Source organism: Mustela nivalis (assembly GCF_964662115.1).
Source record: "Mustela nivalis genome assembly, chromosome: 10".
Classification (NCBI taxonomy): Eukaryota; Metazoa; Chordata; class Mammalia; order Carnivora; family Mustelidae; genus Mustela; species Mustela nivalis.
The window spans coordinates 50,768,610-51,012,402 of record NC_139029.1 but is presented as its reverse complement, the minus strand read 5'-3'; the positions used below and the strand labels follow the sequence as shown (position 1 = coordinate 51,012,402).

The following is a 243,793-nucleotide window of genomic DNA, read 5'->3' as shown; positions in this document are numbered from 1 at the left end:
TGGGCCACAAATAAGAATTTCCCTTTTCTAGCTTATCAAATGACCCAGAGCACCCTTAGCTGTTGAAACTTGTCAACGCTGATATGAACATTGGTTACAGGCATTAAGAGGGCCTTAGTGAACGAGAAGGCATTGCTAGGACCTTCCTCCAGGATTCCAGAGATGACTTGTATTTAACAAGCAATGTTACCTGAGGGGCAAGAGCCACCAATATAGGTCACCAGGATAGATATTTCCAAAAACGGAACTGTCCTTTAAAACAAGAACACGAACAACAAATGTTGAAGCAACACTTGAGGGAAGAAGACAAAAGGGAACTTTGAAGGATAAAACCTTGCAAATCTGTGTGCCCTGTTCTCCAGGGGCTGAAAAACAACAGTTGTGTTTTCTTTTCAGTTGAAGCATTCGATTACTTTCCCCTGAAGTTCAGGACAGGGGAGATGTTTATCACAGAAGACACAAGACTCATTTCTGTTCTTACATTTGAGTAGGCTCTAACATATTTTATTAAGCTCTAGGTTTTGTGACTCTTTTCTTGAAAATCCCAATTTTCCCCCCATCAAGAAGTTAGTGTCATCACACAAAGGTTCTCAACCTCAGGAAACAAACCGGTATCCCACGGAGAGGTTTAATTTTTCTGGAAAGACAGGAAAGTCACCCATTCTCTCCAGCAATTTGAGAACAACCATTTATTATTGACATGAATGCAGATGTCCAGCAAGGGGAGGGGGCGCTATGTCCCACACATTGTAACATTTGCTTTTCATTTTATCCCATTATTTTCTTAAAAATTATTATTTCTTTTATTTTCAAGATGTCAAGAAATCCCTGAAGTTGATGGCAGCATCAAGGGGAGGCCCCCTTTCAGTTTGGTGACTGACCTGCTAGGTTACAAAGTTAACATAATTTACCTTGAGGCACAAGAAGGAGGACATTAAGAAATCACTATAAACACTAAAACCGTCCATTCATACAGTTTATTTCACTAGACTGAAAATTTATACACAGTATGAAGGGGTTTCCTGATAGCACGCATATAGTTTACTTTCTGTACTGCTGAAGAACCAATTGTTTTTTTACATTATATCGTTAATACCCTATCATTAAAACATTATTCAGTGACTTTTTTTTCCCAACTACATATAAACGGAGATTTACCACACACACGGTGCAAGAATGTCTTTATAACATAGTTGAATCACAAAATGTGAATCTAAAATACATCACTGTAATTAGAACACTACTTTAAAATTACAATGCCCCATGTCATATTAGCCAGATTTTATGAATCTCTGTATACATGACAAAGCAGTTTGGTGGGTAACTTCTTGGATAACTGGCAGCAGCTTTGAACAAGGATATAAGAAATCTTTAATTAAGAACCAATCGTGAATCTTAAAAACATCTTCCCTTACGTACTCATTCTTCTCACCATCAAAATGGGACATTTAAAAATTGATAGTCTCTAACCCAAGGAGAAGAAACCCATCCCTCCCTTAGCTGAAAGGCTGGGGTTGTAACATTACGTTTTGTAGAAATCTATGAAAAGCGCTGTACGGGGAGTGGAAAGGAGTTAAAGAGAAACATTAGAATTTCTTTAAAGACATTTTGGATTCCTCTGTCCTCTCCGCCTCTGTCAAACACAGAGAAAGAATACTGCATCGCAAATAAAGATGTGTTTCCGTAAAACGACGTTCCAAAGAAAATGTACGTAAACAGGTCGGAGAGAAAGATTTCTTCATTTTCCCATTTCGTGGCCTGGGGCAGTGGGATGGTATCCGTTGCCTAACCGAGCTCCTTAGTCAAAGAAGCATTTGATCACACACAAAACAGCTAGGGATGACTGCTGAACATTTCTCCTATGTCTCCTTTTCTTTCCCCCGAAGTTCGAGAATGTTTGAAAGTTCAATAAATAGTAGAAAAATAATCCTTTACTTAGAAATTTTGAGATGCATCATTAGAGCTCACCAGGAGTTTCCGAGAGCGACTGTGGTATCCTGGTACCACTAGGTACCACCGCGAAACCAAGCGATATCTTCAAAGCACACGTTCCTCCCTGGGTAGGCCACGCTCTCGGTCTCCGGCCGGGCATGCTTCTTTCTCTTCCAGTTAAAGAGAGCCGAATGTTTCTGGCTCCCTGGAACATTCCTCTGGCTCAGCTTAACGAAGGTTCCCCATGTTTCATTTATGGGTTTCGTCTCTGTTTGGAGGTCTGCCTTCTGTTCCATTCCCTTAGTACGATGGCAGGCTCATTAATCAGGCTTCTTTCCCCTCCGTTTCGGAGCCAGACTTGCATTTTCATGAGTGTGAGTCTGCTGTAGTCTCTCCTCTTGAAACATGTGAACGGGCAGGAAAGGAGTTCAATCACTCTGGACGAAGTGTGCACACGCACGCACGTGCACGTGTGCCCACAGACACACACACACACAGGGGGTCTCTCGCGATGGAGTCTCTGATGCTGGCTCTTTTCCCCCTCCAGAACATTCTGCCCCTCCCAGATCCTGTCCTCCCGTGGCAGTGAGGGGAGCGTTAGCATTCCGCGTCGACAGTGTGTACTGTCACGGCCGCCTGTAAGTGGTGGCTGTGGTGTAGCGTGGGGTGGTGGGGGCGGGGGTGGGGAAACTTGTGACTTAGGAGGGCAGCGGTCTGAGGTGGGGTGTCCAGATCCAAGTCCTCATCGTGGTTTCCCACGTCGACCCCGGCTGACAGGGGGTCATTGTTGCACGGGGGATTCTCGCTGTCTTCCTGTGGGCTCATGGTACTGTAACCTGGAAAGGGAACAGAACAGGCAGTTGAGAACTTCCAGACGCAGGCGACGGGACTTTGGATGCCTACGATGCTGGGAGATGCTCCTGTCTTTGTGCTACCCGGCGGCCAACGTCTGTAGGCTGCCAGCGGACAGTCAAGTGACTTACTTCTAAAGACATCTTTTGTTAGCTATTCTTTTTCCACAATTACACAATAAGACCATAACCATTTTAGACACCTGAGCAAGCACAGATTAAGACAAAAAAGAAAAAAAATCTACAGGCAGCCTTTTCCCAAATCCCCCAAACAACAACAAAACACAAACTAACATCACCGCACATCCCCTCTGATCCACAGATAACTACCATTGACACTTGGGAGCTATCCTCCTACACCTTTCCCAGAGAGAAAGATTAGGACTGTTAATTTTATTTTAAGGAAAAAAAGAAAGGCAATTAAACAAGAAAAAATGTCCTAACAGGACTCGGATTGAGGTGGGGGCCGGGGGTGGGTGGGGAGCGGGGCTTGGACAGGCCTGAATGTGACGTCACAACACAGTGAGAACAAAGACGATGGCCACCATCACCTGCACACCTGCTCCGTAGCAAGCACCAGTGTCCTGGGGCTCCCACACCCTAATCAGGCATGCGGTTTAACACCCCTTTGACAGGGGACGGAGATGACGATCAGAGTGGTTAACGAACTTGCCCAAAGTTCCACCCCATGGAATACTAACTCCACGCACACCCCTAGTAACCAGCAAAGGAATCAACTATTCTCTGTGTAAGCTGGCTCACTGTATTTAAAGATTAATTTCTTTCGGTATTCTAAGTAATACATGTTTCAGAAGAAAATGCCCTTGCTGATCAAAGGATTCCATTCCAAGAACCCTGGCATGTTTTTAAATATTGCAGAAATCCCCTTTAAAAATGTTGAGAAGTGACAGCTCATTAATATTTCCACCGCATCTACGGTTAACATCCATCAGCACTCGCCCACGGGTAGCGCTAGTCACGTCTGTGGCTGTGAATGTATGCTCGGTGCAAAATGAGAAAGGCAATTCTCTGGCCTCAATAAAACCTTTCTCAAATGGCAGGCTTATTTAAGCCGGTCCAACTCAATGAGCATTGTTAATTGTGCACCTACTAGGTACAAGATACTCTATGTTAGGCATTGTAGGAGACAGCAAGGTGAAAACCTGGTCCATGTGCAGGGAGCTTAAAAGCTAGTGCTTGGGAAATAAAGCCAACACAGGGCTGGGTCTGCTCAATTATTCATTGATAGAAGACCATTATGGGCCAGAGGGGGACGATGAACCATAAATAAGAGATGTCTCTTTTCCTTGAGGATTTCACAACTGAACAGGAGACACATATTCATGAAGCTAGGTTTATTCTACTACAGATAATGGTTTAAGTGCTATGGTTGAGGTAGAACCGAAATCTAGGACATGGAATAACTGCAGCTGGAAGAATGAGAAAGCTTTGCAGAGAAACTCCTATCTTAGCTGGGCTTTAAAGGATGTGTAGGAGTTTGGTAAGTGGATAGGAGCAAGAGGACAGAAAAGCACAACTGCAGGGGTGTGGAACCCCAAGGCCATCCCTGTACCACGTGGCTGGGGTGAGTGCTGGTAGGTAGCTGGAGAATGTGGCAGGAGGGAGGTGAAAAAAGGGAGTTATAGTTGGATTATAAAGGCCATGTCAAAGGAGAAAAATGGAAAAACCAAAGAATGTTCTGAGCAGACTGAAAAAAAACCCAGCACGACAGTTTCTGTGTTTCAAAGAGAGTTCTGATGGCAGCTTTTTCTTATGAATAAAAAGGAGGGGTGGGGGGAATGCTTCGGTTATTTCAACAGCCCAGATGAGAGACTAAGCATTAAAACCATGGGTACGGGATTGGACAGATTGAAAAGTACCTCAAGAGCAGAAACAAGAGAAGTTGGTAAGCTATTAAAAGTGAGAGGGTTGTTGGGGGGTGCTGAAGGGGGATTAACAGGGATTGTGACTTGGAGTCAGGATGGTAAGACTTGGAGATACCCAGTCGCAGGAATGAAAATGAATTTTGTTTCAGATATCTATTTTTCTTTTTAAAGATTTATTTATTTGACAGAGAGAGAGAGATCACAAATAGGCAGAGAGAGAGAGAGCAGAAGCAGGCTCCCTGCTAAGCAGAGAGTCCAATTCAGGGCTCGATCCCAGGACCCTGGGATCATGACCTGAGCCGAAGGCAGAGGCTTAACCCACTGAGCCACCCAGGCATCCCGGTTTCAGATTATCTTGATTTGAGAGTCTGTGGAGATGTCTAGCCAGAAACGCAGGAGTGTTGACCATGAGAAGTCATGGCAGATGATGGGGAGTTCAATGATGTATGGGTCCTGGAGAATCTTATTGGTGCCAGGTTGGGGGGCTGCTCACCAGAAAAAAGGGTAAAGGTGAGGCCCCAAGCAGTCCACAGTCAAGAAGGGGAAACACAGGTATTAAAACAGAGGCATACCGAAAGGATCACCAAAGCTGGTTAACTTGGCTTAGGATACCTGAGGAGAACACTTAAGGTAGCTCTTACGGGAGAGAAGGTGTTCATTAGGTCAAGAGAGGGGTGGAAAGGTACCATAGGCCAGGAGATAAGCAAATACAAAGACACAGTTGCCTCAAAGTCTCTGGTGGGCTTGGGGGATGATAAAAAGCTCGGTATGGGAAAGAAAGACATAGGAGAGAGACACTGCTAGACACACGGGCTCAGACCAGATCAGGAAGGCTGGTTGGGCAAGGGATTGGGATTTAGGGTAACAGGCAAGAGGGTGAAGGGGGGTGGCAATGACTCAAGGTGGTTGTCCAGGGGAGGCTGGGCAGAAGGAAGGGGGCATCAGCGGCTCAGAGGACAGAAGGCTAGAGTGTTGGCCCAGGAGAGGATGAGGATGTGGAGAAGGGACAGTAGCGGTGTTAGAGCAAGTAGCTGGCTTCAAGGGACCACTGGAGAGCTGAGTGGGCTGAATCCGGTGGCCAAATGGACTTGCCTGGTGAAGCTGCCAGGAGAGAAGACATCCTTGGACAAGTCTGAGGTACCTAGGTTTAGGGGCTAGGGAAGCAATGATGCCTTGCCTCAAGAGTAAGGGATTGGGAGCCCCAGTGAGCTTCTCAGCTTGGGCAGTGCTTGCCCAGGAACGGGATGGCGGGCTCTGAAACCCCAGCTACAAAGCGCTCGGCGTGCTTATGCTTCACAGGGGACGTGAGAAGAATGTACACTTCCAGCAGAATCTCGGGTTCTTGACTGATTATCGTTGGCCAGCCATTAGTGCCAGGCTGTTTTTATCCTGCCTCCTAGTATATCCTGATGGCTTCCCATCTCTACTCATTTACAAGCACCCATGGTAACTGTTAGCTCATTTGCACATTCGTGACAGTCCTTCTGTTGGGTCCCCCCCTCCCACCACCACCATCGTCTGGCTATTGTGCTTCATGCTTCGGTTTTTAAAGGTCTTCTCTGGGAAGCAACCCAAACCCCAGCTTTCAGCCCACATGCGGTCAGATGCCCCTTCTGTGAGTTTAAATGGCATTTTGCACATATCTCTCCCTGAGATTTTTACTACATAATGAACTTCGGGGCTGCCTTGTCCATGAGCAAAGCCTTATTTCGGTACTCCTAATACTTAACACAATGCCTCACACAAAGCAGGCACTTCATTATTCAAAATCACATGACTATGCTCCCAAAACAATGGCATTAATTTTCTGAGTTATCTGTGGTTTCCCCTAGTATGACATTCAGCAGGCTCACCTACCAACGAAGATATTCCAGGATTCCCTGGGTCCTTCCTAGGGCTTCCAACCTAAGAGTCTAGGGATGTCCTAAACCCAGATGGTCATCAGCTCAGGGTGGTTTTGACAGTTGAGTGGTTCCCAAAGCAACTCAGGGGTACCCCTATTTCTCCTGCTCTAGCTTTCTGAGGGGAACCCCCCAGCAGAGGTGCTTCCAAAGTGAACCACTTGTTCTGGGGACATTGCTCAATCCCCCTGCAACTTACTCAGGCTTCCTCTTATCTCAATAATTAATGACAATCTGGAGGGAGGGATGGCAAGCTGTGGAGCAGGAGGAAAAAGCCAAACACATACTCTCACTTAACAAATGGAGTGTTTACTTAGCACCAAGCAATTCTGTTGAGTGCTGGGAACAGTGATGAATAAGACAGACTCAGTCTGACTCATGGAGGGGGAAGCTCTATTGAAAACACAAAGGATATCAGCAAACACTTTCAAAGGAAAGATTTCTTTACTATCTAAACATATACACAGTGAAGTCTTTGCAAAAATGACCTCAAGCAAAAAGTAGGCTTTGAAAAGGAGGTCGGGTGTTCATTAAGAACAGAAGAGTCAAGGGGCGCCTGGGTGGCTCAGTCGGTTAAGGAGCTGCCTTTGGCTCAGGTCATGATCCCAGAGTCCTGGGATCGAGCCCTGCATCAGGCTTCCTGCTTAGAAGAGAGCCTGCTTTTTCCTCTCCCTCTGCCTGCTGCTCTGCCTACTTGTGTTCTCTCTCTAATAAGTAAATAAAATCTTAAAAAAAAAAAAAGAACAGAAGACTCAAGATTAGGTTGTGGCTCTTTGGTATTCTGATGGTTAGTGATGTTAGGTCCCTGGTTGGGGGAGGCCGGGAGGGTGCCTATGACTCACTCTCCACCTTGTGGTCACAGAGAATAACTGCAGGAGACTGTGCATCTCTAGAAAATGGTCTCCTGCTGCACCATGTAGGTTTTGACCAGGTTTTCAAGGCTCAGCATTTGCCTCTGAAGCTTTGAGGAATTTGCTTCACTAAAAGGAAACTTCCCTGTTACAAAGAAAAAATGTGGCTTAATACACATTTGCATAAAGTTTCTAATGAAATAGTAACCAACCCATGAATTCGCAAGGAACAAAAATACATTGGTGGTTTTTAACTTAAGTAAGCCAGCTGATAATCAGAGCAAGATATTTTCAGGAGAGAGAATAGTAGGGCATATATAGAATTGAAAGCATCTGTAGGGAGTAAACTTTTTAATCACTACCTGTGAGCGTAACAAGAAATAGTCAACTGCTGAAAAATCATCATTCTAAGTAGTCTAAGAAATTGACAAAAAATTTTCGTCAACTTCAAAAACTATTCCTACTTTGAGTAGATTTTTAAGACAGAAAAATTAAAGTAAGATTCCTTTGAAGCATAAAATTCTCTTGGACACATGAAATACCACAGACCCTTGAACAACAGGGGTTTGAACTACATGGGACCCCATAGAGGTCAGTTTTCTTTATAAATACAGGGCAGTAATGTGAACGCTTTTTTTTCTATGATTTTCTTAACATTTTCTTTTCTCTAACTTATTTTGTTGTAAAAATACAGTATGTAACACATGTAACATACAAAATGTGTATTAATCCACTATGTTATTAGTAAGGCTTCCGGTCAACAGTAGACTATTAGTCATTAAGCATTTGGGAAGTCATGGTCAGACATGGATTTTCAACTGTGCCAGTGGCGGCGGGCGAAGGGGGCGGGGTCGGTGCCCCTTATGCCCACCGCGTTCAAGGGTCAACTGTATTTCTAAATAAAAATACAGCTTGGAGTTCCCAAGTTTGACTTGGTCATGTTCAGTTTTAATTCTAGGAAGATCACAATTCTAAACCATACCACACAAATCTAGACTGTTCAGTATTTACATATTTATGTCTTTTATTCTTTTGAGTTTCCCTTTTGTGTCTCAGAGCCAAGGACTCATGTGGAAGCTCTCTCACTGGGTTGCAAAGAACCATAGGGCTAGGATTTTACCAGTTCAAGGGCCAGCACCAATGCCACCTTCCCAACAGGGGACGTCCATGGTTTACGTGCTGATAAAAGTGAACTATCTCCCTAACTTCTGCTTTGTTCTGGGCTTTTAAGAAAGCGGTCATAGTCAGCATTTTATCTGTCTTGTGAATACATGCATTCATTTACAGTTATTTGCTAGACTGTAAATCCTTGAGGGCAGAGTGGGTATGGAGGTAGAGAGGTCAACCCTGAGCTCAACATGCCTGCTGCATGTTACTGCGTTCAATGCTTACAACTTCACTAGGGAGAAATTTCTCCTCCCATTTTTTAACAAAAGATTTATTTATTTATCTGTTTGACAGACAGAGATCACAAGTTGGCAGAGAGGCAGGCAGAGAGAGGGGGAAATAGGCTCCCCGTGGAGCAGCGAGCCCAATGCGGGGCTTGATCCCAGGACCCTGAGATCATGACCTGAGCCAAAGGCAGAGGCTTAACCCACTGAGCCAGCCAGGGGCCCCTCCTCCCGTTTTTTCCATTAGAATACTAAAGTCCAAAGTAGTCTCAGAAGATCTCATAACCTGCAAAGACGGGGAGAAGAGGGCTCCCAGGGAGCTGTCCTTGACCCTATCTTACAAGTTCCTCCATACCCTCTGGTTCACAGAAACGAGGCTGCCCCTTCACCAAGTCCCTCCACTGGGCCAAGCAAAGAGCAGGCGCCCAATCTATGTGCCAAACGGAAGAACACAGAGCCAAGAAAGGAGTGTGCTGACCAAACAATTCAATTAGATTTCCTTGTTGTGGGACGCCTGGGTGGCTCAGTTGGTTGAGCGGCTGCCTTCGGCTCAGGTCATGATCCCAGCGTCCTGGGATCAAGTCCCGCATCGGGATCCTTGCTTGGCAGGGAGCCTGCTTCTCCCTCTGCCTCTGCCTGCCACTCTGTCTGCCTGTGCTTGCTCTCACTTCTCTATGACAAATAAATAAATAAAATCTTTATTAAAAAAAAAAAAAAAAGATTTTCTTGTTGTGACGTGGACCTATGGTTGGCTTATTCTTGGCATCACAGGGACATGAGCACTTGATGCCACCATGCTTAGTGACGGGCCACACAGGCTCAGGGATAGGATACCATGCACTTAAATGCTACTGATTTTGTGGTGCCTTTGGAATTACATGGCGTGTCAATGCCTTCCATTTCTTTTGGTGTTGCGTTCTGTCTGCAGGAGAAACTATTTTTCATTCCTTGGGGATAACAGGGACCCAATTATTGTGAAAAATGAAAGCAAGCAAGCCCTTAGCTAGATCCCTTCGCTTTCAGATACTGACACTGCACTCTTCCTTTTATCTAAGTGTTGCTTCATATGCCATTTCCTAAGACAATGGGAGAGCTAATGGGACATCGTCAACGTCATTCAGAATCCAACTTTGTATTGAAGCAATTTCTATCCGGGGAGAGAGAGAGAGAGACAGAGAGAAAGGATTCAGTATTTCTGCTGAATAAGAAATTATTTCTGTTGAACTTTAGTAGCCTCAAACCTGTTTTATTATTCAAAGGAGAAGAGGCACAGAACTGCCTGGCAGAATGAATTTATGCAGGTTCAAAGGTTTTTTTTGGGGGGGGGGAAGCAGAAAAGTCAAAGAAACTGAAAAATTTAAGTTGTGCTTTGACTCTCCATAGAAACCTGAAGTTTCTACTTAGTTGGTGGGAACAATGTCATTCAGAGCCCAAATTAGGAGGCTCCAATTTACAAATCAGAGTTTTGGCTTCTCCTGTTTTCCAAAGGGAGTCTGAATCCCTGGCTCTCATGTAAAAGGCAGCACTGGGCGCCTTGATGAATACCCACCCCTGCATTTTTTAGCACAGGGGTGGGAGCACACAGTTTGAAGACATCCTTTTTTCTTTTTCCTCCCCCAGGGTAGATGTGGAGAAAGAAGAGTCAAAAAAAGGTACGAATGCATTATCTATGCATTTAAAAAAGACCTGATTCTGGGAAGAAAGTAAAGATTTCTGGAAAATTAAACAGCCCTATGAAAAATAAAAAGATCTTCCAATTTCAGGAGAGGCTCCCCCCCGCCCCCCATCTTGCCACTCCTACAACATGTCTGCTGTTCTCTCTGACGCCAAGCCACACGGACTCTGGCAAGGTAAGAAGCTAGGTGGTGGCCAAGTCTTTGGTACAGCATGTGGACCTGAATAATTCTCAGCCCACTCAGCCTTCGTGTCTCCTCATAATCCAGCCCCTTCCCTTTCTGAGCATCTCAGAGCCGCCTTATACAACCACCATGACTAACTCTAGACACAAGTCCCTCTGCCTCTAATATCCTTTGCCCCCAGCTCTTCTTTCATCACCCTTTAAGCCCAGTGCAAATTGTGGTCTCCTTGGTGAAGCCTTCCCCGAACCTTCCAGGCAACGCTGGAGGTCAGGACAAGGAATGCCAGAAGGAAGCATGGATTCCTGTCCTGTCCCAAGTGTACGTGGCTGAGCGTGCCCGTGAGGATGCTGTTGTTCGCCAACTAGCAACACCGTGTGGTAGGACCTACGAGGACTGCCAATGACCAAGGATCAAGTAGAGTGGTAAGCAGGTTCCATTTAAACAACATGAATCCTCAAGCACGGAGGATACCTAGAAAGCAATCTGTGTGCCCAGAGGTCCTCTCACTTATGCCTGGGAGTGCAGAGACAGAATCAAAACTACCCTTGGGCTCCTATAAATGTGCCATTTTGGAATGTGTCCTTTGGAAAACTATGTCAGAGTAATTCACTGGAGCACAGAACAGGAGGGAGAAGCGTGGGGTGAGCCCACTGGGTTCCTCAGAAGGAGCCAGACCTTACCATGATCACTTTCTGTTCCTGATCGACCCCAGTAGCGACGCCTCCGTTCTGGGCTGTGTGCGTGTCGTTCGATGACGGCAGCTATGAACCGAGTGTTGCTGACTGCGGGAACCAAGGACAGTTAGTCACATATATGCCGGGATCTTCAACACATCAAGCACATTTGCTCTGAGGTTCATTCACACATTGGGGGACCTACTCTTTGGAAAAAGAAAATAGTAATTTTTTTTAAATTGTGAGGATTAGCAGCAGTGAGACGTCCCATCTCCGACATGCATTAAGAAGATATGTTCTATAGAGTCCAAGGCCAAGGTATATATCTCTAATGGAACTCCGTTTTGATCAAGAAATACTCTCCCCTCCCTGAGATAGACACAGTTAATTCCCTGAGGTATTAAAACAAAGTATGCCTGATGACTGCCTCTCTGAACTACTGCTAGGCTGGGAAAGGAACGAGGAGGAGCAAGAAAAAGTAAGGTGAGGGGTTTGAGGCCAAAGCACTTCATGCAAAAAGGAACACCACGAGATCTTTTAAGATTTTTCTAAAACAAAGCGAGCACGGACACTTGTTCCTAATGAAAATGGGAGAGGAAAAATCTTGGTCATGTCAGAGATTCTTAAATTCTAATATAAGCCAAAAGGATAGAAGAAAGAACGTTTATTCTGGGTTAGTCTCCTGCTGGCACATTCTGCCACAAGGCAGCTTGAACACTTACTGATGCCTCTGTCCTCGTGGCTGTCATCGTCCCTTTCATCTCTGTCATTCTCCAGGTTGGACATACGCACTGACATTTCTACCCATCATTAAAAAGAGAGAAACATGACTATTTAATCAAACACAATCACCCACTTTAATACCCTGCGGAGTGCTCGTCTGATGGCTGGGTGACAGGGTCCCATCAAGAAGTCGTCCAGACTTGGAAGACAATGCACTGATGTCCCAGACTTTTTTTTTTTTTTAAAGGAAAAGGGAGCAGGAATCAGAAGAGGGAGGGCCAGAAGCGGATAATCAAGAGAGACACCCGAGGTCAACTTCTGAAGAAAGGAGGGAGCAAGCTGATAGAGGCTAATGGATCTTTAAGTCTCTATTAATGTACCTGAAACCGAAGGGAGGGGTCTGAAGCCACGGCTGAGTGTGCTGATAACGTGGGGCTATAAAACCCCATTGGAGGTCAGGTGTATCGTGATACTGGATGACAGTCACATCCTGACCAAGGGGAAATCCTGGCACCCGAATCTTACCAAAGGGAAGGAGCTGTGTGATCAGCCCTGTTCCTCCATCAGGTAACATTATCCCAAGATCATCCCTCCTTCCCCTCATCAGCACCACGGCCACAGTGAAATATTCCAACAGTAACCCGCCCTGACCGCTGCAAGGCTGAGCCAAGTGGCTCCTGACCAAGTCCAGGAGGAATGGTGAGTGAGCCTTATCTCCAAAGAAGTCAGCTTAACCCGTCTCTGGCCGCTGTTAGGGAGGCTGGGGATGGCCATTCAATGGTTTTGTCCTCGCAAATGAGCACAGACACCACATTTAACTACTGGTATGGAAACCATGACCGCAGATTGTTCATTTTGTATCTGACTTCCATAACTTGTGCCATCTGAGAGATGCGATGATGGCCTTGAATATGCTCATTCCCAGTATGTAATAATAGCGGCAAAAGAACAGATTCACGGCCCTGCCAGTTGTGGCCTGGGGTCATTTTGCCCCACCTATCTGAACAGCAGAGACCACGTACTGGAGCTGAAGGAAGAACCAAACTTCCCACGCGGCATCCCAGCTCCCGCGACTGGCTAATTCCAGAGGCCGGCTGCGGTAGGCTAACGCTGTGGAATAGGAGAGAGCAGCTAGGGATTTTCTGGGGAATCCAAATGAAGCTCAAAGGGTCTAGACACTGAAGAGTGAGCCACGGGCTAAAGGAGGAAAGGAGGTTTTGGGGATGGGCCACTCTTTTCCATGGGAGCGGAAAACGCAGTGCCGCTCTCCTAAGCGCTCATTGGCTTCCTCGATCGGCTGCCGTCCTTCCAGCCTTGGAAGGACACGCGCGAGGCTGCTGCCTCCCGGAGGAGCTTTGGATTCACTTGGAGCTCACCTTGGGCAGCCAGGGGAGACATGTGCTGGTGACTCCGGCGATGAATCTGATGGCGGTAGGCGTACACAGCCAGGACCAGGACCATGATGCAGCCCATGATGCCTCCGGCCACGGGACCCACGGGGGCACTTTTGATCATGTTCAGTGTCACCACCTCGTCACCTTTGTTCAAACAAACAAATGTCCCTCGTAACGACTTCCCAAGTGTGGCAGGCAGTAAGGACGGGGATAAGATGGGAAAAAACAGAGGGGGGCGGGGTTTGGTGGAGACAAGGGCAGCGGCTCTACGTTTGGGATGCATCAAAGAGAACCCACCAGAACTTGGGAGCAGGGGCTTCTTTAATCTCTGGTTCTCAACTTAAATGTTGGTTGCTTGGCCCAGCAAGTACGCCCCTGGCAAGGACTACTGAAACCGGGGAGGCGATGAGAATCACTTAAACGTGGGCCAAGAGCCTAGCTCCTCACGGTGTGGGCAACTCTTGGATGACATGTCATGCCATACAGAGCTGAGGCCAGTGTGAGCCTGTTAGCACAGATTTATGGTACCGGGTGGGTGTCCTCGATGGCAATGAATCTGACACACGACCCCTAAAAAGGATCATATTTCAAAGCTCATGGTTTCCCTTTAAAACACTATTTGCACCCCCAAGCACCAGTCTGCAGGTGGGTACAGAAAGGGATGTCTTAGAACAAGGTCACTTCGACTGTGTCCTCATCTGGTACAGGGATAATGTGTGAGCTCAGGACCCTTCCTCACCTAGGAAGAACTCTTCTCCTACAGACAGGTTAATGTGGGGAGGTGTTAAAAACACAAAGGTTTAAGTAGCTCACCTGCCAGGTAAGCTTTAGCTCCAGAAGATACCTGTGTTAGCTCCAGAAAAACACTGAGAAAATCTTAGGCAGGTGGTATTTTTGAGGTCTTGGGGTCTGGTCCCAGACATGTTCCTTGCCACAGGGCCCCCGTCCACCCAGACCACATTAGATAGCTCCGGTTTCTGTTGGCTCCAACACCTGAAGGGCTGACCTGGAGCCACAGACTTCTGCTCTGCAAACGCCGTGAGGGAAGGCTGCAGCAGGAGACTGATGTGCAGTGGCCGTTCCACCCGCCGCTGGCCCTGTTCTTCTGACAGCTGGGACTCACATTTGAACTCCACAGCTCAGCCACACAGAAATCGGGCCTGACATTTCTCAGAACAAGCTTTATGGGAATGAATTCCAGGCTTGTAAAATTTGGCAGGAAACATGGCTGCTTACTCTGCAGAGAATATTTAGCCAACTTTGAAGGTAATTATCTGCCTTGGTTTTGTAACTAAAAACTACTGGCAAAGAAGACAGGAAAATAGGGTAGAGGATCATTTTAAGAGTTTTGTTCTAGTGTAGAGGCAAAAAAAAAAAAAAAAAAAGAATATATATATATATATATGGAATCAAAATATTCCAGGTTCCCAACATACCTATCGCTCCCATGTCATCCACATAAGGACTCTTGGCTCCCACAATTCCCCCAAAGCATTCTTTCTGGGGCGCACAGTAGGATTTGTCCAGGTGGGTCTTTCCATCGCTGTCCACCATGCACCACTCACAGTCCAGCACACCAAAGCAGTCCCTGCCAGAGAGATGACACAGTGTCCCAGGAAGCAGAGCCGGGCAGAGGACAGCATATGAACCTGGCCATTAGACAGCTCTCAAGAGCACCATTACTTACTATGCTGTAAGTCCTCGAGCTTTAGTTTCCTGTCCTTATAAACGAAGACTATCAACAGTCTGCCAGGGGATAGCTGTTTTATGTCTCTCAACAGCTAGGAAATGAGAGACGTAAAACTGTTCTCCCTGTGGATCATTCCACAAAATCCACACATCACAGATCAGTGCAGGATTATCCCAAATCATCTTAAAAGACCAAATGGCCCCAAGGTGTGTTAGACTTTAGCCTGACCCCAAGTGTAGGGTCATTCAAAAGAAAAAAAAAAAAAAAGGAAGGAAGGAAAAATGGTCATATAAACTGGGCAAATACTGGTTAAGTTAAACACCTTTCTTACTGCCAATTTCTTAGAACTATTCATATGTGAAGTGAATTACGATTTTCTAAGAGAATGTATGCAGTGTTTCTCCAATTTAACTGATTTTGAGTTACTGCCTGACATCCCAAATTCTGATGCCCGACAATTCCTCTGCTAAAACATGCACTGAAAGTAGAACTGGCTGCCCCTTCTACCCACAGACTGTTTCATCAAATGGCAATCATCAGTGGCAAGAAACCAACCAGCCGGCGCCCACCCCTGGGAGCTATCCCCAGGATGGCTAGTCCCAAACATCCTAGAGGGGAGGGACAGGGAGGAGGGGACACATCGTTTCTCATTCTCAAAGCTACCATGAAGCCTATCTGCTTGGTAAGACAGCAGACTCAATGAGCTATAATGTGTCACATACCTGCCCCTTGGCCCTTGCTCCTTCAGGCCATGTCCCCTCTCATTCCTTTCATTTCAAGAATAACTTTCCCATCCACGGATGGCGTGACTGATATATAGCACAAATGCCACAGAGCTACAACAAGTGGACGCTGGACAACATTAAGTCTGCTGGATACAAGGCTTACAGGAATCACTTTTGGGTCTGAAAAACTAGTACACCTTTAAGAAAAGCTCGGTGAGGCTGCCGGTCACCCCTCCCTCCTCGGTTCTACTCCCGCAGCGACTGTGCTGATGTAGAAGCAAGCCCCAGGCAAGGCTTACCCACTCTCCATCCTCTGGCTGCACCTGCTGTTGACACACTGGTGAAGGGCATCCTGCAGGCCAGGGTCAAGAGCTGTGTACGTCACTGGCTCCTGGTGGACCTCGCAGCTTGGATTTCTAGGCAGGGGCAAGTCTGCAGGTTAGGACCAACAGTGCTCACATTCCAAACTCATCATGCCTCTGGCCCTGGATAGCGTCAGACAGATCCGGGCTTGAATCCTGGCCACTTAACTGGATGGAACCGTGGGCCAATCACTTAACCACTCTGAGCATCCATTTGTTCATCTTTATGTACAACAGAAATAATTTTTATATACATATGTAATATATAATTTTTATATACACACACATATATACACAAATATACACATACATACAAATAAATATACACACATATATACACAAGTACATATATATACATATATATATATACATACACACACACATATAAAGTCATAAAAATCCCACAAAATAGGAATGTGTATGATCAGAAGTAAAACTTATCTCCCTGACTTACCACTCTACATCTTTCTTTTCTGAGGTCATCGCTATTAGCAGTTTAATGAGGGTCCCTTTAGACATTTTCTCTACACTTAAACATACAACTGTGTATCAGTACACACAGGATTCCTTCATTTAAGCTCTAGAGAAGGGATTTATCCCAATTTATTTAACTGTGGCCATAAGATCTGTCACTAAGATAAAGAATGCTAAATTAAATATAAGCACGTGTGTGTGTATGAAAGGTACTTACAGATCTATCACAAGGTTAATTTGAAAACGAAGTGACTCAATGTATATAACGTATCTGATGCACGTGAATGCTGGTAACAGTCTGACAGTTTTTTTGTATGGACTGCATATAATTTTAAACGTTTTCACAGTGTTTAAATGTAAACCTGAACGAGGATTCGTTTTAAGACTTGAACTCTGACTCAGTGAACAGTTAAGTCATTAGAATGAATCATCTTCTTATACCACAACCCAGAACACATCTATAAAGGAGGCTCCCATGTGCATGTATTATACATGTGTGTGTAGGATATATATATAGATAGATATAAAACACGTATTTATGCAATATGTGCATTTTACCGGTTCTCTGCATTGGTGAGGTTGCCGGTGCACTCATTGACCTCTAGAGGGCACTCACAGGGACATTCACATTCATTTTGTTCCATTCTGAAAGGCAAAAGGAAAATCACTATGCAAAGGGTCAGTGACAAACTTTATACTGTACAGAAGAATAAAAACAGAAGACACTGTGAGCTAGTCAAAAGGGATAGTTAAAGGGAAGTCAGGACCAAAGGTTTAAACATATAACTGGCCTCAATCCACGACTCTTCGGCAAATCGCACAGTGGGAAACACCTCCATAACCAGGACCTGCACTGTTTATTTGGCAGATGCCACTACGAAACGCCTGACATCGGTTCAGATAGTCAACAGCCGCATAAAGAGAGCCCCACTGCATTTTTACCGGTGACAGTTGAGACAGAGCCGATCCACCATGCTACAAGCACAGAAGGCGAGCGAGTCGCACGTTTCATTGACGATGCCAACAAACGCATTGGTTCCTGGGATCCTCGCCAGTCTGTACTTCGAACAGTGGCTGCCATGCACGAGGTTTGTCAAATCTCCCTGGAGACAATGGAGGTGTCAGAAGTGACAGACAACAACAAGCAACGATTCAGCCCTGCCGTGGTGAAAACAACCCTTCAAACACCTACTGAAAATAGCTTACAATAAAACTTCATTTCTGACTACAAAAGTAATAGAGAGTTACCGCTGAAAGTTGGAAAAATATAATTTTTCCTTATGACCAGAGATCATTCCCAATTCCCATTTAACAGTTGTGTATATATTCTTTTATCTACGCTTTTACAGATACAATTTTTATAGCTGTGTTGTAATCTTTTTTTAAACACATCACAATGTATCATAACATGAAAGTAAGTGCAAGAAACAATGAAAGACAATTTTGGGGTAAGGAATAGTTTAAAATGCATTCAAGGGCAAACCTAATCCACCAGAAAATGTGCATTCCCTGTTCCACCTTGGATAACAAACCTCTGTTCTTCTAGAACAGTAAAATTTAAAAACCAGACTTATTAACAGTCCAGTTTCCTGCCTCCAGGATATTAAATAATATTTAAACAGAATAGTTAAATAACTAGAACAAGCATCCATTTCTTCATTCTATGACAAGAAAAATATGATAGCTCCCTGACATGCCAATCCGTCTACCATACAGAAAACCAAAGATTCTAGAGTAGCACTGTGAGGCTGAGTATGGCCCTCCTTTTCTGCATGTGTATCTAATGTAGCAGGCCAACTATGTGATCCCATGCTCGGGATCCCTTCGACGTGCACGGTGAGGCTGCGCCGAACTTGGAGAATTGTGGCACCGAACAGATTCTTAGAGGTCTAGATGAATTTTCCCCTGCCTGGAAGACGCCCGCCCCTACTATATCAGCAATCATACAGGCCTATCATCCTGTTTGCTCCACTAGCCAGAAAGGCTCCAGTTCCATTTTGGAATAACTTGAGCTGTTAAGAAATTACTCTCATTCATCTTCCACTAAAATTTTGCGTTTCTGAACAGAGTAGCCTGACTTCGTCTGCTGAAGGCTCAGGAAGTCACTGCACCAATGGTAGAAGATACACAGAGGAAATCAGACTTTGTTAGAACCACTACTTACCTGGCAGCTCCCTTCTCATCGCTCTCAAGTGTGTCAACATCTCCTTTAAGGAGCATGTTCCTTAGAATGGGATGAAGTCTAAACACAGTCATCATGAGTTCCTTTACTATGAAAGCACTATCCCATTGACCTATTCATTTTTTTTTCAAGATTTTATTTATTCATTTGTCACAGACAGAGACCACAAGTAGGCAGAGAGGCAGGCAGAGAGAGAGGAGGAAGCAGGCCCACAGCTGAGTAGAGAGATGGATGTGGGGCTTGATCCCAGGACCCCGAGATCATGACCTAAGCTGAAGGCAGAGGCTTTAACCCACTGAGCCACCCAGGCACCCTGACCTGTTCATTTTTTAAACTCTCCTGTTCCCCAATTGTTTTTGAAACTGCTTTTCTGAGAGAAGGATTTTCAAACAACCCAATGCATCTTTAAAATTTTTAATTACATATTTAATGATATAAATATTCTAAATAAGGAGCGTCCTTCTTGTGAATGTTGGTTCTGTCGTTACCCATTTTAGTTCTTTCCCAGTTAAGATCATCTGCGAAGTAGTAAGAACATTCTTAAGATCTTTAACCATACCTAGGTAAGTCCGCAGTGATCTCAAATCAAATACTTAGAGTGCTCTAAACTACAAAAATGAAGTTATTTTTAGATGATCTACATGAGAGTTCCCATCTAACTGGGTGGATGACCAAGAAATGACCTAATTTGGCCTTAGGAATTTAGGGAGGCTGCAGGATCTCGAGAAGACAGGAAGAGGGAACACATGGAGCCACACATATTTACATAAGAGTGTGGGAACAGAGTGCAGCAGACATTTCAAAGCATTTCGGCTGGGTGAGTCTTTAAACAAACAGAACCAAAACAAAACACCAAGTGCGAGACCTTAAAACATTCACTTCTCCACTCTGGGCTTTATTCCCCGTACTGGTCAACCTGGAGAGCTGGACTGAGGTCCAGTCCTATCGTTCGGTAATTCTCAGGCAATGCAACAGCCCGAAGTCCTATTCAGATAGTAACCAGGATTCCGTTTCCTATTCCGCGGTGGGATGGGAAGTGAGAACGCAAGGGATCAACTTACCACAAGGCTCGTGTTGAATTTATAAAACCTCTGGACTGTTCTATCACTGAAGCTGTTGCACAGGTTTTTCTTGACAAAGTTGGGATGGTTCAGGATGTCGTTTGCTACCAAGGGCTCCTAGCAAGGTCGAGCAGACAGAAGACACAAGCCATGTAATTAATGAGCCACAGACTGTGGGAGCACGGAGCTCTAGGCTTTAAACAAACAGGCTTTGCAACAAGTACCTTGTGGGTAATATGCTGTTGTTCCACAGGGGCGTGTCCTTTGGGATCAATGAGGGTTGGATGTGCCACCAGATAACCCCGGTCCTCCATTATGAAGCACCTGTGCCAAGAACAAGGGACATCCCTCAGGAACACACACTTTCGACCCTCTCAGCATTTACCTTGCTAGTCCCGAAACAAATTGCATTTATCTCAGTAAAAAGTCACTGAAATGAATTGACTGAAGATCGGCTGCAGGCAGGCAGACAGAGATACATTATTATTACTTTTTTAAATGGGCTCTGCGCAGAGTGTGGAGCCCAGAGTGGGTCTAGAACTCATGACCCTGAGATCAAGACCTGAGCTGAGATCAAGAGTCAGACACTTCAGGGACTGAACCACCAAGGCACCCCAACGGACACATTATTGTTGAGCTGACAGATTACCCAGTATACAGTTGATGGTAACAAAGTTACACTTGACTCTGAGGCTACCCACTTAGCTCTTACAGAATGTGTCCACTTAGTCTGAGGCAGATGGGTTAAAAAATCTTTTGAAAGGATAATCTTTTGCTAGTTTATTCTTCCTTCAGAGGAGGGAGACTCTGAAGGACGTGCCCTTGGGCATTTATAGGCAAAAAATTTAAGTAAGCCATACAATTTCTTCTTTTCATGATAAATATATGTAAAACACAACCTTCAGGGACATACAAAGATATATTTGATGGAAACATGAAATAAGCAAAGCCAGAAACCGCTCTATCCAAGACTATGTGCTGCTCTATTTTACCCAGCAAGGGCCATAACACTGTGCGATGGACCCTGCATTTCCCTATGAAGGGCCAATGAAATTTAGCAGTGATATGAAGCAGCAGCTGTGAGAGCGAAGAAAGCTGTTTTAAAAAGTGGCCTGCATTAAATCCAGGAAATACCCTGGCTTTGATCAGACACGTTCTTTTGAAATCAGGAGGTAAAAACTTTTTTAGTTCCATGAGCCTCTTTCCGGGGAAATGTAAAAGTCCCAGTGCCTGAAATTCCCATCAAGACTTTGGCTTAATAACTAAGTTAACATCAAAAGTACCCTCTGGGCTTTCTAGCACCCAAGATCGGGGAAACCTCTAATTATTGACTCAGAGAGAAACAAGAGCTTTCTGAGAATTCTGTGCCACAGTCATTCTCCTTATTATGAGACAAGTGTGTTTGTCTCAACCATAAACGCCAGATATCTTAGGAAAATGAAAGAACAAAAAACCTTCATAATTGAATACCCAGGCCATAGACTGAATTTCTGGTCTTGACCAAGACAATGTGGCTGCCATTCAACTAGAGATATTGAACATCATTTTCTTTGTATTTTCCTGTCAAGGAAAATAGTGTCCCTGAAGGGCTTACCGTATTTTGTTGCCACCATCTTGGTTACAAACTGGTAGTAAGTCCATAAGAACCTTGTAGAAGTATCTAAGTGTGAAGTCGATGCCCATCACAGCCACAGTATGCCCGGAAGATAGCTGAGTACTTCACATGAAAAAGATCAGTGAGAACAAGAGGCACATCTTAGTTAGAGGTAAAAGTTATGTTCGATCGTAAGGACACTGTATGGTATTAGAAATACATGCCTACTGTTCCTCCACATTTTTCACCCCTATAGAAATGATCAACTAAATGACTGACTTGGGCGCCTGGGTGGCTCAGTGGGTTAAGCCGCTGCCTTTGGCTCAGGTCATGATCTCAGGGTCCTGGGATCGAGTCCCGCATCGGGCTCTCTGCTCAGCAGGGAGCCTGCTTCCTCCTCTCTCTCTCTCTCTGCCTGCCTCTCTGCCTACTTGTGATCTCTCTCTCTCTCTGTCAAATAAATAAATAAATAATCTTAAAAAAATAAAATAAATGACTGACTTAGCACAATATGGAGGTTTGCTGAGAGAAAAACTTAAGGTTAAAGGAAGAATTTTCTAGTAAGACCAGCCCAAAACACAGGCAGCTGTGGACTAACCCTGACTCTACATGTTCAGTGGCTGGACTATTCTTCAACAAGACTATGGGAGTGGCAGGAAGAGGCATCAGCAGGAGACTGGACACAGGATACTTTGGTTCCTCCCAACAAGGGACCTCCAGACCACAAGGAGCCTGAGTGATCCCTTTAATGATTGCCCTCATTTTATTGATAAGGACACTGGGATCTCATAGAGGTTAACTGACTAGTGTAACCTCATACAAAACTCAGTGAAGGACTAGGCCTCATCTTCTTTCTAGGACACTAAGGTTGGCGCTACTCAAAACACAGCTCTGATTCTAGAACGAAACTCACCTGGTTCACAGGCCAGTTTCTTCTCCAATCTAAAATGCTACCTTCAGAAAGACAAGCACCAAAGAAGATAAAGTTGGGTAGTACCACATGGGGCTTGCTAACCTTTTAGCTGTGGAACCAAGCAGATCTGGGGTCAAATCCTGGCTCCTCTTGGTTTCCATGTATGTAACTCCTGGGAGGCTATGTAACCTTCCCAAGACCCAGTTTTTTGATGTGAAAGTGGGGAGGGAGAGTAGTATCTACCTCACAAGGCTGTCCTCGATCTTAATGAACCAGTGAGTTTACCGGGCTTTAGCAAGCTACCTAACCTATCCAAAATACCCAGTAAAAAGAAGATACTCTAAAGAAAACCAACCAGGGCTTAAAGCTGAGACCCAGACAGAGAGTCAACCTACTGTTCTTCCAGAGAAAAGCTAGCTGCATCAGAAGCATGCGCTTCTCACCTGGAACCTTGGTTCCTTCTAATCTACAATCACAGGCACTTGTAAAGGTTTGGGTTATCTGGACAGTGAGCTCCTGGACCTTTGTGGCTAGGAATGTGTAGGATTTACCCAACATGGGACATTATAGGGGTCCATTATTACTATCATCCACCTGCCTGATTTCTTATGAAGTACTGACAGAAAAATGGGGCTCTTATAGACAATAATCTTAAAAACAGTAATTGGGATGCTCAGAAGAAACTTCCCAAAGGAAAATAATCTTTTGGAAAATCAAAACTTGGGACTGAAATTAGCTTCGTTATGTAGACAACTGTCCCCTTCTAGTTACTGTCAACATTGATACTAACTTACATCATTCCCAACCTTCACTCCCCACCCTCTAACCCCCAATAAAAAAACCCTGAAAACCACTAGAAGGGACCTTGACCCACAGTGAAATTTCTGCCAGAGCTTTGCTGTCAAAATTGTTTGGCAGGAGATGAATGAGGACCATATTGTGGGATTATCTCTGAAAGGTTATTTCCTCACAAAGAGCTTTCTATTGTTCTGCTTTAGTTCACTTAGCATCATTCCCTCTGGTTCCATCCATGTCCTCGCAAGTGATACGTATTCATCCCTTCTGATGGCTGAGTAATATTCCAAGCAGGGAAAGACAATTATCGTATGGTTTCACTCATGTGGAACAGAAGGAACAGTGTGGAGGGAGGGAAAACTCAATGGGAAGAAATCAGAGAGGGTGACAACCAGGAGAGACTTTGGACTTGGGGAAACAAACTGAGGGTTGCTGGAGGGAAGGGCATAGGGGGAATGGGATAACTGGGTGATGGGCATTAAGGAGGGCACGGAATGTGATGAGCACTGGGTGTTATATGCAATTAATGAATTGATGAACACTACATCACTATTATATGCTGGCTAACTGAACATTTAAAAAAAAGAAAAAAAGCTTTCTGTTGTTACTGAAGCCACTTAAATTCTACCACAGAAGAAATCCAAGACTTGCTTACCCTACATGGGATTTGTGTTTTATAACAAATACTATTTTACTGAACCTCTCTTACTTGTCCAGGAAAAAGTGAGGCATCTAAACAGTGGGCGTCATTATGATAATATTTACCGAGTGTTCACAATTTATAGGTGCTCTGGTGGGCATTTGAATACATCATTTCAATTGCTTCTCACAAAAACTTTATGAGGCATTATCATTTCCAGAACACTGAAGCTTGGAAACGTTAAATATTTGGCCAAAGTCACAGAGTGACTAACTAGTGGAACCAAGAATGTAAGCTCAAGGTCTTCAACTTCAGAGCTTACGCTCCTAACCAGTATGGTCCATTGCTTCCTTAAAGATGAAGGACATTTAAGAGTTTCCAAGCCATTTTACATGACCTACTCAATTTCCTGTGACAATGCCAGGAAGGAGTTATAGTTCCCATTTTATAAGGGGAAAATCAGGCTTAGAATGGCTGAAAGACTTAAACAAGATTGATCACCTTTTACTTACGATGGAGATACTGGTTCTGGCTCTTCCTACAATACGAGAATGGACTCGGTGAAAAATGCAACTCAGGTTTTTCTGGGACAAGTTAATTTTGTTTCTAAACTTCCCCTGTGTAACTGCCATCTGCTCCAATGTGCTCAACACGCTGAAGGAAAAGCTTGCGTATTCCCCATGTAAGCCTAGCGTTCATATTTTTACCTGCATTTTGAAAATGTACAGTTACCATAGCAACGCATAAAGAATACCACAGAAAAATCAAACCAAGCCTACATTTCAAGGTACAAAGGACCTCGCTGTTTGCAGCACTTCTGTGAGATTTTTGCTGCCTAAGACTCATCTGACCAGTCCCTTAATCACTGATGGTACTTCATCATCTCTGTTAGCATTAACATTCTCCAGACAATGCACACCTAGATTCTCAGGCTATTAATAATGCTCATGGAGAATCCCAAGGCAGTTACTAGGATAAGTGAATGCTGCATTAGAAAAGCCCCTCCCCAAGGTATCAGCGATCACTTCTGAAAACCAAAGCTGAATGAGAGGGCTTCGTGACCTGCTGAAGTTTAGTCCTCTTTTCTGATCTATTAAAATGCCAGAGGTTTAAAGCAGAAATAACATGATATTCAAAGTCACTGTCACTTATTTGGGACTCGACACTGTCAAGCACAGTGCTAAACACTGCAGAGGCATCATCTGTAATTCTCATTATATCAGTTCAACACAGGCATCGTCGCCTTGTTTCATGAATGAGGCTTTGAGAACTCATGGAACATAGTCATAATACAGGTATTTAACATTTATCAAACCCTTACTGTGTGCCAGGCATCCCTCTAAGAGCTTCAGGTGTATTATGTAACATAATCCCTAATCATTTGAGACAGGCCCTAATATCCTTCCTTCAAGGGTGAGGAAACCAAGGCAAAAACGGAACTCGTTCATAGTCACAAAAGCAGCAAATGGCAAATATACTTTTTCAGAGTAGGAACACATCTTAGGAGGAGGTCAGGTTCTCAGGTTGGTGCATGAGACCAAAATCACCGGGAAGTGCTTGAGAAAAGCACCTCTGCACAGGCCGTCTAGCAACGCATCCATTAAAGCCACAGCTGCTCTGGTTGACAACCAGAAGGGGAGGCTGCCTTGCATTCTAAACTCTGCTGAGCAAAAAAACACAGCTCTCAATAATAAAATCACGCTCAGCTCTGAGGCAAATATTCAAATGATCGAGTCCATGGGACTGCATACTGATCAAGGTAAGAGCAGATCCTTATTCCCGGAACACAGTCTCAGCAACTGGTGGACAGAATCCGGGAGTGCAGCGGCTGATTTTCACTCTTGATCAAGTCAAACAGCTGTACAGGTGAAGCACACTGAAGAAAGCAGCCACACATAAGGGAAGGGAAGGGAAGGGAATGGAAGGGAGGGTTTTCCTAACTTAAAATCCCGTATCGCCATCATGCTTCTTTTGGGCTGACACCGGAAATATTTATAAAGCAGCTAAATGAAGCTTCTCCTACCTATTCAAATTTTAACAACAACATGTACACAAATGTAAAGTGCGTTAAAATCTGCACACCTCCCTGTGGCCACGCCCTCCCCATGTGCCCCCCCCCTACCGCCCATCGCCCCCACTCCTCGCCCCACGAGAAGTACCATATGGAAGGAAAAGATCATAGCACTTGCTAACGACTACCGGGTGGCACAGCGGGACAGAGCCAATACCAAGTAAGACACACAGGCAGCCATTCTCTTCCTGCCTCCTGCACCCCCAAGATTGGAAGCCCAGGGCTGGCCCACTGTCATTGTCATCGAAGACCAAGGTGGCTGCCTTCTCCTCAAAGAAACCACCTTTGTTTACTTCTTCCCAACCGATGACACGACATGGGAGAGATGTCAAGTCTCACTACGCAGACAACAGGAGATGCAGACCTGACAGATGGTCCGTTAATGAGAACACTGCGAAGTTCTGTTCTAAATGAGTATTTACTTGTTTATATGTGACAGAGCCATACAGACCCCAGGCCCTGCAAAGCAATCACTATTTGGCTGGCGGCAGGCCCCTGCTTTCCAGGGAGACACAGGTCATGATATTGAAATTCCGACACAGTGCTGCTTCCCAGTTCTTGCCCCCAATGAACTTGCATTAGAAGAATTCTCCTGAATGTCAATCATTTGATATATAATGAGCACCAGTGAACAGCATCAAGTTAAGCAAGAAAAAATCTGTCTCCTCTAAGTTTTAAGGCATCATTACGGGTCCCAGCCAAAATATGGGCTTTCTTGGTTGCCAGAGAGAAACACCTCTTTGTATAACGAAGGCATTAAAACAACCTATGGGACTTGTCTTTCTACCCAACATTTCACTGCCATTTGTTGCTTAAATACTGAAACCTCCAAGGCCTGAAATATAAAGCACCCAAAATATATTTACAGTGATACTGACATCTAATAGCATTCTTGGAAAATCAATTTGCAAAATTAGTTTTCAAGAAGACAGTATAAGGACAGTGACAATAACTACAAACTCTGATATTCTAAAAAGTTAGACCAAAATAAAAGAGGTAATAATACTGGGAAATTGATACTTTTTTTTTCCTTCACTGAACAGACTCCTCTGCTTAGGAAAATGCTCCCTGGTAATAACTGTCAGGATCTTGTTGGGGTTTCCTCAACTGGTGAAGAGTGGTATTTCTACAACTGCCCTACTGAATCTAACATCTCTTTTCTTCTTCATGAGAAGGCGGCCAAGAGCTTTTCATTTACTCAACCACATGATAACTTTGTGAGGTAGATATTACCCCCCATTTCACAGAGGACGGGAGGAAGCTCAGGGAATCCAAAATGACACAGCTAGAGAAGATATTCAGACTCCAGACTGCCTCCCATCAAAGGTCATGTCATTAATCCTTGGGTATCTACTGGACTTTCAAATTCTCAAAATATCCTTGATATGCTTAAAAAATGTCTAAGAAATTATTACCTGGATGAATGGATTGTGTGACTGATGGTTACCACATAGCCAGCTCCTCCAACATCTAAGTAAGGGCCAGTCAGAGAAATCAAACCTGGATTAGCTACTGCATGGAGATACCTGACAGAGACAAGAGAAACTCACGTTGTTTTAGGGTATGAAAAACTCCTCTGTAAATGTCAAAGAGAAGTGAACCTTTAACTCTAAAAAGCATTTATCATGAATTGTGCCTACGTTACATTAGAGCTCAAAAGGATTCCAATCTCTTCTCTCTGACTGTAGCAGGACAGGAGGTCAAGAAAATCTGAAATTCTTCTGTAAGAGACGCTCAACTCACTATACATTTGAGTTTCGTAAGATCTATAGTATAGATGTTTTAGAGCCTGATATAAAAAGAAATCAATAAATGAAGTAGAAACAAATAGAATTTGGCCCATGAAACTGCCCTCTGGATTGGTACGGACAGTACAAATGCTAGCCAACTCACAAGTGACGCAGTTACTAAGCAGCATGAGACCAGAAATCCTGTTTTTATGCCCAAGTTGCCCCTGTTCTAGACCCCCTGACTAGCTTTTGTTTTTGAAAATCTGAGTAAAAATAATGCACAGAGGTAAAAAGAAAAAAAAAAAGGATTTATACTTGTTTACTCTTCATAGGTCATAGAAGGGCAGTAATTTGATGCCATCGTCATGTGCAGGGACATTAAACATCCCCTCTACGGGCAAACTGCATGCAAGGCAGGACTCACAAAAATGCTAGGAATTGAAATGGCCAAGTAACAAAACATTTCAGTCTCAAAATTTCAATGAAGAGATAAAAACGTTGTCGACAGAGGAAACCCACAACACTGTTGTTAATACTGCATTAAAAAAAAAAACTGAAAATATGTTTTCACTGCCATAAAAGCATCTGCTTTACTGTGTCTGCCTGAAGTTGCTTTATTGTATGTACTTATCATGTCTCTTCAGGATTTGGGGGAACCTTTGATAATGGAAGCCCCTAAAACTCACCATTGTCTCCTTGTGGGATCAAATGCTTTGTCCATGAGGGAACCAGGATAAATTCTAAGGACGCCATTGGGCGTTGCTATGTAACGGCGGACAATGTATGTGTTCAGGCTACTCATTTCCATCTGTGTCATCCATTCATCTGTGACGTGGCTGGTGGCCATTACTTCATTCCTGACAGAGAACTGGGAAACAAAGGAAGACATAGCAGGGATCCTTTAAGACGCACATGAAAAGAGAGTGGGCTGCTGGCAGGGCTTCCCAAAGCTCTCTTGCAGAGAAGCCAAGCCCAATTACTTCTCAAAAATCTTTCCACAGCAGATGGATACAGCCAAACTTGGTGAAAACAAAAGCTTACTGAAACACAGTCAGGGATGTGTGATTTACTCAGTTGTTCATCCTAGCGAGGCTCTCTGCGTTTAAGAGGAAGGATCCTATAGTGAAGCATTACACATACATATGTACACCCACGGGCACGCGCACACGCACACACACACGCACCCTGCTGCATCTCTGCTCCTTAAACTTCATCATGTTTACCTCAACAGACCATGGGGGCACTTTCCTTCTTTCCCCTGGGAAAAACGGGGTTGGGAAAGTTCCACTGATCTCTGAATCACACCCCCCTACCTAGAAAACCCCTAGTGCCTCCGAGGCCTGAAAGAGATTCTTCATCTGGCCCACAGGGCTTCTTAATCCGCCAGAAGGGTCAGCGCCAACCAGCCTCCTGGGGGCCACACGCTGCCTTTCGAGGCTCTCCAGCTGAGAGGCACAGACCCAGGGCTGGGCTTCCTACTTCAAAGGTTCCCCGCCAGCGCCCCCTCCCAGGCCTGCGGAGGGGCACTCCAGAAGCGGGGCCCCGGGACAGCACTCACTTTGAGCCCTGGGTTAGCAATGAGACGGGTGTTGTCGCTGAGATAGGCTGTGTAGTGCTCCACCATGCGCTTTGTCTCCGGCTGGCTGAGGTGTTCGTACGGAGAGGAAAAGCTGCCGGCGGACAGCATGACGGTCGGACTTTCTGAAAGAGAAGCAAACAAAGCAGGTCTGAGAACGCCGAGACTTCATCTCAGGCATCACGAAGCCTCTGCCATTCTGTTAGCCTTGGTGGCTTCAAGTCTTCCGTAAGGAAAGCTGAAGACTCGACACAAGCAGGCGTGAAGAAGGAAACAACCCTCATTCTCTCCCTTCAGGGAGTTTCTAGTCGTGAGTGAACCAAAGAGACAAATGTACAAATAAACTCACGTGCTTAAAATACCTTAGATCTACATATACTATCTCACACTTCTTGGGGTCAAGGAGGCAGCACGGGGCCATGGAGCCACACTAGTTGAATCTGGGCTCCACCGTTTCCTGCCCACGTGATGCTGGATAAAGTTGTAAATACATGTGATGGTTTTGTCATCTGCAGAGTCAGAAATTATGGAATCAAACTCACAGTTACGGGGAGAAGTACATCAGTTACTTTATGCAAAGCCAATGAGTCAAGAAATGGAAAGCACGTGGGGCGGTGCTTGGCAGATGATGAATGTCTTGTGAGTGGTAACTACTATTACTCATATTGGTACTAATATTTCAAAAGAAGGAAAAACGGAATGGTGGAGTCAAGGCAAAAATAAAAAAAAAATTATTCTTTCAGACAGGAATAGCCAAACTTGGCATAAACAAAAATTTATAGGACTAGAATAGTTACTGTATATATAATTCGATTGCTGGCCCTATCTAAGAGGAAAGCCCAGTTCTCTATCTAAGACATAAATTCTCACAATGAATTACATTATGAAACAAAACACTCCATCTCTGCCTGTGAAATTTCCCCCTGTCCAATTTTGTAGTTTCAGAAGCTTTTGGAAAGCACTGTCTACGATCCTGTGTCTAATGTCATTTAAATGTACAGGTTAGTTAGTTAGTTGGTTAGTTCTCACTCATAGTCCCTTAGTTCCTGGTGGCCAGGCTATCTCTGACCGTATAGGACACTGTACTTAAAAACGAATTTGTACAGAAGAGGAGGGTCCTAATAGGATGGGGGAAGTCCTTCCCCTAGAAAGGACTGTTACTTGATTCTGCCGGGCACCAGACCCCAGGATGAGGCAGGGTGGTAAGGTGGAGGCTGCTCTCAGTGAGACAATGGAACGCTGGCCTCCATGCTGCAGTGTGGGACTTTGGCCTCCATGCTGCAGTGTGGGACTTTGATATTCAACGAGGACATGACTAGTTCCTGTGTGAGGTCCCTTAGACCACTCGGGTGAACAGGCATCCCAAATGAAGGACTTTTTCAGGTGCAATCACACACTTACCCCAAAGATGGCAGTTCTTTAGGATCTCTGCTAAAAGACCACAGTATGGGCGGTGGATGAGAGTGAGGGTTTTCATGTGTTAGCCTCCACATCACGGGGGCCTTGGATTTGAATGCTGCCTCTGCTCCTAGCCCTAAGAAGCTACTAGCTTATTTCCCAGCTGTTTAACTTAACAGTTTAATTTCCCAGTTGTTTCTTCTGGATTGGTAAATAGGTACATTGCAAACGTGGCTTTACATACAGTCTTTCTTCTCTCGTTTCTTATATTCTCCTGGACTTTGGTCTAGTTCCTAGCTATCATGTTAGTTTTGCTACTTTTCAAGAAAGATTTATTTTTTTCCACGTTTCCATCCATTTTCAGTTGTCCTCAGTAGGCTAGGTCAGAATTACATAGTCTGCCATTATCAGAAGAAAGTGCTTCCAGTGATGCTATGTCTGATTTAATTCTCATGATACCATGTGGGACAGCCGGGGAGATTAGTATTATAGTCCTATCAAGGAGAAGAAAACCAGAAGCTTAAAAGGTTTGGTTGCCTAGCAGCGGGCTATGGATTCATGTGCATATGCTCATTGGGCCTTCTGGGCCAAGATGCACCAGACAGAGAGGACTGTCCCCCTCAAAGAGCTTAGGAACCAGTTGGGAGAACAGAAATTTTTAAAAAGAGGAAAATAACCAAAAAGAGAGCAATACAATAATGTAATAATGTCAAAAGGCAATCCCTAATACTTTCAGGGACAAAGGAGTAGGGCCAGAGATTCAGGGGAGACACACTTTGGGAGTGGGCCTTTCTTGTACTGACAGAGACTGGGCATTTGAGCCAAGGCCGCTGCCGTGACTTGGATTGAGGGAGAGAAGAACCAAGACTGGGCATTTGAGCCAAGGCCGCTGCAGTGACCTGGATCGAGGGAGAGAAGAACCAAGACACAGAACCCAAAGCTTTGTGTCTAGGAGGTAGACACATAAAGCAACACTCATAAATGTATACTTAACCGCACTGGACAACGTACAGTTAAAAAATTCATCTTTGTGCACCCAGACAGACAACACCCCTCCTTCAGCCCTGCTGGCCCTCCGACGAAGATTCAACACCTCACCTCCAAATCCCCATCATCGATGAACCTAGACGGACACCACTTCTTTGCCATCGTCTCCCTTCTTTTTCGTTCCCTTTCCATTCTAGTTTAAATATCTTGCTTCATTTTTCATTACCAATTGATACTAAACTGTCCTTGATGACCCCTTCAGGGGTCCTGAGGAGGTTCTACAGCCAAGGTGAAGTTGGGTGCTATAGCGGAAGGATTGTCCGGTGAAGTCAAAGCCTGGCCTACGGTCTGTCAGTGTGATCTAGAATTAATCCGTTCATCCCGCGTTAAGTCTCTGAGTTGATAAACTCTATGTTGTTCGAGCCCCTCTCTGACGCAGCCCCGCCCAACTAGAATATGAAGCGATCCTCAAGTGTAATATGACATTTTCCAGGAGCCACATTCAATAAAAACAGGTTAAAGTAATTTTCCTAGTGTATTTTATGAAATCCAATATAACCAAAACATCGCTTCACATAAAAATTAAGTATTCTAAGGAGAAGGGGGGTGGGGTTATGGACATTGGGGAGGGTATGTGCTTTGGTGAGTGCTGTGAAGTGTGTAAAGCTGGTGATTCACAGACCTGTACCCCTGGGGATAAAAATATATGTTTTATAAAAAATAAAAAATTTAAAAAATTATTAAAAAAAAAACACCTGAAAAAAAAAAATTAAGTATTCTATATTTGAAGTAAATCTCAACTTGGACTAGCCGTGTTTCGAGGGCTTCACAGCCGTAGTAACAGCTACCATTAGCGAACAGTGAAGCAGGAAGGGATTATGCAAAGGAGATTTAAAAAAAAAAAAATCTAAGCTTTTTCTCATCTAGGAGTATTCCTGCACTTTTCGATCTCAAATTTCAAAAACAGTGACCTCATTTTTGTCCGTGGTTGTGCTGACCTTGTTCCCACAGCATTTGAGAAAATCATGCCAATCTTGTTGGCTATTCAGGGAATATCTCTTCAAAATATGAATTAAAGGGTACACACGCTCTTTTGTGTAAAAGCCAAAGACAAAACCCTCAAAACCTAAATGAAAACCAAAGAAAATGTTAAAGCCAGCCTTTTCTGACCGACCTCTCTGGCCTTCCTCAAGTTGTCTACGTTGTTCGAACGTGCCACAGGAGAGACGACTCCGTCTGGCCTGCTCTCCTCATCTCAAAACCAGACAGAAACTCTATAGGATGGAATTTAAAAGATGGAACCCGAACACAAGGGCTCTGTGTGGAATCGAGGGACTGGGGACTGCCTTCCTTGATCCTCTTCCTGCCTCTGCCCCTTTTACTCAGCTTGCCTGTGGTCTAATGAGTCTTAGTTTTTTGAACCCGAAGGATTCTCAACGGTGAAAAAGAGAATGCCCGTTTTGTAGTACTAGGAGAACCACACAAATGCCCAGGATGTGCCTGGCACGTGGTGGCATGCAATATTAGAGGTGGCCCCTTGGCACGGGAGGAACCTTGCTACGACTACTTGACCTATTACTACCTCTGTAATAGGTCAACTCAAATGATGAAAGCAAAGTACATGGTACCTACACGTGTCGACTCCCTTTCCCTTCCTTTGAATTATTCGTCTATTTGCTAAGCCCTTTTTGAAGCCAGGGACCTGTGGTAGACACAGATATGTTATACTGGAATGCTACCCTTGGACCCTCTTTACTATTTCTCCACCTTTTACCCCCTAGTCCTGTATCTCTTTATCTCCGTCTCTCTGTGCTTGCCTCTAATGGGTCATACTGGGTCATACTCCGAAAACCTCTCTGCCTAGCGTTAGCAGAGAGCTGAAAGACACAAAGCGATATGAAAGTCCGGCTCCCTCCCTCGAGTCTGGGCAACCTCTGCAGTGTCACTGACACTCCAAAGCCCCCCCTACAGCAACAGGCTGAGGCTGGAACTTCACCTAAGATCAGGCTCTTGCTTGTTTACTCCTTGGCTATCCTATTTCCCTCCCTTCTTCCCCTGTTTCTCCTTAGAGCCCATCCTGAAGAAATCAACACCCAAACCCCTTGTCTTTTTATCTGCTGGAGAACCAGATCTACGGCAAGGCGTCCCATGGTTTCCACATCTGTAGCCCCAGCCTGGCACTGCTGGTGTTCAGTACCTGGGTTTTTGTGTGGTTCAGGTTGGTTTTTTAATTCAAATGGATATTTACAGTGAGGTGCTATGAGTCAGCCCACGCAGGACGCTGTAAAGAGCAGGGGCTTTACCTAGAGTGGCCAACTGCTTGAAGTGAAGGCAAGCACTAGGCTGGCCCAGAAGGTCCAGCCGGTGGTACAGCAGCTTGCTGCTGGGGACAGTGTTGAGGTTCTTCAGTTGTTTGACAGGTATTTCCGGTTGGATCACCACAATACAGAGAATAAAGGAAGTGTCCTGTACCTGGAAAAGTCAATAAAAATTTTCAAACACAGAAAATAAAGGTTCCTAGGGATAGTGACTTTGCCTACATTATTTTTTGCTCTCTGGATCTCTGGCCCACATAGAAATATATTCCACGAGGAAGTGAAAGCCACGAAGTTGGGGTGACAAACTATCTCTGGCAAAAGGTTACATTGTCTATTTTCTGTTTTCCTTTCTGATTAAGGGAAGTGAATGTATGTAACAGAAAATCATGGAGCTAATGAAGGGATTAGAATGGAGTCCCTCTGAAACAGCAACCCCACACCTCTTTTGCTTTCTTAGGTGAACAGATCCAAGCCGGAACATGGCAGAACACAGCACTTACTTCTGCTTGGGTTTGAAACGCATTTTAAAATACAGAGTTGGTTTTTGCAATGAGTATTCCGAGAACTGACTGTTTTGAAAGCCAATTATGAATATACACATGCAGCTCATACAGAATCTGGTTTATTCATGTATTCCTGACTAACGCTTTCTCCCTTCCTGGTTGGAGATGAACAGGATCTCAGACTCATGAAAAATATGAATCCCATGGCTCCTTCACAAAGCCTGCCTGCCTTGTCATTTCAGACCACAGTAGGCAAACATGCTATAGCTTAGCCTAATTTATTAAACTCATATGTACAAACAGGAGTACTTCCAAGTTCACTTTGCTCTTTGAAACAGATGCTTAAACGAACTTATGGGGAAGAGTGTCCACCAAAGAATTAAAACAAAACAAAACAAAACAACAAAAAACAAGGCAACCTACATAATTCTAGATCCTTAAATTAAAAATACAAGATAGCAGGGACACCTGAGTGGCTCAGTCAGTTAAACATCCACCTTCAGCTCAGTCCTGACCCTCGAGTCCTGGGATCGAGTCTAGCACTGGGCTGCTGGGAGCCTGCTTCTCCCTCTGCCTGCCGCTCTCCCTGCTTGTGTTCTCTTTCTCTGACAAATAAATAAATAAAATCTTAAAAAAAAAAAAAAGAAAAGAAATACAACACAGCCAAACTTCTGTAAGTCCATTATATAAGGAGATAGGCAGATTCTGCTTAAGAGATGGTGGATCAATGAAGGGAAAGTGTGGTAACTAGCTAACTTAAAACTAAAGGACAGTGAGAACTAAAGCAGCCCAAAGGATTTACTTCATGATCAAGGGGAAATTTTTAAGTAGGCAGGTTAGAGTTAAGTGTAATTTAGGATTTATGAAGATAGTTGCAGAATCTTTTTCAACACAGGAGAAATTTGCATCTCTGTGGGATTGCTTTCAAGGACTGCTGCCAAGGATATTCAGTTAGATTAGCAAATTTAGTTCTTTTTCCCCACCTGCCTTCCCCTCCATTAGAAAATGCCAGCATCCTGTAGTGGCACTTACGATTTCCCCTCTCCCCATCTCACAAAGCCAGTGCCTTTGTTCCTAGGAACCAAGAGAAAAAAACTTTGCCAGAGTGACCAGAATATAATTGTAGAATAGGGTCTATTCTGTAGAAGAAAAATTAAAAGGTCCCCTAAGCATCTGAAAGCAATACTTCAGAAACAGTTCCTCACTGGAAAGGAAAATGGATTTCAATACAGGTCTTTTTATCATGTTATTAGTTGGGAAAAAAAAAAAGTCTTTGCATTAAGGAACCAGAATATTTCTAGAAGGGCTCTCCATGATTGGGGAGTGTTTTTTTTTTTTTTTTCCCCACTGATGGCTCATGGGATTCATGTTTTGAAGTGAGCCCTGCCTGTGTCACACAGGAACACGGTAATACCTTCTGAAGTCAATGCTTTCTTCTTTGTCAGCGTGCAGCCTCCTCAAACGCTCAAAGATGGACTTGGGCTGCACAGTGACAGAGTAGTAATCTCTTAATGCTGCCAACATAATCTCTCACATTCTATTTAGATTAATTCAGTGAAATAATCCATCAGTATCTGCTGTATCTATGGACGCTAAGCAGTTTAAATAATCATTCTCAACATAAGCTAAATCTACTTGAATTACATTTAGTAGAAGAATCCATTTTATTCCTGAAGACAAGAGGAGTATCTGCTTCCCCACTTCTAAAAGTAACAAAAAAGAACTTAAAATTGTGTGTTCATATTTGCTGGGTAACCAGGCAAGCCTCTCTGTAACTTCTACCTCATTGTTTATTACCTCTTTAATTTTTCACTTAGTAGTGATATTCTTGACAACTTTGGAGCTCTGAGAAGGCTAACTACATGATCATATCCATTTAGCTACACAGAATGGCCAGAATTTATCAAGACCACTGATGAAAATCTTAAGATAATACTTCTTTCCAAAATGTTAATACTGGGTTTATTCACTGTGCAAAAAAGGTCTTAAAAGTGTTCCTATCTCCTTCTTTCTTTTTCTTGAGGATTTTATTTTTAAGCACTCTCCACACACGGGGCTCAAACTCACAACCCCGAGATCAAGAGTTGCATGCTCCATCCACCAACTGAGCCGGCCAGGTGCCCTATCCTTAAGGGAGATATTTTCTTGGGATGCAACTGAGTTGCTTTCAATCAGAACATACTAGAGGTAAACAACCTCCAATTTCAAATATAAAAGTATTTTTCAATGAAATATTTTGGGGGTGTGGCTTAACCCTTCTGATACGAAAATTAATTCATCTTTATGTTAAAATGTATAAAAGAAGGGTAGATGAGGCAATCGTCTTTAAAAAAAAAAATCCTGAAAATGAACGGAACGAGTTTCAAAATAGAGTGACCACTTTCAGATCTGTGATACCAACCAATTAAAAAGATCAGTAGAATCAGGCTTGTAGATTATGAATTTCTCAAGAGATTTCATTTATTTTTTGTTTGCTTATTTCCCTTGTAGAAATCAATGTTGCTATAATGCTTTAAGAAAGGAACAAGAAGAAGAAGAAAAAAAAGAATGGAATAAGGTCGGAGGAGAATCCTATCTACAGGCATGCTGGTTTCTTCGAATTCCTGTCATTTTTGGCCAGACACACTGGATTGAGTGATCTGTCCGTATCCACCACTGGACTGGACGCTCTCTGGGGACAGAGAAAGTATCATTCCTCCTTATCCTTCGTAGCTCACTGGGAATGGTCAGTAAGTCACTCTTCAAGGGATGACTATATAGATCCACTTGGAATCCATGGGTTAAACACCAGATATGGCCAAGGAAGAGAACCTCTAATATGACTGCGTTTTAAATTTAGCGGTTAAAACTGATGATCAAACAATCAGTCTGCTCTGCTTTTGGCCAATTACAGTATGATGGGCCCTGTAACAGCATTTCTTTTTAGCGGGGAAGAGGGTGTGAAGGGCGGTAACATGAATAATGTTGGCAGTGTGGGCTTGAACCTCGACTCCTCGACACCTGCTATCTGAAAGAGACTCATTAAAGGACACCAAAGAAGTGGGGCCACAGACGGTCACTTAACTGTCCATCTGCTGGTGGTGAATATGAATAATCCAGATTCTAATCGGAAAGTTTCTTTGCCTTGGAGAATGTCAAAAGAGGGCATTTATGCTTTCATATTTCCCTTTCAACCGCTAACTGCCACAATCTGAGTGTAAAATGATAAAAAAACAAAATAAGAAACAAAAAACAAAAACCACCACTACCACCACAACAAAAGATCACGTCATTGGATATAATCTAAAGGTATATTGATAGGAGGACTATTCAGAGAAGTTTGGTCCATCAGTGCAGTGCCACACAACCCAGCCAGTAAACGTGCATGCACAAGCCCAACTAGAGCTGCCTGTGTAGGAACACAGAATGTTCTGGAAAGTGATAGAAATGGCAGCTTCTGGGGAATGGTCAAGGGTAAGAGACAGGGAAAGGTGAAGTTTACTTTTTCCTTGGTATCCTTTTACACAGTTTAATTATGACACATGAACGATGATTGGTTTTACCCACAAAATAGGAAAAATAACATTCCAGGGCATCGTCTTTTTCCCTATCACTTGAACACTGATTAGCAACGTGATCAGACCCAAGTGGCCCGGAATTCTCGCAGATAGCAATGCACTCCCTGGCTCCTCAGGCGAGGTGTCCCGCAACTCACCATCTTCCAGGCATAGCTCACATTGTAGGCCTCCTTTCCAGTGGCTCGCAGCTTGTTGATATGCCAAGACAGGGATGAGTTCACAGGGACTGCGATGATCTGACTACCCAGAGGGAGGCTGCATTGGCAACAGAATGAAATACTTCAGGCAAAAGATAAAATTAAGCACTTAATTAAAGGCAAGGAAGAAGCTGTGAGTCAATGACCACCTCCTGATTTTGAAAAGCAATGAAGCTCATCACTTTTGAAAGAGATAATGTGAAATTTTAAATTTTGTAAAAGCATGATGTCAGCTCAGCACTGAAGTATTCCTGCTCTCTTCCCCTGCCCCCCCACCCCCCCACCAAATTCTAATTCTTTCCAGAGACAAACTTCTCTGGAATCGCTGTCATTAATTTATAACCAATGAGCACAAAGACCCGTTTCTCTATAGGTTACCATCTGCCAAAATAATGTATCACGGTTGGAAAAAATCCAATCTGTTTTTTGTTTCAAAAGAAAACGCTGTATATGATTGTGCTGTCAACGTGGAATGGACACTATTTTGCCAAGCTATTTTTTGGCACACTGAAAAGCTGGTCCTCAACTTAACCTTTTATTTTGCCAACATTTTTCAATTTAGTATAACTGGAGTTTTTCTTAAATGAGGTAATATATATCTGATTTTACAATTAATGGCAATGTGAACATAGAATCTGATTTACAAGACATTTTCCCTAAGTAATAGTTTTAAGAGACCATTCCTGTTGTTATACAAAGTAAATAAAATTTTAGCTACTGTTTCTATGAAAAATTTACTGAGTATACTTTTAATAACATTAATTAACATACTTTTTTTTTTAAGATTTTATCCATTCATTTGACAGAGAGATCACAAGTAGGCAGAGAGGCAGGCAGAGATAGGGAGGAGGAAGCAGGCTCCCCGCTGAGCAGAGAGCTGGATGTGGGGCTCGATCCCAGGACCCCGGGATCATGACCTGAGCTGAAGGCAGAGGCTTTAGCTCACTGAGCCAACCATGCACCCCTATATACTTTTTAAAAAAGATTTTATTTATTTATTTGACAGAGAGAGAGAGAGAGAGGTGAGAGAGGGAACACGAGCAGGGGGAGTGGGAGAGGGAGAAGCAGGCTTCCTCGTGAGCACTGAACCTGATGTGGGACTGGATCCCAGGACCCTGGGATCGTGACCCGAGCTGAAGGCAGATGCTTAACAACTGAACCACCCAGGAGCCCCTAATTCATATACTTCTTTTATAAAAACTCATATTTTACCTCAAAAGTTCTTATTTTTTTTCAGGAAAAAACCCAAAATACTACAACTTTCACGTTTTCCTTACCTTAGGATATTTTGCCGAACCAACTCAAATTTTGGGATATTTTCATAATGAATGATGTCAGTATGAAGTGGGGGTTCTGATAGTAAATATGGCCTGGTAAGAGATGGGTGCATAAGTGTATACCCTGAAATAAGAGAACAAAAACACATGCTATGGGAAACATGCTGTAGGAAGTACAGATACTAATATAAGTGCCCATCATACATTTGAAATGCGGGATACTCTGTATGCAACATCTCAGGAAGTAACTCACCCATCCAATAAAAATGGGACTTGTTTTATGTGTTCTTGTGTAAAACTCTTGAAGTGTAGAAAGATGCCTTAAATCATGGAACAACTGTCTAATCAAGAATATCCTAGAGGTACTGGTCATTGGGTTTTGTTTTATAAAAATGTTCTAATCGATTACATAAACCTAATGCCAGTGAATATAAAGATAATAGTATAGAAAAATAAACTCCAAAGGATCATATTATGTGTCATTCAATCCTCAAGACTAATTTCTTGATGTTGAAATAACTGTTACCTACTCCTTAGCACAAAATAGAAACAAAGACGTTTTGTTTGGTTTGTTTTTTAGAGAGACAGAATCTTAAACATGCTCCCTGCCTATGTGGAGCTCCATCTCAGAACCCTGAGATCACCACCTGAGCCAAAGTCAAGAATCGAATGTTGAACGGACTGAGCCACCCACGTGCCCCTAGAAACAAATGCCTCATGTTTAGATTCATTCTGCCATCTTTATGGTTTCCACTACATAGGAGCAGTTCTAGTCACAGTAATTTTCTATAAATATTCTAATCTTCCTAACTTTGTTAGTATCAGAATATCTACAGATTATTTTCTTCAGGTTACAAAAAAGGTCATTCTTTCCCATGATTGTTAGCAGATTACCTTTGTCATCTATGAGAAAAGTATAGGAAGCCAAAGAATCTTGGTAATACGTAACGTCTTCAAGGATGTAAGCCAAGTTCACGTCCACGCCTACGATTCCCAGAAGTAGGTTTCCAAAATAACAGGGTTTACTTACAGTCATTATCAAACCTATGGGTTAAAAAACAAAACAATCGGAAGAATAGCAGAGAAGGCGCTGGACAAAGGCTGGAGCTGTTGCCCTAGTGAGTCATGAAGGCTACGATCGGCCATCTCAGTTCTGCTTGGAAGAGGTGACCTGTGTGATCCAGGAGCCAACCCCTGCCTCTGCAGACAGCATTATGTGAACAAGTCTGCGGGGCAAGGGGAGTCTTTTGTGGGGTTCGGATACCCCAGTTAATCTTGGAAACAACTTAGACATTTTCCACTATTTCTTCACCTAAGAGGACATGACATTCCAGATCAGTGCAAAACACCAGCAGTACTTACTTCATGATTCTGTTCCCTCAGCTGGGGAAGACTCAACAGAAGGTGAAAAGGCCATGGGACAAGGACACTGAAAACTTGGGTTCTAGCCTCACTGTGCCCCTTTATGTACTGTAAATAAAACATGGGCATAACTCTGTGGAGCCCAGGTTTCCACATCTGCTTAGGGGACACAGTGGAAACTGCTTTACTGATTTTTAGGGGGCAGACAGACAAAAAGAGATTATTCCACTAATATAATCCACCAGAAGACAAGATGAAGTGAAAAAACCTGGGAAGGAAGAGAATCTAGTAAGATCTGACTGATTACAAGTCCAAGCAGCTCGAGGAGACACTAAGTTTCCAAAACACTGTATTTTGAGTCACGTGGGTTGTAAGGTCCTCCACTTTTACCTAAAGGGCTAGACAGTAGATACTTTAGGCTTCCAGGCCAGTTTCAGTTGCACATACTTTAAAAAAAAAAAAAAAAAAAAGAAAGAAAAAAAAGGCTTTGGAAATATAAATGGCATTCTCAGCTCACAGACCATACAAAAACAGTAAGATAATCAGGGCAGGGAAAAGCAAAGGCAAAGAAAATGTACAAGAGGAGAGAGCGTGAGCAGTGGGGTCAGTGCGTGGCCCTGTGCATCCGGACCACTGGGTTCTCCTCCTGAGGTAAGGGGAGCCGCCTCTCTGAATACTCCCTTCATGGGTCAAAGACAAAAAGAACTCTAGCACCCCCAGCAGTGCCACAATCCTATGGTACTACATAAAACCAGAAATAAAAAGAAGGCTGGTTCCTCTCCATTTTACACTTGTATTTTCCTGCTCTCAACGGCAGGTTCACACCCTAGTGGCGTATCAGAAAGCCGTTCTATCAACTCCCAGGAAAGGGACAGGGATACTTGAAGATCCCTGCAAAGCACAGACGTCCACAGAGAAACTCATGTGAGGTCCACTCAAAGTATTACTGAACGTGCTGGGGTTGCAAAGGCCAGTGAAACGTACCACTGGGCAGGAAGAAGTGCGTACAACACTGAAAAACTGTGAGAAGCTATACCCAGTTTTAAGTTTTGGGGATGTAAGATACAGCATGGTGACTATAGTTCACAACACTGTATCATTTATTTGAAAGTGGCTAAGAGTTCTTAAAAAGTTCTCATGACAAAAAAAAAATTTTTTTTTAACTATGTGAGGTGATGAATGTTAACCAAGCTTACTGTGGTGATCACGTCACAATATATAGTATCATGATGTTGTACACCTAAAATGAATGCCATGTTTTCTGTCAGTTATAAAATCAGTGAAACAGGAAATAAGAAAAGCTGTATGCTCTCTATTATAATTTCAAATGTATTCTTCAGGCAGTCAACACAAGGTTTCAAACATGTACCTTAAGGAGGTTTTTGCTCAGGTATCCCTGGACAAATGGGTTATAAATGATGGGAGGCATGCTCGAGGGCTGGCACATAGACAGAGGTCATGACCTACATGCCATGCTCCCCTGGACTTGTGTCTAAGATTAAAGCTGTTTTCATAAGGCAGTGAAATACAACAGAAAGACTCTGAGACCATACGCTCACTTCAGATTTCTTTGGCTATGTTGAGAACAAGCCTGAAAAAAAAAACCCCACAATCTTATTTCTCAATTATCAATTTGGACGGAAGACTCTTCATTCCACTGTGGCAAATAAAGTATGCTAAGCTCTTGCTACACTTAATGAAATCCCTAAATGCCCTCTCTACTTTCACCCAAAGCACACAAATTTACTTGTTGAAAGAAGTACATCCAGTTACCAATACTTTCATCTGTGGGGGTTCTGAACGAGAGCCATGCAAACATGGGGTCCCCCAGGCTCAGGATGCCCATGCTGGGGAGTTAGAGGAGATGCTGTCCACCTATTCCGGGAACTGAGAAGACCAACATGAAAGGCACATTCTAGTAGGGGTTTGGGACAGACCAGGAAAGCAGTCACTGAAATACACCACAGAGGATTCAGAAAACAGGCCCTGAGGATGGGCCTATTTTTTGGGAAGCACCAGCCAACGAGGAACCAAAGATTTGCCCACAATTTAACTGAAAGCTTTTATTGTGACTCTCGGGGTGGCCGAGGTGAATTTTAGAAAAGGTCCTTCTCTACCTGATATCACAAATAGTAACAGGATTTGACTGCATAAGCCCCCGAAGCTTGTACAGGATTTGGTTTCCACATCTGCCTTTGTTCCTCTGACACAATATTAACATGATTCATTGATCCGTCTTTCTCTTATCAGACTTCCACGCTTGCTGAGGGTGGGATGTGTGCCTTACCCATCACTGCCTGACACAAGGCTTGGCTGGCACTCAATACCGTGGGCTAGATGCATAAAAGGTCACTTGCATTTCAAGCTCGACCTTTCCCTATGAAAGGAAATAACTTTATCTGCACGTGGGAGTTTCTATCCTATCCCTGTCTGTGGGCTTTGCCAGAATTTGGAAGGATAAAAAAACAGACATGTATCAGAGGTTACCATATTTCTTCCTTATGGGGGGAAAAAAAATGCTTACCTAATTTCTAGAAAACCTACTCTTTAGGCCTGTTACTTTTTACACGTAAGTTTGCTCAGGATATCTGTCTTTGTGAGAGTTCCTAGTTACTGGGACATAAAAACAGGATCCCATGTGGTAATGGTGTCTATCTGGCTAGTCAGCACCTTCCTTTTCATCCTGTCAGAGAAGAAAGGGAAGCATGTTGGGAAGGGATAAACAAGATGATGAGGAGGGCATGAAGGCGGCTGTACTTTTCCTGAGCATACAGGCCGGCCGCTACTCTAGGTGCTTCACGTACATTCAGGCATGTTCTCTTCATGACTGCCTTGACGGGAATGGCCTTCCCATTTCATAGATCAGGAAAGATAATCATGTGAAGGTTAAAACACTTTCCCCAGCATCGTACTATGAGTCACTTGTCCTAATAACCTGAAAGATATATTATACGAAAAACATGACTACATTTTGAACAGGTGACCAAACGGGAATGAATGAATGAGATTCAATGAATGATCAAGGACAACAATTTAAGGGGTCGAGTGGGGCTTGAAAACCTCTTACGCCAAATCTGTACTATCCGACCACACCATGCTGCTTTAGCCTTCAGGCTGAATCTTAATCGCTTCTGAGATCTACTGTCTGCTCTGCAAAGTCACTCTTTTGTTCCAGTTCAACAGCTTTTGGATTCTGGGGACTCCTCAGTAAGCCCTCACAGCAAGCAAACCCATTATGTTGACCGAGGCTAAGGCAATGTGGAAAAAATTGGGCTGGGGGTTTCTGTTCTAAAATACAGTCCTAACGGATGGATGGCAGAGGGCTGTGCCACCATCTGACCAGAGACCGGGGGTGGGGGGTTGCGGGCGGTAGGGAGGGACACTGTTCCCCTTGCTTGTTCAGACCTTCTAACACTCACAGGCCAAGTGCTGAACACCATTTAGAAGTTCTTGCCTTGATGGACTCATGTCCATTTCTTTCCCCCTTACTTGAATAGGAAGTTTTCCCCAGACTCACCATCTCCCATCTCATCAGAGAAGGGAAGGCTAAAGACGGCTTCATCGATCATCCGGTTGGGAAGGTTGGTATAGAACCTGCCAACTGTGGTCTCCAGGTTACTCAGTTGGTTCAGCACCATCATGCTTCCCTTAATCACAGGCAAGGCTGTCCGATCCAGCACACCGTACTTCCCTGAGTTCTGTTCAGCTAGATCTCTCAGAAAAGCCAGCTCTTTCAAGCCAGTCACCCCATCTGAAATGGAAAGCCAAAGGTAGACAGTGTAAACCAAAATGGTACATGTCTACACAATAACCAGGCCAGTTAGGTTTAATAAGGGCACGGAAATCTTGCAATGCCAAAGGGGTCTTGCAGAGTCAACCTGGACCCAGGAAACAGCTACCAGATTTTGCTGAGGAACAAAGCATGAGGCAGAGTCTTTCCTCAAACAATCAAGAGGGCAAAGGGATTCTTCAAAAGGCAATGATGAAAACCACACGCGTTAAAAATAAAGAAGCCCCATTTGGCCACGATCTGCTTTCCCCTTAAAAGTTTAATTTTTCTGCCTTTAATATTTGAAAGCAAAGGTAGTGATTAAGAAATCTGCATTTAAAGTAGATGAAGTGGTAAGAGTTTTAAAGGATAGAGGTTTATCATTTCATTTCTTACCTCTTCGCCTATTAAACACTTGCCAAAGTCGCATGGAACTAAATGGAAGAATTATGTATTGCATTTAGTGATGCCTCCAAACCCTGTGTCTTTAAGCTCATTTTAATTACAAATGCTTTCATGCTTGATACTGTTAGGACAGTACTGGATTTGATTTATTTAATGTGTATTTTCTACGTTTAGGGGGTTTAAAAAACGTTGTAAAAGATTTAAGCATACTGGGATGTATTGTTCTACAACATCTGTAATCTATAGCATAAAAATAAATTTAATAAACCTTTTCAAAAATTTCGGTTTGCTATTGTTGGAACACAGTCAAAAGGATTAGTAACTGATCCCATATGGGTGCCATGGTAAACAAATTCAAATGATTTCAGTCACTACTGAGATTTTACCAATGAGTTTTAAATAGGTTCTGCCTCATGTTCTTCAACTATATAGTCTTAAGAAAAACAAAACAAAACAAAACTGAAGAGTTCCTGGTTCACCCACCCTATTTGATTCTATCATTTCTAACTAAGGAGTGTGTATACTTCTAGCCTTGGAAGTCCATTTCTAAAGTCATACGTGGACCTAATGGATTTAATTTCCTTCTTAACATACTGTATCATAACTTGGATTTTGTAGGAACAATGATGCTAAGAGGAATGGGAGATTCCAGAGTTAAAAGGAGAGGAGAGGAGTGGTACATTCCAGAGTTAAAAAACAAAAACAAACACACACACACACACAGACACACCAAAAACAAAAGGCATGATGATGGATCCTGGGCCTTACGCCCTTTTGAAACGCACAGAAGTGGATGATAAAAGGAGACAACTCAAAGTGCTGAACACTTTCCCTTTCTTTGTCATGTACTTTTTGACTCTCTCAAATGTAAAAGACAAGTAACAAATGGGAACAACTAACGAGGCAAAGAAGCACGGCACAGGATGGAGGGTTATCAAAGCTTGCATATTTTATGTACGACTTCATGACAGGAATGGCCAAGGTGACAGTGGGACGGCCAACGGTAAGTATGGTAGATGGTTCTATCACCAGCACCGTCCTTCCGGAGACTCCATCTCCCAGAACCTTTCCCCTCTCCGTTTCTAGTTTAAAGGTGGTCAGAATGGAACTACTACAGATTTGAGAGGTGAAACAGACACGAAGGGACCAGAATGTTCCAGTTTGTCTTACCCTTCCCCAATGGGCATTCAGTTCCTTTTCTCAGCTGCTGGCTGCCTTGCTCCACAAGGGCAACCCTAGGCTCATCGCAGATGTTCCAGTGAGAGTCCACAGGGGTATGGCAGCCACGAAGAGCCAACGAACTTCTTATGCAGACCTCCTATGGGGTCTTCAATGTTCCTACTTTCAGACATCCCCATAAACTCCAACTCATTCACCCACACCACAGCTGGTTACTAAATGCTGGGTTGTTGACTCCTCTTTCTGGATCTTTACTCTTCCCGTTTTCTCCTCAGTTGTGGACACTCTAATTCTGGTAATAGATTCATGACATGAAAATTCTCACAGCGGCTCTGCCTCCCTATCTGAAGCCTGACTGACAGAGTAAGAATGTGTCAACCTTAATGAACAATGCTCAAAGAAAGCATCTGGAGAGGGAAACCAGCAGTGAGGATGTTGTGTCTAGCTAGATTAAAGGGAAAAGAGAGATAAGGGTGGTCAGAGGGAAGGAACCAGAAGTTTTAAAAGACTGGAATTATCAGGGGCTTAGCAGGTGCACAAGATTCTCTAGGATGAAGATTCAGGGCCACTGGAGAGATGGCTGACAGTGGGGAAGCTTCTTTACTCAGTATCAGTGGGGGCAGACCTTCAAATCTAAATTTGGAAAATAAGGGATCACTTCCTTTCATGTTTTCTTTACCTGGACTATTGCTCTCAATTCATCTGCCTTGTCTATCTTTTTCAAGGAGTCACCAGCTTCTGGAGGACAGGACCTCAGTGCACTCTTATGTTACACACTGTAGACTTGACCAACTTTATTTTTCTTCCCTTCCTGTCTCCTCCTTCCCGAGCCAAAGAAGCTAAACCACAGGGAAAAAGTGTAAATGGCACCCAGGGGGTAATGCTGCAAGGTATGAGCCCCTGGTAAAGAGACCATCCTTGCTCAGCCCTGGGGTTCCATGTTCAGAACACAAAGAGAACGAAGACACGGTTCATGTCTCGGAAGTTCAGGCGTGTAAAGCGGAGGGAGAAGGAGAAAAGCATTTGAGCCCGTCACTCAGTGTCAGGGATGACATGCTTAACAGAAGCAGGAACGCTCTGGGGGACAGGGAATCCTGACATACTGAAGAGAGAGCTGGTCCTGGACCAGAGCAAGAGAGTAGCAGCTCTGCCTTTGAGGTATACCGAGACAGGAAATCACGCACACTTTAATTCACTCCTTTGATCGGCTGGGAGGACCTGTTCTTTTTTTTTTTTTTTTTTTTTTTTAATTAATTAATTTATTTATTTGACAGAGAGAAATCACAAGTAGATGGAGAGGCAGGCAGAGAGAGAGAGGGAAGCAGGCTCTCTGCTGAGCAGAGAGCCCGATGCGGGACTCGATCCCAGGACTCTGAGATCATGACCTGAGCCGAAGGCAGCGGCTTAACCCACTGAGCCACCCAGGCGCCCAAGGGAGGACCTGTTCTTGAGCAGGTCTGGGATCAGGAACCTTTAACACGTTCCATCTCGTTTATTTAGTATCATGGCAACTCTAGGTACGTTTTATGATTTTCTTTTTTACAAACAGAACTGAAGCCTCAAGAGACTCCGTAACTCACCATAAGTCACACAGCTCATTGATAGAGACTGGAACTCAGAAGCTCTAGAACTTCACCTGAGGTTTCCCACCGAGAGCCTACAAAACACCTGGGAAGAGAATCATGCTGAACCAGAGATTCCTGGACTTCGCCTAAGCAGGTCTGAATAAAAATCCAATGGTACTGCCTGGGAGTCTGCATTTAAAAAATAATCTCCAGGGATACCTGGGTGGTTCAGTGGGTAAAGCCTCTGCCTTCGACTTGGGTAATGGTCTCAGGGTCCTGTGATTGAGCCCCATGTCCCGCTCCCTCAGCAGGGAGCCTTCTTTCCCCTATCTCTCTACCCGTTGCTCTGCCTGCTTGTGATCTCTCTCTGTCAAATAAATAGATAAAATCTTAAAAAAATAAAAAAAAAGTAATCCAAGTCATCCAAGTAATCCTTAGTTCATTAAAATGAGTAATCCAAAATAAGTAATAAATTGGGCGCCTGGGTGGCTCAGTGGGTTAAGCCGCTGCCTTCGGCTCAGGTCATGATCTCAGGGTGCTGGGATCGAGTCCCGCATCGGGCTCTCTGCTCAGCAGGGAGCCTGCTTCCTTTCCTCTCTCTCTGCCTGCCTCTCTGCCTACTTGTGATCTCTCTCTGTCAAATAAATAAATAAAATCTTAAAAAAAAAAGGTAATAAATAAATAAATAAATAAATAAAATAAAAAGTAATAAAATAAGTAATCCAAGTAATCCTTAGCTCATTAAAATGAGAACCACTGTCTCTCTAGCCACTTGGGTCTGCATGAGACAAATAAAAGACCATAGATGGGAAGAGCTCCTGGGTCAAGACATGACTGCTTAAAAACAAGAGAATACGGTCATCCTGAGCATTGAGGCTCAGGGGTCTGAAGGAGACACTCTAGAGGAAGAGTGATATGCATTAGAGGTGAAGAGACAGGACAGAGCAGAAAAGCTAGAACACTGGACCCACAGTCAGACTGGACAACATGTGGAGAGCAGAAGGGAAAAAACCAAGTACTTCCTCAGCTTTGCCAATTTACTAAACCCTTTCACAAACTGATTTAAAAGCAACAAAATCAGCCTTCAGGAGTACCTAGAGAGTGATGCCCACTACCCTGGGTGTTTCCTGCACATTGGGGCCAATCTTTGTGAAAGCCCTGTCACGTAGGTAATTCTTATCTCCATTATACAGTTAAGGAAGCTGAGGGGGAGAAAGCAGCAGAAGAGGCTTCAGGTGGTGATTCTGCAGAGAAATGTGATATTCACTGGCTTGGGTATACAGAAGAATCTAGGTCAGTACTTTGGCTTCCTGAAGCTTAAATCAATGAGTTCAGTTAATAACCTCCACGTAGTATCAAAATCCAAGAATATGAAGAACTGATGGGGAAAAAAAAAATGGAGCAGTACAGAATCCTCTGCAAGCCCACTTCACCGGAGAAGGTTTAGAAATGAGCAGCTGGCTGGACAGAGAGATGAAGAGAGACAACCTACACATGCCCTGAATACGAACGTCAGGGAGAGAAAGGCTTGGGCAGGAAACAGCTTGGTGGCCTCTCTTCGTACACCCTTCTTCAAAGCACGCGCTGTTAGGGTTCCTTTTCATTTTTTTCTGAAAGCAGCATGCACTTAGAGAGAACTTTCATCTGAAAGAAAAATCTCCAAACACTACCTACCATTCATGAGGGCATAGGTGAGAATCATTACAGAGTTGTTTAGAAAGCTATTTTCTTCATTGATGACACGGAGCGTCGCCTTTTTATCTTCCTCCGAGGAGTCCTTTGATGTAATGCCAGCTGACAGGTAAATTATGACCATGTCTGTATCTAAACAAAAACATACAAATTGAATGTTACGTTGGATTCCGGCTAAAGGCAGCAGTTCCGTTTCCTTTTCATTTCCTTTGGACTTTCCCGCCTTGAGGACCTGCCTGGCCCGGCATTCGGACTCCTTCCCATTTGAGGCTGGGGCTTTCATCTCCCTGCCTCTGCGTCCCTTCCATCCTGGCCTTTGTGGGCAATGAGGCCTCATTTACCCAGTGTCAGCTGAAGAGATGTTCCTAATAAATTTACCAGATAAAAGAAGATTTCCTTTAGGCACTCACGGTGTGGTAAATTTAGCCATCAAAGATGGAGTGCTCTCTTGCCTTTCGAAACAGAGGATTCAGGACCTGATTTATCCTTTCCTCACTGACTGAGAGGTTCCATCAGGAGCCAACATTTTGGGGGATGACTAGGCTTTAAAATGGTGGTTCTTCCACAGGCTCTTAAAACATGAAGGGTCCCTGTGCTAAGTAGCTCCGGAGACATTTTTGTTTTTAAAACTCATCAGCGTAGGGACATCCACGTGGCTCAGTCAGTTAAGCATCTGCCATTAGCTCAGGTCTCCTAGGATGGAGTCCTGCATCGGGCCTCCTGCTCGATGGGGAGCCTGCTTCTCCCTCTGCCTGCTGCTCCCCCTGCTTGGGGGCGCCCCCCCCCTCTCTCTTTGACAAATAAATAAAATCTTAAAACAAAAACAAAAACAAAAGTCATCAGTGCAGAAGAACAGTAAAAACACAGACATGGGAGCCAGGTTGCCTGTGTTGAAATCCCAGCTCTGCTACTTTCAAGCTGTGTCTGGGTAATTTTGGGCAGATCTCTTAACCTCTCTAGGCCTATACTTTGTTGTCTACAAAATGGGGATAATGACAGTCCTTACCTTTGTTGGGTTGCTGTGAGGACTAACTGATTAACTGGAGCATCCAAGGGTGATGGAGTAAAAGAGAAAGAAGCCTCAACACACTCAGCCTCCCCTCCCCCGCCCCATATTGCTCTGAAGTAGCACCTATGACTCAAGATGAAGCTATTCACTTCCCCAACCCAGGCTCATGAGCAGAGAGACTGAGAAGGTCACTTTAGCTCCGTGTGAAGAACTTCCTTCCAGAGGATTTACTACAAAATCCAAGTAGTAAATTTCCTTCCACCAGAGATATGAAAGCAGAGGCTGAATGACTACTGAAATGGAGGGAGGGAAGGAAGCGAGTTGGAATTCCAGATTGTCTTTCCAATCAGAGATTCTTTGGGTAGCTATATACTATTATATATCATATATATTATATTACATTATACATATTACTATATATTTTATTTTTATATATCCTACATGGACATTTACCTTTCTATTGAGAAATAAATATTCATATGTTATATGCTTCTTTCTTTAGGTCCTTATTGCTGTCATTTTGTGGAGGTTGCTTTACAGTTACTGTGGTAGGCAACCTCCCTGCTGGTCCCCTAGGGATCCTATGCCTTGATAGCCACTGCCCTGTGTCGCTATCTCCCTCTGAGTGTGGATTGGAGTTCACGACTTGCTTCTTGAGAACAGAATGCACGAGAGCAGAAGGGGTGTCAAGAAATAGGTTAGGTGCTACAAAGCAAGCGCTTGCGGTGTGCCTGCTCTCACACTCCGAAGGAAGCCAGACAGTATGCCTCGAGCCACCCTAGCTAGAAGCCAGGCACCGAGTCCCTTAGAATTGAGTTCCCCCAGCAACCACCTGAGTGACCTTGGAAGCTGGTCCTTCCCAAGTTGAACTCTGAGCATATCAACTCTGCTAACAGTTTAACTGCAATTTCCTGAGACACCTTTAGCCAGAAGCACGCAACTATGCTGCACCTAGATTCCAGACCTATAAACGCTGAGACAGTAAATGGTTAATGTTTTAAGCCAGTGAGTGTTGGGAAATTTGTTCTCCAGTAACAGATAATGAATAGAGTTAGTTACCCTTTTAATAAATATCCTAACTATGATGAGGATTCAATAACAGAGTTTCCTTCAGTTTGTAAATTTCCATGTTCGACTTTGAAGCATTCTTTATAAAACTAAACAGTTAGCTTATGTTGTATCAACGTTGTAGACAACTGAACTGAGATTAATAAAACTGAATCAAAGAAATAAATACAACCTAAGTTGCTATCTCTAATTTAATACACGAACAAATTTTAAAGCCATCTGATGCTTGAATAATTCTCTAATCTGAACTGTAAATTTAACTGCACTATTTATTTATCAGAAATTAAGAAGTGAATGTTGATGCAAAAAAAAAAAATCCATAAGCTTAGAAATATCCATCTTAAGCTGGATGTCAATTTTTTCCCAATAATGTAAATATTGTCCCATACATTATGCTGTTAGTATGCCAAACATCTTGCTTAAGCTTCCAACTAGAAACAAAACAAAACTACTAGTTTTGAAGTCAGGGGAATATAAATATACCACGAGGCTGATATAAATAGGAGATAAACCGTCACCCCATGGCAAAGGCACCCCATGTGATAGTGCCTGGACACCTGTAAGACTGACCTGAAAGAGAACCTTTGAGGTTCTAAATGGTTTGTGTCGAGGCACAGGCCCGTATCTGGAAAACCGGAGGGCTGACAGTCAGTAGCCTCCCACAGCAGCCAGCGACCTTTTCTTCCTGTCCCAACAAGAAGGCACGCACCCTACAGGGGCATCCTCATGGTCTCTGGCCAGCCTGACTCTATCCTTGCCTATCCTTTTTAGATAGCAGAACTGCCAAATCTGGTGGGATTTATTGTTATTATTTTTTTACTTATTAGGATGTTCTCTCTCTAGTCACTCGGAGGAACTACACCTTGTGATTAGTGATATTACGGATGAGTAATAGTTAGAGGGACTTGGGGCAGAGTTAAGACATAGCAAGTAACAGGAAGGAAATGCAATAGGTTCCATTTGATAAGTCCCGGGCTAAGCCACTAGTATGTCTCAGGGTTAATATCGAAGGGGAAAGAGTAACTGAAATTTGGGCTTTCCATGCCATTAGATCCCTACTCCTACCTAGCCATCTTATTCCTTCTATTCTAAAATGATCTACTAACCAACCCCCCCCCCCCCAGGACAGGCAACCCAAATATGTCAATGGTATCAGTTATAGATCTACCATGGGATTAAATATGAGTCAGTGCTAGGTAAAATTTTAAGCTATTTTCCTTAGTGCAAAGCAAATTCGTACAAAGCCACCATAATTTATAATGTGTAGCTTCTGTTCATAAGGTTACTAACCTAGGGCAGATACTTCCCCTTCATGCACAGGCTAATCCTTACAGCAATCCTACAGGGTAGGTCTTACCTATTAAAATAACTCCACCACATGACTTTAAAATAGCACTGGGGTGGGGGTGGGGAGAAGGGGTGCCTGTATGTCTCAGTTGGTTGGGTGTCTGCCTTCAGCTCAGGTCATGATCCCAGGGTCCTGGGATCAAGCCCTGCATCAGACTCCCTGCTCTGCGGGAAGTCTGTTTCCCCCTCCTTCACTCCCCCTGCTTGTGTTCCCTTTCTCGCTGTGTCTCTACAAATAAATAAATAAAATCTTAAAAAACAAAACAAATAAAATAGCACCAGGTACACCAGGCAGATGCTAAGTAATTACCTAGGGAGTGAAGAGAAGTAAGGACATAGAGTGCAAGTTCCCAAGACGAGTACACAGACCCCTCACTATACTGTGGCCAAGGCTGGTGTGGTCCTCAGCCATCTCGGCTTGAGGTCAATTCAGATGTTTGAGCTATCCTTTCTAGTTTAGCCAGAGCTACAAGTCTTACAGGAGACTGAATATCATAACAACCACAGCTAGTATTTATTTAATATTTACGATGGAATCCTGGATCTTATTATCACCCCCAGTTTGCAGAAGAGGAAATCAGGCCTGGAGAGATCAAATAATTAACACAGGTTCACAAGTTTAGAAAAATTTCAGAGTAGGGAATTTGAACCCACGTTGGGAAAAGTCCCAAACCCACATACTTAACCACTATGCTAAATTGCTTGAGAGCACCTCAAACCTCTCCTTAATAAGATGGACAATGCTAATTTCTGCTGTGTTTATCTAATTTGAGTTTTTCTTCGAACTGTCAGAAGAAGCAATAAAGTGAAGGCCCCTGAGCTACAATTTAGGAATATTTTACACTTGGCTTAAAAAGGACTCCTCTGAGCACTTAAAAAACAGTGCCATCAGAAAGTGTCCAAGTCTATGATGGTCACTCTTCTTGCCATATTTTTGTTTGCCAACATTAAGAAAACCCAAAACAAAACAAAACAAAACAAAAACCCTGCGGAGAAACGGCTCCCATCAAAGCAGGCTTCTGTAACGTATAGGGCAGGAAAGTTTGTAAGAGGTTTAATGCAGTCTCAGTTTTTTTTTAAGATTTTATTTATTTATCAGAGAGAGAGAGGGGAGAGAGCGAGCATAGGCAGACAGAATGGCAGGCAGAGGCAGAGGGAGAAGCAGGCTCCCCGCCGAGCAAGGAGCTCGATGTGGGACTCGATCCCAGGACGCTGGGATCATGACCTGAGCCGAAGGCAGCTGCCCAACCAACTGAGCCACCCAGGCGTCCCTGCAGTCTCAGTTTTAAAGCTGAAACAAATGTCAACATTTGAAAACTGAGGGGATTCGCATAAAAATCCAGATTTCTGGCTTCTCTTAAAATAGAAGATCTGGCAATGCTGGGCAGGCCCTCCTACATGGCCATCCCATGCTGCACAGAGCTGTTGCCTTCTCCATGAAGTATGCACCTCTAGTTGACCATGCTCCCCCAAACGATCCTCATTAACTTCCTTTGGGTTCCCTTGACTCACAATCACTGGCAAGGTTACAGCCAGTCTAACACCTCTCTCCATGATTTGAAGAGTATAATAATCAAAATTGGACTTGAACTCGAAAAGGTAGTTGGATGACTGAGAAATCAAGTAGAAAAATCGCTCCTGGTGAAGAATGCAAACAGGTAAATGGCACCGACCAACTGGCCAATCTGTCTTGAAGACTTAAGAGGTCAACCTTGTCCCTTGGCCTTCTTAAATCGTGGACAAGTTGATACTCAGCCATCCTGTAATACTGGTCTGTGGAGAGCTGATGCTGGCCAAGGCTGGTAGGCAAAATTCTAAGATGAACCCAATGACCCATACCCTTGGAGAAGCTTTTCCTCTTCAGAAGACCTGTAACTTGCTTCTAACCAACAGATATGGCAAAGGTGATGGTTATCACTCCTGTGATTGTGTTACATGGACAGCAAAGATGGAGGGATTTTGTAGATATAATTGAGGTTTCTAGTAAGGTAATCCCATGGGAGAGACCTCTGATTAATTCAAAAGGAGATGGGTCTGATGAGAACAAATGAGCCCTTCAAAAGAGGGTCCAAGCCTTCCCTGAAGTCAGGAGCTCAAAGAAGGGACGCTCTCCCTGCTGGCTTTGAAGGGGCAAATGCATGTGAGTCTTACAGTGGCAAGGAAATGAATTCTGCCAATAACTGAACTTGGAAGAGGACTCCAAACCTCAGAGCAGACCAAAGACCTGGGTGATGTGCAGACTGCAGTCTCATGCAACCCTAAATCCTTACCTAAAACTCAGGCAAGCTATGCCTGTACTCCTGACTCATGAAAGGGTCTGTGTGGTAATAAGTGTACATTATTTTAAGCTGCTATTAAATCTGTGGAAATTTGTTATGTTCAAATACCTTCAAAAACGCCATCTGCCACCATTACTTGTAATAATTCCAGGAGCTCCCATCTTTCAAGGGCTCTCACCATGTGCCCGTCACTATGCTTTGCATTCATCAGTGTTGCCTTACTTTTAATGCAGACACACTGAAGAACTTGCAAATATATTCTTTAAGTTTCCCTTGATAGGATACATTCATTTAAAAAAAAAATCCTACAAATAGATATTCGAATGTAAAAGGGAAAATGACAGAGATTCCTTTCAGTACTTTCAAAGCAAGTGTCTTATTTCAAATATCCTTTCCTTCAGTTTAGCATGCATCCTAATTCCAGATTTTCTTTAATACATGAAAATTAAATTAGAGGGCCTTTGTACATTTGAAGGGCCATGCTCATCTAAATGACAGCTGGTTACAAGAAGGAAGGATCAAGGCAAGAATCCTGCAGCCTGGTTCTGTACACATGCGCACCAGCAGACCATCCACTCTCAAGTCAATGAGGAGGCAAGGCTGACAATTTGCATTAAAAAGGATGCGGCAGTTCCCTTGGGAAATAAATGGGGCTATGTTCCTAATAAAGGGGCAGGCAGAAGAGGCTCTGGGAGGGGAGAAATCATGTGGGCTGAGTACCTTTGACTGGAAAAGCTCCTAGTACGGGATGACCATGATGACAACACATGAAAATTTTATCCCAGGTCAATTTAAAAAAATTCCTCTAGGCAGAGTTGTGTGATCAGTTTACAATGTATGCCTATTACCATCCTTTATCTACTGGTCTAGAAGTCCTCTGAGAGAGCGCAACTTACTCGCTTGGAACTTTGTGTTATTGTTTGTGCTTCGAATCAGCTGAAATGCCTTTTGAAATCCCACCGCATGCTGGGTAGGGCTGTCCAGAGACTTGACACCGCTAACGAAGGTGGACATCTTCCTTTTTGTCTCACTGGTGGCCGGAGACAGGAATGTCTTATAGCACTGGTCAAGCGAGCACGTCCTGACTGTGTCCGCCACCGTCAGCACGGAGATCTGGAGGAGAGAAAAAGAAACCTTGTTACCCTAACACGTGAAGCCTTTCTTATATTCTTGAAGAGCCCAAGGACTGAGATGGCCTACCGAACAGTTTCTGAGAGTTTAAAAATAAATGCCCAGAGGCATAAATCTATCAGATTTGGAAAGGATTAGTTAAGGACTGGTAAGGGGGAGGGGCCCTAGAGCTTGTCATTCTGTTCCCAGATGAAGTTAGCAGTATGGTGTGTATCCATAACATTAAGAATAACTATCTCAGGGGCGCCTGGGTGGCTCAGTGGGTTAAAGCCTCTGCCTTCAGCTCAAGTCATGATCCCAGGGTCCTGGGATCGAGCCCCACTTTAGGCTCTCTGCTCAGCAGGGAGCCTGCTTCCTCCTCTCTCTCTCTTCCTGCCTCTCTGCCTACTTGTGATCTGTCTGTCAAATAAATAAATAAAATCTTTAAAAAAAAAAAAGAATACTATCTCATAATCTCATACAGAGAAGAAACTTAGCAACTACTAACCATCTTGGTTTTCCATCTGGAGGTGAGGGTAAAGGCACAGGGTGTGTGATTTAAGCAACTAATCAGTCAGTAAAACCTTAGGAGTTGGGAAAGTCAAAATGACGAAGCAGAAAATCTCCACAGGCAATAGATTATCATTAGCTGTAAACACACCTGTCTCTGAAGTGTCCTAGAGATTAGCAAACCTCGAACAGCCTTCCCTTACCCCTTACCTCTCATAAATCTTGAGATAAAGTCCAGCCATCCACCAGGCCCCATGCCCTTGCCCCTCTCCTCAGCATAATTTCCACTGTGAAAGTCACAGCTAATTGGAAGCCTTCACAGGAGCCAGGAAGGAAGTACAAGACTCGGCTTGGTGGGGTGGTTTTTGTTTCTTGTTTTTTGTTTTTTTTAAGAGATTTGGAGCCAGAGTGGGCAGCTGCTTCCTCAAATGCTAGAATAAAAATGAAACCACTCTCTTTTCCCCAAAGTCATTTTACATATGGATTTAAAACTATTGTGCCATCAAACACAAGGTAGTTCACAAAAGACATTCAAGAAAGAGCCCATGCCACGGGGCTCCCTGGGGGTACTGGTCACCTTGTCGTGCTCGTCGATGGCACTGAGGATGACCCGGGCAGCGTCCTTGGCGATCTGAAGCTGGGTGTCCGTGACAGAGGCCCCGTGGTCCAGGATCACTACTATGTGCTTGGACTGCGGCCGGACCGTGGAGACGTAGATAGGTCTAGAAAGAGGGATGGAGGAGGGGGAGAAGCTCTCTGGGGTCAGTCCTGCTATTAGGTCAAAGGACCTCAACCCAATGCAGCTGTGAACACTACAAATGTTCAGGCATCTGGTGGCCAGCTCTTTTTCCAGGGATGGCCCAAGGATGGAGAGAGCAGCCGGCAAGGAAAAAGAACACTGGCACGGTGAAAACACGACCTCGAGACAACAGCTTGTATCTATAGCACAGGGATTGGTACTTCAGTCTTCCAAAGAGTAAAGTAACCCAGAGGAGGTTAGAAGAAGCCAATCCTTTAGCATGGGACTCCTGATCTTGGGGCTTGTGGGTTTGAGCCCCACACTGGGTATAGAGATTACTTAAAAAATAAAATCTTAAAAAAAAAAAAAAAAAAAAAAGGCAGCAAATCCTTGGGGAGGCTGGCCTTTTCGGCACACTTGAAAGTCAAAGCTGGAAGCTGTGCATGGTAATACCACTCAAGGTTGCCTGATATTTCGCTATAGAACATAGAACTTGGTGGCCTCTCAGACTGCAGAGAGTGCACAGGAAGGAGAGGAGGGTCTGCTCGCCAGCGCTGGGTCTGCAGGCGTACAGAGTGGGGCTTTGCTAAAACGGAGGCGGCCTGTAATCTGCAAGCGTGCTGAGCAGCTCTGAATAGGTTTACTTTCTCTCTCTCCAGACAAAGGCGACTGCTTAAGAGGGCCCTTTCCTTTCTATACGGAAGCAATTCATGCAGGTCAGCCACCAAAAGGCCCCATATCGGAGCATTTAAAACCATGCCATCAAATTTGTCCAAGCCTGTGATAGCCACTCTTCTTGCCAGGTTTTTGTTTGCCAACATTCAGAAAAGGGGGTGGAGGGAGGGTGGGGAAGGTCCAACGGAGAAATGCCTCCCATGAAAAGCGGCCTTCTGCTCATGTGCCGAACAGGAAGGTTTGTGAGAAGGGGTTTAATGAGGTCTCTCTTCACAGTTTTAAAGCTGGAACAAATTAGGGGGAGCTTAAAAAAGCAAATCAGCCTCAAGAGAATTCTCTCCTTTACTGACACCCCTAAAACACGAGATCTTTCTATGAAATGTTAGATGCCAGTGGACTCAAAAAAAGCCTAGGCATGAATTAAGGAATAAAACAAAGTACAAAAACAAAACAAAACAACAACCAAACCCAGAAACAAAACAAAACAAAACAAAACACAAAAAACCCGAACTCTCGACATCTGGCCAACTTTACACTTTTCTTCTCAAGCCAAAAGTGCTACATTAACACTGAAGTACCACTGTATTTTCCCCCAATCAATACCATTAAGCCAGTAGGGAAATGTTAATAGAAAGAATCCAGGAGAGACGGCTACGGAAGTGGAAGAGAGAACGGGAACGAATGAAATCTGACGATCCCACCACTGACCGCCGTGTCAGACACTGAACCTTCTAGGTCCTCAAGGCAAGGTGAATTTAAGGAAAAAAAAAAAAAAAAAGGCCTATCTCCTTTTCAACTTAACCCACATCAATGGAAAGCAGAGGATGTGTTTCTCACTGCCACAGTACACTGTCAAACTGTTTTAGAGGGACGCAAAAACAGTAACATGAAATGTACTGCCTGGGAGTCAGTCCCTACAGCATGACTGGTATCCACCGATTCTCTCTTGTGGGCTCTGAAAACCTATTCCTCACTTTGAAGGACGTGGAGAACTGGCAAAGGCCTCTGAGGAAAGCACTCAGGGCAAGGAAAGAGATGGGAACATCAATGTAGGAGGGGGGGAACCTGGGTCACTTAGCCAAGGAAGACCGCGCTGAGGGTTGGTTTAATGCAGGTTCAGGGTGGGTGTGCACGAAACCTGCCGAGTGCAGGTGAGTGCTGATTCGCGACAAGGTCCAGCTTGTCTTTTTGGACTTTCCCTCACAGGTGATTTGTTAATGGCAGCATACCATACGATCTGTCTTCTTAGAAGTAAATGCAAATTAGACGGTTCATGACGTCTTTGGCCTCTCCTGAGATAACCTGGACCAGACCCAAGGTCATGGCTTCTGGCCCAGTTTTTAAGACACTTAAGTCTTCACCAGAGAATGTCTAGGGAGGGAACCAAAGAAACCATACCAACAATACAAAGGTCCTTCTAGGAAAAGGCCAGGAGTAGTATTTTCCTTGGGGAAAATTTTAGACGTAATTTAAAGTAATGATAAAGAGAGACTAAAGGGATAGTTACTTTGGACTTCAGAAAAATGGCACGAAAAATGAACACCCTCTATCTACTAGCTCCAGATTTTCTGGCATTGAACACCTGACACTGCAAAGGGAAGCTGTAAGGATCCAAAAGGGAAGTATAGTATCTTTGCCTAAGGGGTTCTGTAAATTGATGAGTCTTGTCAAACAAATTAGCTCACCATTACTGCCCTTCTGGCTAAGCGGTACAAACTCTAGTTATTTCCGCGAGAAGAGCAGGATGTTCATCATCTTTGATCCACTGTGTTCTGGGCAACCTTAAAACTTCTGATAGCTGAGACTGCATGCACATTTCAAAAAGACAGCCAAGCACGTTATCACAGAAAGGAAAGCTGGGTATCACTAAGTCCACTCTGAGATACGTAGGAGTCTTTTCAGGCTGCGCTGAAGAGACCGTATTATCATTCCTGTCTCCCCAAAGATGCCTGAAGCTCAAAACCAATTGGGTGTCTCCAACCATTTAATTTCTTTAGTAGGTCCCTTGTTAGGTACTTACAGAAAAACTCTGGGCGTTATCACTGGCCCTTTCTAGCATCCACATATGCCAGATGGTGAAATCGTTCCCGAATACATTTGAGAAACCACAGCTTGGAGGCACGGCCATGTGTGTAAACCAGGAGTCCCTGGTTCATACAGATCTCTGTTAAGCAGTAATTAACACTTGAGCCAGCCAACGTACCTACTACGATGCTCATAGCTGCCCTTACACCGGAACTTGTGTGCTGGGAAAACGGTGAAAATCCCTTCTTCCGAGCTGAAATACTGCCACTTAATTCCAGGGTTGGATTTCAGGTTGTCTGCAAGAACTGGAGGAGTGGGGGAAAGGAAACGTAACCACCAAATCCACAGGTGCAGGCAGGCCCGGCTCCTTCGGCATCTGTTCTGCATAAACTGCTTGTAGTACGAAGAAATCCCACTAGATCGAAGGCTGTAAATTTTCCACTAAACATTTTCTCTCTGTCCCTTAAAAAAATACCCGTGAATAGAAAAATATAATGAATGTTTCAGTCAAGAGAAGCTATTATTCTTAACCTTGTATCGTGACACTCTATGTCCTGGAATTTTTTTTTTTCCCAGCTGAATGATTCATTTGCACTCAGCTCTCTCTTCAGGAGGCTGGTCCCCGCTGGACCAGTTTACACTTGCTGGCTTGGAGAACATTCTCTAGTTGCGGAGAACAGTGCCGTTAGGAGGCCCGGTCTCCAGGGGGACTAGACCTGTGACCTTGACCTTGCTCACTCCACAATGAGGAAATCAGCATAGATGGTACCTGAAAGGCAGAACCACGATCACTCAGCAAGAGCTCCTGGAATGATTCCAATGTGCCAGCAGTGGGACAGAGGCTTTCCTTCGTGGTTGTTCATTTAACCCATGAAACAACCATAGGATGAAGGTCGTATGATTATTCCCTACTTTGGAGTTTGGAAAATACACTCAGAGAGCTTAGAGACTTGCCTAAGGTTTCATCAGTAAATGACCAAGTTGGGATTCCAGCCTAGCTGTGCTGGTTCCTAAGTTCTTATCATCATGCAGTATTGCCTCCCTGGCATATACATGGTATCCCTGCCACTAAGCTGTGGCGGGAGGGGCAGCCAACCTCCTGGGGGCAATTCTGTCCCTAAACCTCCATGAAGTCTTACCCTCACCCACAAGCAGAGTCCTCTCCCTTCTCTGATGCCCTTCCACTCTGTTCCCACCCCGTATTCTATTATGATCCATGCACTTTGTGTTGTGTCCTGCTCTACATGCTGCAAGATCTACACAGCTGAGCAAAAGACAAGCCTTATTGTGATAACTGATATACCAGAAGACTTACAGAGTAGGAAATGGGACAGAAAGCAATTTGGGGAAGAAGTGTGAGTGAAGGCAAAAGGCAAGTGTGAGGTACATTTGATAAGGTACAGAAAGCTCTGAACGCCACGCATCCTTGAGTCTGGCTCGGAGGTCGGCTGATGTCTGCCATGGCTGCCCAGGAAAGGACCCTGGCCTTGCCAGCCATGCGGGCTTTGTCTCGACCCACCCAACTCTGCTGCTACCATGCAAAAGCAGCCCCGGACATTGGTGGGTGAGCGGGTGTGCCAATGACGGCGGATCTGCAAACATCAGCGGCAAGCTGGATTTGGTCAGTGGCGTTCGACATGAGCATTCATCCTCTGAACACACCGGGTGAAATATACCACACGGGGACTTGAAGCATGTCCGGTGCCTCCTGCTTCCAGCAGCTACCCTGCCAGATGCACACGGAGGAAGGGTAGCCTATTTTTATCCTCACAAAAATCCTAGGAGTAACAAAGCATCATTTCCGAGTTATGGACACAGAAACCGGCTCCAACTTTTCTGGGCTCCCTGAGGTTTCATAGTGGACAGGAAGGCAGTCAAGCACATAGCATGTGTGACCAAGACACGGGTCCCCACTCCACTCAGCCAGGCCACCTTATCAAGGTCATTGCTTGGACCAGGGCAACCACATCTTCCCGAGACATCTGGCTGATGTGATTTGCACATAAACATGGAGGCAGCTTTTTCTCTGAGGGTCAAAGCCTTAAACTTGCTGTCGTGTTAGCACCACTCTTCAGGCAGCCCTGCCAAGCCTGCAAGAAACAGGCAAATGCTGCCTTTGGACGTAAAGCTCAATGACCTCATTTAGAAGTAACATCTGTAACAATAAACAGGTTACAGTGAGACTATTAAAAGGGGGAGCCAATGAGAGCAAGAATGTTTTAAAAATAAATCAGAATTCATACGGTGCATGATACATTTCATCTCACCACAAAAGATCATTCTGGTTCCTTATAATCATTCCAGCACCATAGCATTTAAGTGTCAGGCAAGGTTCCTCAAACTCTCCTGCTGAGAACTCCTTTGGCATCTGATTAAATTTCATCCATCATTCGGTACTAGCAGAAGATGATGGATACGATGGTAATGAGGACCCCAGGGCCCAGAAGCAATCTATCATGGCAGTGTGCACCCCAAGCAGGCCCCTCTCTGACCTAGACGTGGAGGTGAAGGACAGCCCTATTTTCCACACAGGCACAGGCAACCCAGAGGCGGCTTCCCCCAGTCCTAGGAGTCAGTGAGGTGTTCGGGCCACTGGTAACTTGGGTCTTGCATGCTTCATCTTCTCAGCAATGCTGGACACCATCCAGGAAAAGGCTGGGCATACGTCCAACCTGTCAGTTCCTGATGCATAGCATTAAGCTTTAGGCTATCAGTGGGTAGGGCCTGAATTTGTCTCCCCTGCGCCGCACACCTACCTCAGACAGATACACGTGACGGTGGCAATGAATGGTTTCTTCTTCACTGGAGCTCACCCCCAGATGGAAGCCACCACACCCTCTGAAACCCTCCAGCATCTTACCCTCTCACACCTTCTAGTTAATGTTACTGTTGTTCGCAACTTCTCCCTCTTCCATCCCTAGACTCTAGAGATCCCTGAGGGTGAGATATGGGCTTGGGTCACCCCTGCGCCCAGGGCAGAGGTGTGTTCTATTGAGGTCATGGCACAGGCTCTGTGAGAGCTGCAGGGACATGCGGGCTGGGAGGGTCTGCTCAGAAGTACTCTTTCTCAACCATTAGACTTGTGTTTAATAAATTATAAAATCTTCGTCTGATGCTAAATCCAGTTAAAAATAAATATGGTGACTCAATATAGACCAGTGATAATATTTTTTTTTAATTTGTCAGAGAGAGCGAGCGAGAAAGAGAGAGCTCACAAGCAGGGGGAGTGGCAGGCAGAGGGAGAGGGAGAAGCAGGCTCTCCACTGAGCAGGGAACCCCATGTGGGACTCGATTCCAGGATACTGGGACCCAAGCCAAAGGCAGATGCCTAATGACTGAGCCACTGAGGCATCCAGAGATCGATGATAATTCTAAACAGGTTTTAAGGGGAGCCTGGGTGGCTCAGTGGGTAAAGCCTCTGCCTTCAGCTCAGGTCATGATCGCAACCTGGGATCGAGCCCCGCATGAGCCTGCTTCCCCCCTCCCTCTGTCTGCCTCTCTGCCTACTTGTGATCTCTCTGTGTCAAATAAATGAATAAAATCTTTTTAAAAAATATATTTTAAAATGATCGACACTCCGTTCTCTCAACACCACTGCCAATACAACAGGTACAGAAACAGGTAAGTGGACAGAAAAAAGGCTTGCCTGTCGGATGGTTTTAGGGGACTATCTATATCAAAATCAATTGTATATGTTACACATGTGAAGTTTATTGCTTATCAACTATGCCTCAATAAGGCTGATTTGATAGAACAGTGAAACTGAGCACCATATAAACTAGTTCTATACATGGTATGCCAGCTTTTCATAACTACCTCATGAGTTTGTTATTATACCCACTTTATAGATGCAGAACTCAACTTGCTCAAGGCCCAAGTCATGATTTGATCAAGGTATCTCTGCCTCCAAAGCCCTTGCTCTTTCCAGAACACTACAGGGCCTCCACAAGGCCACTAAATACATGCTGAATGAATTAGCAATCAACAGATAAAAAACACACCTGTTATTTCTTGAGAGGCAGAGTAAACATACACATTTGTATGTTTCAATCAAAATGATCAGTTGCATTAGTTTGTAAAGACACAGTGTGAAGAAATGCAATTAAGAGGACACTTGACAGAAAGAAAGGCTATAGCAACTGAATTAAGGCAGAGGCTAAAGTGAGCATTTAAACTGGTGAGAAAAAACAAATGGCTGAACTGCTAGTACTTGGCAGGGACCAGCTGACAGTCCAATGTCATGGGGGTCACGACTGACCCCACAGGCTGGCTTACCTGGAAAATGGCACGCACACTGTAGCTCAGAAGACAGAGTCAAGTTAATTAAAACACTCATGACTGAGTAACACCGAACCATAGAAAGCATATTTTACATAATAGAAGGAGTTTTTATGTGACTATGAAACTATATAGCTGAGGCCCCTTAATTAGTCTGGAGGTGTTTAACAGATTGGAGGGAGCGTTCACTGTCCATGTGAATAAACATAAGAAAGCCAGTTGGACACAGGCCCAATGTGGCTTTGCATTTTCTATTTAATTAGGGTTGGCACTTCGGCACTGGAAGGAATAGCCTGATAAATCGGGATAGACTGGGAATAGGAAGCCTAGGTTTTGGTCCCATTTCTAAGCCTGACAAGCTCTCTGACCTTACATGGACTCACCATATAGCATCCGAAGGCATCTTTCTAAAACGGCAATCAAATCCCACCACTGCTTTGCTTGAAACCCTTCACAGGTTTCACACTGCACCCCAGCTAGCATTAAATCCAAGCCCCATAAGGCCTGGCACCATTTGGCCCCTCCTATGCTCCAACCTCACTTTCACCCTCTTTAACCCACTACGCTGTAGGTCAAGGCCAACCTCTTTCAGTTCTGCAAACATGCCAAGCTCTGCACACAAGGGGATCCTTAGACCTGAAGTAATTCTGTTCAACTTCTCAGAGACCCCCTTCCCTGACCACCCTTGGTTATTATCCTCTCTAACAGCACCCAGCATTTTCCGTGACAGCAAAAATTGGTAATAGTCAGTGTACTGACTTCTGTGGCCATGGCTCACGCCTCTCACGCAGACTTGCTGCAAGTTCCATGAGGGCAGGAGCCAAACCCAAAGCCAAATTCACCACATTCCCAAAGCCTGGCGCATGCCTGGTTTTGAGGATGCACTGAGTCAGCGCCTGCCAGAGGAGCCAGTGAATGGTGACTTTGGTTATTAGCAAGGCTCGTCACCTCTGTCCCCCATGAGATTTCACCATTTCCTCATCTCTAGTCTCTGAGTGATGGATTTGGACAAGGTATTTCTGAAGACCCTTCAGAAACCAAAGAGAAATAAGAAGGCTGAAGAATGAAGGTCAATAGGAAGGAACAAAGCACAAAGATATGCAACGAGAAAGAGCCAATTTCTAACTGGCTTTGATCAAGTTTGTGCAAGAAAGGGAAAAAAGCAGGAATATTCTTACTTCCTAGTAAGCTAGAATAACTCAGTCTGTCAGCACTAGGAGATTATTATTATTACTGACCCAAGACTAAACATAATGTACAAATGGTACCAAGAAATGTTTAGAGAGAATGACAATTTCATATTGGCTTTTAACTAATGAAGAGGTACCTGTGACAACTCCTTGTTCTTTAAAGGCAAGCTTTGTTCCCCCTGGTCTCCTTCTGTGAGCCTTCAGCAAATTTACTCTTTCTCTCTTACAGTTCCTATGCTAATTCTGACAAAGACAAAAAACTTCACAACATCTACTAGCTTATTTTTCTGCAGCCACAACACACCAACTATAGTTGGAAAAGCAGATTAAAAAAAAAATGTGTCTTTCGGGGGTGTCCAGCTAGCTGAGGTGGTAGAGCATGCAACTCTTGACCTTGGGGGTCAAGACTTTGAGCTCCATGTTGGGGGTAGTGTTTACTTAAAAAAAATGTGCCTCCCCCCCCTTTTGGGGTATTCTTTATTTCCATTTGTGTCTCGAGATTCACCTGCATAGTGCATTTGGCGAATTCTAACATATGGGCCCCAGATCTCCTGGCCCCCAAATATTTCCCTTCCGATTTCACCATCTATTTCTGACCAGTTCTTAGATCATCAGCCTCTCTAGCCAAAACAAAACCATGTCCCCGACATCCTTGCTTGCCCTCTATAATGCTTACACCATTAGGCTGAGAAAGAGATGGACTGCAAACTGCTTGTAGTTGGGCTGGGGCTTTGGTTTTGCCTCATAATATTAACCACCAAAGGCAGAAACACATTAAAAAAAAAATGGGGTGCCTGGGTGGCTCAGTGGGTTAAGCTGCTGCCTTCGGCTCAGGTCATGATCTCAGGGTCCTGGGATTGAGTCCCGAATCAGGCTCTCTGCTCAGCAGGGAGCCTGCTTCCCTCTCTCTCTCTGCCTGCCTCTCCATCTACTTGTGATTTCTCTCTGTCAAATAAATAAATAAAATCTTTAAAAAAAAAAAATGCTCCATAGTAGAAAGCTTGTCGCCTCCCACCTCAAGGAACTCTGGCCTTCCTGACGCCCAGCCCAACACCACTCAGCCAAACACACAAAGCGCTCGACCTCCCGCAGGTTGCCAAATATAAAATACAAGAGCTGTCCTAAATACACAGAATGGCAGACACACAAAAACACACACACACTCCCTCAAAAGATCAGAAGTTACATAGCACCTTTCAGTAATATTCTGTGCAACAGCGATCATTTTGGAGGGGAATAAACATTTGGGGGACTCCAGACAAAATTTCCGGCATTATACTCTACGCTGCACCTTCTAATTCCTACTCCCAGCCCACAGCCAGAGGACCACCTTCCCACACATTCTGAAGATGCTGAATTTACGGTCCCCCAGGTACTGTGCGTACTTCTCAGGGGTGGTAGGCATACTGAGTATTTACCTATGTACCAGGCACTGTACTATGCTTTTTATATACATTATCTCAGTTAATTTTTTTTAATTAGGTAGGTTTATTATTCAGGAAACCAAAGCATATAGAGGTTAATTTTCCCAAGTGTATGATAGCTAAGCAAGAGTCAAAACAGGCGGAGCTTTAGCAAAAAGATATTATTCTCATCTTAGACCTAAGCATATTCTGACTCTGAAAGGGAAGAGTGGCCTAAGCTCTGACCCTTGAATGGGACCATGTAGCCCAGTAATCCTTCCACCACAATGACCATGCTAGCTCAAGTCCATTGCCAAACTTAGATTAATGACAACCGACCCAGCTAAACCCACTGTTATCTACTTCAGTCCAATTCTAAAGAGGGAACTTCCTCAAATCTCCAGTTCTGCTTCAAGCTCACAGCTCCTTATGTCCATTCTAGGCTATCTACATAATGCAAAAATTACCATTCCATTATAGCCTCAATTCTGTTAAGACAGCCTGGACTGTCTTAACAGTCTCTGTCTCTGTCTCTCCTGGACAGAGAATTCAGGATCAACTTCTGGGGATAATCCAAAATCAGAACAGGATCTACTACTCAATCCTCTTCCTTTTAATAGACCACTCCCAGAGGACCCAAAGGACCAGGTGATCTTCAAACATTCATGGAAAGGGGTAAGAGAAATTTAACAGAGTTCTCTCACAAAGCTTTTTTCTCCTCCCACAATCAGCTTTTGAAACCTATAGCTTCCCAAGCTTTACCAAGGCAATATTCTGAGTTGCCAAGTCTGAGTTGGGGGGTCAAAGAATAGGTATTTTTTGACAAAGCACTCCAGATGACTCTGACGATCACCCAAATTGGGGACAACCGGCCAAAGACGTTTAACTCCACTGTCCCAGCTATTTCCTCAGTTTTACCTTCTTCCTGGACTGTTTCTCGATCTTGAGCATATAACCATTCTCAAGTTTCCCTGACTTATAAAATGATTAGCGATAACAATAAAACTCTTCCTTTACCCCATCTCTTCTTGAGTTATCAGGGACATTTCCCCTTTTTCTCAGTCAAGTAATTTGGAAGAGTGGTCCACGTTGATTCTCCACTTCTTTTCCTCTCATTTCTCCGTCATCTAGCCAATTTGCCTATTCCATGGCCACCTCTCCCTAATCCCACTTTTGGATTACATTTAATAGTCTACCTGGTTTTCTCCTTCTTTCAGGCCAACTACACTTACATCCATTTTCCACAAAACTCTCTGCTTGGCGCTGCTTAGTCTGTCAGTTGGCTGACTTCAAGCTAAAAAAAAAAACAAAAACCAAACCAAAACCCAACTCCTCCGTCAAATACAAGTGGTTAAAATCTGCCTTAGTGCTACCTTCGGTTCCTGTTATTTACTGCTCTCTTCCACAATGATCCTGGACTGCGCTGGCTGCACGTTCATAGATTTCTAACTGGGAAATGTATTTACCTCAGGCACATCACCTGGATAATTCCCAATGTCTCTTAAGATGCAACCTTACAATCTGGTCCAGTACCCCCACTTACCGTGATCACACATCACTTAAGATGCTAATAGTAGTTGTCTGCTGACTTTCTCCTTCCCTTCCCTCCCCTCCGTACATCCGTATAGTTAGGTTGTGAGCTCGGAGGGTAAAGCCTCTGTCTTGATGATCTTGGTGCCTGCCACGGTAACTATTGTATAGATGTTACATGAGAGAGGCTCTTTATGAGAAAGAACAAGGAAGGAGTCGTGGTTGGTTCTGGGTCTCAAGTGTCTGCACTGTATAAAATTAAGCTGTTAACCGACAAATACAACATGAGTGGAGGAGGCGGTCTGGGTTGGAAGTGTCGAGGATTATGGGTTTGATTTTAGACACACAGAGTCTGAAGTAACAGTAGCAGGATACAGGGATGGAGACATCTCTTTGTCCTCAGCAGTCTACAGTAGGAGGCCCACTGGACTGGGAATCGGGACATACCGTTCCGTCATCTCAATACCCACCATTTGTTGTCTGACTTTAGGTACATTGGTTAAGTGCTCTGGGCCTGCTTCTCATCTACAAAATAGATGCTTGTCTCTGGTATCCATGGAAGACAAAGGGATAAAATGGCTTATGAGGTGCTAAGAAGCAGCAGATTGATTCTGTGTACATGTGTGTCTGGACTCAGCACAGTTTCATGCAAACGCAGAATGGTACTATTCACATGCACAGCCTGTGCCACTCTATATACCCGAGATATTTATGCATACCAATTTGCCATGAAGCCACAGAAACCAGGGCTACCTTGCAAGCAAATCACAACCACATTCTTTTCTTTCCTATGGTCCTTCAAAAGCCTTGGTTCTTCCATTACAAAAATGAAACAAAAGCAACAAGAAAATTCTAGTTTCAGGGTACCTGGGTGGCTCAGTGGGTTAAGCCTCTCCCTTGGCCTCAGGTCATGGTCTCAGGGTTCTGGGATGGAGCCCCACATCGGGCTCTCTGCTCAGCAGGGACCCTGCTTCCCCCCTCTCTCTCTGCCTACCTGTGATCTCTCTCTCTGTGTCAAATAAATAAATAACATTTTTTAAAAATTAAAAAAAAAAGAAAATTCTAGTTTCATTCATTCATTAGTAAGTATTTGCTGTATATCTGCTATGCACTAGGCTGGAACTTGACATGCAAAAAATAAAAGGAACAGAGGGTCAAGTAGATATCCAAGATAAAAACTTAAATTTTTAAGAATGTACTATAGAGTAAAATAATAAAGAGAGCTAGCTGAGGACCCCATCTCAGCCTGACTTCTGCCACTGTTCAATCCTTCTGCCTTCCCTTTCCCTACAGGCTGCCAATCTCCATCTCAACGTGTGCCCTCTAGCAAACCCAACCAGTACAACAGACAAAGAATTCTACCTGTCAAGTCGCTGGGCCCTGAGGAATAAGCAATATTTTACAAGTCAGAAGAGGCAGGCACTATATTCTAGGATAAGACAATAACATGAACAAAAGCATGGAGGAGGTGCGCCTGGGTGGCTCAGCGGGTTAATGCCTCTCCTTTGGCTCAGGTTATGGTCTTAGGGTCCTGGGATCGAGCCCCACATCGGGCTCTCTGCTCAGCCAGGAGCCTGCTTCTCCAACCCCCCTGCCTACCTCTTGTGATCTCTGTCAAATAAATAAATAAAAATCTTTAAAAAAAAAAAAAAAAGCATGGAGGAGTGACAGACATTGAGGATTTGAAGAAATGAAAGTGACCCCGTGAGGGGAGAAGGAAGAGTAGGAGAAGATGGAGTTGAAAGGCCTCCACATTTGTCTTGCAGGTGAGCCACAGAGGTTTTTGGAGTTACAAAGCAGGTATTTGCAAAATACCTACAGTATACAGGATATATTGAAAAAGAGAATAAAAGCAGAGAAACCTTCTGGGAGGTTTCCATATTGACTCATCTTCTAGAAAGGTCTATGAACTTTTCCTAAGTTTATGGCCTTAGCAATGGAGAAGACAAAAGGGATTCAAGACACATCTCTGAACTATGGAATCTGAGCCAAGTTCCCCTTCAATGAAGGGCGGACAATGAGACCTATGTCACAAGTCAGCATGACAAGCAGGAAGATGGACACACAGTAAATGCCTAGTGAGGTGACTTGCATGTAGTAAAATATTTACTCACCAACACTCTGCTTTCATCACTGACTTAAGGAAGTTCCATCTGCTAAAACCTGGAGAAGCCATGGGTGGGAAAAGGCAAGGGAGAATTCCCAGTGTGACCAGGTTGGAGATACTGTTAGTGGGGACAGTGAGCCCAGACTGCGGGGAAGTTTAGAGAAAAGTTTTCTTTTCTATTTAATTTTTGAGGTAGCTACAGAATCACCACAGAGATGTGTGTGTCTTAAAGTTGGCTACTCAATAAATAAACTCATATAGGCGGGCACCTGGGTAGCTCAGTGGGTTAAAGCCTCTGCCTTCGGCTCAGGTCATGATCCCAGGGTCCCGGGATCAAGCCCCACATCGGGCTCTCTGCTCAGCAGGGAGCCTTCTTCCCTCTCTCTTTGCCTGCCTCTCTGCCTACTTGTGATCTCTGTCAAATTTATAAATAAAAAAAATCTTAAAATAAACAAATAAATAAATAAATAAACTGAAATAGGCCACAGCTAGAGAGACAGATCTGGAATTCCACAGCATGTGGCAGGAGCTGAGGTGCTGGCTACACTGAGAACATTTGGCGGGGCGGGGGGGGGGGGGATAAGGTTTAGAAGTGAGGAAGGTGGTTAAGAGGACATGTGGGGACATCTATCTGAGGACAAAAGGAGCTTAAGAAGAAAAATGAAAAGGTCTGAGCAGAGAAGTAAGAGGATAAATGGCACAGAATAATTTTGTAGACACCAAAGGATGACAGAGCTTCAAAAAAGACGTTTACCATCAACTACTACAAGAAGGTCAGGAAAACTGTGGAGGGGTCACTTGGAATCCTTCTGGAGGGTAGTGATAGAGTGAAAAATTGGGACAATCTCAATGTTGAACTGGAGTGGACTGATTAATTCAAGGACGTTATATAATCATTACCCCCAGGATCTAGATATGTATTTATTTACATATATACAAAGGAATGTCCAGGATACATTTGTTAACTACAAAAACAGAAAAAAAAAAACAAGGCTATATCCACTATATATGTAGTATGAGGAAAAAAATATGTATGTATGAGAGATTATATGTGACTAATAAAATCTTCTGAAATCAATATTACAGGGTTGTTGTAGCAAACTATTAAAAAAGACTAGGGGCGCCTGGGTGGCTCAGTGGGTTAAATCCTCTGCCTTCAGCTCAGGTCATGATCCCGGAGTCCCAGGATCAAGCCCCGCATCGAGCTCTCTGCTTAGAGGGGAGCCTGCTTCCCTCTCTCTCTCTCTCTCTGCCTGCCTCTCTGCCTACTTGTGTCTGTCAAATAAATAAAAAAATCTTAAAAGAAAAAAAAAAGACTAAACTTTGAAGTACCTCATATTATAGAAACAGAACTTGAAGAGATACTTAATTTTGTGTATACATGTGTACACACAAACACACACACACACACAAATGTAAACCAAATCCCATAGCCTCAATAATCTAGATTTCTAAGTGAGTGAATAGGTTTTAGATGTTACATGGATAATTACCACATCTCTTATGACACTAATGCAATCATGAAGCTGGGGCAAACAGGCATAAAAACAAACCAGAGATTCCTAAGTTGGCTGATTTTTTCCTTTTATTTTAGGTTTTTAGGGACAACACAGCTTTTCACTGCCCTGGCATTAGCATACGGAATAGGTAATTTTCATGGCATTTGAAAGCAGAGAGAAAAGCCTGTCACACAGAGCCCATCTTTGTTATTCACAGAAGGAAGGATGAAGCCATTGAATGTAGCAGCCGTCTCCAGCCTCCAGTGCCCACCTGTACCTCCTGCAGCATTTACCGTTGTAACATGACTTGCAGATGCCCCTTACACCCCGTGAATCCTGGTTCTCAGTGTAGACTGCAACGCTACCAAGATCGAAGTTTGCAACTTCAAATGATGTCTTTAAATCAAACACAATAAAGAAAGTCCAGGCACTTTTTCTTTCGGCAAGAAAGACTAACTCCCATTCCACTCACACCTCAATTGCATAACTCAAGAGAGCAAGAGGCAACTTTCCTTGGACTCTTCAAATACATTCTCTTTAGGGATCAGGCTACGCACAAAAAAATAGCTCAGCAGGAATTAAAAAAAAAGAGAGACAGAGAGAGGGGGAAGGAGGGAGGGGGGGAGAGACACTAGGGATAAAAGCAGGAAGGAACCTGAGCAAAACATTACCAGCACCATAATGTAACGTGTGCACTGTCAAATGCCAGTAGTTTGAATGGAATCAGGGACAAGGAGTCAATTTAGAAAGTCGAGATCTAGCAGGGTTGGGCTAAAGAAAAAGAATACACATGTGTGTTGGACAGATGGACATATGACCTAGTTTTGGGTAAGTGAAGCTAAGAATGGTTTACAATTTATGTGAGTCTGTTTCCAGCTAGTCTGAAAGGCAATCTGAAACTGTGTTATCAATTAGGGACCCATTGATGGATTATATACAGTCTGAAACAGCCTGAGGCTGGACGTCTTACAGATGTAAATATCAGACATGCGATAGCTCACGAAGTACATTAATTCTGCTCTGAAAGGGGGCATGAGCTGGAGAGGAGGAAAGGGGGGAGCTCTGAGGTCACCCTCCACCATCTACCACTCCTCTTATATTACAAATGACTGCTCAAGAATGTGGACTTTGGGATGCAGCCACCGCTTGGTGGAATGTCACACGACTTCAAGTACAAGCGAGTCCGTTCTCAAATACCTGAACAGGGCCGAAAACTGCTTGTAAATCCAGCTACGTCCACTGTGCCGAGAACAACTCTTGTTACGTAGGATGTGATACTTGACACGTGCTTTCAGAAATAACAAAATTCAAGATCTGATCTTTAACCATATACCTCTGCCCTCACCATCTCCTTCCTCCCCTCCTCCTGACTTTTCAAAGTCTCTCCCCCGTCACAAGTAACTACTGTAATAAAACAGCATTTTGTCAGGATTTCCAATTACGTGTGCGCTGAGTTCTACTCCCGAACCTCATTTATAGAAGATAACCTTAATGTAATGTAACTAAGAGGTCTTCAAGGCCTCTTTCTCTGCCTCCTCTCAGCTGATATCTTGCTTCCTAAGTCTCTGAGGAAACAAAATCACCAAGAACAGAATGTCTCTGAGCTCCTGACACCACACTTGGGTCCTTATGGGCGGCCCGGGACCCTGGCTCTTCCTTCCCTCCTCTTGTTAAGCATGAATCCTGTGCTTTTGGACTCTCTGGCTGGAATCCCACCATCTCTTGCCCGATGAAGGAAAAGGCTCCAGTCATGTTCTCTCCTCTTGCTCTTGGGTCTTTAGCTTTCCTCTACTGGACCATTCCCTTTGGCACATAACCTTGCTGTAATTTCTCTCAATTTAAAAACACACTCTGGACTCCACACAGCACTCTAGCTTTCCTTTCAACAAACCCTGGGAGTTCATGTACTTACTGTTTCCAGTTCCTCTTGTCCATTCTTAAGAGCCTGAACTAATCAGGATCAGCCTGTCATTCTATTGTTATACCAAACAACCCTGTCAAATTCATCAGTGACCTCCATGTTCCTAAACCCAATGTCAGTTTTCTTAGCCTTTGTCTTACTGGGCCTACTTAATCCAGCTGATCTCTCCTGGCTTCTTGAAACACTTTTTTGTATTTCAAATAAATACAAAAAAAAAAAAAATACTTTTTTGTATTTCACTTGGATTCAAGAAGATGACTCTCTTGGTTCTCCTACCAGACTGACTTCCTTCTCTCAGACTCCCTCACTGCTTCCTCTTCATTTTGGTGACCTTTAAGTGCTACAGTGTCCCAAGACTTAGTCCTGAACCTCTTCTCTTTTCTGCCCATAGCCCCTTGCCAGGTGATCTTTTTGGGTCCCGTGATTTAAGTATTACCTGTACCCAATGAATCTCAAATGTCAGTCTCTAGTCTGACCCATTCCCCAGACTCCAGACTCATATAAAACCAACTGCCTAGGAGACCTTTCCACGTGGATATCTAATAGACATCTCAAACTTCAAATTTCTACATCTGAAATGTTGACTCCCTGACAGCAACCAGTATTTGCCGTCATAGTAAATGTCAACTCTGTCCTTCTCTTTGATAAGGCCAAATATCTTGGAAGTCCTTCCTAGCTCTTCTCTTACATATACTCCTCACCTCCCTTCAATTCACCCGCAAATCCTAACGGTCCTACCTGCAAAGCATAGTCAGAATCCAATCACCTCCACTGTTAGTACACTATTAATGCCACTGCCACCTGCCACCTGGATTTTGGAATAATCTCTTACATGGTTTCCCTGCTTCCACCATTGCCCTGATGTAATCTTTTTCTTGGCACGGCAGTCCATAAGCCTTTTAACCTAAGTCTAGTCAAGTGACTCTGCATAAGCCTATTTTGCTCCTTGGCCCCACCTCCCCTCCACCATGGTCTCCTGGCTCATTCACAGCAAAAGCCCAAGTCCATATGAGGGCCAGTAAAATAAGGCTCTTGGTGATCTGGCCCCCAGCTGCCTCTCTGGTCTCTTCCTCTATGATCAATCCTTGTTCACTGCATCACAGTTACAGTGGCCTTTGCTGTTACTGAGCACACTAAACACTAACTCAAACCCTTTGCCTGGGATATATTTCCTCAGTTATTCTTGTGGTTTTAAAATCCCACTTAATTCAGATCTCACTGATGAGCCCTTTATAAAGTAGTAAGACTCCTTCTTCTGCCTCCTTCCTCCCTCGGCTTCCATTCCCAGCCAAAAGTACCACTGTGTCTCATCCCTGTGTTACTTTTCCTCCACAGCATTCGTTGCCCTCAGACATGCAAGTTTACTTGCCCTTTTCTTTAAGATTTATGTCCCCCAGCTCCCAGAATAGAAGCTTTTTGCTGTTTACAGCTGACTTAGAACAAAGGAAAGTGTTTACCCCAGAGAAGGTGCTCAATAGGTATACAATATGACTATTAATGACAGTGATCTCAACAATATACTCTCTAGGAACAACAAGCAGATATAAAACGAGGCAATGAGGATGGAACCCTGGCTGCAGCAGCTTCCAAATCCTCCAACGTCTGGCCCACTGGGGCAAGGGGTCCTGACAGGACAGTGTTGCTCTGGCTCCCAAAGGACCGTGTACCACCCTCAGTGTGGCCCCAGCCCGCACTTTCTTACTGTCCCAATCACACAGCCAGAGGGCAATGGAGCTTTGTCTGGAACCATGACATCTGACCGAGGGTCGATCAACCAGCAGACAGGTCTCATGAAAGCTGCTGTCTACCAGAAAGGAGTGAAAATACATTGGGAAGTAGACTGTACTTCCTTCTTGCTTTATTTCCCCGTTTATAAAAGCAACACATGCTTAGTTTAAAATCAAGAAAATCAGGGTACCTGGGTGGCTCAGGTGGTTAAGCATCTGCCTTTGGCTCAGGTCATGATCCCAGGGTCCAGAAACTTGGCTCGCGTCAGGCTCCCCGCTCAGTGGGGAGCCTGCTTCTGTCTCTCCCTCTCTCAAATAAATAAAATCTTTAAAAAACTAAGAAAATGAGTAAGGAAAATATGTCCCTATTCCACCACTAAAAGGTAACTATTAATGTTTATGTGTGAGCCTTTCTAGATCTTATGTATATAAAGTAGTAACGGACTATATTTTTTCCTTATCAGTTCATTTAACGTATTTTTAACTTCACAAAATGTGTATTTCTGGGGCACATTTGTATCTGATTCTATTCAAGGATTGTTATTTTGGGGTGCCTGGGTGGCTCGGTCAGTTGGGCCTCTGGCTCATGATTTCAACTCAGATCATGATCTCTTAATGGGTCATGGGATTGAGTCCCGTGTCACTCTGTGCTCAGCAGGCAGTCTTCTTGGGATTCTCTCCTCTGCCCCTCCAACCCCGTACACAATCTGTCTCTCTAATAAATAAATCATTTTTAAAAATTGCTATTTCAAGCTGAAGTCTTCAGACCCAACATGTCTTGTGTCACTGAGCGTAACTGAGGGAAAGGTAAACACTGAATTGGGGAACTAGAAAATTCAAGTTCTGGCCTGTGTTCTGTGCCAACTATGCAATCTTCCATAATTCATTTCCTCTGCCCATTCCATGTTCTTCCATGCTCTCTTATTTATGAAAAATATTTTCATTGAACTTCTCATAGTTAATCCCACCTGCTCCAGATGGTCTCCAGATTCTTCAAACGATTAAAAAAAAAAAAAAAAAAGAATCCATTATGTATTGGTCTATACAAGATGTACCTGACATATTTAGGTTGACCTTAGTCAGCAGCTAGAGTTTTAATATCCTTAAGCGACAAAGCTTACAGTTCCTTCTTTCCAGACCTGTTACCTGGTTTGTGTATACAACTCCCAAAGGTTACAATTCTCCCCATTGACCAAGACTGATGGGGCTCTAAAAGTAAATATTCTGTTCCTCAGCTTCTCTAGGGTTTTACATGTCTGCAAGAGACCTGGAATTTGAGAAATACAGTCCTTTGTGTTTAAGATAAACCTTTATCTCCTCAGTAATAAGGGAAACCTTGGGATCCTTCTGAGTTTCAGATTTTTCCTTGGTACAATTTAAAGACTGAAACTGGTAGGTGATCTCTAAAGGTATTTCCAGCTCCTAAAAGGGGAAACCTTGGTTCTGAAGCTCATCAACCAACAAATGCACGTAACAAGACAAAAAGGGTGAGAAATATAAACTGGAACACCAGGACAAGAAAGCAGAGATATGACGTCCCTTTGGAACTCTATATTCAGGTGCTCTAGTAGATATTTCTACTAAGTTTTAACAAAAGTGAGAACAAAGTTCAACTTCAATATATAGCATCATGGCACTGTTTATTAGTAGAAATGCTCCCTTATCCTTTTTCCCGAAACACCAAAACAAACTGAAAATTACAAGTAGGGAATATAAATCCAATACTTTTTACTGCAAAGATAACTGGGTCTCCAAAATAATCTTTGAAATAACAAATGTAAAACCCCTAACGAATGAGATAATGAGGAATCTAGCCATATGTACACTATATAGTAAATGCCCAATACAGGTCAGCTCTTTTCTTTTTCCTTTCCCTCTTTTGAGTTTCAACTTTCCAGAAATATCCAATTTTATGGATGCTATTTTCTCTTCAAATCTTAAAGGAAAATGTCTAAAGCAATACATTTATTCAACCTGAATTTGGTGGACCTACAGTTCACCTTTATAAACCAAGAGATTACTGACCTGAATTTAAATCTCGTCCTGGATTGAAGGCCCGGCTATTAACAGTGGTAGAAAGTCGATCACAACTAATTGTTCTAGATACATTGGTATTAAAGTTCCCATCAAATCTGAAACAACAGAAGAGAATTAGCAATATTTATTTAGTGGTTAATGAATTTAAAAAAACCAAGGTAATTCATATTGCATATGAGGGAAGCTCATAAACATTAAATTATGATTTAGATTTTAGAAGTTGAAAAAAATCACTTCAGAACAGTATGGGAAAAATATGTGTTCTACAAGGCTTTAGAAATCAAGTTCAGTTCTAAGGAGATTAAAAAAAATAACCATTCTTTGATCCAATTCTCACTGTAATGAATTTGAGTCAGGTAAAATCATACAGAAAACAGGTTTGACAAAATTCAGCCTAAAGCTCTGATGGTATATATGAAACAAGTCTTTATCTTATCTGAAAACCGTGAAAAAGAACAAAAATTGTGAGTAGTGAAGGAAAAAAAATGTTTGTGGAGTAGGAAACATCTAGACTTGATTCCCTGCTTTTTCACTATTAAACATGTGACTCTAGACAAACTCCAATTTTTCTGAGCCTCAACTTTCTAATCTAAAGAAGAAATTAAAAAAAAAAGACAAAAAAGTTCCTCTCGTGGTGTAGAACACAGAGTTTGCACATCCTGGATTGCAATATAAATAAGGTCAAGGTTTTTTTGATTTCCAATGGTAGTACAATGGCGAGGACTAGAGCTAGAACAATGCTAGTACTCTTAAGACTAATTGCCGATAAATAAATACTAGTGTAATCAGTGACTCATTTGCTAGAGCAAACAATAAGTTACAGAAAAATCAGAGGAAAATGTACCATCTCAACCTTATGTATTCCCTATGAGTACTTCTTTTCTTACCAGACTTTTTATGTGAATTTAATCTAGAAGTAACAAAAGCCAAAAATCTTAAATTTCTAAATAACCCATTGAGAATTTCATTTGCTGATAAGACTCCTGAAATCACTAAGAGTTCCCGCACGAAATTAACTCAATCTGAAATTAGGGTTTTTAAAAATTTGCGTTAAAATGTACACCTCAGCTAAAAAGTAGCCTTGCTGAAACTCCATTTACATAGGTAGAGAAGCTTTATGACCTGGAAGAAGCAGTCCTAAAAGTCAAGATCCACTGGATTATTCACATGAACTTTGATGGTCTGTTGATCACATCTCATAATACGTAAGAATTACAACGTTGAACTGATTGCATAAGTAAGGGGACTAGATCATTACATGGTGCACTGGGTTCTAAAACGAAAGTTAAACAGCTTTGTTTGGAATACACATCATCTCAAAGGAAGAGGTAACTGGATTTTAAGAGAACTTTAGTTCAGCCTCCAACCCAGGTCAGAATTCCATCAACATTGTCAACTGTACCTCCAAGGACACAGTTGCTTCACCAACGTGGTTGCCCTTCCTTGGACCTGCTCCAATTTGTCTAGACAAGAGACCGATGCCTCAAAAACCACAGATGGAGAGAAAAGAATAAATTCATATATCAGCAGCTGCCTGTGTGCATGGGGACAAAGCAATGTGATCTCACTATCCCTCTCTTGCAGCATTTGAAATCTGTGTCGCAAGAGTGGCACTATACAAGGAGCTCACCTGCTCTCCTTGCTCTAGACAGCCATGTTAAACCTACTCCCTCATGTGCTTCTTAAATGAAAGGACCATAGAATATTCAGGCTTTGTGGGCTGGCTATCCAGTCCCTACCCCAACTGCAAAAACCCCGCCATTGTTAATCTTCCAAAAATCGGCAGAGTGCCAGACTTGTTTCTCCACCCCTGGCCCAGTATCAGGGCAGTCCAAGAGAATTCTCTGAAATGATAAAAAATGGATTACTTTTGCATTGTCTAATATGGTAGCTACATGTGGCTACTGAGCATTTAAAATGGAGCTAATGGAGCTTAGACATTAAATTTTTAAAAGTGTTCAATTTCAGTGAACCTACCAAATTTTCTATTCTGTATAATTTTATCTTAACTGTAAATCACAGTGAAAGAGTGGTTACCGTATTGGACAAGTTCAATTCTGTATGTTTCTCTTATTTTTCCAGTCAGCCTTCAGATCTCTCTATTCACTTATTACTCTCCCAGAAAAGCCCTATCCTGACTGTGGATGATTTCTCATTCTGTATCAAATGCCTCCATCTTCCCTCAAAGCACGTGTCATGATTTTTAATTTATGGCTCCATTTGAGTATTTTTCATGGGTAGATTCTTATCGCTATATGAACAGATAAGATCTCCTTGAGGGCAGGCACCACTATGTATATATAACATTTAGCACTGTTTTCGTCAAACCAAGCATTCCTATTCACTGATGTTCTATGAGGCTCCATGGTGCCAATGCTTAGCCCTGTTCTGGCCTCTATCTGTTAAGTTCCGGAGGTCCAAGCAAAAGAGGACCAGAACTCACATGTGTGGTTCCTAATTCCTGAAAGTCTCTGGTATCAGAACCATGTGGGATGCACGCTGGAATGCAGATTCCTAGGATCTACCCTAGAAGGGTCTGACTGGATGAGTCTGAGGTAAGGCCCAGGAAACTGACTTTGGCAGGCTCTCCAGAAAAAAGAAACTTATCAATCCTGTCATGTATTATTCCTTTAGAAATAAAGCAGTAGAGTGGTTTTCTGTATAAACATGGGTACATGAAAGTATGCTTCAAAAACAGTACTCTCAAAGTCAGAAGGTCTTCCAATTTGAATCAAGAGAACAGAGTAATTTGGAGGTATGCCTGCAACTTACATCTGGACTATGCTGCACAAATTACAAACCCCTTTTATTTTTGTAGAGGTTTTATTTATTTTAGTTATCTCTACATACAACATTGGGCTCGAACTCATGACCCTGAGATTAAGAGTGATGGGATCTTCTGAATGAGCCAGCCAGGCATCCCACAAACCCGTTTTAGACCAACCCACTTTCCAGCTGAAAGTGACACCATGAATAGAGGCTTGAACCCATCACCCAACATCCCAGCCAAGGACGAGCCACACACCACACTGCTTAACTTAAGTGACACATAATGAAGAACTTGCCAGAAGGAGCAACTCAAGAGTTATTGACAGTTTCTTCCAGGAGTAGTGTAAGTTTGGTGAGAAGCCCTGTCTCCCTGGATGGAGTCTCCACAGCCAGGACGCAGACCATCAGCCCATTCCTTGTGAAGTCTGCAGCCTGGTGCTAAACTCAAATAGATTCCCCAGGTCTTTGTTAAATGAAAAGTTGCTCCTGGGGAATCACAGAGAGGAAACTATATTTACAGGTTGCTTTCCTTTCTGTACTGGAAAGATCATCTTGAAGAACATTAATAAAAATATTTTTCTAACAATAAAACACAGAAGTGATTCGTTAACAAAAGTGCTCAGTAAACATGTGAGTTATAAAACGGTTTCACAATGTAGTATTTGTCACCGATAAATCACCCAACCTTCTCTTCCCACTACCTCCTACAGTTCTAACCAGATTGGTCCATTAACTGTTGGATCCCAACTATGATGTTTTCCAGTGTCCAGTGCACTCAACAAAGCCCAGCTTTCCTTCTCCTCCTCCCTGAAACTTGTCAGTTCCAGCCCATGCTGAGCCCTTCCTCCTCCAACATGCTAGTGCCATTCTGTGTCTGAATCCCACGCTTGTGTATGTTTTTTATATTTATTTTTACAAAAAAATTTTTTTTGTTTTACAGATAGACAGCACATACGTGTACCCATAAGCCAGGGAGAGTGAGAGAATCCCAGTTTCCATGCCCAGCGTGGAACTCAACATGGGACTTGATCCCATGACCCTGCGATCATGACCTCAGCCAAAATCAAGGTCAGATACTCAACTGACTGAGCATTGTTTTGTAATCAGGTTTAAGACAGTGTCATAACAGGTGATGTGTGGTTTTAGATTCTATTTATAGTAACAAAATACCAGTCAACAAAAATTTAATATGAATTATAATGAGGGCTGCCAGGTGGCTCTTCTGGTTAAACATCTGCCTTTGGCTCATGTCATGATCCCAGGGTCCTGGGATCCAGCCCCGTATTGGGCTCCCTGCTGGGCTGGGGGACCTGCTTCTTCCTCTCCCTGTTTGTGCACGTGCTCTGTCAAATGATGACCAAAGCACTGCCAGTGGGGCAGAACGCGATTAAGTCACAGTCAGGAGTGAGAGGTACACGAACCTAGACTGCAGTTTGGGTTCAAACTACATTTTGCTGTATACCTCTTACACATAATGTAGGATTTCTAAGCCTCTGTTTTTCTCATCCATAAAATGGCGATAGTATGCCTATTTCATAAGGTTGTGTTAAGAATTCAATCAGAAAATGGCTATGAAGAGCCTGGTACATAGTAGGCATTTAATAGATAGTAAGAACTAGTACTGGATGTGTTAGTAACAGTTACCAGCTAGTAAGTACTCATCATATGTTCCAAGTGCTTTGCATAGATTACCTCATCTAATCTTCACAAAGCATGAGAAAAGTACTATTATTACCACCATTTGAATGCCTGGAAACTGAGGCACAGAAATGCTAAATAAAGAAGCACAAGGTTCACAGCTGAGAAGCAAAAAGAACCAAGATGTGAACATATATTCCAGCTCTTGTTCATAATGAATACAATGTATCTCAATAAATCAATGAATTATCATTAAACATTATCTAAGATAGCTGAAGTAGAATTCAATTATCTCAGAGGAAAAGAGTGCTCTGAAAGATTGCAGGGCATAGGGGAAATCATTGCTTTTCAGTTAACAGAAAATGACAGCAGCTGGGGGCCCTGGGTGGCTCAGTCAGTTAAGCATCTGCCTTCAGCTCAGATCAGAATTCCAGGGCCCTGGGATCGAGTCCCATGTTGGGCTCTCTGCTCAGTGGGGAGTCTGCTTTTCCCTCTGCCTCTCCCCTCCCTTGCTCTCATGTTCTTTCTTTCTCTCTCTCTCTCTCCCTCAAATAAAAATCTTAAAAAGAAGAAGAAGAAGAAGAAGGAGAAGAAGAAGAAAATGATAGTAGCTAAACATAAGTCTTCACGATGCATAGCTACAGAGAAAGAGCTCTATGGACAAAGGCCAGTATGTGGAGGAAGAAGGTATTAAAGGCAGGTATTCTGTACTGATGGTTGATAACTTAAATGTTCACTAGTGGCATAGCTATGGAACTGGCCATTAAGAGAATAAACTTTTTATTATTTCATTCTAGAAAAGCCTGAAGTTCCCCTCCCATTCAGCACTGAAATCCGAGGGGAACCGGTGGGTAGGACAGTACACAAGTGCACACGTGCATTCGCAGCACAGAGGAGAGAGCTTGCAGACGGGGTGCCGGCTCACACCACTTTTCTCCCCTTCCTGGTACCAAAGCTCTCCGCTGAAAGACCCCGGCATTCTGATAACCCGAGAACCTTGTAAAAACGGTTTATGTACAACAAAGATAACAGAAATAAGACAATACCAAGAAAGAAAAATATGCACCGAATTCTGAAACCTCTCACATGGGGCAACGAGTGCAGCACGCAGAACATAACGGACAATGGCCCCAGCTCAGGTTTTACTGGGACGGCAGGCGAGGCTCTCCACTCAGGAGAGCCCCAACTGAGGTGGTACAAACACACCAGCTTCCAGAGCTCAAACTTGATCCCAAAATAAAAATACGTGAAATCTTTTCTTCTCAAGGAATCCAGAGGACAATCCTGATGTTTTAGAATGAAATACTCACCTTCCAGGAGAACCTTAGCCAGAGGGCAAGCTGACCTCTGTCTTGCTGGCTCAAGGACATTGGTGTATGTGTGTGTGTGTGGGGGGGGGGGTGGTTCAAAATTTATGAGTGAATGATGAGCAGATTGTCACCTCATCCCGAAATCTGACTTAATTCTTCCTGAGTAATACACTTGTGGTGGATGCTGGTGGTTTTAAATGAACTTACTCCTATCAAGCCCCCACGTTAGGAGACCCGTCACCTACTCTCCTTCCTCCTGCTTCCTGCCAGATGGTATTCTGTAAGTGGGAACAGTCTCAAAATAATCTCAGTGGTCTTGAGTTCCTCCAGAGATGCTAAACCTCAGCCATGGGGAGCATGCACCCCCCCCAGCTGGGTTAACACACAATGTCTACAAAGAAACCTCCCTCTGCTTCTGTCGCTGCCTACGCATGGTTGTGCCAGTCAGGTAAGGAAGCAGGTGTTGACCGGGGGCTTGGAGATACAAGAGAGTCGTGCGTCCCAAGCGGGTGAGTCAGCTAGATGTAACTAGAAGAGGAAAAACCCCCTTGTTATCACTCCACCCTCCACTCATCCACACTCACTAATGTCTGCTTCTCTTCTGGTCTCCAGATTACTACTGGACTCCATGAGAAATACTTGCTTAGCTGTCCCTGTGACACGAGGCCCCTCCAATCCCCAGAGAAGACAAGGTTGCCTTGCCTAAGACAAGAATGCATTATATGTGCATGTGCTTCTCCAAAATACTATTTATAAAAAAAAGAAACCTACTATTCAGCCCAATTTGGGGACTCAGAGAAATGTAAAGTTCATGCTTATAATACTTTATAAAAACATGTCAGTCGGGGCACCTCCAGGGCTCAGTGGGTTAAAGCCTTCGCCTTCAGCTCAGGTCATGATCTCAGGGTCCTGGGATCGAGCCCCTCATTGGGCTCTCTGCTCAGCAGGGAGCCTGATTCCCCCTCTCTCTCTGCCTGCCTCTCTGACTACTTGTGATCTCTGTCTGTCAAATAAATAAATAAAACTTAAAAAAAAAAACAAAACTCAGTCACTCTTAGGAGTTACCTAAAAGATTTTTTTCATTGAGAAGTATATTAGCTGCCAGTCACATTTATGTAATTCCAGGTTTACGGAAAAGGTCAAGCACTGGTAAAATCATAGACTGTCATATAAAATGAGCAGGGCAATTCAACTTATCTTTATATATGTGCTTTTAAAAGAAATTATAAGAAAAGAATGATCTTATCTAAATCTCCTATAGACCCTTCTCTTAAAAAAGGAGATATTGGATTAGGACTGCTTTCTGTACTTATTTTCATAAGATAAAACCAGTGCCTGAAATTCAGTTTCAAATAACTCTATCTTTCCTACGCCCGTAAGTTTGGGGGGGAAAAAAAAAACTTCCTTCTGGATTTACTTTCATGAACAACTGATCGAAACTGCATCCCGAGGGAGAAAACAGAACTGTGACTCCCACTTTGATCTCTTCCCCATGGAGAAATTCACTCCCTGCCTGGCTTGCAAGATGTTCATTTGATTGACGTTTGCTCTGATGTGCAAACTGCTTTGAACTTCAGACATTTAATTCCCATCAGGCTGCAGTCATTTTTATTCTCCTTCAACAGGATTTACAAGCAGGAGATCAGCAAATGTAGAAGATAAAATAAATTTGCAGAAGCTTTGAATCTTACATCAAAACAGTGTTCGAGTGAGTTCCAATTGGATTTCATTCAGCCGCGATTCACAGTGTAAATCAACTTTTCAGCGGAGTCCCAGTTTAGAAAGAAAAAGACATAAAGGAGAGAGACACGTACACCAGTTGGGGTTTACTTCCTGAATCTCTTTTTTGGTCTTTGTTTAAATTTCCTATGGAAGATGATTTGCCAGGCAAATCACTCAGAACCTTGGGTTTTCCTCAACGTTTCCAATGAAGCCTGCCCAATTTATCACTTAGCACATAAAAACCACACCCACAGTGTGGATTCCCAGGGTGATGGTGAAATGTGGTATTGTTCATGGATACATTTTTGAAGCAATAATTTAAAAAGCAAATCCCTGAGGATCTCTCAGAAGAGCAAGGCTTAAACTGCTAGTGGAGTTCATTAACAAAGCCACTAGGATGACAGCTAATGGGACAGGGGAATATTTCTGACTTGTTTTCTTGTTCTTAATCATGCCTAAAATGCAAAGACAGGTGCAAAAGGTTAAAAAAAGAATCCCACTATTTCTTCTGGAAGCAGAATCTGGTATGAGATCAGAAGCTGGTGTGGAACAAATGCCGTGAGACTCCGATCTAGTTTACTACACAAGGCTGGTCCTTGCCACCAGGGCTACTGAACTACCAAGTTCCATTTTGGGAACTTTCTGTGCTCTAGGAAGCACAGAAAAGACAGTAACCTTGACCGGTAGCTGTAGGAGCCTTTCAAAGAAGGCCTGAACACGGAGAAATGCTCACCTCTAGCAGACCCCCTGGTCCTAGAAACAACCTAACAGTGGCTGGTCTACCAGGAGAGGGAGAGATCACTTCACTTCCAACCAACCAGGTTCCCGCTCATTCTTTCTGGGAAGTGTCCGCTCTCCAAATATTTGAGCAACACCAGTTGAAAAGAATTAAACAAGAACCCCCTTATCTTCCACTTAACCACCCATGAGAATAAAGTTAAAGAGAGAGCTAAGATAAAAATCAAACATCTGCACTGGCAAATATTTAAACTCTATGAATGGCAGAGGAAAGGGGTAAGAGTAGAATCACTTCAAAAAGGAACTATCACATTTATAAAGTAAATGATACTTGAGCTCCCCCCACGCCAAGTTTACTTATTCAAACACCTAAATTAATGGGCAAACTGAAAAGCTGTCAAATAACATGTAATCACGTTCTCAGAAATGGTTTTTCCTTCCATCTCTGCAGAGATTGGAGAGATAAGTCACATTCTTTTTGTTCTTATCAGTATTGAGGATTAAACCTTCAGGCTTCAGCAACTCAGCTACAGCAGAAACAGGGCCCGTGTCAAATAGCCTTGGAAGGCAAGGCTTTCAGAGCAATCAAGTTTCTTTACTAAAGTCTAAGTGTCCTACCAACCAGCTCCCTTTTCCACCATTTTCTCACCCCACAGATCACGGAGAGGAGACCCTGGTGTGATCTCGTGTCTGTGTGTTGATTCAAAGTGGAGGTATTATTCATTTACACTCCCCTCTCTCATGGAAGCTTGGAACACTGCCCGGGTGACATCAGAGGGATTGGAAGTAGATCCACGACCACATTCAACATTTATCCTTGTCCTCCTCATCACCAGGTTGTGGCAGGGGTACATGAAAAAGAAAGAAGGTACTTAGAAAAAGAGAAGAATGCAAGCAGGCAGAGGACTGGCGTGACTCACAGGTCCCTTTGTGCTGACCCACACCCCATGTCCAACCTGCCACTTGACCTCTAGGAAGGGTTGAAGGTACCACACAGTCATGTATTTATAAGCTTCTCTCTCTTGCTAAGAGGACTGTGTGTGTTCTCAGGACCTGTGGCCCAACGTCAGCTGTGAGGAGTAAGACTTCAGTCAATCAATGTCTGCTGAATGAATAAATGCATGAAACCTTAGAGGGCAGAGACTTCCCGGGACTAGAGACTGGAAATCTGTGTGGCTTCTTCCTTGGTAAATAGTCGACAACTGTGAGTCGTAGGACACAGACATCAAAGAGAAGCGCTAAGAACCTCAGAGTTAGCAGATGACCTCGCAGATGAGCTGGTTCATTCTCCCAGGCACATACGCAGTGGAGAGGGAAGAGGCCTGTCCCAATTTCCCCCTTCGGCGAAAGAAACATGAAATAAAAGATGCGGAATACTTAGGGCCGGGTCCTCAAGAAGCCCCACTGACGCGGCATCGCAGAGCTCATAAAGCCGTGTGCGCAGCATCACACTCGGCCAAATGGAGTCCCCAGAAAGAGATTACAGACGGGATGGTTCTTCAGTCTTGGCAACCTTTGAAATCACTTGGGTATTATTTGCACAAGAAACATATGAAAAGCTCAAGGAAAGCCTGCGGTTCTCTGCAACCGTGGGGTCTATTTTGCTAAGGCTGGGGTAGTCTACCATCTTGTTTCTTTTAGAGACTAGCTTTAAAAAAAAAAAAGAAAAAAAGAAGAAGAGGAAGAAGAAAAGAATCAGAGGATCAGCTCTCCCTAAAATCCACAAAAGGCTATTGGTGAAATTCAGTATTTTAGCAGATTGACAGGTCTCCCTTCCTGGCATAAAGGGTCACCCAAGGAAAAGCCAGAAAGTAGGACTGTCAGCTGACCCAAAGGCAGATGTGTTTTCCGACAGTCCTTGAGGTACAGATATCCACCTACTACCTACACACACACGTGCATGTGTGCACAGAAAGGCCACAGATCACTTCAAGAACATGGTCTTAAGACTGAGAAACAGACTGATCTGATGATGGGAGGTTTACATTCGGCCAACTCAGAAATTTTAGAAGGTCATACAACAGCCTCAAGTGAAACTCTAAGAAGGAATATAATGTTTGGCATTTCCACTGGCACATAAGCCATTCCAATTTGACCATAGGACAAAATATTTTGTCATTAAAAAAAAATGACTTGAAGTCAGGTAACCCTGACAAATTCTAGTCCCTGCTCCTGGACACAAGCTCTGAGTCTACTTCCTCATGGGCAAAATGGAAGGTGGGGGAGGGGAGGACACAGTACTCACCCCACTGCAGCTGTAGAAAGGATCACTGGAATCATCTAGGTAACAGAATATTTACAGAAGTAAAGCCTAAGAAGGTATTTTACTGAAGTGTAAACATAGGTAACTTTTACAGAAGTTAAATAATGTAACTTATCTTAGCTGGCCTTCTGAAATGTAAAGCATTTTATAAAATCTTGGTTGAATTTTGAGCTCTACTGCAATCCTTCCGGTGCTAATATCCATAAAGACTGTATTATCTGTAACATTTCACCTGCCTGCAGGTAGTAATAATTTTTAAAAGGACTGAAGATGAAAGTTTGAGATAAGGGAGAATAACTTGAAAAGCTAAGTGTGTCATATAGCACTTTGAGGGCAAAAACACACCTTCTTGGGAGAAAGAACAGGACCTGCGATAAAATGAAACTCCGTTGTCAAGGACCAAGCTTGTCACATTATTTGACCTTGTGACATGGCACGAACAAAAGAGCAAGAGTCTTAAGTGTTCAAGAGCACCGAAGTCACCTAAGTTTTATTTTTCGTAAGAGCATAAGTCTTATAAGAAAATGTATACAGGGCTAAACACTTTGTATCATTTTTTCACATGCGTTACCTTAAAATAGGACGGGGGGAAATGGGAGTTTGCCCACATGTGGGTTGTTTATTATGTCTAGAAACATCATTTTATTTATTAAGATTTTATTTATTTATTTGACAGAGATTACAAGTAGGCAGAGAAGCAGGCAGAAAGAGAGGAGGAAGCAGGCTCCCCACTGAGCAGAGAGCCTGATGCAGGGCTCGATCCCAGGACCCTGGGACCATGACCTGAGCTGAAGGTAGAGGCTTTAACCCACTGAGCCACCCAGGCGCCCCTAGAAACATCATTTTAAACGAAACTATGTATTAGCACAGCATTAGAACTACACATTTCAACTTGGCCTTGTCTCCTGAACTGCCATGCATATAACATATTGTATATTTGGGGGCAGGTGGGGACAATTTGTGGGATGAAAATAAAATGATGCTATAGGCTAGTCTCAACTTGCCGAACACCTCTCCAGGATGATCTGCGTGAACTTGAAATCAAAATCAGCATGTTCACACTGAATTCATCTTCCTCTTAAAAAATATTTTGCTGGGGTGACTGGCTGGCCTAGTTGGTAGAGCATGTTATTCTTGATCTTGTGGTGAGTTTAAGCCCCACATCGGGGCTTATTTCTATCCTCTGAGATGCTCAATTTAAAATTTATAACCACCTGTTAAAATCTTTCTCCCTACCCAAATCTCCTATGCAATTTGGTTGGCAGATGTCATATACTCTCTGTCTAGGGGCTATCTTCCATGTAACCCACCACCACCCAGGACAACCTTTATTCTCCTGCAGTCCCTCCTTGAGGTGCCATTCCTTTCCCCCTGAATAATTAGGATCGCTTGACTGACAAGGAACTTCCTCCCTACCACAACTTCTCACAAACCCTCCTTTGCCACCTAGTTGATTTACCCAAATCTCAGACTGACCGCAGCATTTCTTTGCTTTAGAATCTACTGTTTAGAGAGAAGAAAGTGCCCAACTGACCAAGGATTTTGAGCCCTGCACAGCACATCTCTTACCCACCACTGCAGCTCTATGTTCCACCTCTGCACACTCAAAGCTTTATGCTGCTTGCTCGTTTCCATCTGAAGCATCCTTCCCTAGATCAACCTGCAGGAGCTCCACTCTTCAAGGCCCCAGCTACCACTTCTCTACCAAGACTGAGTGCTCACAGGCCTTTGTTCATAATCGCTTTTTCTTCTAAGGGAGACTTTGGATTTTTCACGGCACCTGCGTAGCTTACTCTAATGTCCTATGAGCTCCTGAAAGTACAGACTGCTTTATTCATTTTTGTCTATGATGGAGTATCTGGGACAATGTCTTGTACATTAACAGCCTTGAAGAGGATCCAGACAAGTTGAGTGGAAAATGATATACATATGTGCTTGGAAATTTCATGTTTTTAAATTTACCCTGCATACAATCATTAATATTATGTAGTAATTATTCGTATCTATGATTACTCTATTAAATGATTAAACCTGATAACTGAGATAACCAAGTCAACATCAACCTACATTTCCTATCAGAGCTTCTAACAATGGAATAATACTCAGAAGAAGACAACTATCCATAAATGGGCCTAAAGGTACTTGAATTTCTGTCCAGAGGGGAAGTAGCTCAATAATTCTATTACCATCATCACGACCAGTACTCAAAACCTAAAGACAGAATCAGATTTGCTACCATGTACTAAGTCCTCCAGTTGATATTTAATGCGGACCTGTTTATGCAAGGTGTCGAAACTGACCAGATCCCTAAATTCAAATGTGAGAAGAAAGATGAGAGTGCTCACAGAGTACAAATAGGAATTAAAACCTGGCAGGAACTACTCTCACAGTTACTCAGAATCAACATCAGCCACCTTTGGCTCCTCCCTCTTCTAATGCCCAAGATAGAGGGTGCCCACAGCCAAGCTCCTGCCCCACTTGTTCCTTGCCTATGTAAATGCTATCAGACTAGGTCTTCTAGTTGTTATGTGGTTCACAGGTAAAAATCCCCTTAAATGGGGATCTTCATTTCGTTCCCTTTTGCAAAAATGTTTAATTCTCTCCTTCAACCGTTATTTATTGAATGTCTACTATGTATCAGGCAATACATTTAAAGAAGCACAGTAAGAATTGTTCTTGGCTTTCATTTAAAGTCTCCTAAGTTCAATTCTTCAGTCCAGCATTTGAGGGTCTCTATTTTTTGCAGTGAACCAACTTCTCAGATGCCCCTTCCATCATTTGTTCCAGAAACAATGTACTCTTCAGTGCTCGTGGCCATTTCTAGCCATGGGATTTTCTTCATATGGACCTTTCTCTCCTGGAAAGCTCTTCTTCCATATTTCTTTATGTTCAAATCCTTTTCTTATTTCAATACTCAAATGAAATGCTTCTTCCATAAGCCATTCCACAAATGTTTATTTTTTAAAGGGATTTAATGAATGAATAACTTAACCTCTGTAGGCCTTGCTACATAATACAATCTTTTCCCCCCTAGGTAGCTCTCAAAAAGATGAAGATAAATTCCCTCATAAAATCTAGAATTTATAAATTTGGGCAGTAGGAAAAGTTGTCTATAATAGCTAATGGTTTCAGTTAAAAACAAACCTTCTAAGAAAGCTGAGGGAAATTAACCTTGAGAGCTGGGTCTCTGGAGTGTAGTTCAAACTGCTCCTTTTACAGCTGAGGAAACTGGGAACTAAAAAGGTCAAGTGAAATTTCTACAGTCACATGGCAAACTGGCAGAGCGAAGGCCCATTTAGTCCTACAACTGTACTGCAAGGATGTAATCTGCATCACAGCTGAACTTAAACTGAAAGGAAAACTGTCTTCACTGTTAAGATAGTTCTCTTCCACCACGGTTAAGACTGAGAGGATTTTAAAAATTAAAAATAAAAAAAGAGGCCTGCCTCCTTTTAAAAATGAAAGAAGGCTCATGTCTGAGTTCAACTTTAAGGCGGGGCGGGGGGGAGGGGAGGAGTGGAGGCCAAATTTGACCTGAAGCTAGTAAGTCCCTAAAGAATCCTAAGGATCCTAGTTTAAGAATCTGGACATGGGGCGCCTGGGTGGCTCAGTGGGTTAAGCCGCTGCCTTCGGCTCAGGTCATGATCTCAGGGTCCTGGGATCGAGTCCCGCATCGGGCTCTCTGCTCAGCAGGGAGCCTGCTTCCCTCTCTCTCTGCCTGCCTCTCCATCTGCTTGTGATTTCTCTCTGTCAAATGAATAAATAAAGTCTTAAAAAAAAAAAGAATCTGGACATGAGGGGCACCTGGGTGGCTCAGGTCATGATCTCAGCATCCTGGGATCGAGTCCTACATCGGGCTCTCTGCTCAGCAGGAAGGCTGCTTCCCCTCTCTCTCTGCCTGCCTCTCTGCCTACTTATGATCTCTCTCTGTCAAATAAATAAATAAAATCTTAAAAAAAAAAAAGAATCTGAACATTATGGGTCAGCACATTAGCCATCAAAATAAAAAAAAAAACCTAACTTATTTCTGGCTGCTATGATGTCATCAATACTTGAACTTAATATGTGAACATAGAAATTTACACAAGATAGACAACCAATTTACATGGAAAAAGACTTTTTTTAAAAAAAAGACTTTTAAAAAATCTACCCATTTATATGAGAGAGGGAGAGGGAACAAGGGGGGAGCAGCAGAGGGGCAGGGAGCCTAACATGGGGCTTGATCCTAGGATCCTGGGATCGTGACCCGAGCCAAAGGCAGATGCTCAACCAACTGGGCTGCCAGGCGCTCCTACATGGAAAAAGACTTACTCAGCTGCCTCCACTGCTTTCTAGGCAGCTATTCACATGACCATTAACTTTTTAAGAGAAACAGTCTAGAACAACACAGCATAAAGTTTAAAGAGTGATAATTTGGCATCCTACAACCTAAACGTGAGTGTTAATAAAAATTTAACTTCAGTGGTAGGTTTTGCACCCAATTTTTTATTCTCTAAGAGTGTGTGATGGTGAATTTTAGGTGTAAATTTGACTAACCCAGGGTACCCAGGTATTTGGTCAATGGTCAACCATTCTAGATGGTTCTGTGAAGGGATTTCTGGGATGAAATCAACATTTAAGTCAGTGGACTTGTGGGTCCAATTAACTGAAGGCCCTAATAGAGTAAAGAGTGACCTCCCCAAGCAGGAAGGAATTCTGTCAGCAGACTGGAGCTACCATTCTTCCTGTGCCTCCAGACCGCTGGGCTACCCTACAGATTTTGGATTTGCTTTTGCATAATCATGTGAGCCAATTCCTTAAAATAGATCTATCCCCCTCTCCCTCTCTGTCACATAGATCCCCTCCTATTGGATCTGTTCTCTGGAGACCCCAATACAGGGTTACTAACAGTAGCTACTCATGAAAAATGCCCTCCGGAGGAGCCTGTGTTCTTGCACCAGTACCCATGCTGGCTGCTTTGTCCGTAGCATAATACCCCCAGTAAGTTTTGTGGTAAGGCCTGAAATCACATTGTTCTAGTGGGCAGTAGCCAGGGATGCATGAAATGTGGATTCTCAGAAAAAGAGATGAGTGTCCCCCGCCTTCCCCATCACCTACATCCATCTTAGTGGATGCGCCATCTGAAAGAGCTCCTTGAAAAATGGCAGGAATCTAACTTAAATGTTTCCCAGAGTTTCTTTTCTGTTTGGATTTAGTGAAGCTTTTAAAAATCTGCCTTGGTGGGTATATGAGAATTCTCTCTAGAACTCAAGTCCAGCTGCCCTGGTGGGGATGTGGGAATTCTCTACAGAACTCGAGTCCCGTGGCAGGTGGCTGGCTTCCACGGGGCTTGAAAACCACTGCTTACTGCCTTTAGCTCCACCACAGTACCACGTTGCTCACCTCCTACCTGGCCTACATGCCTTCCGTTCCCACCACAACGAACCAATTCACAAGCATTAACTGAGTGAGGACAACTGCACTGAACCTCACTCAGAGACGCACAAAAATAAAAACCTAAGTTCATCTTCCCAGTATTTCCTTCTTAGTTTACCCTCACATTGTTTCCTTCTTCTAAAAGAAAAAAAAAAAGAAAAAAAGACACAAGAATAAAAAAATAAGAGTGCCACCAGGCAGGAATACCTACAAAAGAAACTGGGCTTGAAAGGAGGAAAAAGATGGATTAAGAGATGTGGAAGATAAAACCATTGATCTGCATAGAAGCCAAGGGTTTGTGGGTCCTGCTGAATAAACAATTAGGTTGAGAGGTTCTCAACAGAACCCCATCTCTGTGGCAAGCTAGGTTTCAAGAGACAGATATTCTGCATGTTATGCATAATGCTAGACATAGAGGAGCCATATTCTTTAAACTCCACATTTTCTTAAGTCAGATGTATTAGTATTATACAGTCCTTTTAGACCAGGAGTTTCAAACTCACACTTTAGTGTGGGCCAAGCAGGTGATCAAAGTCAGGAGAATGGGTTGGGTGTAATCCACAGGGACTGGTGGCAACTGTGGGAAGGGGAGACTGTGGGCCGGGTCCTCAAAGGGGAATCAGACAAGCTGACTGCTGCTCAGTGGGAATGTGGACCCACTATTGCCAGATCTTCAGATTTTAGAGACGACAAATACATAATCTCCCCAAATTTAAATGTTGGCAACAGATTTAAAAACTTATAAATTTAAAAACCTTTAAAACATCCTTTGGAGCCAAGATAAATGCATCTATAGATCAGATATAGTCCCTGAGCACAATTCTGTGTTTGTGTGTCTGTGCACTAGTCTTGGGAGAGCCCAGTCTCTTGTGCACCCTCATCAGCGACCCAACACAAGGGGAGCTGTTCATTAAATAAGTAAATTTACCACTGAAAACACCTCTGAAAATGAGTCTGTCTTAGATTAAGCCATAATCTAATTTTTTTCCCTTGTAGAAGAGGTTAATTCTTCAGATCATTCCTTTAGCAAACATTGACAAAGCAACTAATCTCCATGCATAGGCTTGTACAAAGTTATTAACTAGCAGGACTCCTGAGTAGGAAAGAGTTGAGTGGTCTGAGAAGGAAACTATCAAAATCATCTGGAAAATCAATTTTCTGCCATTCTGCGGGTTCTCTCTGTTGTCATCAGACTATAAATCTTCAGAATCTCTGAGAGGACATTTTAAAGCCCTTCTATCTTCAGAACTGGGCATTTTATTAAAATACGCATTATCATGCCTCTGTGAGACCAATAAATGCATTATAAATCGATAACAATGAAATTCTAGGCTTGAAACTCAGTATTAGCTATTGGTTAAAATTAGCTGTAAAAATATTGTCCTAGTACTAACTTATCCTTGATGCCTTTGGAGAAGAAGCCAGGTCAACAGGCCACAGGCAGCCACTTAAAATGTTAGTAACCAACAGATTAAAGGACATGGGGCCAGTGCTAGATGTCAACACATGTTTGCAGAGCCCAGATGTTTAAGAATGGACAAGATCCAGATCAAAGGCTGGAGGTCCCTTATCTCAAGTTAATTGCTTTTATTTCTTACAACGGCAGTATTAATACATTTGCCTGGGGCCAGATACATGCCATGGGTGCCAACAGTCTGCTTTATAGGACCGTAAAATTTCACAGTCTGGAAAGACTTTAGCAATGTTCTTGAGTCCATTTTTTAAGAACTTTCATCATTACCTTATCTATCACTTTCAAGATTTTGGTCACATTTACTTAATATTTTCATTTAAAGGAGTTTACTTTTTAAGCATATTTATCTTAAACTTTGTTATCACAGTAAGAGAGAAAAGTATATCTCTGGACCTAAAGGATAATATCCATACTTATCAAATAAAGAATTTACAACCAAAAACATCTCCCTACAGTGACCCTGTGAGGCATGTATTACCCTTATTCTCAGCTCACTGAGGAGATCGAGGCTCAGAATTAGGTGACTCCCCAGGGTCAACTTATGAATGAAAGAGGCTAGATTCAAAACCAAATCTGCCTACTGTTAAAAAAAAAAAAAGTTTTTACTTATGTCCTCAAATTGGTTCCCAAGACTGGGAGTTCTTCTTTTTTGCACAACTCCAATGTGAACTCCCTGAGATTCAAAATGGTAGACATTTCTGGAGGGAATGGAATATATATACTGAAAATGTGTTCAGTAAGACACCAAAACAGAAAGTGTTGAGAAAAGCATATGTTCCATGAGGGACGCAATAAAGGGAGCGAAGGATTCCCATCCGGGCTCACCCCAAAAACCTACTATTAACTCCTTCCACTGATGAATCTTCATGAAGAAGGTGAGGGGGGGGGTGCTTGGGGGGCTCAGTCGGTTAAGCGTCTGGCTTCAGCTCGGGTGATGATCCCAGGGTCCTGGGATCCAGTCCTGCATTGGGCTCCTTGCTCAGTGGGGAGTCTGCTTCTCCCTCTCCCTCTCCCTGCTGCTCCCCCTGCTTGTGCGCTCTCAAACAAAATCTTAAAAAAAAAAAAAAAAAGTGAGAGAGAGTCTCCTAATTTTAGAAGGTGTGTTCAGCCAACTGCTAGAAAAGCATCAGCTCAGAGTTACTCCAAAAACTCCTTAACATGTGTCGCTGGGTAGTAATTCAGAACTAGGAAGACTCTAAGAGGAGGGCAGTCATCCCTGCTGTGAACCCTTTTTATCAGTTATCTCTTTAATATGCCACCAGAGAGAACCTGTTCTTTACTCATTTATAGATCTTCTCATTACCCAGCTTCATTGTCTCAACTGCCCTGGTTTTAGGACCTTGGCCCCAAATGGAGGCTGGTTCTGTCAGTGAGTCCTAGTGAGGAGATAAGATGCCACGGTATCTCTCCAGAGTCCCCACGCAATGTCCGCTACTGACCACGGAAGGAGGGAAAGGCCTCCTGTGAACCTGCTTACTCGGCATGGATCCTCCTGGGAGAACAGAAGCCCTGCAGATGGTCAACTGAACTGAATGAGAAATTCCTGAAGGCCAGACACTACACTTTTTGTTCTACTGGATTCACCAAAAGGTAGACCACTGAATTTTGCCAGACATATGCATGGCCTGGATCTCAGACCTCAACCCTTATCTCAGCATATTCAAAATGGAATCATGGTCTTTACCCCCAAAGCATTTTGATGTAAGTCCTCTCAAACTTCTAAGATGTGTGTGTATATAGGTATGCCTGGCCATTTTCCCCAGTCAGCAAACACTCTTTTACCTTCTCCTGGCTGCATCTTACCCTCTCTCATGTCTGTGGATGGGACAACAATCTCCTTGACTAATCTCCTATTATCAGAATTTAAGATACTGACAATATTTTCTATTCTAAACAGCACTCCCATGACTGTCCTTACAAGCTCCTCTTTATAAACATGTACTACCATTTTCTCGAGATATTCCCCCAAATGAGCGGATCCAGGAACATGCATAACTTCCAAAGTTCACAGACTCTTGTGATCCATCCACCACCTGGGACATTTCTCTGCTTTGAGGAACGCCAGTACGTCTCTGTGTCACATTCTGCACTATTAATTATGTTCAGTATTTGCCCTCTACCTCCAAAGTTTTTATTTGTTGAGAGCAGACATCCCCTGACTCAATTCAGATTTTGACAAGGAGTAATTTACTACAAACACTGGGTGCTGGGGTAGAAATGGATGAGGTGTAATCCCTGCCCAGAACAGCAGGGGAGGCAGAGTCACCACCAACAACCCAGGATACTTTAAGTTCCACACTGTAATAGAGGTGTCTGAAACCAAACTATGGGAACAGAGATGAGGGAGCAAGTGAATCCCTCCAGGGGCAAAGGGAAATAAGGAGGCAAGGCGGGGGGGGGGGGGGGGGGGGCGTTAGGAAGCTATGGAGAGAGGCAAATTGTTGAGCTGTTGAGCTATTTCTTGAAACATTAACAGAAGCTCACAAGGTGGGACCAGTAATGGTTCAGACTTACAGGACAGATTTCCAAGTAGAGACCAGTCAATTCACAATTGTTGTTTCAACTAGAGCAACAGTTCCACTTAGGAATTTAAGAAAACCTCCTATCTTTTGAGGCAGGGTTTTTCATCTTCTACACTACTGACATTGTGAACCAGGTCATTTCTTCTTTCTTTCCTTTTTCTTTTTCTTTTTTCTTTTTTAAGATTTTGTTTATTTGACAGAGAGAGACCACGAGAGAGGGAACACAAGCTCAGGGAGTGGGAGAGGGAGAAGCAGGCTTCCTGCAGAGCAGGGAGTCCGATGTGGGGCTCGATCCCAGGACCCTGGGATCATGACCCAAGCCAAAGGCAAACACTTAACCACTGAGCCACCCAGGTGCCCCTGGGTAATTCTTTCTTTGCAGGGAGGGGGGATTATCTTGTGCATTCTGGGATGTGGAACAGCATCCCTGCCCTCTCCTCACTAGTAGTAACAACTATTCCCCACCTTCGAACTGTAACGACTGAAAATGTTTCCAGACATTGCCAAATGTCCAAGAGCATAGGGGGATAAGGCGAGGGGCAGAAATCATCCCCAGCCAAAAATCACTGTTTTAAGCGTAATTCTAGCTTTAAGGATTTCTCTCTTATTATATATACTAGCTCTTCTCTTTGTTTTGAAAATGATGTTTTCTTTGGTTCAAAACCCAATCGGGCCCTCATTCTCTTTTTAGAGAAGAGATAAGTTGTAAAAAATATTTAATTTACTAATGCCCAAACTACAAAAAAAGGACATCTTCTCTGATTAAACCTAATAAAAAATGAGATGTTCACTATGATATGGAAGTGTGTATTTAATACACACACACACACACACACACACACACACTGGGGTTCAGATTTGTTTAGAAAATTACAAAGTATTTTTCATTTTTGGTCTCACTGGATGCCCAGGACACTGTGAAGTATTTATCATCATTCCTATTCTAGAGATGAAGACAGAGTGGCTGAGACATAAAATATCTAAGACCATCTGAGTGTTAGGGAGGACTGCTATCCAGACAGGCTCATGCTACATTGTATACATTTTTCCACTTAATTTAGTAAACAACTAGTAGGAGCTTCTTTAGGCTGCATACAGAGTAAGCCAGAGAAAAAGGCTCATCTTAAAGTCACATAGAGAATAAAAATGACTTAAGGATGCCCTGCTATCTACATAGCCCACCAAGAAACTAAAGTAGGAAAAAAATACTTCTAGAAGCAAAACATTTACCCACCAAAACTATGTTGTATCTATCCTTGCATGACTTTAAGAGCACCTGATGTGCAAAAAGGGGAGTAATACATACTAATTATAACATTTACACTCAGTTTTTAAAGTATGTTAGCAGCTTTTAGTCACTCGCAATAGCCCTAGAAAATTGGTCTAATAAAGATTATTATCCGACAGAAAACTGCACATAATTAATTAATTAAGGCCACACAGCTAGTTAGAGATTAAATAAAAATTAAGTTCTTTGTACCTCTAGGTAAGTGTTCTTTCCACTACAATTTCCAGCATCATATGACCCTACACCCCTCCAGACATAACTATCACCAGGCTAATAAATAAAAATATCCTTAACTCTACATATACTAATTCTGTTGCAATATTATCTGAAGCCATATCTCCCATTAGCGTAGATGTTATCTTTAAAACTACCAAAGTATGAAGTGGGAATTTTTGCTACTCTTTTCAAAGACAAAAAGCACTCCCTTAAATTAGGCAAAGTGCCAGAATCAGTGAGTCTATTTTATTCAAGACCCACTAGCTGACACCTGACCAAATGTCTGCAATTTTCTTAGCTTAATTCAACTTTACACTCAGCTAATATTTGATACTTCCGAACCTGAATTCCAACATGACAAAAAGGTGAGCAGGGAAGAGTCTAGGAATTTCTTAGACATAGAATGTGGAATCTCACTTCTTCAAAAATTGTCTATATAAAGACAAAGGTTTTATTTAAGATAGAAATACTATACAGTTTCCAACAGACAAGCACAGGCATTTGAGTATGAATGGAACGCAATTCAATTACTGGTTTCAACAACACAAAAATATTTGTAAAGTCTTACTCCATCATGGAAGGTGGGATAGTACAGCAGTCTTGGATTGCAGTTAGAGGAGAGGTCAGGTGAGCCGTATAGGAAGCTTCTACAACCTGCTTGTTCCGGTTGACCACATCCAAGTAACGGTTGAACTTCTCTCGAATTTTTTTGGCTAGCTGTGAGATAAAGAGTAAGCAAAATAAGTCAAAGGCCCACCACAATAACCCACCATGTTTTTCCTAATAAGCTCATTGATTTGTATGATAGGCTGCATGCATTACAGGCATGTTTTACTTCAGGTAAAACCAACAATATACACTCAAGTGGGTAAATTGAGATAAAACACCCAGGTCTCATTCTTCCGTGTCAATTGATATTAAAACCTGCAAAGTGTCCAGAAACCCCAGAGGGAGAGTCAGAGGACAATAAAACACTACCTGTGGTCTTAAAATGGCTAAAGATACATGAGGAACTTCTCATGGGTATGAACTCATGAAGAACAATACTGATCCATAACATGCCTCGCTAGATAAAGGAAAACAAAGCCTACCGATACTACTGTCAACATGACAACAGTAACACCTACACAGCAATGACAGTGATTATAAGAAAACAACCCACTATTCATGGTTCTGGAGTCACACAGATTTTTCAAGAGAAAAATACATGAAGAAAGGAAGAGCGTACAGCATGTTCTGCCACACAACTCCAGGGGGCACCTTTCACAGTCCTCAGGGATTTGCAAATGGCAAATCCCTGGAGTTGCACAACATAGACATCCACATAAAATAAAATATACCATTAAAAATACACTCCTGTTTGGTCTGTTCCACCTTTAAGGTGGACAAATGTCTTTTGTAACTGCTGCGAACAGAACATTCATCATAATTTACTTTCATGTGGGAATACCAAAAGCAAATGGGTAAGCATACTGCTTTTTCCTCCATTGTTGTCATCAAATATCACGGCTTAATTACAGATCTCCAAGGAAAACAGTATTGTTTTTCTTCCCCTTAAACAAAATGTTACCCAAATGAAATGACTGATAGAATTATAGCTAATTGGTTTTGTAGAGCTATTCATTATCAGCACACTAGAGGAGAACTAATCATCTCCTTTGGGTCATGCAATGCACACAGTCCAATAGCTTACAGGCTGAGAACAGGGAGCCAAAGCAGGGTATCTCCATTTTTTCAAGCCAATTCCAAAATCTGATTTTGTTCCATTGATGTTTGGAAGTTTTCAGAATTTCACTTAAATAACGGAGATCCTCAGCCTTGCTAAACAGTGCACAAACTATGAATTAGTTTAGAAAAATTTCTAGATGTAACAAGTGTATCAGAGTGACATTTCATATGATAAAGTGTTGTCCAAATTTGTTTTAGCATTTTCAGAGGAGGAATTCTGTGCCCTTCAGTTTTTCTTTCAAGATTTTATTTATTTATTTATTTATTTGAGCGAGAGAGAGAGAGAAAGAGAATGCACAGAAGGAGAGTGAAAAGGAGAAGCAGACTCCCCGCTGAGCAGGGAGCCCGATATGGGACTCAATCCCAGCACCCTGGGATCATGACCGGAGCAGAAAGCAGATGCCTAACTGACTGAACCACCCAGGCGCCCAATTCTTATATTTTTAACTGTCTTTTTTAAAAACGCACTTTGTGATAACTATGGGAAATTCACCTTTCAGTGCTCATAAAGTTTTAGTGAAACAGTCATTTGTTTATCTGTTTATGGCTGCTTTCATGCCAGTGTGCGAGTTAAGTAGTTGCAACAGAGGCGATATGGCTTGCTTCACTGTAAGTTAGAAGCCCCAACGTGTCCCAAAATAGAGCCACAGTCCCAGTAGTTTTATAAAAATTTGCTGCATCCGCCCCCACCCACACACACCCACTGCCCCTGACAAGTGGGCTGTATATTCCTTCTCCACACCCACTCCTTGAATCTGGGTAGGGTTATGGTGGCTTCTGCCAGTCAAGTACAGAGAAACTGACACTATGTAAGTTCTGAGGCCAAGTCATAAAGGGCCATGCCATTTCCGCAGGTCTCTCTCTCGCGGAATGCTCTCAGCCACCACATGAACGAAATCCAAGACTCATGGAAAAGCCACAGTTAAGTGCCTGGCTGACAACTCCAGCCGCTCAAGCCCAGGCTCTGAATAGGAGTCAAGAAGACTCCAGTAAGTCCCAGTGGTGAAGCCCCAGACAGCACAGAACGGAGATAAGCCATCCTTGCTGTGCCGGACCTGAGCTCCTGACCCACAGTATCTGCAAGCATGAAGAAACTGCTGGTTATGCCACCGAGTTTGGGGTGCTCTCTTGAGCAGCAGTAAGTGACTCGATAGGCTGACAGGTTGAATTCCGTCCCTAGACAATCCAAGCTGCTAGGCTATCCAAGCTGCTCTGGTCCAGGTACTACCATCGACATCATCAGAATTGCCAAGACTGGAGCCTATGGACCAGAAACCTGTCCAAAGAAACTTCAGGGTTCTTCGCAAAATTCTAACAGCTACTGTACAGAGGTACTTACCACACACTACACACATGGTGAAAAATATGATGAATCACACAATCTGAGGAAACTCCCATTAATATAATCAGCCAAGGCACAGAGCCAGAGCACAAAGCCCCCCATTCCTGGGCTGGGCGGGGAACCAAGGCTTCCCTGGAGGGGGGAAGGAGGAGTCTGCAGGGGGGAGGGGAGGGGAGGCGAAGGGGAGAGGCACTGCCACAAGTAGTGGGGGCAAGAGCAAATTGGCAATGTCTGCCTTCAGCCTCCTGGTGAGGACGGGCCTTGAGCTGCGTTTTTCATCAGTGGAGGCAGGGACCTTACATGTAGAACCCAGACACATATGACCATTAACAGAAGACCTTGAATGCCAGCTCCTTCCACCTTGGAATCACACCTCTCAGTCAAACTCCTGTCTTTCATGTAGTGATACCCCATCTTGCCTTATTAAAAAAAGAGACTAGCCAATCCGGGTGGCTCAGTTGGTTAATGTCTGCCTTCAGCTCAGGTCATGATCTCCAGGTCCTGGGATCGAGCCCCACCCACATCAGGCTCCCTGCTCAGTGGGGAGCCTGCTTCTCCCTCTGCCTGCTGCTCCCCTTGCTTGTGCTTACTCTTAACAAATAATAAATTTTTTTAAATCTTAAAAAAAAATAGCCAACGTTTGTTAAGTGCTAACTCTGTGTAGGACACCCTTCTAAGCACTTCATAAGCACACACCAAATTAAGCTTTCAAAGAACTCTGTAAGGTACACAGGTCCATTTTTCCCCCCAGAAGCAGACACTAAAGGTCCAATAATTTGCTCAAAGTTACAAAGCTAGTAAGTAGTAGAGCTGGCCCCCAAATCCAGTACTATTCCAACTCCAGAGCCTTGGCTTCGACCTCTGTGCAACACAGTTTCTCTCCGTAATACACACACACCAATAATGCCCTCCTCCCATTTCCTTTCAAACCCATTTTAAGAAATGCTGTGAAATTCTTGGCAGAGAACCATAAGCCACACACCGTCTCATTACTTTATAATAGAAATGAGAGTTCTGAAAACACATTTAGAATTGTACATAATTCCTATGAAAATCAAACTTTTGAGGAGGTTTAGAACTGAATTCTACCACTGATAAAAAAAAAGGGGGGGGGATGGGCCAAAGGTGAAATAATATATTCTCCCAAAATAATACCTGCTATTCCTGGACTACTGTGGTATAAGTCACATCAAACTAACCTAAATTGTTCCAATTACTCCAGAGTGTTTAACTTTGTTCATAACCTGGGAAGAAAACATCATAGATGTACTGTTCCTTTCCTTTCAGAAGTGACTTACATAATTCAGTATTTTCCTCGAAATTTTCATTCAATTAATTCATCTGCCCTCATAGGGTAGTAAGATGCAATTTTAATTCCCATTTGACAAGTGAAGAAACTGAGGCATATGGGGCTTAAGGGTCTCTTGACTCCCACGTGGGGCTCTGGCCTCCCTTGACCCCACTGCCCGAGATGACCTCCCTGTGCCCTTCTGACAAGGAATAGGAGAGTGACTCACTATGGAAATGTCAACTCCTGCTCCACGGCAGGGTATATTTTTCTCTCTAAAAGCAAGCTCTTTCAGCATGCCAACCAAATCCAGGTTGCTCGGCGGGCATAACAGAATCTATTAGAGTAAAGATAGCCCACAGAGAGATTAAGTCCTGAATGTATCCGTTCAACTGAAGAGGACCGGCTACCAACACAGAACCTTCCAAGAGGCCCGCCGGATTCTGGGTCTGTATCCTGCCATGATCCCTGCAGACAGGAGAAAACAAAGGACATTCTTAACAAAAGCTACAGGTGGACCCACAATCCTCCTCAGTGTAATTAAAAACATTTTTCTTTCCACAGCTCAGCTTTCATCTTTTATCCTTCTTTATCCTCTCCCCTTCATCCCCGAAGGGGTTCCTGAATGCTGATGAGACGACGGGACTAAAACCATCTTGTCATCTTTTGGGTCAATTCTTCGGCTAGCCAACATCCAGCCATGGGTCAAATGATCAGTAGGTAGCATGCCGGTCCCCATGGGAACGGATTCTAATTTGTCATCATCTCCAGTGACAACGTTTCATCACAACATCAATGAATTTCTTTCTTGCTGAATTTCACTTCCCTTAATTTTCCCAGAGACATTTCTGTCATTTGCATACTTCCCCAGAGCCCCCCCTTTTAAAGCTCTTTTTACCTTAGCTTTCTACTTCTAAAGATGGGGGGTGGGGTAGGGCTGGGGTAGGCACACAGAAGAAGGTAAAAGAAAACAAAAATGCAAAGGCACAGGACACACTTTATTTGTCTCTTTCCTAAAACTCCGGAAGGAGTTTTGAATGTTAGAGAAAGCTTTATTTAAAATGCACAACAATGAAGCTGACAGGCACAGACAGGAAAGGTACCCTAGGGGACTGAAGATTCATAGCAAAATTCCTATTGAGTGTAGAAGAGTTTAACATTTGACATTCAAAAACCTTTGTGCCGTGATAAGAATTTAATAGCTGATCCCTCTTCCTCCCACCCCAGCCTTATTACTCAAGAATGATTCTCCGCCAGCAGCTTCAGGACTGAGTTATTTAAATGTGACACAAATAATTTTAAGAATAGGCAAGCACAAACATTTAACATCACTGAACCTCACACAAAGGCATTCCAAAGTTCAAGCAGAACACATTCTCATTGCTTCATGTTGCACACCATAAACGGGATATGTAAAATGCTGTACCTTCACTATCTATGAATGATTAGGAATTAATTATTAACAGTTGTAATATTCTAAACAGCTCTCTCAATGATCAGCTAGGAAAACTGGGCAAGTTGACTTCCCTTAGTCTCCGTCTCCTCGTAAGTAAAATGGGAAGACCAACCCTCTTCAAGGGCTTATTGTGATGTTCAAATAGCGAACATGTAACGCCCCAAAGTACAAGGAATGACTCTTCCTGTTCTAGCACAGTATCCACACCAGGAAATGCGTATGATGGTGATGGGAAAGGAGGGTGGGCGTCTAAGTTTTCCACGACTCAAGCTCTAAGTAAAGCAAGAGGGGCTACCTGAACACTGACCATTTGATTCAAGTCATCCTTGTGCTTAATCCTCTGTAGGAAACCTGGCACAGGGTTGGCAGGGGAGGGAGGGAGGTTTTTTTCGTTTTCTTTTTTATTTTCCCCCTTAGATTAAGAACAAAATGGCACAAAGCGTTTAAGCTTTGGAGTCAGATAAATCTGTGTTAAATCCAGCTCTGTCATTTAGTACCTAAAGGGAACTAGGCAAATTATTTCTCTAAGCCTCAACTTAGCGCTACACTGGGAATAATAACAGGTGTTTCACGCTGTTGTTTGAGAGCTAAAGGGGAGAAGGTCCAGGACGTATTCAGCAGAGTGACACTATAAGTGCCAAATAAACGGGGCTGATCGTGGTTTCACTGCTGCTGTTACTATTACTGTGGTTGTTATTATTTGGGGGACTTTATATACTGACACAGGCACTTGGAATGGAGAAATCTGAACATATTCTCGGCAACTGGAGAGGGTCGGGCTGGAGGCGTGAACACGGGGCCAGGCCCTGCCAGAGCTGTCCATGCCTCTTTGAAAGCCCCATGTCCTATAGGTTATGTAGTTACAGTCTGAGATAATTCAGAATTCATCTGAGATCTTCTCTTTCTGAACTTCAGGATCTAACGAGGACTTTATTCTTGTCTTTTGCTATTTTCAAGGCATCTTCACAGGACTCATGGCAATGTATGCCTTCCAACAGCCCTGGTTGCAGGGTAGAGCAGGCCTTCCCTGTCCTGTCCCAACTGTCAAGAAATCTAGGCTCAGGGGTGTGCCCACGGTCAAGCCAGGTGAGTGTAGGAAGTGGAGACCATTTCTTCTAATCCCTAGGTCCATCTTCTCTGTGCTACAAACTCCAAAATCACGGTGGGGTGGCAGGGGTGGGGGGCGGAGGAGAGACGGTACACGACACCTCTCCCAGATCCAACTGTGCTCCACTCATTCCTTCAGGCCCAGACCAATTTCTGCCTCTTTGAATCCTCCTCAGACCTTTCTTTTCCAAAATCACCTTGATCTCACCAACTGGACCCCTCCTATCCCTGTTTATATTGTCCATTTTTCCTATTTAAAGATCCTGTTTCCCCTGACAAATCAGCAGCATAACAATCAGCATTTATCGATTGCTGGCCATGTGCTGGGCACTTTGAAAGTGCAATTATACGTCAGGCCTTTTAAGTCCCCCAACAGCTCTCCATGATTGCTGTATGCTACTTTTAATAGATGGTTCTGATAGATTTGCCCAAGGTCAAACCACTAATAATTAGATCAAACCCACGTTCTTGAACATTATACTATGCATTCTTGTTTAACGTGGTGCCTAGAATCTAGGAAGGACTTAAAAGTGGTCACCGTGGTATTCATTTGCCCTTATACACCGTTATTGGCAATATTGGAAAAATGTGCTTCTGGATCTAGGATGGGGCAGACAACCTAGGACTACTGCTCCTATCTGGTATAAGCCAATCAAACTCTGGGCCTGTCTAGTTTCCTATCTTGACCTGCCTCCTGGGTAGTATCAGCAGCTCTGGAGTAAGTCTTGCCCAGAAACACAAAACCAGTTCGCGAAGGGATCCTCATGGCCCATGGCCACGGCTGGGAGGGGGTTGCTCACTGACCACTAGAGTATGGGCTTCACGTTGTCATTCAGAGCAGAGTCGGGGCATGGCAGCCGGCGAGGATACAGCACGAGACAGATGAAGACGTACAGATGGAACAGGGCCAGTCTGACTTTCCAACAGCCCAGAGGCTTCAGGGTTGTCTGACGGATGTGTAGGAATAGCACATCCAGTGGAGAAGCGGGGCAGCCGCTGACAGACAAACTGCAGGTGGACCAGGAAGATTGATGGGCAAGGCTGTCGGGGCTCCAGGGTCACATACCCTGCTCCTATGAGAGGTGGGGCCCCTGGGGCCGAGCCGGGGAAGAGTGCAATGGAAAAAACAGAAGGCAAGTGCTGACATGCCAGAGAACCAGAGGAGGCTGAGCTCTGGGAAACTGTAGAGCACAGCAGCTTCTCTCTAAGCAAAATGCAGGTTTGCTTTTAAGGTCATAACGAAGTTTGCTTTGGGCAGCGGTCTGTGTTAGGTATTTCAGGAGAGTCATGGAAACACACACCCAAGCCTCCTGAAAGCCAAGGTTATCAACTTAAGGGCTCAATAGGCTCTTGCCCTATTTTTCACCCCACTCTCCCCTTAACAACCAGATCATAACAAAAGAAACAATGGGAAGGGCAGGCTTCAACCCACTTCTTCTCACTTCATTCTGTAACAGGAGCCCCTGAGCGGAGGTTCCTTTAAACCGAAATAAGCAAGTCCTCTGGACTTCAAAGTTTATAGCCTGTTCCTTCAGGAGGAACAAATTCAGCGTAGTATTGACATTAGAAAGAATCGAGAGGCTGGGAAATGCGGGTTGGGGGAAGAAGAAGGAGTCACAGCATAGAGACCAACCTCTATCTACCATTTAATTCACAACTTTAGAGATAAGTCTCCACAGGGTATTAATCAGGGAGGAGAAGGGGAGACATATCTTGGGTTTGTGAATTTAGGAACTCTCCGGTGACCTATGAAGGGCACAATCACGGAAAAGGAAAGAAAACTCGGGCCCTTCACTCTTGGTTTGCAAAGCCCATATTTAGAGTATAAATATCTGTGCATAACTTAACACCAGGTGTAACTTTAGAAGCATTCCAAGTAACAGGAAGCCAGGGCCACTAGAGAAACTGGGGATCAGGGACGCCTGGGTGGCTCAGTTGGTTAAGCAGCTGCCTTCGGCTCAGGTCATGATCCCAGCGTCTTGGGATCGAGTCCCACATCGGGCTCCTAGCTCAGCCGGGAGCCTGCTTCTCCCTCTGCCTCTGCCTGCCATTCTGTCTGCCTGTGCTCGCTCTCTCCCCCTCTCTCTCTCTGATAAATAAATAAAATTAAAAAAAAAAAAAAAAGAGAGAGAAACTGGGGATCAGCCGGGAGGGCTCTGAGACCCCGCAACTGTCCTCACAACCAATGCAAACAGTAGCTCATCTCCAGCCAACCCTGCAACCTGGGCCAAGGACTCAGGAAGTCTCTCCGTATAAATGAAAGTCAAAACCTGAGCTAACCTCCAGTTACAGGCCAACTGACCAGTGTTTTAGGGTTTTTCCACAGCCCCTTTGAGAGCAGATCAATCAACCACTTGTTAGCAAGTGTCCGTCAGTTCAGCAATCAAGCGGAAAGAGGATACCGGCGAGGAAATAAAAATCTTCTACTAGACACTTCCATACTCTTGATCTGGCAAGAACTTAGTAAGTCCATTTCTTGGGAAGACAATCTTGAGACATCATGGGGGAAAAATGTTTCCATTTCCCCTTTTTGAATATTAACTTATCTTTACAATGGACTATAACATGCCATTTTAGGACTTCGTTAATACACAGTTCTAAGGACAGCAAAGCTCAGTACAGCAAGTAGGAGATCTCTCCTAGTCCTCCATTATAAGAAAATAAGTCAGCATAAGACAGAGCCCAATGCACAGGTTATTTCAGATCTGGAGTAACAAACTCCCACAACACAGATTTCCTTTAAAATGGAGGGGCACCTGGATGGTTCAGGGGGTTAAAGCCTCTGCCTTCAGCTCAGGTCATGATCCCAGGGTACTGGAATCGAGCCCTGCATCAGGCTCTCTGCTCGGTGGGAAGCCTGCTTCCTCCTCTCTCTCTGCCTGCCCCTCCGCCCACTTGTGATCTCTGTCTGTTAAATAAATTAAATCTTTTTAAAAATAAATAAATAAAATAGAAGGGGGAAAAAGCCAGTGCAAGAGAAAGCATTTAAAAAAAATTTTTTTTTTATTTAGTTAATCGAGGAGGCGGGGCGCAGATAGGAGGCAGACTCCCCACTGAGCAAGGAGCCCATGCGAGACTTGATCCCAGGACCTAGAGATCATGACCCGAGCTGAAAGCAGATGCATAACTGACTGACCCAACCAGGTGCCCAAGAGAAAGCATCTTGTAAGCTGTTAAAGACTGGACTGGAAAATCCATAACCATCTGAGTCTAGAGTATGGCAGAACAACCTCAGGAAAGAGAGCACTCTCTCCTGCTCCTACCTTCCAACAGGGAAGCCAGCTTATAATATATTTATCTCAAAAGACAGAGAAAAGGTACTTCTTAGCTTTAGTTTCAAGAGACGGGAGTAGTGGCAAAGCAGCCTCTGAGATCTACAGGCCTCTACAGTGTAGGTATAGAGCTCTAAATACTGATACGGAGGTACAAGGTGGTGGTTGTCGTCATTGTTGTTGTTGTTGCAATTAGGAAACAACCACAACACCCACACAGACCACTGGGATGAGGTGCAAATCCTGGATGCTGGGGGGAAAGGCTATTAAGACTTGCTAGAAACAACAAAAAAGTAATGTTTCCCATGTGGGTTCCAAACCAGAGGAATAAGGATATTTGCCTCCACCACAACAATTTTATTCTATCCTTCTCTGAACTATTCCGTCTGTTCCCTTGCCAAGCTGCATCTGATATCATTCTCTAACTCACAGTGGGATTTGGGAAGATCTTCTCATCCCCTATCTGTTGACAGGGAGGATTGCAAACAGAAGACCTGGGGCATGGCTGCTCTGCGTCGGCTGTTTGCTTGCATGGGATTCACTGCTAACACCTTCCACAGTAGGGGGGTGCCTGACACGAGGCTGAGGAGATGGGACAGTGACACTTCTCCATGGGTTAGCAGAAGAACCATTATGCACTTTGCAGCACACAGAAGGACTGAGGACCGCTTAAGTAACTACCACTGAAAATGCCCACGAACAGCTATTTTCGCATGATCCTGACCTCCCCAGTCTTCTAACATTAAAACAACGCTGTAGCCCCTGCTAGGAGCCCATTGTTATCAATGTGTAACTTCATCGGTCCAGATTTTCAAAGGGTTTGGCTAATTCAGAGGCTCTTGATATTAGCAGCAATTAATTCCTTCACATCATTACCACAGTATTTCCTATTGTGCCAAGGAATGGATTAGGGACGAGGTGGTTTCTGCTCTTCAGAGTCTCACCAGCTTTTCCAATCCACTCTGAGTTTAGTGTCCAAGTATGCATTCTGCCGGGTCAGATGGATCAGAAGGTATGTTTCTGTAGGAGTAGCAGTTTGGAGATCTGGATCTCCAATTCTTGAGATCTCCAACTCTTCAAATTGTGGATTTGGAGAAATCTTGGCTGCTACCTCCTCCCCAGCATTTCTGAGCCCTATCCAATTGAGAGATACTGGAAACATGTATATAATGGGCTTAACTATTTCCATTTTTAGTGGAATGTTCATTTCTCATGATGAAGTCTTCCTGGCTTGTAGAATGAAGACTTACACTCGGTCCATTCCCTTCTAGTTAAATGCAGTTTAAGCAGGAAGCCCAGACTCTCCTGAAAGAAGGCATCTGCACACATATGGACTGCAGGGTTGCGTGAAAAGCTGGAGAAGGGAGACGGGCGGGAAGGCCGCGGGGGGCGGGGGGGGGGGGTAGGTGCAAGGAGCTTACATTTCTTTCCCCACCCTGCCTTTGAGATGCCTGCCTGCAACACTTCCTTTTCCCTGCCTTTGCTGATAGAGAAACAGCACCCGTCCCCCTTCATGTGCTCCATCGCAAAGAGTAAAAACACAACATGTGGGCATCCAGGGACCTGGGAAAAGGACTATTCTGGGTTTTGCCAGAACAGCAACAAAAAAACAAACAAACCTATAACTAGAATTTATAAGTATTAAAGGTTAGGGCGTGGTAGTGGTGGGAGATAAAGATTTCCATTTTGTATCACTAGGACAGGAGCACATATACAAATGCAAACATCAACATTGGGTCGTAAGTACACTGTAAATATGTGCACAGAATTCCTATCTGTAAACAGTAGGTACTGCATCTTCATGTGTTCAAAGAAATACATTATATAAAATGTGTGAGTACACAGGAGAGGGGTGTGTGTGTGAGAATTATCTCTACTTATCTCGACACGAGGCACATACATTGGCTAACATACGATACACAAACGCCTCAAATCAGCCAGCCTCTGTGACAGGAATTAAATCTTTCATGCATGCATACAACCGTATTTTAACTTCCAAATATAAACAAGCATATGGAACATATGCTGCGTATCTTTTCCTTAAAATATAAACAAGATAAATAGTTCAAATTCCAAACTGCTGCTTATTAAATAGTGAGATAGGTAGCCATCTTGCTTCCCCTCCCCCTCCCCCAAGAAGCTCGGTGAGCAGTTCCAGATCATTAATCAGTAATAATGACAATATTCCGTATCTCAGATTATTGTCAGAGCTTCATCCTGGGAGAGAAACCAGGAGTTCTGAGAGGTAGTGCCCCCCATCCCCCAAAAAAGGTTTGCTACATTCTCCAGGAAAACTACTAACAACAGCTCCACCAACCACAGTTCCTCACTACGGATGCCAAAGAGTCCACCAAGTTCTACTCACGTGCCACAGAAAGGAAGCGCACTCAGACTTTAACCCTGAGTACTAACCCAACAGCTGCAGTCTTTTACTTACTCCATTAGCTAGAAATTCTCATCTGGGGGTACTCATTTACAAAGGACAACGACAAAAAAAGCCAAAAGCCCAATAGAAATTCCATAATGGCACACATAATAACTGTCCCAGGGTTATGTTCATAAAGGAATAATGATGAATTGTGAAAAGGAAAAAAGGAGTCAAGGATTTCATTTACTTTTATATATTGTTTCTGTTCCTACAGGAAGATCCATTAGTAATATAATGCTCTTCCTCATAAGGCTCAAGTTACATCCTTGTGATTTATTAGAGTTAAAAGGCTTGTCACTAACAGTCCAGAAGGCACCCCATTCAGTGTTTCACCCGTGTCAACTGAGCATTTGAAGTCAGTCTTTTCCTTGTTTAGCAGCTAAGTATTTATCATAGTACTTAAAATGTTTAGACATATTCCTTTCTTACTTTGGTTAATGTGTAATACTCTCAGGAAAGAATAAACCACACATTCCTTTTTAAAAAATTGGAGACCTATAGAAAACCGGCAGTGGACAAAGTATAAAAAGCAATATCAGACCACACTGAATCAAGTCTTGGTCATATTATCTAATTCAAGAATGATTTGGAGGAATTACTTAATAGCTGAGTCGCCATTTCCTCAAATCGAAAACGGGAAGAGGAACTGTATCTGTATCTCAGGTTTGCGGTATAAATTCAATGAGATAATTCACAGTAAGCAGCATTTGTTAAAAGAACACAAACTCGCATGTCAAGTAAATAATCTTTGCCTAAATGCAACAATGTCTAGGTACATAACAGTTCTCGCAACCATCCCTCATCTATTAGAATTCTAGAAAAAATACGTAATTTGCACTGGAAGTACCGCCACACTAGATGGGATTGATAGTCTACTCGGACCACTGTTTGGTCTCATAAATGCAGTCAGTATTTCCTCAAGAGGGCATTTCCGCCCATTAGGGCATCCACCTGCAAGAGATTAGCAAGATACACCAAATATATGAACACATGTCTCCTGTGACTTAACTATGCCCTTGGGATGAGCTTTTAGTTTCTCTTTCTACAATGCCAAGTATATGGTAAGTCCTCAACAAATGTTTGCTGAACTCATCAACTGCTGATCCCTTACCAGAGGTATGCTCAGAATCTCCCTTCTAAGAGATCATACTCTAGTTTATCCATTCCATCCCAGGATCTATAAAGCACTACAGCATTATTCTTACATGGTTCCTGCACTAAGAACTTTATTTTTAGAGGACCTACCTCTAGAGGACCTACCACAAGTTTTTTTTCTGCTGTAAGAACATTTAATATTTTCTTTTTTTTTTTTAAGATTTTATTTATTTATTTGACAGAGATAGAGAGATCACAAGCAGGCAGAGAGGCAGGCAGAGAGGAGGGGAAGTAGCTTCCCACTGAGCAGAGAGTCCAATGCAGGGCCCAATCCCAGGACCCTGAGATCATGACCTGAGCTGAAGGCAAAGGCTTAACCCACTAAGCCACTCAGGCACCCCAGAACATTTAATATTTTCTTACCTCTCCCTTTCCCCTACTTTAAGGAGTACTTCCTCACAATATTTTTGCATTTCCTTTAAAACAAATCCAAATTCAATCCACATAATTTTTTTTAAAAAAGCAGAATGAGGTACTGTAATTGTAGCTCTTCTATAAAGTGACCACTTCAAAAAAGTAAAACCATGATAAACTCTAATATATTAAACAAATAAGGCGAACTGTTAGAGAAAGAAAGGGAGAGAAAAAAGCGAGAACTTCATCCTTACATTCTACAACGACCTCTGCTATACCTCCCTCATACCTAAGAAACCCAAGTTTGGAAACAGTCATGGAGGCACTACATCTAAATTCACCTGAACTCAACCCAGTTCTCTAACCTTTTAGGTGAGCCTGGACAAAATACTTATTTCCCTGTGCATAATTTTCCTTTATCAGTTAACCTTACAGAGCTGGTTCTGGGGATTATGAATTCATGCAAATATTCACTAAATACGTACCATATGCTACATGTAGAGACTTCTTCATGATACTGAGGGCACATCAAGGAATGAATTAGTTCTACCCTCATAGAGCTCAGGTTCTACTAGGAAAGATATTCAACAAGCACCCCAAAGGAAATATATTAAACAAACAAAAATAAATGCATATATACACCCTCAGTGATAAATTATAAGGAGATAAATAAAACAGATACCGGGGTAAGGAGTAAAGACGGGAGCAATTACGAAGATTTTTTTATAAATGAGTGGCCCAGGAGGGCCTCACTGAGAAGGGACAGTGAGGCAAGTCTGAAGGATGTAAAGGGAAGGGATGGAATCATGTAAGATGTAATGACACAGGCCATATAAGACTTAATGACAGTACTTAATCATATAGAGTCAATAAATAATGCCAATCACTATCACAACCAATACAATGAAGAAAACACAAAACTAGGAAAATTCTGTCTTTGCCACTTTACCATTTATAATGATCACTCTGACACAGTTTTCTCATATGGAAAATGGGATAAGGACACCTGTACTTTTTATGATGTCGTGAAGAGGATAAAATAGAAAATATACATGGATACACTAAGAAATAAGAGCCACATAAATATTACAACTAACACATTCTCTTTTACACTATTTTTCCAAAATGAGAGACCACCATCCCATTTTATGGAATAAGGCATAAGTAGGCCAGGAAAAGGGTTTCTAAGATAAAAATGAATTTCTCTTTTGGAAAGTCAGACCAAGAACAGTTAAGACCTGAAACAGACTCAGATTCATTTCCAATCAAGGAAACCTAAACAACGAGCTCAATTTGCCAGGACTCTGGTTTGAGAGAACAATCATCTGTTTGCTCTGAGCTTTGGCTGATTCATTACAAAATTCTCCATCTGGGTGGCTTTACTAGCTTTCAACATTTCTTTTACCTTCCTACAAATTCAGTGCCTTTTGTTCACTCATTCAACAAAAATTTCATGAACACTTACAATAAACACAGAGCCACGTGTAGATTTCGGTAAGTGGGTGAACTAAACCAGGGCTCAGCTTAAATAAATCCCCAGGGGACAGGTGGAGGAAAGGTTAGAGGCAAAGAATGGAATCCATCTACACCACCTCCAGGATTCCTCTACTCTGGACAAGTCTGAGCCTTGAACATACTTAACTAGGTAATTATAAACAAAATGAGAGCCTTCAGGCTACTACCACACTAGATTATGCTTGGCAGGGCAACCCAAAATAAATCCACATTCTGGAAATATGAGTATTGAGGTGCAGAGTATCTCTAGATACTTTTTTCAACAAATATTCACTAAATGCCTACCCAGTACTGGGCACAGGGAGCCAGGATTAAAAGACAGGATTCCCGAGTGCTCAACACTTCCACGCCTCCTCTTGTCTACCATTGTCCCTTTCTCCCTGTGGTGCAGTGCACAACTCAACAACAGAACCAGGTTTTCTTACAGTGAAGAGTTTCTGGTAGTAGAAATACAGAAGTAATACACATGCAAAGCTGACATAAATCCCATGTCTAGTCTCTCATTTCTCAACTAGCATAGCTTCTACTTAAAGCTCCCACTAGTCCCTTCCAGGGTCTTTCTGTGATTGTTCTCTCCTGGAAGTTCTCTAAAATTTACAGCTCTCTTCTTACAGGCCTTACCTAAGAGGATTAAATAACACAGTAAGAATGGCAATCTTCTCACCCCTCTACTCTTACATGCATTCTCTACCACTCTATTGTATTCTGAAAGCAGAACACAAAATACAAAAATGTCTAGTCTGTGCCTGCCATGTAACTTTTGGAGCAATCTTGCAACACAGACCGTCACACCCATTTTATAAATAAAATGGATGCAGACATTGAGAGGTTAAGTATCATGCCAAAAATCAAATAGATGTAAATGACAGAAAGTGCTTGGAGCTCAAGTTTTCCATATCAAAAGACAAAGCTCTTTAGTTCTCCATCCCAAGCAACCCCTGTCCCAAGGAGTAGTTTCCTAACCTTTCTGGCCTTATACCCAAGGTCTCAGAGGTCCCAACTCTAAATTTCTGAAACACCACACTACTTAGAACCGATTACTTACATTTTAGCATATAAAGTATCATCTCTCTAAGACTGACTACCTCTATTCAGAGTGTCTTTGAAGAAATAACTATTTTGTGTTTGTTCTGTTACGAAGTATTTTTCTTCTACGAGTAAAGAGATGGAATTTCATGCATGATCTAGATACTTCTTTTTAGATGGATTCTAATCCATTGCTTTGACCTGCTCCAAATTTCTCATGACTGGGGACTTGAATTTATATAGGTACGAGAATAATTTGGAGTATTAGCAAGCATTAGGTTTGTATAAAACCAATATGCTTCTCCATTACTGTACTCCAATGAATGGAATTGGTGAAATAAAACATCAAATTTTAAATCTTGCAGGAAGAAGCGTCAGTATCAAGTAATAATTCACAAAAATAATTGAGGAAAAACTGCAGACTTCTACCAGAATGTATTTTAAATGCTAGAGTGTTTTGAAACACAAGAAACAGACTAGCAGAGGCACCTGGGTGGCTCAGTCATTAAATATTTTCCTTCAGCTCAGGTCATGATCTCAGAGTCCTGGGACTGAGCCCCACATCAGGCTCCCTGCTCAGCGGGAAGCCTGCTTCTTCCTCTCCCACTCCCCCTGCTTGTGTTCCCTCTCTCGCTATATGTCTCTCTAACTAACTAACTAACTAACTAACTAATTAAATCTATGGAAGGAAGTAAGGAAGGAGCAAACTAGCAGTTTGCATCCTACAGCCTAAATGCCTGCTACAACAATCAACTCTCCTCACAGGAATATAATAGAACCCAAAGCTTTTCAGTCTCCAGAGTACAATCCCTATTTTTTGACAGAAGAATAAAAGCCAAAGTGTGACCAATTTTTGAGAGTAAAGAATCAACAAAAATCAAGTTCAACTATATGCAGATGACGGAACCCACACACAGAATTCTAAAGCCGCTATCATAACTATGCTCAAGGATACAAAGGAAAACATGCTTGCAATAACTGAAAATAACATCTTAGAAAAATCCTCTATAGAAAGAAACAAATGGAAATCCTGGAGTCTAAAAATAGGATACTGAAGTTTAAAAAAGTCTGTGGAGTTCAACAGCAGGTTGAGACATTAGGAGTAAACTTAAAGATAGATCAACAAAAATGATCTAATCAGGAGGTCAGAGGGGAAAATAATTTTTAAAAGGAGGCGGTGGCATTATCTCAGGAACTTATAAAATATCAAAAGATGTAGCATATAGGGAATCAAAGTCCCAGCAGGAGAAAAGAGAACAAAGCAGAAAAATATCTGAGCAAGTAATGATCAAAAAGCCCCCAAATCTGATAAAGACCAAATATTTATAGATTCAGAAAGCTCAACACACACCAGGGAGGATAAATATAAAGACTGATATGTCTAGACAATTATAGTCAAATTGCTGAAAACCAAAGATAGAGGGAAAAACTGTGACAGAATCCAGGGGCGGTGGGTGGGCAATGATATTAAAGACAGTGACAACTTTTATGGCCTTCTCATCAGAAGTGAACTCCACTACACAGTAGAACATCATTTATGCTTTAAGGATTAAAAAAAAAAAAAAATCAGTCTAGAATTCAGTCTCAAGCAAAAATATCTTAAGAGTAAAGGCAAATAGAGATCTTTTCTGAGCACTTGAATAATGAGAAAGAGACTCTGTCACCAAAATATCTTTAAAGAGGTTTTTAAACTATCAGTTGATTATCTTCAGGGAAAAAAATGAAGCTTATTGGGAATGGTAAGTATCCAACATTCATTTTTCTTTTAATTAACTTACTGAATTCATAGGACAATTTAAAGAAAAGTTTAATATTCTCTTGTGCATTTTACAATAGGTAGAACTCTAGTATGAAGGACAGTAGTGGGAAATGGACCTACAAGGTTATGAGGGTTCTAGATTTTCTATGAAGTGATAGAATATTAAGCTCCAAATAGACTGTAATAAGCTAAGGGTGTATACTGTAGAGGGTGTATAGAGCATAAACCTAAAAATAAGCAAAGAAATACAAGTTTAAAAAGCTAAGACAGATTAATATGAAATTCAAAAAAAAAAATCAAAAATTCAAAAGGAGGTGGTGGGGGAGGAACTAAAAGAGGGGAAAATGAAAATAGTTGACCCAAATCCAACAATCAAAGTAAATACTCCCAATTAAAGACCAAAACTGTCAGTTAAAAAAGCCTCACTCTATTTGGTCTACAAAAGATACACTGTTACCAAGGGAGACACAGAAAGTAAATGCTTATAAAAAGACCTAGTGCAAATAGTAAGCATAGAAGGGCTGGAGTGGCAATATTAGTATCAGCTTAAACTTCAAGAAAAGACCACTGTAACCAGACATAAAGAACATTTTATAATGTCGAAAACAACTCCTCAGAAGGACCAAACAATTTTAAATGCATACCAGCCCAATAATGAAACCTCAAACTATAGGAGGCAAAAATGAGCAGAATTAAAGGGAAAAAATGCACAACTCCAACAATACAGATATTAACAATCCTCTTAGCAATGACAGAATTAGACAAAATAAAAATCAGCCCCCAAACAAATAATCTGAATTATCAACTTGCTTAATCTAATGGGTATATGAAGAACCTAACAGTCAGCAACTACAGAATACACATTCAAGTTTACATGGTATATTCATCAAGGTAAATCATATGCAGGGCCATAAAACCCATGTTTCAACAAATTAAAAAAGACTGAAATCACAGAAAACGTTCTTTGACCACAGTGAAATTAAATTAGAAGTTAGTAACAATAGCTAAGAAAACCCCAAATGTTTTGGAAATCGGACTACACACACTATAAAGTAATCCTTGGGTCAAAAAAGAAATTAGAAAATATTTCAAAAACTGAACTATAAGAAAACCATGATCTCAAACTTTGTGGGATGATAAAAGCAGTGCTCAGAGGACAGTTTATAGTGTTAAATGACTATCTGAAAAACAGAAAGGTGTTAAAAAAAAAAATCAATGACCTAAAATTCCAATTTAAGAAGCAGAAGACCAAACCTAACCTACAACACAAGGAAAGAAATAAAAAAGTGCTTAAATCTGTGAAACAGAAAGTGGAGAAAATTAATGAGGCCAAGTTATAAAAACTTGGTCATCACCACCAATTTACTTTACCATTTGTTCTCTCTCATTCTCTGTCAGTCTAATTTATCCATTCAAGGTATCACCCCCCCGCAAAGAACCAATATTTTGTTTTACTGATTTTTATGTTCTTCTTTTAGCCTACAGTTATTAAAAGGATAACAAAATACTATAAACACATCTATGCCAATAAATTTGACAACTTAGATGAAAAGGACAAATCTCTTGATAAAAATCCTCTTACTGAAATGGATACAAGACAGAAAATCTAAGGAAAAAATCTGTACCTCCCCCCTCAACCCCACCCACAAAACCCAAAGACCTATAGCTATTAAAGAAACTGATGATCAAAAACCTGCCCACAAAGCATGCTCCAAGTCCAGACAGCATTCAACCAAACATCAGTGGAAGGATACCACCAATGCTATACTCTTTTCAAAAGTCAAGGACAAGGAAATGTTTCCAAACCAGTTTTATAAAGCAAATACCCTAGAATCACAAAGTGATAAGTAACAGGGGGGTAGGTTTGGAGGTAGTAGATCAATGTAAAGGAAAAATCAGGACTCTGGCAGGTAGGGTGGGCTGCATTTTAAAATACACCTCTTTCAGCAAGCGACTTCTGAGGAAAGACTTGGAGCAGGTGAAGGTCCTTGGGGACGAACATCTCAACAGCACCAGTGCAAAGCTCTAAAATGCAGAAATATGCCAAGAAACAGCAAGGAGTCAAGTGTGGGGTCCTGCAGGCTCAAGCCAGGTAAGTTTATCAACACAACAGAAAGGATCAAACCTCTTCATACTGATGTTAATCGAATACAATGAGGACCCTGGATTTAGCAACATAGGCATCACAGGTGACCTTGGAGAGAGCGGTTCTGTAGGACTTGTAGAGCTGGAGAAAGTTTCGGAGAGAATGCGAGAACTGGACCAAAGGAGTATGGATACCTTGTGACGGTTTGTGCTTCAAAGGGAAAGAAAAAAAATGAGGCAGTACATGGAGAGGGAAGCAGGGTCAAGGGTTTGTTTGTGCGTAAGACAGAAGAATAGCACGTTTACACGCTGAAGGATAGGATCCTGAAGAGAGAAAAAAAGGATTAAGAAAGAAGTACTTGGCTCAAGGTCAGGTATATTGGCCCAAGGTCAGGTACACTGCACACACAGGTGTTGCTCTTACCCTAATGGCCTATTCCAAAAGAATTCTGAAGTCTTCTAAAATCAGCCACTGCCATCAATAATTTATGAAATAGTACATGATGAAAACAGACTTGCTATCTCATTAAATAAATGATTAACCTAAATAATTACTAGAGCATTTGTGAAAAAGTTAGACCAAACTCTTGACACATGTCCAAGGTGCCTCTGGTTTCTTTAGTGATTCAATTAAGTGCTCCAAGAGGCTCTTTCTCCTTTTGTTTCTTCTTCATTGCTTTGTGTTTTATGGACAATGTTTGGCTTTCTTTGGGGCACTGGATCAAAAATTCATTTTTCTTGATTCTGGTTCAATTTCATATAATGGCTTTATGTGCTCATACAACTTCATTTCTCAAAGTTTTTTTAAAAAAATGGAGTCTATGGGAAATGCCCCGCGTAAGAATGTGTGCATGGGATTTTATTTCCTGAGGCTGTTGCCACAGATTTTTGGCAGCAAAACTACAGATACTGAACTAATTAAAGATTTAAAACACATTGTTAGGCATTTAGAGCCACACTCAGAAGGTTAATTTAAAAGAAATAATTAGAAAAAGCAAAGCAAAGTCTATACCATAGAGAGTTTTGTAGTAAGAGTCAAGAATCACAAAATGTTTATTAGTTTTAATTACTTTGCTCCCCTAAGCAGAAGATATTAACGACGCACTAGATTTACTGCCAACTTACACAGTATGCACAAGTTAGATCCAACTCTCAATAAGATTCGATTAGTAAGGTGGGAGGGTAAGAATCCATGAGGTTCTAGTCCTCATTATCCCAATGGAGGAATGATGGACAGAAAAATCAGATCTGGATTGCAGATCCTACAAAATATACCAAAACATAAAGTGGTCCACTAAAGACTGAGCTAAAATGGAGTAAAGGGGTCAATATTCCACCTTCAATAACTAGCCTATTTTGACTTATCAAATGAATCTTATAAGCAATTATGAGGGTTCTTATAATAATGATGACATGATAATTATCTCCACATACTGGATGCAAAAGAGGCATAAGATCAATTTGTTCAGGGTTCTTCCAAAGGGCAGACTGGAGAGATTGAAGGAAGGTTCAAAGTACATTCTGGGTCAATGTAAGGGAATTTTTTGACCATCAGATGGGGGGTGGGGCACAGAACTGGGTGAGAATTCATTTGAATGATCAAAAAAAAAAAAAAAACAAAACAAAAAAAAGCTTAGCAGAGGCTGCTGTTTTGAATTGAATATACAAATTTTAAAAATGAACCCTTACACACACACACACACATACAAACTTGGTGTCTAACTTCTTTTGAAAAGTAGCTAACGTAACAGTCATGAGACTACAGGTAACTTATTTTATCTCTTGGAGCTTCAGTTTGCTTATCTGTAATAAGGATATTTTTCCTTCAAGGTTATTTCAAGGAAAAAAAAATATCAATATGATAAGCACCAGCATTCCATATGTCTGCAATCAGTTGCTATAATTTTAACAAATTATTAAAGGCTTCCAAACTTGTGCACATCTTGTTAAATAAAGCAATGGTATCAGTCTGAGAAAACAAAGTAAGTTTCACATCTGAAGACAGCTGAAGAAGAACTTGTATCTGTTCCTTCAAGGAGAGCAACAAAGCTGATCTCCCTGGGTCAGTTTCTTTAAAATGTTATCAAGTGGCCTTTGGTCTCCCAAAAAGTTTCCTCCAACACACTTTGTGTAGAAATCTTCCCTCCCATAAAAACCCTTCTAAATTTCATGACCTTAAAAGCACTTCTCAGTTTGCTGGAATAAACATAAGACAGGAATTATTAAGATAAAGACTTGATACAGCAAACTACATCATATTCACTGTAATGTGAAGTCATTAGTTTTTTAAAAATACCTGAAGCTAAGAAAAAGAGTACACACGTAAGTGCTTACATCCTTTAAATTTAACCTCCAGAAACCAATAAAACATTTTAAGGTCTACACACAGGAAATGCTGAACTCCAAAATTAAACCACGGTAATTTATTATAAATAAATAACTATCCCATCAATAACTTCACTCTAATGACACTTGGAAAGCTTTTCCCTCTTGTGTAGCACTTCTGAAGTTCAGATCAAGTCAAGCTGTTTTCCAGGAATAAAGTAAAGGCACCATCTCAGGGAACTGGAGTTATTGTATATTTTACCACTGTTATCTTTTTTTTTTTCTGTGGAAGCACTCTGTTACACTCTGGTTTTTAGCTTGGTTCTGTTTTTTACTTAAGTTTCCAACCTTGCTTCAAGTTACCAGTTGACGGCCACACAGTGTAATGAAGTTGGTGGATTAGTTGAAATTAAAACCCAGAATCCTCTTTACCACCCTTCTTTTTAAGCACAGATCAATTATTTATGACCAAGTTCACCAACACTATGTTTTAATTTAGGAAGCAGTCAATTTGAAGGCAGCTATAAATAAAGTAAATAGAATCTGGCCTCAGAACTTTTCGACCCCACACAGTACTGAAAGGAGAGAGAAGGACCACGAAGCAAATGAAGAATACAGGAGAAAAGAAAAATTAAAGAACAAAAGAAGCCAATATCCACTGAGCTGCTTCTATGCCAGGATCTTCCACACAAAGGATGTTATTTGTTCTCAACCATCTTGACATTACTTCATTTAACTCTCACTATCTCCTAAAGGACATACTGTATTCACCTTACTTAAGGCCCTGAAACAACAGATCCAAAAGGCTGACTTGCTTACTGGGGGTCATGGAAAAAGTGAAAAAAACAAGAATCTGACCTGGGGTGGTCTGATTCCAAAGCCTGGGCACTTCTTGCCAGTATGAGATGAAATAATTTCTAATATTTTAAAATTGGGGTCAGTTCAGGAATTTTCAAAACAACAAAAAGGAATTAAATCATACTCCCAAAGTGTAACCCAAATAGCAAAAAATATCCACAGAACCATTATTTCAACAGCCTACTAAGAACTTTAAGTCTGAGGTTGTCACCGTTGTGCATACAACACAGATGAACCCTACAGAGCAACAGGAAACCTCACGTAGAGATGGCCTGTGAAGGATAACGCAGCTGTATCCAAAAGCAGGACAAAGAGAAGGTCAAGTACTAAGTAACCTCTTACCTGCTGTACTTCACTTTCTCCATTTGAGATCTTCTCCGTGTAAACAAAGGAGTTGAATATCCGCTGGAACAAAAAGAAAATGAACAAACATTAGATTTTCTCAAGACAGCCATTTTCCAATGAAGATTGTTTGTGTGAATAATTTGTTTACAACACAAACAGAATCAATCAGAAAAGAATTTTATTAAAATTCTGTTATTTTACACCGAGAAATCCATGTATCAGCCAAAGTCAATCACACTTATATAAGCAAATACCAGGCACTTCTGCAGTGAAATAAACCAGATGTTCCACTGTATTTTTCATTTTCAAAAATACATTTAATTATAGATTTCCGGAGCCCATGCCATTTTATCCAAGTGGTATAATCTGACAAAGTTGTGTTTCTCATTTAAATCCTGCATTCCCTGAATGCTGTAATTGTTTACAGACACTAAAATCTAATGCAATAAAGGGTCTTTAAAAGTGATTCTTTCCTTATTCTCTCGTGTCCCTGGTACCACCAGTACCTACTCAATATTATCTATCACCTTCATTACCCAAGCACTCCCTCGGGAGGGTAACATAATAGGGCTTGCCAAATATGTGCAGCCTTAAGATCCAGTTCTTACATGTCAGGAAATGGGACAGCCGTGCCAAGACATTCGTCCAAACTATGACACACAAGCATACACATTCTTCCACTGCTCTCCGCCTAGCTGGTAACTACCCCCTCCATACATCGCCTGCATTTAAAACGTCCCTGCAGACATGACTTTACCAAACCCTACCCATTCCTGAGCAGTCACAAGAGATTAATATATAACATACTAAAGAAATTAGGATCCAAGATACGTATCTGTTAGAGACACAAAAAAAGAACAGCGTCCCCCTCATTTACCCTAGAAGTTTAAAGATACCACTGGAATTCTCCAGATGAGTAAGGAGTCAGACCTGGAGATGTCAGCCAAAACTTCCCTTTTTCCTTTCTATCCCACTGCCAAGGGCTTGTCAGCATCTGGGACAGCTTCCAGGATAGCCTAGCACACCTGCATGGTTGTGGTGAGAAAGGCAAGCGCCAAGTTTACCAAGTGCTGGGCAAAAGGGGAAAGATAAGATGCTAGGGAGGAGGGTGGGGAAGGAGGGAAGGACTGTGACAGAACGGGATGGAATTACAGTCTGGAAAATTCTAATTACGAATTATCATAATTTTACAAGACACCACTCATTCATCCAACAGATGTTAATTTTCCCTTTCCTTCCTAAAAAGGACTCTGCTGAGGGGTGCCTGGGTGGCGTAGTCAGTTAATGGGCTGACTCTCAGTTTCCACTCAGCTCAGGTCGTGATCTTGAGTCCTGCTTCTGGCTGGGCTGTGTACTCAGAGCAGAGCCTGCTTAAGGTTCTTTATCCCTCTCCCTTTGCCCCTCCCCCCTCAAATAAACCTTTAAAGAAAAATGACTCTGACAGGAAAAGCCCATATTTCTAGTAATAGTGCTAAGGCCAAGGATACTGGCTGCTGTGTAATGAATGCTTACTATGGGCAGACATTATTCTCAGCGTGTTTTGTTTTTCTTTTAAATGTCTCCTAAAACACCTTCGTGACATGCACTATTATCTCCACCACACAGCAGAGAAAGCAAGCAGATTTGTTGAGTGGCTCACGCCACGCACATACTGTACCTTTGTGCACATATCCTAGTCCATCTTTATATGGAAATCACTGCAGCTCCAAAGATGAAAAACTACTACCCTGGGAAGTTAAGGATCTTACCCAGCATCACTTGGCGAGGCTGGAATTGGAACCCAGACCCGATGCTCCTAACTCTATTGTCTCATGAGAATTTGCCACACAGCTGCCTGACACATATTTAAAAACAAAACAACGGGGCACCTGGGTGGCTCAGTCGTTAAGCCTCTGCCTTCACCTCAGGTCATGATCCCGGGGTCCTGGGATGGAGCCCCACATCGGGCTCCCAGCTTAGCGGGAAGCCTGCTTCTCTCTCTGCCACTCCCTCTGCTTGTGTTCCCTCTTTCACTGTGTTTCTGTCAAATAAATAAAATCTAAGAAAAAAAATTAAAAAATAAAAACAAAACAACAACAACAACAAAAACACTTCTGTTAGGAGCTAATACCCAAACATAATGAAGATCAACTGTCCCTTACTTTTCTCTCCAAAATTCAAAAGGCTCTAAAAATCCAAATTTCACCTAAGACATTTGCTACCAAAATAGGACATGATCTGAATTTATTAGGCTGTAAATCCTAACTCCAACTGATGTGTACTTCTAGCCTTTATTAAACCACTTAATGTGCATGTTCATTAGTTCTGATGCAGATATATTATTTAATGCATCTAATTATTGGATTCTGCGCAAGACCTCACTGGCAGTGTGTTTTTATTAAGGGGTACCAGGATTCTGAATCCTAAGACAGCTCCCCCCCTCCTTTTTTTAGACTTTATTTATTTATTTGGCAGACAAATATCACAAGTAGGCGGGGGGAGGGGAGGAGGGGGAGGCGCGGCAGGCTCCCTGCTGAGCAGACAGCCCTATGCAGGGCTTGATCCCAGGACCCTGAGATCATGACCTAAGCCAAAGGCAGAGGCTTAACCCACTGAGCCACCCAGATACCCCAACAGATCCCATTTTGAAAAAGGGATTAGCAACCTGTAAGACCTCCATTCCTATAACTTGAAGTTCACAGTTTTCTGGTGAACATCTTAGCTTAATAGATTTTAACATTTTTGGAACCTAGGTCACTCCCATCTGCTTCCCAGACCATATTTTTATACAATGTGATCTTCAAAACTTGCTCAGTACCATGAGAACACTGACTAAAAATTAACATAATTCATGTAGTGTCTCCAGATCTTGATGAGTGTGGTCAATTTCTTATTGCATTTCTGACAATCGTCATCCAGTTGATACAACATCTGATCTATCCTGGAAGGTGCCTGATGGAATAACACACGAAACAGCCCTGGGAAACACATCTGATCCACCTTGCTCACGTCAACACCCACCAAGGGCCAAACTTACTATCACACCTGGGGGTGGGATGTTAAAATAGTAAGTGAATTCCTCTCTAGTAATACAGAATCTATGTTGGGAGGTGTTCACAAGGCTGTGTTTCAACCCCTGTTTTATTTGTCTATTATCTTAACAATTATTAAAAATGATTGCTCCTTCTTTCATGCAAATTTTTTCATGGCCTATAAGAATTTTTATATTCTCTGCACTTAATAAATGGGGGTGGATAAAAGAAAATTTTGAAAGTTTTGGATACAAACAATACTGACTGTGCAGGCTACCTACTTAAAAAAAATTTTTTTTTATCTATTTATTTGACAGAGACACAGTGGGAGAGGGAACACAAGCTGAGGGAGTAGGAGAGGGGGAAGTAGGCTTATTGCAGAGCAGGGAACCCCTGGGATCACGACTTGAGCCAAAGGCAGACGCCTAACCACTGAGCCACCCAGATGCCCGGCTACCTACTTTTTTAAGCCCTCTAACCACCCCACAAAGTGAAATCACCTGCAAGGTTCATAGTTTGGGGCTATCACCAGAGCAAATAATTTTTGCCCCTCACCTTCCCCACACAGGGAAAGGTATTAGGGGCTGGTAGAATCTAGACGAGTAACTCACAACTCATCAGATCAGTCAGTCATGTCTGGTTCAAGGTCAAAAGTTCAGGCTTGTCTGTATGCACAAGATCTCAAGGTAGAGAGCGAGTTTCTACTACACTCTAGGTAGATGGACAGTAACTGTCTAGCTTAAAATGCAGGGCCTGCTAAGCCCAGCTCTCCAAGGCTTAGGCTTAATACTTTTATAGTTTACAATCTCTCATAAATGATCAATCACATTTGATCCCCACAGCCACCCTATGGGGCAGGCAGGGCAAAGATCTGAAACCAATTTTACAGACTGAAAGCTACAGTTAAAAAGAAAGAAAGAAAAAAAAAATTCAAGGGCTGAGGTCTGAGCCCAGGTCTTGAGTTAAAAACAAGCATAGATTTTAGCAAAGCTATTAAATGTATTCACCCTTTTGTTTAGGATCACCTAGGAATCCCAACACCTACATATAGATAAAAAGGCCTATTGGGGATTTTTTTTTACCATTATATTATTATATCTTTACTACTATTATATCTTTAAGCATGATATAATGTGCTGGCAAAACAATGTATGTATCTGATGTCAATATAGACTATAACCAATGTCTGAGTGATTCAGAGTCCCAGACAAAAGGTCTTTATTATTATTATTATTATTATTATTATTATTATTATTATTATTACTTTCTCCTGCTATGTGAAGCTGTGAAAGGAACAGAATACAGGAGAATTCAGAATACAGAATATGGAATTCTGGAGCAAGGGTGGGTGTTTTTAATTTGAGAGCCAGGCATTCCAAATGATATACCTAGCCGACACCTTGGTGACCTCAGTGTAAAGAGTTTCTTGGTTGCTGGAGGGACTTGAACAACGAAAATGAAAAAGTGGTCAGTCCTAAAATGGGAAAATGGTGAGCAATCCCAAAAGGTCAGATTGCCCAGGCCTCCTAGATGATTCGCTCACAGGGCCAGGGTTAGGGTATGGCTGTGTGGGGCAGGCATTCTGTGCTCTATTTCCAAGTTGTCCCTTTCCCTTATCCCAATTCCCTGGAGAACAAAAGGAATTCCAGAAATCTGAGCTCTTAAAATCTGAGCACAACCTGGACAGAGTCTGAAGGAACTCCCATGGTGTATAATTCCCTAGAAGTAAAGGCAAAGATGCAGCCCACCCCCACCCGTTACTTTTTTGCATTTTCTACTATAATAAAAATATGTTTCATTGTACAGTGAAAAGATCATTAAAATGGGTGACGAGTTTTAAGTTATTTCAAGTTGAAATATTTCACTGAATTCTTTATCAGTTGAATTTACTTCCACAACCAAAAGAAAACAAGACATCTTATTTTTATGCTCATGAGAACAGAGTACTCTGGACAAAAATGACCTTTCTCTCATTCATACACACACACTGGAAAACCAGCAGATCTTCTAAACTTAATTATGTGCATACCCTATGACCCCGCATTTCCCATCTTGGTAATACACTGAGCAGAAACGTGTTCATATATTTGTCAAAAGAGAAGCATAAGAATGTTCACCGCAGCACTGTTACTCCTCAGAGCCCCCACCTGGAAAACATCCAAATGCCTATCAGCAACAGAACAAACCGCCGCGTCGTCACACAATGAAAGGCCCCGGGATAGTGATGAACCCACAACTGCAACAGGCATCCAAACACCACTGAGTGAAAGTGGACAAACACTAGAATGCAAAATGTACAGAGTTCATTTATAGCAAATTCAAAACTGGGCAAAACTCATCTCTCTGGTCAGAAGTCAAGAGAGTGGCTACCCTCTGTGAGAGGAAGGAACAGTGCAGGGCATGAGGCGGCTTCCCGGATGGTACAACGTTCCATTGCTTGATCTGGGGGCCAGTTACAAGGACTTTGTTCACTTCTACGAGAATCCATCAGACACCCCTGTGTTCTTTTCTCTGTGTATGTTATACTTCACTTCTAAACATACATTTTAGGCAGTCTCTTAAAATACACCCTGGTAAAATGGCTCCTATATTTTCAAAATTATTTATGGTGTGCCTGGGTGGCTCAGTGGGTTGAGCCTCTGCCTCTGGCCCAGGTCATGATCTCAGGGTCCTGGGATCAACCCTGCACTGGGCTTGACCCTGCACTGGGCTCTCTGCACAGCAGGGAGTCTGTTTCCTAAGCCCCTCTGCCTGCTTGTGAGCTCTCAAATAAATAATCTTTTTAAAGATGTTGTATTAAAAAGGAAAAGAGTCTATTATCTGGATTATTATAAATACTCCAAGACAAAGTTACATCTAATCTATAATCCAGATGAAGCTGGGACTACACCAACTGGAAAGTCACCTAGCAACTCACAGATAAGGTCTCCTGAGCATTCCCTGAGGCTACATATTAATTGCTCCCTCATATTCTAAGTATGGAACATTCCTCAATTCTTGAGCTTCCCATCCAGTGGCACTGTACTAACCTGATTTTTCTGCAAGGGTCGGGGGCAGGGGGGTGTCTTTACCTGACTTTCATCCAGCCTGGACACTCTTTAACTTCTAACACAATTTAATCCCATATTCTGTTCTTTCATTTCTGCTCTTTCATTTCCCTAAGCACTGCCTTCGTCCTCCTCCTCCCCCAAAGAGGAGGTTCAACTCACAAAGTTAGAAATTAAAGAATCATGTCAACAACTGACTACAAGCCCCCTCCCCACCTCTTCTGCAAGAGAAGGAAACATGACATCCTGCCGTATGTGTTTGTGTGTACACACATGTGCGTTTGTGGTGTGTAGCCTACTCCCCCGCCCCCACCTCTCAAGGCCTACACCTCAGTCCTTCTCTGTCCCCACTTCACCCACTCCTCCCTACCTGCCATCTCCTTCCCTCCCAAATGTATTTAATTGAGTCTACTTAACAGATGGCAAGAGAATCCCGCATGACTGGAACAGGAACAATTACATGAGTGTTTAATAAGATGGTCACAGTCCAGACAGTGGGTTCCACCTTCACGCCTCCAACAGCTCTGCCAAATCTTAACTAGATATTTAATTGAATGGTAGAGCACAACAGCACAGTGAAGAAATACCTTTACAAACCAAGTGACATTCTGTTGGTCTCCCTCCCTGATCTTTGCTAAGAAAATGCAGGACTGAATTTTTATTCAAAGGCGTATTCTCTTGATGTTTGCAGGTCTCTGTTGCAAGCCAATTTGGCTGACAGTTCACTAATAGCTTCATTCAGCCCTGGATCTCTTCCTAGGATTCTAGGAATTGTGGCCAAAGAGGAGGAAAATATAGATCACCACTGTTATCTCAAGAAGTTGACCAATATTAGCCATGAAAAGAGAAAGTGCTGTCATTACAACAAACTCCAACAATCTCTGGGCAGGGAAATTAATGGCAACTTAAGTGTTTGAGAAAAGAAAACATATGCATGACTTCATTTTCCCTGTACGCATACGTCATGCATAATCTTTTACTAGGTTCTTAAGGGATCCCTTTTGCCTAGATTAGACCTTGTCTGGTTTTTTAAAATTTTTATTTATTTATTTGTCAGAGAGAGATAAAGAGCGAGTGAGCACAAGCAGGGAGAGCAGCGGCAGAGGGAGAAACAGGCTCCTCCACTGAGCTAGCTGGGAGCCCGATGTGAGACTCGATCCCAGGGCACTGGGATCATGACCTGAGTCAAAGGCAGCCACTTAACCGACTGAGCCACCCAGGTGTCCCTGACCTTGTGTGATTTTTACCAGACTGTTTAGCCTTACATTATTAAACATATGTAAGGTACAGAAAAAAGACCTCCTCTGTGGAGGCTCATTTTTCTGCATTCTAAAGTCACGAATCTGTTGCTACAAATCTTGGTCATTTTCTCCAATTTCTCAGTTCGTTCATTCTGGATACAAGTGGCTCAAGAAAATAGTTTACCAAGAATATTGAAAAGGTTTCCACTAAAAAGCAAAATAAAAAAAATAACCTAAATGCTCAGCAACAAAGTACTAATTACTCTTCATTCAATGAAGCATACTGTATAGTTAATACAAGTATGTTTACAATGATTTTTGTTAATATTTTTAAAGCAGCATTTAAATATACAAGTATTGTTCTAATTACATGTGTGTGTTGGGGAGGGTGGGTAAATTACACATAATAATGTTACCATGTAGATTATCAAGGGCCCAGAATGGATTCAGGTGCTTTACAATGTATTACTTAAAATTCACAACAACCCTTCACAGTAGTTACTATGTACTCATTTACAGACAAGGCAACTGAACTTGGGAGAGACTAAACTTTCCCAAAGTTGAACATTAGTAAGTAAGTGGCCAAGTCTAGGTGTAAAATTTGCCCTACCCTAAAACGTATGTATCATCCTCTAGGTAAATACCATCTGAACAGAGAAAACAACACAAAATCAAGAAAGTGCCCAAAACAGTAACAAGGCTTTCCAGTGAAAAGTGAGTTGAGAATGTATTTTCTTTCCTCCCCATCCCACTCCCATCTCAAAATGGAGCAAGTACTTCCTTTAAAACGGATAAGAACACTTTTCAGAGTTGCCACACTCAGGAAAAGGGGCAAACATTCAGGTACAACTATATGAAAGATGAGATCACCCCCCACCTTGAGAGCTTTCACACTTGACCCTTGCTATAAAAATTAGATTTTGAATACCGTACCGACTTGGGAGAAACAGGGCTGTTGCCCTTTCAGGATAAATGTTAACACTTCAGAACTGAAAATCATGGCAAAGCCTAGATTGGGAATTTCAAAACACTCAGTGTACAATAGAGGACCCTGTGGCAAATGGTGCCCTAGATGCCCATGTCCTGACCCAACAAGCTCATTTTAATGTTGTATATATAGAAAAAAATGACAGTAGCTATTGTTTATAAAGTGCTTACTATCTGGCACTAGGTACTTCACATGTTATTAACTCACTTAACTTCATAAGCATGAAGAGGAATTTATACAGACTGCACTAAAGGCATTATGAACGTACTTCACAGTTATCCAGTCTCGTTACTCTATTATTACTCTATTACTGTTAGAGCATTAAGAATGTTTTCTGAATGATACAAATTCTATGACAATTGGAGCTATGGGGAGAGCAAAAAGACCTGTGTAATACTGAAGTCCCAGCTCATTCTGAACAGTTTCCCACTAATGGTAATCTTTCCCTTCTCTGAACTCTGAAGCAAAGACTCTATAGGACAATTTAAAAAATAGTTCATTGTAGAAAATTTTAAAATATATAAAGGAAGAATAGGGGAAGAAATCTATTGTCTTGACTACTCAATAAAAACCAACTATTATTTACATTTTACTTTATTCTCTTCCACCCTTTTTGGCTTCTAGGTTCTAATTTTGTTGTAAATTCTTGAAAACTGGTCCTTACCACAACTGTACCTAGTGGGCATACATAAGCATTAGCATATCCATTAATCTGGGCATTAAATCATTCGGATCAGTATTTTGGTGGGTCACTCAACCAGCTAACAAACAAAACAAAACAAAACAAAAACAAGACAAACACACCAAAAAACAAGAAAGGTATCCTTTCTTTTGAAGATAAGGAATGTTCTCCCTTCTCTCAATTTATTAATAAAACTTGCCCCCCCATCCCTGTTTTTTCCTTCCCTGTCTTCTTTGGGCTGTAAGTACACACACAATTACAAACACACACACTCCCCACACACAGAGGCCTGCATACTTCAAGTTTGCAAAAGAAATTATGAATTCCTTCGTTTGATGTCATTTAACTTAACACCCTTCAAATCAACATGAGTAAGAAAGCATGTGGGAGAGTCACAAGTCAGTGACAAGTGTCTCCTCTACAAAGAGCTTCCTGTTTGGGTCCACTCCATCCCTCAAAAGAAATTACAGGAAGAAACGAACAGCCTGTAGTCTGATTTAGCAGGGAGAATCTAAAGCAATAATCTCAGCAAGCAAAATTCCTCATCCTGATCACTGGATTTCCTGCTGCAGCATTCAAAACGAGAAGAGTGGGTGAGTAACTATGAACCCAGAGAACAAAGACAGGCAGAACGAGACGGAAACACTTCCCCTAAATGCAATAAAACTTCTGAAGGGTGACTGGATTTTTGTTTTTGTTGTTGTTGTTGTTTTGGTTTTCAAAGAGTCCAGTACTAGGGGAAAAGGCAAGTAAATCAGTTCCACATGTTGGAAAGATTCAGCCTTTAGCCAACGTAACTTGATTATAAGTAATATTCATGACAATACACATGGCAACCTCTCAGAAACGGAAAGTTCAGTTGCCCAAACGCTTTGCAGATGGTGCCAAATTTCCACTCCCTATTTCCACTCTCCTAACTCCTAATTCCTTCGCTCTCCACCCCCTAGATCTCCATTAAGGCTTTTTTGTTTCACCTTGAAAGAAAAAAGGTGGGGGTTATTTAATGGCTGTGCATTTATTCTTGGGAGCAGGCGGCACTTTAAGGATATAAGCCGTCAATATTCAAGTGTTCTGTGTGTGGACAAACCCATTCAAACGCTCGGGTCTTTAGGAATCCATCCATTAAAGACAAAGGGAACTAGAAACCCTGCAATGCCTAACCTTCCAGACCTAAGCAACAATGTTTAATTAATAACTCAGGCAATCAATCATGTCCTTTCTGAAGGAGTTGGAAACCATGTAAAATATGGCCCCATATTCTCGAGGAGATCACGGGCTTGTTGGAAGGAGAAGTTAAAAAATTAAAAAAAAAAAAAAAAAAGAGTAGTCAACAATGAAAGGCAGACTTGGTTTGAGCTTAGCATGTGTGGCACAGACCCAAGATGCTGGGCTAGGGGGTGAGGGAGGGACAAACTCCAAAGAGAAGTTCAAAGTGTTCAGAGGCAGGACCTAGCCCTAAGTACTAAATACTTAAGCCAGGCACTGTTCTCCATGCTAAAGATAAAAGAAGGTGCATAATGGACAAAACCCCTGCCCATGCGGATCCTACATTGTATTCTAGGTCCTTTGGCTTCCAAAAAAGCCTTTCTGAAGGGCTCACTACACACTGGCCCCATTTCCTTGGAAAAAAGGGTATTCAAAGATGAAGACACTGCTTCTTTCCGGAAAAGCTTATATTCTCAAGAGCGCCTCTGAAATCAGGCATTTTGATACAAAGACAGTTTCATACGAGAAACTTCGGCACATGAAGCTGAACTAAATGGAACAGGAATGATGGTGCTAGACTGCAGCGTTTTTTCAAGGCAGCAAGAGAAGCTGGGATTTTATGCGTAGGGTAGGCACTTAGTAAATATTTTTTGAATGAGTAAATGAGTAAAGGTCTATTTGCCAAGAAATAAAGAGCTGTTAAAAGGATTTTTAGCCGGGAAGTGACACAATGAAATCGGTGATTTAAGAATGTTTATATTCCACATACTCAGAACCAGGCACCCACTCTACTAACTTCTCACAAAGGGGAAACAAAAAACTCTAGGCCATTTAGAAACCAGTTCCTATCCCAAGGGTCTGTGACAGCGCTAAGAGCCAAATGAACGGGATCATCTAGCATGACACTTGAAGGACCCTGGCCTGAAGTTTCCCATGTGCCTTATCTCCTTTGTGCAGTTAGGAAATCCTCCAGAACTGTTCCGTTCAGTTGTGCAAATCCCAACGGCACTTACCCAGAGTAACGTTATGGAAGGAGCCTGAAACATACTTGTGCAGAAAAATTATTTAAAAATAACTTAATGAAAAACAACTGCTGGGGTCTAATGCACAGTCTCAGTGTTGCGTTCAGAGGGGACGACTGGTTTTTCGGCATTTTAAAATACGCTACCGTGGAGGCCGTCACGGCTGCTTTTCACATGAAATGTTCATTTGTACCACATCCGAGCAGAGATAATCTTCATAAATGCAATTCTGGTACAGTCTCTTATTTCAAGAGATGCTTTTTTTAGTACAATCATGGGGCACAGGAACCATACCTCAAAACATCAAAACCTGAGTAATGCTGGCAAACTGCAGCTCTGTACAAGCTAGTTCTATGGCCTGCTGGGGTCACTGAACTTCCCCAGGTCTAGTGCCCCTCACCTAGAAAATGAAAAACGGATTATAGAAAACTCAGCGACCCTCAAATTTCCATTCTACCCTCATGTTAGAATTTTAATACCAATTTGAGAAGCCACTAATGCTCGGTCTATCTGCCACAGGATAGAGGTTTCAAGAAAATTATATTCGCTGATGAAATCCGACTTTGAAATGCTAAATATAACTATATATATATATATATATATATATATATATATATATATATATATATATATATAAAATAAACCTATCTCTGAGACTTGCTACAGGAGGAGAGGCCAAGGAGTCAAAGGATCTTAAGATGAAAATTTAAACAGAGAAAACCAATCTCGAGAATGGTGAGTTTAAATGTGGGTGTTTAAGACATGAATCGAAGCAGTTAGCCTTTTCAGAATAAATGTGATGCTAATATGATTACATAAATGTCTCCCAGGTCCTCCTGCCTGCACCGTTCTTCGGGCTCTCCCAGCCAGGGTGCCTGTCACGCGTATCGAATACCATGGTAACAACCCTCGCCTGCCATGGCTCCCAACACCACACGCCAGGATTCTCAATAATTATTAACTAACATTTTGATGAATGATGACTCCCCAGGCTCAGAGTCACAATATGATTTTAATGAATAAATAAATGCTGGCTAGAAATGTTCTTCAAATTTTAGGGCTTTAAAAAAAAATAAAAATTGGAATGTGAAAGGGGTATTAAAAAAAAATCCTGTTGCCGACAGGGTGGTCTTGGAGAGGTGAATTTGCCTCCATATTCTAAGTTGTAAGGAAGAAGTGGTCAAAAGAGCTAGGTCACGGGATTTTTATGAGCTTTGATGCATGTATAGCACTTATTCTTCACCTGCAGTAAGAGCTCAAAAAACGGGGACTTCGAAAAATCCTCCAAAAAGAACAATTCCCAGGACTAAGGAGTCATTTGTGATTACCCACGGCATGTCCCTATCCCAACGCCAGAAACTCCTCTACGTCAGCTTTTCAGAAGCCTTCTGAGGTAAAGAGATGGATCTCAGAATGCTCTGTACGTCCAGGAAATGGCTTCCACATTAGCTCCTGGTGCCCTTCCAAGGCTGGCTCCCAGTCTCAAGCTACTGGTTTCCCCAAGTTGATTTAGAAAGTCACAACAAGTTGGGGCCTTGGGAAAATGACTTTTCCCCTTGATTATTGATGGTACCACCTTGTGGGAACATACCCCAAATCTGTACTTCGCTTGAGCCCAAGGCTTTGAACATATATGCCACCGAGGTCAAAGGAGTAAACTGAAGTTGGAAAAGGGTGCAGCACAGGTGCTGTCCTCTCCCAATCTCGTACTGCAGGACTGCTCTATAGGCAGGGCACCTTGTGCTCTGCAGGGCAATGCAAGGATGGAGGGAGGCAAGTAGCCCTAAAAATCCAACCAGCACCTACTAAGCAGAGAGGGGCTGCTGGAAAGGAGGGAAGACACTCATCGGCTCTACCTTCAACAGAATCCATGGACTCATCCAGCCCTACCTAGGAGGCAAGAACAACTCAACCCCCTTTGTTGCCAGCACTGAATACTTACTTTCACATTGTACTACAGGTATTTGTTTATAAACACTGGTAGTGAGCTCACTGGGGTCACTAGCTAACTGCTCACCTGGAGAGGAGCACAGGGGCTAAGGTCCTCTAGACCTCAACTATCTCAGCTGTGTGACCAGTACAGCTGGTCCTTTCCTTCCTCCATGAGGAAGGAAATTTAAGCAACATACCTCCCACCCTGCAGACACAGGATAGAGGGATCAGCAGCCATCTACTAGGTTTGTGGTCAGAATTAAATGGGACAGTGTCCAGCATATTGTTTTTGCACCATTAAGCATAGCTGGTAGGAAAATGGATGGTTATTTTCCCTGAATATCCAGCATCATTGCCAATATATGTCTAATGAGTGGTTAATGAATAAATGCAAGATTTGGTACAGCTCACTTCTTTGACAGAAGAGGAAACTAAGTCTCAAAGAAGGTATGTGACAGGTCACCAACGAGGGGCAGGACCAAATGCTGGCTTCTTCAAGTTTTCAATCTCCCACTACTACATTTTTAACGTGCTGATTTCTCATGTAATTTTAAAAAGCTGGCTGTACTGCATACTAACTAAAAACTAAACCCTATTTATTTACCCCCAAATGCCAGTTGGAATGAGAAGGAAAAATATGTTATCTAAAACTACTGAACAAGGACAAAACCAGAACATCAAATTATTCTCCCCAAGTAAATATTTAATTTGGCTTGAGTTCCTGGAAGGGAGCATAGTATAGTGGAAAGAATATGGGTTCTGGAAGCAAGACTGCTAGACTCTGGCCCTCGGTTCCCCTATGTACTATGAGGTTGGAGGCATGTTGCTTCGCGTGTCCAGAGCCTCAATTTCCCCAGCTCTAAAAAAGGGTGTTGGGCAGGGACTGCTAATAGTTACTCCTTGGGGGGATGGTAAAAATGTTCTCAAATTAGATAATGCCGTTGGTTGCACAACTCTGGAAATACACTGAAAACCATTCAATGACACATTTTAAGTGGGTGACTTTGTGGAATGCAAACCAGATCTCAATAGTATCTGCCTCATCGTCACAGCTGTGAGGCCTTAGTTACTATCTCTGTGAGGACTCGGACAGAGCACATAGTAGGTGCTCCATGCAGTTTCATACACCGAATTTCCGTCACTAAGGCAGTGGTTATCCAACTTGAGAGGCCCCTCACGGACGCTGGTTTGCTTGTTATGAAATGCAGAATCCTCAGCCCCACGCCACAGAGGGTAAGTCCACAGGCCTGAAGGAGGCCAGTATGTGTGACAATCATCCAGACAGTTCTCGTGGAGATGATCTACTCATCACTGTTCGTAGAGTTCTACACTAGGGAACCTTTCAAATCAGTACTTCTACTGTGAGTCTGTCTGAAACGTCAGTATGGTCTCTTCTATGCTGAATTGTTGTATAATTCCAAATTTCTGTGGAGTATACTTTAAAGTAGGATCTGGCTAAAAGAAATTTCTGTAAAAGAAAAATTAAAAAACCAGCTAGGGAGAGGGAGAGAGATATACCCATTGTTGCTGACCACTTCAAGGGGTAAGCGGAGGGGGGGGGGGCTTTTTCAAATCTTCAGACACTAACAGCTGCTCTCCACTCACAGTCCCCATGCTCAGGATTAGGGCTTTGGGTGGGGCTTCCTGAGGGGACCGGGGAAGAAAAGCAGGAAAGCACTCTGACTGGTCATGGGACCACCCCGAAAGGTATGTTTAGTGTCCCTGTTTTATAAAGGAGGAAACAAAGGCTCATTAGGACCAAGCAACTTCCTCCAAACTCATACATCCAACCTACAGCAAGATGGCGGTGCTCTTCCTACAACTCTGGGCTTTTCTAGAGACTAGAACTCGAATCTGGGACCTTGAGGTCTTGGTCCCCCAGACTTCTGGAACAGCAAATGAGCTTCCCTTATCCTAGCTTTAGCCCTCTCCAGCTGAATGTTCTAGAAATGCTCACCTTCCCATGGTGGCCCAATTTCATAGTATTTGCTATTTTCTGTTGGTGAACGCAGACTCTGAGTTGATCCCAAGCCAGACTCTAGAACACTTAGCCTTAAGACATACTCCAAAAGCTCCCAGAGCCAGAGAGAAGAGGGAGGCATAAGTAGAAGCTACAGGTAGCGGTCAGCAGGAGGAAGGGACATCCGACCCAAATACAACACAAAGTTACCTGGAGCCTCCATCCCAGCATTTAACAGGAATTCTTAGAGCCTCCTGCGCAGAGCAGGGGAGACAGCAGGAGGGCTGGTTGGTTGGTTTGCTTCTGACCTGGGATTCACATTAATCAATAGCCCCAAACCTGTACTTTTGATTTTATCAACTAATGAGACTTTGTACACAGTCACAGAGATAAAATGACAGAAAATGAGAGAAAAAGGGATCTATCATAGAACTGCGAACTGTGCTCTGTGAATAGAACATACCGTCCAAAGATACTGTTCTCTAAAATAATGCTTTAGGGGCGCCTGGGTGGCTCAGTGGTTTGGGCTGCTGCCTTTGGCTCGGGTCGTGATCTCAGGGTCCTGGGATCGAGCCCCGCGTCGGGCTCCCTGCTCCACAGGAAGCCTGCTTCCCTCTCTCTCTCTCTCTGCCTGCCTCTCTGCCTGCTTGTGATCTCCGTCTATCAAATAAATAAATAAATAAATAATCTAAAATAATGCTTTAAAGAAATACTGAGACTGGCTTATAGACGGCACAGTTAGATGCATTCTGGTACTAAGAGTTAATTTGCTAAATGAAACTATTTAAAATAGAACAGTGTCAGTAACTCTGTCATTTCTTCACAGCTTTTTTCTTTTTTTTTAAGAGCTAGTAAGTGCCAGGGTGAGATCTAAACTCAGATATGTCTGACTTCACGGCCACGGCTCTGTATCACCTGCAGGTCCAAACTCTCCAGTCGCTTGCCAAGCAATTCAGACGAAGAGCCCACCCCCTTGCTTCATTCCAAAGCCACTACCTAGGTCATGCATGCCCCCTAACTGCTCTCCTTCCCTCTTCCCAGCCTCAGTCTGCTCCAGACACACTGGCCCCCAGCATGCAGCTCAGACTGGCCGGGCACTTTCCAGCCACGGGTCCTTGGCACTTCTTATTCCCTTTTTCTGAAACATGTTGCCTGTGTATGGATTTGTTCCCTCCCTGCTTCAGGGTAAATGCCATTTTGTACAAAACAGCAACCCTAGTAGCTCTGGTCCTATCTGACATGTCCTCTCTCTTCTGCTTTGCTGTCTGTCTCCCCATAAGGGCATGTACAACACCAGAGGGGGATTTCTGATTTGTTCCCAGGGTCCCTGGCACTTAGAACCACTCAATGAATTCATGAGAGAGGCACTAATAGTAACCATACCATGAGAGAAACACCCTATGGGAATTCTCAACAGAACCATTCAAAGAGGGGACTTCCCTTGCCTACAATGGACTTGGCCTCTAGTTTTTCTAGTCAGTTTATCATTAAGGCCCCTTGGAAAGTCTTTCCCAATTGCTATGCAGTGGGGACATTGCACTATTCTAACCTGTAACAAAACCCACTGCCGTTTGTTTACATGTTTACCTCTGCTACCTTGTGAGGTTCTAGAAGGACAGACTCTTCCTCATCTCTGAGGGCCCAGCACAGGGTAAGGTACATCCTTGTTGACTCTGTGGTGTTAACGCTGCCTTTCATTAGGTCCCCCAGAAGCGGTCAGTATTCAGGTTAACAGTTTGAGAGTCTGGCATTAATCAGAACCATGAGAGGAAAGATGTTCTGGCCACAGAGAGCAGGATCGCCAACCAAACCAGTCCATGTATAAACACGCTCAGACTGTACTGGTATAGCAAATACATTTCTATGCTTGAGCAACAAAGAGAGACCAGTGGGTAGTAAGCAAATCAACAAGCAGAAACTCACTCTGAACACCTCTCTAGACAGTTCTGCCAGTTCTGAGTTCTGCCAGAGTTTATGTGCGTGTCGACCTTGTCTACCTCCCTCCGGAAGTTCAGGGCAGCCTTCTCTGTAATTGTTAAGTTCTGTGCCTGCATGTGCACACAGCCTACGTGCCTCTTTACACCCTGCATATACACTCACATTCACCTTAGTCACTAGTGAAAACAAAGGGATAGTAGAGGGTAGAAGTATTTGCTAGGCATCCCAAGTCCTGGGACTCCATTCACGACATACCAGAGGTTTGCCTGGATTCCTCCCTTCCTAAGCTCTTCAACCCCAATTAAAAATTGGAAGAACCCATAAGCACTATGAAAACGCAGGCAGGTGAAGATTTTGCTTAACGTCAATAGAATTGCAGCAGACCCCAGGGCACTAAATTTCCCATAGCTGTCAGATTTTTAGACCTTGGGAGTATTTCCTTTCAAAGGGGTTTGGGGCAGGCATTAAATAAGGGGGCTTTTCATTTTGTTCACAATGCATTAATTCCAAGTTTAAGGAATGAAGCCAATGGAGAAACATTCCATGCAATGAACAGACTTGCTCTACGTTACAGAAATTGTTGAATGTGATATATAATTAACTGCCAATAAGATTTCCTCAGACTTTTTCTTTTTCCTTTTTTTTTGGAAACAAATTCCTGCTAAAGAATGAGGCTTAGGGGGAAAGTATTTGTTTTGTATCATTCTTCCTTAAGGGGGAAAAAAAAAAAAGGATGTAATATTGACACATCTGAGCTCATTTTTTCCACTTAACTATCAGAGGAAAGAGCTGACCCACTAACCATGATGGGGGGGGGGGGGACCTTGTACCACTCTTTGCCTTAACCAGTTGAATAGAACTAAAAGTTGTGTCTCAACAGCTTCACAATTTCTAATCTTGGTCTTTCTCCAATTAATTACCCCCCCCCCACCTCAGATGTATACCTAGGGATTTTTAAGATCTTGTCAATGACTCTGATTTTCCAATGTCATTTCTTAAAGCTAAGTTTTCACCTATCATTTAAAAGTTGCTAGTCTTTAACCTTTAGGAAGGAAAGCTGAGATTCATTGTGGAAGGGAGATGGGGCAAAGTCAAATGGCCCCAGGGAATACTAAATTGTTCAGGCGCCAGGCATCAGCACTGAAGCACCCACTGTTCTTCGAATTAAACTACAGGGCAAAGTGCTGAATGTAATTTTAAGTTTGAAAGTAAGAGTTCTGTGCTATCAGATTCTGACCACAAAGGACACAATCTTTTACTGCTAGGCAGGTACTGTGTTACTTCAGGGAACAGCAAATGATCCTAATTATAGAATCATATCAAAGTTAGTCTCAAAGGCATCTTTTTCTCTCTTTATTTTTATTCTAGCCAGTCAATCCTTACCATAAACAACAAAGATGAAAAAGTTGACTTGGACAAAATCATGGACGATCTAGAAAGCAAAGCCATGAAGAGTCAGAAGTATTAGGCACCCTCTGAAATAATGTTATAAAGCAGAGGAATAAACTGATCTGATATAGACCCCAACCAGGATAAGCTGGCAGTGACAGAAGACCCATCATCAGCAAACTGAAACATAATATGCAGTTGAACATGAAGATGGGGTCAAAGACTGTTGTGGATTCAAATCCCAGCTCTGCCAATTAAGAACAGAATAGCCCAGGGCCCATCACCTAACCTGGAGACTCTCCTCTCTACCCACAGCATCCTACTTCATAGGACTATTGTTAATATGAATAAGATAATTCATTTACCTCAGTAACACAGTAGCCAGCACATGGTATTCAGTAAATGAAAACTTTTGTTGCTATTGTAATAAACCAAAAAGGGGTGGGCAGACGGGGGAGAGATGGAAGGCTAGAATAAGGTCATCTTTCCAGAACAGAAAGACAGGAACGGTTAAAGGGGCATTTCTGAGCTCTCGATTGTTGATTGGTTGTGAAGGTATTGACAGATGCATCAAAAATGCCAAAGAAGTTTGAAAGCTGGGTAATTAGAATACTAGCAATAGTAGATTCCATTTTTAGGATGCTAGTTTTACCTAGTCAAAAATGAAAAAAAAAAAAAAAGAAAAAGAGAGGCAATGTTCTCTATAGTAACTACAAAGGCAGAAAAAAATAAAAGCAAAGTTCCTGAAAGTTTTCAGATAGGGTACAGACATTAAACCCTTTCTTTTAGAAAAAGGACTTCAAAAAAAATTCATGGAATTTAACTAAAAACATTTTTTGGGAAATATATAAAACTTACATTCTTTTTACAAAAGCAAGCACCAACACTATACACTCATGAACCTCAAATCTCATTTTCCCATTTCAAAACTGATACTTGAGACAGCATGCAACTGGAATAGGATAGAACCTAATGAAAGGCAGAAAAATATGACAAAAAATATGTTTTTTTAAAAATGTCAGATGTCAAAATTGTAGAATAAATCCAAGGGTCTATTTCATTCCCACACCATTAAATCGGAGGAATACCATCATTTTTTAGAATGTTTTTTATGCAAAAATATAGACGTGATTATAAATTCAAATGTCAAGAAAACTATTTTCGAATAATAGTAATAACGATAATGCTTCTTTTCAGAAATCTCACAAAAAAGGTTTAAAAGTACCCTAAATCTCATGACTCTAAAGAAGTAAAGCACTAGTATTACCAAAGCAATAAACCTAGGAAAATTTTTTCCAACAAAGGAATTTTCTCTGGTCATTTGACTTCACTCTTAACTTTACACAAAAAACTACAGGGGGATAGAGTGACTAGCCTCCAGAGACAAAACTAGTAACTTATCCAAAGTAAATCGCTACTGTAGTATTATTCAGAAGGATCATTATTTATATTAACTTCATTATTTAGGATGTCCCCGTGCTGATCAAATATATAATGTCATCTTCATTAAACATAATTAAGATTCCCTAGGCAGACACACTTGAAATGGGGGAAAATCTCAATTTTTTATACCACGGCAAGGTTTTCTAAAACTCATTCATATTTAATTTTTAAGGATGCTTTGCAGCACATTAAATATTTAACAGTCAGAGGAATTTCAAACCAGAATGCTAAATGTCAACCTATTTCTCCAAAATACTTATTTCATTTGCAGTAAATTAGCTGGGCCTTCCTTCAGAAACAGGAAAGGGGTGGGGGGAGCAGGTATCTAAACTTAACTCACATTAGAACACTGGGATAGTAAAATCTACCTACATAATTAGACCATGTAAGAGATTTGATTTTAGACACCAGGCTTATTTTAGGTATTGTAGAATTCTAAAGTAGTGTGGCTCACATTATAAATGGAGATAATCTTTCAGAAACTCGTCCCCCCTTTCCTTTACAGAATTCATTCTGCATTGTGCCACATACATTAACATACAGAAAGGATATGAGAAGTCAGCATTAGCAGGAGCAGGGACACTGAGAGTCCACAGCACTGGGCCAATTAGCAATCCAAAATGACAACTGAGGAACAGGGCTCACCGTCGGACCCTAATTAAGAAGGGACTTTAGAAAATCCATTTGATTTTTGTAAGAATTACCATGGTAAGGTCACAGATCATGTGGTCATCAATACTGGCAATACCCCCACCCCACAACAACAACAAAAAAAGTAGTCTTTTTTAGGTTTGAACACTCAATTTCAATATTGTGATAGTAAACTCTGCTTTATTTTTGAACACAGAGAAAGGAAACAGATTTTAAGCCTTGATGACAAGGAGAACAGAAAACATATCTTTAAAAAAGGAAGAACAGAGGCGCCTGGGTGGCTCAGTGGGTTAAGGCCTCTGCCTTAGGCTCGGGTCATGATCCCAGGGTCCTGCATTGGGCTCTCTGCTTAGTGAGGAGCCTGCTCCCCGCACCCCCCCCCCCCGGGCCTGCCTCTCTGCCTACTTGTGATCTCTGTCAAATAAATAAATAATCTTTTTTTTTTTTTTTTTTTTAAAGGATGAACAGACCATCTCCAAGCCCCAGAGAAGCCATGAGACTGGACTGTGGCAGGTCACAATTCAGATCTTAAAGTGTCGGCAGTGGCCATGGTCTCCCAAGACCACAAAATGATCTCAGGAGAGCACCGTGTGCAAGCATATTCCTACAGCTACGACAAGAAATGTGTGATCATGGGACCTCCAAGGAAAGGCCGACTCTCTCACCTGAAGTCAGAAGCAAGGGCTGGACACTTGGTGCAATGGCTGAACCCAGGAAAAGTCCATGGGCTCCACATTTCAGGGCTAGGAAGTGAATCGCACACCTGAGAAATGCGACAATCTAGCTGGCACATGGGTTGCACTCGGGGATTCCAACTTTCAGAGAACCTCGACTTCTGACAGCTTCTGTAGAGATGCAAGGGTAGACCAGGAAAGTACTCCATTCCCTGCATCCAAGGAGATCTGCATCTGTCTCCCCCATACACTCCCCACTCGTGCATTTTGTGCCATTTAATAAGAATCACACTATTTTTCTAACGAATTTTGCCAAAGGGGGGGAAAAAAAAAGAATCCATCTTTAACTCCTTATATTGATCTTCCCTTCTACCCACACAGAAAAATCCGGATCCCTGGACTCCAAATTGCTTGCCACGCCCCAAAGATGTATCAAGTACACAGAAAGGTTCCATTAATTGATCCACTCATGACCCTCTAGCTAAATGACTCATGTAGTTGTCCTTTTCCTAGAGGTTTTAAGAAAGAACTGCAGTAATAAACTGACGCCTATATTCTACCATTCGAAGGTGTAAACCCAAACCAGAGACTGTCAGAAAAAAAAGAAGGGGTTTGGAAGAAATGGTCTCTGCATCAGGGCTCCCCACAACAGCTCTAAGGAGAAGAACGGGTTTCTGACTCACATGGAAAATATAAATCTGCAGAGCTTCTTGCATTAGCAGGAATGGGAAATTGCTTTACTTCATCAATTTTGAAACTTAAACTTAATTGCTTCTTTCCCTTAATGCTCTCTTCCCACCCCCAGTCTCTTTAAACTTCAGAAGTCTAAGAGAATCCTTGGTTACAGAGCCCTCCGCCGGCTCAGGACTTTTCAAATTCCAAAACAAGTCCTAGCAGGCTGGAACTTTCTTCTGGGAATAACATTGTTAATGTTATTAACCACCTTTGTTTCTCTCTCTCTCTCTCTCTCTCTCTCTCAATCTGGAACTGCTTTTAAAAAAAAAAAAGGAAAGAAAAAAAGAAAGTCAGTCACTGGAGGGCCTTCTGGTCCTTCCCACAGACATGGGTAGCTATGAATCATTTCATACAGTTTTTTACCACTGAAAGATGAATGAAAAAGAAAGGAGCAGCTGAGAAGAGAATCCCTCCTTCGCTTAGAATCCTGCACACACCTCAAGTATGGCTCAGGACCCACACCATGCATTGAACCTTACACACAGAAAGAGAACAGCTCACCCTGAGAGGGATGGCCACCACTGAAATTATGCCTGGGGTTTTTTTTTGGGGGGGGGGGTTGTTGTTTTTACCACCAACGCATACAGGTTGGAAGGGACTGTGGCTTGTCCAGGGCTTTTTACCACCCATGCATACGGGTTCTAAGGGACTGTGGCTTGTCCAGAGCTAGAGGAGCACTAACTCCTGACCCTAGGTCCCAGAGGGGGCCCACAGCTCCTATACCTAAATAAAGCAGTGCTCGGGCAGGTTTTTATGTGGCCCTATTAATAGCACTTCATGCTGATTCAATTCTTGCCAGTTCCTAGATCGTGTGTCCATTTAAAAGCAATAATAATTTTAAAAGTAAGCATCCACCCAGAACAAAAGCAAAACCCCCAAAAATCGGTTGCTTACATTCCTAAGGTTTCCATAACACCATGAAAATGGAGTGGATGGTGTCCTCAGCCTCACCATCAGTTTTCTGGGAGAGCCATGCAGTGAGCCACGGAGTGATCTCACATGTTAAAACACACTGCACATGTGAGATCAATTAGGCGGGGACGACCTTCGTATTTGGGAAAACACTGAAATGCCAGCCCACCCCCTTAATGTCTGACCTCCATCTGAAACTACGGAACAACAGCAATCCTAAAGATTTAAACACTTCAGACTACTGTACCTGGTCATCAGTGACACGGTGTGGTAGAGGAGCCAAGACGAGGAATTAATTGAGCTACGTGGAGAACCGGCACCTCAAAACCACACGACTCTTCAGAGCCTCTAATTTGACACATGCATGTTAAAGAGGGAGCAAAGAATGTTCTGTCAGGCTATCAGTTTACAAATCTTGGATCTCTTACCTAGAGGACATTCTTTGACTATGTATTCGTGGTTGAGAGAGTCTTCACGATCGCTGTCATTTTAAACTCTTAGAGGATCATATTTTTATTCCCTCAGTCTCTGGTGGTGAATACTCTCTCTCAATGCCCCTCTTGACAGGAGACCTAATATCCAACTTCACTTGTCTAGATTTACGGGGCGTTCAGAGGCATTACAAAGCAGAACACAAACTAATGTTGGGATTTTATAAGAAGACATTTGTTCCTCACCAAGAGAAATGAGTGGGGAAGACACTGCCGAGACTGTCCACGGGTGATGGTATTATGGCTACACAGGGAATAAACACATGGGAGACATAGTTAAGGCTCTTCATTCCCATAAAAATTCCAATTCTCACTCTCCCTGCACCAGCAATGCAAACTTGGTCTAGTTACTTGCCCATTCTTGCTCCATTTCCTCAGCTGAAAAATAGGAGTAATATTCTCTTGCCCATGGGATTGCTGTATTAAAAACAACAAAAATGAGATATGGAAACAAGCAGCCAGGAATATAGTAAGAACAACAAATAAAGCAATAATCACCACCACCACATGTGTCTGTTTCCAGAATCTTTCCTGCATTGAACAGGTTATTTCCATAATTTAAAGACATGATTAAAAACATTTCAAGGATCATTTCCACCCTAAAGCTACCATTCAATTGTTCTCACAATACAGAAAGTCATCTCTGCAACTTTTTTTTTTTTTTTTTTAAAGAATTCCTCTTTGGACTTTGGTAATTAACTACTAGCTGTCATTACCCTCAAAATCAGGAAGACAAGCAAATAGAGTGCACTTTGAAATACTTTTTACACAGATCTGAAACAGTGTATTATTCTTATCCCCCTCCCATGAGCTAGGAAACAGGCTAACTTGGGGAATGTCATGCAGTCAAGGGTTAAAAACTCAATGTATGATGCTATATGGGATCTTCTACCATGAAACATGAAAGCAGACATGGAGCAAAATAGGACAAAAAGGTACAATGGACAATTTCTAGAAAAAGGTGAAAATCCTCTTGCATATGAATTATTCACACAGCGGTCAATATTTTTTCTTATCCTTATTATACAAAATAGTAAAAAAGAGCTGCCCAAGGCTGCTTCTCCTTTCAGCTAAAACAGCACAGATAGTTTCATTCAAAGTATGTAAAAACAAAAACAAAAAAGTCAGCAAAACCTTTACAAGCCTTTTCAAAGCCTGGCACCATTTACATCACAAAGTTTAACAATTACGAGAAGTTGGAATGCTCGTATTTCATTATGCTAGCAAAACCAAGAATAAAGCATAGAATAATTTCCAGATGGTGTCCCCTCTTTGTACAGATGATTCAATTCAACGTTGTTCTGAAAGCTTCAGTCATCTGAATACAGAGTTGTAACAATTCTCTTCAAATTCCTGTTTTTGGATAAATAAAGACTCATATACTCCATTTATGGAGGTTCCTAGCCATTAGAAAGTGAGAACAAGAGAGAATAAAGCATTTAAAAGTCTCCTTTACAAACAGCAGGATCAATGATAAGGATAAAGTTCCACTCACGTGACCAAATTCTCTATGGTCTATTTCTAACTTTTTCTAGTTACCAGATCTGTGTGTGGATGTGTATAAATGAACATTTTATATACAAACTTCCATTTTAACAAGTGCAAAGATTCCTAGAATCATGGGTTCAAAAAGCTTCAGAAAACTAAACTCACTAACTATGAAACAAAGGGCGTTACAGATTAGCATCTATAACACAGGGAACAGATAGGGCCCTGGAAGCAATAGATGAATTCTGCCAGGGCAATAGCAGACCTCACACGAGTCCACAAAGCCTCTGTAAACCAAGGTTTGCCTCTGAGAAGTTCCAGTAACTGCTCCTAAGTGTTCCTCCATACCAGGGTGGGCAGGACATCCAAACACAGAAGACCCACATCTATGCAAAGCAAACACAGCTCCAAGTGGAAATGCTGTATTAAAAACATGGTATTAAAAATAAACTCCTCCAAAACTATGTTTTTATTATGGAAAAAACCTGTAAAAGACAGAATAGTATAACAAATCTCCACAGACCCATTACCTAGTTTCAACCATTCCCAACTCACAGTTCATCTTCTTCATTCCTATGCCCACTTTTCCCAACCTAAGTCATTTCTGAAGCCAATTAAAGACACCCTATAATGTCATCCACCAACAATTTATATAAAATTCTAAATGATAAAGACACTTTTTGTTTAAACAAACAACAACAAAAAAAAGCACAATACCACGGTCACAGAAATAATGATTCATGGATATCATTAAATATCCAATCAGGTTCAAATTCAAGTGCAGTCTTTTACAGATGCTCTGCTGGGAAGAAGGGGGACAGCAGTGAGGGGCAGGACATCAGAGTAACTTAGGCTTTTGTTTTAAAACTGCTAGCACCTAGGGCATTACAGCATGGTCTGGTCTCTTGGACTCAAACCATTCCAAAATTTACTAAGGGTCCACTCTTTCTCTTGCAGCCAAAATGCAATGTTCACTCACTTGAAAAGGAGGCCATGCCACAGGAAAACAAAAGAAGCCATTTTCCTCACCGGCATTTTCATAATTAAGAGGAAACTATCAAATGAGCTCAAGTCTCTGGAATGTAACCTATGCCCATTTCTTTTAAGATTTTCTACTGAAAAAATTTCAGACTCACAAACTACAAATACAATGAATTCCCATGTACCATTCACCTACTGGCCCCCAACAGCAGCATCTTTCAAAATTTTTAAGAACCTGCACTGATCTGTATATAAATTTTTAGGACCTTTTTTTGGCAAAAGACTCTTAGGTATGAAACTAAAAACCGGAGCAACAACAACAACAACAGATGTATCAGACTTCATAAAAATTTAAAAACTTTTAGGGGCTCCTGGGTGGCTCAGTAGGTTAAAGCCTCTGCCTTTGGCTCAGGTTATGATCCCAGGGTCCTGGGATCGAGTCCCACGTTGGGTCCTCTGCTCAGGGGAGAGCCTGCTTCTCCCTCTCTCTCTCTGCCTGCCTTCTCTGCCTACTGTGATCTCTGTCTGTAAATAAATAAATTTTTTAAATCTTTAAAAAAAATTTTTTTTTTAACTTTTGGGCTTCAAACGACACCAAAGTGAAAAGACCGCCTACATAATGGGAGAAAATATTTGCAAATCGTACATAAGGGACTTGTATCTAGAATATATAAATGAGTCTTACAACTCAATGAAAGATGCAATTTTAAAATAGGCAAACGTTTTGGTTTTTTTGTTTTTGCAAAGGATTTTAAGGTCAGTAAGCACATGAAAAGATGTTCAACATTGTTAGTCATCATGGACATGAAGATCAAAACCACACTGAGATACCACTCAGCATCTATTAAAATAGCTAGACAAAAAAAGGTCAGAGAACACAAAATGTTGGTGAGGACATGGAGAAATCAGAACCTTCATACACTGCTGGCCGCCATGTCAAATGGTAAAGCCACTGTGGAAAACAGGCTGGTAGTTCCTCACATGATTACAGGGTTACCAAGTGCCTAGCGATTCCCCTCATATATGTACACCCAAGGGAAAAGAAAACCTATGTCCACAAAAAAACCTTGCATGCAAATCCTTATAGCCAGCATTATTCATGGTAGCCATAACGTGGAAACCATGCAAATGCCCATCACCTGAAGAATGCGTGAACAAAACTATGGTTTCTCTATGCAATGGCATATTATTTGGTCACCAGAAGGGATCAAGTACTGATACATGCGGGAGCATTACAGACCTTGAAAATATTTGGCTTTTTGTTGTTGTTGTTGTTTGAAAGAATCCAGTTACAAAATATCACGTATGAGTCTCTTCATATGAAATGCTCAAAACAGGGCAATCTAGAGAAAAAGTAGATTACTGGTTGCTTAGGGATGGCCGAGGGGACCAGGAGGAGGAGGGAGACAGAATATCAAGGGGACAGCTAAATGGTACAGAGTTTCTTTTTGTGGGGATAAAAAAGTTGCAAAATGGACTAGGATGATGGTTGCCAGTATTAGTGAATGTACTAAAAGCCCCTAAATTGCACACTTTAAATGGGTGAATTACATGGTATGTGAGGATATCCATAAAGCAGTTTTAAAAAATAAAATCCGCAGATTCTTAAAAAAAAAGAAGAACAAGAACAAGAAGATCTACTGGCTTTCAGTTCTTAATTCTGTTGTTTTAACTGATCTTTGCTGGCTGTAGTCGAGCACACATCACTTCCCTAAAAAAGGAGGACAAGGGAAGTTCAGATGGCTCTGGGAGATATCCCTCCTTTTCACGAGTTCTAAGGAGACAGCCAAAGGGCAACATCAAAACTTCCCATTTACTACCTCTGAAATAAAGTGTCTGGGACACAAAACACTTTATTCTTTTTATCCTATACCATCAGATACAATGAAAATGCTCTGCAGGGGGAAAGAGACAATGCTTTCCCCAGCTGCATCAAAATCTGTTTAAAAGTTACATCTACCCATATGTTAAATAACGAATTTACACAAAAACTTTAAAAATTACATACATGATGGTACTCATAATTTCATAAATTGCTGGATTTATGAAAAAAAGACTCGGCATAGTAAATCACCAGTGGCTGCCTCAGAGTCTTGGACAAGAAAGCATTCTTGAACCTCCTGCTTTCTAGAAGAAATGGTCCGCTAGAAAGGTCTGGCCAAGGGTACAGTGTCTTCTGGAAGCAAGAGCACAGATCTAGAAATCCGAAATCGGGTTCTCCTGTCCGCATAGATGGTAAGTCACAAGATCTCCTCCTCTCCTTCTCCTGTGTTTCTGGGAATAGCCGAACCGCTGAAGAAAGAGATTAACTGGAAAGGAGTGTAAGGGAGCCTTCAGAGGTGTTGGAAATATCCTTTATTGTGCCCCAGGTGGGTGGGTTACACAAGGAATAAACATACAGAAAATTTCATCAAGCTGTACATTTCAGATTTGTGCACTTGACTCTATCTTTTATCTCGATTAAAAATATAATCAGAAAAAAATGGTTTCCATAAAAACATTTCCTAAATTGTCAGGTGCTATGCAACTGAGAGAGACTATCATTTTAAGAGATTTCTTTAGAAAAAGGCGGTAAGGGTTTCTATGGTAGAACACATATTGAGTAAGGAGTAAGTAGTCACACTTTCTCCAACAGTCCTCAAATCCGTGGTATTTACTGTGAAAGACTGTGTTACAGACACAGTGAGAGAACTAGAGATACAAAGCTACCATTCACTGCTCTTAGGCTGATACCGCCTAGCCACAGTATTCATTTTATGAAACAAAACAAAATCCATCTCACGTAATGAGGAAATTAAGCCCACTTCCCCAACTAAGGTTCATTTGGTTCTTACCTAGATCACATTCTAAGATCTGTTTCTATATGGTAATTGTTAGGGTCTGCTCTAGGCAAAAATGGTCAAACACAAAGAACTACCTTTGGGTCCCCGTATCGAGGTCCCTGCAACATCAGCTCGGTTCCTTGCATCCCTCCTGGTTAGAGCTCCCACATAACACTAACCTTCAGAACCGCATTAGCATGTTCTCTCCTGCCTTCCTTCCAGATCCAACTTCTGAGCAGGGTTGCATGGGCAGAATGCTAAGAAAATTTCTGACCCCTGTTTGTACATACCCTGTAAACTCAGAGATTTTATTCCCATCATGAGCTTATAGCATATGTACAGTGGACTTTCAAAATGGGAGATGAGCCAGTCAGCCTAACCTAACCACACGAACCCTTTCACCGCAGAGTTCTTCTCCGGCTAGCGCCAGATGGGGAATCAGAGAGACACTCCAGCTGATCCGGAAGGAAACAGCACACATGTTGTGAACTGTCCCTGGGAGCCATGGGGCAAGGCACTGAGCAACCTCCAGGAACTCAAAGAGGTGCCCGGCCAGCAGCTAGAGGGGAAAATGGGGACCTTGGACCTGTGACCACAAGAATTAATCCTACCTATAGCCAGTGATGTGGGAGATAACGGCCAAACTCCCACCATCATCACAACCCTAGCTAATACCTTAATTGCAGTCCAGTGAGAATCCAGCCACACCAAGCCCAGAGTTCTGCCCTAAAGAAACTGCTAGGTAATAAACTGGTGTTGTTGGTACTTTGTTATGCAGCATTAAGAAACTAACCAGGGGGGGCGCCTGGGTGGCTCAGTGGGTTAAGCTGCTGCCTTCGGCTCAGGTCATGATCTCAGAGTCCTGGGATCGAGTCCCGCATCGGGCTCTCTGCCTGCCTCTCCATCTACTTGTGATTTCTCTCTGTCAAATAAATAATTAAAATCTTTAAAAAAAAAAAAAAAGAAAAGAAACTAACCAGGGGCTAGAGGACAGGCCCACCTCAACAGACGACTTACCTTTCAGTGATAAGGGTTCCACACACATCTTTGTTAGCCTCAGTTTTCTGTCTATGACATGGAGCCGGGTCTCTACTTCACAGGTTGGATGAGAAGGAGAGGCAGCGTACCTAGATTAGCGTACTTGACACGCGGTAAGCACGTGATAAATGGTAACTAATAATGGTGACAAGATGGTGCTGAACGTGTCGAAGTTAAACACTTTTTGAACAAAGGAATCCTGAAAAATCATTTCAAAGTATTAACTCCTACAGAGTGTCATTAATAACAGTGGTTTCCACCATGGGGCTCCACAAAGGCAGTGTTAAAATGCCTAATTAGGTCAGCAGTAATTTAGTACAGGTAATGTGATATTGTGTGGGCCTTAATTAGGTTACATTACAACTCAGATGCAGTGGGCATTACATTCAGGAAGGCCCTCTCCAACGGTAGGCAGCTTGTGTTCTAATCATGGAGACATACTCCAAAGAGAGGCCCTGCAAATGTTCCCATTATCCGTTTTAATCAACACCGGACCCTTCGCCAATTAGTAAAGCAAATGTCAGAGGGGTGTGTGTGTGCATGCATCAGTGTGTGCACGTGTGCTTGTTTGAAGTCAGTGGCTTATAAACAGGCATTATAACTGATGGACTTAGAGTGGGGCAGGAGCCTGGGGTGGTTCTGCTGGCTTAGTCATCTCAGGGATATGGGATGGAGCCCCCCCACCTCCCCTGCAGCCAGGGAGGCTCCACACTCAGCAGGAGTCTGCTTCTCTCCCGGTCCCTCTTTGCCCTCCCCTTACACATGCACAAGCCCAGGCACTCTAAGTAAAACACATCTTTAAGAAAAAATTAAAAAAAGATAAACAGACATTATAAATGTTAGAAATGGGCCTTCACTGGTGGAATTAAAGATCTCTTTAAGTTTTAAGAATTGGCCAGGATATTCACCAACACCCCTCGTCTTGCATGAGTAAGAATGTAGCCTTCATAAATTTGTTCCCTTAACGGCCCCAAGTCCAGCCACAACTGGAAGACTGCCAGTTCCTAGATGCTGATCATTAAGGGATAACAGAACCCTCCTCTGGAATGCCGTCGTGTCTACGAGTGCAGTTTTCATGCAAGGCAGTGATCAGAGAAACCAACAGAAGAGAGCTGGGACTTCACCAAACATACCAGGCTATCTTGCATGAAATGCTTCGTGCCCGCTGGCTGATAAGCAACGTCTGTACTTGTAGCAGGATCGCAACTCAGACTTGCTTTAGTTATAATCAGGTGGCAAAGTTGTGGGACAGTAGCTAAACCTTACTGCCCTCAAATAATTTGGCTGCTATCAAATTTACCTCCCAAAACCCTCTCAGAGTTCTGCATAACCAAATGGACTCAGGACAATTTGCAACAGGTGGCAATGACTGAGAGCTGTTTGCAATAGCAAAAAGCAGAAGTCCAAATTATGCTTGTCATAAGACTGACCAAATATCAAGTTTTGGGGTTTGCCCTGGAATGATACCAGCTTAGTATTATAACTCTGGTTAACTCTAGTTACTCACAGCATCTGACTGACAGTTAATGGGAAATCATTGGTAACTTTTTGCTAGGAGGAAAAAAAAAATTCAGACTTGAATAGTTTGGTAGGTATTTTTAAAATATTAGAAATAATAATGCATGCCCTATTACGAACATAAGTTGATCCCTTTGCTTTAGAGATACGGCAACTGAGGCCTGGAGCAGATGAATAGTTTTTCTGAGGTGTTCTACATGTTTCCATTTCTGAAATCAATCCTCCTTGGAGTATCTGATGTGATTATCTCTCTTGTAATTCCTGGCTGGGCCTCAAACAAAAAGCCCCACCTCCTCAACCTGCTGGCCCCAGATTATTTAGCATCTGGAATTTTCCCCACTTCCATTGCCCCAGGCAAAAAGTTTATCAGGCACAAGAAGCTATTAGTGGCTCTTTGAGACTTTTGAGCAAATTCTTCCATTAAGTCTATTATCAAATAGGTCGCAGGGGTTAATGAGATTAAAAAAAAAATGTTCCTGCTAATGAGTAACCCCTCAAATGTAAAGCTTTAACTCAATTAAGTGATGCCTATCTCCAAAATTACCTCAAATAATTAAGAGAATGGGGGGCGGTTTGGGGGTCTTGTGAGGGGGAAAAAGATGTTAGTGGGACCAGTAGGTAGAAGACAGGCCTTGTTAGGGTATGGGTCTGCAGGCACAGACTGCTGGTCCAGGCAAGGCCCTTATCTCTGGGGTTTTCCAACACAATAGGTTGTAGATAATCTGAAAGGGAGACAAAAGCTTCAACTCCCAGGGAATGGGGCGGTGGAGAAATAAACACCGTGCTTGGCACTGCTGGTATTCTCTGCAAAAGGTAAACAGGACCATCACACACACTTTCTGCTCCCAAACAGAACTTTACCAACAGTGGTTCCCCACATTCAGGGTCACAATACTAGCACATGGGGATATCTGTACACCTTATTTCTTCCCTACCCTGCAAGGCAAAAAAAAAATAGCACATGTAACTTAACCCATTTCAGAGAGGAGGAAGCCTGAGCTCCGGTGTCACGGTCACACAGCTATTTTGAGAAACGCAGGCTGCAACCCAGGTCCTCTGACTCCAATCTCCTGTGATCCTGTGTAAAATTCTGCATCACACCAGCTTCTACCCACAACGTCCATCATTTCCTAATAGGACCACATTCCCATGCATGAATTTAAAAAAACAAAAGTATTGGGGCGCCTGGGTGGCTCAGTGGGTTAAGCCGCTGCCTTCGGCTCAGGTCATGATCCCAGAGTCCTGGGATCGAGTCCCGCATCGGGCTCTCTGCTCAGCAGGGAGCCTGCTTCCCCCCTCCCTCTCTCTGCCTGCCTCTCTGCCTACTTGTGATTTCTCTGTCAAATAAATAAATAAAATCTTTAAAAAAAAAACAAAAACAAAAACAAAAAAAGTCATGGGTTCTCCCTGGAGAGAGAGCACAGAAACCTTTTCCACCCCTATGTATGCCGCTGTCCCCTTGGAGGAAAGAAGTCAAACACAGGTCATAAGCTGACAAATGACCACACTTAAGCTCTTCCTCTTCTTCATAATGGATCCTCCTCACCGTAAGGAGATACAAACATTGAAAAACCACTAAACCAACCAACGCCTCCCAGGATCCTCTACAGAAGGTTTCCTGGTTCAGGTCGGGAAGCCTGGGTAGCCTGGAAGACATCACGTCCTGTTCAAAGAGGATCCCAAGCTGTGCTACCACAGGATTCTACTTCCCTCCCCTCTTCAGATCTAATCACTTCCTTTGTTTCCCAAGGAATACAGCCATTACAGCGGCAGGACCGCCAGGTTCAATCAATGACAGGGTAGGCAGGCAGCCACCCTGGGGTGGTCGAATGCAATTTTTTCCCCACACATTTAAAGTGTAAAAGGTTAAGCTAATAGGAGAGAGGGGAGCAAAGAGCTCTACTGTCCAGGTCCCTCCTGATGAGAAGCAGCACGGCGATGATGATCACATCATTCTGCTGCTCAAGACTTGCCCCCCCATGGCTCTTCCTTACTCTCAGAGTAAGGCCTCTGAGGCCTTACTGATCCCTCTCAGTCCTCCAGCTACTCTGGTCTCCTTGCTGCTCACCCCCCAGCACAAGCCCTCTGCCAGGCTCTTTCCAAAGAGCCACAATACAAGGTCCCTTACCTCCTACCTACTTCAAGTCTTTGCTCTAGCATCATTTTCTCAATAAGCCCCATAGTGAATACTCTTTAATGTCAATCTCAAAGGCCACCCTAGGCTCCTACACACTCTCTTGATCTTCCTTACCTTTTCTCCTTCTGGTAGCACCAGGCTCCCTCCAACACACAATTTATATCCTCCTAATATTCATTATGTCTACTCTCTTGCTCTCTCCTTTGGAATGCAACTGGAATGTAAATTCCACACAGAAAGCCTCCCCCGCCCCCGGCCAAAGATTTTATTTATTTATTAATTTGACAGGCAGAGATCATAAGTAGGCAGAGAGGCAGGCAGAAAGAGAGGGGGAAGCAGGCTCCCTGCTGAGCAGAGAGCCTAATGTGGGGCTCCTCCCAGGACCCTGGGATCATGACCTAAGCAGAAGGCAGAGGCTTTAACCCACTGAGCCACACAGGTGCCCCCAAAAAGGCATTTTTGATAAAAGATGAATTAGTACGATCTAAGTGTGCCTAGTATATACTATGCACTCAGTAAATGTATTTGCTGAGAGAAACATACCTATGTGCTAACAGCAACAACAGCAGATACCATTCATTGAGCACTCACTATGTCTCAAGACATCTAGCAAGTTCTACCTGCATTATTTCATGGGATTCATGTAAGCTGGAGACAGGTCATAAGAGTATCCCCAATTTACATGTGACAAAACTGAGGCCTGAAGGAGTTACCCAAGGTTCCAGTGCTAATAAACAGACAAACAAGATAAGAAGCCAGGTCTTTGGGTTTACTTTGGTTAACCCCAATGCCGTATTTTCCATTCCAGCTCAGCTACAAGTTTTTGTGTTTTTGTTTCTGGTGGGACTTCACTCGTGTTTATTAGGGAGAAGAGTTTGAAATACGAAAAAGAATTGCCCTAGCAAATTCAAAGAGAGACGAGTCTCTTGAAAAACATTTTGATAAAAATGTTTCTATATTAGAGAATGTCCCTCCTGTGGCATGGTGGTTAAGAATAACCAGAGGCTAAAACTCTGGGTTCAAATCCAGACTCCCTCTCCTAATCAGCTCTGAGATGGATGTGGGGGTAATAACCTACAAAACAGATACCATCTATTGTGCAAAACTGTTTTAAGGACTAAACGGTAAGTCATAAAAGAAAGAAAAAAACATATGTGTGTGTGTGTGTGTGTGGCTTGTTACTTGGTCCTTTCTTCTTTTCAGCATTAACCTCACTGACAGAATCTTCGTTCCTGTGAGCAAACTTATTGGGCACCTAGTATGCTCCAGGAGCCCTGCTGGATACTGGGGTCCAAATGCAATAAGATGGCTTATTACACAATAATGCTCCCAGAGTGGAGATGCAGCCAATCAGCAAAGCAGCGATCCGGGAACCATACGAACAAGGATACGGCAGACTTATGTACTGGACATGGAGACCATGCAGGAGTGAACTGCTCTGGCTAACGTAAGAATGGAGAGATACTGCTGACTGACTACAGGATTACTGCAGGGGGGGGGGGAAATATGGAAGGACGGGCATATTAATAACCACAACTGCCTCGCTGAAGAAAGGATCCAGGTTAGTTTCGAACTGATCTAAAAATGTTCAGCGTCCATGTACTTTACACACTACTTACCAAGAAAAAGACTACTTGAATAAACGGTCATTTTCTCGGGGATCTGTAACCTGTCTGTGAGAATCTTAGTAACAATCGCTACCACTTCTTCTCCAAGCCTATGAAGCCCACTCTCCACCCCAAAAACTTAAAGATCTCAAAATCTCAAGCTTTACACACACTTTAAGTTCATGAAGTGGGGCAAGGCGGGGAGGGGTGTGGAAATGAATGTCCTCCTTAAATTTTTTAAATTAAAACCAACAGAGTTGGAACCACAAATCCCAGCCACCTTTCCATAAACATAGATTACCAGGTTCGTTTAATTTCTGCACAACACTTCAGACTACCTGCATCCCCAAACAGTGTCAGATAACAGGCCTTTCTTCATACATTAATTTTACATTACCCTCTCTCCCAGGCAGCTAGGGAGCTAACAAGCAGTCCCTGCGGCTCAGTCTGAACGGAATTGGCATGCGTTCAGGAAGCACAACTACAGCTGTTGCATAATAGCATTTTTCGTCCATATCACCACAAATACTAATAGTCAAAATGATTTAAGAAGGGGAAAAAAATGCTCCGAGATATTTTGAACTTGCAATGATAGAAACATTTTAGTTTTTAATTGCATAAGCTTATATTCCAAAGGTCCTAGACAAATGTCAAACCAATCAGACTGCAAACGCATCTGGTTTGAGGAGACTCTTCGGGTAATTTAAATTCAGCCTCTTGCACAAATTGGGAGGGCCCGTATTGCTTCCTATTGGTTTTCATTATAACCTGAAAGTCTAACTTTTGCAGCTCCCCAGTTCAATGTTCTAATATATACACCAAAGAAATCCTTTTTCAGAAGTAGACTGCTCAGTTGAGGGGAGTAGAAACAGGAATTGTTAAACAGTTTGTATTAATGAGTTCAGGATTCATTAGAAAAATGAAGAAAAACTTTTGAGAATTCATACCACTCAGATTAATCTAGATCTGTAATTTTTATCCTTCTGGGTCACATGTATATGTGCGTGTTCTTCCCAAATCACCCACATGGGGACAAAAATCACACAGATACCAACAGGTCAATGAAGAGATATGGAGAGTCTGCACATGGGGGAAATTTAGCTCCATTATGACCAAAAGAGGAACATGGGGGGCGCCTGGGTGGCTCAGTGGGTTAAAGCCTCTGCCTTCGGCTCAGGTCATGATCCCAGGGTCCTGGGATCGAGCCCCGCATCGGGCTCTCTGCTCAGCAGGGAGCCTGCTTCCTCCTCTCTCTCTCTGCCTGCTTCTCTGCCTACTTGTGATCTCTCTGTCAAATAAACAAATAAAATCTTTTAAAAAAAAAAAAAAAGAGGAACATGGGAACTCTATGAGCCTATGTACTGGTCAACTTCATGCTCTTTCTCATCATAATTATAAAATAGATTATTTAATGAGAACTACTAAAAGACCACAAGAACAAATCAGACCAGATTATGCCACTTACTTTACAAGTAAAAATTGTACAAACTTCTATCTTGATTTCCTCGAGGCATTTTCCAAAGTATTTCCAACTTCATCCTTGACAACAAGAGGGTGCACTGAGCTAGACTGTCAGACATGGAACTTGGATACATCAGAAAAAGGTTAACTATCACCGGAGACTTAAAAGAATACAAACAGGGGTCATCACATAGTTTTGCTGGTGAGGTAAACACCAGTAATCCTATGGTCAACGAGGAATCTAGCTCTGCTGCCTATGAATACATTCCTCCCCCATCCCACAGCTCAGTTTTTCAAAAACCTAGAAGATGAAGAATTCTTTCCTTACAGTGCTAAAGCTTAAAGGCTTTTATCTAAAACTACAAAAAAAAAAAAAAAAAAAAATTCACAGTCAAGCTGGCAAGAGTCATTTTTAGCTAGATAGCCATATGGACATCTCTTGAAAAAAGCCATATGATTATATTTGTTATTTTTGGCCTCTTTACCTTTAACTTCTTTCTTGTACATAGAGGTCTCCAGTTATTACCACCAAGTGATAAATCACTTTGAATTTCCAAGGCTACAAAAGGCATTTACTGGCAACCATTTCAGTTTCACTTTTAGCTGAAGACCCTGGAGAATTCTTAAGTGAAAGATGTTCACATTTTCCAAAAATGTGATTTTATTTAACCTAGGTCAAGATTTTAGATCTACACTTTATCTTGATAGCTGAAGTTCAAATGAAGAAAAACATGGTTAGAAATGAACAGTATACAGTACTGAGGAACATACCAGCTTAACTTCTTCTCCAATAGTTTCTACTAGAAAGGGGTGGGGGAAGGATCCTTCAGCCCCCTCTGAAAAGATTACCTGTAAGAGACTGCAAACTAGCAACCAAACTTGACCAGCTCAAGATTACTGCTGTTTTAAATGGAGCCAATGCTTAAAGTATGGAAAATGTCACATTTTACAAGAATCTGAATTTTCAACATCTTTCAAAATCCTGGAAAGTCTGGCAACACCAGACTAACGTTCCCACGGTCACCAACGGTTTCCCACTGAACAGTAAGGGTCTCTTTCCGGTGGGTCATACAATCTTCAGTTTGCAACATGCAAACTGAATTTCAATTTTTCAGTAATTTCGAAAATTACTTCACTAATTTCGATTTTTGGACTGGCAACCTATCAAAAGACTAGAAGACTATCAAAAGACTAGAAATGATGCACTGGTTCCTTCTTGGATTTCTTTCCATTCTCTGTTCCCTCTAAGGTAGACCTCAAATGGGACCTAGCCTTTGAACCTTCCAGGTTTGTCAAATTCTCCCTTGTTATCACCTCTCCCCCAACAGTAGCTGCTCGGAAGCAGTAATAGTAACCTACTTATGGCTCTTGTTTCTTTTCTCCATTGCACTTAGCACAGTGCTTTGCTTGAAGGAGATATTCAGTAAAAGGTCTAGTAGTTATCTTACAGATATTGAGCTTGCAAACAAGCTTTTACATATACGAGGGTTCCAACCTTAAAGATTTTATATTTATTCATCGGACAGACAGCACAAGAGCATCAGCATGGGGGGAGCAGGAGGATCAGAGGCAGAAGGAGAGTTGGGCTTCCCGCTGAGCGGGGAGCCTGATGTGGGGCTCCATCCTAGGACTCTGGGATCATGACCTGAGCTGAAGGCAGACGATTAACCGACTGAGCCACCCAGGCACCCCCAAGTATTCCAACCTTCGAATAGTATTTCTTAATGGGAACAATCATGTTGCCATACTCCCCCATAGACATTTTTAGTGATCACACTGGTGTAGGGGGTGGGGAAGGAAGAGGAGACACAGCTGGCATCTAGTGGGTAGAAGTTAGAGATATTTGAGATCCTAAAGTGCACAGGAGAGATTCCCCCCTCCCCCGCCAGGCCAGTAACGACAACTTCCACCGCCCCACCACGACCATCCCACCACATGTCATTAGTTTCAAGGTCATGAAAACCTGCATTAGAATAACCTGATACACAGCACAACAAAATGGCAGGTAGAGAATCTCACACTAAAAGTCAAGTGGCTTTTTCAAGGTAAACCAGCTTGCAGTAGAATCCTGGAAACAAGAGTTGCCAGGATCTCAGGATCTGATGAGAGCAACTGGTAACAGAAAAACAAACACCCTAAAGTTAGAACTTGTGCCTGTCTGGCATGGACTCGTGGAAGAATGTTCGCAGGCTAGAGACTAACATTCAGCTAACAAAGTAGATCTTTGGTTTTATAAAAAGATGGCCTGATGATGACAGTGTCTGGTAGACACATGGTGGAAAACACAACTTAATCCTATCTCGTGTCAAGTTTACCACATACGTATATTGGAAAACAAAGTTCCGCCTCCCAGAGAGACTTTTTATACAAGCTAGCTCATAACAAATACATGAGGTGCCCCCAATCCATGTGCTGATGACTACAGAATACAAAAACTGAAAGAAGTTTCTTTTTAAAAATTTTTTATTAATATAAAATATATTATTTGTTTCAGGGGTACAGGTCTGTGAATCATCAGTCTTGCAAGATTCACAGCACTTACCATAGCACATACCCTCCCTGGTGTCCTCTTTAGGAAAAAGAAAAGAAGAAGGTACAGCCATCTAAAGTCTGGAAGTGTTGAATTCAGCCCAAGGTGGCCACATCTACATGCTGCTGTATTTTGTCTCCATCACTCCTAGAGTAGCCTGGAGTAGCCACTCTCCATTCAGACCAGGGGAGTGAGTGGTAGGAAACATGAAGATGGAAAGGGCACAAATTGAATCGTGTGCCTCTGAACCTCACAGCTTCCATGTGCTTCCTCAAGTAGCTCCTTCAGTTTCAAGATCTGGATAAATGGAAGTGGTCATTTCTACCTCAAAGAGTTACAGAAAATCATCATCATCAGTTACAGTCTCACTATGTGCCAGTGATGTCAAGTGCTTTATTCCATTTGATTTACCTCTTATGAGCTGGTCACCATTTACAGAAGAAGAAACGGGGGTGACTTGTTCATGGCCACAGCAAGTAAAACAGAGAAGGTAGGATTCAAACCAAAGCAATTTCTAGAGCTGTGATTCATAACTGTTTTAAAGCTGGCTAGCTTTATCTGTTCAAAGTGCTAATTAGTGCTTCTAATTGCCAAGAGGTTATTACTAGTGGACACAAACTTGAAGCCAAAGGAAATTCTGGGGTTTGTAGAAAATAATTTCCTAGTGGCTAGAGCTGTCCACAGATGCACTAAACCATCAATGAAGGAAGATGTGCCCCACCACTGCTGCAGGAGGAGGCTGGGTGGCCATATCAATGGAGCAGTGAACAACAGCTAGGGACTATGATGAACTTAAGGTCCATTCTAATCTTGCAGTTTTAGGATTTCCTTGTCCCTTCATTTCTCTATAATCACTGGAACCTCAGGGTCGTATTTTTTCCTAAGTAATCTCTATTCCTTTCTCTGCTTTTTCTCTCTTCCACTTCTTGTTTTCCTTTGCTCCTACAATGAACAGAATGGAAAGAGCCTGGGATTTGCAAATACAAGAACTCTAGATGTCAATGTTCAATCTCCCATACAACAGCAAATCGATACAGGGCAAGTTACTGAGACGTCCTCTCAATAAAGATCTCCTGATCCATAAAACAAAGGAATTAACAGCAAATGAGAAAGAAGATTGAAATATATTGCCTTGTTCTGTAGAAGTTCAGTAAATATTAGTCTTCAATTTGCCCCGTCCTCTAAGCCTGACATACTCCACCTGCCTGTGTGTCCTCAAGAGATAGAAATGACACCAAAAATAAGTGCAATCCCAAAATATCTGTGCATTTTATCTACCACGAAGTTACAAGCAAAAAAAAAAAAAAAAAAAAAGCCCTGCACAATCTGGCTCACGATGGGATTCTCCACAGCAAGGACCAGAACCCGCACCAAACCCCAGGCCCCTCTCTTTGACATTCTAAATCACAACAGTACCCACAATGATATTAAGCCCATAGATTTTCCCCTCATAGGAACCTCCAGGAATAAGGTAATGAATGAATATGCTGAACTTTAAGGTCCCACAGCACCATCTCATCTAGATCATACAACAATCCTACAGGAATACTTAAAAAGGCAGGTAACATTGTCTGAATTTAACTGTATCTTCAACCAGGGGGCCAACCTTTCTGTCAATTTCTGGTTTTTATAGTTTAAAAACTAGGTAGAGTTGAATGAGGACTACCACCCGAAAAACAGATCAAGACAGAAATTACCATAAGCAGAAATGGAATTTGTTAGACACGAGAAACACAAGAGACAGAATCTTAGCAATATTAGATAGCTGAGAACACTCCTGAAGAGATCAAGCCACTAAAACAACCTCACTCAAAGGCCACAGAGGACAACTGGCTGTTCCTGTCCCTGGAATCTCTTCCCCATAATCTTAACATCTCCTCTATTGCTGTGTAAATGTTTCAAGTCCCAGGCAGGAGACTGACCACCTAGTGGAGGGAACATACCCATCACCTTAGCTGTTACAGAGCAAGGAGTCAGATCATCCACTCTTCCTGACCAAAAAAAAAAAGGTACCTAGGATGCAGGGCCACCAAAACAGCAAGAAATGTCTGAATATCTGCTGACCCTCCATCACAACCCTATGGAAGCAACTCTACTGACTTGCTCAGGCTCATGCAGCCGGTCAAGGGCCAGCACTACGAATCCATCCAAGGCTCCTGGTTCTTTGACGTCCAGCAAAACGTGTTTAAAAAGCAGATCCTAAATCGCCCTAAATATACGTTTTTTTAATGAATGTGCTAATTTCTCTTCACTCTTCTGTCATAGACAGGACTAAGGGGCACCTGGCGGGCTCAGTCATTCAGCGTCTGCCTTCAGCTCAGGTCATGATCCTGGGGTCCTGGGATCAAGTCCTGCGTGGGGCTCCCTGCTCAATGGCAAGTCTGCTTCTCCCTCTCCCACTCCCCCTGTTGTATTCCCTCTCTTGCTGTATCTCTTTGCCAAATAAATGAAAATCTTAAAAAGCAAAAAACAAGACAAGACAAAACAAAACAAAACAAAAAAAAACAGTACCTTATACCTGTGGAATACATATTATGTGGGTTGTCAGGAAAAAGAAAGGTTGCTGAAAACTTTTTTTTTTTTTAATTTTGACTACAGTTGACACAGTGTTACTTTCAGGTCTATGACTAAGTGAAAAGTCAGCAACCCTTAAAAAACAATTTTTCTGAAACCTATCATTTCTCTATAATCCTGAACTTTTAAAAAAATCTTTTACCAGTAGTTATGTAAGACTAAATGCACCTAGGCATTTGAGACTCACAGTCCCTGACTTAAATCTTTCCTATTATTAATAAAGAAAAGATACAAATGTCACTAACATTAAAATAGGTGTATATACTGGGCTTTGGGGGGAAAAAGCCTTCAGAAAATTCACCTGATAGCATTAACTTCATATTTATATATAATGTTGTAGTGTTTTCCTTCTATCCTTGTAGATTTAACAGAACTCCTCTACTTTAAAAGGACTCTGAAGGCCGATTTCATGGTCAAAGAAAAATAAAGCCTTATAAAATAACTGAATAACTCAGTGTTTTACCTTAAGACCCTTTTCCTTCCTACTTTTTAAGCCAAGAAAGATAAATGAACTAAAGCTGTTCATCTTTTGTTGATTCAAATCTACCTTTCTCAGAGCAAGTGGCTGATGCCAAAGAAATAGAGATGGTGTTCTTTCAACAATTCCTTCTTACAACTTGAGATTTGCTTTCCAATTACGCTCTCCTGGACATAGACAAGTGGACTTACGTTACCTGGTCGGAGAGATTTCTAAAAAAATGAGAACCCGGGGCACCTGGGTGGCTCAGTGGGTTAAAGCCTCTGCCTTTGGCTCAGGTCCTAATCTCAGGGTCCTGGGATCAAGCCCCTGTCTGGCTCTCTGCTCAGCAGAGAGCCTACTTCCCTTCCTCTCTCTGCCTGCCTCTCTGCCTACTTGTGATCTCTGTCTGTCGAATAAATAAATAAAATCTTAAAAAAAAAAAAATGAGAACTCTACGTTTGCTACAAAGGGTAGGTGCCCTGGGTGTGAAGGGCACCATGATGGAGGAAGTCATAAGGCCTTTTGGCTAATGACAGTTCAAAGAGGTGCTAGGCCCAACCTTCAGGAACAAAAGCTGAGGGCATTTACCATCCATACAGGAAACAAAGATGTAGAATGAACTTCATTAAATTTTGAGTCTCTAGAAGTTTCAAAGCATCTCTCCAATGCCCTATACTGCTTTCTCTCTTAAAATTAGCAATGGGGGGAAAATATTTTCCACAGGCCTTGCCTTCTGGGCAAAGGTTGGGGAGGAAGCAAGATGCCAATCACAAAGAGAGGGAGCCTTGTGAAAGAGACAGAGGGAGGAGATGGCAAGGGTCACCAAAGGAAAGGCAAGTGGTTGGGAGCCCAGGGCTTTCTTCCCAGAACTGAAGGAACCACCAGAGAGACAGCTACACTAGGTTGAAGAAGCTATCTTGGGCTTAGGAGTTTAAAAACTGAAAAAGAAATCCACAGAGGTAAACCAGTATCAGACCTGAATGTCCGGTCACAACAGGGACTGGGGTTCTCTACGTGACTCACATCTGTCTTCCCCAGCCCACTCTCTGATCAGTGAGAGAAGCAACAACGTGTCAATTGGGTAGGACCACATCTAAGAGCAGCAGCTGCTGAATGTGAAACACCAGAACAAGTGTTCTAGGACAGTCCCAGCCTGAGTATGTTGCTTCCCTGGCAGACTACCTGGAAGGCAGGCAGGCATGCTTATTTTCCACATAAGGAAACTGAGGCTTGGAGAGATTAACTTATTAACGTGAGGTCACAAGAAAGACCCCATGCTCTCAAGTCCTCAGAGTCAAAATCCAGCATTCATTCTTTCTTCTTCTTCTTTTTTTTTTTTTTAAGATTTTTATGTATTTATTTGACAGACAGATCACAAGTAGGCAGAGAGACAGGCAGAGAGAGGAGGAACAGGCTCCCCACTGAGCAGAGAGCCCAATGTGCGACTCGATCCCAGGACCTGAGCTGAAGGCAGAGACTTAACCCACTGAGCCACCCAGGGGCCCCTCTTTCTTCCACAAAAGACTCTTGGTCACCCACCTTCACTCTGGTATATGTATTGGGCTTTACACGTAAGACAAGCAAGCTTCCCCGGCAGCCTCTGTAATTCCTAGGAAACACGTTAAGAAGGTGACCCGACATTGTAAAGAGACGGAGGCCCCTACACTAAGCCACCTGGCCAGGCATATACTAAGACAAGAACTCAAATCTAACTCTTGAAGGTATGCTCTTTCCTATAAATATCACTTTTTTTTTTTTGGACATATCAAAAGAGTCATTTTCTCTCTGCTATTTTCCCATAGAGTTCAAGTTCCATCCTCGCTCCCAGCTCCTGAAAGCTCTCTCTTGTCTTATTTCTGGCTCATCCTCCTAATTCAACCTGAGTTGCCACATTCCCTATCATCTGGCTGTCAGCAGATTCCTACTCCAGTTCCCCCATATTCCTGCCTCACCTCTCCCCGCCCCAAGGCCTCAGAGCCTGTGCTCTCCAGGTCTAGGCACATGTTCCTTTACTCCATGGGGTGGAAATAGAAGAGCAAAAAAAACTAAAAACATTACCTTTCATCCAACTTTACCCAGGCAGCCCATTAGTTTAATTCGACTGGCAGGATCTAAATGCAGTCTCAAACACGAAAGCCAAGAGGAGCAGGGGAGTGCCAGACCTGAGGAGCACCTAACCTAGTGGGACAGGCAGAAGCAGATCTAGCTAACGGTCACCCAAGAAGGTGGTAAGGGGTATACAGAGGCATACAGAGCAGCATATTGACAAATGCTTTTTGGCTACAGAAATTTAGAGAAGGTGCTTACCCTACAGAGCCATTCGTATCTGATCCTTGCACATCGGGAACAGCCTTCAAAACAAGATTCGTGAAATAAATACTGATTTTTAAGTAATGAGCTTCCAATGCTTAAACTGCCTAGAATTCACAGCTCAGAAGAGATGGCAGAGTTATCTGGAACCTCATTTTGTAGAGGAGTACACTGACATCTTTGCTCAACAATGATCATACAAAGAACAGATGAGCAAATGCAGCTCCTATCCATGGTTTTCAACCACTCTGGAAGCGTAACTTTCCCAAGTGCTCCAGTAAAACGTGCTCTAATAGGGGAAGCTCTTCCCACAGAAAGCAGACAATGCAGGTAAATGTAAGCCGAAATACTAAACAGCTCTACTCCATTTAAACTGTTTTCTGAGTGTGCTTCGAGCTGCTTCTGTAAACAAGCACAGTGTTTACTGGACAAGAACAGCACAACAGATCAGACCCTCAGCATGACAGACACTACCCCTCTGGAGTCCTTCTGGACATACCCCTCTCCACCAAGTGAAACACCGATGCCCATGTACGTCCTGTCTGGCCTGGACTTCCCGCTCTGCGTGTGACGCTGAGTCAAGCAATTTCACCTTCACCCTTCCCATCTGCCGGTGCCATCAACAATACTTACACCTCATTGGCGGCTGCCGAAAGCAAGCAAATTAAAACACGGAAGCCGTTTAGAAGACAACCCAACATAGGATAAGCACTCACAGCACTGTACCACCTTGCTGGTCTCATTCGGTGTAGTGGTTAAAATTACTTGTGTTTAACAGGGAGATACCACCTCATGCCAGTCAGAATGGCTAAAATTAACCAGTCAGGAAACGACAGATGCTGGCGAGGATGCGGAGAAAGGGGAACCCTCCTACGCTGTTGGTGGGAATGCAAGCTGGTGCAGCCACTCTGGAGAACAGCATGGAGGGTCCTCAGAAAGTTGAAAATAGAGCTCCTGTATGACCCAGAGATTGCACTACTGGGTATTTACCCTAAAGATACAAACGTAGTGATCTGAAGGGGCACGTGCACCCGAATGTTTATAGCACCAATGTCCACAATAGCCAAACTATGGAAGGAGCCTAGATGTCCATCAACAGATGAATGGATAAAGAAAATGTTGATACACACACACACACACACACACACACACACACATACACACACAATGGAATACTATGCAGCCATCAAAAGAAATGAAATCTTGCCATTTGCAATGACGTGGATGGAACTAGAGGGTATTATGCTGAGCGAAATAAGTCAATCAGAGAAAAACAATTATCATACGATCTCCCTGATATGAGGAATTTGAGAGGCAGGGCGGGGGTTCTGGGGGGAAGGGAGGGGGAAATGAAACAAGATGGGATCAGGAGGGAGACAAACCAAGAGACTCTTAATCACATGAAACAAACTGAGAGTTGCTGGGGGGAGGGAAGAGGGGATAGGGGGGCTGGGGGATGGACACTGGGGTGGGTATGTGCCATGGTGATCACTGTGAATTGTGGAAGACTGATGAATCTCAGACCTTTACCTCTGGAGCGAATAATACATCATATGCTAATTTTTTTTAAAAAGTACCTGGGTTTGGGGCACCTGGGTGGCTCAGCGGGTTAAAGCCTCTGCCTTCAGCTCAGGTCATGATCCCAGGGTCCTGGGATCAAGCCTCACATCAGGCTCTGCTCAGCTGGGAGCCTGCTTCCCTCTTTCTCTCTGCCTACTTGTGATCTCTGTCTGTCAAATAAAGAAATAAAATATTTTAAAAAAATAAAATAAAATAAAAAGTACCTGGGTTTAAATGCTGGCTCTTAACATTCGTTAACAGTACTTAGAGGGTCAATTAGCATCTACCTTGGAGCAATACTGTCAGGATTACATAAGATAACTCAGACAAGTATATTTAGTATTTGGTAAGACCTTGATAAAGGATAATTACATGACTTATCTGCATCCACAAGAAGCCTTGGCCAATTATTTATTTATTCATTTATTTTGATTCTTAGAACTCAGTACAAGGTGCCAAGCACAGCCAAGAACAGCGTCAAGTGCTTTTTCAATGTTAAATGAACGAGCTGCGTGCAGTTTAGTTAGGACAGGTGAAGCTGGATCACTGGTTCTTCCTTGTCTTTCTCTGTCCACCCAAGGGATACTGCCACAATGATACTGCTGTCTCGCACTCATCGGGGGCGAAAGAAATAATGACACAGCAGTGAAGGGCCAAAGTTAACTGACAGTGCAATTCGCTGTCATGTTTTGGGTGGAAAAGGCCCTCCCCATTTAAAAGAACGGCTTTTTAAAATCCGACCATTTTAGTAACCAATGCAGCCCAAAATGAGGAGTGGAAGGGGCTACCACCCTCCTGAGGAGTGGTCCCCCATTGGCCAGGCAAAGATCCAAGAGACCTTCCGGAGGAGCAAGCGAGGCCTCCAAGTGGAGGAAAAAGGGCAGAGCATGGAGGGGAGAAGCAGGATGGCCATGAGCACAGAGGGACCTGATCAAGGAGGGGCACAATGCCCAAGGGGGGGACAAAGATCCAGAATGCTGGACCCGGATTCTACGCGGCAGACAGAAAGGTTCCTCAGGGGGAGGGGGTCTGGTGAAAGAGCCCCGGAGGCAGATGACCAACACCAGGCTGCTTGGGGACCCGGTGGCAGGGAGCAGGACACAGTATGAAGAGGGGAGATGCAGCTTCTGGGAGGGGTGAGGGCGGGAGGCAAATCTGGGCACCATCCAGGCGCAAGGAGGTCCCCTCCCAGGGACACAACCTTGGGGCACCCTCTGAGATTTCTGAGATAATGGACAGTCCTCCCCAGCTCCTCACCCTTGGTTATGCTGAGATAAATCTGTTTTTCCACTACCACACCTGGCCTCCTAAACAGGATTTCAAGGTTATCATCAGTTTTTACCCTTTTATTTAGGGAAAGCAAAATGATACCAAGGAGAGGTACCTATGCACAAAATGAAAGAATTAAGCCAAGCAGATTTGGCAGAGATGGAAATCTGCTACACTCAGACAAGTAAGGGGAAGAATAACTAAAAATTCATTAGCTTGGGCGCCTGAGTGGCTCAGTGGGTTAAGGCCTCTGCCTTCGGCTCAGGTCATGATCTCCGGGTTCTGGGATCAAGTCCCACATCGGGCTCTCTGCCAGGCAGGGAGCCTGCTTCCCCCACCTACCTGCCTCTCTGCCTAACTGTGATCTCTGTCTGTCAAATAAATAAATAAAAATCTTAAAAAAAAAATTTATTAGCTCAATGACTGTTCCTCAATATTCAAATATGAGGAAACAAAGCTCTAATATATACCATTAGTTTCCTGTGATAAGAGGTAAAATACCTTAGTAAGGTCTTCTCCCCCTTTCAATTTTAACCTTTTAACATGTATTTTTTCTTTTTTAAATTTTATTTATTTATTTGACAGAGGTCACAAGCAGGCAGGGGGTGGGGGGCCCGCGGGGAGCAGGCTCCCCGCTGAGCAGAGAGCGTGATGCGGGGCTCAATCCCAGGACCCTGACTGAGATCATGATCTGAGCCGAAGGGAGGCTTTAACCCACTGAGCCACCCAGGTGCCCCATAACATGTATAACATGTATTTCTATTATGCTCCTCACTGTATCACTGTTACCTCTAGGTCAGTTGTCAAAACTTGGCCTACATTTCAAAAATACACAGCCTGACAGAACTGGAAGAACGGCCTCCAACCTCTTCATTTACAAAAGAAAGGGAGAGAGTCCCAGAGAAGGAATCCGGACATTGGTTGGAGCCCAAGTCTCCCAGCCAAGGATCTTTCTAAATAGCACACAAGAAAGTTACCTATTAGATTAACAAACCTGTGGCTTCATGCATTTAACTCTGTAGAGAAGCTCTTCAGCTGCAAAATACAACTGAAGCCTAAGTTTACGTATGTCATGGGGACTGACTGGTCAATAAAAACATTTCTAACCGAATGTCTCCATTTGTTTAACAGAAGTTGTGTATTTGATCCTCCCAACACAACTCATTAGCTCTACCCACTCCTCTCCACAAAAGCATGTTTAGAAAATGTGGACTGAAAAAGTCATCTGTGGGCAGTCTCTTTCTTCACAAGCAAGAGTGCGTGCAGACATCTTAAAGCTCTAAAATCACTTTGCACGAACAAAGAGGATTCCTAAAAGGCATCACTTAGTATCTTGGCTCCATAAAAATTTGCTGGGTTTTTTTTTTTTTTTTTTTGCTTTTCAACATAAATATATGCTGTATTTTCTCTAAAGTAAACCAGTGCTTTGACAGATTTTAGATTTTTCCCCTTAACTAAAGGCACTATTCAATTTCAATGTCCTTGGAGTGTTTTATCTGGGGATTAGACGACTGTACCAAAACACAGCTGTTCCAGTTTTTTCTCCTTTATTTTTCACATTAAAAAACTCCCACTATCAGCCAGTCCAATTAGTTACTCACTATCAAAAGCCGGCTTTGGGCTTTCATCTTCTGGAAAACTGGATCCAAGTGACAGGGTGTCATGGAAACTGTATCTCGGGTCATTTCCTGTTTCAATTGTTTAGCCACAAAAAAAGTTCAGCTCTATCAGATGGAAATTAATGAATACTTGCTGTTGCCTTTTGAAGACCATGCAACTAAATAAAAAAGTAATTATCCTTTTTGACCAAGTTTTCCCAACACCAAGAAATACAGGGAGATCAGTACACCCAAAACGAGAAAAGGAAAGTACTTTGACTGATGCAGTGAACCAAAGCCTTTTCCAGTTCAGTTTCCCTAAGTCAGTGGTCAGTTTTCAGACTGTCACTAGGGTTTAGGAAAACTAACTTCAAGTTCAGCTGTTTTCACTGTAGTTAGCTTTGTTCTTTTTCCCTTCCGCTTCCAACAAATCTTCACCTCTACTCACTCTACTTCACTCTAATTTTGACATTCACTATACAGAGCTGAATTCTTCTTCCCCCCAAATCCCCTCAATATAAGGGAAAGTGTAATAGAAACAAAACGTGTAATATGAAGATTTCTTGCTGTACCTGTTCTCGGCAAACACACACACACACACACACACAAGGGAAAAGTAGAGCTTAAGGCCTACAAGCAATACCAGGCAAGCACATGTGTTTAGGAAATGAAGTCCTGGCTGGAATTCAGTAATAATGAGCCCCTTAGTGATCTAATGTACACCAGTGTACACTGTGGAGGGAAACACAGTACCAGACAGGACAATAGGGAACTCAACCCGTGTTTAATAGGTTTCAGCTCTGTCTAAATAACTGTTGGCAAAAAACGTGGAAACAATACAACAAATCAATTTTAAGGCTCCGGAGGATTTGCTCAAATAAGACAGCTACGAAGTACACATTACAGGATAAGTTCACAGCTCCATTGTGAGAAAGGCACCTACTTGCAATGCTTTCTATCCTATGTCGCTTGTTATAGGTCTTCTCCATTCAAAAATGAGGAAGTATCTGTGGTGCTGCTTTTTAAGATTTAAAACAGAAAACTGGGGGCACCTGGGTGGCTCAGTAGATTAAGCCTCTGCCTTCGGCTCAGGTCATGATCTCAGGGTCCTGGGACAGAGTCCCACACCTGGCTCTCTGCTCAGCAGGGAGCCTGCTTCCGCCACCTCCCCTGCTCCCTGCCTTCTCTCTCTCTGCCTGCCTCTCTGCCTACTTTCGATCTGTCAAATAAATAAATAAAAATCTTTTCATAAATAAATAAATAATCCCAGAAAACTGGGAAAACATTCAAAAACAAATTATCTTTTACTATTAGTGTAAGCTAAGCTTTTTAGGACTTACACCCAACTTGGTACTTAGTGTCTTTCTCTATAGACATTGTTGGGCAGGGAGACACCATTTACCAAGGACACCTGAGTTCCAGACCTTTTCATCTGTCATTAAGTCACTGTTTATGGAGTCCATGCAGCCATGCCAAACCTGTGCACCATTTCACTCCTGAAAGTTGCCTCACACATGCTGCCCAGTTCTGCTCTCAAAACCTACAGTTATGCCTTGAAGAACTGGCTGAGCTTCATTAAAAATAAGAGCTGAGACACCTGACTGGCTCAGTTGGTGGAGCACGGGACCTCTTGATCTCAGGTTTCTAGGTTCAAGTCCCATGCTGGGTAGAGATTCCTTAAAGTCTAAAAAAAATAAGATGGGGCTGATGATGTCTAAATGGAAATTGCTTCTATTTCTTTTTGTCAGCTTTCGAGGAAAGTAGAATATCCATCCTTCTATACCTATCAGAGGAAAGGTTTCAAATGTAGGAGAAAAGTACTGGTAGATAATCTTTCAAAGTTTTAATTTTTATTGTGCTTATCATTTTGGTCTTTAAGCATACAAGACACCAGAAATAGAAGTAATCTTATCGGGGTAATTTTTGCCAGAAGTATAAGTAATTTCTAGAAGTTGTCCAGGTAGTACTTTCTTACCGAAGAACTACTTAAAATGTGGAATTAACTGCTGAAGGCATCAACACAAAAAGGCATAAGTCAGTTCAAAGAGGTAGTGAACCTAGAGGAAATAAATTCAAGAATACAGCTACCAACTAGACTTGAAGGCCTCTGGTCATGATGAGTGAAGTTGGTTTTATCCCAAGAGAAACAATACATAAAATAAAGATGGAGCTGGGAGAAGGGGTTGTGAACTGTAGGAGAGGCAAGAAATATAATCAGTATATCAGGACAAATCATTTTTATATTCTGGTCATTAACTCACTGTTTTTCTTTTCATTTCTTTCCCCTAGAAAATGAAATGGTAGTGAGCTTGTTGCACTTTCCACATGATTTAAAATTCTCCATTTCCTCTCCCTTCATTTTAATTTTTAAGTAGCAACACGATTTCAGAAAAAATCTAATAAAATCTACATAGAGATAGGGTAATTCTTGTAATTAATGTAGAAAATTCTATTGGATTTTATGAAATTTCCATTACGGGTTTCATTTGGTTTGTTGGCATGCCCAATAAAGAATACTACTTAGAACATATCTATCTATCGGCACCTTCAATGTTGAAGGTACAATGCCTAACACTTGTAGCCAAAGAAAAGCATAACGTTGTGAAACAGACATGTATGTACACTGCACACCCCAAGTGCTCAACCACATACCCCAGCTCCACTGAAGTTAGGTGGGGTCTTACAACCAAGTATTATCCACTGGGTTGTGATCAGAAGTGACCTGTGACAGCGGTACACACCCAGGACTTCAAGATGGCATCCGTCATACCACTGAAGGAACAAAAACTCACGCGTGTCAAGTAGGAGAGCTGCCAAGCTGGATACTCATGGAAGATTTCACTCCGAAATGTTGGAGCATTTCCAAGCTGCTCTGGTAGTACAAATATGTCAACATGAAGAAAGGAAGCATCTGGAGTTTCTAAGGTGCTGGCAGATTACATGTTTAACAACTCCTTTTCTCACAAGGAACTCATGTGCAGGGTCACAAAAGTAGCACCAGGGAGAAAGCCAACGAAGAGGACTACTCTGAATTCCCGGCCATGACCTTCTTTGCCTTGGCAGCCCCTCCTTGAGGAACATAATTACCCTTTCCTATCTTGAGAATCAATGCCCCCCAAATTTCAAAACTCAAATGTGGGAAACAGAACAAAACAAACTAGCCAAAGCCTACAAGAATGAAGGAGAGTCCTCCATGCAGGTCTTGTCTTGTGGAGGCCAACCAGGAAGTCACAAAATTAGGTACTAACATCAAGAAAGGGGGAAAACATACCAACACCTAAGAGATGTTGACAAGTATGTTTTCACTGGGGCGTCCGGATGGCTCGGTCGCTGGAGCGTCTAGTTCTCAGTGTTGGCTCAGGTCATGATCTCAGGGTCCTGAAACCGAGCGCGGAGTCAGGCTCTGTGCTCAGTGGGGAGTCTGCTTGAGATTCTCTCTCTGCCCCCTCCCCCACCCTTGGGCTTAAAATAATCTTATTTTAACCTTAAAGTAAGATTAAATAATCTTAAAAAATTAAAATAATCTTAAAAAATTAAGGAAAGAAAGAAGATACATTTATAGAGTGATGAAGGGATTTATTCATTACCACAGCCTATCCTAGGCCAGCGATTTTTAGCTTTTTGTGCCATAGAGCCTAGGACCAGGCAGTCAAGTCTGTGGTCCTTTCCAGAATCAAGTATTTAAAATACATAAAATAAAATGTGCAGGATTTTGAAGACCAGCTATAGACATTTTTAAAGAGTTATAGGTCTTTCTTTATTAAGGCATTAATCAATAAGATCCAGCAGTATGTCAAAACACTAATTTCAAAGGAGTATGGATGTTATTTCAAATTATGGAGTATATTTCATTTGTTTTGGTAACAAAGTCCCGGGTACTGTTAATACTATTAGGATCTGTATTCTATATCATGATGAAAAAAAAAAAAAAAAAAGCCAGATTTCCATTAGAGAGGTTTTAATATTTTTCCTTCAATTTCATGAACTCCCTGAATTCTGTGAAGCCCAGAGGAAGAAACCCTGAGATTTACCTTCTCTTAGTACAATATACTACAGAATTCTTAGGAGGACGTGTACCAGACACTCTCAAATTATATGTGCTGCGGTGTGCATGGCAGAGTCCTCAATGGCTTCTGATTATCTGGCATTTTTTTATTCTAACCAATTGCTTTGAACATGATATCAACTGAATATCTAAGAATATCATTGAGGTTGTTAAAATGCAATTTACTGAAGGCCTGGGTGCCTTGAAGGCAATGATCAAGAAAATGGGAGGGGTGCCAGCCCAGCGACCAATGCAACTTGTGATTTCAGCTCAGGTCATGATCTTACAGGTTCTAAGAATCAGCCCCATGCTCAGTCAGTGGGGGGTCTGCTTGAGATTCTCTCCCTCTATTTACAATTTCTCAACCTCCCTCTCTAAAGTAAATAAATCTTCGATGCCTGGGTGACTCAGTTGGTTAAGCATCTGCCTTTTGCTCAGGTCATGATCCCAGGGTTTTGGGATCAAGTCCCATATCGGGCTCCTTGCTCAGCCGGGAGCCTGCTTCTCCCTCTCCCTCTGTCCCTCCCCCTGCTTGTGCTTTCTCTCTCTCTGTTTCTCTCTCTCAAATAAATACAATCTTTAAAAACAAACAAACAAAACAAAACAAAAAACCTTAAAAAAATAAAGTAAGTAAATCTTTAAAATTAAATAAATAAGTAGGAAAGAAAATGGTCTTAAAAAAAAGAATCAGTCCATAAGGGTTTGGTCAAATCTTCTAACATCATAAACATCACCTCCTCTGGAAAAACTGAGTAACAGTTGTACAAAAGGCAGCTGCCCAAACAATCTCTCCGGAGGTTTGTCATGACTTCCAGAAAAATGAAGACACCTGGGGTTGCTGGGTCACTGCATCAGCATGTGGTCCAGTCCTAGCAGGGCAGGACTGCCTACAGGAATGTATGTATACCCCAAACTAATTGCGAAGTCAGGTTTATAAGCCTAAGAAGACTGGGTAAAACAAGATGGAAATCATTCACAATTTGTAAGGTATAACTCCATTCTCTAAGTCATAAAAAGAGCGAAATGATCCATGTACATTCAAATAAACTATTACTGCCCTTTCTTCAATCAGGCTAGCATAGTCACTGATACCTTAATTTGGGAATATGTGACATAGTAGAAAATCAAACTATAGCTCTCAGTTCAGTCAGGGAAACAAAGGATCAGAGAATCAAGAAAGTGTTCGAAAGCAGGTAATAGGTCTACAAGCAAGACTTGAGAACCAAGATACTGAGGCATGGGAACCCATTTCATCTCACATTTCAAATACTAAGAGGGTAATGAAGTAACAATACCACAGGATCAAAGTCAACACAAGGCTTTTCATCTAGATCCCATCACCAATTACCTGAGCAAATGTGGGCCAGAAATCACATTTCCCAAGCCTTGGGTTCCCCTTCTTTAAAATGGGGAAATTAATCTCAAAAGTCCCCTTCCCATATAAAATAAGGATTCAGTAACTTTTCAAATCTCAATGATTTTTTAAAGTATTTATTAGAGAGACAGAGAGCATGTATGAGGAAGCACGAGCAGGGATGGGGAGAGGGAGAGACAGAATCCCAAGCAGAGTCCCTGTGGAGTAGAGAGTCCAACGCAGGGCTCCATCCAGTGACCCTGAGAGTCTGACCTGAGTGGAAACCAAGAACTGGACACCTAACTGACTGAGCCACCCAGGCATCCCTCAAGGACGATATTTTAAAAAGGAAAAAAAAAAAAAAAGATATCATCAAATACAGATGTAAATTGGATCCTTGGTGAAGCAAAGGGCATTTCAGTTTCAAATGGTGAGAAAATGAGAAGTGAAAAGTTTCCATGTCCTGAAGCACCATGCTGGGCCCGGACTGTATTTGGTCCTGTACATAGGAGCAGTTTAAAAGCTGTACTAGCTGGGGGGCGGAGGGGAAGAGAGAATTGGAGGAAGAGGTGATTAAAAGGTACAAACTTCCGATTATGAACCAAGTCCTAGGGATATACTGTACAACATGAAAATACTGCTGTCTAACACATGAAATTGTTCAGAGTAAATCCCAAGAGTTCTCATCACAAGAGAAAAAAATTTTTTTTCTTTTTATAGCTCTATGAGAGGGTAAAGGTTAACTGAGCTTATGGTAATTAAGCTTATACAGTGGTATTTGTCAATCATAGCTCAATAACCAGCCTCCCCCCAAAAAAGAGTTGCATTAGTCCTATCTTAATGTTCTTTTAAATCCCCCACCCGTTCTCTCTGGTAGCCTCTGCACTGTACCTGAGCACTGGTTTAGTCCATCAGCTCCTTGATGTGTTTAGAGCCAGATTCCCCCAGCGTTAGAACAATCGGGCAAATTTTACCTGAGACAAGACTGCCTGAAGACCTGTCAGAGGGTTTGAGATCTAGACCCTGCTCATTCTTGGGTCTCTGGTAAATTCCCCCCTGTCCCCCTCTTTTTTTTTCTTTGCTGTCCCTGGTTCATCCTGTTATTTTGATTATTTTCTCCCAAGGGGCTGACCCATTTACTAGGAGCACGGGACTCTTCAGGAGAATAAGTCAGCATTTAATGACGGCAGATTCCAAGCTCCTTCCCAGGTAATTTTCTCCCTGAACCACCTGACTCCAAATAACTTCAGTTCTCACAACCATCACGTTACTTTTGCCGGTCTCTGAAACCTCCTTATCTTCCCCGCTAAGGGTCCTCCTATTCTCCTTGCCCAGCACTGCTGCCCTTAATTGTGGGAACGAAATTTGAGAACTGGGAAGGAGTGTAGCCCAAGAGCTCAGGAAACAGATACAGGTTCTGGGACCTGTTCTCAGTTTACCTCAGAGCCTCTCAAGGCACTGTGCGTCACAGAGGAGGACTTCAAAAATGCTGGCTTGATGAACTTATGATTGAAGGAGCCCCACTGGCCCAAGCCCTTGCAGCATTATGGGCTGACAGAAAAGGCAAAAAGCTCTGCCTTCATATCGACTATAGAGCCACTATAAAACCAGATTATTTCTACTTCCCTCTCACTCTTTACTGCAAAGTGTTAATTCATCACTAGCCAATGGGTTGATAGCTCCTTGACTCTTAGCATTTTGGAAGAAAGAATAAACTTCGCCATGTCATGTGCGCATGCACACACACACACACACACACACACACACACGGGTTGGGGGTTGGGGGGAGGTAGTACTAAATTTCCACCCTGCTTTGAAATATAAATCTTAAGACCCCTCAGGTTAAAAATGACAGCTAGAGTCCTTTAATCTTGAAAATGCTCTCTCCATGGAAACCTTAAGGACAGGAAACCACTTAGGCAAAGCTTTTTTTTTTTTTTTTTTTTTTTTTTTTGAGGCAACTTCTAAGGAAAATCTAGGTTTTAAAGAAATTGGACTTTCACACACAACTATCCCGTAGGAAGGTAGTCCATGTCATGTGATTTCACTGATCCATAAAGGAAGCCTTTCCAGTTCAGTTCGGTTGGAAGAGACCAATTCACTTCACTTCACTTATCTAACTGATTCTTGTTTTCAATTCCCAGTGTACCATCTCCACCATTAAGATTCCTGTTAGATAGAACAAGAATTCTATAGGATGGTCCACTCCATTTCTACCCAAATCAGTGAATTCTGCAAGCTCTAATTGTGGATTACGAGAAGGACCTAAATGTGATGTGTCTGGCTGCGAAAGACTGGAAAAATTCAAGCAAGCACATAATTCTAGGAAATCAGACCCAGAAGACTGTCTATTAAATATATTACAGAGAAAACTATAGTGCAGAGAGGCTAAGCAATTAGTTCAAGGGCCTCCCAAATGTACAATATGGTTTCCTACCTCAAAGACTGCTAGATTTCTCTCAACCCCCTAGCACTCTACGTCTTAGATATCCCAGGCTTGCTATGTGTCAAAATAGTCACAATTAGCTAGAAAGCAATCAAAATATTTTCAATAAAAATAAGGTGAGGCAACTATGCAAATTCTCACATTGTTTCTAGAACCTTAAGCTTATTAGCCAGAGTAAAACAATCCACAGATTTCAAAGTATGGGTCTCAAGTAGTTCAAACAAGCACGAACATCAAGTCACTTTCCCAACAACCACCCAACCTCTAGGATTCACTGTCTGGGAGAACAGCCAGGTTGGCAAACAAATGATTATAAAATGCAAAGGTATTAAGCGCCCTCTTGCCTTTGGCAGTACACTCAAAGCTATTCAAATGTATTATAGCAAAACTAAAATACAGCTCCCAAGGTCTCGGCCAACAAGGAGCAAGAGAGGTCCATAAAGGTGGTGTTTTGTTTGCTTTTCAATTTGTTCGGGTACTCCAACTTTTTCATTGCATTTGCTTGTGAAAGACAAACCCAGGAAGAAAAGAAGAAGTGGAGACGCAGCCCTAAGCTTGGAAAAAAAGGAGTCGGCTGAGATGAAGAAATCTGAGGACTTCAGCGTTAGGGGACCTTTGAAAATTCGGTATAGCAGCTCAGGTTCAAAAGAAGTCAAAACAAACAAACAAAAAAGCTGATTTCCTTAGGTCTGACTCAACTAGGGTACTTTATTGCCTCTCCTTCTGCCTAAGTAGCTCTCCATCACTCTCCCAATCAACATGAGGGGCAAAGTCCGTCCAACAGCTTCAATCCAGGCAGACAGATCAAGCACATTGGGAACATACCCTTTAGAAGAGGAAGTTAGGGGCACCTGGGTGGCTCAGTGGGTTAAAGCCTCTGTCTTCAGCTCAAGTTGTGGTCTCAGGGTCCTGGGATCAAGCCCCATGTCGGGCTCTCTGCTCAGCAGGGAGCCTGCTCCCCCCCGCCCCCCGCCTACTTGGGATCTCTGTCTGTCAAATAAATAAAATAAAATCTTTAAAAAATTTTTTAAAAAATAGAAGAGTAAGTTATTTGGAAAACAATGGAGAACAGTCAAGCTATAAAAACACTATGTGAACAATGACAGCGGGCACCTGATCTGTTTTAACAGAGGACCAAGAAGAAATAAATTTAAGATTATATGGGAGAGTTCTTCCTAACACATCTGGAAGAAAATCCAGAATATAGGATAGTCACTGTACATTGTTTCTAATACCAGAATTTGGCATTCTGTTCTCAGGTTTTCTTTCCCATTCTGTCCTGTGCAAACCAACCCACTCTTCCCCATCATGATGATGGCAACACTTTATACTGACTTCCATTTCCAGTCTTCATTACTTCTACATATGTTCCATGCCCTCCAAGCGTGGTAGGAGGGGTTCCCATACAAGCCTACTGGGGACGGGAAGGAACTAAACAAAATGTGTCTTCTTCAACCACTGGATCTGCTACATGTTTTCTGGTGACTGAGCTACATTAATGCCAGCTTCTCTCCACACCCATTCCCCCATAGTCCCTAGAGCCCCCTACACAAAGGAACAAGATTTATGCAGAGAGCAAATATTAAGAAGCTCACTAAATGCTGAATCAATTAATGTAATTAACCCAAGTCTCAGGCAGAGTCTAACATGGATTTGAATTCAAGCTCTTCCGCTTTTGACTTTCCAATACTAGACAAGTTGTTTACAGTTCTGAAGTCAATAACTGTCTGCATTAGAATATAAAACTCTACTCCTTGGCATAAGCCTGGGACATAAAAGTTGCCCCCCAAAGGTATGCTATTTTAAATACTACCTACCTTAAAATGCTCCTTTTGGGGGGGGGGGTACTTTTTCCTCCCTTTCCCAGCAATTTAAGGAAACACATCAGGCTCAAGACCCAGAGTTTCACTGGGAGGTAACAGGTAGTAAACAAAAGCAGCTCCCCTTTGGTTAAATTCTAGACTGGAACTTACAGAATAAATTCAAATAAAAAGGATACATCCTTTGTCTAACAAGGCCTTTGGGACGTTGTTTGGGTCCTCAAGAATTGCTATCTTTTACAAGTAAATCCTCTTTAACAACAGCTCATGATATAGCTCAACTTGTCCACAGATGGAAATTTAAAAAAACAAACCAAAAAAACAAGACTTCAAATTAAGAGAAATGGGGGGGGGGGAATTAAAGGTAAGAAAAGATTACTGGAGAAGATGAGAAAACCTCCTGTGTCTCACCAGGCAAAGACAGTCACAGCACCACTTGAGAAACCCCTACCTGGTCTAAAAGAAAAAAGTTATCTAAAGCACTAACTAAGAGGATAAGGAGCCACCATTGTTGCAGGCTTAAAGCGATCCACTTTCACTAGAGCTTAGGGTAGTGGGGCCCTCATTGAAAATGCAAAATCCCCAGCTGGGGGTAAGAAGAAGAGAAAATGTTCGGAGGCTCAGCTCTGGAGTGCCAAGACCAAGGGTCTCCACATTCCAACGCTCAGCCTCCTCCCTCCCCTGCTCCAACACTCCCTCCCTTTTATTCTGGATTAGGTCCTTCCCAGTTCAGCCTTTTGGTGTCAGGGAGACTTACAAGAGCCTCAGGAACTGCAGAGAAATGGAGAAATACACAAAGGCTCTCCTCCACAAAGGCCTCTTTCACAGAGGGAGTCGTGTCTATATAATACGCCCCCTTACGTGCACACACTTCTAGAAGATTAGGAGGGCCACGAGCTCACTGAAATGGGCTGGCCCCCACAGGGAGGAGAAACGGTAGGTGTGGCAAGAGGAGAGAAGATTAAAATTAGTGGCAGGGGGCCTCCCCTCTCCGTGGTCAAGGGGCGGGGGTGGATGGACAAAGACTATCCAATAGGGTTGCGGCAGTCCCTGGGCGGAGCTAGTTGGTAGCCACACCCTCCCTTCCAGCCCTTGCATTCTTGTATTACATGGCTGGGGCCACGACACACTCCAAGGACTCCTTCCCACACAGAAGTCACAAGAGGGTGAGCATGATAATTCCCCGCATGGTAAGATGCACGTTGCAAACCGCTCCTCAAATCTTTGGAAGCAGGAAGTACAAAACAGAAGCAATTTTCCAATAAAACTTATATTGTTACATAATCTGAGAAAATGCATCATCTCTAAGGTGTCCGACTATGTATTTAAGTTGTTAAACCACTCATAGGTCATCACTGGCCTATGAATGAATGATTAAGCTTTCACCTCATTATTTCTTCATGAGTACTTCTTCCTGGAGAATGACACAGTTACACAAAGAACAAGTCCTCCCATAGTAGTAAGTGGAAACTCGGTTCATTCACCTAGACACATAAAAGAGAAAACAAGAAATCTTTCGCTTTCTGAAGCCTTCTAATAAGTCAATGATTTTATGATTCACAAAAGGAATTTAGAGACATCTCATGTGATATAAAAACAGTTCTGAGAAGTATTATTCCCCACTCCCCTCACCATGTCATAGGTGAGGAAGGGGACTGAGGCGGAGCCTCAGGTATTTTCTTCCGAACTCGTTCATGCATCCACTCATACATTTATTCAGCACTCACTGAGGGTCCACACTTATCCTGAGCACTATGCCAAGGACTGAGGACTCAGGAAGAACAGACTTCATGCCTACCTGTAAGGAGCACACAAGGGCAAGGACAGAGTTCCAAGGGTCATAGGGAGTACTCAACCCAAGTCTAGGTGTAAGGAAACAATCTCCTAGAGAAGGCAATACCTGAGTTGAGCCCCAAGGATAACCCCTGTATTCTCTTCACTCCACAATGCCTTGCGTGACTCACAAGTATTAAACGACATAGCTAAAAGCGGTCCTGAGGACAGCATTTGTTCCAGAACACCAAGAACTGCACAAGACACCTAGGAGGTCCCCGGGGCAGTGTGGTCTTCTCCACTTCTGTTAACTCTAAAGATAAAGTACTGTGGGGCTGTGTACTCTGTAAAAAATAGCTTATTGCTCCTGTATGACTTAAGATGGAGGATTTCAGAACAGAGGAAGATACCTCCAAGATGGAATGTAATGAGCAAGAAAAACTCACTCCTGCAGATGAGCCCGGGAGAGCTCTGGAGCCGAGACCCACTTGGTGTTGTCCGAAGGCATTCGACAGACATGCATAAAGGCTGAGAAAGGGGATACAGGCCAGAGATGCTGGTCAAAGACCTGTTCTAACAAAACAATGGGAGAATCCAGCTCCATGGCATCAAGAGGGTTAGCCTTCCCTCTATTTTTCTCAAGTTATAAAAAATGCCTTATTCCTCAAGGCAACCAGGAACTCGAGTAGCCTTTCACTAAGGGTAAAACACCGCCATGTATATAGGTGGTCTATACTGTACCTACAGTATAGAGCCAACTCTTCTCCCTCCCCCAAATAAACAATGCTGCCCTGATGAAAAATGTTTTTATTCCAAACTTCTAAAGGGGAGGGAAAAAAAAGAGTCATTTTTTTAAATTCATAGGGAAACATTTGAAAGTTCCAGACTTCCAAGCCATCTTTTAAGGAAAGGGAGTATAGGATTTCAACACAACAAAGCTAATGTCTCGCTGCTAATTTTCATTAATAAAACAAAGCAGGGCACAGTCCTTGAAGAAAGGTACCTCATTTCCCACTGCTTTGGGAAATTTTCATTCATTGACCGAACATCTACAGTTTGGATGTTTATTTGGAAGCAACTCCTGCCCAAGCCCTAAAGCAGAGCCACGAATTTAAGGATCATTATTATGCAATCCTCTCAAACTGGTCTCCAGGCAATAACATTAAAAGTAAATAAACCTATCTTATTTAAGCAAAGCTTTTCTAGATTCCATCTTTAAATTCTTACATGAGGACCCCACAGGGTTCAAGGTTCACTGAAAATGGGTAGGAGCTTTCAGTCCTACAACTGAGAGAGAAAAATGTTATTCTGAACCCATATTCCCATTGCTATTCTACTGACCTCCCCAAAGAATAAGACCTTATGACGGAAAAGCAGGATACAAAGCTCTTTCATATTCATGCTCCCCTGAGTCTTCACGGCAGTCCTTCAAGGACCCTAGTATCCCCACTTCACAGATAAAGAAATGGAGGCCTGGAAGCCAAGTCCCTCAGCCTTAGCACAATCCTTTGTCATGGTTCTTGAAAGGCTAGGTATTTCTGAGACTCCCTGAATGCGGAACACCGTGTGAGCAGAGTTCTGCCACGGCCACAAAGGGCATTCCCTTCCCTCAGATGTCTGAAGGGCACACACATCTTCAGAGAAGATGGAAACTCATCAGCTTGAGGAGAAAATGCCAAGTTTAAAGTGAGCTTGTTAGAGAGGGAGCTATCACAGATTATTAATTTAGCCTTCTCTCCCAGCAAGTGTTTGATGTAAATGGCAAGGGTTCGGAGGTCAAAGAGGAAGAAGTATGTGCTTTAATTTTTCCCCCCTAGAGGTGCATGAGTGTTTTCTATTAACAAAAACCCTGTAGCCAACAAATCCTGGGCTTGGATCAAACGTCCCTCCATCTTTTAAGTTATAACATCACAGGGAGACATTTCAAGAGGAAACCGGGCCCAGTCAGACCTGCAGTACCAGAGAGAGGGCTGTTCTGCCCTTTGGGAATTTGAAAAGCATCTTCCCTTTTGCTGAAACTGCTTAGCCACAGACAAAAAAATGTTCCCAAAGAGTTATTCTTGTATAGGCAGGGGCAAAACTGGAATAGGGGGTTAAAAAAAAAAAAAAAGGCAGAAGCAGCCCTGGGCAGGGGCTGAGCTGGAACCATCTGTACCTAGAAGACCAACCGCTTTGGCCAAAGTTCCTAGGAACAGACATTTTGGCCACAAGCTCAATCCACTGGGCTAGGTCTGAATTAAAGGAGAGGAGCCGATACTTCACAAGCACTTGGCACAGTATGTGGTACATAGAGAATACTTGATAAGTAACACGGCACACGGCATTCTTCCATGCCCTTACTGACACAGGAGGTTCGTCCTACTCATTTCTTATCCCCACATATACCCAGGACCCTCGCTGCTGCTCAAAACCTAGAAATGGGGTGTGTAGCATTAAATCCTAAGGACCCAGCGACACCTCTCTTCGTAAAGGCTAACACCCTGTGAGACCCTCTGGCATCAGGCATTAGACCAGGCACAGCCTCAGACCTTCTCTCAGAGCCCTACAGCCACCAGGAATGCACCCCCAATTTTGATGGGAAGAACTCTAAAGCTCTGAAGAATGGGAAGCTTGGATTAAAACCTTAGTTACCCTAAGTAACTAAGGGTGAGTTTGGCCTGGGAACTGGGTCTGCTTTTATTACCCCTCCGGCTGAATGTTGTTCCAAACAACAGACTTCGCCATGAGCTTTGGAAGCCAGTGTTTGTAAACTGAGGAGAGCTGGAACTGTTCACATCTCTTGACACCTTCAGGGAATGCCTCTGCACTCCTTAAAAAAGGTTTTTAGTTTGAAGTATATCCACAAAACCTACAAGAAGATAAACAGCCCTTTCCTGACAGGACAGTCCTAGGAGACTGGAGAATGGAGTCTTAGGCAGTTCAGTGAGGGGGGGAAAAAAGAAAGAAAAATCCAACTTAAGGGTTTATAGGAAACACACAAAGGAAGAGTAAAGCATAGAAATGGTTTTCAGGCCACTTGTGAGTCTTCTAAAAAACGTCCTAAGGAGGAACAGTGGCTTGGGAGAGACTAGCACGTGAAGAGTTAAGCCCTTAAGCAGGCCCGGCAGGCCACGTGACCCATCCACAGCCAGCAAGCCAAGTCTTGACCACTGCTTGGCATAATTTCCCTGAACTCCCCCTTGTCCCCCTGCTGTTCCCAAGCTGCCTTCTCATCTCCCCAGGAGAATGTCTGCTCCGGGAAACCAGGCCTGCATTCCACGGACTATCTTCAGCATCCACAAGGATGCCTCCCTAAGTAGCAGACATTATCTAGATGAAAAATGAAGAATTTTTTCACATTTACCTGATTTCCCTGGTTATTTTGTTTAGATACCCACGAATCCCCTCTCAAGTTTTAAAGGGGGCTAGTTATACAGTAAGATAAAGATTTTGAGGAAAAAGGCATTTACAGAACCCTAATACGACAAAACTATGAAGAACTAGTCCAATGTCCGTCTATATAATCTTGATGTTAGCCTTGTAACTGAGAGAACCAATGTTTAAAAACCAAATTCTAATAAACAGAAGATACCGAAAATGATGTTATAAGACACTGCTTGGTATTTAAATCACGTTGAAAGAATGGAGGAACAGCAGCAGTTATGTCACCAAATTTCTCATCTCCGGATTCAGTGTCACAGACATGGCACCACATACCTTTACTTCTGTCATTTACAAATGTGCTTAAAAAAAAAAGAAAGAAAGAAAGAAAAAATTCAACAAGAAAGTTACTATATTACATTCAAATCCTGCAACTCTTGAATAACATCAAGAAGACAAATTTTTGGAGGGTACACTAAAAAAGGTTACTTTTCATACCTCACCTCCTTTCTATTTTACTGTGTTATAATTAGATTCACTAAACAATTGATTTGATAACTTTGTCCAAAACAGATGGTAACTGTCCTTATAATTATGCATCTCTCAAAAATCATGTACTGAAATCCAATAAAATTTGTATTTGTTTATTGAAACTAATGGGTTTTGGGTTTTCAAATAACTCAATGAACTAAATGCAAGTGGTTTAATGACCACATCAGACAGTATCAAATTTTCTTTTTTGCTTTCCTAAGTACCATGAAACAGAAACAAGAAATTAGAGATGGGCAAATATAGATTGGTCAAACTCCTGAGATGTGCAGAACACAGATTATAAAGAATCTGTCACCAGGCTATTAATATTTATCTATAATAACAGGTTTACAAAAAGTAAATGCCACCAGCATGGATAATTCCAAACCAAAATCACCTCACAAAACCATAAAAGTATGTTCTGATATATAAAGTAGAAGAACTGCCTTCTAAATTCATTGATTTGAGTTCTTTTCCTAACCAAATAGATGAAGTGAACCCAGATTATCATCATGCTGCCATGAATCAAGTACGTCCTATGTTTCACATTAAGTGCTCAGTAAATATTTAAAAGTGAGAGAGGAGAACCACTGTAACTAGGACACTAGCCAAAAGGGTTAATACCATTCTCTCATTCTACTGCCATCCAAACGGTCAGTGAATCCAGGAAAGGTCTGTGTCATTTCTCTGCGCCCCAAATCACTAAATTACGTAGCAGTCAGGAGATTCTGGTGGAATCTCTCGGAGTTAGATCCCGATTATCACAAAATAATGGAATCCCGTTCTCTTGCATTCGCTAACCATAATCAAGTCCCATTAGGGTAAGCCCAAGGCATCCTCCAAGTGAGTGGAGGAGGGAAGGGTCTTCTGAACAGTACCATGTCCTGCTGAGAGACCTGGAATCCCAGCGCTCATTTTAGGACACAGTTAAAACCAGCCTGAGGATAAGCTAACACCTAAAGGGCGGCAGAGCCTGGAAAGAAAGATGGTAGGGAGGAGGCAGCCAGGGCTCTAAATCAAAGTGTGCCTGAAGCTCATGCTATCTGTAAACCTTTTTTTCAGCTAGTTAAGCCAACAAGCTCGTTCACTTTATCTTTTAAGGCAGCTTCAGTTGGGATGGGTTGTTGCTCGCAATTCAAAAAACACCCTAACAGAATCAGAGAGGAGGAGGAATCTATGATTTAGGTACACTGCTACCCTTACAATCCAGAGTTGAGGCAGGCATTATTTTGCAGGTAATAAAGTGAGAAAACAAGGCTATAGAGAAAAAGAGGGGAAAAAAAAAAAAAAAAGACTTGTCAAAAGTTACATAGTTGGGGGCACCCGGCTGGTTCAGTTGGTAGAACATGTGACTCTTGATCTTGGGGTTGTGAGTTTGAGCCCCATGTTGTGTCTAGAGATTACTTAAAATCTTTTCTTAAAAAAAAAAAAACAATCTTTATAGTTACATAGTTGGTAAGCCAAGGTCTCAACTGCCTTTAATGATTACTTGGCAGAGAACATCTGTAAATATGAACACTGTTCTCTCCTATTTTTTTTATAAGAAAAGTCTTCTTTCCTTGATTCTTTATCCTGTTGCAGCTGTCCTCCTTTCTTTTAGTAATAGCCTTAGCCCAATGGGCCTTTGTTGATATACACCACTAATGACTACAATTTCATCATATTCAAATGCAAACACAAAGGCACATGGGACGCTATCTTTCCATTAAGAATAAACAACTTCATTTCTTTAACTGGTCTTCTTATCTCCATGTCGGCTCTCCCTCACCCCCAGCACATACATATGCCGGGGTACCAACAGCCACAGGGATATTTCTTTCTTTCTTTTTAAAAAGATTTATTTATTTATTTATTTATTTGACAGATCACAAGTAGGCAGATAAGCAGAGAAAGAGAGCAGGAAGCGGGCTCTCCGCTGAGCGGAGAGCCCGATGTGGGGCTCGATCCCAGGACCCCGAAATCATGACCCCAGTCAAAGGCAGAGGCCCAACCCACTGAGCCACCCAGGTGCCCCCACAGCGATATTTCTAAAGCACAAGTCAACCACCTCACTCACATGCCTAAAATCCTCCACCAGCTTCCCATTTCGGCCAGAATAAAATGAAAACTTGTTGTTTTTCTCCATGGTGATCTAGCCTTTCTCCTCTTCCTCCCCTCTTACCTTATTTCTGTGCCTTCTTTTGGCCTCTCAAACACACCAAGTTTGTTTTCCTCTCTCAGACCCTGTGTTTTCTACTCCTTCCCCCAGCTTCTCCCAGGCAGCAAATACATCCCCACATCAAAGACCAGCTCTTCCAAGGGGCTGCCTTTGAACCCCACAGTAACCTACTTCATCTTCACAGAACTCATCAGGGTCCAATGTGCCCTTTAGTTGATTTCTGCATATTTAAATATCTTCTTCTTATACAAAGTAAGACCCTCAAGGGCAGGGACTCTGTTCTCTTCATTCCTATGTCCCACAACTCCAGCAGAGCAGGAACATTACAGGAGTGTAATTCCACAATCACTAATCAACTGATTGACTTCATCTAAGCACCTACACAGGCCACATTAACCAAAACCCCTCAATAGGGCTTTGTTTCTAGCTAAAAATAAGTACTGCAAAATCCACAACTATCTTTTAAAGAGTCTTATCTTTATCTGGATTATGGTTTATTCTTTCTAATCCTGGTCATTATTCTTTGATAAAAGCAATTTTTTTTTAAGTGATCTTGTTCTCACAACAGATTTTGATCCCTCCCTAAGGAAAATAAAAAGTCCATCTAAAAACAAAAAACAAAAAACAACCCTCAAAACTCAACAAATAGACACACCGGAACTTTTAGAATGGAAATTTTCTAAAACTACTTAGAATTACTACTATAATAGTATCCATTATACAAATCTACAAAATTAATAAAACCAATAAATTAATTTTTAAAAAGTCAACAATAAAGAACCCAATTTAAAAATGGTCAAAAGTTGGGGTGCCAAGATGGCTCAGTCCGTTAAGTAGCTGTCTTCAGCTTGGGTCATGATCCCAGGGTTCTGGATCAAACCCCATGTCCCTGCTCAGCAGGGAGCCTGTTTCTCCCTCTCCCTCTGCCTGTTGCTCCCCCTGCTTGTGCTGTTAAACCTGTCAAGTAAATAAATTCTTTAAAAAAAAAAAAATGGTCCAAAATTTTGGCATTTCACCAGAAAACTACACACGCGCACGCACACACACACACACACTAATGGCAAACAGGCACACTGAAAAATGCTCGGCACCATTATTCACTGGGGAAATATTGATTAAAACCACAATGATTTATTACTTCACATTTTATAACAGCTAACGTTACAATGACTGACCCGATCAAGTTCTGGTGAAGACAGGAAGCAACCATGATGTTCCTACATTGCTGGTGGAATAACAAAAGGAGAGAGACCCAGGGGTGCCTGGGTGGCTCAATCTATTAAGCATCTGCCTTTGGCGTGGGTCATAATCCTGGAATCTGTCTCCCCAACTAGTGCCCTCCCCCACACACAAATCAGGCTCCTGGCTTCTCCCTCTGCCCCTCACCCTGCTTACGCGCTCTCACTCTCTCAAATAAAAATCTTTTAAAAAATGATAAATGATATAGACCCTCTAGAAAGCAGACTGGCAGTTTCTTAACAAAGTTTAACATATGACATAGTAATCCCACCCCTAAAAATGTAAAAACTTATGTTCAAACAAGAACCTCTATGTAAAGGTCTATAGTAGGAATGTTTATATATTTAGGACTTTAAGAAATCCAAATCTTTTCAATTAGAAACAAACCAGTGTGTTGGTACACACAATGAAATTTTATTGAACAATAAAAAGGAACGAACTGTTCATATACACAGCATGGATGAATTTCAAATTATGCTAAATTTAAAAACCAAGACTCAAAATGCAAATCACAATGCATTTATAGCATATTCTAGAAAAGACAAAACTACAGAGACAGGGACCATACCAGTGGTGTTCAGGGGTTCCAAGCAGGGTGAAGGGAGGGAGTCTGCTTCTCACTCTCCCTCCATGATCTCTCTTACTTGCTCTCTCACATAAGTTAAAAATAAATAAATTAATTAATTAAAATATATATATATATATATATTTATGTATAGTCAGTTACTATGGAAAACAATAGGACTATTCCTCAAAAAATTAAACAGAATTATGTGATCTAGCCATTCCATTCTGCATATATACCCCAAAGAATTAAAAGCAGGGACTCAAACATTTGTACACTCATGTTCATAGAATCATTATTTATAGCAGCCAAAAGGTGGAAGCAAGCCAAGTGTCCACTGACAGATGAATGAACAAACAAAATGTAGCATATACATACAATGGTAATTATTCAACCTTAAAAAGGAAGGAAATTCTAATTCACATTATAACATGAATGAACCTTAAGACATTATGGTAAATAAGTCTGTCACAAAAGGACAAATATTGTAGGATTTCACCACTTATATGAGGTGCCTAAAGTAGTCTAATTCATAGAGAAAAAAAAATTAATAGTTACCAGAGGCTGCAGGGAGAGGAGGAGACATTTTTTTTTAATTTTGAATTTTTTACTTTTTATAAACATATAATATATTTTTATCCCCCGGGGTATAGGTCTGTGAATCGCCAGGTTTACACACTTCACAGCACTCACCACAGCACACACCCTCCCCAATGTCCATAACCCCACCCCCCTTCTCCCAACCCCCCTCCCCCCAGCAACCCTCAGTTTGTTTTGTGAGATTAAATCACTTATTGTTTGTCTCCCTGCCAATCCCATCTTGTTTCATTTATTCTTCTCCTACCCCCTTAAGCCCCCATGTTGCATCACCACTTCCTCATATCAGGGAGATCATATGATAGTTGTCTTTCTCTGCTTGACTTATTTCGCTAAGCATGATATGCTCTAGTTCCATCCACGTTGTGGCAAATGGCAATGATGGTTGCATAGTATTCCGTTGTGTATATATACCACATCTTCCTTATCCATTCATCTGTTGATGGACATCTAGGTTCTTTCCATAGTTTGGCTATTGTGGACAGTGCTGCTATAAACATTCGGGTGCACATGCCCCTTCGGATCAACGTTTGTATCTTTAGGGTAAATACCCAGTAGTGCAATTGCTGGGTCATAGGGCAGTTCTATTTTCAACATTTTGAGGAACCTCCATGCTGTCTTCCAGAGTGGTTGCACCAGCTTGCATTCCCACCAACAGCGTAGGAGGGTCCCCCTTTCTCCGCATCCTGGCCAGCATCTGTCATTTCCTGACTTGTTAATTTTAGCCATTCTAACGGGAGGAGACATTTTAAATGGGTACTGAGTTTCAGTTAGGAAGACGGGAAAGTTCTGGAGACACTGGTGGTAATAGCCACACAATGTGAAAGTAATTAATGCCCAAAACTGAACCATTAAAAATGGTTCAAATAGTAAACTTAATTTATGTATATTTTACCACTTTTTTTTAAATAACATGAAAAAATATTTGAGGACTTCAAAGATTTGGTTATAAAATGTCAAAGCCACATTAAAAAGTAATTATTACTATCTGCAGGGAGAAAAAAATACATTTTACTGTATGTAACTTAAATGAATATAATACCGTGCGAGCAAAGTTAGTATAGGACCTCATTATTATACTCAGTTGACTCTACAAAATTTGGGGGGAGGGGTTATGTTGGGGGTTTTTTGGCCAAAAAATAACATGGGAAGCATGAGTATTTTTTAAGTTATAACGAACTATGAAGCTACATTTAAATTCTTCTCCATGATCTATCTGAATGAAGCTGCAGTCTCTCCACTCTCCTCTTCTCCACCTGGAAGAAACAGATGGCCTACAGGAGATTTTCCAGTTTCCAGACCTCTACAAATCCAGGGTCTTTCACCCTGAATCTTCACCCTTGTAATGGGACCTATCAATAGAGTCATGAACAGAGTTAATGGCAAACAACTATACTTGCGTTAAATTGGACTAAGAATCCAAATTCTTCGCTTGAAGCACCCTTTGGCATGCATGCTAAGTCAGCCCCTGGCTTGACTTCAGTTCTTCAAGTAGGCCACAGTCCTGCCCCTCAAGACTTGGACGTAGGCCCTTCCCTCACTGGGATGCTAGTCCCCCCACCCCCCACCCACCACACACCCAAACCCTCCCTCGATTCTCATTCTTCCTTGGGCTGCTCCCCACATGTCCCCTGACTGGCTCCTTCTTTTGTGAGGCTCCCCAGACCGCGCCCACCACTGGCTCCTCCTCTTTCTGCAAAACCCATCAACCCCTCCTCTGATTGAGGTGGTGCCCAAAAGGAGCCAGATTCTTTCCCATACTACCCAGTCCAGAATTGTCACTCCCACTCACCCTTGTCCAGTAAGTACTTATTGATTTTAAGTACCAAGCACCATTCCACCTGAAAACAGGAGTGACTGATACAAGGTACCTGTGGGAGGTTAGGGGGTGTGACAAACAAGGTAAGGAGAGAGTGAGGAGGGGCAAAGCAGGGTACTGTTAAAGGTGACCCAAGAGAGCTTCTTGCTATTCCCAGGCAGAGGGAACAAGTTCAAAGGCTCTAGGGCAGGTGGGTGCTTGGAATATTAGAGGAATAGTGCATGTGTGAGTGGGAAGGGTGGCAGCTGGGTGGGGTGAGGGGCGGTAAGGCCACAAAGATACCAAGGACTAGGTCCCATGTGGCTGTAAAGACCGCTGTAATTTGGGATTTCGCACTGAGTCAGACAGGAACCTTTGGAGAACTTTAAAGAAAGAAGTAACATTCTGACCCCCCACCCGCACACACACACCAGAAGATTTTAAAACATCTCCCCAGTAATCTTTCTAATAGCCCTGGTTTCCTTCTAATACTATTGAAAAATTAATAATTTACTTCCATGATTATCTCTTTAATGTCTATTTTCCCTAATAGATGGTATACTCTACGAGAATAGGGTTCGCGTCTATTTTTTCAATCACAAACTGAAATCCAAGCACAAAACCTGGCATATAGTCCATGCTCAATAAAGAGTTAAGCTAATTAATCAATTCTAGCCTCTAGGATAAAGTAACTCTAAGTACGTAATCTGCAAACACACACCTCTTCATCTTTGTTATATTCCAATATACATACCTCAACTTTCTCTCACACAAAGAAATTAGACATCAGAACCAATATTTACAAGTTCTAATGTGCTTAATACTCTGTTAGACATTTTCACCAATCTGAAACATTTTAAATCTTTGGTACCAAGTAAAGACTCAAGACCTTTCACTGTAAGCCTAGAGTGAGTAAGGAAATGGACACATGAAACAGTGGCAAAAGCTAAATTTGCAGTAAACATGAGAATGTTACAAAGTCTGCTATTGAAAGCAGGCCACTCCATTTCTGCAGTCCAGACATTTTTCGAGTCCTCACCATGTGCCAGACAAACAGGACTATATAACCCACACCAGGACTATAAGATGAATAAATCTGGGCATTTCATTATGGGAGTTCATGCGCTAATAACTCACACCTGTACAAAGCTTTACTGTTTGCAATTCTTGCCCACATTATCTCAATATACATGTAAGCCCAAAAAAAAAAAAAAAAAGTCTAAGCTTCCTTGATGGTCATACTAATTTACACTAACGCCAGGGATCTCAACCCATAACAAATATGACTGGTTCACCATCAGTACAAAGTCTGGTTCCCTGTCACACATCTCCTAAGCCCCGCCCAAGGATACAGAAGGGTAAATATCTGCATTTTACAGGAAGGTCAATGAAGTCAATTCTGGGTCCAAGAGCCAAGACTGCCAAAAACCTCAATTCTCCAGGCTTTCTCCAAAACCACCCAAGGCAGCAACAACCCAGTGACCTTCCCCTAGCAAGAAGGGAAAAAAAGCAAAGAGTGAAAAAACAGGCTCTCTCCCTTAGCAGCCAAGGGCAGGTCTCATTCAGAGGTGACATTATCCAAGCAGAACACGGCACACACCCCACTTCAGCACCACCTACTTCTGGGCTGCCAGAAGAGGCCCCGGCTTTGGAAAAAGCCAACCCAATAAAAGTGGATGAAATGAGGACAAAGGAGTCCAGTATCTTGGCAGGGGCACAGGGAGCAATCCAAATGGGCAAAAACAGCCCATAAAGTTTCATCTGAGTTACCAAGTAATTGAGGATGGACAAGAAAGTCAACAGGTCCTTCTAGACGTCTCTTCTCCTAGAGATGAATGTGAGGATCACAGAAACACTTTTAAGAATATTTAAATACACGCACATATTCTACCAATAAGGCAATATATATTCCACTTGTAAATTTTGTAACATTTATATAAGAGAGGTGATACACTTCAACATTTCTTCCTCAACTGTCCTTTCATGGTTAGACACAGCAGTTATTGTCAAGGCTTTATGGCATCCCTGGGATTCTTGCCCCCACCCCCCAAACCCATATAGAATCCTCACTTTATTTTCAAGATATATGCAAATACAAAGACTATTTAAGCTGGCTCATGATTTTATATGTGGAGTCAGGGCAGACTGATGATGAATCTGTACCTCACTGAATTTACGGATCACTAATTTCTAGCCATCCCTCTTTTAAATGAAGATTTCTTAAGAAAGAAAGTTGGCTATCATACACCAGACTCAGTTTGTCTTGTTTCCTGAACATACGCCTTATCAGCTCTGCCACAGCTGAAGTGATTCCAAATTGCTTTATGACACACTTGGATTTTCTCCCACTAATAATTCCTCCTTCCTGCCCATGACTGGCAGGCCTCTTCCACACTGCAGTAATGTGGGACAGCTAATTATCTACCAATCCACCTTGCTATTCCACACTTGGCAACTTTTATCTGCACAGGACAGCTGCACTCTCCACGTTTGAAGTAAAATGTCAGTCTCGGCTAACGCAACAAGACTTACATCACTAATGATGTCTCTACACTTTGAAGAAACAACTCAAAGCCTAATTAAAAATTCAGATTCATTCTCACTGGCTTGCCGATTTTCACTGCCCTTCCACCAGGGCCTTGAAAGTATTTTTTTTTTTAATACTCCATGCAAAAATAAAACTTAAAAAAATATCCCAGGGGAATTAAAAAAAAAAAAAAGTGCTACGGTCTTGGGCCTTGACAGAGTCTTTAAAATAATTGTTATGGTTGGAACAGAATCAAGACGTTATCACACACAACAGATAATAACTTAGCCACTGGTTTCTTCTCTACAATTACAATAAAACACACAATTTCCAGGCAACTATGGACCGTAAGTTACTTTTCAATGATCCACCCCAGTATTTAGGTGTCGGAATTTTTCGAACTGTAACTCAGAAATCATTTGACTATGTAATCTGAAGGAGGGAAAATCTCCTTTTGAACTCAGAACGCAGTGGGCAGGGTAAAGAGGCATTCAAATGACGTTTTATTTTGTTTCATTATCAAATCAAATAAATAACTTCTCCAAAATAATAATTCTATTTCTTTTCCCTTGGTGAAAACTTAAAAAACAAAAACAAAACAAAACACCAAACTTCATACTTCTAATGACTAGGGAGATACAAATCCTGAAGTCTAAAATATAACTTTGCCTGAAAATTACAGGTAAAATTTCCTTCTGTAAACAAAAACCAAAAAACTAAAGTTCCTCCCTTGAAAGTTTTGGTTTCTTTTTATGCTTTACCTTTTTAATAAAAAATTACTGATGGTGGTACAGTTCATAATTATAAACAAAAAGACCATTTACAATTGCTCTTTTTTTTTTTTTTAAGATTTTATTTATTTATTTGACAGAGGGAGAGAGATCACAAGTAGGCAGAGAGGCAGGCAGAGAGAGAAGAAGAAGCAGGCTCCCTGCCAAGCAGAGAGCTCTAACGTGGGGCTCGATCCCAGGACCCTGGGATCATGACCTGAGCTGAAGGCAGAGGCTTAACCCACTGAGCCACCCAGGCGCTCCTACAATTGCTCTTTAAAAAAAAAAAAAAAAAAAAAAAAAAACTAACAACACTGCCAAAGTCTCAAAATTTTTGTTTTATCTATGGCTCACCGACTTTTTAGATATATGAGTAACAACTGATCAAAACAAAAACGAAAACCCAGTCAGTTGTCAAAGTCCACTATGAGCTTTACATGCTCACCCATAAAAAAACCTCGCACCCCCTCAAAGAAATCTAAAGGTCCTTAATTAAGTTTCCTTTCCATTTTAAGGCAAAATTCTCTTGTAAAAATGGAGCTCCCACAGGATAAAATGGTGTAAAGGGTCAAAAAGCAAGAGTCTTAAAGACCAACATTTGAGTTCTAAGACTACCACCACTTATTACTGGTGTGAGCCCCAGAGAGCCACTTCCCTCACTAGGCCTCAGTTTCTCATCTATAAAAGAAGGGAGGTAGCGGTGATGCTCTCCCCTTCTTCCCGGTCCTCATGTCACCCAGTGATCTGAGGAGCTGAAAGGTCAAGGAGAAAAGGTGTGCCAAGGGCAGACCTGCTGAGCCTGGATTCGTACACCTGAGGTCAGACCTCAAGACCACAGTGGAAAGCCAGGCAACCTGCATTGCAGCCAAAAGCAGGGAGACCACAAAGCAGGCCCTTTCTGAACTGGACTTGGGGAGGCAGAGCAAAGCTATGGGACAGGCCCTAGCAGCTGGTGGCAGCTGGTGTCCGAATCCTACATCACTTCAGCTGAGTTTTCTAGGTACCAAGCTTTCTCCAGATTCCTGGTTCTTTTCCCCCAGAGTACATCTCCAAATACAGGATACTCAGGCATTGAAAAGGAGCAAGTTTCCAACTCAAGCACTGCTAAGCTACCTCCCGCCATATTGAAACAAAGGGGAAGACCTATTTAAGAAAGTAGGCATGCAGAGAGAAACAATGTGTACTGGCCACATTGTTTAAACCCTAATCCCTAATCCAGTGACTGCCCAAAATTACTGAGACTGTTCAATCACTTGAGGCAAAAGTTCCTTTCTTGGGGTGCCTGGGTGGCTCAGTGGATTAAGCCGCTGCCTTCGGCTCAGGTCATGATCTCAGGGTCCTGGGATCGGGTCCCACATCGAGCTCTCTGCTCAGCAGGGAGCTTGCTTCCCTCTCTCTCTCTCTCTCTCTCTGGCTGCCTCTCTGTCTGCTTGTGATTTCTCTCTGTCAAATAAATAAATCTTTAAAAAAAAAAAAAAAAGTTCCTTTCTTGCTCAGCTAATGTAACTGGGTGTTTTTTACCCACCATATAAAAAGCTTGAATGACATGAAGGATCCAAAGATCCCACAACCTGACCTCTGTCTACTTCTCCAACATCTTCCTGCACTCTTCCTTCCCTCTGGCTCTCCAAACTCCAAACCTTAAAGCCAGCTTTCCATTCCTCAAAGATACCATCACAGAGGGGCCCTCTGGGAACTCTAGTCTTCAACTAACAAACTAATTTCTTCCCCCTTTTCTGGAAAGCCTTCCAGAAGAATCCCTCTCCACCTCTAAAACATTAACATCCCTGACACACTTTCCCCAGCACCTGGTAACCCCTCTCTCATTGACTGCATTGGAAATTAACTGATGGAGATCTCAGACATAACCCAGTGCCTGGCACCAAATATTCAACAATTATTTGCTTATGGTAACAGAGAGTTCATCTCCCAAATCAATCCAATTTAGAACTCTTCTAGCAGAAAGTTTTCCTTTCTTTTATACAGAAATTTGTTTCCCCATAACCTTGACACCCGAGCACTGATTTTTACCTCCTGGAACCCAACTGAGTAATTTCAATCCAGGCACTGCAAACTGGTGGCCTTTGGCTTGCTCCAGCCCACAGACACATCTGGTTTGGTCCACAGTTTGTGTGTTTTTGGTTTTGTTTTTTTTCCTTAAATTTGAAGTAGTTGCCACACTTTTAAGAATCTAGAGTTTCGGGGTGCCTGGGTGGCTCAGTGGGTTAGAGCCTCTGCCTTTGGCTCAGCCTGGGATAGAGCCCTGCATCGGGCTGTCTGCTCTGCAGGGAGCGTTCTTCCCCCTCTGTCTCTGCCTGCCTCTCTGCTTACTTGTGATCTTGGTCTGTCCAATCAATCAATCAATCAATCGATAAATAAATAAATACAAATATATATTTTAAAAAAGAATCTAGAGTTTCGTCTAAAAACCCGATATCCACCTTTTCCTGAAGAACAGTCACATGGCATCACTGGACCCACACTGCCAGGGGACAACTGAGGAGGACAGTAGTACCTGCCAGTTTACAACAGCCAATGCCATTACCCTTCCCCACTGACCCACACCTGGCCTACCTCGCTCATTTGCTCTCACTCACTCCTGTTTGCCCCATAGTTCCGCACTTCTTTCTATCTGTCATCTAGAGCCCATAGTTCCGCATTTCTTTCTATTCTGTCTTGGCCCACAGAAACTGCTTTAGCCTTCCCAAAGAGATGTGAGCTCTCAGAAGGAAAGCAGTGGGTGTTCTAGGCCTCTCTTACACTCTTCCAGCCTCCAATTCTGCACAGAAGCACCCAGTGAACATTTGCTGACAGGCTCTTCAGAAGACAAATATGTATACAGCCCACCTTTTCCTCTCCAACCTTCCTCTCCCCCACTTACAGCTTCTCCTTACCTGTCCCTTCCTCACTCCTGCCTCCTCTGGAAGAGGCAGAGAACAGAGACAAGGAGAAGATGTGGTCCATGAGGCAACAGTCACATATGTGTGTAGAAACTAGAAACTGCTCACTACGAAAACAAGGATGCTCATGAACTCGGGCAGAAAGCCAGATGTGAAAATGAGGACCAGACCGCTTGTGTGAGGGAGGGGGAAAAAGGGTCCCAGAGGAGGTCCCCCACAAAAGAAGCTTGGGCATTACTTCTGGAAGGGTGAGGAGGTTGCTGAGCAAAGATACTATTTATAAAGAGCTGGGGGTGGGGAGGTAGGGGAGGATAGTATTGCTCAAAATCTCAGGCATGTCACCATAAAACACTTAAAGTATATGCCCTTCAAATATTTGTCTATCTGTGGATTGTAAATTCCGGATACTAGTATACCATTATGTATCTCATAAATATTTTAAAATGCAGTATTAAGGATGCAGTCTAAAATGTTCTGACTTAAAAAAATAAAGTATTATGGATGAAATGAGGGGAGATCTGGAATTTGCTTCAAAAATAACTGGGGGGGGGGGGGGTTGTGCAGACACAGGCAGAGAGAAAAGTAGCCTGACCAGGAGTTGCTAAGAGTTTTAGCTGTGTAAGAGGTACGTGGGCACTGTTATGCTATTCTTCTGGTTTTTTCCTCCAAATCTTTGTAATGAAAAGTTTAAAAGTCCATACTATTAAGAACCTCAAAGGATGGTTGTGCAGCACATCTTGCCAGCCCCCCAGATCAGAACGTGTCTTTTCCTACTTTTCCTACACCCTTACTTCGGCAACTCCTGGGACAAAGGACTGACCACATTGAAATCTGCAGCTTCTGAAGACTTGAGTTTGCTACATGTTTGTTGCCTTCCAGGTTCTGTGCCCAGACACTAAAAAGACAGTCCTGTACTTCCATTTACCAACTGTTCCTATGTTAGACCTTGTGCTAGACACTTATCTTTTAATACCTATTTCCAGTCATTAACAAACACTAGAATGCGTGAAGCATGAAGACACTAATGTTGAGAGCAATTTAACAACATTCTGAAAGTCAACATGAATATACTTGGCTGAGTCAAACTGTTGCTTCTATTGCCCCTTCCTACTTTGAATTTCAGTGTTTTTTTACACCAGGTGAAAGCAGATCCAAAATAAATCCCACTGCATATAATACCAGAATTCCAGAGTTCTGCAAGGTTCCTGTCTGCTCATCCACTTAAGCTCAAGGAAGGAACTCCTCAAGCAGCAACCAGAAATAGCACCAAGTTATAAGGTGTGAAACCCTCCCCTCCCCCTCCCCCACACACCTCCAGGCTCAAGCAGGACTGGCAGGAAAAATAGAAGCACAGGCTCGATGCCAACTAAGACAGGTATTAGTGGAGCGGAAGTGGACAGAGTATTAAGCACAACAAGGATAGTCCACCAGAAGTCATTCAACATGCTTTTCCTTGGCTCACTCTTACCAAGTTCAACTCAGAGTCATCTATCAATGGTCAGTTTTCCTCTACTCCAGATACTCAGTTTCAGAAGAGAGTAAGGCAGTTTTCCCTGCTAGCGCTTATATTGTACATAGGGCATAGACTAAAAACCACATTATTTGCAACTAGAAATGATTTCTCACCCCATAAGACATTCAATAATGCTTAAGCACATATTCCAATTATCCTGAAGTATGCCATTCCTGGTACAATAGATAGGATTTAGGGAAAAATACACATCTAACCTAAACTAACTGCAAACACCAAGATGCTTGAGTCCAAGAACCACAGAAGCTCCTGGGTGGCGGCCAGTAAGCTAAGATGCCATATAAAGAGGTCCAAGAGTCCTCACCCATTCCTATTCAGGGCTTCAGGATACCCACTACTCTGTCCAGTGCCACCAAAGAGTATGAGAACTGTTCAGTGAACTCCTGATTTGGTCAGCCTTCGTGTTTGAGACTGACTTTCAGGACTGACCTTTCTGTGCATTCCACCGCTTCTGCCTCTTGCCAGCCCCCCAGACCAGAACGTGTCTTTTCCTACTGGTCTCCATCATCAGTTCTGAGTGGCATCCTCCTTATATTTCCAGCGAAGTCTAACCTACCGCCCTTCACTGCCAAGAAGCCCCCTGCCCAAAGCTTGCTAAATGTATGCAAAATGAACAATGCCTTTAGGCGATGCTGTCCTGGTACCTACAAAGGCCTTCCCTTTCACTTTCAGCAGCAGCCGCCCATTTCCAACTTCGCTTTAGATTTTCAAATAGCACCTCAGCCCGGCTGAGCCCTTCAGTTCCTAAAGTCGCATCTGTCCTGGATGCTGCTCTTGCTCCAACTGGAGTTAAGCTCTAGTGTGTGCTTCTGGTACTTCTGGCCCATCCCACCCCACCTCCCAACCCCCACCTTCCAGGCCCCAAACAGCAGCTGTCTGACCAACCTGCTGGTGTGTCTGTCAAGTTCACAGTGACTATGCCCAGCCCAGCAGAGCTGTGTTAGAGCTACAATCAAGGCAGGCACACTGGCCAGGTGCCAGGCCCTTGCTGTTAAGAAGCCTGTATTGTCATATAATGTTAAATGGGCCTTATAAGTGCCTGGTGAAATGGCTGCCAGAGCCAGATAGGCCTTCTCACAAGCGGAAATTATTATTTAACCATTTTCCCTGAGCAATCTTCCCTCCTCCTCTGGATTACAAACTCCTCCAGGGGCTATGCCAAATACCTCCCTGTAAATCCCTTCAACACCTAGCACAGGGTTCTGTGCACAGTAAGCTTTCAATTAATAGTTCTCCATTTAAGAACCACCGCATTCGCATTCGCCAACACTTCCCAGCCCCAGCTTCATGTGAGCAAATGCCTTCACGTGTACTATTTCCATTAAGTTCACAGAACCAATCTCTAGGAGGAACCATCATCCCCAGTCTTACAGATAAAGATCACCCAACTTCTAAGTGGCAGAGCTGAACCCAGGCCTCCAAATGGTCAATGTCAAGTCCTTTCCACTCCAAGATGCTGCTTGATAAAAAAACTTGTTGTAGGAGCAAATGGGCAGAAACCCATCTGCCTTGCTATAGCCACTCTGCTCCCCACATCTCACTGTTGATGGCTTCACTCCACTAGACACCGGAGGAGATGATGATTAGGTTTTTGACTTTTGCTGATGATGTAGGATGTCTGCTGCCATGGTCCGCGCGGGGGGCGCGGGGGGCGCGGGGGGGGGGGTATTATTCAGTAGCAGCTTTCCCAGAGCATTGGCAAAATTAGTTGGTGTGCAAATCCTTTAAAATATTTTGTATTTTAGTCAATCAGAGAAAGACAATTATTACATGATCTCACTGATATGAGGAATTTGAGAGGCAAGGCAGAGGGTCATGGGGGTAACGGAGGGAAAAATGAAACAAGATGGGACCAGGGAGGGATACAAACCATGAGAGACTCTTAACCTCAGGAAAAAACTGAGGGTTGCTGGGGAATTGGGGGGGAGGGATAGGATGGCTGGGTAATGGACACTGGGGAGGGTATGTGCTATGGTGAGTGCTGTGAATTGTAAGACTGATGATTCACAGACCTGTACCCCCAAAGCAAACAATACATTATATGTTAATAAAAAAGATCTTTATTTTGTCCATTACCAAAAATGAATGGAAAAAACAAACAAAAAACACCCAACCCAAGAGTCAGCAGACTTCACAAGAAAGCCTTTCCAAGAAAATCTTTAAGGTAGAGGGGACGGTTTGAAGGGGTCTATCAGCAAACACAACAGCTATGCCACGGGAAACTACGGCACTGAAAGAAGGCCTGATTTTTGTTTTTGAAAAACTACTCCTTGCTACCTCCCATGAGCAGTGTGTGTTGCCATTGGAAATGCTGCAACAGGCCCCATTTGAGGGCTGCTTCGCAATTTCTCAAAATTAAAAAATGGTCTTTGCAGAATTTCTGCAGCAGAAGGGATTTAGAAGTCTGAAAATAGGCTTTTTGCGTGTAAACTGACCTGCCGAAAGTTTCTCATCAATGTGGTGCTCTCCTCAAAGGTCTGCACTGTGCTCCAAATGCCAAGGTCAAATGATCCTTAACTGAGCGGGAATATTTTTCTTCCTTGCTAAGAGACCTAAGCTCTCCCCAGAACCCCTCATATCTGCCCATCTTCTCCCCACCCCCTTCCATCTACATATGGAAGTCTGACCCTGCCCGCCCTTAAACACCCACAAGAGGCTACCCTACCTCTGAATGACAGAATAGCTTTACGGCTATAAAATCCAACATTCCACAAGGGAGGACTCTATAATCTGCACTTTAAATACCTAAACCCACGTAATTTCAGACCCATTGAACAAATCCCAGAGGTTTACAGAGGAAAATGTGAGGCTCCAAATCTTTGTTCTAAGGGCCAAAAAAATCTAACCCGCCTTAGATTTCATTTTACAAGTATTCCTCCCCGCAAAAGCTGGCAGTCTAACAAAATTAAAAAGAGACTCTTTCCCCAATTTTCCCAGATGGAGGCAAGTGGCAGATCAATGTACAGCTCAAGGAGAGGAATTTAAATACAGTATGTGCTTCTCCTTTCAAAAAAGGAGAGAAGCCACTTCACATTTTGCCAGACAAAACCCTGTCCCCGGGAGGCCAGTTTCCACAATGAGGTTGCAAAGGTGCTAGAAAGAGGCCAGTAGGGAGGAGATACAGGGCCATTTGGGTACCAACCCCCCACAGATCAGAGCTTTTCTTCCAAAGTGTCTCCTTTTCAACAGGGAAGCCTTTTAAAAGTACATTTGCTTTGGATCCCTACCTGAATGACAATGTGTTGGGATCCAATTTCACCTTTTGTCAAGGATCGGGTGAGAAACAGTAAAACTGCTGTCACCATCTTAGAAAAAGCCAAGTCCTCAGTTTACACAGGGAAGGGGCTGGGGGGGGCTTACAACCCCTGGTCCAGCCCTAGCGATGGGGTGAAGGTAACAAATGCCTCCTAATCTTACAAACAGTCTGAAACTCAAACACATTAGGCGTCCTTTATTTAAAAAAGTGTCACTATGCAAAAACATAACTGCTTGGGCTCTGAATTGAAACATTCACCACTGGGAGGAGGGGGGTATCTTAGTTCCTTCCTAACATTTTAGTTCCATTTCCCCTAAAAGTCACTTGGCTCCTAAGAACTCTCAACAAACATCAGAAAACGCATGTGGAAAAAGGCTAACAGAACCTGAACCTGAAAAACCTCCACAGAAAAGGGCAACTAAATGATGTATCCTAAAGGCTTGCCTATTGTTATGCAAATGACAAAAATATCCGACTCTATTGCACTTTGTGGCCGGGTGTCTGCAAATACAGAATTACCTTTCAAGCAAACCATCCACTCCTCAATCTCACCTAAAAACAAAACAAAAAGCCCAACCTCTTTCACTACTGTGGAAAAGGTCTAAAGGAGTGGCTTTAGGAAAATTGTATCATTCTGAGAGAAGACTCAAGGATGAGGGGGTAGGCATCGTAGGGAGAAAGGCTTTAAAGGGGAGGGGGGGTAGACATCGGAAACCTGAATCCCAAAGTGACTCAAAACACCTCCCCCGGTCGGAGGTGGAAGGGTGGTCACAGTAGAATCGAAATCAGAAACCTATTCCGAGAGCACATTCCTGGAAACTTCGCTCTTTCGAAGACCACATTTATCACCATTATTATTGTTAGAATGCATAAGGGAATAAGGTTATTTAACGGAAGAATGTTATAGCAAAGGTTTCAGACTCTTAAGGTCACCTCAACCTCTCCTAATCGACTGGGCCTTTCTGGCATAATAATAATAATAATAATAATAATAATAATAATGGCAGGGTAGAATCTCCAGGTGGTTGCTGTTTAGCAATTTTTACTACTGTTACTAGTATCACCTTCAGGATTCCTTCTTAGCCACGGACAATCTTTCTGTAAGCCCCTTCCTTCACTGGGGAGGGCCAATATGGTAAACATTCTAGAGAAATGGAAACCTTACCATTCACCATTCCCTTTTTCCACCCCCCCTCTCCAAAAGCACACACACAACAAAAATCATACAGCGGACAGTGCGCAAACAACAGCAAGCAACAGCGGAAAGCAGTAAGAAAAGTCCCTCACACGGAACCGGAGTCGCGAATCTACCAGGCCAGCCCCTCCCCCCAATGCACCCTAGCGGGGAAAGGGACCTCAGAGTCCACTACCGAGGCCGCTCTCCGCCGGGACCCAGGTGGCCCGGGAGCAGCTGCGCACGCTGCGGTGCCTTCCTTCCTTTCCGGCGCCCATCCATGCCCCTTGGTCTGGGGGACACAGGGAGGTGGTCAAGGGCGTGGGGTAGGGAAGGAAAATCGTTGGAGCCAGGCGGGGCTGCCCCGGAATGGGTACACAAAGAACGAAGGGGAGTTTGCAGGGTCAGGAGGGTGAAAACACGACTGAGCCGGGCGGGGGGGCGGGGGGGGGGGTGTGGAATACGTTCAAATTAGGGAAGAGGATTCGAAGGAACCACTGAACCCTCGCTGAGATAAAGGACCTGGGGGGGGGGGGCGTAGAGTGGGTTCCGTGCAAAGGGCAGGAGCCTCTGCAGAGGAGAAAGGGAGAGGTACCTGTGTGCTTGAAAGAGGAGTTGGTATGCAGTCGGGGGGTGAGGGGAAGTCTGAGCAGAGGCGTCTGGCGGAAAGGGGGCTGCGTACAGACCAGAGAGGTCTGTGCGTGGTCAGTAGGACCTGTACTGGAGAATGGGGCCGGGGTCTTCGTATAGGAAAAAGGCAAGATGTCTGGCAAGTTCGGGGGGCGCAAAAAGGGCCACTTACCTGCATAGTGACGACCCCCAGTTCCTCGGCCGCCAGCCTCCGCATCTGGCTCGCCAGCACTTGCGCCTCGTCCAGGATGGAGAAGTCGGCGTCGGCCACGGCGCCCAGCAGCCAGCACGCGCCCAGGCAAAGCAGCCAGAGGGGCGGCCGCCGCGCCCGGGCCCCAGCCGGGCCGGACGAGCCCCGGCAGCCGCGGGCCAGGGCAGCCGCCCCCGCCGTCTCCTCCTCCTCGGGCTCGCGGGCCATGCTGCCTCCCCCCACTCCCCGCCGACGGGCTCAAGGCGCCGGGAAGCGGGGAGGGAGAAACGGGAGGTGCGCCCAGGGCCCGCTCGGCGCACCCCGCAAAACTTTCTTGTCCTGCTGCAGACGCCTCCGCGCGCCGCGGCGGCTCCCAAACTTAGGGGGCGCCCGGCTACAGCGCGGGAGCGCGGGCGGCCACCATCGCCGGGCTCTGGCGGCGGGCGGGAGAGGAAGCGGCCGCCCGAGCGCTCCCAGGGACCTGGGCGCCGGCGCGGCCCGGCGCGGCTCCGGTCTCGGAGGGTGGCGGCGCGCGGGCCGCGGGGCTGACAGTGGGAGCGGCGAGCCGCCGAGCTTTCGCTTCCCCCGAGTCCCGGCGCGGCGAGGCAGAGGCGGCGAGGACGGGCGGCGGCACCGGCGGAGGAGGAGCGGCGCCCGAGCTACGAGGCTGGGCAGGCACCCGACCAAGGAGGAAGAGGGGAGGCTTAAAACACACGCGCGCACACACAAAAACAACAACAACAAAAAAAAAAAAACTGAGAGAAAGCAAGCAAGCAAGCGGTGGGGGGAAAGGGAGGCGTCTGGTGCCACCACGCTGCACTCCGGCTCCGTGCACTTCCCGGCGCGGCCGCGGCCGCTGCGGCGGTGATTTATGGAAGGAGCGAGAGAGGCGGGGAAATTCCCCCAGTCGCCCCTCCTCTCTTGCCCTGGCTCCCGCCTTAGAACCGGCCCCCCGGACGCCGAGGGCCGGAGAGCCGGCTCGCTGCCCCGGTACCGGCCTTACCGGGGGTGGAGTCCCTCGGACCTTCTCGTGGCCGGGGACAGCGACCCACCCCAGCTCTCACCGCCATCACCAATGCGACGGACTCCGGGGTCCCACCCGTTCCACGTTCCCTCCAATGTCCCTTTAAGTCCTGGGACGCCGGCTTTCTGCCGGGCAGAGCTTGAGAAGGAGGGGACCGCCGTTTGTGCGTCCGTTGCTTCTTTTCGGTGTCATTGGTAACAATCACTCGACGGACCAACAGGTTTCTTTTATTTAACCAGCTACTGTGTGCCCGGCACTGTGCTCCAGGGGTTGTATACAATAGCCTTTAATGCCACCACATCCCTATGAGGTATCTTTATCCTAAGTTTTTAGGTAATAGACCGAGGCTAAGAGAGGTGGAATAAATTGCAGAAGGTCACCCAGGGGACAAGAGGCAGATCCAGAAATTAAGCACGTCTGATTCCAAGGATCTTGCTCTTAAATATGACATAGTTCTTTCCCTCTTTTGAAATGAACCATCTGATCCCATCAAAAACAAAACAAAACCCCCAAAGCTCCCGAACGGGAGCTGGCCCCACACATCTGCGGAGCATGGGGAGGCAAGGTTAACCTTCCTATTTACTCCTGGCTCAGGCTCTCTGAGAGCCTTCCAAATCACCTGTTGGAAGTACCTGGAACAAGTGGCTGCTTGGAGTGGGGAAAGGGTATGCTAAGACCGCCCTTCATCCTTCCAAGCGTGAGGTTGCTGCTCCAAAGTTCCTAGAGAACAGAGCCATGTCCCAGAAGGTGAAGGCACATGCCTAGGGATACCTAGTTGGGGTGGTAGTAGGACTAGGACCTGGATTTAGTGCTCTTTTGCACTTTGTAGTAAAACCTGTTGTACTTCTTTGTATTACATTGTATTAAATGGCCACCTATTCAGTGTGGTCTCCTATACTGTTTGTTTTCGTTTTGAGACACTTTTCACCCTATCCTCCCTTGAGACAGGGACGTCAGACTCCTGCCGCCCCATCACTTAGTATCTGTGATGTTTGTTTAACATAACTTGCACGTGCTAGAACTAAAGTAAGCTTGGTGAGGGCAGAGACCAATCCACCTCTCCATCATCCACACTTAGCTCAGTACCAAGCATAAAGTAGGTGCTGTAAAAATCAAGCTTTACTTAATGATAGGATAAAAAAAATATCTACCTGTTCTATCCCCAGCATTGAATTGACATTTGGCAGAGAAATGATCCTGTCAGTTGTTTTTAGTTATATTATTGCACATGGAGGCAATGAAACAAACCATTTTAGTCCACGTGATAAACGGGAGAAAAAAAAACAAAACAATGTCACTTAGCATTATTAATGTTTTTTGTACTGGATTCTTCAAGGTTACGTCACCAAACTTCTCACACATCTCTAAGCTAGTTTTTTGAAACTCCTTCAAAATGGCTTCTCTTTCTTTGCCTATCCTTTGTATAGTAGTATTTCTTGGGGTCCTATTTCTTGAAATTCTAATTCTATGTCCCCTTTCTTCGCTCCAAGTTTCTTTTTGAGAACTCTCCTATACACTTGCATCTTCAGTTATCATCCAGACATCAGATTTTTACAAACTTCTAAACAAAACTTAATCTTCCCTTTGAGCTGGATTTCCATTTTTCCAACTGTTCACTAGTTTTTCTAATAGCTATACCTAAAACTCATTACTGCTTTCCCTCATTCTCCACGTAAATCTGCATCTGATTACCTACCCCCCCCCCCCAGGTCCGAGCCTGTCTCCTGGCCATCCTGGCACTCCACCTGTATCCCAATAGCTGTATCCCAATAGTCACTTCTGTCACTTCCTATCACAGCTGACCTGCATTAGGACCACCACCTCCTCCCCAGTCTTCATGCAGTCCCTCTTACCCCCATCATTCTATTCTTCACACTGAAACCAAAGTCATCCTTCTAAAAGTCAAATCTGAACTTGTCACTCAGTAACCTAATCATTTCTGATGCCCCATCACAGCGAAATAAAGTAAACACAATAAACAAGCTCTCTGTGCTCTGGTCCTTCTGGGCTTACTGAAGCCACTCTGCAGCATTTAACAAGGAGCATTGTGATTATCCCTTTGAAAGTCTTTTCTCCATCCTAATGTTTCTCATTAGGTCCACCACCACCTGCAGCCTTGAGGCAACTCTTGAACAGCAAAGCCTGTGCTCCATCCCAAGTTTACTGAAGTGAAACTGGTAGAGGAGCGCTGGTCCTGCACTACGCAGGACCTCCCCCTACCAAAAGAATCTTTTGAACTGCTTGCTATTAGACTGCAAACAAAACTCCCCAGGATGGTAACTCAGTCATTCTGGAGCTCAAACATTTCGCGCAGCGTCTATACCCAAGAGATTCTCAATCCCCAGGAAGAGCCATGTGATATCTTCTATGTTGCCAATGGAGAAACGTCTCAGAGAAAGTCATTTGTCCAGGATAATACAACTTTTAGATGGTGGTACCAATGTGCAAACCTGGGTCTTTAAACACCAGATAGCAAACTCTGAGCTACTAGTCTGGTGTCAGAATATTCACACATGTACCCTGGTATGTGATAGCCAAATAAAAGTTTTTGACTGATAAACTACTAATTCTTAATGTCCCCAGCCCGTATAAGTGAAATTGTCCCACCATTGACCCCGCTCAGCATTAGTTGATTGTCTTCGAGTGGGGAGGGGGTCTAGGCGGTGGTGGTAACTGATTGGACCTGGGTGGGAATGTGACATGAAGGCAGCCAATCTATCACATGCCATGGTATGACAAAAACATTAGGTGGGTCAAACGAATTTTTATTCTCAAAAATTTACAAACTACTAAGAGGAAAAGCAGGTAGAAGTAGTAGTTGAAACAAAAAGGACATAAGGAGTCATAGAAGCCTTGAGTCCCATAGTACATATTGTAGGAAATGTAGAGCTGTATCTACATAGCACTTAATACATAGAACCACCCAATAAACAGTGGGTATGAGTCTGCACACTGAAGCTAGGAAGGCGCAAACATCACAAATGAATGAAGAACGTCACCTGGAAAGAAAAGAGAATGGAATATATAGAACGCCTGCCTTACAAGAGATATCACCAAGACCTAGAACTAACTCTCTGGCTCTAATTCCAGTCCACGTGTTCTATTAATAAGAGACTCCTTTTTCCTTCCCCTTTGTTTTAAGGTAACTCTAAGGATCAAGTTCAATCATCTATTCTATATAGTGAAGACTATGACTAGTAATCATCTTCCATCATTTATTCTATACAGTGAAGACTCTACTGACTATGCAGCTCTTTGAACTTAAAAAAAAAATGATAAAAAGATGGGCAGGTAGGCCACAGCTGTCCTTAGGACTGTAGATCACCACAAAACTTGCCTGATGGGCTATACCTTCTCATTAGCGTGCTCCTGTATGCTTCTCTGTTTTTTGACAAAAACACCTGTTCATTGCTTGTTTCCTCCCCGGAAGTTCCAGCACTTAACATATGACCGTGTAATTGTCCATTTGCAACTCTGTTTTCTCCATCTTTTTTTTTTTTTTTAAAGATTTTATTTGTTTATTTGACAGAGATCACAGTAGACAGAGAGGCAGGCAGAGAGAGAGAAGGAAGCAGGCTCCCTGCTGAGCAGAAAGCCCGATGCAGGACTCGATCCCAGGACCCCGAGATCATGACCCGAGCCGAAGGCAGCGGCTTAAACCACTGAGCCACCCAGGTGCCCCTGTTTTCTCCATCTTAATGTTTCTCCTTGCACAGGGCCATGCTAATCTTCTCTGCACCATTCCATTTGTAGCATACGTACTGCCCAAGTGAGCACACAATGTTTCTCAGAGTAAGGTCTACAACCACATCAGCAGAATCACCTATCAGGGATGGTGTCGGCTACCCTCACTGCCACAGAGTGCCACAGACCCAAATAATGTAGGAACAAAGAATTGGGGAAAGATTTTTTTCCCCCAGAAAAATTTATTTATTTGACACGGAGACATAGAGAGAGTGTGCACGCATGTGGGGAAGGGGCAAGGGAAGATGGAGGGAGAGAATCTCAAGCAGACCCCCCACTGAGCTCAGTGCCAGACTCAGGCTTAATCCCACAACCCTGAGATCATGACCCCGGGGAAAACCAAGAGTCTGACACTCAACCGACTGAGCCACCCAGGCACCACAAGGGGAAAGATTTTTAAGAAAATCTATGAATCATTCACTGCGTACAAAGAGGAGCACAAACCATTTTGTTCCCTGACTACCAAAAATGAACAGCCCAAGATTCCTCATCACACTGGCTGCTCTTCCATATTTGGGAAGGTACCAAGCCACTTCAATGATGGACCAGTTCATGGTACTCATTGGCTAAGATTCTCAACACAGAAAAACTCCATGTCAAACTGCTTTGAGGAACTCTTGAAGATTTCTGCAACTGTGGTATGGAGTTTCTAAGCCACCACAATTCCCCCTTGCATGCTCCAAAGTGAAAACAAAGCCCAACTTTGCAACAAATTCTCCACCTAATGCTGCTGGCAGGCCTCCATTCAAAACAATAATTGGCTGCAGACTACACTGAACCTGTGAACTAGGGAGCTCAAGAGAATAGGAGAGGTAACCCCAAGGGCAGATTCTAGCACTTGCTCATTAACTTCCACAGGACTTCAGATCTCAGCAAATGTGTTTTATTGCTAAATGAATGGAAATGGCTAATGGTCTAGACAGAATCTCAGAATGCAGACCATCCTCGGTTTTCATATTCTTCCAAGTGATTTTAAAAATTCTCAGATTTCCCATTTCCCCTTCAGATGGGGAGCTAGCAAAGACTGAATAATAGTAATAGATATGAACTTCAGAACCCGACCTTGGGTTTGGCACTCTATATGGCACAACATATTTCTTGAGCACTTAGTATGTTCCCTATGCTTTTTCAGCTTCAGCATCAAGACAGAGAAGACAAGATTATTATTATGATTTCACACACAGGGAAGCTGAGACTCAGAAAGTTTAAGTAAGTAGCCTAAGGTTATAGGCTAGTAAGCTGCAGAGCTGGAATGAAAACCCAGCTTGACTCCAAATTCAGTTCTTCCGCCTCTCTATCATGTGCCTTTCTCTAAATAAGAAAAAAGAAAGGAAATAATACTTGGTACCAGTAGACCCCTGCCAAAGAAACATTCTGATTTCTGAGGGACAACTATTTGTTCTTGTTAATATCACAAACATTATTGAGAATTTGCTATGTACTCGTAGTTTTACTAGGGATACAAAGATGAGTGAGATGGGTTGTCCTTAAGAACTTTATAGTTATTGGAGAAGTTAGAGAATTTTAAGAGGGAAAATATCACGTATGGCAAGTGACTCGGGGCCTTTCCACCTGCTCTTCCCTGTGTCCTAAATGCTCTTTTTCCAGATATCTGCATTTCACTGTCAAAAACTGTGAAGAGTCTGAGACTTTACCCCATTTGCAAGCCAACAAGTCAGCCTACCCCAATCTCAAGGAGGCTGGCAAGAAGACATGAGGCTCTGGGGCTAGAGACAAAGGGCTTTAGTACTCAGCAAGAGCAGTAGCCAGAGGGGAGCGTTTGTGCCAGTTCTCCAAGCCCCAATTCTCTCTGGAAAAGGAAGAGGCCAGATGACACCTTCAGTATTGCACTGGAGAAGAGAAACCCTGAGCCCAGGTAACCCAAATCTTATTTATAATGAAATGCAAACAAAACAAAACAAAACAAAACAAAACAAAAACTGCTCTTTGCCCTGGAAGGAGATATCTTTAATGTACTGGACAGAAGGAAAATTTTCCCCTTACTTCAAAGAGAGACACTATCTCTACCTGACAAAGCTGTTCACTAAACAAATATCACGGCAAATATAATGCAGAGTAATATGGCACTTAGTACCTTGCTGACAAGGCATGCAAAGATGCAAGAAATCCATAAGGAATTGTCTCCCCACATCACCTTTTTCTAGTCTGGATTCAAATGGGGTTGAGGAGGCCTTCCCTCACCGTTCCATTTAAGACTATAACCCCTATATCCCTCCTTCCAGGAATTCCCTATACCTTACCTCTCCATTGTACTTACGCCGTCTAACATCATGTATGCTTGCTTACTTGCTTTATTTCCAGCTCCATAAAAGTGATGATTTTTTTTTTTAAAGAATTTATTTACTTGAGAGAGAGCATAGCATTGGGGGGTGGGGAGGAGCAGAAGGAGAAGCGGACTCCCCACTGAGCAGGGAGCCTGATGAGGGGCTCGATCCCAGGACCCTAGGATCAGGACCTGAGCCCAAGGCAGACTCTTAACTGCCTGAGCTACCCAGGCACACTGGTGATGTGTTGGGGGGGTGGGTGGAGGTCAACATATCCTTCATGTTTGAAATAATACCTTGCACATAGTAAGTACTCAAGAAATAGTTATTGAATTAATGAATATAACATGGAATGCTCTAGAGAAAGAGGTTATACATCAGGTACAATGGAAGGGGCATTTAATCTAACCTAGGAGGGAAGTCAGAGAGGGCTCCCTAGAGGAGCTGTTGCCTCGGGAGTGTCACCAAAAATAGGTAGAGGTTACTCAGACCAAAAGAAAACATCCCTGGAAGAGAGAAAAGCATTTAAAAAATTTACAAACACCAAAACAAAATATAAAGAAAGGAACTAGAAATTGGGGATTTCCATAGCAGTAGGTGGGAATGGGCACTGGACAATGTGGTTGGTGAAGATTTGGACATTCTTCTGTGAGCGCTGGGGAACTATGAAAGGTTTCTAGGTAGAGAAGTCACATTCTAGAAAAGTTACACTGTAGCTATGTGGAGGATGGGATTTAAGGCAGGGACACTTAACTCACATTCATTGACTGAACTGAAATAGCAACTCAAAAGTATCTAAATATTTTTAATCAAAATGTTGAAATTTCTTAAGGAAAAGTGTGATATAAGTTCTTAGTATCAAAAATAAGACGAAAAGAATATCCAGAGCTTTAACCCTCATGGCTTTTTATAAACATAATAATTATAATAATAATATAAACTTAAATGGTGTCTTAGGAAACAAAGAACAAGATTTGACTCTTAGCTAGCTAGTCATTTCTGTATACGGAAATCAGATGACTTTCTTTCCATAAGCTTGGTGACGCTTTGATTGGACACAATAAACAATATAGTTCTTTCCATCTTACCAAAAGTTTAAACTTTTTCTAGAAACTACTTAAGAGTCATATAATGGGGGGTTAAAAAAAAAGAGTCATAGAATGAGGGTGCCTGGGTGGCTCAGTTGGTTGCACAACTGCCTTCAGCTCAGGTCATGATCCTGGAGTCCTAGGATCGAGTCCTGCATCAGGGTCCCTGCTCAGCAGGGAGTCTGCTTCTCCCTCTGACACTCCCCCTTCTCATGCTCTCTCTCATTCTCTCTCTCAAATAAATAAATAAAATCTTAAAGGAAAAAGAGTAATAGAATGATGTGTACGTCAAATCAGATTAACTGTAGGGCGAGCATCCACTAGACACAAAAGGCTACACTACTGCTCTGAGTTTACACTCTGGCAAGGGAGGCAAGACTTGGAAATATACAAAGCAAAATAGCAATGCAAGATTTAAACCACAGATCAAGGCTACAGTAGAAGAAATGAGTTATACAAACGCAGTAGTTTGCATAGTGAAGTGATGACCATGTATGGAAATGATATTAATAGCTAACACTTTTTGTGTGCTTACAAAGTTCTAAGAATGATGATCTGTGTTTTAAACGGAATTTTCTCATTTAATCCCTAAAGCTATGAGACATGATATTAATAGCTAACATTTGAGCTCTCACTAGATTCCAGGCACTGTTGTGTTTTCAATGGATTATTTTGTTCTTGTGAAGACCGTGTTTAGGAGGTCTAACCATCCCCATATTACAGATTAGGAAACTGAGGTTTAGCAAGAATGAGCTCGCTGCCAAAGGTTTCATAGCTGTTCTATGATGGTGTCATTATTTAAATATTTAAATTATTTAAATCCAGGCCATCACTCCTAATTGCAGTGCTCTCCTGCTTCATCATACCAGATATATATTATTATCAAGTCCATTTTGCAGTGGAGGAAACTAATGCTCAGAAAAGTGGAGCCATAAACACGTGTCTCTATGAAAGTCAAAACACAGGAAGCTAACGATCACACATCTTGAATGATCAGATGCGTGAATGGCAGAGATTTTAGATTTTATCAATGTTATCCAACTGACTTGCACTTGAATTACTACATGAGAAACCCAGTGGTAAATGGGGCAAACCGGATACAGATTTGTAAAATCTTTATCATTCACTCACACCAGCACTTTGATACGTGCTAGAGAGCAAGGATATGACAGGCACAACCCTCCGAGTTAACAGCCTGCTGGCAAAGACAGACACTGAAACAGCAACTGTAAGAACAAGTGACTGAAAGTAAGGAGTTTGACAAAGGGCAGATGCTTTTCAGATCAGACCTCCTTTAGTACTCATGTATTCCCAAATTCTGGAGAATTTTAGCAGTCCTACCAGAGTGGATGTGTGTACTGAGCATTATAATTTCACCTGATAGCCCCAGGGGTCAGGAATAGGGGAAAGAAAAGAACATACCTATTTGTATTTTATCCCCCTCTCAAATGCCCAGAAGAGCCCTTAGCACTGTACTCAAACCTTGCAATGGAAGCAAATTCGAAAACAAGCTCGAAGACTTCTCATTTCACCTGCCACCAGTCACTCTAAGTTTTCCCTGGTCCATGTAAGACCACTGTTGACCCCAGACTCTCACCTTTAGTGTCCCAGAGCTAAACTATGGTGGACCCACTACTTCAATGTTTCACCACGGCCACATTTGGATTATTCACTCCCTGGCACTAGAGTGTCTGAAAGTTGGGTATCCTTGCCCTTAGCTAACAGCCCTGACTGGGCAGACCTGCTTCCTGCTTCCTGCTCTAGGCCTCAGGGGAGAGGATCACACATGTACAACCATGGATGTCAAGGTTGAAATGAAAAAGTCATCCTTGACGTCTTCTTTTAATCTGGTTAAATCATTTCCTTTCTCCAACGTTAGTTTATCAATGATCCTGCATGAGCTTCAGGATGAAATGAAATGGAAATTCTTAGCACACAAGGACTTACATGATCTGGACCTGGATATACCTCCCCACTTCCCCCCACCCCCTGTGCACACCTACACCCCCAGCCAAAACAGGCCTCTTGGATCTCTGACTACAATCCCTCACTGTTCTACCTTTCCCTACATTTTCTCTTTTGATTTCATCTGCTGGGAATATCTTTCCTTACATTTCCACCTGGCTAAGGCATTCTTATTTTTGGAGATTCAGTCGGAATCATCTAGCTGCTCTACCGTAGGTTGAGAGAGATGCCTCTTCTCAATGTTCGTTCAGCCTGTTGACCCTGATCACCTTTGTCACTCCATATTACCCCACATCACAACACCCCACGGAGTTCTTGACCGTCTTTCTCAGAGGGCAGTTGCTTCCTTGAGGGGTAAAGCAATTTGCTTTTAGCCTTTTTAATTTCTTACTTCTCAGCACATAGTGGGGAGTTAACAAACATTTATTGAATTCATGAGCAAATGGATCTACCACTTTTCTATTTAGCCTTCTTACTGATTTGGAGACCACGAGGTGTTTGCTGAGACGTCACATTCTTGTAGGGACCAGGCAGGTACTATAAATGCATTATTAACTGCCATGTGGGACATGTGTCTTGTCTAAAGTGACCTCTGGGTTAGGCCCATGATGTTCCTTGGAATTGAAGAAGAAACCTTGGCAGATCATCTGCTTTCTCCTTCTGCCAATAGATGAAACTTTATCTTTTTTCCACATTTCTAAATAAATAGGTTTCACAGCTTTCTCTGAAACTACTGTGTCAGTAAGATTAATATTAAAAAATTTATTAGATATCAAATTTACCTTCATCCTTCCTATTGAGTTCTCTGCCAAGTTTGTCTGCCCATCACCGTGAGAGCAGAAACACTATTGCTCACATGTTCTGTTTACCACTTAGCACATGGTGGGTGTTTAATTAGTGTTAAAAGAGTAATCATCATATACAGAAGGTGGAAGAAAAAGTTACGTATTTTTAATGAAAGAGTATGACAATTATTTTCCTTTCAAAAATACGTTCAACCTAAATGTGATTTCTTATTTATATAACTTTGTCTTTTCCGTGCCATGTCAGCAAGAGGAAAAAAGAAAGTTTATGTGATAGTAAAAAAGCTATTTACTCACATCTTCTCTATTTTGGTCATTCACTCATTCATTCATCCAACAAACAATCTAGGCCCAGTGGGCCTATAATACCCAGGCAGTGTGTTTATTACTTCAATTCCATTTGAATCCTAAGACTTGCTTTAACTTCCCTCCTTGATTTCCTTCTGAGACATTCCAAATGGTAGCTGTTTGCCCGAATGAGGCTCTGAGTGTGGAGAACAAGCCCGTGGCATGGTATTGGCTTTGGAAACCCAGGATCATAATGAAGGGCTTCCCTCACCAGATCCCAAAGCCCTACTTGGACAATTCCAAGTTCTAAAACTTGCTGACTCTTTTTGTGGGTGACAACCTGCTGCTGGTCAGTGAAAAGCCACGGACAAGTTCTAGATAGTTCCAGATAATTCTGCTGTTCTCTACTGTTCCTTATTGCTGGCTGATTTCTCATTCCTGGGTCAGGATCCATCTACAGCTATGAACCAGAGGGGATTTTCCCTGAATTTAGCAACTACTTCAACATCAGAATGGATATTGGCTGGAAACAGTGCTCCACCACTCAGGTGCCCTCCCACATACTCTGCCTATGGGCTCCGTGCTCATACCTACACCCAATAGCCCAGGGCTCTTTGCAGGTGTCACAGGCTCTGCCTGACTGTTGACGCTCATCCTCATTCAGTCTTTTCAAAAATGTAATGAGAGATGCACTACTCTTATCCTCATTTTATAGACAAGAAAACTCCCACACAGACCGTCAGGGTCCAGGCGCTAAACAAGTCATCACTAAACTTCCAAGAGTCACCCTCTGAGGGAGATGGCTCTTTCAGCCAATAATAACAGTTAATAGTAACAGGAAGAGCAGAGGATAGTGAGTCTATGTGGTTGACTTCTGGTTGTCCCTGACTAGTGAAGTTCCCCCGTTTCTGTGATAATAAAATCCTCGGGGTTAGCCAGGTGAATGGCTGCTGATAAGAAAGAGTACAGATTCCAGGGCTTCCTGTGATTCTCTACGGCCATGTGACCAGTTCTGGCTAATGAGATGAAACCAAAATGGAGTGGGGACTTTATAAAAATGCTTTAAACTTCATTGACAGTATCCTACATAAGAAATACATTTTATATTATATCATGTTGCGTTTTGTTTCACTGTGTTATATATATATTCCATAGAGACTCATATATATTATTTATATATGTTTATTATCATATATAAATATATAAATGTAGAAATGTATTATTATATATAAATATAGAAATGCATATTTATATATAAAATATATGTGTATATTTATGTATATAAATATATATAATATTTATTATATATATATATTTCCAAAACAAAAGTTTGAAGTAAGAAATACTTAACCTTTACTGTATAGTAAACACTCTGAAATCATCTATTCTAATTCATTTTTAAAGTTATTCATTCTATTGATTTTTTATGACCCATTAGTGAGTCATGACCCACAGTTCAAAAAACATTGCTCCACCAGACAATGTATCTGTGCCTCTCTTTCCCTTTTTGTTTGTCCATTCGACCATCCTAAGGCTTGAAATACAGATGCCTCCACTTTGGACCATGAGATGAAGGCCACACACAAAGGAATATCAAGATGAAAGACTACTGGGTCTCTGATGTTATAAAATGTCATAAGAGCCCTAAATTACCTACGTGGGTTTTTACGTGAGAGAGACAGGAGCTCCTATCCTATTTAAGCCACCATTACTTTGAATCTTTTATCCCTCGCGGCCAAAGTGAATCCTAACTGATTGAGGTAATGAATTGAGTGTTGGCTTTCAGCCTCATTTCTCTCTGTCTCTCCGCTTTGCTTTTCATTACAAAGGGACCAGGTTCAGGCAGTGGGGCGTGCTGGGGAGAGACAAGAGGGCTGAGGGAAAACAAGCCAAGGTATTTCTGCTCAGGCTCTCTGCCTTAGATGGCGTCTTCTCCAGCAACAGCTGTGCCTCCTCTGTAGTTCCTGTTCCTGCTCAACATGGTTTCGTCTCCTATTGGGTGACCTCAGCTCTTGGTCTCCCATAACACTGTCCTCTCGCATTATCTCCGTGGCCGTTCCCTGCAGTGGCTGATCTCTGGATTTCCTCACTTTCCCTCTTTTGGCTTAAAGTTCCTCCATCCCCCATTTATCCAAGTCTGCACTCAATGTCCTCGGTTCTAAGGACATGAAATGGTTGCAGTTTCCCTGACCAGCCCCTGACTCACACACTAACATATTCTACAAAGAACTTTAGGTAAAGTTTCCCATGTCCCCCTCACCCTGTAAGATAGGCAATATCCACCCCTCCCACCACTGTCCTCCCCTCACGGCTGTTGCCTTGCAAATGATGAAATTAAGGCCCAGAGACATTATATGACCTGCCAAGATCACATGGTAAAGTGGAGGGGTGTCCAAGTCCAAAGCCACCACCCACTTAGCCAACACTCGACCAGCTTGATATTCTTCTGGATTTTACTGACTTTCAAAAAGTAACCACATCATAGCATGTTACTTTTCAAAGATCTAGACACAAAGCGATTTGGATGACATCATTCCATGGAACCCAAGCAGGCGGTCTCCATTCTCCAAGCACCTCCCCAAAGTAGGCCAATGTCCTTTAAGCTTTTCTCTCTCTCTTTAAGATTTTATTTACTTATTTGCAGACAGAGGTCACAAGTAGGCAAAGAGGCAGGCAGAGAGAAGGTGGGAAGCAGGCTCCCCACCTGATCCTGATGCGGGGTTTGATCCCAGGACCTTGGAATCATGATCTGACCCGAAGGCAGAGGCTTACCCCACTGAGCCACCCTCTCTCTCTTGGAGAAAGGTTCCAGCCTTCCTCAAAGTCGCTTCCCACCCCATGTTAGGAAAGTGCTCTCTGTCACCTTTACATCAAAGTCTTAATTACTGTTCAAGGGCTGCATTTACTCACTCATAAAATGTTTATTGAGTGCTTAGTATGTGCCTAAGGGCTAGGGTCTGGGGCACAGCAAACATGAATGAGATTCTGAGTGAGGCTCAGTTCCTGACTTAAAGAGCTCATTGTCTAGGCGGAGAGACAGGTATATAAAATAATGGAAGCAGACATATAAGAAATTTTTTAGTGAAATCCGGCACAATAGCCGCATAGTGGTAGTATAGCTCTTGAGCTGGTTCTTGAAGAATAAGTAGGAGTCTGAGAGGTGAAAGGGATTGAAGGAGCATTTCGGGCTGAAGGAACCAACATAAGCAGAATCATTTCATCTGCATCAAATGTGTGTACGTAGTTTACACTTCCATATGGACCTAGATATTTTATATTTGCCTAAATGTATATATGTACATATGTGTGTAATTTATATTTATATATGCTCTACATAAATACACTACACACCTATTATTTTGTATAGATATTATATAGTACATGTTTGCATATAAATATACACAGACACATGTACACCTAATATTTGTACTACATATGTAATATAGACATATATACCTTTTTTCTTCTCCTTTTTGCCATTATATTAACCTAACACTGTACAAAAGAATAAAGACAAACAGAAGAATTATTATTAAAATAAGGACATCTAACTGCCTGGATTATATCTGTAACTGTAACAAGCACCCAAGGAAAAATGATTAAAATACAAACCACAGACACGCAGCTTTGTACAAGGACATTCCTTCATGGGGAAAAGCTTAAATGGATCTTGAAGGCTCGAGTTCCTTTCTGAAATACTATTAAAGAACATGCCCTATACTTGTTATGTTTCAGCCAAAAGTACGATGCGAGTAATAAAGGGTATTTTTTTGACTGGGCTAGAGTTAATTCACATTTATCAGTTTACAAAATGACAGTCTGTCCAAAATTCTTTTTTGCTTAGGGCAGTATGTCTCCAGGAGGGGGGAAAAAATAAGAAATTAACTTAATACAATGTTGTCCAGAATTCTCGAAGAGACTTTTGCCTGCCTACTGAATTCCCACCTGATGCTTATTAGGGCTCCATTATGGCAGTGTTTGGGAGGTGGGGGGCTTCCCATGCTGCCCTCCCATCAGCTGAGCCAGCCTCCTGGAGAGACTATGACATCAGCAACACTAGGGTAGCTTTGGCATTACATTATTTTTTACATACTGTCTTATCTCTTCTATTAGCTTCTGAGTTCCCCGAGGACAAGCAACCTCTAATAAACTCAGTGTCTTAGGAGAAACCAACGGGTTTTCCCTCTTGGTTTCTCAGTTTCCTTTTGCCATTTTGGTCTCTGGAAAAGGGAGCATATAAATCACTTTGGGGAGGAGGAGAAAATGATGTATGTGAAGGCCCTTTTAGAGAGAAGGAAAAGAGAAATAGTCCTTTTGACACCAAGGAGTAGGGCCTTGGAGGAGAGGAGAGAAGAATAAGGAGGGGAGGGGAAACGTGTGTGTCTGGCTGTCATCTCTGGCCTAAAACCCCAGTGGGGGAGGTTGGAGAAGCAACTAGAGAATAAACAGATAGGTTGGACCCAAGTAGCCCTGCACTGGCCAGACACCAGCAAGCTGCGTGTTGGGGAGAGCATATAGGAATAGCCAGGTGCAAGAAGACAGATCTCCCCTAGCTTCCTAAGAAGCCCAGGCTGCAAAGAAGAGTATTCTTAGGTTTGCTATAGATACAGAGAAGGCTGTGGAAGACAGTAGGGGCATGAGCCATGTCTACCAGCTCTCCAAAAGAGGTTGGAGGATGGACCTGCCTCTAGGAATCAGAAAACCTGTGGTTCTGCCTGGGTAGAATTGCTAATGCCTAGCTTGGGGAGGAAAGTCCCAAGAAGGTGAAAATGGACTGCCTGATAGAGAGGGCAGCAAGATGTCACCAGCACCAGAGACAGGAACATGTGAGGACAACCGCAGCTGAAGACAGCGTAGATGATTCTTTAGCAGCAAATGGGTAGTAGGGGGTGACAGTTGGAGGATGGGGATGATAGTAGAGCAACCACACTGTCTCCAAGGATGACAGAGACCCCCACGATAGGCTAGGTCCAGGAGCCCCCCCATCACCAGGGAAACAAGCAAGTCTTCCAACTAAGACTAAGCTTGAGAAAAAGGGACTGTGGGACATCCCAGAAAGGTGAGCAGTTACCCTCAACAGAGCAAGTTTAAACCAAATTTAACTGAAAGAGATATGGGTGACTGATGCTTTTAAGCATATTTTTCCTTTTACCCAACGGATGGAGGCTACTGAGGAATTTGAAATTCATCAGAGACAATCGAAAAGTTAGTTTTCTCACATAGTCTGACTTTTGTGCTGTGCAATATTTGAATTGGCGATATTTATTAGTGGGGATCGGTTCAGGGGACCTTACCCATCGTAGACATGCAATAATATTTTAGTAATTAACTTGAGTGGATAAATAGGAATCTGTAATTCACTTTTCCCAAGTAATTGTTAGATGTATTACCACATTTACTATCCACAGCTAATGAAAGTTTCCATAGCTTTTTAATTAATCAAATTTTAATGCCCAGCAATAATGAATTATTGCTTAAGTCCAAACTTGAACCTACAAATGAACAAATTTTGTACTTTCTTATACACCAATTTCATTTCAAAGATCTACTTTACTCATTCAAGTTTACTGCACTTGTCAGCCACTCCCAGCCACCTTCCTAACAAGGTACAGAGACTTGGACCAGAAGGGGAAAACACAATTTGTTTTTTGCAACCTTAAAGTATCTTTAAGATGAGGCTCTGTCATGATCTGCCTGTCATCAGTGGACCATCACCATCTGCCAACCACTTACTTATCCACACCAACCAGCCTGAAGTATCAAGGTTAAGTACTTTTTACCGTAATGATCAGTTGTAACACAATTATCATACAGAAGCCACTTCACTGTTCATGGAACTCTTCTAACATTTCATCTCTTCTAATTTTAACAACTCCAAATCTATAACTATTCTCATCAAGCCTTAGTAGCTACTACTCCACTGATAATGTTCTTGTCAAGGTGGTCAGTGGTGTCCACCTTACAAAATCCAGTGGTGAGTGCTCTGTCCTTATCTTACTGACCTCTCCACACTACTCACAACACTTTCTGAAAGCATTTTCTTCACTTTGTTTTGGGTCATCTCTATCTTCCTAATTTAGTGGCTTCTTCTATCAGTATCCTTTACTTTTTGAAAAGAAGGGTTGAAAGGTCCCACATGTCAGTCCTTGGCTTCTCTCTATTTTTACTCTGTCGAGGAGCTTATTTAGGGTTTTGTCTTTTGATACCGTGCTGACAAGTCCCACATTCATTTCTCCAGTTCTATCCTCTTCAGTCTTGAATAAGCAAGTCTACTTGGCATTTCTGCTTGAATGTTCAAAAGAATTCACAAACTTGATACGTCCACCTCAGCTAGCCCTCCCAAATGTGTATTTTTCAGTTGCCTTCCTGTCTTCCTAGTTTTTTGTTAAATGACTATCTTAACTACTACTTCTTTTATGGGCCCTGATTTTGGCTTAACCACAGGTTCTGACTCAACCTAAAATTGATCCATGACCTTGCCCTGGCAAGGTCTAGCTGCTCTAGCTGCTCTAGACCTGTAGTCTTGCTTTGCCCATGGGCTTCCAGGCTCTGCCCCTTATTTGTTCCTTTGTCATGGCAAGTAGCTTCAACTTTCCTCAACCACACCAGCTCTTTGCCCTATGTTCAAGGCTCTGGTTATCGGTAATTCTGGTGTTACTATCTACCTGACAGCTTATTTTTAATGAAAACCTAATGCTGTTTAATAAGCAGTAAATCCTGGTTGCTTTATACTTTTTCCTTTAACAAGAACAAGGACTGTTAGTCACATGGCCTAGAGAGGATGCATCATCAAAGAAAGTTTATTAAGTATTCAACTGCATCCTACCTTGTTCTTGTCTTTTAGGTGATTAGAACCAGGATTGGCTGAGGGGTTCATCTCCATTACCATTTCCAGCTGATTGATAACAGTTGGAGCGTGTTTGAGAGGAAGTCTGATGTCAGTAAATTCAATAGAAAAGAATGTTATGATCAGGACGCCTGGGTGGCTCAGTCCTCAAGTGTCTGCCTTCGTCTCAGGTCATGATCCCAGGGTCCTGGGATCGAGCCCCACATCGGGCTCCCTGCTCAGCAGGAAGCCTGCTTCTCCCTCTCCCACTCCCCATGCTTGTGTTCCCTCTCTCACTGTCTTTCTCTCACCGTCAAATAAATAAATAAAATCTTAAAAAAAAAAAGAGAGAGAGAGAATGTTATGATCAAAGGGTAATGCTTAACATCTCCACTGCCTGAGGGAAGATTATTCTATGCATTTGCCATCTATATACAACCCAAGGTATTATTCTCTTTCTCAAACTCTTTCTATTTATATACTAATAGAAATAATTCATTAATATAATTAATACTTCATTAATAATTACGAATCATGCTGTTATTAATAATAATTCACTGACAAATGATTCCTATTGTAGTAGCAATAGCACTGCTCATAAATACCATTTCTAGAATAATTTACTCTTTGCCCAACAATATACTAAGAATTTGGCTCAACTAGCTCATTTAATCCTTATAATTACCCGTTAAGCATTCCCATTATCTCCTTTTACACATAAGGAAACTGAGACATAGAAGAACAAATGAGTGTAAGTACTCTTCGCTAGTACATAGTGGAATTATTTGAACCAAAGTTTGTCTGCCTCCAAAGCTATGTTCTTAAAGATTTTGTTGGACTGTCAATATCACATTTCCTTACATTTTTTAAAGAATTTGATGTGCAACATACTTGAAGTGTCCAAATCTTATTTATAATTGACATACAGCATTGTGCAAGTTTAAAGTGTACAGCATAATGACTTGACTTACATGTATTGTGAAATGATCACCGTAATAAGTATAGTTAATATGCATCATCTCATTTTGGATACAGAAAAATAAAAATTTTCTTTCCTTGTGCTGAGAACCCTTAGGATTTACTCTCTTAACTTTCCTGTTTACCGTACAGCAGTGGTAACATTACATCCCTAGTACTTATTTATTGTATAATTGGAATTTTGTAAGTTTTGTCCACCTTCCTCCAAGTCACCTCAGGCGACTATTGATCTGACCTCTTTTTTATGAGTTTGTCTGTCTGTCTGTTTGTTTAATTCAAATCCCATAAAAGTGAGATCATACAGCATCTGCTTTTCTTTGACTTATTTCACTTAGCATGATGTCTTCAAAGCTCACCCTTGTCATAAATGGCAGGTTTTCTCCTTTTCAGTGGCTGAATAATATTCTATTGTACATATGTATAGTTTAATTTCTTTATCCATTTCTTTTTTTTTTTAAAGATTTTATGTATTTATTTGACAGAGAGAAATCACAAGTAGACGGAGAGGCAGGCAGAGAGAGAGAGAGGGAAGCAGGCTCCCCGCTGAGCAGAGAGCCTGATGCGGGACTCGATCCCAGGACCCTGAGATCATGACCTGAGCCGAAGGCAGCGGCTTAACCCACTGAGCCACCCAGGCACCCCTCTTTATCCATTTCATCCATTGATAAATATTTAGGTGGTTTCCATGTCTTGGATATTGTAAATAATGCTGCTATGAACATAGGGGTGCAGAGATCTCTTCAACACAATGTTCTTGTTTCCTTCAGTGGAATTGCTGGATAATGTTAGTTCTATTTTTAATTTTTTGAGGAAACTCCATATAAAGTGCCCAAATACTTTTATAAAGATTTCATTTATTTATTTGAGGGGGAGAGAGCGAGAGCACAAGCAGAGGTAGAAGAAGCAGACTCCACACTGAGTAGGGACCTTGACCGGCGGCTTGATCCCAGGACCCTGGATCATGATCTGAGCTGAAAGTAGAAGCTTAACAGACTGAACCACCCAGGCGCCCCCGAAAGTGCCCAGATCTTACGTGTGTAACTCAACAAATTTTTATAAACACTAACTCGTGTAGCCACCATCCATGTCAAGATCCAGAACATTTCTTTCTTTCTTTTTTTTTTTTCTTTTTTAATTTAGTAGACCGAGATCACAAGTAGGCAGAGAGTCAGGCAGAGAGAGAGGGAGAAGCAGGCTCCCCGCTGAGCAGAGAGCCCGATGTGGGTATCAATCCCAGGACTGCGAGATCATGACCTGAGCCGAAGGCAGAGACTTAACCCACTGAGCCACCCAGGTGCCCCGATCCAGAACATTTCTAACACCTCATACTCTTTCCTAGTTTCTACTCCTCCTCAGCAGCAGCAATTCTAACCTCTTTCACCATGAATTAGTTTTGTCTGCTTTTGAACTTCACATAAATGGAATCATACTGCTATAGTCTTTGTGTTAGGTTTTGATAGCTAATCATTGTATCTGTGAGTGAACAGACCCCCCAGAGACGCCTAATAATCCCCACCTGAATCCAAAGAGATTTCCAAATGGCAGAGATCATTCTGGCTGGCAAAATCAGAGTTGTGGCACTGAACTCCAGTCTTGAATGCTGACAAAGATGTGCAGGGACCGATCAGCACAGGACAACTTGATTTGCGTAGGGCAGGCCCCAGCGGTCCAGGGGCTAACTAGCCACAGTTCGGGCTGAGGGGCAGAAAGCAGCAGATGAGTCTGGAAATACAACCTCTCGTCCCTAGAGATGTGGTTAATGACATACTGTAGGAGGCAGGTCTACTTAGTATTCCAAAGAGAGCCTCTCTCCTCTAGCTATTTCAGTGATTCTAGTTTCTGGGTTTTAGAATCCAGCCTCTTTTTTTTCCCCCATTAATTTTTATTTGTGAAATTTTAAGGTGTTTTTCAGCCAGTGTTTATTTATATTTATCTTCTTGTCCTTCTTGTCCAGAACACAATGTTTTTCTAAGAAATTATCATTATTCTGGTGTCCACAAAAGACCTATTTCAGTCTCATCCAGCCAAGAAGGAAGCAAATGTCCTCATAAGCAGACTCTCTGCCTGTATGGTCTCCCTCGTATTGTTCACCTTCTGCCTTAGCACATTTCCTCCCAGATTCATTTATTTCTGATTGGCATGCACAGTTGTCAACAAATGTTGTTTTAAAAATAGATTTCTGTATTTCCTAGGAGTGCCTTGGGATTGGAGATGCAACATCAAAGGTGTGTTCAACACAATCTGCTACTGAGGGAACTAGGATACACAGCAAGCTTTTCAGAAATCTAGGGGAAAAAAATCTTCCTAATGGCAAAACTGACTTACAATATAGAAATAATAATTTTAAAAAAGTGCTGAGAAAAATTTCTTGCATTCATCAACAATTTAATCAAGTATCTTATTTTTCTTGTTGTTTTTTTTTTTTTTTTGAGGATTTTATTTAGAGAGAGGGTGTGTAAGCATGGGGAGAGGCAGAAGGAGAGGGAGAGAGAGAGAGAAAGAGAAAGAATCTCAAGCAGACTCCATGCTGAGCAAGTAGCCCAATACAGGGCTCTTTTCATGACCCTGAGATCATGACTTGAGTCAAAATCAAGAGTCGGACATTGGACACTTAACTGACTGAACTCCCAGGTACCCCAATCAGGCATCTTCTAATTTTTCAGTTCTTAAGATGATCAGAATGCTCAAATCAGTTCCAATGGAGAACTGGATTGGGCTGGACAAATTCTAATTTTCTGGAGAAAGAAATTTTTAGAAAAAATAGCAAAAGTTAGATGGGAATAGAGCTAAGTTTTCTGGCCCCGATAGGATTAACCAGACCCTGCTTTTAGCATCTGTGGGTTGTAGATACTTGCTACCTTCCTTGTATAAATGTACCTGTAGGCCATATGGCAGCATGTGATTCACCTTTATGCTTCTCCATGCCCATCCCTCTTTCCTGTTCTCCAGTCTTCTTTAGTCCCTTGAGTTCACCTCATATATCCCTGACAGTGTTTCTTGGATCTTAAGCTCCTACTTCTACAACTTATCACATGCTGGCTCTCTTCACTAATCTCTTCTTCCTTCCCTGCTTCACTCCTGGCTTTTCCTAAACCAGATGCCCGTAAGGTATTTATATATTCGATGGCTTCTGTGTGTGTTGCCAGCTCTTGTTTGAGGCCAGGACTTACCTGGGTGCGGTGTGAGTTTAAGGGCTGTGCACTCTGAAGGGTAAGTCTACTTTTACTCTTGAAATGTGGACAGATGACTTAAGACTCATTTCTATCAGATATATCTGATCACCAGTTTGAGAAAGTTAAAAAGAAAAATAATTGGAAAGGGAAAAAACCTTGAAAGACAGCCAGAGCTGGTAAATGACATGCAGCTTTGAATATGATAGGCCTACTTTACTCATTAGCAATCCCTTGTTTTTCTGTTACCCCATGCATCCTAGGGTCAGTCCCATGGGTAGACAGAATCTCAAGCTCTTTACCTCACTTTTTATAATGACATGAAAAATACTTCAGTCTTGCCATCCATCCTCTGTGGCAACCAGACCATTCGATTTACCTATTTACTGAACAGTCATGTGTGTTCCAACTGTTTCTACTCTCATTTTCCTGGGATTCCCGCTCCCCTCTTCTCCATCTCTCCAAATCCTTTCTATTTTAAAAAGCTTGTTTGATTCCAAGTTTCCTGCAAATCCTGCCCTGACCACCCAGCAAAAATGAGCTCTTCATCCTCTAACATTGCTTGTATAATTTGGCAATTAAAATTTTTCAATGCAATAAATATTTATTGAGTGTTTACCATGTGCAAATTACCATATAAGGTACCATATGGGACTGCAAGATAAATAAAACCCTTTTTTTCTGTAAATAGGGTATAAAACAAGTACTCAAACTTATAACCAAATGCAGAACATGCTATGTACTATGAGGCATGGTAGACAGAGCTGTGGGGGTTTGGAGGAAGGAGGGGAGAAAGGAGCTCACATTTGTTGAATGGATATAACAGGTTAGAACAATAATGCTAGATGCTTTACTCTGTCATTTATAATATACTCATTTTATAAAGGTAGAAGATAGGGTTCAGAAAAGTTAAAAATAAAATAACCAAGATGACATACTTGATTACATGGTAGTGTAGACTCAGAATTCAAATCCAGGAGACACCTGGGTGGCTCAGTAGGTTAAGCATCTGCCTTGGGCTCAGGTCACTATCCCAAAAGGCTGGGATGGAGTCCCCTACCAGGCTCCTTGCTTGGCGGAGCCTGCTTCTCCCTCTGCTGGCTGCTCCCCCTCCATGTGTTCTCTCTTATTTATAAACAAACAAACAAATTTTAAAAAGACAATCAAACCAGAATTTGAATCCAGGCCTGTTTGGCTTCTAAGTCCCATTCTTTCCACTACCTGATATCTAGTTAAACTTTAAGAAAGTTTTCATGAAGAGGGAGGCATTTGAGATGAGGCTTGAATCATAAGCAAAATTAGGTAAATGAGAGAGGGGGGAGTACATTCCCCAATGATTAAAATTCATAAGCAAAGTGCAGAGCCAAGAAAGAACAGGATGGATTTGGGGAATGGTGAATAGCCAAGTTAGACTGTCTCATAGAATATGTGGAATGGGCTAGTAATACAGTAATAACAGTCTTTCAGCATGTCAGACACCATTTCATGTACTGTGAGATGATCTATTAGTTAACTTTTACTACTTACATAGCATTCCCAAAACAAAATGGCTTCAATTAGCTCACAATTCTGTGGGTTAGCAGTTTGGGCTCTGCTCTGCTGGGAGGGTTCCCTGGCTAGTCTCACCTGGACTCACTCACACAGTTCGTGGTTAGCTCGTGGATTAGCTGGAGCTTGATGGTCTAAGATGGCCTCAGATGTGTGTCTAGGGATTGGCATTTAGTTGGAGATCAAGTTGGGAGCTGTGGTTCTCCTCCTCATGGCCAGTCCAGAAGGCTTGCTCGAGTTCATTCACAGGGTAATCCTAGGTCGGCAAATATGAACAATGGAATCCCCAAGGCCTGCGGAAGGCAGAGCTCATCAATTGCACAAGGTCTGTACACATATTCAATTGGCCAAAACAAGTCACAGGGCCAGACCAAGTTCAAGGGGTAGGAAAATAAGGAACTGTAAAAGATTGTTGTTATCTATAATCAGCCTCAGATGAATATTCTTATCCCCATTTTTATAAATTTTTTAAAAAGAAGACTTGAAGAGATTAAACAATTTTCCTAAGTTTCCATGTCAAAGCCAGAAATTGAATCCAAGCTTGTCATAGCGTAAAGCCCAAGCTGAAAATGTATATGGTAGCCAGATGATAGAGTCTAATGTGACTGACAAGGTGAGGTGTTTCCATGGAGTTCGGAAAGATAGTAGACTGCCACAGATGGGTTTTCAGTAGGAAAATAAGCAAAACAGGTATGCTTTAGGAAGATTGCTCTGACAATGGGTAGGTTGGTGAAGGAAAAGTTAGGGTGATGCCAACACAGGAACTCATAATGGTCGAAGTGAGGAGAAAATAGTTGTCGGAACTATAGGGGGATGCTGTTATTCAAATGGTAAAGCTGAAAATAAACATGACTCCTCTTGGAAAAGAAGGAATGAACTCAAGAGACATTGTGGAGTTAAGATGTGTAGGATCTGGCAATTAACTGATAGGACAGAGGAAAAAGAGTGAAGAGAAAGAGGTGCCTCCAGAGTTACAATCCAGAGTGTCAGGGGAAAAGGTGATGCTAACAGAAATGTTAACAGAGTTAAAGAAGATCAAGAGAAAGAATTGGGTTGGAGATTAATGAGGAGTCTGGTTTGACGCTCATTCAAGTGTCAGCCTAAGAGCCATATGAAAATGCTTACCCGGCAACTGGCAGAGGAGGAATAGGGCTGGGGAGAGAGAGCATGTCTGGAGGGCAGGTTTGGAAGTTCACTGCCACAAGGTAGGGTAGCCGCTTTAACGCAGATGAGTCTGCTATGGGGAGAGGTGGCCAAGAGAAGAGGGAGCTGGCCTAGAAAGCTTCTAATGTTATCCACTTTCAGAGGCTATCCAGAAAAAGCAAGTCCAAATGTAGAGGTAGAAGAATGGTCAAGGAAGCAGATGGAGGACAAAGGCAAAGAAGGCAAGAGAGAGTGTCAAGAGGTTAAGGAAAGACAGAATGTCAAAGTGGACGAGGTGATCTGTATATAAATGCTACCAAAATCTGATTGTGTTTCTGTGGTAGGTGGTTTATGTTCTGATGATGGGTGCTGGAGGAATGGTGGGGTAGACAAGTGACTGGTGATTGGATCTAAGACAAAAATTCTTCATATTTGGCAGATTGGGATCCTTCTGTGAATCTGATTAAAGTTATGTATACTTCCCCCCAAGGAAATACATTTCCATAAAATACTTCACATTATTTCCATATTCCATTATTTCCACATTCCATATTCCATAATAAATTCACATTTATTTCCATAAAATACTTCTGGGACACCTGGGAGGCTCATGCAATTATGTGTCTGCCTTTGGATCAGGTCATGATCCAGCGTCCTGGAATTGAGTCCCGGATTTTTTCCCTGCTCAGTGGGGAGCCTGCTTCTCCCTCTCCCTGATGCTCCCCCCTTTGTGCACTCTCTCTCTCTCTGTCAAATAAACAAATAAAATCTTTTTTTAAAATTTCATATTTAATTTCAGGAGGTTTATAAAATCACACATAATTTCAGGCTGTTTATAAGTCAATGAGCTACAACTGAGCAAGAAATAGATTTCAGATTTTGAACACCTGCTCTAAACAGTTTTATTCACATGAGAGGGAACAGAATATGAATTGATTGAAGAAATACTGGTATTAAACATAGTGCTTAACTCCTCTATATACACATATACCCAAATCAAAAAGGGCACATATGAGGGGTAGGGAGAGGAAAAAGCAGGGGGAGAGAGGATGAATTATGATCAATTAAAATAAGTAATAATAATAACTACCATTTATTAAGGTTCTGCTATATATCAAGTATTTTATATACAATATTTTAATACTCATAAAAATCTCCTAAGGTGGAAATTATTATTTCAGAAGAGAAAATTGAGACTTAGATGAATTAAATGATAAATTAATTGGTACACTGACTGATAGGAGATTCAGCATAAGATCTCTTTGGCTCCAAACCCCTGCTTCCCCCAATATGCAACACTACTCAGGAACACAGATTAAAAACAAACAAACAAGCAAATAAACCACCCAAAATAACAAAAACTCCCAGCTAAAATGTTAGGAAAAGAAAACAGTTTATCTTAGACATTATCTAATACAACCCTATAATGAAACCAAGTTTAAAATGCCAAAAGAAAACATGTGCCAAGGGAATGTTAACTGAAAATACCATTAGAATCAGGTAAGAACTTAATGTATATTGAGAAGTCAGCCAGCAAACTTTACCCTTTATTCTTGATGAAAACTTTTTAAAAACTGGGTTTGGAAAGTTTATTAAAGAGGCTGTGTCATCACTGTGACAACTCCCAACTGCAGCAGCTTGACAAAGGTTTACTTCTTGTTGTCATCACACTTGGCATAGTATGTGTGTAGTGTGGTGGGAAGGGGGATGGGCAGGGCCCTGTTCCACTTAGTTATTCAAGGGATACTTCTGGCCAGTGGTCCACCTTCCATAGGCCCTCAGCTTCCTCCACTGGATCTTTTGTAGTGAGCCAACTGGCAAGCCAAGGAAGAGAACAAGAGAATCACACTAGCCCTGCTCACATTCCATTGGCTGGAGTGAGTCACATGGCCCAAGCCACATGCAAGAGAACTGGGAAATGTAGTTCAGTTGTGTACCAAGAAAAAAGAAAACTGTTTTAGAGGGCTTGTGCCATTGAGCTTCTTATTATACCCCCTTTGTGTGATACATATTTAAAACTAAGATGAACATTTATATTTATTGTAGAACTGACAGAGTTATTTCCTCAGCCATGACTTCAAGAACAAATTCTATTTCTAGTCCTACTGAACATACCATGAGACACTGATAGTAATTGTTTAAGAAAAAAAGAAAAGAAATGTAAACACAGGAAAAGGGAAATAAACATATCCACACATGACATTTTTTATCTATGGAATTAAAACAAAATGATAGGGGCGCCTGGGTGGCTCAGTGGGTTAAGCCTCTGCCTTCGGCTCAGGTCATGATCCCAGGGTCCTGGGATTAAGCCCTGCAACGGGCTCTCTGCTCAGCAGGGGGCCTGCTTCCTCCTCTCTCTCTGTCTGCCTCTCTGCCTACTTGTGATCTCTGTCAAATAAATAAATAAAATCTTAAAAAAAGAAATAAAAAAATAAAACAAAATGATAGTAAATTACAAATAATTCACAAATAATCTCATCATATATTTAGAGTATAAACTACACATCTGTATCAGATCAAATCTAATCCATCTTTTCCAATGTCCAGGATGGCCTTTTTCTGATGACGATTCCCCTGCTTCCTGCCTGTTCCACCTTTGCTCAACTCCCTAAGTTTCCTAGAATCAAGTCATAGCCCCGATGTGCTTGTGCCACACTCCACACAATTGCATTACTGCTTTTAGTTTCCACTTCCAGACGTGGATGTACTACCGCTTGGTAGTGTGAATATTAATGTACAGATAAGTTCTCCCCCCAGGGCTGGATGATGCAACTCAGAAGTGGAGGAGAGTTATTTTCCTTGTTACCTTATTATCCAAGGTTCCTTGGGATAAACCTTGACCAATAGGGAATGGGAGATCACAGAAATCTGTGCGAGTAACTTTCTCCTTTTCTGCCCCTGTGATCTATCGATATAGTTCCTACTTGCCCTTCTGGAAAGATCCTCAGTACTTAGCAACACCCTTTGCAGCCCATTGTGAAGTTCACTGTATATCACTGCTTCTTTCCTTACTTCATTTATCCTTTATTTCTTTATTTTCTGGGCGGGTGCCTCCCCAAACTCCAGCACTTCATCCTTATCTAAGGCTCTGTTTCCTTGAGGAGCTTGTCAAAGCTTATATTCACTCACAAATAAATCACATTACTATATGTTACTGACCGATTTAGAAAATAAGATGAAAAATTATTATCTTTCAAATAATAATTAAATATTGCTTTGGCTGAGGTGAATTTACTTAAAAGGAATTATGAAAACATTCTGGGAGTAATAAATGAAGAAATAATAAATAGGCATATAAGCTATGGTCCTTATTGGGGACCTTGGGAAAGTAGAAAAAATTTGGGAAAGAATTCTTTCTAAGGTAATATATATTTAATGGAAGATCACTTCAACTTCCCATGAGATACTTTATGTAACAAGACAAATTAAAAAAGAAAAAGACAAATTGAGTGTGAAAATTCCACTGGAAAAAATGAAAAGTCAGAAATATATATTTATATAAATGATATAAATTCTTATTAGATTAAAAACCACCTTATTGGGATATCTAGTTGGCATAGTCAGAAGAGCATGTGACTCTTGATCTCAGAGTTGTGAGTTTGAATCCCAGGTTGGGGGTACAGATTACTAAAAATAAATTGTAAAAAAACTTTAAAAAAATATGGTCATCTAAAAAAACAAACAAACAAACCTACCTTATCAGTATGATCGTAATATCATTTTTGTTTCTTTACTATTCATAAAGTACTTTCACATACGTTTTCTCATTTATTCTTCACAATAGCACTATTAGATAATTATTAGAAAAGGATTAGTGTTATCTGTACTCTAGAGATTTTTTATTTACTTTTTGGATTTAGTTATAGGTGGCCTTGCTCCAGAAAAAAATTGAAAGGCTTCATCTCACAACTGAAAGGTTTGAAGGTTGGACAACTCTCAATTAAAGGACTAGTAAGGGGATACTGGGACTCCCACTCAAGCATTTTGACTCCAGAGCCCAATTTTTTTCCCACTATACTTGACAGTCTTCTGTTACAATATGACAATAAATCAAAATATGTGGATTTATTTTAAAAACACAACATTTTTAATGGAATGGAACAGATTCCAGAGACAAATGGAAATTCTTAAAAGAATTGTGCATAATTTAAAATTATTTTCATGATCCTCAGTGTTCATATCTTGTAAAACTACCTCTAATTATTTTAGAAAGTGAGAAAGATATAAGCAAAGAATGAAAAAATAAATGAATGAAGCAAAGAATATATTTCAAACTTGAAACAATATAATATTTAGGAGAGAATACTTAGATACATTTTGTTAGAATAATCAACCATGGTACAGTGTGGAAAATTAACTCAATCACCCGTGATTCACACTTGATATTACAAAAAAAATTCCAGGGAAGTTAAAATACTAGCTTGCTTCATAGAGGCTCTTAAGAAATATTTACTAATTGAATAAATATCTAAAAAATAACTAGAGTTCCTGATGGGTTCATAGGTGAATTCTAAATCCAGCAATTTATAAAAAGGATTGTATTTCATAATCAAGTGGTGGGATTTATACCACCTATACAAAGCTGGTTTAACATTGAAAATATCAATGAATGTAACCCACCATATCAATGGGCTAATGAAGAAAAAACATATGATCATATCAATAGATGCAGAAGAAGCATTTGATAAAATCTAACATCTATTCATGATAAAAAAATTTTTCAGTAAATTAAGAATAGAGAGGAATTTACTCAGCTTGATCAAGAACATCTGAAAAAAGCCTATAGCTAATATTACAGTTGTGGTGAGAAATTTGAAGCTTTCCCATTAAGATCAGGAACAAGGCAAGGATATCCTTCCTCACAACTCCTTTTCAACGCTGTGCTGGAAATCCTAGCTAATAAGAGATGAAAAGAAACAAAAAATACACTGATTGAGAAGGAAGAAATATAACTGTATTTGTCCACAGATAATATAATTGTCTATGTAGAAAAATCCAAAGAATTAGAAACCAGCCCCCCCAAAACAAAAACAAAAAAAAACTTTCCCTGGAACTAATAAGCAATCATTGGTTGAAGGATGCAAGCTTGAGATACAAAAGTCTTTCATGTTCTTATATATCAGTAAGTGGGATAAGTAAAATTTGAAATTAAAAACACAATCTCATTTACATTAGGATCCCCAAAATGAAACACTTAGGTAAAAATCTAACACAATACATATGAGATGTATACAAAGAAAACTACAAAATTCTGATAAAACATATCAAGGAAGAACTAAATAAACAGATATTCCATATTCATAGTTAGAAGAAACCTTTTTAGGGCCGCAATACTACTCTGTAAGATACTATTATGATGAATACATATTATGATAAATTTTTCCAAATCTATAGAATGGGTAACACCAATGTGAATCATAACTGTGGACTTTGGATGATAATGATTCTTAAATTTTAAAAATTTAAGAATTATTGGAAGGGAAGGAAATAATTATTGAAAGGAAAGGAAAGAAAATTCCAAATGTGGAAGAGGGATTCATGGAGATGATCAGACACAAGGTAGACTTGAATGTATGTGCATTTTAAACATTTGACAACAAAATGTCTTTGGCTTTCAGTCTATCTCTCCCTTACTAAATTCTCTCCAGTGGCAGAGGAGTTGCTAATCTGATTGGTTAGAGTCTAGGATAGGCACTGTGCGGTGCCTACCAGTAAGTGATGTTACTGTATACACCTGCAGTCCTACACCCAATACTTGCTTCCAGCCTGCTTTCCCTCATTTTCTTTTCTATGTTCTTTATGTAACAGGAGCATTTACCTTTGCTGGACACATCAGGTTCTTCTCTAACTTGCTCATCCGTATGCTAAGCTTTCAGTCTCATACGCCTTCTTGTTTTAGGCACACTGTGGCAAAGCCTGGCCCTTAGTGGCAGACCTAGCTATTTTCTACCACCACTTCCTGCTTCCAAGATTATATAAAGTATAGGAACATTTCTTTTTTCTTTCTTTCTTCCTTCCTTCCTTTTTTCCCTGTTCGGGGAGTTGTGGCTTCATCTCTTCTCCCCCTCTCCTTTTAGGTAGAAACTAAAGCTCTGCTTTATGCAGCTCTGCAGACACTTTTTCAGAAATGGATGATGAAAAGAATAAGAAGATGAGTCCCTGTGTAGAGACTGCCTCCTCAGCCACATCTCTTCTATCCATTCACTCTGGCCACAGACCTACCCCTTGGCCAGCGGGAGTGGGCACAGGACTCATGCTTGAATGATAATATGCATTGAGTACTGTTCTAGGTGTTTTAACAAATTAACTGATTTAATCTTCACAATACCCCTATGAGAGAGGTATAGAGGGATTAAGTATCTTGTCCTATGTGACACAACTATGTGATAAGTGAATGAATGTTCTGGGGTCTAAAACCAAGTAGCTTTGTTCTCAAGACCTCCTGATTTCAATGATTCAAGCTGGACCATTCAGAGTTCTTTCCTGGGATTTTTCCAATTTGTGCTGGGGGTAAGAACAACTACTATATTCTCAAGACTTTGCGATGTGAATCTAAAGCCATTTGTAGACATGTTCCCCATCAGGTGTCTGTCATAGAAGACAATGAAGTTAAGAATAGGAGACAAGCAGGGATGCCTGGGTGGCTCAGTCGGTTAGGTGTCTGCCTTCAGCTTAGGTCACAATCCCAGGGTCCTGGACTCGAGTCCTGCATCAGACTCCCTGCTCAGGGGGGGATCCTGCTTCTCCTCTGCCTGCTACTCTCCCTGTTTGTGCTCACACACTCTCTGTCTCTGACAAGTAAATATAAAAAATCCTAAAAAAAAAAAATTGGAGACAAGCAGAATCACTTGGTAGGTCCCTAGAAATGTCAAGACTCAGCTTCTACTTATCTTCAGCTTTTCTTAGTTTTATTAGTACAGGAAATGCTTCAATTCCTTTTTCTGCTCATGCCTTTTCAAGCTGTGTTTCTGTCATTAGCAACCTAAAGTGTTTTTACTATTAGAGAAATTGGAAACCTGAGTCACCAGGTTTATGTGACAAAGTAAGCATGGTCATTAAAATGGGAATAAGGTGGGCTTTTTAAAAAAAAATTGTATTTATTTGACAGATAGAGAACACAAGTAGGCCGAGAGGCAGACAGAGAGAGGGAGGAAGCAGACTCCGTACTGAGCAGAGAGCCTGATGGGGGGCTCGATCCCAAGACCCTGAGATCATGACCTGAGCCGACGGCAGAGGCTTAACCCACTGAGCCACTCAGGTGCCCTAAGGTGGGCTTAATAGTCCCTGTTAGAGAAATTGCTAACAGAAGATCTCAGATAAGGTTAATTAGTCATAGATTCACAAAAGTGAATTTAACAGAAGGCCTACTAAAGTTTTGATCCTCTTAACCCCAAACACAAAAGCTCTGGTAAACACAGGCTTAATGTAGGCCACTGCACTATAGAGACACATCCTGTCATCCATTTCCAGACCCAAATAAACTTCCAGACCTTCAGAATTTCCAGGACCTTACTATAACCTCCTCTATGCCTGCTGTCAATCTTCTTTCCCCCAAACGATATGTCGCCTATGTGACTACGCATTTAGGAGACAAAAATATCCACATTTAGGATTGGGGGATAGAACACTATTAGATTAGGCTCCAAACACTGCTTTGTAGCTACCTACAAATACCACCATGGCACTTATTTCAAAACTTTATCTCTAAACAGTCTTCAAGATGCAACTGACTAGCAGGCCGAGGTTCACTCATACACATCTCAGGAGATAAGAAGTGTGTGCTGCCTTAACCCTGTGAGCCAGCTCTCATTGTCCCTATTGACTCGTCATTAAATATTCAAGATAATTATTTTCCATAGCCTTTTTCTATTCGACTAACTTCTGTTCATGTGTTGGAGTAAGAAGATTTTTACTGTGCATGTTTAGCTTTTTAAATATAGTTTAAAAGAAGAGAAATCTTGGCAAGCCTGAGTGGCTCAGTCACCGGGCGTCTGCCCTCGGCTAGGGGCGTGATCCCAGGGTTCTGTGATTGAGCCCCACATCGGGCTCCCTGCTCGTTAGGAGGCCTGCTTCTCCCTCTTTCACTCTCCCTCTGTCAAATAAATAAATAAGTGACCATCAGCTTCATATAGACTGCTATATACTTAGAATGCTATATATGAATCTCATGGTAACCAAAAACCCAAAACCTATAAGAGACACACAAAACATAAAGAGAAAGAAGGCCAAGTATAACATTATAGAAAGTCATCAATCACAAGGAAGGGAAACAAGAGAAGAAGAAAGAAACAGAAAAGAATTACAGAAACAAAACCTGGTGATTCACAGACCTGTACCCCTGGGGATAAAAATATATGTTTATAAAAAATAAAAAGTTAAAAAAAAAAAAAAGAATTACAGAAACAAGAAATGAATAAAATGTCAGTAAGTACATACCTGTCAATAATGGTTTTAAATGTAAATGGCCTAACTGCTCCAATAAAAAGACACAGTTTGGGGGTATCTGGGTGGCTCAGTAATTTGAGCATCTGACTCTTGATCTCAGGGTCGTGAGTTCAAAGCCTGTGTTGGGCTCCACACTGAGTGTAGAGACTACTTACAAAGTAAAAATTCAAAAATAATAATAATAATAAAAAGACACAGTTTGGCAGAATGTATTAAAAAATAAGACCCATTTATATGCTGGCCACAAGAGACTCACCTCATATCTAAAGACACATACAGACTGGAACCAAAAGGGATGGAATGGAAAAAGATATTCCATGCAAATGGAAGGAAAAAAAAAAAAAGTAATAGCATTTACATCAGCCAAAATAGAGTTTAAAGCAAAGACTGTAAAAAGAGAGAAAGGAGAGTATTACACAATGAAAATGGGGTCAATGCAACAAGAGAATATAACAATTGTAAATATCTATGCATCAACATTGCAGCACCTAAATACATAAAGCAAATATTAACAGACTTAAAGGGAGGAATTGACAGTAACACAATAATAGTAGGGGATTTTAACACCCCACTGATATCAATGGATGAATTATCCAGGCAGAAAATCAATAAGGAAACAGTGTCTTTGAACAGCACATTAGACCAGATGGACTTAACAGATATGTACAGAACATTCCAACCCAAAACAGCAGGATACACATTCTTTTCAAGCACACATGGGACATTCTCCAGGATAGATCTCATGTTACGCTATAAAACAAGTCTCAATAAATTTAAGAATATTAAAATCATTATCATGCATCCTTTTCAACTACAACAGTATGAAATTAGAAATCAATCACAAGAAGAAAAAAATACAGGAGAAAAACACAAATTCATAGAGGCCAACCGACATGCTACCTAATAGGCAATGGGTCCATGAAGAGATCAAAGAGGAAATAAAAAAAACTATGTGGAGACAATTAAAAAAATACATGGAGGAAAATAAAAAAGAAAGCCCAATTGTCCAAAATCTTTGGGACACAGTAAAAGCAGTTCTAAGAGAGAAACTTATAACCTCAAGCAAGAAAAGTCTCCAATAAACAACCTAACCTTATAACTAAAGGAACCAGAAAAGGAGAAACACACAAAGCCCAAAGTTAATAGAAGGAAGGAAAAAATAAAATCAGAGCAGAAACAAATGAAATAGAGATTTAAAAAATTAATAGAAAAGATCAATGAAACCAACAGCTGTTTCTTTGAAAAGATAAACAAAATTGATAAACCTTTAGCCAGAGTGATCAAGAAAAAAAGAGAGAGGACACAAATAAGTAAAATCAGAAATGAAAGAGGATAATCAACAACTGACATCTCAGAAGTACAAATTATTATAAGAGAATACTGTGAAAAATTGTGTGTTAACAAATTGGATAACACGGAAGAAATGGATAAACTCCTGGAAACAAACAACCTTCCAAAACTGAATCAGGAAGAAATAAAAAATCTGAAAAGATCAGTTCATAGTAATGAAATTGAATCAATTAAAAAAAAAAAACCTCCCAACAAACAAAAGCCCAGGATTAAATGGATTCACAGGTGAATTCTTATTTTTATTTTATTTTATTTACTTATTTGACACAGAGAGAGAGAGCACAAGCAGGAGGAGCAGCAGAGGGAAAGGCAGGAGCAGGCTCCCTGCTGAACAGGGAGCCCCACTCAGGGCTCAATTCCAGGATCCTGAGATCATGACCTGAGCAGAAGGCAGACACTTAACTGACTGGGTCACCCAGGTGCCCCCTCACAAGTGAATTCCACCAAACATGTAAAGAAGAGTTAATACCTATTCTCAAACTATTCCAAAAAATAGAAGAGGAAGGAAATCTTCCAAGTATGTTCTAAGAGGCCAGCATTACCCTGATACCAAAATCAGACAAAGACACCACAGAAAAAGAAAACTACAGGCCAATTACTCTGTTGCACATAGATGTAAAAATCCTCAACAAAAATTAGTGAACCAAAATGAACAATGTATTTAAATAGTTATTCACCATGATTAGGTAGGATTTATTCCTGTGATTCAGGGGTAGTTCAGATTAATCAATGTGATATATCACATCAGCAAGAGAAAGGATATGGTTTTATATGATCATCTCATAGATTCAGAAAAAACATTTGACAAAATCCAATATCTAATAGTTTTTTTTTTAAAGATTTTATTTATTTATTTATTTATTTGACAGACAAAGATCACAAATAGGCAGAGAGAGAGGTGGGGTGAAGTGGGCTCCCTGCTGAGCAGAGAGCCCGATGCAGGACTTGATCCCAGGACCCTGGGATCGTGACCTGAGCTGAAGGCAGAGGCTGTAATCCACTGAGCCACCCAGGTAACCCCCAAATCCAATATCTATTCATGATAAAAACCCTCAATAAAGTAGGTTGGGAGGGAACATATCTCAACATAATAAAGGCCATATATGAAAAACCTATAGCTAACCTCATACTCAATGGTAAAAAACAGCTTTTCTCACTATGATAAGTAATAAGACAAGATGTCCACTCTTACCACTTCTATTCAACACAGTTGAATCATCAGGGAAATGCAAATCACAACCATAATGGGATATGACTTCACACCTATCAGAATGGCTAGAATCAGATAGACAAGAAATAAAAATTATGGGTCAGAATGTGGAGAAAAGGATCTCTGTGCACTGTTGGTAGGAAATCAAATTAGTGCAGCCACTGTGGAAAATAGTCTGGAGGCTCCTCAGAAACTTAAAAATAGAAATACTATATGATCCAGTAATTCCACTACTGGTTATTTACCCAAAGACAACAAAAACACTAAATTGAGAAGATATATGCATCCTTATGTTTATTGCAGCATTATTTATAGCAGCCAAAATATGGAAACAAACCAAGTGTACATTATAGATGAATAGATAAAGATGTGGTATATGTACACACACACACACACACACACACACGCAAACACACGTGTGTTAGAGGATATTACTCAGCTATAAAAAGGATATCTTGCCATTTGCCACAACATGGATGAACCTAGAGTTTATTACATTAAGTGAAGTAAATCAGACCAAGAAATACAAATACTATACAATGTCACTTTTACGTAGAATCTAAAAAGAAAATAAACGAATAAACAAATAAAAAGAAGGCACAGACTCAAATACAGAGAACAAACTTGTGGTGACCAGAGCGGAAGGAGGTAAGGGATGAGCAAAATGCATGAAGGGGAGTGAGAGATAAAGGTTTCCAGTCATGGAATGAATAAATCACAGGGATAAAAGGCACAGCATAGGGAAGAGAGTTAATGGTGTTGTAATAGTGTTCAATGGTGACAAATCTCAGTTATAGTTGTGATGAACATACCGTAATATATAGAGTTGTTGAATCACTATGTTGTACATTTGAAACTAAGGTAACGTTGGGTGTCAACTATACTTAAATAAAAAAAAAAAATAGATAGAAATTCAGTTAAATAGAAATAAAAAAACCAAGAAGCTAAAACTGGATGTATAAAAACTTAGTACATAAAGAAAAGTAAGGAAGTAAAGAGTGTTACAGAAATTGTCTACTCTGAAAAAAAAGAACGTTCTTCTCTCATAATGCTTTATCAAAATAAACTAAAGTTATATTACATTTAACTAAAACAAACACAGGATTATTTTAATGTATAGAGTTTTAGTCTCGGAGAAAAATCTGAACATACTCAACTAAAGAACAAAGGAGGCTGTTTGGGTGGCTCAGTGGGCTAAAGCCTCTGCCTTTGGTCCAGGTCATGATCCCAGGGTCCTGGGATCGAGCCCCA

General features: G+C 42.4%; 1 protein-coding gene and 1 long non-coding RNA gene across 2 annotated transcripts; one reads left to right on the top strand and one right to left on the bottom strand.

Annotated features, from left to right (window-relative positions):
• Window positions 1-963: 963 nt before the first annotated feature.
• On the bottom strand, window positions 964-207,541 carry CACHD1 (cache domain containing 1). Its single transcript, XM_082687809.1, has 27 exons — window positions 206,658-207,541; window positions 123,334-123,396; window positions 99,862-100,010; window positions 77,927-78,033; window positions 60,425-60,551; window positions 57,385-57,529; window positions 56,084-56,300; window positions 49,467-49,616; window positions 44,392-44,625; window positions 40,407-40,556; window positions 39,513-39,636; window positions 38,176-38,293; window positions 33,964-34,132; window positions 29,258-29,400; window positions 28,386-28,567; window positions 27,385-27,495; window positions 21,551-21,673; window positions 20,181-20,280; window positions 19,957-20,073; window positions 17,656-17,816; window positions 17,272-17,358; window positions 16,177-16,293; window positions 14,899-15,050; window positions 13,445-13,606; window positions 12,068-12,145; window positions 11,352-11,453; window positions 964-2,768 (listed from the first exon to the last, which is right to left on the bottom strand). The coding sequence occupies exons 1-27, from the start codon at window positions 206,901-206,903 to the stop codon at window positions 2,530-2,532; spliced, it is 3,873 nt and encodes a 1,290-aa protein (XP_082543935.1). The 5' UTR covers window positions 206,904-207,541; the 3' UTR covers window positions 964-2,529.
• LOC309842893 lies at window positions 127,748-146,183 on the top strand. Its single transcript, XR_014299832.1, has 3 exons — window positions 127,748-127,837; window positions 131,272-131,349; window positions 144,306-146,183. It is a non-coding gene; the product is annotated as an uncharacterized lncRNA (long non-coding RNA).
• Window positions 207,542-243,793: the final 36,252 nt, after the last annotated feature.

Excerpts from the sequence above, each read along its gene's own strand:
- CACHD1 (XM_082687809.1), bottom strand. The coding sequence starts at position 206,903 with ATGGCCCGCGAGCCCGAGGAGGAGGAGACGGCGGGGGCGGCTGCCCTG. Across the intron at positions 44,626-49,466 it reads CACCTATGCCCTCATGAATG|ATGGGGTGACTGGCTTGAAA; the intron begins GTAGGTAGTGTT and ends TTTCCATTTCAG. Across the intron at positions 29,401-33,963 it reads CAAGCAGTTGGCCACTCTAG|AAAGTCCGACCGTCATGCTG; the intron begins GTAAAGCCCCTG and ends CTTCTCTTTCAG.